The following is a 229,330-nucleotide window of genomic DNA, read 5'->3' as shown; positions in this document are numbered from 1 at the left end:
TTTAGAACCATGATAATAAATAAGAATACTAGCTGGGGTTGAAAAAAAAAACACATGGAATCCCTTTCTGTGGAGATAAAAGAAATAAAATCTATTCAGGACAAAATTAAAAATGCTATAACTGAGATGCAATCTTGAATGGCTGCCACGACAGCACGGATGGTTGAAGCAGAGCAGCAAATCAGTGATTTAGAAGATAAAATTACGGAGAATAATAAAGCAGAAAAAAAGAGAGAAACAAAGGAAAGGATCATGATAGAAGACTTAGAGAACTCAGTGACTTATTAAAAAGGAATAACATCCAATTCATAGGAGTCACAGAAGATGAAGAGAGAGAAAGAGGGGCAGAAGGTTTATGTAAGAAAATTATAGTGGAAAACTTTCCTAATCTGGGGAAGGGCACAGACATCAAAATCCAAGAAGCACAGAGAACTCCCATTAGAGTCAACAAAAAAAAAGGCCATCACTAAGGCATATCATAGTCAAATTCACAAAATACACAGATAAGGAAAGAATTATGAAAATAGCAAGAGGGAAAAAAGTCCTTAACCTATAAGGAAAGACAGATCGGGTTCACAGCAGACATATCTACAGAAACATAGCAGGCCAGAAAGGAGTGGCAGGATATATTCAACGTGCTGAATGAGAAAAATACGCACCAAGAATTCTTTATCCAGCAAGGCTGTCATTCAAAATAGAAGGAAAGATAAAGAGTTTCCCAGACAAACAAAAACTAAAGATGTTCATGACCACTAAACCAGCCCTGCAAGAAATTTTAAGGGGGACTCTCTGAGAGGAGAGAAGATAAAAAAGAAAACAAACAAACAAACAAAAGCAACAAAGACTAGAAAGGACCAGAGAACAGCACCAGAAACCCAACTCTACAGACAGCATAATGGCAATAAATTCTCCAATGAAATAAATGCTCCAATGAAAATACATAGGGTGTCAGAATGGATAAGAAAACAAGACTCATCTATATGCTACTTGCAACAGACTCATTTTAGACGTAAAGACTCCTGCAGATTGAAAGTAACAGATGAAGAACCATCTATTGTGCTAATGGTTGTCAAAAGAAAGCTGGAGTAGCCATACTTATACCAGACAAACTAGATTTTAAAATAAGGACTGTGACAAGAAATGGAGAAGGGCATTATATTGTAATTAAGGGCTCTATCTACCAAGAGGATCTAACAATTGTAAACATTTATGCCCCCAATGTGGAATCCCCAAATATATCATTCAATTAATCACAAATATAAAGGAGCTCATAGATAATATGATAATAATAGGGGATTTCAAAACCCCACTTACACTGAGGGACAGATTATCTAAGAAGAAAATCAACAAGGAAGCAATGGCTTTGAATGACACACTGGACTGGATAGACTTAACAGATATATTCAGAACATTTCATCCTAAAGCAGAATACACATTCTTCTCGAGGCAAATGGAACATTCTCCAGAATAGATCACATACTAATTCATAAATCAGCCCTCAACAAGTACAAAAAGATCGAGTTCATACCATGCATATTTTCAGACCACAATGCTATGAAACTCAAAATCAACCACAAGAAAAAAATTTGGAAAGACCATGAATACTTGCAGATTAAAAAACATCCTGCTAAAGAATGAATGGGTTAACCAAGAAATTAAAGAGGAAGTTAAAAAGTACATGGGAGTCAATAAAAGTGAAAACATGACAGCCCAAAACCTTTGGGATGCAGCAAAGGTGGTCAAAAGAGAGAAGTATATAGTCATCCAGACCTTCCTAAAGAAGGAAGAAGGTCTCAAATACACAGCCTAACCTTACACCTAAAAGAGCTGGAAAAAAGAACAACAAACAAAACCCCAAACCAGCAGAAGGGAAATAATAAAGATTAGAGCAGAAACCAATGCTATCAAAATAAATAACATAACATAATATAACATAACATCATAACATAACATAACATAACATAACATAACATAACATAACATGACATAAACAAAACAAAACAATAGAACAGATCAATGAAACCAGGAGCTGGTTCTTTGAAAGAATTAACAAAATTGATAAACCCCTAGCCAGATGGATCAAAAAGAAAAAGGAAAGGACCTGAATAAATAAAATCACGAATGAAAGAGGAGAAATCATAGCCCACACCTCAGGAATACAAATAATAATAAGAGAATATTATGAGCAATTATATGCCAACAAATTGGGCAATCTGGAAGATATGGAAAAATTCCTAGAAACATATAAACTACCAAAACTGAAACAAGAAGAAATAGAAAATTTGAACAGACCCATAACTAGTAAAAGAATTGAATCAGTAATCCAAAATCGCCCAACAAACAAGAGCTGGATGGCTTTCCAGGGGAATTCTACCCAACACTTAAAAAACAGTTAGCACCTATTCTTTAGAAGCTGTTCCAAAAAAAAGAAATGAACAGAAAACTTCCAAATGCATTCTATGAGGCCAGCATTACCTTATTCCAAAACCAGAAAAAGACTCCACTAAAAAGGAGAACTGCGACCAATTTCCCTGATGAACATGGATGCAAAAATTTTCAACAAGATACTAGCAAACTGGATCCAACAATACATTAAAAGGATTATTCACCATGATCAAGTGGGATTTATTCCTGGGATGCAGGGCTGGTTCAATATCTGTAAATCAATCAATGTGATACATTAATAAAAGAAAGGATAAGAACCACATGATCCTCTCAATAGATGCAGAAAAAGCAATTGACAAAATACAGCATCCTTTCTTGATAAAAACCCTCAGTATCATAAAGGCCATATACAAAAGACCCACCGCTAATATCATCCTCAATGGGGAAAAAATCAGAGCTTTCCCCCTAAGGTCAGGAACACGACAAGGATGTCCACTTTCACCACTGTTATTCAACGTAGTGTTGGAAGTCTAGCCTCAGCAATCAGACAACACAAAGAAATAAAAGGCATCCAAATTGGCAAGGAGGAAGTCAAGTGTTCACTCTTCACAGATGACATGATCTTCTGTGTGGAAAACCCAAAAGACTCCACCAAAACCCTGCTAGAACTGACCCATGAATTCAGCAAAGTCGTAGGATATAAAAATCAGTGTGCAGAAATTGGTTGCCATTTCTATACACCAATAATGAAGCAGCAGAATGACAGATCCAGGAATTGATCCCATTCACAACTGCACAAAAAAGCATAAAATACCTAAGAATAAACCTAACCCAAGAGATGAAAAATCTATACACTAAAAACTACAGAAAGTTTATGAAAGAAATTGAAGACACAAAAAAATGGAAAACATTCCATGCTCATAGATTGGAAGAACAAATATTGTTAAAATGTCAATACTACCCAAAGCAATCTATATATTCAATGTAATCCCTACCAAAATAACACCAGAATTCTTCACAGAGGTGAACATACAAACCTAAAATTTGTATGGAACCAGAAAAGACCCCAAATAAGCAAAGCAATCCTGGAAAAGAAAAACAAAGCTGGAGGCATCACAATTCCCGACTTCAAGCTGTATTATGAACTTGTAATCATCAAGTCAGTATGATACTGGCACAAAAACAGGCACATAGATCACTGGAAAAGAATAGAGAACCCAGAAATGGACCCACAAAATGTAAGGCCAACTAATTTTTGGCAAAGGAGGAAAGAATATCCAGTGATAAAGGACAGTCTCTTCAACAAATGATGTTGGGAAAACTGGACAGTGACATACGGAAGAATGAAACTGGACCACTATCTTACACCATAATAAATAAAATAAACTCAAAATGGATGAAAGATCTAAATGTAAGATGGGAAGCCATCAAAATCCTAGAGGAGAAAACAGGCAACAACCTCTTTGACCTTGGCCACAGCAACTTCTTACTTGACATGTTTCCAGAGGGAGGGAAACAAAAGCATAAATGAACTATTGGGACCTCATCAAGAAAAGGAGCTTCTACACAGTGAAGGAAACAATCAGCAAAACTAAGAGGCAACTAATGGAATGGGAGAAGATATTTGCAAATGACCTATCAGATAAAAGGTTAGTATCCAAAATCTATAAGGAAGTTACCAAATTCAACACCCAAGTAACAAATAATCCAGTGAAAAAAAAAATGGGCAAAAGACATGCATAGACATTTTTCCAAAGAAGACATCCAGATGGCTAACAGACACATGAAAATATGCTCAACATCACTCATCATCAGGGAGATACCAATCAAAACCCTAATGAGATACCACTTCACACCTGTCAGAATGACTAAAATGAACAACTCAGGCAACAACAGATGTTGGTGAGGCTGTGGAGAAAGAGGAACCCTTTATGTATGAGGGTTCCTCAAAAAACTGAATACAGAACTACCCTATGACCCAGCAATTGCACTACTAGGTATGCAAAGAATATAGGAGTGCTGATTCAAAGAGGCACATGCACCCCAATATTTATAGCAGCACTATCAACAATAGTCAAATTATGGAAAGAGCCCAAATGTCCATTGACCAATAAATGGATAGAGAAGATGTGGTATATAAATACAATGGAATATTACTTGGCAATCAAAAATAATGAACTCTTGCCATTTGCAATAACGTGGATGGAACTAGAGTGTATTATGCTAAGCGAAAAAAGTCAGTCTGAGAAGGCAAAGATCATATGATTTACTCACATGTGGAATTTAAGATACAAAACAGATAGCCCTAAGGGAAGAGAAGCAAAAATAATATAGAAACGAAGAGGGAGACAAACAATAAGAGACTCTTAAATACAGAGAACAAACTGAGGGTTGCTGGTGGGGTGTTGGGTGGGGGGAAGGGCTAAAGGGGTGAGGGGCATTAAGGAGGACACTTGGGATGAGCACTGGGTGTTATATGTAAGTAATGAATCACTAAATTTTATTCCTGAAATTACTATTACACTATATGTTAACTAACTTGGATTTAAAAATGTTTTAAATGACAACAAACAAACAAACAAATAAAAGAATTGTTGAATAACTTCCTTCTGTAATCTTTTTACTTCAACATCTCTAGTTGGAGACAGATTTTAAGTGTTCATTACAATCTATGATTAGTTAGAACTTTTGGTTTGGTTTTCAGGCATTCCATTAGCTTCTTTCAATTTACTGTTTTTGTTTCTTTCCTGTCAAGTAAGGCAAGCTTTAATTACTCTTAGGTAAGAAATTAAGACTGTATGCTAATGATGTAAAGAATGTACATCTCCAACCCAACTTCTCCCTTGGATGCCTGACCTACAGATTTAATTGCTGACAACTTAACTTCTTCACATGGATGTCTAATAGACATTGCAAACATATCATATCCAAAATTAAGCTCCTGATTCCCCACCCCCTTATTTCAAATGTGCTCATTTTACTTTTTAGTTGAGTACCTTTCCATTTTTCAAGTTCCAGTGCCAAAATCTTCATACCATCCTTGATTCGTTTCTTCTTTTTTTTTTTTTTTTACTGCCTTCATCTGGTTTCTTATCAAATTCCGATGTCTCTAATTTCAAAATATAGCCAGAAGTTAGCTACTTCTTCACAGTTAGGGGCTTGGTTTAAACCACCATCATCCCTCATCTATATTACTGTAATAACTTCCAATGGTCTCATTTTCTTGCTTACTCTCCTACAGACTGCTAAAACTTGCTTCAGATCATGATCATTCCTCACTTAAAAGCCTGGTGGCTTCCTGACCCACCCTGGGTAAAACTCAAAGTCCACCTCTGATTTACAAGGCCCTATATGTTCTAGCTGCTCATTACCTCTCTGACATCATCTCCTACTCCTTTCTTGTTCCAAGTAGACACACTACCTGCCCTTAAGCCTCTGAACTTGCTATTTTTCACTGTCTGAAATGGTTTCCCCCAGATATCAAATGACTAACTCCTTCCATTCCTTCAGATAATTCTCAGGAGTCACTTTCTCAATGAGACCTTTCCCCCACTACGGAGAATAGCACAACTTCCCCTCTCAACATGTCCACTTATCCTTCTCTGTTTCATTCTTCTCCACAGCATTTATCACTTTCTAATACCTTCCTTATCTCTCTCATTTAATGTTCACCTCTGCCACTAGCGTGCAAGCACCTGAAACTGTCCTGAGCATGTAACATATGATCAGTAATTTTTGCTGTATGAAAGAATAAAAAAATGGTTCTGGAGCCATCCATTTGCCTGTAGGATAGTTACGATGATTATAGCAGCAATCTAAAAAACAAGAAAATGTTAAGCTTTTGAAAACCAAAGTGTACTTTTTCAGCTAGTCAATAGGCTAAGTATCAACATTTGTTAAGAAAAAATATTTTCCAAAAATTTTTGGCTCCTCTTAATATGTTAAGAACAAAGTTGAGCAAATTGGTTGGCAAGGTTTAATAAAACCTATAGGGAGCCTATAGGGAAGAGGAAATCCACGATCTGGCATCAGCTAGTTTCTTTCAGAAAAGAAGGAGGAGAAAGCCTTTCTGTTCCAGGAAAGGTGATATTGGGAGGGAAGAGAGCCCCTTGGATGTGTGTATATACCTCTCAGGGTTAACTTCACAGGAGGTGGGATATTAATTAGGTTGAAAAGAAAGCCAGGAGGAGGAGGTTTGGCCTATCTCCTACTGGGTCCCCTGAGACCATCCTCACACTGATCCTGAGGCAGAGAGGAGAGGTGTAGCAGTGCTGAGGCACTGGAGAGAAGTGGTTTAAAAAGTGGTTACAATGAGGAAATCATAACACTCTTAGAACAAAAAAATTCAATGCAGGCAGACCAGACCAACTACAAAGCACGTGGGAGACACACCCAGAAGAAATAAGGGATCTGTAGTGTCATCTTGGATCAAGACAGTACAGAACTGACATTATCTTGACTTAGTCAAGACAAACAAACCATAATTTTTTAGCCATAGATTTCAATGATGAACACTAGCAAGACACTCAAGGACTGGACTACATGGATCATGAGTCAGTGGATATCAATCATCAATCATTGTAAATCCAAAAGCCAGACCAACACAAAGACCGTCATGAGGCATTCTACCCCTTCAATGAAGATCCTAAACTTTCCTTCATCCAGATTCCCTTTAAAAAAAATATATATATATATATATATGTATATATATACATATATATATATACATATATATATATATTCCCTTTATTTATTTATTTGTTTATTTTGAAAGAAAGTGCATGTGTGCAAGCAGGGGAGAGGCAGAGAGAGAGATAGAGAATCTCAAGCAGGCCCTGCACTGTCAGCGCAGAGCCCAACACACAGCTGGATCTCACGAACTCTGAGATCATGATCTGAGCCAAAATCAAGGGTGAGACAACTTAACCAACTGAGTCATCCAGGCACCCCCTAGACTCCCTCTTGTAAAGGGGACAGGCACAGGACAAATAGCCCTGATAAAGAGTTGGTTTTTTACTTCACTAAATGTTTACCTAATCAAATTGTTTTTAACTAGAAACTGTCTAAACTGAAAGAAAATGATACGCCTTAAATTGGTAAACTGAAGTTTTGATCCCCATTGCAATTACTCCTGCTGAGTGAGCTGAGAGCTCAGGAAAATTTTATCAGTTATAGATAAGTAAAAAGCCCCACACATTTTTTGCATGTCTATATAATAATGAATTTCCTACCCTACAACCACAGCAAATACATCATTCCTTATCTCAATAACCAGTCCTGAATTAAAATATTATGGCCAATCTGAAACCAACCTAATCAAATTTTCACTTGTTATTTCACACTGAGCATTATAGGGACAGGATAGAATTTCAGCTCTGTCCAGGGTCTCTAGTCTACCCTTCTGAGAAAACTTATGTAGACAAGAAAAATACACTTTTATAACAATGGAAATATTGGCTCTCAACATAATCAGGAGTGCATCAAATACAAAAATAGATATGTAGAAAAAAGGTATCCATACAAGTTAGTGTACTTTGTTCTCTCAGGGTTCCAAAGGAATTCAGGATATACTTTCATTCATATTCATCATGCAGTCAACCAATATCCAAAGGAGGAAATGACACCCCAAAGTGTTTCCAAATGGAGCACCAACCAAATACAGTTATGTGTCTTCAGGTAAAAAGTATGTATCAGTATATCCCTTAATAAATGCAATACTCCTGAATGAAAATGTTTTCTTTGAAAACAAGGTAAAATATCATGTTTTCATTTAATGGCAATTTCTTACTTTAACTCTATGTTTACCTGGGAAGTACGAGTTCAATGTCATCTATAACAGGGTCTCAGCTTTTGCATTGGTCATGTAATAAAAGAATTTAACCTGTCATTTGTTGAATCTAATTGCTATTTTTGAAATAAAAATAAGGAGTTAACATCCTGTTGCTGTTTTTGTCAGTAATTGACCAAGAGGAGTTTCTCGTGAAGCAATTAAGCTAATGCCATAGTAATTATTTAAATTATAGACTGGTATCTAAGACTTACTGGGGAAAACTGATGGTCATGAAGACTTGTTGACTAATTAAGACCAACTATTCTATCCATCTTATAAAATCTTTTCCCAGAATAAGACAGGCAAGGACAATTGACATAGCACTTGACAAAATATAATATAATCTGGGTATATTCAAGTCATTTAAAATATTGTTACTGGTTTTAATCTGTACATCAAAATGAAAGGCATTCTATAAGAAAGCCAAAGATAAAGCAAGATATATTCATATTTATTGTTTTTCCCCATGTGCAATTTACTAATTGAGTGAAAATTTTATTTTTTTAAATTAAAAAAAAATGTAATGTTTATTTATTATTGAGAGACAGAGAGAGACAAAGCATGAACAGGGGAGGGGCAGAGAGAGAGACAGATACACAGAATCGAAGCAGGCTCCCAGCTCTAAGTTGTCAGCACAGAGCCCGCAGGGCTCAAACCCACGAACTGTGAGATCATGACCTGAGCCGAAGTCAGACGCTTAACCAGCTGAGCCATCCAGGAGCCCCTGAAAATTTTATTTTTAAATTAATCTATTTCTTTTGAGAGAGAAAAAGAGAGAGGGTGCACACATATGTGAGTGGGGTGGGGGGGCAGAGAGAGAGGGAGAGAAAGAATCCCAAGCAGGCTCTGTGCTGTTAGTGTGAAGTTCTAGGCAGGATCAATCTTACGAACTGTCAGATCATGAACTGAGCTCAAATCAAGAGTCTGATGTTTAACCAACTGAGCCACCCAGGAGGCCCATGTGAAAAATTAAAAAAAAATTTTTTTTTACTGCTAATATCACTGTCTAATTATTGCTCCTAATGATCATATTCTTTACTCAACCATTGATATTTACTTCTCTTCTGGTACCAGCCCTCACTTACCCAATTACAGTTCCTCCTAAATGGTAGCATTTCATACTTAGTAGCTCTCTCAGGTTTCTTTAATGTAAAAGTGTCTGTGAGTGTAAATATCAAAGTTAGCAATGAATTTACTGATTGGAAAATACTGTTGCAAACTTAAGGCAAATAAGGAAACAATAAATTGCCAAGAAATAGATATGATGATTTTCAAACTCAAAAACAGTGATAATCTAAATTAACCAGTTGATTTAGAGAAATACAATCTTTTCCTCTCACTTAACATCACAGAAACTTCCAGAACCAAGAGCAAGGCAATTATTAAATTATAACAGTGATTCCTTTAGGATTTTAAAAGTTAATGGTTTAAAAAGAAAAGTTAAACCATCTTTATGTCAGAGTAAAATTCCACAGTTAAAAATCATCAATCCCAATAAAATTATAAAAGGTTAAATGTGAAACCTAAAATAGATTTAATCATATTTTTGATATGTGTCATTTTGAAAAACTTGAAAACACTAACACAAATGTAGAATCAACATGTGTTAAATTTAGCTTATTAATTAGGGAAACAGGATGTTAAATCTGGGTCCAATGGCAGAAATACCAAAAATTACTAGTACAGATCAAAAAACTTATTCTCTCCAGTATGCATAAAATATTTTCCAATTCACTTGGACTCAAAAATATACAAACAAACACCAAACAAATAATCCCCAAAGATTATTCTTGAAAACAAGAGAAGGCCGGTCTCATTTTATCTTGACATGTGGGTGTAGCATGAGGTGTTAATAACCACAAGAGCCTCCTTGCTGAGGTCAGCTCATCTGGAGGAAGTTCTGTACAAATTTCATAAAGAATCTCAGATTGTGGGGCACCTGGGTGGCGCAGTCGGTTAAGCGTCCGACTTCAGCCAGGTCACGATCTCGCGGTCCGTGAGTTCGAGCCCCGTGTCAGGCTCTGGGCTGATGGCTCAGAGCCTGGAGCCTGTTTCTGATTCTGTGTCTCCCTCTCTCTCTGCCCCTCCCCCGTTCATGCTCTGTCTCTCTCTGTCCCAAAAATAAATAAACGTTGGAAAAAAAAAATATTAAGAATCTCAGATTGCATTTTCAATAACCTCTATTATTCCAGACATAGTTTTTGAATTGCTCTTATTGGCTGTTGTATTCTGAGACCAAGAAAGTAAATCTAAGAAATTCAACAAAGCTTACCAGTAGAGTCTATAAATTTGGATAGATTCTTCTCTCCCCAAAGTCCCTAAAATACAATGAGATTTCTGGGCTGCCACAGAGTGATGTTATTTATAGCGTGTAAGCTCTGGAACATGTATCAGACCAATTTTCTGGGGCTGTTTTATGGCCCTTGGTTTCACCTGTGAAGTAGAACCTTTATTTCTTCATGGTGGGCTTGTCGGAACTGATGAAATGAGATTTATTCTCCTACAGTATGACACTACCAGGTATGGTCTTGGTTGCATAATCAATTTATCTAATTGTGTCTTGGTAAAAAGGAGGAAAGATTCTTATTGAACTGGTAAAGTTAATTATCATTGCCATAAAAAAAGCTACAAGACTCGGGAAAGTATTTGTTCCTGAATTGTGAAGCCTCAGGGAGGATGAATTAACATTTAGAAATTTTTTTGTATATATTTCAATTTGCAAAAGCATAGTCTATTAAATTGAGGGCTAGGGAGAGACAAAAAATAGAAAAGAAAAGAAAAAAGAAAAAGAAAAGTTTTCTTCATATACCCAATGAGAAAAAAAAAGAACGCTAAAAAATATTATCAAAATTAGATTTCCCTTTTATTTGAATATTAGAAATTAGGTCAACAGTCTGCTTTTGTGAGATATCCTCTTCAGAACTAAAAAAAATATTGATAATCCTGATTCAGTTTTTTAGTATCTGACAGTTGTCCAAGTAGTGACATTTTAAGATCCATATCTTATACCCATAAACCTATATCTTGAAATATCAATAGTTAAGAGTACATGGTATATAGTCTGTATTTGTTTTCTACTGCTATACAATGAATTATCCCAAGGAGACCAGCTGAAAACAACTTCCACTTATTATTTTATAGTTCTGTCCATCAAAAGTCCTGGTAGGCTCAATTGGGTTCAATAGTCAGGTTCTCAAAATTCTGTGGTCAAGGTTTGGCTGGGATGGGCTCTTAACTGGAGGCTCTAGGAAAGAATCCTACTTCCAATCTCACGCAGGCTGTTGACAGAATGTAGTTACATGCAGTGGTGGTTCCAAGGTCTTCTTGTTGGTTGTCAGCCAGGGACCACTGTCTGCTCCTAGAGGCTGCCTATGTTCCTTCTCACCTAGCCCCCTCCATCTTGAAACAGCAACCATGAGTTGAATCCTCCTTACATTTTAACTGACCCTGGCTTTCCCTTCCATTGCCAGCTAGAGAATTTTTTTTTTTTTTTTTTGCTTTTAGAAAGCACCTGCGGGGGCATTGGTGGGGGCGGGGGGCTCAGTCGGTTAAGCATTCGACTTGGGCTCAGGTCATGATCTCACGGTTCGTGTGTTTGAGCCCCACACTGGGCTCTGTACTGACAGTACAGAGCCTACTTCGGATTCTCTCTCTCTCTCTCTCTCTCTCTCTCTCTCTGCTCCTCCCCCACTTGTGCACACATGCTCTCTCTCAAAATAAATAAATAAACTTAAAAAAAAAAGAGCACCTATGGTTCCATTAGGGCCAACTAGATATTCTCCTTATTTTAGGTCAACTGATTAGCAACCTTACTTACCTCTGCAAAATCTCATTTGTGTTATAACATAACATAATCACATAGCTCACAGGTTGGGGAGGTAGCATTTTAGGATTCTGCCATGGAATCCTTTTCACAAGGCTCTGAGACACTCTTTTCTCCTAGCCTATAGTTTACAGCAGAGTCTTCAGAGAAGAAAGGGGGAAGGAGAAACTGCACGTTGATGATGTGACTGAATTTTGAGTTTAATTTATTATAATAACTAACAATATCAGAATTGAAAAGAGTAAAATCTTCTATTGGAGTGTCACTTATAACTGTTTCATATGGACTTGATCAATATTTCTCTTAAGAAGCATAAATGGACAATGTGGGAATTGACAATTCTACATAGAAATGTTCTGAGTGTTACAAATAAATTACTACTTTGTAATCTCAGACTCAATACTTCTTATCTACAAATGACATTTTCAGAGTAGTTGGAGTCATTGAAAAAATATTATTATGGGAGATATTACATGTTCCACATTGTTCTTAAACTTCTCTCTCAAACACACAGAAGATGCTGGGTTTGAACTCCAGCCTCTTTTCTGCAACCCCCCACAAAAGATGTTATAAGTGAAAAAAGCAGTTAAAGGTTTAGCTACACTCCATTTTCTTTTCCTTTGAGTTCTAACTATACTCTCAAATCAAATCATTATTTCCTTTCAAAAATCAACAAGGTAATAACAATATCTATTGTAGAATAGCTTCTTTGTTAAAAAGAAAAATGTTGCCCCTCAAATCTCCTATTTTGTAGTCCTTTGTTCTCCTCTTGTTTGTGTCTCTCATTTTTAATTCACAATTGTATTATCCCTCCACATCATCCACAGAGCACAACATGCCCTACATAAGAATAGAACAAATACCGTTGTATTATTTCTTAGGCCTTTAAAAACGTTTGAAATGCTCATATTTATTGAGAGCCCACAGGTAAGAGGTTCTACAAAAAGATGTCATCTTTGTTTTCAAACATGATGCTATTTATTATTCTCAGTAGGACAGTCAATAGTAAATTATTACTCAAACAGTGTTGATGAAATTACACAAATCCACCTACAGCTTTATACCTTATGTTTTTATGACTGCTGTCAAGAATTCACTGTGAAGTTAGAGATCACGAACAAAGTGATCCATGTGAGGCAGAATCTGTAGCCTCGTAAAAGAATATCTGGTATTGGATTTGATCATTGTCTTTCCCAGAAAAGTATATTCTAAGCCTTTTGCCTATGAGATTTCCTTTTCAGACTTACCCAATGTAAATATTAAAAGAAAAAATTTGATATTCTATAATAATTCACTGTACCAGGGATTGGCAAACTTTTCTATAGAGACAGTGAACACTTTGTAGGCTTTTTTAGGCTTTACGAGTCATATAGTTTCTGCCACAGCTGCTACTTGATTCTGTTGTCCCATGAACACAGCTGTAGAAAATATGCAAACAAATTAGTGTAGCAGTGTTCCAAAAAAATCTTTATGAACACTACAATTTTAATTTCATGTAATTTTCACATCTCACATTACTTTTCCTTTGGTCTTTTTCAACCATTAAAAAATATACAATCATTCTTAGCTTGTAGTTTGCTAAGCCCTGTATTGTATTATACATTAGTTAAATTCTAGTCTTTCTCAAGCTAGTATCTAGGAGTCATGGGGATAGCTGGTTTCATGGGACACTGCAGCCACAACCTCTCCTTAAGGTTGATAAGAATAGGAAAAAGTTAGCATATTTTAGTAATTGCTATTTTTATGTTTGTTTGTCACTCATTCCCAAATGTTGTTAATATCTACTATGTACAAATTACTCTCATAGGTATTTTGAGTGCCTGACATTAAGGGTTTGTATATATTAAAAAGGAATCACGGAAGTACAGATAAAGACAATACCAGACATAATTAACCAAGAGATTATCCAGCTAACAAAAAGGCAAGAGCTCATCTGATGGGGAAGATTTTTTAAGGAAGGCTATCTGATGGAGGTATAATTTTGATCTGGGCTTATAGGAGGGGTACAATACCAATATTAAATATTGCAAAAGGACATTATAATTATTTTTAGCTAATGAAGTTACATAAAAAACCCTGTGCACAAGTCCAAATCACCTCTCTTCTTAACAGATGATACTTACCCACTGATAATCTATGAACTCAAATATTAGAAAGCACAAAGAGAAATACTTTAGGCACTCTGAAGGCCCTGAAAGCTTTGTATATTTACAAAAATTAGCAGTATTTACTAATTATTAAACTCAGAAAAATCCATCTACCTCTCCTTCGATTCAATCTGGTATCTAAACCAATGAATTTCCATTTTGTGTCTGTTTAATACTGCATAATACCGTGTTTTAATTTGTGCTATGAATTTAGTATATAAATAGTAGTAGCTATATGGAGATATTTGTACCAAACAACAAAAATAAACTAGGTGCTGTGTAAATAGATAAGACTTTCTTTTTTGCATGTTGTTTATTTAATGTTCCTTTATGCATTAAACGTAATCCATTAAATGCTCACAAAAAACAAACAACAGGGTATGATACATTTTTTCTCTGACTTACAGAAACATTTCAGAGATACTTAAACATTGAAGAGAACTTACCCCAAATTATTGTTACAACACATTTAACCCTAGCATTTACTTTAAAAATCCCTCTTGGGGCGCCTGGGTGGCGCAGTCGGTTAAGCGTCCGACTTCAGCCAGGTCACGATCTCGCGGTGCGTGAGTTCGAGCCCCGCATCGGGCTCTGGGCTGATGGCTCAGAGCCTGGAGCCTGTTTCCGATTCTGTGTCTCCCTCTCTCTCTGCCCCTCCCCTGTTCATGCTCTGTCTCTCTCTGTCCCAAAATAAATAAACGTTGAAAAAAATAAATAAATAAATAAAAATCCCTCTTTACACACATATTCTCAAGTTTTGCTTACATTTTTACCTGTATTTTTCTCTAAATTAGAGAAGCCAGTTAACCTTTGAAAAAAATCTGATCAAAACCAGTCACCCTCAGTTATGCAGTGGTTGGTAACAATATTAATTTCCTGTGAGTACTGCATTAGCTGCAAGCATGTTCTCATATAATGTATTTTCATTAACATAAAGTTTGAAATATTTTCTAATTGCCCTTGTGATTTCTCTTTTTACCCATGAACTATTTATGAATTTGTTAACTTCAAAATATTTATTATTTTCTCTAAATATCTTATTACTAATTTCTAGCTTTATTGCATTACAGTTAAAGAATATTCTCAATGATATTAGTTCTCTAAGTATACTGAGGTTTATTTCATAGCTACGTGTATGGTCTATATTGGTGAACATATCATGAAATTTTGGGTTATATTGGGCTATAAATGTCGGTTAGATCTTAATGATCTGTACTGTGTTGAACACATCATCTATTTCTTTACTTATTTTTTTTGCCTTGTTATTAGAATTAAATGGAATGCATCTCCCTTTATTTGTCCCAGTCAAGTTCTTATAGGCACCATGTAAAAAAAAAAAAAAAAAAAAAAAAAAAGGAAGAAAAAGCAGTACAAGAAAGCAATAACCAGCTTTAGAAGGAGTTTAGAATAAAAAGGAAAAAAAAAAAGAATGATTCATATACTTGATGAAAAGTGGCATTTTGGTTTTGTGGTTTGGTTTTTTGGTAAAAAGCAGTCGGCTGCCGGAATGTTTCTTAACTAAAACAACTTCTATGATCAAAGACATCAAAGATAGCTATCTTTGTGTTCTCAGCCACAACACTCCGTCTACAGTCAGCCAAACTCTCATGTTGAAAGAAGACAGTTAAAAAAAGAAGGTGAAGATGGAAACATTTGCACAGAATCAGAGGATTAGGTACCAACTTCTGATTCTTTTTTTCTTTTTTTCAAGACTGAAGCAAACAGTGGTTGATCATTCCTGTCTCTACCCTGTCAAGAACAAGGCTTAATGGAAGGATGGCTGTATTATCCTCACCTTCGTGAGCTACCCCTGTGAGTGACATGGCAGGAGGTTGTGGAAGCGATCTTGCTGCCCCAGGTATCACTTTTAAATGATTCAGTCTCTTTCAAGTACATGTTCAGTTTTTCAGATTCCTATCTCTGTAATGTGGTCTCTGGGCACATAGGGGTTTCTGTGAACTCATGGAGGAAAAGGATACCAGAATTCCACATGTGCTATCTTTTGGATCACGCTGGACCTGCCAGATCCCTGTACTTGTTACCACTATGATGCAACTGATGCTTACTACATTTGAGTCATCCTCATACACTAACACCCTTTGTCCTGACCCTGGGCCAGCATATATTAGCCCCCTAGTTCCCTTAACACCTTCTAAGAGCTTCTGGCTAAGGAATATGCATGAGGGCAGGATCATTGTGTTGAGCTCATTTATCCCACCAACCCACTTCACCATTGCACCACATCTGTATGTCAGGAAGCTGGCTCTTACTAGAGGCCTTGGAATGTAGGGCACATGCTTCTGTGTTCTCAGGCTATCTTGTACTTATCTGAGTGTTTCTAATACTTTCTTCTTTCTGGAATTTTCTCCTTTGATGAGAGGAGACGAGGGCACACAGATCTGACCTTCTTCCTCTGTCACTATCACTTTTTCTTACTCCTCTAGGCTGAAAAGATGTTTTCTACTTCCCTTTCCTCTCTGCTAGCACTTCAATGTAGTCACAGCCTTTTTCTTCAAGGAACACTTAGCTTGTTCGTGTAGCTTTAATGGCAGGTGCTGTGTTTCTTTACTCAGTGGAAGAATGTGTAAGATCTGGGCATATCAGGCATGTGTTCAAAATGCAAGCTGTGGCATCAGCAGGATCTGAGGATGACTAAATGTAAAAATGCATTGATGTATTATGTCAAAACAGTATTTCTATTACGTATGTCTAAAAGTTTCAAGCATCTAAGGAACTTATTTACTTTTTTTTCTTAACATTTATTTATTTTTGAGAGAGAGAGAGCATGTACAAACACACACACACACACACACACACACACACACACAAGGGGCAGAGAGAGGGAGACCAAGGATCTGAAGCAGGCTCTGCACTGTGAGCACAGAGCCCAATGGAGGGCTTGAACTCACGAACAGTGAGATCATGACCTGAGTCTAATCAAGAGTCAGCCGCTTAACCAACTGAGTCATGAAGGTGCCCCAGGAACTGACTTGCTTTTTAAAGCAGGGTGAAAATATTTATGGGGAGACCATACAGTTGGTTATTTATTTTCTTCTTAAGTCATGAATGAGGTTATGGATTGTATGAGAATGAGAACTTTTGAGTGAATACATATATATATATATGTATATATATATATATATATATATATATATATATATGTATATGTATATGTATATATATATATATACATATATATATATATAAAATGAGTGAACTGAGTAATATATATATATATATATATATAACTATTTGAGTGAATATATGTGTGTGTGTGTGTATATATATATCAATACTCCTCAAAGAATCAAATTATACAGCAATACTTATATTGCACAAATTAGACTTTAAAGCAAAGACTGTAACAAAAGACAAAGAAGGACACACATAATCATAAAGGGAATAATCCAACAAGAGGATATAACAATTGTAAATATTTGTGCACTCAACATGAAGGAATCTAAATACATAAATCAATTATTAACACAGACATAAAGGAAGAAACTGACTATAATACAATAATAGTAGGGGACTTTTGTACCTCACTTACATCAATGCATAGATTGTCCAGACAGAAAATCAACAAGAAAACAGTGGCATTGAATGACACGTGGACTGTGCAGGCCTAACAAATATATTTAGAACATTCCATCCAAAAATAACAAAATACATAGTCTTTTCAAGGGCACATAAAATATTCTCCAGAATAGATCACATGTTAGGCCACAAAACAAATTGCAGTTTGTTCAAAACACTGAAATCATATCATGCATCTTTCTGACCACAATGGTATAAAACTAGAAATCAATCATAAAAAAAGGAGCACCTGAGTGGCTCGGCCAGGAAAACATCTGACTCTTGATTTTGGCTCAGATCATGATATCACGATTCATGAGATCAAGCTCCATGCTGTCAATGCAGAGCCTGTTTGAAATTCTCTCTCTCCCTCTCTCTTTGCCCCTCCCCCAATTGCACTATCTCTGTCTCTCTCTCTCAAAATAAATAACTAAAATAATTATAAGAAAAAATATGGAAAGAACACAAATACATGGATGTTAAAATAACATTCTACTAAACAATAAATGGGCCAACCAAGAAATCAAAAAGGAAATTAAAAAATACATGGAAACAAAGGAAAGTGAGAACACAATGGACCAAAATCTTTACAACATAGCAAAAGCTGTTCTAAGAGGGAAAATTGTAAAAATACAGTCTTACCACAAGAAGCAAAAAAAAAAATCCTGAAACAATCTAAGTTTACACCTAAAGGAGTTAGGAAAAGAAAAAAAAAAAAAACCAAAAGCCAGTAGAAGAAAAGAATAAAGATCAGGGCAGAAATAAATTAGAGACTTAAAAAAAAAACAAAAACACAAGTGACTATATCGATGAAACAGGAGCTGGTTCCCTGAAAAGATCAACAAATTTGATAAACCTGTAGCCAGACTCATAAAGAAAAAAAGAGAGAGGACTCAAATAAAATCACAAATAAGAGAGAAGAAATAACAAACATCAGAGAAATACAATCATAAGAGAATATTAAAAAGAAAACTATATGCCAAAAAACTGTATAACCTAGAAGAAATAAATAAATTCCTAGAAACATATAACCTCCCAAAACTGAATCAGAAAGAAGTGGAAAATTTGAACAGACTAATTACTTGCAATTAAATTGAATCAATAATCAAAAAATCCACAACAGAGAAGGAGGCAAACCATAAGAGACTCTTAAATACAGAGAACAAACTGAGGGTTGATGGGGGTGGAAGAACAGGAAGCTGGGGAAAATGGGTGATGGGCATTAAGGAGGGCACTTGTTGGGATGAGCACTGGGTGTTGTATGTAAGTGATGTATCATGGGAATCTACTCCTGAAGCCAAGAGCACACTGTATATACTGTATGTTAGCTAAGTTGACAGTAAATTATATAATAATAAAAAAAGAAAAAGAAAAAAGTTAACAGCAAAGTCCAGGACCAAATAGCTTCACAGGTGAATTCTATCAAACATTTAAAGAAGAGTTAATATGTATTCTCAAACTATTCCAAAAAACAGAAGAGGAAGGAAGTCTTCCAAATTCATTCTATGAGGCCAGCATTACCCTGATACCAAAACCAGATAAAGACACTACAAAAAAGAGAAAATTATAGGCCAATATTCCTGATGAAGACAGATGCAAAAATCTTCAACAAAATATTAGCAAAATGAATCCAACAATACATTAAGCAAAATCATTCATCACAATCAAATGGAATTTATTCCAAGGATTCAAAGGTGGTTCAATAATCACAAATCAATCAACATGATATATTACATTAATAAGAGGGAGGATAAAAAGCATATGATCATCTCAATAGATGAAGAAAAAGCATTTGACAAAGTACAAGATCCATTCATGATAAAAACTCTCAACATAGTAGGTTAAGAGGAAACATACCTCAACATAATAAAGATCATATATGAAAACCCACAGCTAACACGATATTCAAAGGTAAAAAAGTGAGAGTTTTTCCTCTAAGACCAGGAACAAGATAAGGAGGTCCACTCTCACTACTTTTACTAAGCATAGTACTGGAAATCCTAGCCACAGCAATCAAATAAGAAAAGGAAATAAAAAGCATCCAAATTAGTAAGGTGGAAGTAAATTTTTCACTATTTGCAGATGACATGATACTATATATAGAAAACCCTAAAAAATTATATACAATAGAAAATCACATTCATTCCCATTTATGCATTCACTTATCAAATACTCAAAACTTAAGATTTGCAAGAAAATTGACCTTTCTTTAATTTTTACCTGGAAGAAAACCAATCACTAGTCAATTAGTGAGTCACCCCTGCACCATCTCACATTAGAGCAAAACACATGGACTTAAGCAACTCAAGACAATTAGAGGAGGGTCTGTCCTTGGTTTGCTTTGGATAATGATGTTCTGGTAGTTTCTTTCTGCTTAGGAAAATCTGATGAACTCAAATTTCAACTTGTAAATTTTTGCAACTTAAATATCCAATATATTAAATAATTTAAATTATTATTGATTGGATGTAAAATTGGGATAACTATTGGTGTAGATTTGGGAGTTACTAAAAACAGAGGGTAAGTGAAGCCATAAAGTGGCTGAGTTTCCTCAAAAAGTTTATATGAAACCCAAAATTATGGGTCCAGTATTAATTAGGACCGGACTCAGAGATGAGAAAAATAAAGTCAACAAAGATATTTTCATTCATTTAGAAGTAATTCTTTGTCTGCCTGCCAAACAAGGTTGAAGTCCTAAAAAGAAACCCTCAACCGAGAAATATACAGCAATGAAAATTTGTCAGAAATGACATACTCCTGAACTTTGTCTAACCACTTCTATGCATTAGTATAAGCAGGTAAAAAGGACAGCATCATTTTACTCTCCCCCAAAAAACCTGCTTTGGAAAGCTAGCGATTTCCCTTTGCTCTCTTGAGTATATGTGAAACTCTCAAGGCTGTGCCCTGAATATTCACTCAGTTATACATTTTAAAAATTATCATTTAGAAAATAAACCTGGCCTTTATATGATATACACATCCCATCCTTAAGTTCAAAGTTCTCCCTGAGTTTTCACATTTCATTCTTCAGTTTTCTAACCACAAATGCCCCCGTTAGATTGGGTCCATGTTATGTCTCAGATTGAGAACTCATTTCAATTACTACACATTAGGTCAAGCCGCTTGCTTCCACAGTCAGGAATGTTTTTGCATCTGCATTTTATCTATCCAAATGTACATCTATTGAGGCCTCTTTAACAAAGCCTTCCACAGATTTCAGAACTTCTGGAGCACTTGCTTTCTGAGCACCTGTTGTGCTGCTGTGCTTTTCCGTGCACATGTCTCCTCACACCCAGGAAGGGGAACAAGCTGCTAGAAGGCAGGAAATTTGTTTATTCTTTGTTTTTTTACTTTTTCACTTTAACAAATGTATGATGGATCTCATGCACACTAAACTCTGTGCTAAGCGCTGGGGATATTGACACCCTTAAGACATTCTGTCTACAGTCAGGAATCTCACGGTTATTTGACATCTCCACCAATTTCTGTCTCAGGGGAGACAAATGAGGGGCAGTGACAGATTTTTTTGACTACGGTTTAACACAGAGGTTCTCATATTTTGATGTGAGAGTACCTCACACTTGGGCTGTGCACATGGAAGGGCAAGGAGGGAGAAGTTGGGAACACTGGGAATCAATATTTTTAATATGTACAAGTGATATGTACAATTTTAATACAAAATACAAATTAATATGTACAAGTGATTTAATAGGTACAAGCTCAGCCAGGTTTGAAATCCTCCATCACTGATAAAGACCAAATCCTAGAAATATCACAGAATTAATAAATTCTATAATTATGGCCTTCTGTATAAGACAGATGTTTATCTTTTAACCTCTGCTTTAAAAGATGTTTATCTTTTAACCTTTTGTTAACATAATTAGTGGCCAATGATAAATAAAACATCTTGAATTTACATTCAAATATTGGCTCTGCTCCTTAATCTGGGACCTTGGGCACGACATCCTACCTCTCTGAGAGTCAAAATGGGGATCAGAATGTTTCAGGATTTTTATCGAGACTATATTTGGATCTTGACATTTCTTATTGGTGTAGATCATTACAATACGCATTTATCAAGTAACAAATAGTGTGTTTAGGTCAGGATATTAATTTTCATTACCATGTTTTTATTAAATATCTAAATAGCAAATGTAAATGAATAAGTAAATAAAAGTAAATAATAAATATATAATACTGTTATAATGCTAAAATGTATAAATAAAACTAAATGAATAAATAAAACTAAATAGATAATACTAAATAGTAAATGTATGCTACTGATAATGTAAAAATAGTTACCAAACCCCACAAATACTCCCACTTGCCACCCAACTGTTGTTTTTTTTTTTTTTTTTTTAATTTTTTTTTTCAACGTTTATTTATTTTTGGGACAGAGAGAGACAGAGCATGAACAGGGGAGGGGCAGAGAGAGAGGGAGACACAGAATCGGAAACAGGCTCCAGGCTCTGAGCCATCAGCCCAGAGCCCGACGCGGGGCTCGAACTCACGGACCGCGAGATCGTGACCTGGCTGAAGTCGGACGCTTAACCGACTGCGCCACCCAGGCGCCCCCCAACTGTTGTTTTAATAGCTCCTCAATCTATCCCCATTTAGCAACTAAAACTCAGAAGTACTAAGTACTTAATATCATCTCCTGTAAGCTTTTACACAATAGAGACAGCTTTAGTAAAAATAATATGACAAAAATGAATAGCATTTTGATGTATTTTTTATTATTTTAAAAATTTTTTAACGTTTATTTATTTTTGAGAGAGAGAGAGAGACAGAGTGCAAACAGGGGAGGGGCAGAGAGAGAGGGAGACACAGAAACTGAAGCAGGCTCCAGGCTCTGTCAGCACAGAGCCCAATGCGGGGCTTGAACTCACAAACCCTGAGATCATCACCTGAAACAAAGTCAGAGGCTTAACCAACTAAGCCACCCAGGTGACTCTCTTTTTTATTATTTGAGAGAGAGAGAGAGAGAGAGAGAGAGAGAGAGAGAATGTGCGAGTAGCAAAGAGGGGCAGAGGGAAAGAGAGAATCTTAAGCTCTGGGATCATGACCCAAGCCAAAATCAAGAGTTGCACACTCATCTGACTGAGCCCCCCGGGCACCCCTGATATATTCTTTTTTAAAGTGATTTATCTATTTATCCTTTCTTAAAGGATTTCAGTATATACGGTCACCGATTTTGGGACCTAGTCTTAAGATTTAAGAGACTTGTATCTGTATATTGTACTTTTCTTATAAAATAGTACTTTTGGGTAATGCCATTTGGCATGATTGATTATTTTTATAGAGAAATTTGAAGAACATTTCAGTCCAACATTCCAATTTTTACTTTATTATTTTTATAGTGATTCTAGTATTATTGATAAATTATTAGTGATTAGAATAACTTTAATCTAATACTGAAATAACTGGAGGGACACCTGAGTGTTCAGGCGGTTGAGTGTGGGACTCTTGATTTCAGGTCAGGTCATGATCCCAGGGTCAAAGATTGAGCCCTGTGTTGGGCTCTGTGTGCAGCATGGAGCCCGCTTAAGCTTCTCTCTCTCTCTTTCTCTGCCACTTCCCCCACCCACTCACTCATACTCTCTCTAAAATAAAATAAAATAAAATAAAATAAAATAAAATAAAATAAAATAACTGGAAATAATGTTATATTCCTTAAATAATTTAAAAATAGTTTCTGGGATTAAGGTAAGCTAATGTACTGTGTTCTTTACTAAAAATATGCAGACTTTAAGTACTACTCGTCCAGTATTTGTGTCCTTGGGAAATGCTATAATAAATTTGAGTCACATTTTATTCATCTGTAAAATAAGAATTAAATATGCCTTCTCTTTGCCTTACAAGCATGTCACAAGAATTAATTATATCTTTAAAATATATAGAGTTCTTTACCATTTAAAAGTAAATATAAAAAATATCAAACATATTATTATCACAACATTGGTAAGAGATTTTTTTTTCCTTAAGGTTTGTTGGGAGGTATCATGTGTTGTAGTTTGTATTCTTAATAAAATCTCTTTTATAGAATTTTAAGATCTTTTAGTTTGATCATGTTTCCTTACTTCATATTTGAAAGGAATCCTTTTATGAAAGAAGTTATCATTTGGAGCTAGCTACATCTACTATTCTTGCTAAATAACACAGCTCTCAAAAACAAAGATTCTTAAATTTAGAGGGTGCCTAAAACATTGGTCCAACTTCTCACTCAGGATGGTATCATCTCTATAACCTGCCTGATAAGTTGCCTTCTAACCCCAATTGAACCTTTACCCAGGGCCACTTCACAGAGCAACGCATTTCATTTTAAAAATGTGGAAATAAACATGCAGTGGAGATCAACAAAGCCAAAAGTTGGTTACTAAAGCCTTATAAAATCAACATGCTTCTGGCAAGATTAACAAGAATAAAAGATGGATGACATAAGCAAATGCCGCTAGAATGAAAAAAAGTGACATAATTACAGCTTTTTTAGAATTGAACAAATAGGATATTGCCAACTTTATATCTATAATTTTGAAAACATATAAAATGATTAAATTAAGAATTTATGTGAAAAGGAGAAATGTACTTAAGGCTAAATGAAGAAACCTAAGATCTTCGGGCCACAGTGACCTCACAAGGTAAGGCCAACTGAAGAGCCCCTGCCTCAGTTTCAAGGAAACTAGGTGACATCCCTGTCTGTGTCTCTGCAACTCAACAGGTTAGTGCTGAAGTCTTAGATTTAAGTTACTGACAAAAATGAATAAAGATAGCTTGTGATAATATATTATAAAATAAGTGATAATCTAAAACATTAAGTGTAGGTCAGAATAGGGCTATAAGATGATACTAAATAATTCTAATTCTTACTTTTTCTTAGCTAAGACTTTACTTAAAAATGACTTGAATTATTGACTAGAAGTATTCAGAAAACATGCTTTGAGGAATAGCTGCTTTTCAGCTCTGGTTAATAGCGATGACTGATTGAGCTTCTAATGTTTTAGCAAAAATTTAAAAAGAAATTTATTTGTAAAAGTAAGTACTTTTTAAATTCTGAGAGAATAAAGTAATTCAGAGCTTGGTAACTAGAGTCAATAGATCCAAAGATTTCCATTTTATTTTATTTTATTTTTTTATTTTTAGAAAGAGACAGAGAGAGCATACGAGTGGGGGAGAGTGGGGGGGGGGAGAGAGAGAGAGAGAGAGTGAGAGTCCGAAGCAGGTTCCACACTCAACGCAGAGCCTAGTGTGGGGCTCGATCCCATGACTGTGGGACCATGACCATGGGACTGCAACCTGAGCTGAAATCAAGAATCAGATGCTCAACTGACTGAGCCACCCAGGTGCTCCAAAGCTTTCCACTTTAAACAATTAGATTGTTTTCAGTTTCTTACGAAATTATAGTCATAAAATATGGTTATTTTATTTTCTAAAACATTCTACTATATAACAGTCCTTTGTAGGAGTGTCTGTAAACTCCTTAATTGTTCAGATTTTACTCCTGCCATCAGCATATAGTTAGCTGTAAGCCTTTCAAAAAGAATTATGATACCTTTACGGGAGGGTTGTCAGATAAAATACAGGATGCTCAGTTAAATTTGATTTTCAGATAGACAACAAATCATTATTTAGTATAATTAAATATTGCATGGGACATACTTATGCCAAAAAATATTCACTGTTTATGTGAAATCCAAATTTAACTGGGCACTTTTTTTTGGAGGAGATAAATCAATTTTATTGTCTTATGTTATACAAACATCTAGGAATACCATATTTGTAGGGAAGAAATAAGTGAACAGTAACTAAGAGGGCAATGGAAATGATTTAAGTTGGGTTATTTTTAATGATAATGAATGAGACGAAAACCATTTTGAAGTACGTGTGTGTCTGGCTTCACAGTAGGTTTGTTCCCTGGACAATGCCTGGCATAAACTAAAGGTATTCAACATCTTGTCTGCTCTATTGGCTCTTGAGATCTCTTCCGAGATCTTGGAGAAAAGCAATGCATTCCTGGTGCTCCAGGGCTGTGCTGAGCTCCATCAACTCACCTGCAAAAGTGGTATCCACACCTCCGCCTGCCACAAAATCCATCAGGTAGTCACTATAAGGCCCAGTCCAGAGAATCGGTGTTGAACGTGTAATTCATGTCCTTCCACACAGACTTGCCATGGACTGAAAGCTCACCTCCCTGAGGGAGAAAATGTCATTCTCCTTCTTCTTGCCCAGCCTCATCTTCTGGATAGTGACAGTCCAGGAATAGGGCCTTCTTACCAACATTCTTTATAACTTCAACCACAAAATTAGGAGCGGACGTCAATTCAGGTTCCTGTTGTTCAACCTTCTGCCCTAGGGAGGGCTCCTCCTCCCCATCAAATGTCGGTGGGATGCTATTGTTAATGTTGAAAGTGACTGATCTTTTCTCCAGTAACTTTCCACACTAATTTGGCTGGTGTCCCATTCACTTCCAGCTCCCAACCTCCAGACATCTTGGGGAGGGACTTAATTCTTCTCTATCTTCTTTTTCTCCTTAATTTCATCATTCAGGAATGCAACAAAAGCTTTTTCTTCCTGGGTGTGCTGTCGCACCGCAGAGGCTGGATGGTGGGGTGGGTGCAGCGCGGAGCCTGGTGACAGCTGACCCAGTGCGAGGAGCAGTGAGGGGCACATGGTCCAGCAGGGGCAGAATACTATTGGCAGACCTGTGGGAGCGAAGGTTGACCCAGGCTGAAGATCCCAGCCTGCCCCGCCACAAGTCCAGCCCCTGGGCATCCTGTATTTTTATTTATTAAACCTGACAATCCTATTTTCTAAGTGTTGGTTTTCCAAGAAATGTAATGGATGGTTCTTTCTCAGATTTAACATTGCATAATTCCTACCTGTTACAGTTAGACTTTTTTTGTAGCGTACAATCATTTCTTATTTATTCATAATTCAAACCTTAGAACAAAGAATATCATACTAACTGGGGACACCTGGCTGGCTCAGCCGGTAGAGCCTGTAACTCTTCATCTCCGGGGTATGAGTTCCCAGCCCCAGGCTGGATGTGGAGGTTACTTAAAAATGAAATCTTTATAAAAAAAATAAAGTAAAAACCTCAACATCTTAATAAAAAATAGCATACTAATTTATCACCATTTTATTGATGCAGAAACTAAAAATTACAAAATAATTTTCCAAACTTTCCTCCAGATATGGGATTATGAATTATCACTAATAAAACTATAATTGTAAAATGACTAGCTTCACTGAATTCCTTGACTTTGAAGTTTGAAGAGAGGCTAATGCTGAAATAACTAGGTAATGTATTGGTTTTTTGCTAGACTTCTACAGTCAATGTCAGTTGAAGCATAGAACTCATGAATGGAAGGATTGTATTCCAAAGCTACTATTAGCATGTTCTACCAACTCACTTTTTAAATTCCTCAACTTCCCCTAACATTATTTAAAAAACAAAAAAAAAGTGAGATATTTCAGAAAGGATGGGAAGGAAGCTCTTTGTGTATTGAAATAATGTTAGCAATAACTCAGCTTGTTCTATAGCATTGGCAGATTGCAAAATTTATAACATGCATAAGAATCATGCCTGGAGCTATGAGGCAATACTTAATCCAAATCAAAATATATAGAAAGTAGCCTCACATTTTCTAGATGTAACACTATGTTTTAGTAACATTTCAAACAAAAGGCACTGACTGTCATAAATAGTTCCCATGCAGTCAGGGAATTCAGAGGTTAAAACTGATAATGTTTGTATATCATTCCATTTGCACCCTCAGAAAGAACATCTTAATTCCATTATCATGTTTTTATTCTAAAGATAACTATGTATTTACTCAGTCCATTCCCAGATCTTTGTATGAGAATATTTGTTCTTGCTGACCAAAGTAATCCACCTTATTTATTATAACAGAAAACTTTAAAGTTCTAGAATATATATACTACCCAGGAATTTTTTCATGCTTATTTATTTTTTATTATTTTGAAGTTTTTATTTATTTTGAGAGAGAGACAGCGAGCATGCGCACACAAGTAGGGAAGGGGCAGAAAGACAGGGTGAGAGAGTGAATCCCAAGAAGGCTCTGAGCCATCAGCACAGAGCCCCAGGTGGGGTTCCCTGAGCCTAAATCAAGACTCTGATGCTTAACTAACTGCGCCAACCAGGCGCCCCTAAAATGTTTATTATTTTTGAGAAAGAGAGAGAGAAAGAGAGTGCACACACACGCAAGTGGGAGAGGCAGAGAGAGAGAGGGAGACAGAGGATCCAAAGCAGGCTCCACACTAACAACAGACAGTCTAATATGGGGCTTGAACTCATGAACCATGAGATAGTGATCTGAGTGGAAACCAAGAATCAGACACTTAACTGACTGAGCCATCCAGGTGCCCCTGAAATTTGTACAGTAGCTCCTGTAAATATATAATCATATAAGAACACACCAAGGAAAATCACCTTACACAAGTCTTGTCTTCTACCTAGGTATCTTGTGATGTCTGATAAATATTATATAATTAAAAAAATTTTTTTTAATATTTATTTTTGAGAAAGAGATTGTGAGCTGGGGAGGGGCAGAGAGAGGGGGAGACACAGAATCCGAAGCAGGCTCCAGGCTCTGAGCTGTCAGGGCCTGACGTGGGGCTCGAACTCAAAACTTCGAGATCATGACCTGAGGCAAAGTCGGACGCTTAACCGACTGAGCCACCCAGGCGCCCCTGTCTGATAAATATCATGAACCCAGAAGAAAATATTTCAGTCAACAGTGATCTGCACAGCTCCTTCTAGTATCTTTTTTTTCAAATACCTTTTTAATCAAAGCTGCCTGACTACCCTACTAGGCATTCTGCTCAGTCTGTTAATGAAATAGGTATTATTTTCCTCATTCACATATAAAAAAAGACTCAAAGTTGACACACTCAAATATGTACAATCGATTTATAATTCCACCCCTTTCTGCTATCCTATCACATTTTCCCACAGTCACCACAGTCACCAGAGCAAAATAGTTAAAGTAGCCAATAATTAATGTTCAAAAAAAAACCCATGCCTGACGTGTACTAGATATAGTAACTTCTACACACTAGCAGGACTTTTGGTAGTGTGTTCTTTATATCATATTATCCATATGCCAAATACACAGTTTTGAGTTATTTTCCTTGACTGACTGCCTTTGATATCCAGGTAATTTTCCCCCTTGTAAGTAGGAGGAAATATGCAGTGTAATTAATTTAGCTGCAAATCCCTCATAGAATGGACCTTGATAGGTATAAGAGAAATCCTATTCAACTTAACACTATTCTATATAGTTTTCAGAATGTCTGTGTGGTTCTGTGGTCCTCTAGTAGGCAGATTATTAATAAAAACCAATCACATTTTAGAGTACCTTTGTTCTTGGTTTGGTCAAGGGTGGCTCACTCCAGAATGCATCTGGATTTCTGATCATCTTTAAACTTTTCTGTTTTGCCTTTATGACCTTCATATTTCTTGGATGAAACTGGAAACATTAACAACCTCAAAGTCTCCTCAAGCTAAAGTAGGTCTTTTGGGATTAGACAGGCTTAGGTGGCCAGTACCTTAGACCTAGGATTTAGAGATGGGAAATGATATTCAGCATGATGTTTATATAATAATATTAATGTTCTGTGGACTACCCCAGTTTTTTTTCTCAACGTGTTATCCTTACAGCAAAGTAACTGCAATGTTACTAACAATAATAAAGTAGAAAAAAATAACTTTTGCTCTTAGTTTTGCCACTTCTCTGGTATTACGTCCTCAGGGAAGTCATTTGCTTCATTTTCCAGAATGGTAAAATAGAGATGTAACTGTCTATCTCTGCAAACTCAAAAGACTCAAACTAGACTCAGTGAATGAAAGCACTTTGCAAGGTGCTATAATGTGAAGTTTTGTTCAATAGTCCGTATTCATACATCCAATATAGTTTTTAATGCAAGGAGCTTGATTACTCAACATGAACGGAAAGAAAAAGAACTCAGACTCATTATAGAGTTAAGGAAATCAAAGATTCAACAGTTGAATGACTTGACCAGGGTCATCACAGGCACGAGAAGCCAGGAGCTCCCAGCTTGGAGCAGGAAGACTTCTGCTCTACAGACCAGGCCTTAACCAAAACACAGTTGGCTCCCATTCTTTAAGAAAAGGGTTTCCTTACCCCTTATTGGATGCTTATCTTGCCTTCACTGAATGCTTATTCTCTGCAGAAATAGCAACTGTCCTAATGTTACCTAGATAGTGAGTGTCCAAGCCAGGGATGTGAACCCAAATCTGTCTGGCTCCAGAGACTGAGCTCTTAACTGCTGTGGTACTTAGTTAACCACACACATTCTCAGCTTCCCAAGAGAAAAGGCAAAGAAGTTGGATGCAGAGTCCTGACAGAATGAAATATGCTGAGACTTGTGAGGTTTTATGTCTGGAAAGCCAGTCAGTGACTGCCTTGGAGAAAGTTGTATATTTTGAGATATGTGGAAACCAACAAGCAGTTAAGAGTTTACCATGCTCCTTAAGAGAGAAAAATAGCTCCCAGCTATCTTTAGAATCCAATAGGCAATAGTAAAATGCTAGATACAAAGATTTAGTTAATTGTATTACATCAAATAGATATAATTTAAATTTACTTTTTGTTCCTTAGCCTGTTTTTGTTTTTTTAAGAAAAGAGCGTAAACATCCATATAAGAATGGTGTTTAAATTGTAAATCACAAGGTTACTTTTAAACAGAGCTGATACTTAAATGACATAAAAGGGCTCACTGTTTTCCAATGAATAAGACAATTACTGCCAACCAATGATAGAATTGTAGAATCCCTAGAAGCAGAAATTCATTTTGACAAAAGGACATCTTAAAGAGGCAATAAGAAAATAGATTTTAGGCAACTTTGTTGCTATATCAGACTCTGTAGCTTGGAATTTGGATGGGCACTGAAAACTGCCCTCCTGTGTGCCTGTAGTACTAAATATTTCACATGTCTGCATGCCCATGCATGCTTCCAGAGGCCTCACCTCTATCCCGGAATGTGTGCATTGTAAAAAAAAGAGTCTTCACTTAGAAATGCATGTGATAATATAGAAATACAGTTTAATTTATTATAAGAGACACAGCATACTAAACTCAGGCATTTCTTCTTTTGATAATTAGGATTGAAAAAATGCTTAATTTTATCTGTTGGAAGAGAGGTAAGGGATCCTGCAGTGATTATTAATTCATAATATGTAATTTACTTGGAAATTCTATGCTAAGAAAATAGCACAATGATCTTCTAAGTTTCAAAATATAAAATATAAGTTAAAAGCTCATTAAAATAGACAAGAAAGTATATTTATTTCAGTACTTTTAGTTTCTAGAGTGGTTGGTTATAAATGACCCCCCCCAAAAGATAAATGATATAACAAGATATAATTCCAAACATATGGCCATGAAGTGTACATTTACATTTTTTTAAATAAATAGTACCATTCTTATTTTCTTCACACTCTGATACAAGTAAATGTCAAACTTCATTGAGGAAAAATAGGAATTTACTGATATTTTAGAAATGTTTTAGCCAAATATGACTTCCTTCCTCTGTTTAACAGTATAGAAATAACTGCATAAAAAATATAAAATTCTCCAAGCCCACAAACCCTCCAAGAACAGACGTATGATCTACAATACTTAAAGAGGAAACATGTATGAAATACTTAATATAATTATTATAGTACCATTTCATTTGAGTATTTATTTCACAAATTAAAAATTTTATGAACATTCTTCACACAAGAAATGGCTATGAATACCATGGTTATTAAAAACTATATAAATAATACAACCTTTAGTTACTGTATCTGCTTCTATTTTTTTTTTTTTAAGTAAGCTCTATGCTCAATATAGCGCTTGAACTCACAACCCTGAGATCAAGAGTTGCATGCTTCACCAACCACACCAGCCACACGCCCCTGTATTTGCTTTTAAATAAATGTAATTAACAATTGTTCTGGAAGTAATTTCAATGGACAAAACTAACCTGTTTTATTATAATCACATACATTAGACATCATACAAACATGCAACCATTTTTAAACTTAATCATTTTTTACATATTCCTGCAAATGCTTTTGTCTTCAATGCAAAGAGAAAAAGTGTTCAATAAAAATTAATGAGAATTTTTCATAGGATAGCTATCTTGTGATAGATAGCTATCTTATGATATGCCTGAAGTAAAAAAAACCACAATATTTCAAAAACATATATATCTATCGAATTTATTTTCACCCATGAATCTATTGGTGGGCAGTCTGAATGTGAAAGGCATTAAAATAAGATGATAAATAAGAAGAAGAGAGGCAGGAAAAGCAGATATGCTAATGATAAAGATAAAGACAGTAGTGACTAAGTAGAAAACCTGACTAGGATTCCTGGCTGCCAGAGAAAAAAAAGGATTTGGGTACTTTAGGATAAAACTCTCTTATGAGGTATTTGTATGGAAGACACTGACTGGTAACAACACTTTCTATGTTTTAAGTCAGGTAGGAGTACTCTGTACATGATAAAAAAAAAAAAAAAAAAAAAAAAAGAAAGCAAAAAAAAACCTATATGAAGATAAAATGATAATAAACTATTTTTGTATATATTTCAGACTTGAGAATAAAGTCCTGACTTTTGGCTCCCTGTTGTCATCAATAAACTCTCAAAAAGACCTTAAAAGAAATTTTTTAAAAAAGACATGCTTGCCTGAGATTAAAGAGCTTCCATGAAATTCAAAGTCTGAAGAGGTTCATTAAAGTTGAACACTACCTTACAGCATCCCTGATCTTGCTGTGCAAAAGCTCACACACACACATATACACAATCTAGGATGATATAAAAGAAGCACTTTCTTTAGGCAGTATTATGCAAAAGTGAAGTGCATAGGAAGATATTTACTACCTCTGAAGTGTGGTTTAAATAAATCTTTCCAATGGCACTTATACTTGAATAAAAACATACTTAAACATTAAAAAAGCTTGTCATTGTCCCAATTAGTTTAAAAAATATTTAGACAAATCCAATTTTAAGTCTCCAACAATTTTTGCATTGCTCACTTTAAACAGTGTGTGCTTTTATATAGCATATACGTATTTATTAGGTATGTAAAACTTTTTCCCTTTTAATACTCTCCAGCAGAAATTTGAAACCTAAATTATCATTCAAAGAGATATACAGCTAAATGTATCTTCTTTCTACCTGGTGATTTTGAAACCAACACGAGCAGGTAGGTGACCACACATGGAGAATAAGTCTTCTCTCCCTAGAGGGACAAACTCACTATCTGTTCCATTTAAAATGGTCTGCCAATTCTTTTGAATTGAAAAGGCCTTTCCCGGTTTAAGGTCCCACTTGCCTCTTACAATTGCCCTGAGGAATGGAGTCTAAGTATCTCTTTACTCCTTCATTCATTCCACGCATATTTGTGAAGAGCCTCCTGAGTTTTGGGCAACCCTTTCAGGACATAAAGGATAAGACATAGCCTCTCGAGTTCACTGCTGAACCCCCCCCCCCACCCAAACCTTGTTACTGTATAACTGAAAAACTGAAAATATCATATGGGGCTCTGGCCCCACCTAACAAAATTTACTGGGGGCTAAGGGGCTAATTCTATCTGTGCAGTTAGGAAGGTCTTTCAGATGAGAAAATACCTAAGCACATGTATTAAGAAAGGTTGAATGGAATGAAGGAGGAGGATTTCCAAACAGAAAGAAATTAACTAAAATTTTGGAAACTCGGGTAATTTTGCAATAGTTTAGCATAACCAGAGGGAAGGATTGAGAGGAGGTAGTTTATAGCAACTATGATTACTGTTTTATTAATAAACTATGCATCTAATTAGCAGGCTGTAGGGATCTAGGTTAGTACCATATGAGCTCTAGCCTATTATTGATTTGGAAAGTTGTCAAACATGATTATACCTAAGGAAGGCTAAGTGATGCTTGGCAATCCAGGATACTTCAGTCCTGTGCCCCTTCATCTTCATACTCAACTTTCATGATTGCAGCAGCAAGAAAGAGAGCATAGAGTCAAGCACTGGCCTTTAGGTGATTCCACCAGGAAATGAAACATTTCATGTCTGCTCACATTTACTTATTCAAACAAGTTACATCACCATACCTAATTTCAGTGGTGTGGAGAGTGTAATCCTCCCCTATGCCTAAAACTAGAAGTTGAACAGGAAAAATTGGTGAGCATTGAAAATGCCTTCAGCAGTTATGAAACGTTAGGAAAATATTTTATGTTTCAGGTTAGACTAATGGAGTCAGTATTATTAGCATGTCATAAATTAAGGCTGAAAGTAATTAATGTTTAATCTTGATTTTGTGATTGAAAGTTATAGACTTCAGTTTCACTGTTACTCAATGCTTGCATTACTGTCTGTGCAAGCAACTGTAAAAGTCATTTAGAGGCATGATTGATTCATGAAATTCTTCAACTTGAGTTGTTTAGAGACTAAAATGCAACTTTTTCTGATATGGTTTCAGTATCTTACTAGGCCACTTTTTCCCCTTTCCATATGTAAAGATACATTGAAAGGAATGTATTATGTGCAGAAAGGAATACATAGAATGACTGCCCACAACAGACAAATGGCATATTGTTAGGTATTTAGTATGTCAGTTTCAGCAATCTTTTTGATTTCTGCAGTGTTTAAATAATAAGGGGCATTTAGTGAAGCATTGGTTTTACATATCTGTTTAATTTGTGTCACCTGTCAAACGTTATCCTATCACTAGGGTGAAGTGGCTAAGATTTGTTACTTGATGCTAATACCACAGCAGAGGCCTCCTGTAGGATGCTTTTTTCACCTAGTCTTTTAGTTATTTTATTGAAATATTTTTACTCTTAAACCGTAGTTTAAGGACAACTTAATTTCACACTTTTCTGAAGGCAAGCTTTTGAACCCATCAGAAATGTCTTACATCTTACAACAACTGACGCTTACAATATACGAGATAAGCAAATATACCTGTTTGTCAGGTGTAAAGAATCATCTACAGAGCATGCACGTGGTAACTAAAATGTACAAACAAGCACGCAGCTGTGTCTGTGATTCTTTTATTCCCGTAAAATTCCAAGAGGGGAATAAAATGTATCATTTGTTCTAGATTATCGTCAGACACTATTTTCCAGTCCTGATGTCACAGCTGTTATATGCTTAAAAAGAAGGAAAGAAAGAAATATGCCTCTGAAGACGGGACAAGCTTAAACCTGCCACTGATTAGAAAAATCAGTCACAGGTGCGCTTTTAACCGAATAGCAACGTTAGAGGTCAAGTTGGAGCTAAAAAAAAAAAAAAAAAAAAAAAAAAAAAAACCGCTCTGGACGTGAAAAGTCGAACCGCCGGGAGGGCACGCTGCAGGCCCCGTTCGGCGAGTTTCTCTCCGCACTTCCGCGGCAGCCGGGATCCTCCCCTCCAGTCCTCACCGGGCAGGTACCTACCCTTCCTCCCCACCTGTCCGGCTCCCCGCGCGCCCGGCTTCCCGAAGCAACGCCCTGGCGACGGGACTGGGAACTCTCGGCGTGGGAGTTACCTTTCCGTTCGGCTTCCCCAGACAGACCCCAAAGACCCGAAACCGGGGCGGGGGTGGGGTGGGCGGAGGGAAATTCCTACCCGGCCCTCGGCACCCCCCCTTCGCCCCCAGTTTTTGTCCCCGGCTCGCTGCCTTTCTCGCTCCGATGCAGCCGAGCCTCACCACCACTTCTAGGTGGCCGTCCGGCGGAGGCGGTGGCGAGCTCCGGGGCTCTGGACAGGGAAATGGGGCAGGGTGAGTGAGCCGGCTCGGGGAAGGCCCCGCGGCGCCCAGCGAGCGTCCGACACCCTGCCCGCGGGGCGGGGGAGGCGCTGCCTCGGCCTGGGAGAGGCTGCCACCCTCTCCTCCTTCAAGTCCTGGCTTGAGAGACCAACTGCGAGCGCGCGCTCCGGGGGAGGGAAGAGTGGGAGAGGAAGCCGCGGGAGAGAACAGGCGCGCTACTGTCTCCTTCTGAAAAGAAAGTAGGAGCCCTGGGTGGGAAAAGAGGAATTAGCTCTCCCAACTTTTCGTCGCGAAAAGTTTTCCCAGGGCGTTCTGTTTGTGCAAACTCGGCCGGGGGGGCCCGGAGACGCGCTGCCGGCGTGGCGGCTGCCCCTGCGAGCCGCGCTTCTCGCCCCGCTCCTCCTCCTTCCAGCCTGGGCTGCTCCTCTCCCGCCCCGAGAGGCGCCAAATGGCTACCCAGTAAGCCCCACGGGGCGGGGGCTGCAGCGCCGCCTCCCACCGCCGCAGCTGCGGGCGGCCGCTAGGACCCGAGGCGGGGGCGCCCGCGGGCTCGGAGCCGAGGCCCGCAGGTGGAAGCGCACCCGGGAGGCGGGCCGGCCCGGGGCTGGGGGGCTCGGGCGGGCTCTCGACGCGCGGCCCGCCCCGCTCAGGCCTCGGGTAGGCGCGCGTCCCGCCCTGACCGGCCGGCCTCTCCCACTCTAGTAGTGACACGCCGCCTCGGAGCTGGAGCCCGCGCAGCGCCCCGCAGGGCGATGGACAGCAGAGCCCCCCGCGCGCAGGACGCCCTGGCGGCGCTCCCGCCGCCCGCCGCCCCAGCAGGGTAAGCCGCGAGCGCCGCGCCACCGGGTCTCCGGGGAGGGCGAAGGCGGCAAGGCCGCAGCGCGTTTACCTGGCTGGCAACTCGCTGCCCTGCCAGCTGCCTGACTCACTGGCCGAGGGGTAGGCAGCCTAGGAGGCTGTTTCCTCCCGGCCTCCTTGGAGGCCGTCTGGGCTGGGGAGGGGGGACGGGGGTTCTGGTAGTTTTGATTCCTTTCCTACTGGGGCTGCGCTGAGCTGCTGAAGGGCAGCCGAATGCCGGGAACTGAGTGAGGAGTCCTGGAGCAAAAATAGTAACAAAGAGCCCCTTGTTTGGGGCTCTGGAAGAGCGGCGGACGATACCTGTGAGTGAGCTCTTGGGAAGGGGGAAAAAAGTTTCCTTGGCTGAGGGCTGAGGCCCAGGCAGGTGAGCAGTGTCAAAGTGACGGTAAGGAAGGGGCTTTCTGCGAGCAGTGGAGGGCAACGGGAGGGTGTGCCAGCTGTCAGCCCGCATGACAGTTCCGGGACCCGGCTGCGTGAGCGTCTGTGATTGGGGGTGTGTGTGCCTGTGGCCAATTGCTGGTGCCAAAGCCTAGCGCTAAGTCAGACTGCAAACAACGATACTTTTCTTTGTGTCCTCACGTGTTTGAAGAGAGATTGGAGGGGGAATGGGCTGTCACATGGTGAGTTAATATTAAATGAAGCGTGTCTTCCTGCCAGATATGCTAATCACCTTGCTAAGCATTTGGGTAAACAGTAATGAGAACAGGTAGTTCTGCAAGAGATGGGGAGAACCTGAAAATAACCTTAGTCTCGGTAAACAGGGAAGGCTTAACTTAGGTGCTCCTTGAGCTTCTGAAGTGGGAACCCCTTTGATGTAGTGTAACTTTTCCTACATATATTCCCGCAACTCAAATTTCCTTTCTGATAGTTAATCTGAAGGCAGCAATGTCCTAAAGGGAAGACAAAGATTCCAGAAAAGAAACGTTAAGGAAAAATCGACTTTGTAACTAATGAATGGGAGTTGTGCAGTTTTCTTAAATCAGTTTTCTGATTTAAGAGAAGTCATTTTTCCCTGGAACATGACAGGCGTTTCCTTAGAAGCAAGTCACAGCATGTTTATTCATCAGAGTCCATGCGAACGTTGGCAGTTGTCTAGAGGAAACATGGAGAAGTCTCAAAGCAACATGACTAATATAGAAGATTTTTAATATAATGCTTACGTGGAGGAAACATAACATGTAGTGTATGAATTAATTCTTTCATTTTGTTTGATCTTCTCCCCTCTGCAAATAGCCCTATTACTCTTGACTTCCGTTCCCATTTTCCCAGTGTTTTCATTGTTCAGTGTAATATATATTCTTCCATATATTCCATATATATATGAGTAAGGAAATATACTGGTAGAAAGATATCAATCATAAAAGCATAGGGACTACCGAGATATGTAAACTGAACAGGAGACAACTTTCAGGAATACAGAAATGTATTTGGGTGCCACAAAATAAGATAGTATTAAACTGGTGGGTTTGAGAATGGATAAGGTTAAGGTACAATTAAAAAATCATATGCATATACACAAAATACATGTCCTTGTGGTCAGAAATCAATACTTCTGAGTAAAATAGAGATCAGATGGCTTTGGGATGAAGAAGTGCAAAGAGCTGCCTAGTGATAAGCACGACTGTAATTAAGATGCTTCAGATTTTACTTTTGAGAATTTAAAATAATTCTTGAAAATAATGTATAAAACTGCATTTTGTAATTCTTCAACTGCGAATAAAATACTTTTAAGGAATTTTACCCTCCTCTCCTAATTGAATGAGGGATATCTGCAAAAATGTTTCAACATCTTATCTAGAGTAACATGCCCCACTGTATCATTTTACTTTGCATTCTATTTAAAGAAGTTATCAATATCTGCAAAATATAAATGTAAAAAAAATTATCTTTTTTCATTTTTCTATCTTGTCCCTTGGTATATTCCAAGTGCCTATTATGTAATATTTGTTGAATATTCAGTATTGCTTTTTTTCCTCAAAAACCCCAGCACATTAAAAATGATTTAATTGTGGGGGGAAAAATCTTAGATATGGGTTTACGGGAGGTAGTAAGGAGCAGTCTCAATATGTTATAATTATTAGATTTGGGAAGTACATTCCTTACTATAAAACTAGTTAAACCATGACTCATGACTCCAATAATCTATGAGGCCTACTTTAGTCCTCCTTGGATATCCTTGCTCTAAAGAATCCCTCTGTAATTTTCAAAGTTTTACATTGTAACAGATCATTTTAAAGAAATCTAGTGCAACTCTGCATTTTACAAATGAGAATCTGAAGCCCAGAGACACTGAGTGGCTTTGCTGAAGTCCTAGAACACGTGAGTGGCAAAACCAGAAGGAAAACCCAGGATTTAGTTGCCGAGTTCAATGCATTATTATTTTTGTTATTTGTTTTTTGTTTTTTCTCTTTTCCTGACCACTGTAAGATACATTCATTAAAGTTCAAAGAATCAGCTTGGGTACATTATCTTTAGAACTGCTAGCTAGTGCTTGTGTTTTATGCAGGATAAGTTATACTTGCCCTGACAGATACCTTTTTTGTTTGTTTGTTCGTTTGTTTTTTGCTTAACTCCTTGAAATTTAAATGTCAAAAGTGTAGTTGACCTTGCTTTGAAGGGCCTTAATGCTTTGATTCTGAAACAAATTTTCAGGAATGGACAGGGGTAAGAAATCTACTTGATAATTTTGCAGCTAAAACGTGTAAAAATTAAATGATTTAGCAGCTGCTTGCTTAAGCTTTTATTTGGATGCATTGTTGGTTCTAAAGTTTTACTGATTGTACATACTGAATTCTTGTCGGCTAACATTTATTGACTGCTTACAGGTTGAATGCCTTAGCTGAGGTTTCAACAAGAGAATTACCTGGAGATCTTTAAAACTAATACCCATGCTCACACCTACTACTTACTCTGATTTTATTTGACCTGGGCTGGGACAAGGTGTGGAGAGGTTTAAAAATGCTGTTCCAGTGATTGTAATGTGCTACCAGATCTGAGAACTATTGATTAAGTAGGTTTCAACATCTGAGATGGAGGTGAAGCCATGAGTGGAATGGGGGCTTCTGTTAATCATTTTTAGGGAACTCAAGATCCTCACTTTCAGCTTTAGTTTTTTTTTGTTTTTTTTTAAGATTACATTTAGATAATTTATACTAAATAATAGTATATTATTAGATAAATAAAATATTTGCTACTCCTTTTTGAGGAAGTATATTAACTCCATTTTGCAGTTGTGGAAACTGAGGCTCAGAGAGCTAAACTAACATACTCAAAGACACACCACTAAAAGGGATGAATGAGTAACAGAAACAAGATCTGATCCCCAAACCTGTGTTCTTCCTCCATAGGTATGTTGGCACCCAATGTTTGCCACTGTGGATTACACTGAATGGGAATGGCTAAAGAGTATTTTATTTAGAGTGGCTTCATAAAGTGTCCTGTCTTCATTCTTTTTAAAATCACATTTGTATTTTAAAAACTCCCACAATTTCTAATGCCTATGAAAACCCCCAGTGCCTAGAATTTAAAATGAACATAGGGGTGCCTGGGTGGCTCAGCTGGTTAGGCATCTGACTCTTGGTTTCGGTTCAGGTCATGATCTCAAAGTTGTTTTTGAGTTCAAGGCCCATGAAGGCCTCTGAGCTGACAGCAGAGCCTGCTTGATATTCTGTCTCCCACTCTCTCTCTAAATAACAAGCAAACATTAAAAAAAAAATAAAGTGAACACAAATATTTGGTTTCTGTCTTCAAAATAATTAAATTTTCATGTGTTTGGATGATTTAATTTAACTCAGTAAACTTTTGTCATGTGATAAGCTGCTTATTTTTGCTATTGGGTAGTTATTAAAAATTTAGTGTAAATTCAAAGGTGGGTATTTTTGATTATCAAATAAGAAAAATAAAACTAAGTCAATACTAGACTTCTTATCCAAAGTCTAATTTCCTCTAAATGTGTTAGAGGATATTGAATAATATTATGACCTTATTACAGTATTGAAATGCCAGGTGTATTTATATAATACAAATGCCCAAGCTTCATGTTATTGAGACAACTGCTTTCATTTAACTAATTAGTCCACACTTGTAAGCCCTTACTTTATATAAAACACATTTTTCTAGGCACTAGGAGATTGGCCCCTGATGTTAAGAGCTTTACCAAAGAAATTCTCTGTAACTATACAGGATAAAAAGGAATATGATGTTAATATAGAAATGGTACTTTTTTTTTTTTTTTTTTTAAACTGAAGCTTAAATCACTGATCAGCAAACTGTGGCCAAGCAAACTAAGTCCAGAAGGCTGAAATGCTGAAATGGGCCCTTCACCTATTTTTTTTAACTGCAATTTCTTTTTTTTTTTGGTGGTAAAATACACATAACAAGATTTATCTTAAACATTTTCAAGTGTACAGTTCAGTGGTAGATTCATATTGTTGTAAAATCAGCACTACCATCCATTTCCAGAACTCTCTTGTTATAGAACTGTAACTCCATACCTGTTAAACATAGCTCCCACACTCCTGTCCCTGAAAGCCCCTGTCAGCCACCATTTTACTTTCTGTCTGATTTTGACCACTCTAGGTACCTCATATAAGTGGAATCAAATAGTCTCTATCTTTTTTTGTGACAGGCTTATTTCACTTAGCATAATGTTCTCAGAGTTGTTCTCAGAGTTTATCCATATTGTATCATATATCAGAATTTCCTTCCTTTTTTTTAGGACTTTGCTCATCCATTTATCTTTGGATGAACACAAGGTTGCTTTCTTATTTTAGCTATTGTGAATAATGCTGCTAGCAACATGGGCATACAAATACATTTTTTTAAGTTTCTTTTTTTTTTTTTTTTAAAGAGAGAGAATGAGTAGGGGGAGAGGGACAGAGGGAGAGAGAGAGAATCTCAAGCAAGTTCCACAGTCAGTGCAGAGTCTGATGTAGGGCTGGATCCCACAACCCTGGGTTCATAACCTGAGCCAAAATAAAGAGACGCTCAATCGACTGAGCCACCCACGCTCCCCTAGAAATATCTTTTTAATACCTGCTTTCACTTCTTCTGAAGTAGAATTGCTGGATCAAGTGGTAATTCTGTTTAATATTTCAAGGACTATTCTGTTTTTCCATAGTGGTTATAGGTATTATACATTCCTAACAACATTTCACAAGGATTGTGAACCCTTGTTGTTTTCTGTTTTTTTGTTTTTGTTTTTGTTTTTTGATAGTCACGATCCTAATGAGGGTGAGGTGATATCTTGTAATTTTGATTTGCGTTTTCCTAGTGACTCCTGATGTTGAGTATCTTTCCATGTCCTTATTGGCCATTCGTGTATCTTCTTTTGAGAAATGTCTGTTTAAGTTCTTTGCCTATTTTTTAGTTGGGTTTGCTCTTTTGGTTGTCGAATTTTAGGAGTTTTGTATATATTCTGGATAGTCTTATCCTCGGTAGAGCTTATTGGCACACAGCAATACCCACTCATTTGCATATTGTCTATGGTGGCTTTCACATCATAGTTGAGTATCTAGATAGAGATCATATGACCTCAAAAGTAAAAAGTTTTACCCTGTGGTCATATATAGAAAAAGTTTTCTGACCCTCCTGGACTAACTTATGAAATTGATAAATGAAGTAATTATTTAATTCAAATTTATTTATTGGCAGAAGGACTTCTAAGTATTGAACTTTAAATTGGAACAAAATGATTAATATTCTGCTTGCATAAAACAAGATATATCTTAGAGTAAGATACAAGATTTTGTAGAATGGTGATTAGTGATTGATTTTTTTTTTTTAATGTTTATTTTGAGAGAGTGCACTCGAGCACAAGTGGGAGTTGGGGAGGGGCTGAGATAGAGGGAGAGAGAGGATCCCAAGCAGGCCCCATGCTCAGCATGAAGCCCAATGCGGGATTCAGTCCTAGGACTGTGAGATCATGACCTGAGCCAAAATAAAGAATTGGAACTCTCAACGAACGCTCAACTGACTGAGCCACCTAGGCGCCTTGATTTAAAAATTTTTTTTTCCTTTAATGTTTGTTTATTTTTGAGAGAGAGGGAGCCAGGGAGCGTGCGTGCGCGCTCTCTCATGAGCAAGGGAGGGGCAGACAGAGAGACACAGAACTCTAAACAGGCTCCAGGCTCTGAGCTGTCAGCACAGAGCCTGACTCAGGGCTCAAACCCACGGACCACGAGATTGTGACCTGAGGCAAAGTCAGACGCTTAACCGACTGAGCCACCCAGGCACCCCGATGGGTTTTTTGTTTTTGTTTGTTTTTGTTTTTTGTTTTTTAACTGAAGACTCAGGGTTGGCCCCTTGGCAAGCATTGTAGAGTTTTCACATATGATATTGGAATATATTTTAAAGAGAAGTTCTAAACTTCTGTGCTGGAGACACTTTTGTGAAAAATGAATAATACATAGTTAAGATGTTTAGGAGCAAATGTGTCTAGAAGAGCCAGACCAAAAGTTGAAGGAGTTCCTATCTAAGCATAGGCATCTATACCTATTTTATGAGTTAAATCAAACTGGCTTTATAATTCCAACAAGTGTTTTTGTTGTTGTTAAAGATATTTCATATCTGTAAGCTTTTAGTGTTCCAACATTAGCATGATGGTTGTTGTAAGACTTTTTTTTTTTTTTTTTTTTTTATGACTGCTTTGCTAAATTTTTTCCCATCTGTTAACAGTAAAAATAAACTAAAAGTATGGGAGAAAGAAGTTTCCCAGGACTATTTATAAAGGGCCAAATGTCTTCAGTTGTTCATACATACTTCATCTGAGGAATGAATCCCTTGGAAAAGCTTCTCAAAGACTAACTAGTCTTTGGAAAAATGCTAGAGTGAGCTTGGGTAATTTATTATTAGTTTCATATAGTGTAAGTTCACAATGCTGTTTATAAACGTAAAGAAGTTACAACTATTTAATGGCTTTAGACATTGAAAAAAGCTGTAGAGTTGAATTGTGGGGTAATATGACAAAGAAAGTATTAAGACAGCAAAGAATGCCCAGGTGTGAGAAAAAGTCTGTTAAGCTCAACTCCTAGAAAGCTGAAAACTCGGTACTAGTTGTAACTTAATACATTTTAAATCATTAAAATCTTTACAGAGGTCAGAATTTTCAGGTTTCGTTGGCCATGAATTGAGGCATTTGGGTTTTGAATATGTGTAGTGCCCTGTGTTGGGCAATATCCTGATTATATCTGTGCCTTTTCCTGCCATATAGCTCAGGGATATTGCTCAGAGACAGGCCTTCAGAAATTTGGTGGGAGGAGAGCCCATTTACTACAGAACTGGGTTGGTTTCTTAGCTGCCTACTCTCCAGAGAAAAAAAACAGAGCCCCATTAAGGTTCTCAGGTTTGTGGTTATGAGGTAGTGAGAACGGAGGTGCTAGGGAAACAGGGAGAGTTGCCTCAGAATCCCTCATTGTAATTCTTCCTCGTTACTCTTGCTCCTTCCCTGTTAGAAACACTCTGCCCGTTGAAATCAGAGCTTCAGAGATAATATAAACAATTCTCTCTCTCTCTCTCTCAACAACTTACGTGTTATATATAAAGTACTGTAGCCCCTGCCCCTTATCTGTGGGGACATGTTCCAAGACCCCTGGTGGGTGCCTGAAACGGGAGAGTACCGAACTCCTTACATATACCATTTCTCCCTATGCATACACACCTGTGATAAAATTAACTTACAAGGTAGGCACAATGAGAGATGAACAACCTAACTAATCATGAAATAGAATAGTACCCACAGAAGTTCTGTGTAGAGGCCACTTTTGGGCAGCAGGCCTGAGCAGTGGAAGGTAGGGAGGGCCCACGGCCACCACGGAGCTGAATACAGACAGGCCCACGAGGGCACCCACCTCAGAACATCCATAGGCCCGAACTGACCACAAGGCACAGTTACCAAAAAGGGAAAATTCCGTAAGGCCCCATACCTCCACACCTTCCCTCTAAAAGCAGCCCCCACCCACTGCCTCCTTGGAGACGGTGTCTCCTTTGCAGTCCTGCCCAGGACTCCCCTGCAGTGTATTCGGTAAACTTCTATCTCCTTTGTTCTGCCTCAGGTGAAATCTTCCACCAGCAGTGCCACCGGTTTCCACCCCATCGTAGCCCCACATTTGGGGACCCCGTCTGAGAGGGGGAGACACCACGTCATATAATATGTAATGAAACTTACGTGCATGTGGCCCGTCTCTCTAGCTCCCGTGTGTGCTCATGCGTGAGCCCTCTCTCCCCTCCCCTTCAAAAATATCGGACTGTACTCACCCTTCCTGTGATGATGTGAGATGACAGAATGCCTTTGTGAGATGACGTGAGGTGGACGACGCAGTGTGAGGCTACAGTTGGCCTTGTGACGATTCCCCGGAAGGGGCCCCTCTGCTTCCGGGCTGCGGTTGACCGCTGGCAACTGAAACAGCGGAAAGTGAAATCGCGGATAACGGGGACTAGGGTCTGGGTTAATAACGTAGAGGTTTTCTTTCGTAATTGCCTCAGACTTGTAGAAAATTGTTTTGGACAGAATTAAGAGTGAAATGCCATATTTTGACGGGTTCGATTTTGTAAAATAACCTAAGTGGTTCAGAGGCAGCCCTCTGAAATGGGGTTGAAAAAGAACCTGCGTTAAAATACTGTGGGTCCATGATATGGTTACGCTTATAAAGTAGTGATTCTCATTTTCTATATGGTGTGTAGGCTGATTGCCAAAGACATCAGAATATATTTTTAAAATGGTAATGTCATTGGAAAAGGGCATTGTTTTTCAGTCTGATTAATTTGGAAGATTAACACTAAGTAATATGTATGCATTCCAGTGTACTTGTTAAAATTAGATATACCATTTCAGTTTGTAGCCTAATGTTACAGCTTCTGCACTTATACCAACATATATCTATAGGGAAATAGACTTAAGATCCTCAAACCTAGATGGGACATTTATCACCAGTCTTTGAGGATTATCATCTCTCTAACCTGCATACACACGCGTACCTGCTATTATTTCTAGAGAAATGAAAGTGAGGAAGTATGAGATGACCCCAAGGGGAGTAGTGGTGACAGGAGCCAGAATTTTAACAGCTGCTACAGTTGTATATCAGCTCAGATCTGCTGGAAAAACAGGAAATTGCATTACTAAATCTGAACATGGCTACCACCCTTCCATTCCCATGGCCAATGGATGTGCTATAGTTTCTAGGCCAAATTAAGCCAACAGTGGTCAAGATAATTATAAGAGCCACTGAATTCATTATTTCCTTTATGCTTAAGTAGAAGTGTCAGAGAAAAGAGCAACCCTTTGTTTCTCACCTTGTTCTTTTATGCCAATAGTGAAGTATCATTGCTCTAATAGAATTAGGAAAGAGACAGGGTGACTGTCTTAAAGGACCTCATGGTCTGATGCAGCCCCCATTTTTCTCTGGTATTCATGGTTCGGTTATTTAATGGCAGCAAAACTCCTGGGTGGAGTGCCTACTAGATTATGGGCATGGTTTCTTCCAGTCTTTCGCTTTTCTGTAAGATATTCATTCCCAGAGAGCAGCTAGATGCCTTAACTTCAAGCGAAAATCTTTTTGCTGTGCTTCAGGAGGGAAAGCTAAAGGTGGCAGAAAAGAATGTTAGCATGTGAAAAGAAATTAATTTTTAAATTTTATGTTGTGATCCTATCTTACCAGTCTTGTGTCTTCAGTTTTCTCTTTCTCTGAAAAGAGGGCAGGTTTTACTGTGATAGTTTTATTACCTATGAACATTTCCTCCTCTAGGAAAGTTAGGTATGACATTGTTTGAATGAGGAAAAAAAAAGAAAACAGACCAAAACAACTAGTGATCTGAAAGGAGAAATAGACTGATTTTCCCCTCATATCTTAGTTGTGACAAATTTTGTATCTAGAACCTATTCCAACCTATACTATATATAATTTTTTAAAATATGATTTTGTCTGAAAGAAGTAATGTCTAAGAATAGTGTCTAATTATCTGTGATCCTGTGTGTATGTAAAATACATAGGAAGTTCTTTCTTAGATGATGCTAAGAAAATTTAGTCCTGAAGTTTGTGCTGGTAACCTTGTGAAGCCTAGGAATGTGTTTCTAACTAACTTAGTAGTTGTAATGGTATAGCCTTGAACTTACTAAGGGGCATTTTTAAGTGTTTTCTTTTTTAATTTTTTTTTAATGTTTATTTATTTTTGACCGACAAAGCATGAGCAGGGGAGAGGCAGAGGGAAGGAGACACAGAATCCGAGGCAGGCTCCAGGCTCTGAGCTCGAACTCACAGAGTGCGAGATCATGACCTGAGCCGAAGTCGGACACCCAATCAACTAAGCCACCCAGGCGCCCCAAGTGTTTTCTAACCAAATTCAGGATTTCCTCTATATATGTTGAGGATGTAACACTTTAGGATTTTCATTTTTTAATGAATCATAGTTATTTAGGACACTTAAGATTATGCAAGTTTGAATGAGTGGCAATTCTGGAAGTTATTCGATGGTGTTGAATGAATATTTGCTATAATTTTTGGTAAACCAAATACAATAATTTTTTGTATTCTTCCAGATATTAAGCACATCAAGTTGGTGATAATGAAAATTTGAATATCATGGATTTGGGGAAGTAAAACTCAGGCAAGGGGAGAGACCAAGTTTCTGGAACTCCACAGATAATTGGAACAATTTGAACATAAAGATACCATTGGTATTAAAGGAACATCCTTGGGATACTAAGAAATGATGGGCTGTGCTGAAGGCATACACAGTTAAGGAGGCAGGAAGTAGTACAGTGATAGCTATTTGATTCCATCTTTTACCATCTATTGGCCTTCACAGGGAATTTCATAAGATTTCCTGTCAAGAAGCAATTTTGTAAAATTCTGGTCCTGAACCATTTTGTTTTAATTGGTAAGGGCTATCTCGAGTACCTTGCTCTCTGAATCAAACCTAGTCAAAACCTCTGTTTACTATGCTCATCATTCACTCTGGTATGTGATCTGTGTGACTGGTGAGGGACCTGTCTTACTTGGGCTGCTGGTTGTGGATGGCTTTGCACACATGCTCTCTGTGGCCTTAGGAGTATTTCCTCTAAATGATACTCACCAATGCACCCCTATGTCAAACATTCTTTTTTTTTTTTAATGTTTATTATTTATTTTTGAGAGAATAAGACACAGAGCATGAGTGGGGGAGGGGCAGAGAGAAAGGGAGACACAGAATCCGAAGCAGGCTCCAAGCTCCAAGCTGTCAGCACAGAGCCCGACATGGGGCTCAAACTCATGTACTGTGAGATCATGACCTGAGCTAAAGTTGGAAACTGAACCATCTGAGCCACCCAGGCACCCCTCTATGTCAAACATTCTTGAGGAAGTGGAAGGGAGAATGAGAAAGAAAAAGAAGACTATCCTTTGGATTTGAGAATGGCAGCGTTTTTTTCTTCCTTAAACTTAACATTGCTAATTAAAAACAATTTCCATTGATATATGCATTTTAAGCTCTAAAACCAGCTATGTCAAAGTAGAAAAAAATTTTAAAATACTGATTTTTAAAATAAGGTGGGAAAGTTGGGAAGAAATAGTCATACCCCATACATATGCAATTTGATTTTTCATTATAATATTTAATTATGTTAAGTGTGATTCAGTAGTATAACCAGGACTCATTTAGTTGAGCCCATTGTGATCTGCTTATGTTTATACATGGCTGTTTCATGGAGAAAAAAACATTCATGAGTTGTGTAGGGGAGGATTTTCCTGGCTTTTCCCCCATTCTTTGCTTAGCCAAGTAGATGCACACAGTGCTAAGTGGAAATGTAGAGATAATTAAATTTTTATTTGGGGATGTAGATGAAGAAGGGAACAAGAAAATGGGGAAAATATGTTCAATGAGTGGAAAAATGAAAGAACAGTCTTGTGATGGAAGAAAGGTAGTGGCATACATGTTAGATTATGCTAGTTTAAGCAGTTTAAGGCTTGAAGTCTTTTATCTCTTATATTGATAACTCTGATACTGTTAGTCTGTGAAACATTTCTGTCATCTTAGGTAATTAGAAAGCATCTTCTGCCGAGGACCATATATAACTTCTTCAAAAGTATAGGGGCGCCTGGGTGGCGCATTCGGTTAAGCGTCCGACTTCAGCCAGGTCACGATCTCGCGGTCCGTGAGTTCGAGCCCCGCGTCAGGCTCTGGGCTGACGGCTCGGAGCCTGTTTCCGATTCTGTGTCTCCCTCTCTCTCTGCCCCTCCCCCGTTCATGCTCTGTCTCTCTCTGTCCCAAAAATAAATAAACGTTGAAAAAAAAATTAAAAAAAAAAAGTATCATCTATGTTTTTGGGGGGAGAGATTCCATCCAACATTAAATTTTTATGCTAATGATAGTAATTCTTTACATTGGTGTTTATAGGTCATGTCATTTATTCATTATTTTCTATTTTAATTTTTAATTATTAAAAATTTAACGTTTAGTTTTGAGAGAGAGACAGAGTGTGAGCTGGGGAGGGGCAGAGAGTGAGGGAGACACAGAATCTAAATCAGGCTTCACAGGCCAATGTGGGGCTCGAACCCATGAACCATGAGTTCATGACCTAAGCTGAAGTCGGACACCCAATCAACTGAGCACCCCCCCACCAGCATCCCTATTTTAATTTTTTAGAGAGAGAGTTTGAGGGGAGAGGGGCAGAGAGAGAGAGAGAGAGAGAGAGAGAGAGAGAAAGAGAATCTTAAGCAGGTTGCATGCTCAGAGCAGAGCCTGACCTGAGACTTGATCCCACAACCCTGGGATCATGACCTGAGCTGAAATCAAGAGTTGGAGGCTCAATTGACTGAGTCACCAAGGCATTCCTATTCATTATTTTTTAATAGGCAATATATCCAAATGGCACAAAATTCAAAAGAGAAAAATGACCAGTGAGAGACCTCCCTCCAGTCCTTGGTTCCTGGAGGCAATTAGTGTCATCAGTTTTTTTTTTTTTTTAAATCCTGGTAGGACACTGTATACCAGTGCTGGCCAATTCGAATATCATAGAAACCACAAATCAAATTTAAAAAATTTTAGGCACTACATTAAATAATTCAATTTAAATGTTATATTACATGATGCAAAGGTTAACATGATTCTAATTCTACAAAGCAAGAAAGTTGTCTTTAACTGAAAATATTTTGCAATGAGTCACAGTTGAAAGTTAATTACATAAAATTGAAATTTAAATTCTTAATCACACTAGCCACGTACCCAGTGCTGAAGAGCCTTATGTGACTACAGGCAACCATATTTGACAGTGTATCTCCTTACACTCAGGAGCAAATACGTGTGTATATGCATACACACGTATTATTAGTGTTATTATGTCTTTGTAGGGATGAACCATGAATTATAAAACTAGTCCCCTATTGATGGATACTTGGATTTATCCCCACCACCACTCTTTGCTATTAATAAGTGGTCACTTTAGCATTCTTTATGCAGTTTACAATCTACTATGGTGTAATACTCTTTCCTGATATATTTGATTAAATTAACTAGATTGTGCAACCCTAAAAGGCAGAGACCGTATGTATGTGTGTGTGTGTATGTGTGTGTGTGTATATATATATATATATATATATATATATATATATATATATATATAATTTCTTTTGTGTATACTGCTGGGTTTGATTTAATTTCCTGCATATACCTAGACACCTGATGATCAGTTATTGGATAGGTGTTATTTGAATTTGTGTGAACCTGAGCAAAAGGTCAGTATTGAAGACCAGTGGATTACCTGTCCACTAGAGAGATAGAAACAAAGCATCAAACTGAGTGTTTAACATTCATTTTTGCAGCCACTAACTAATGAATTGTTAAACCCCTATCAAATGCTACACCATTAAAAGGGTTGTTGTAAATCTCTTAGCACTCTATTATTAAATTCCATTCTTAGTCTGATATTCTCTTTTAGCATTACTCCCTGCAGTGGTGTTTATATGCATTTCATTAGTAGTATAAGTGAAAATTCTGAGTAATGTTTCCATCTCAAACGTAGAACAAAACAAAATGTTTAGCCATCATGGGTGGGATTGTTTAACAGGACTTAGGTGCTGTATGATTATTTAAAGCCTAAATACTCCTATTTGAATAATGATAGAGTAACATTTGGTTTATAGAATAAGTTATAGGTTTTGAGGATGAAGCAATTAGTCCTTAATTGCATGATTAATTAGTGCGTAAGAATTCTTCTCAAAGAAAAAAAATTCTCATTTGTGTCAAGACCCTGAAATCTAAATTGTCAAGATCCTTGCTATTTTGATTTGGTTATTCGAATGGTGTAAGAAATTAGCCTTTTGATGTGAACAATGATGGCTAAAGAATAAGAACAAATAATAAAGGGCATTTTCTTCCAGCTTATGAAAGAAGAGATTGAGAATCGAAAGGCATCATGAATGGAAGAAATTGAATTGTTGAATAGGGACCTAAGAAAGAAAAATCAATACAAGTGCTCTTTCTCCCTAGTGTTTTTGGAAATTATACCTCAAGATGTGTACAAAACTGCAAATATTATAGTAGAAAGCAAGTTTGTTCATTTTATTTCTCCAAGAATGTTTTTGGCAGCAAGTTGGCATTTTCCATTGTCTTCAAATAAGATGAAATTCTCAGCCAGGATGCATCAGAAAAGGAACTTTAAAAAGTAACAATTTAATGTATGGGCAGGTCCATAAAGCATTTTGAGTGAGGTTCATTCTCTCCATTTGACTCTGCCATCTATCTACCTTATAGTTGTCTGATGCGGTTAACCAATGCACTTGGCCCTCGGACATTTAACAGCACTGTCTTTGGTTTCAAATAGAAGTGGCCCAGCCAGAAGTCAGAATAGCACTCAGCAGTCATCTACTGCAGAATGGATTTGGAGACAGAAGATTTGGAACCCAGTCTCTGTTCTGGCCAGGCACTTTCTCTCATTGGACCTCAGTTCCCTCTGTGGTGGGATAATTATACAGAATGAAAGTGCAGAAGTAACACCAGCACATATCAGGCTTTCAATTTATGTTTGTTAAATTATAAATATTACTTGAAGTTTTAGGAAACAACTTCTTATAATGCTGACAGCATTATTGTACTAAATGGAAACCAAGGAGTGCCAGAACATGACTGTTCTCATCATCCTCTCCCGGGAAGTAGAAGATGTGGGTTGGTTTTCTTCATCAGTCACCCGTGGAAGTGCCTGTGCCAGGTGCAGGGAAGTTGTTCTTGGAACACTGAATATGAAATGGGTACTAATCTTAATGAAAATCACATTCCCTTTTAGAGGAGAAAAAATGCCCCCTCTGAGATTAGGAGTATCCTACCAAGGTGATTGCAATTCTGATTGTTTCCTCACTTTCCTCACCATTGTGGGAAGTGCCTTACATTTTAGTATGTCACCTTTCTTCTCTGTAAGATGAGAATAACTCTAACTGCATTTCTTTGATTTTGTTAGGACTGATATGTAGTGACTGAAAATTTCCTATTGTAATGTCCTATACAAGAACATCATTACTCAAAAGAGGGAGTGAAAATTTGAGACACTATCCTTACCATGGCTATCACCTATTGGACAAATTTTTTTTACACAGTGATGATAGTGACTATCATTTAGGATGAGAGGCTAGTAGGAATCATTTGTTCCAGATTGTGTAAAGCCGTAACTTACTAGGTTCTGGTGGCAGCATGATAGCATGGTCTGAAAATTAACTCTGCATACCCTTGACTAAGAGCCTTTATTAGGAAAAATACAATTAAATAACCATTAATGTTTTTCTGGATTTGCCTTTTGGCAATACAGGAATATTTTCCATATTCTTGCAGGTAAGTTTTGATGTCAGAGAAAAGACTGTTCAGAATTTCTTAACATAATTTACATCTACTTTTCTTAGTAAGTATAATGAAAATTTTTAGACAGAATGAATTATACTCATGCACTTGGAAAATTTCTGGAGTACTACGGTGTTCCCACTAAATGTTCTCTTAAATAATGTGTTTTACAAGATAGTATGTGAAATGAAATGGAACCTTAATTACTTTAGGGTTTGAATGAATATTTTTAAATTCAAATTTCCACTAATTAAAAGTATCAAGGGCATAGTAATTTAACAACAGTGGGTAATGACTTATAGGACTGTAGTCATACAAGCATTGAACGTTTCCTGAACATTGACTGTTCATCAGGTACTGGGTTAAATGCATGGCAGGTGCTACTGCACTTAATTGTGATCAACCGCTCTGTAAAGTAGATGTAGTTGTTATCTGGATTGCGCAGAAGAGGAACTGAGGCTTACACATGTAATTTGTCCAAGGTCACGTGGCCAGGAGGTGGCAGGTCTGAGTGGAACCCAAATGTCCTTTGAAATCCATTTGGTTTGACCACTTTGCATTCTGCTCCCCTGTCCCCCACATCCTCCTCCCAGAACTGCCAGGGGTGGGAAAGCGAATATAATAAATAATTATAGCAGTGACAGTAAATGGGGCTAAACATTTTTTTTGCTGATTTTATTTTTTCTGATCACAAAAATTGACATGCTTATCACAGAATATTTGAAAGAAATAGGAATATGTAAAGAAAAATCATTATCTAGACTACCTGAAGATAACAGTTAACATGATTTGCGTTTTATCATTTCCCAAGGAGCCTTCTGAATTAGATACAAAATAACTTGTTTCCTGTAAGAACAACTTCTATGGTAGAATAATGCTGTGAGAGTCTGGGTTAAACAAAATGTTTTCTTAAGGTCTTTTCAGGGATTTTAATATGATAATATACAGAATGGACTTCCAGAATAGAAACATGGAAAGTAACACTTTCCAAATTCATTTATTGGAAGAACACTGATTCATATCTTAAAACCAGTGTTTTTTTCAGCTATAGTTTAGGTAATGCTGTGGATAGAATGCATCCTTTTAGACTTGTAAATGTTTAGATTTTTAACTATGTGTATTATTTTTATATCCTTTTCTTCAGAATTATGTTATTTCAGTTGTTTGAGACACATTTAAAAATGCTTTTTCAAATAGTTGTATAACCATATGTTTGCCTGTGTGTGTGTTTACATTTTCTTTTAGCTTTTACATATTAAACATTTGGATTGTTTCCAATGAGATCATTAACCATGCGTGATAAGTTTTAGATTTGGATGAATATAATTCCAGAACTGAAAGACTGCAAAGTTTGCAGCAGTGAGGAAACCAGTCCCAGAGTTTGCTATCGCTAGAAACTGAAAGCCTTTGCAAGTTTCGGAGAAATCTGTGTGGAAGGTACTGTGACTTGCCATTAGGGAGAGTCATGCCAAAGAAAGGACATTCTTAGAGGGAAATAGAAGTACAGATTTTCTTAGACTTATGATGGGGTCATACCCCAATAAACCCATTGTAAATTGAAAATAAAGGAAGTCGAAAATGCATTTGATACACCTAACTTACCGAATATCATAGCTTAGTCTAACTTACCTTGAAGGTGTTCAGAACACTTATATTAGCCTAGAGTTGGGCAAAAGCATCTAATACAAATCCAATTTTACAATAAAGTGTTGAATATCTCCTATATTGAATACTGAAAGTGAACAACAGAATGGTGGTTAAGTGTATCAGTTGTTTACAGTCATGATCACGTGGCTAACTGGGAACTGCGCTGCCCCTGCCCTGCATCATGACAGACTATCCTATTGCATATCACTAGCCTGGGAAAAGATCCAAATTCAAAATTCGAAACATGATTTCCACTAAACATGTATCACTTCTGGACCATCATAAAGTTGAAAAATCAGAAGTCAAACCATTGTAAGTCAGGGACCATCTGTTGTCAGTTATTAGAGTAAGCTGGGAAGCTGGGTGTCTGTGTGTGTAATTACCTACTTGGTTTGGAAGTACCGTATACATTTTTTGAAGTGCAGTCTGTGTGGTCCCTGGGCCAGGCATGGTCTTTTCCCAGCAGCACTGAGGAAGCTTGGACACAAGGGGAGTTCTGGTTATTAATCTTTGCTGTAGTCAAGGAGGGTAAGAGGATGGGAGTCATAGGCTCCACTGAAGGGTGAAGAAGCTGAGCAAGACAGGTAAGGGGTTTGAGAGGGGGGATTTTAAATTTGAATTTGTTCGGGAGGGCTAGGTTTGAAGCTACTTAATAGGTAACCGATTGTAACAAGAATAAGATATCTTCCTGAAAATATCAACAGTTCATTAATTTTGTTTTCATTCAAGGGACACTTGTTGAAAGCTAACTATGTGTCAGGTACTGGGCTGGGCACTGGCAGCTAATTGTATTGAAAATATTACTATATAGTACATGGAAAATGTATTCATGGAATAAAATCGCTTCGGCTGAATTGAAAACATGATTCAATCTTATTAAAAATACACATCTTTGAACAGCCTCCAAGGCAGTGTAAACAATACTCTCTCTGTTCTAAAATAAGGAAAGTCCAAATCTTTGAAATGCCAATTACTATGCAGTTTCAAAAAAAAAATTTTTTTTTTATGCCTTGGTTAAGATCATGTGTGATTTCTCAGATGCTTTAGTGAACATTTTCAGAATGTTTATGCAAATATAGAAGTTGTAGGTATCTATGTGCCCTCTTCCTACCCCCTTAACACTTCCCCCTCCCCGGAGATGAAATCTTCCCACTGGACTCTGGGAAGTTGTTAGCCCTGAGTTTTCTTAGCTAGAACCAAGTATCAAAACTGTCTCTCTCAGTCTGGGATAATTGTGAGACTGGAGAATGCTGTACTCACTGGGGCAGTGGATTGCAAAGTCCAGGGAGGTGCCAAGGGGAAAATTCCTAAAGGGAATATACAACAACCCAGGAGGCCTGAGGATCATTGCTATGGCAGCAAGAGGTAGCTCTAGCCTATTCCTTTTCAGCCTGGAGCTCCCAGGGTCCCCGGCCCAGCAGGCACAGGGGCAGAGCTGCAGTTTGATGTCAGGCAACAATGGAGGTTATTCTTCATCTGACCAGACTCCAGCAGCCACCTTTGTTGCCTTAAACTTGTAACTTTGTGAAGTGACAAAGATGTATTAAGAATAGTCTATGGGACATAGGCTCGGTGTTTCAGCAAGACCTGATATTCAGTCTTGGCTCCACCATTGAATAGTTAGGAAATTTTGGACAAATTAACCTCTGTACATCTGTTTTCTTTCTTTTTTTTTTTTTTTAATCTGAAAATGAAGATACCTGTCTCATCGACTCATGCCTGTAATATTTCACAATTAAATGTCTATAGCTAAATTATTGAAGTTTTTGAACATCAGCCATATGAAAGTTGATAAGATTGGTTTAAGCTGCCCACTCTGTTTCTGTTCAGTGAATTAGTAGTTAATATTTGGTTAAGGATAATTGTTTCCTAAATAAAATAATGCTGTTTTGTGACTCATTAGTTCATAGAATGTGATTTTTTGTAAGCAGATTTTTTGGCCCTTTACAGTCATTAGAAAAGGCTCTACCTGGTAGATGTGGAGATAGCACATCGTGTGTACGTTGTAGACCTTTATCCTTTTTTCCTCTAGGGGGAAAAAAAAAAAAAAAAAAAACTAACCAAAGATGTTCTTTCACTGGATTTTATTGTTGGCAGTGGTTCCTGGTGAAAAGACTTTATCTTTGAGGCTACAAGACAGTCACCTCATGTATGAGAAGACTAGGTTTTTATTTTGTACCTTCCCTATCCACAGCCCAGATTCCATTCCTTTTTCAGGAAGCTGAAGTAGCAGAATACAGGCTGAGAACCTTCCACTATTGGTCACATACTTTCCACATCTGTAAATCATAAATACTCCCTTTACATTAAAAATGATACCTAAGGGGCACTTGGGTGGCTCAGTCGGTTGAGCGTCCGACTTTGGCTCAGGTCATCATCTCACAGTCTGTGAGTTTGAGCCCTGCATCGGGCTCTGTGCTGACAGCTCGGAGCCTGGAGCCTACTTCAGATTCTGTGTGTCCCCCTCTCTCTCTGCCCCTCCCCTGCTCATGCTCTCTCTCTGTCTCAAAAAAAAAAAAAAAAAATTAAGAAAAAAAAATCTTAAAATGATACCTAAGATGAGAAGTGCTTATGATTATTTGTTGATAATTCATGTCTTGAAACACACTGAGTCAGTTTGAGTAACTTCTGCGTTTCCTTTCTGAATTCTCGATGAGGTTATTTCTGTTGACAGCACACATTTCTCTTGGGTATGGAGTGTGAGGTGACATCTGCATGAAGGTGTTGTCTTATTGAGCTTTTTGGTACCATGTTCATGTCATGCCAGATTCATTTCCACTTGGATACTCACTCAATTAAAAATTGTTAGTGCCATTTCCGAAGAAAGGCATATTATTACTTTGGTCATAAAGAAGCAAACAGCTGCATTTTTCCTCACTAAGGTATTCTAATTAGGTTACCACTGGTCATAAACTATTGAAAATTGGTGAGAAGGCTCAAGGTCATAGAGAAGGAATTTGTGATCATAGAAGAGGGTAGCCCACTGTCGTACATTTACATTTTGAAGTGGTGTGTATTTTCTAATGTAAGCATTCTTATTGAGACTGGCTGCTATGTGAACGATATGAACACTTGTCACGCATTACTGTTTTGTGATTTCAGATACGTAGACAATTTTAAAGATTTGTCAAGCATCATTGAGTTCCCAGACAGAACTTGTATATTTTATGAAAATAGCAGTATCTTGTTCTGTGCACTAGACTGCTCTGAATAGGGAGGGAGTTCATGTAGTTTAAAAAAAAAAAATCTAAGGGCCAAACTAGCAGTTCCTATCCCCACCCCCAGTCCACCACCTCCCTTGAAATAACCAAACAAGAACCTTTCAAAATCTTCCATCTTTTAAAGTCAAGGACACACTTTAAATGAGAGTCAGTGAAAACCTGTCCTCAGGATTATACATAATAGAAACATATCAAGTATCTGAACAATTGTTTCCTTCTCTATTTAAAATGCACTTTGTGTTTGACACTTTGGCACGTTTCCTGACCTTGTTGAGTATTCATTGCATTTTTCCAGTTTTTCCAGTTTGATTAAAAAAAAAATCACTTTCTTCATTGTCAAGCCTTGATGGTTTCCAGTCTAATAAGGGAAAATGATTATGAGTATCTTAAATTTGCATTTCTTAGATCATTATTGAGTTTGAGAAACTTAAAATGTTTAGTTTTCATTTGCTTTTCTCTTACATTCACTTCATACTCATGTTTCTATTTTTATTTTGTAAAAGCTCTTAATATGTATTTTACACTCAATATATAAAACCTATTGACCTTTTGTGTCTTATGTTCTAACTATTCCCCCAGTTTTATTATTTTATCATGTAGCTTTGTTTGTGGAAGCATTTTTGTCATTCTAGTTTTATATTAGAGGCTGTACCATGTATTTCCTTTGTCTTGCTTAGAATAAAATGGATGTACATTAGAAGTCTTTAAAATATCCCCTTATCTAAAATTTATGAAAGTTTAAATATTTGACAGAAACAAACTTTTAAGTTCTTTTGTGGTATGAGATAGTCTAAATTAAAAAAAAAAAAAAATTGCCCCAACATTATCTATTGAACAGTCGATCTTTTCCCTACTGATTTGAAATGGCACCTTTATATATTAAATTTATTTTTATTCATGTATTAGTGGGCTTTCCCTTTAGCTCCATTGATTTTTCTGCTTTTCTATCCAAAATGTTTTATTTGCAGTGTCTCTGTAATATGTTTTAATGGTCTGGAAGGGTAAGTCGTAATGGCCAATGTTCTTTTAGGAATTCTGGCTGCTCTCAGGCATTTGTTTTTCCACATTGAAGTTAGAATTGGAAATGGGAATTGATTACTTACATTCAGTTTCCATATAAATTTGTAGGGAGTTGGTATTGTAACTACCTTATTGAATTTTCTCATTCAGGAACCTGTCCTGAGCACTATTTTCTCCTGATGTCTCACTTCTCTGTCAAAGAACACAGGATTTTGCCTTTAGAAGGGTATGCTTTCATAGGTGCCCTCTGTCAAGAGAAAATCTACTGAATTAACTATATGTCTTCAATTAAGTAATTTACTTTGTCATTGTGATATAGTGTAAGTCGTTTTCAAAGTGTGGTCCCCGATAGGTATCAGTTGGGAACTTGATAGAAATGTAGATTTTTAGACCCATTCTAGACCTGCTTAATCAGAAAGTGGGAGGGTGGAGCCCAGCAGTCTGTTTTAATAACCCCTCCAAGTGATTCTGATGCATGGGAAAGGTTGAGAACCACTGGAGTAGTGGAGAGAGCATAGCTTTGGACTCCTATAATCTAAAATCTCACTTTAGCCCTTTATTCCAGTGTAATTTGGAGTAAGTTACTTGTATATTTAAGTCTAGATATCCTCATCTGTAATATGGGCCATTATGAGAATTATCTGTATCATAAGCAAAAGGTATAGATGATGATGAATACTATTATTGTTACCAGATTGCTTTCTAATAAGCAAAGGCTATAGTAACGTACAATGTATTAGATAGTGGTGGTAGTGTCTAGGAGAATGGAGGGGATGTCTGGAATATAAGGGGTATTCCTGGTTTTCATGGGTTCTAGATAACAGGTGATGCCAAGAAGGGCAATAAAGTGCCTGGTCTGGGATGGTGAGGATACACACTCTGTCTTGTTCAAGGCTGGCATATTTTAAGTGGGCAGACATAATACACTACTGTTCTTCAAATCCCTGAATTTCATTTTAGCAATGTGTGGTATTAAATTGTTATGGCCCCACTGTTACATTGAATAAAATAAAAGTCTGACATATTTTTCTAGTTTTAAAATATCTATTATAGCAAATTTCTAAGAAATTGAGGGAAGGATAACTAGAATATGGAAGTAAAATAAGGATTAATATCTTCATTCAAATGATAACAATTAATAAGCAAAAGTAAACAGAACCTTATTCAGTTATTGGGAAACTGGAAAAATGTTAATTTTTTAAAAATGTTTTTTGTGGGGGGAGAGGAATAGAGGGGGGGGGAAGAGAGAGTCAGAGAGAGAGAGAGAGAGAGAGAGAGAGAGACTGAATGACTTAAGCAGGCTCCATGCTCAGCAGAGAGCTGGTCGCAGGTCTCAATCTCATTATTCTGTGATCATGACCTGAGCTAAAATCAAGAGCCAGACACTCAATGGACTTCGCCACCCAGGTGCCCCAGAAAAATGTTAATTTACTCAACATATTGATAAGTTTATGCCAGAATGTGGGCTAACTAGAGGCTATAAAATGGTGAATAGGATTTAGCTATGGCTCATAAGCTATTCATAATTGGGGGGCAGAAATAACCAAGTGATGTGATACAGTTTATGGCAAGGCTGGGAATAAAGGCCAACATAAATGTCTGCTAGAGCCCCAAGGCTTCTCTGGAGAGGGAACTCAAGCTGATCATGAAGGACAATTAGATGCTATCCCAAGAAAGGTATGTAGAAAATGCTGTAAGAACTTACTCAGTGATTAGTTCTGCTTGAAGTATAGGTGACTTGAAGGATGAATGTCCATTGCCAAGCCAAATGAGGAAGATGTGTATTGTAAATGGAGGTATAAACACACCAGAATACCCTGAGTATTAGAGAATAGGAAATAGTCCAGTGTGACTAGAGCTTATGCGCTGGGTGGGGACAGGTGAGGCTACAGGTAAAACTGGGCCCAATTGTACAAGTTTTCTTAAGATTACGGTGGACTGAGAGCCTTTTGTTTACTACTTTGTCTTGCTTTTGGATAAAAGTATATTATCTTGGTTGGTACTAGGTCTTTTTTTTTTTTTTAAATAACGGTTGCCATTACATTCACATCAGATAAGGAATTTAGATGAGGAATTCAGAAAACGTTTGTGATACAAGTTCATGTTCATCTAACACAGTTTTAGTTTGGGTTTTACTCAGCCTTTTCTCAGTATTGAAGACTTTCAAACTGTGGGTTCAAAAATTGGTTAATCTAGACAAAGCCTCTTCTGCCAGTGGGGGTGGCCTGGAATTATTCTTGTTACTTGAAACTCCATCCTTAAGGGTACTCTCCGCACCCATAGATCCAGTCTTCCCCAGTGAGCCCATGGCTGTTTCCTATGTCTCACTGGAGCCCTCCCTTGAAATTCAGGCGATTTGGCTGGGTCCTGACTCCCTTGCTAGTTTTTTTTTTTTTTTTTTTCTTTTCCCTTTTGGGGCCTGGATTTCTGTGGCCTCCGTAATCAGCTGTGAGCCTGCTATGAATTAGAGAGTCGTCCCCCTCAACCCCTCTGAAACATTGACCATATCCTCAGCCTGACTTCTACACATACCACAACTGCCTTGAGACCTTGGCTATTGTGTTTTGTCTACCAAATGTTATCTCTTTATTATAATAAAGATCCCCCTTATAACCAGTATTCAACCTATACTTAGCAAATTCGAGAGGGTTATTTTGATTTTGGGCCACACATGCTAGTCAGCCCTTTTTATTCCATCTCCACTCTGCTTGCTATTAACTTTTACACTGAGTAGAAGAAATATATGTGTATAATATAAGGATTATAAATTGCTAAGTCCTTGGGGCTCTTGCAATATAGTGTTCATTTTTATTTCCATTTCTTGATGTTCTAGTTTAGGCCTGGGGTATTTGGCCCCTTATTGCTCCTACTTTTTATATTATAAGTTTTAAAATACTGCAGGGGTATTTTCAAACCACAAGTCAGTTCCTGTCAAGCTCCCGTACTCTCTCCATAAAGGTCTTTTTGCCCGTATAGTAAAGGCCAGACTCTGTAGTAGGCATTGGGAATGCGTGGATGCCTCATCCTAACTTTCCTTCCTGGCCTCATCTCCCATGGTCTCTTTCCACTAAGTCTTTGCAGACTTGGGAACAGACTGTGGCTCTTCCGTGTACTGAGGAGTTACAGCCTCTTTGTTTTTGTTTAGAGTTTCTTCAGTGTGGAATTCTACTGGCCCAACTCCTCGCCCAGAGGAATCCATGCATTTTTCAAGGCCCAATTCCAAAGTCTACCTTTTCCTTGAAGTTTTATCACAGATCCTCAAGCCAGGTTTATTTCTTCTTCCCTTTTGCTTTCATGGCAGTGTAAGTCTGTCAGAGCAAGTATTCTTCTAAGCCTCTTCTATTTATATTTTTTTTATAAGCTTGTTTTCCTAAGTTGTAAGCTCCTTTTTTTTTTTTCTTTAAATGTTTGTCTATTTTGAGAGAGAGAAAGAGAGAGAGAGAGAGAACTGAACTTGAGAGGGGCAGAGAGAGAGGGAGAGACAGAATCCCAAGCAAGCTCTGTGCTGTCAGTGCAGAACCTGACTCAGGGCTCCATCTCACGAACCACAAGATCATGACCTGAGCTGAAATCAAGAGTCAGATGCTTAACTGACTGAGTCACCTAGGCGCCCCTAAGTTGTAAGCTTCTTAAGAGCAAGATTTATTGGGGCGTCTGGGTGGTTCAGTCGGTTGGGCGTCCAACTTCAGCTCAGGTCATGATCTCGCGGTCCGTGAGTTTGAGCCCCGCATCGGGCTCTGGGCTGACAGCTCAGAGCCTGGAGCCTGTTTCGGATTCTGTGTCTCCCTCTCTCTCTGACCCTCACCTGCTCATGCTCTGTCTCTATCTGTCTCAAAAATAAATAAATGTTAAAAAAAATTTTTTTTAAACAAAAAATAATAAAAAAAAGAGCAAGATTTATTCATCTTTTTATCCACAGTAGCATTTGCTTCTTTATTGCATCTTTTCATCTACAATAGCATTTGTTTATTTTGTCCTGTATAATGGGTTTTTAACAGTTGTTTTGTCCATGTTAGGGTTTTGGTGGTCTAAGAAACTTTAGTTTATGCATAGAGGAGTAGTGGAGGAAATTGTTTTTTAAATAATTGCCTATTTACGTTAGCCCTTTCTTTTCCTTCTCTTCCTCTTATATATGTATGATGGAGAAATCTGGGTGAATTCTTAGGGCTGTGTGAAGAGGAATGCTTTGGGAAGGAACACTCCCCATGGACATTTAACTAGGGTAGTTGTAATGTTTTGTTTGAGAATTGGGGGGCCTGGGCGGCTCAGTCAATTAAGTGTCGACTTTGGCTCAGGTCACGATCTCACGGTTCATGAGTTTGAGCCCCGCATTGATCTCTCTGCTGTCAGTGCAGAGCCTGCTTTGGATCCTCTGTCCCCCTCTTTCCTTGTCCCTACCCCTCTTGCACTCACTCTCAAAAATAAACATTAAAAAACAAACAATAAAAACATTATAAAAATCTCTTGAAAACAGATCATAGTTATCATTTATTGATATTATTAATGCCATATGCTGTGGTAGCACTTTCTCATGCACTAACTCACTTAATCCTCCCAACAACACCATGGGGTTCATGTTTTAAGTCTTTATACAGGAGGAAACACTGAGGCTCATACAGTTTTCTTAACTGAGATTAATTAAGGGATAGAACCAGGTTTGCATGTGAGGTCTGCCTGATTCCCATTCTTCATCACTATACTCTTCTGCTTTACATGAACATTGGCAAGTATGCATTTCTGACCCCACCTTGTGCTACAGAGATCAAATCAAGTTCAGCTTCAAGATCAGCTCATAGTAGAAAAAGTGATTTCAGTGTGTGCCTTTCTCCAAACGAGTGCTTATCAGCTTGTAGATGTTTAAGATGTCAACAAGGTAAGTTAATCTATCAAATTGAATTATAAATAAGAGGAAGGAGTTAAAAATGTAAATACAGACTTTAAGACATTTATATAATGTACAGTCAGCAATGGACAAGCACAAAGAATTAAATAATTTTGGCATTTTCTTTCTTGATGTATGACAGACTAGTAATAAAGACAGACTGTTTAAGAGTGGTAGAATTCCAAGAACAGTGAGAATTTATACATTTTTCTAGAGTTGGAGGAGAGGGATTTACTTTCAAATGGAGAAGAAATTGAGGTATATGAATTGAAGTATATTTTGCATGCATGTCTGCATAGGTCCACCCTCCCACCCACCCCCCAACCCCCCCCCACCCCCACATAATGGAAGTTCTGGATCCCTTGTCCTCACCTGTTTCTCTTTAACCAAGTAGGTCTTCCTATGAAGGATCTTTTGTCCTTGGAGAACTTTTGATTCAAGGCATTATTGTGGGAAAAAGATCAGTAAAAGGGATGCCTTATTCTTTGTCTATCAGTACTTATACATTGAGATAAAGGTGAATGGAAAATTATTAGATGATTTATTTCAATGAGTATTCATTGAGCACTTACTATATTCCAGACTGTCTATTAGGACAAAGGATAAGACAGACCCAATGACTTCTTCAGAGACTTCTCAACTGATGACCAGGCAGAGACTAAAGACTTTTATGTATGACAAACAGAATAATACAAAAATTGACTTGTATTCATTAGGTTCTTATTAGATGCTGAATTGTATGCTAAGTATGTTAAATATTAGAGCATTTTGTCTTTATGACAACTTTATGTGAGAAATAGTGCTATTTTCATCCTTATCAGATACAGAAAGCAAAACCTGAGAGAATGAGAGATGAAGCAACTTCTCCAAGATTATTTTTGGTACCTTGCTACTGTAATCCATCCATTGAAAATGTATGTGATTTTAGTATGTACCATGTGAAAGATGTTGTTTAGAGATTCATTTTCCAAAGCATCTTAAAAAATAGCACACTGTCTGCCTGTACTGACTTTGTCACATAGACTTGGGTCTGAATCAAAGATGTGCTGTTTCCTTGTTGGGTAACCTTTGGCAAGTTACTTACCCTCTCAGAGCCTCCATTCTCTTGCTAATGAAATGGGGATTAAAATACGTTTTGCATGGTTTTGAAAGCACATGGTAGTAGGGCTCTAGAATTTTAGTTCCCATTCATTTTCCTATTTTACTTTTCCATAATATGACTCAAAACAATTGTGTAATGCTATAAATAAGGTCGTGAGTTTTTCAGCTTGACCACTAACAATTTTCTTGTAAACAACTTGAGGAGTTCCAGCAGACAAATAGCATCAGTTGTGATGTTGGAGTATAAACACTGAACTTGAAATTGGAAGTCCTGTGTTTAGTTTGCTACTTTGTTGTCCATTTCTTATTTTAACAAGGATGGAAATGCTTTCATTTAATCATTAGCTTGCCTTTTTATTACTTGCTGATGCTTGAAAGGGCTACCAATGCTGCAGTCAGACAAAGGGAAATAATCAACACCCTTGATGTTCCATTTGGGTGATGGGAGTCAGTTACATAATAAGAATAATGTTGTTTTTATTTCTTTAGCTAAATTAAACAAACCATGATTCTAGATAAAGTATTTCTTCACTGATAAGCTTCTTGAATGCCTAGTTTAACTTTATAATTTCGTAACATTTGGTTACCCCCATGCGGTCTTTTGAAGGTACATGGTTGTTTATCCAGTGGTTAAAGTAAATGAATGACTCTGAAATCTTTGTTGTTGATTAAATAAAGATGTCATACGACTGTGGATTTTCATTAGGGTCTTGTTCTGTTTAGCTGTGCTGAAAAACTACGTTTAAAGTAGCAACTAACTACAGTGAAGATGTATAATATATTCAGCATTTCTACATGCATCAATCCATTTGACAATACTTATATAAATCATAATTAGAAGTATATGTCACTTTTTTTGAAAGTATTTTATTCTTAAGTAATCTCTACACCCTATGTAGGGCTTGAACTTAGAACCCTGAGATCAACAGCCCCATGTTCTACTGACTGAGCCAGCCAAGTGCCCCTAAAAGTCAGTATTTTAAAATGTTTGGTCTTATGTCCTGAAAGATATTATTTAAAGGAACCAATTGTGACATGTTTGAGGTGAATAATCAAGCCCTAATTTAAACAAATTATATAAAAATATGCATAAAATACAAAAAAGACCATTTCTGTGTATACAACGGGTTGTAACCACATAATAAGACTTAAACAATAATTTTCTTTTCATAAGATCCATTCTGTATTAAAATAAATCATGGCCCTACTTTTTAATATAAAAATCAGCTAACAACTAGTATGTGTTTACTAAAAGCCTAGCATTGCACCAAGAGCTCGAGATGTATTTTATTTTTGTGGCAACTTGGAGATGGGTGCTAAGATGCTTGCTTTACAACTGGAGAAATTCAGGCAGAGAAAGGTGAGATCTTACCAAAGTTAGAGATTTGGAAGGTGGTGGGAGCAGAGCGTGGACCCTTTCATATTCATTAACCACTAGTCAGTCTACCCTTGCTTCTCTAGCTTTACAAAAATACATTTTCGTGAAGATTTCTTTTCTGTGTAAATAAAATTTATCTTTAATATTTTATTCTAGAATACAAGTAAATAATAGATGTGAACTAAAGTGGATTATAAAAAGTGAGGAAGACAGGGACTGTGTATGCCTTACCAATTCCATATATAGATCATCAATGCGTAGCGCACGGTAGGCTGGTTGAGTCACTTTAAACACTGAATCAATTAAAATGTTTTTACAGAATAGTGATATGAAAAAAAAATCATATATATATATATATGATTTAAATTTTGTCTCTTAGACATTCACAATTGAAACATATTCAAGTGTTCGTGACTGGTCTAGTTTCTTATATGAATGTTAAAAATTAAAATTGTTTTGTTCTTTGTGGTGCTGGATGTTGGTGAAAATAAGTCTCAAAATACCTCTAGCTAGTTGTGATGTCTGAGAAAAATGCTACCACAGAGAGTTACAAATTTAGATTAATAGTTGTGAGTAGATCCATTTAGAATTTGACTTGGGGAATATAAATGAAAACATTTTTTTCCTTGAACTTTTGTAGAATGTTGTTCAGGTTCTTGATTTATTTAGTCTTAACTTGATGACAGAAACCTGGATGTACTTTTTGGGTGTGCCATTTTCTAAACTTCTCTCTTGTTGATTCCATCCTTAATGTTTTTTAGATAGGGATATTTTAAAATGTAACTTTGATTTTTTTTTTCTCAAAGCCAGAATACCTTTTATTTATTTCTTTTAAGTTTATTTATTTTGAGTGAGAGAGCATGCATTTGGGGAGAGGAGGGTCAGAGAGAGAGGATGAGAGAGAATCCCAAGCAGGCTCCGCATTGTCAGCACAGAACCCAATGCCAGGCTCTATCTCACAAACTGTGAGATCATGACCTGAGCTGAATTCAAGAGTTGGACACATAAGCCACCCAGGCACCTTAGTCAGAATACCTTTTAAAAATCAGTTGTCACGGAGATCAGGAAATTAACTGGTGCATGTATTCACATTTGAATACGGAAAGTCTAATCCAGTAAAGAACACTGGTCACACGTGATGGATTTTAGCCCCCTACCAGAGTCAGTTTTTAGATATCTTGTATTTCATTGGATCCAAGATGCCATCAAATTTTCGACTCACCATTATTTTATGTACTGTTAAAAAAAAACTTCCAAATAAACTGATACAGTGTTCTTAAAAATTTTCAGGCTATAATTTATGATAAAATTTACGTAGTTTAATGTTAATTCTACAAGCTTTGACAAAGTTCTGCAAGTTATGAGTCATAACACACCCTCACAACCAACAACAAAATTGAGATATAGAACAATGCCATTGCCACTTAGTTTTTAAATTTCATTTAATGAAATTGAAAGGGGTTTTTAACTGATTTGACACTCTTCCCTAAATCATTCTTATACAATCATAAAAAGAACATATAAACAAAATAATTTTTTTTTTCCTTAAACTTCTTGTTCAGACTCTGGATGAGAATTTGAACTCACAGTTGTCAGTGACTTATTCAATCTTGTCCCTGTAGTCAAGAGTATGGAAAATGATAATAGCATTTCTAGAAATATGTTCTATTGCTGCTAGGATTTTCTTTCAAGTTGATTGTGTCCATTATACAAGTTTAGGCTACCATTTTCTTATTTGACTAACTCTAGATTTTAATTTTTCCTTAACTGAGTGAGTAATATGCCACTGGGAGTTAAGCAGCTTCTGTTCAAAATCCATAGAAACTTTCTGACTAATAGATGATTGAAGCCTTAATGTTAGTCTTGGTGGATGCATAAAGTTATTGGTCCCCGTCAGCTGTTTGTTGCTTTCAAATATCTTCATCTTCTCCGAGAGATTTGGCATTTTCTTTGCCTTCTGTTGTTTTCCTTGATTGGCAGTACCCGCATGAGTAGCAGCATTGATACCCATAATTCCCTGGAGTTGATGACAATGGAGACACCTGGGACCACATCTGGGCATGCCTGCATCAGGACTGTCACCTGGACAACAGCAATTTTAAGATGCCATTGAGTGTAAGACATAACTAGATTTTGTATTGTTGAAAAGGTGAAAAATGTGTGGATTAGAATTGATAAATATGGTATCATGTCCACCACTGCACATTTTTATACATGGGGAGATTGAGTTATACAGGTATCAGTTTAAGGTCCTAGAACTCTTTGGGAACAAAACTGGGCCCAGACACAGTTTTTGTCTACTAGCTTGAAGTTGTTTTCATACAATTCAACACTAAGAATCTTGAGCTTTGGTCATTTGGAGAATTATAAATTTTAAAAATCTATTCATGGCATAAATAACAACAAACAATTTAATGTTATTATCCAAAAAATTGAACTATTTTGACTCCTGGGGGAGATGTTCTGATCTCACAGGAGGCTGGTGTGGTAGTAAAATTATGACTCAACAGTCAGACAGACAGGTAGCTTGCATTCTGGTTTTTGCTTACAAACTTGTGGCTCTGGAAGTTATTTATGTTCCCTTATCTCATTTTTCCATCTGAGAAATGGGATGATTATGATACCTACTTCAGAGGATTGTTCCAATGATTAAATGAGTACTTGCCTAAAAATTTTGACATGTTGCTTTTTTAGTATTGAAAAAATATATTCTTTTCTCCTTACTTTCCTCCTTTGTATGAAATTCAATTTCTTGCCCCAGAATATACGGTGTATAACTCTTGAGACTTTTAAGCTTTTCTGTCTCCTGAAATTCTGTGGTGCCTGCACATGTAATGATAAGTGTCCTGACAGAAAAGACTAATGTTAAATTTGTGCTGTGACAGAAAAGTCCAACATGAGTTTGAGTATTGACATAAAATGTACATGGTAGTTCCTTCTGCAAGTCATGGCAGCTACCTAATTTAGGAGATGACTTTTAGCATAATACTGCCCAAATGTTTAAAGGATTTTATGTTGTTTCACTCTTTGTATTTTGTTTTGCAAAGCTTAACAGATAAATTTCAAAAGTTATAAAACACACTCAAATTTCTACCATCCAGAAATCATTTAACATTCTTATATCATTTTATCATCTTTTGTTAGGAAATAAAATATTAGAGAAAGTCATCTTTAACCACCCTTTCTATTCTATTCACCTCTAGAAGTGACCAATATCACTTAATGGTGTATATCTTTACGATCTAATTTTTATACTTGTAGAAGTATAAACAATGTATGATATTGAATGCTTTTATAATTTACTTAATTGCTACATGCTTTTCATGTATTTGTTTATCTTTGTATTTCTTTTTAAACACTTTTTATTTGGGATGTTTTTGTTTTGTTTTGGCTTTGGTTTTTTTGTTTGTTTTTGTTTTTTAAGCTTCCATTGTGAGCTGGATTTCTGATATCTGAATTCCCTTGAGAGAATGGAATAAAACTCAACACTAAGAATCTTGAGCTTTGGTCATTTGAAGAATTATAAATTTTAAAAATCTACTCATGGCATAAATAATAATAAACAATTTAATGTTATCATCCAAAAAATTCAACTATTTTGACTTTAGGGTGTTTCCTTTGCTGTTCAAAAATTTTAGCTCCTGAGGGGCACCAGGGTGGTTCAGTTGCTTAAGCGTCTGACTTTGGCTCAGGTGATGATCTTGCCATTTGTGAGTTTGAGCCCTGCTTTAGGCTCTCCTCTGTCAGCTTAGAGCCAGTTTGCATCTTCTGTTCCCCTCTCTCTCTGCTCCTCCCCCAAAATAAACAAATATTACATTTTTTTTTTTTTTAGCTCCTGAATTTTAATTTGGGACGATTGTAAATACTTCTGTATTGCTACAATCTTCATTACATGTTTTTAATCTTCATTAGAAGTTTAATATCTATATTCAGTTGCACTGATGTATCATTTAACTCTTTTATGGCACATTCTTCATTATATAATTGCTATTAGATTATTTTCTAATAACTTGGATTTTTATAAATGAAGCTTTTTAAAATTTTTTACTTTTTAGAGAGGGAGATCTAGAATCTTAAGCAGGGTCCATGCTCGGTACAGAGCTGGACGTGGGGCTCAATCTTGGCCCAGAGATCATGACCTGAGCCAAAATCAAGAGTTGGATGCTTAACCAACTGAGCCACCTGGGTGCCCCATAAATGAAGTTTTTTATAAACCGAAATTTCCTGATAAATATTTGCTCTGGAAATATGACATATACTTTTACTTTTATTTATTTAGTTTTAAAGTTTATTTATTTTGAGAGAGAGAGGGAATGCCAGCAGGGGAGGGTCAGAGAGAGGGGGAGAGAGAGAATCCCACGCAGGATCCATGCTGTCTGCAGAGTCTGATACGAGTCTTGACCTCACGAACTGTGAGATCATGACCTGAGCCGAAGCCCAGAGTTAGACGTTTGACCGACTGAGCCACCCAGGCAGGCACCCCCAGACATAATATTTTCATTTTTTTAAATTTACTTTATTTATTGTAGAGCATGTGTGGACTTGCGAGTAGGGGAGGAGCAGAGAGAAAGAGAGAAAATCTTAAGCAGGCTCCATGCTCAGCACGGAGCCCAATGTGGGGCTTGATCTCACAGCCCTGGGATCATGACCTGAGCTGAACCCCAGAGTAAGCCACCCAGGTGCCTCTAGATATATATGTTTAAAACATACCACCTGAAATCCACTTTTCAAATCTCCAAAGAAAAATTTTGAATTTCTGGAGTATATCTCATACTAGAAAATATTACATTGGCAAGCATCCAAAGATACAGGATTTTCTAATGAAAATAAACATAAGATGATATAGATTCTATAAAAATATTTTTTCTTATGCTTATATTTTTCTTTTAAAATATATCTAATCATATAAATTTGATATTCTCCTTTTTTCTGAGATAAGTACAATTTTCTGAACATCTCAAACTAAAACGAGATAGATGATTTTTAATGAACTGTTTGGCATTTAATTTAAAGACTTTTTGTTAAAAAGGTTTATTGGAGGATGTAAGTGAATATTTCTAGAATTAAGTGACTTTAAATATAAAATTCTAGTTATATGATGTGACTATTGTACAAATATATTTGTTGTACAAAATTTTGAGCTGGAGTGTGCAAAGGTACTTATGTTTGAAAGATTATATACTATGATCACAGCAACTCTACTAGAAGATGCTGAGTTTTTCAAAAGTAATAAGTTGTGATATATTTAATGAAAATGAGGATGATAGTGTGTAACTGGATAATTTATTCAGATAATTAAAAAATGGTATTTGTTCATAGCATTGAAATTCAATTATGTACCAGTCCAGGAGTATGCTGTATCCAATTATAGGTACATCAATACATTTCTGTCTGAAATTGTAAGTAACAGATCTCTGAATGAAAGAGTTGCAGGTTTGTTTTGTCACTATTTATGTTCTTCAGAGCAAAAACAAATCTGAAATTTACTATGATAAAGTCAGTTACTTAGGGGATAAATGTCCTCTTTGGATTTCTTAATACTGTGAGATGTGTCTATTAGTTTTTGAAAGACCAATTCTATTATTTTGATCTTACATTTAGCTTAGGTAACTACCTGTAGAATTTTAGACCATGAAATGATTTTTATAGTAATCTCCTGATCTTGCAGAGGAGGAATAGGGGCCTCCAACATGACCTCTTCAGAGACCAGGATTTTGCTGTCTAGGGAAAATTTAGTACACAATGTAGAAATAATTCATCATCAGATTTGTTATTTAATAATGAACATTTATTTCCTTTGTAATTGGCTATTTAAAGCAAAATGGCTTATGTGAATTTATGTAACATATCTACCAGAATAGTAAAATAAACAGCATGTATCTTTCAACATCATGGTTTCCACAGAAATGTGGGAATAGATTTCTTGCTGAAGGCTAATTCTTTTCTTAAAATTCGTTAAGTGTAAATTTTATTTATATCAAATTGAAATGATAGAATTTATCCTCTAAATCAACAAAATACTGTTTTAGACAAGAATGAGAATATTTGAGCTCCTTAATGTATTGGTATTTTTTGAGGATAACATAGTCTAATGATTAAAGAATTAATTACCAGTGTGGTCTAATGCTGTTTACTCATGTACATTGAGACCATTTGGTGAATGTTGTAGAAAGTACCACATTGTTTAGCTATAAAAAGAAACATTGTTCTTACAGTCTTAAAGTATGGGAGTAGAGCAACAAATTGGCTATTTCTGTTTGAAAAAATTTCACTTAGTGATAAAGAAAACACTACACTTTAAAATTTAAAATACTTTGGACTTTTGTGCTCTATCTTTAACACAAAATTTTAAACTTAAAAAAAATAGTCTATATTTTTTCAATATACTTAAGTACCTTAAGAATTTTTTAAAATAAAGCACTTAAGTATTTTAAAGTATTTTATTAATATTTAAATACTACTTTTTTTAAGTAGTATTAATTTAAATAAAAATTACACTGTACCTTGAAAAACTGAACTGAAAACAAGGAAAGAGGTAAATAAGATCAAAGTAATAACTAAAGCAGATGTCAGAAAGTTCAAGCATTTGTCTCAAAGGTCACTAACAGATTCCTTACTCAAAAGTTTTCAGATTTCATTTAACCCTGAGAGATATGACTATTTGATTTCAAAAAGCAACACAGATCTCTTGCAAATTTAATGAAAAAGAGAACAAAAGTGTTATAATGGATTCCAAGCCTTTTCAGGTTAAAAGAATAGTAAATAACAATTGATGGTAATAGGTTGGAAATTCCAGATGAAATGGATGGCTATCTAGAAAATACGTTAAAAATTTGAATCAAGAATTAGAGATACTGAATCAATGGATTATAGAAAAATGAAAAAAGCTATCAGAAGGCTATCTTCTAGAAAGCTCTGGGATTAATCAAGGAGGCAAGATTATTTGATCTGAGGGATAGATAATATATTTATAGCTTTACAGAGCACAGAAAAAGCTAAGAAGTTTTTGAGTTTGTTTTAGATAGTACATCTCTTGGCATTTATAAAGAAATTGCTGAAAGAGAAAGAAGCTGCCCTCTCATGAGTATGGCTGTAAAACGCAAAACTTAAAATGGAAAATAAAATTCATCAGCATGTTACTTTGTCACTGAGTAGGATTTCGGCAGGAATTAAAAAAAATGGCCTAATAGTAGAAAGGTATTCATATATCACTTTAAGAAGTCAGATTAAAAATCATGCTCAATCACAGAGTTTGTAAGTGGCAGAAGTAGGTGTTGAACTGTTTTGTGGTGTTCAAGTCACTATCCATACCTGGCAAGTCACTCTTATTTCTCCTTACAAATTAAAATACTTATCCTAGACTCCTCTGAGGTCACCTATCCTATCTCCCAATTTTAAAAACTGACCATGTCACTCATGCTGAAATAACTCCAAGACTAGGGGCTAACAGCCTTCTTGGCGAATCTAGGTCCATGACTTCATGGTTGTCCATTCATCGTGTGAATGTTAATACCAAGTGCCTGCTCAGGACTGGCGACTGTGCTAGTGTATGGGGAAGACACCTGTCCGTAAAAGAGATTCCTACCTGGAAAAACTCCGAGTCTATCAGTGCTCCTCAATATTGTAATAAACTGTTTTTGAGAGGATATCATTTTTTTGCTTTTAGTGGTCATTTTCATCTACCCACTTAGAAAGCAATATAAATTCATGGGCTTGATGTTATTGCTTAGAACAAAAGTTGATTAAAATGTGTAAATAAAACATTAATAGTACCCTAATATGACAAAAACCCTGGAAAGAAAGAAAAATTAGGAAAGAAAATCTGGTATAACAATGCAGGCAGTGAGAACTCTATTCTTCGTGGAACTGAAGTGGATGTCCTTATAACTTGTGCTCTATAGTTATATATAATTCTATATAATTCTATCCACTAGAGAGACAAGAGATTAAGTAGTCTTTCTGCCACTGACCCGCTCTTCTCAAAAGATAATGGAAAATTAAAAACTTAGAGACCTAGAAATGTCAAGATATTGATTAAACAATTGACTCAGCAACGTATGAAGCCAATAGAAAACATTACATTTAATGATGAAATAATAGCTTTATCATTGAAATCAAGAGTAAGTCAAAGATGTCTGCCATTTATCATTACCATATAACTTTCTGAAAATTCTAGATCATGCCATTGGATACGAAATGGCAATGAGAAGTATTCAAATTTCAAAAAAGTAGCGTCTCCCCAACCTTTAGTAAATAAGCTACCTAACACCTAAGAGAATCAAGGGAGAGCATTTAAAATCCATGAAAATATATGGAAAGTTGTCTGGATATAAAAGTTAATATGCACTTACCTTTTAGAAAGACTGAAACCCTGGGGTGCCTGGGTAGCTCAGTCGTTTGGGCATCCAACTTCAGCTCACATCATGTTTTCACAGTTCATGGTTTGAGCCCCAATTTGGGCTCTGTGCTGATGGCTCAAAGCCTGGAGCCTGCTTCTGATTTTGTGTCTCCCTCTCTCTTTGGTCCTCCCCCACTCGCGTTCTGTCTCACTCTCTCTCAAAAATAAAATATTAAAAAAAAAAAAAAAAAAAAGGAAAAGACTAAAACCCTGATACCACTAAATGCTGACAAGGATATAGAACAACAAGAAGTCACATTTATTATTTATTGTTGGTGGGAATGCAAAATAGTAGACACTCATAATACAGTTGGGCAGTTTCTTACAAAACTAAAAAAAATACTCTTAAAATTTTATTTAATTCTAGGGTAATTAACGTACAGTGTTATGTTAGTTTCAGGTGCACAATATGATTGAACAATTCTATCCATTACTCAGTGCTCATCATGATGAGTGACTTTTAATCCCCTTCACCTATTTCACCCATTCTCCCACCCACCTCCTCTCTGGCAACCAACAGTTCTCAAAGTTTTTGTCTCTTTTTTTCTTTGTTTTGTTTCTTAAATTCCACATGAGTGAAATCATAAGGCATTTGTCTTTTTCTGATTTATTTCACTTAGCTTTATACCTATAGATCCATCCATATTGTTGCAAATGGAAAGATCTCATTCTTTTTTATGGCTGAATAATATTCCATTTTACACACACACACACACACACACACACACACACACCATATCTTCTTTATCCCTTCATCTATACATGGACACTTACTTGGGTTGTTTTCTTATGTTGGCTGTTGTAAATAATGTCAGAGTAAACGTAAGGATGCATATATCTTTTTGAATTAGTGTGTTCTTTGTGTATATACCCAATAGTAGAATTACTGGATCATCCGGAAATTCTTATTTTTAATTCTTTGAGGCACTTCCATACTGTTTCCACAGTGGCTACACAGCTTGCATTCCCACCAGCAGTGCATGAGGGTTTTTCTTCACATGCTTGCCAACATTTGTTGTTTCTTGTGCTTTTTACTTTAGCCATCTGACAGATGTCAGATGATATCTCATTGTGGTTTTGATTTGTATTTTTCTCATGATTAGTGATGTTGAGCATCTTTATAAGTGTCTAATGGCCATCTGTATATCTTCTTTGGAGAAATGTTCATTTCTTCTCATTAAAAAACAAAACAACAACAGGAGAAAACGTACTCTTAACCATACAATCCAGCCATCACATTCCTTGGTATATGCTTAAACGAATTGAAACCTTATGTCCACACTACAACCTACACATTACTTATGTCAACTTTATTCATGATTGCTGTAACTTGGAAGCAACCAAGGTATCCCTCAACAGGTAAATGGACAAACTGTGGTAAACCAACACAATGAATTATTATTCAGTGATAAAAATAGATGAGTTATCAAGTCATGAACAGATATTGAGGAAACGTAAATGTATATTGCTAAGTGAAACAAGCCAGAGTGAAAAGACTACACAATCTATTGTTCCAAACATATGACATTCTGGAAAAGATAAATCTATGGAAATAGTTAAAAAAAAATTGCTAGAAGTACAGGATGTAGGAAGGAAGAACAAATAAGTACAGTATGGGATTTTTAGGGTAATGAAGCTATTCTGTATGATATACTAATGATTGAGACATGTCATTGTTTAAAACCCATAGAACTGTACAAGTAACCCTAATGTAAACTGTAGACTTTAATAATAATGTATCAATATTGGTTCATCAATTGTAACAAATGTAACACACTAAGATGTAAATAATGGAGGAAACTGGGAGGAGAGGTGCAGGGTATATGAGAACCGTACTTTCTAATCACTTGTTTCTGCAAATCTAAAATTCCTCTTAAGTTAATATGGAAAAATTTGCATCTTTGCCCCTTAGCCACTTTAGGCCATCATCATATGCTTCCAAAGTAGTGGGTGGGTTGGGGGAAGAGGGGATGTGAAATGACTCAGTAGTGTGAGAAAGAAAACATTAGAACTTCTATTAATATGTAATATGAAAACAGAAATTAAGCTTTCTCAGTATTTAACACAGATGGGTGCTGAGGACATCCCTCATGCTATGGGTTAGAGAGGCTCTGTGTGGTGTTGGCATGGGAAAACCGTGAGCATGCCGTCCTGGGGCCACCTTGTTAGCATCCTATGGTTATTACCTTCTAGGATACTACAGTTTACATGTGCTTGCTATGTGTTCACAACATATTATTTATAAACTAATCTTCATGATGTTAAGGTATGCATGTCTGCAAAGAAATCACACATTGAATATGATTAAAATTAGGACAGCAAACTACAAAGAAATAGCAAAATTGACAACTATGGTCTTAGTGTAAGCTTTTCGTCAGACGTATTCTAAGAAACAACCAGATCTGAGAATAACTATAGCCTGAGTCAGCTTTTTCCTTTCACTGACTGTGTGTGATCAAATAGATTTGGAGATTGTTGGTCTGGATTAGTCCACTTGGTTTTCCTGCCTCTGCTCTAGCTTTCCTCCGATCCATTCTCCATATGAGCCAGGTAATGCACCTAAAATGCAACTCTGACTGTCATTTTCTTGCTTAAAACGCTTCCTTTCTATTTTGTTAATGCTAAGGCCCAATTTTGGTTTTTGTAAGGTACACTGGTAAGGGTCCAGCCTTCTTGTCCAGGCTTATGTCCTCCTCTCCCTGTCCCTAAGGGATCTTTCTCTCTCTTACCTGTGCCTAGAGGACTTGCATCCTCCCCTTCACTAGGCTGTGTCCTTCTCATCATTCAGGTATGCTGGGCCGTCACTTCTCCCAAAAGACTTTCCACCTCTCACCCAAATGAGGTGTGCCCTTAGGCAGCCCATTACCAGTCAGTTTGGCATAGACTTGCTGTATGGCTTGTCTCCATTGTGATACACGTTAGCAGGTATCCCTAGGACTTACTGTGTGTGTATCCTGTGTGTAATACATATTTGTGATTAAATTGATTAAAACCATGATTTAGAAGGAAAGTGAGATGGGAAGAGGATCCTGTACAATGTTAATCGATAAAAGATAAACTTTTTTATCCCAAAATATATCAGATGAAGGATTCTAAGCAATGCTAATTAAAAAAAATTTTTTTTTAACTTTTTTGGCTGATCACTTTTTAAGGACATCACATATTGTTACAAATAATACATTTATTGGAAGGCAGAGAAACATGCAATAACAATGTAAAATAGTTAAAATAAAAATTAATTTCTAACTTCCTTCTAACGTTTTGGTCCCTTTTCTATGGCCAGGTTTAAATTCTATAATAAAATCACCATGGGGACTTTTAGAGAGTGAGGATTTTTTTCTTGTATTTAAGTAAATATTTATGTCATTTAAGCTGAATCAAAACCCTGTGCTGTAATCTTAAACTTTATTGAAGTGGCACTTTTCTTTTGTTTTCTTTTTCTGAAGAGTGTTCTTCAGAAAGAGAAGGACCATTTATCAGTATTTTGTCACCTGATCAGTGTTTGATTTTGGACACTTTCTAGTCATGTCTTCCCTTGATAATTCATTTCTCTTTTTGCCTCCCTCCCTCTCTCCTTCCCGCCCTTTCCTTCCTTTCTCCTTTTTTTTTTTTTTTTGAGTTTGATTTTTCAATGTTATTCCCAACTTGTTGGTAGTAAATATAACTGGATGTTTATCAGATCATTGTATAGAATTAAAAAAATATAGACCAAATTATTACTATTTCAAAGAATAAGACCTCTTAATATTAAAATAAACTATCTCAGAATTCTACTTCAGTTTTTTGCAAAATTCCTTTAGCTTATGCCTCTGAACATAATTATGCTCTGACTTCCTCCATCACATCATCCAGTGCACCTTACTTGGAAAGTAAGTCAACACTGCCTGATGAATGATGCAGTGGAAGCTGGGCACACAACTTTCTTTTCACTCTAGTAACCCTCTTCCCTTGCTTTTTCCTGCTGCACTAGGCCAAGCGAACTTTGTTTTTCCACATTTCGGTCATTCCCTGCCCCCATATTTATTACTGGCAGGTGCTCACACGTTTGCATGCATGAAGTGTTAAACCTTCAGTAGAGAGGTGAATGATATGTGGGTCTTATGTTGGATATTCCTGTTTAATGCTATCAGATGATAACATGTGGAATTATGAGTGCTTCCCATATGCCAGGAGTTATATGAATGCTGTAAGGTTTACAAAAATATAGATCTTTTATATATATTTCTTGGAGATTCGTAGCTGTAATTTCCCCACAAATATATTTTTCCTTTTGTTACTAGCATTCATTTGTGAATGTTAATCTATTGTCTAGATAATTGAGAGTTGACTGTAAATAAGAAACATAAAAGATATGAAATATTTTGTCTTTTTTGGCATAAATTTTGATTTAGTTGCTAATCTATTTCTAGGTCGTAAGCTAAAATGAACTTTCACATTTACATCAGGTGTAACTACAAAGAATCAGGAAAAGACATTGTTTTCCTTTTGAATGCTCAAGATATAGGAGATTCAAATGACTGGCAGAGTTTGTAGGAATTTGTACTATCCTATCTTCCTTCGGCCTCTGGAGCCCATAGTTCTGGTAGAAATATATAGCATGTTCATAGGTGATGGAAGTAAATATTTATTTATGCAATTACTTTCTCTTGTCATAGATATTTTTACTTTAAAGGGGAATAGAAGGAGCACCTGGGTGGCTCAGTCAGTTAAGCGTCCAACTTCGGCTCAGGCCATGATCTCGTGGTCCATGAGTTTGAGCCCTGCATTGGGCTCTGGGCTGACAGCTCAGAGCCTGGAGCCCGCTCCAGATTCTGTGTCTCCCTCTCTCTCTCCCCCTCTTCCACGCACACTTTATCTGTCTCTCTCTCTCTCAAGGAAAAAAATAAGGGGAATGGAAGTTGAACAAAAAAAGAAAATTATGTGGCATTCTGGATGTCAATAAAGGCCATTCTCTTAAGCACTTTTGATTAACACAAAATTGACTTTTACTGGATGTACAGCTCTAGGAATTTTGACCTATTTAGAGTTTCATGAAAACTCTACCCCAATCAGGACGTAGAATAGTTCCATCCTTCCAGAAAAATACCTCTATGTAGTTAGACCTTCCCCATCACTAATACCTGGTGACCACTGACCTACATTCTCTGTCACTATAGTTTGGCTTTTTAGAGTGTCATAAAAATGGAATCAAATCTTTTGAGACCACCTTCTTTCTCAGCTGAATGCCTTTTTAAAATTTTTTTTTTTAATTTTTTTTTTTTCAACGTTTATTTGTTTTTGGGACAGAGAGAGACAGAGCATGAACGGGGGAGGGGCAGAGAGAGAGGGAGACACAGAATCGGAAACAGGCTCCAGGCTCTGAGCCATCAGCCCAGAGCCCGACGCGGGGCTCGAACTCACGAACCGCAAGATCGTGACCTGGCCGAAGTCGGACGCTTAACCGACTGCGCCACCCAGGCGCCCCCAAAAAAATTTTTTTTTAATGTTTATTTTTGAGAGAGACAGACAGGTGGAGCGTGAGGGAGGGAGGAGCAGAGAGAGGGAGAAACAGAACTTGAAGCAGGCTCCAGGCTCCAAGCTGTCAGTCAGCACAGAGCCGGGCACAGGTCTTGAACTCAAGAACCACGAGATCATGACCTGAGCCGAAGTCAGACGCTCAACTGACTAAGCCACCCAGGCACCCCTCAGCCAAATGCCTTTGAGATCCAGCCAGCTTTTATGTGTTTCAGGAGATCCTTTTTATTGCTTAGTGTAATACTCCATAGTATGGGTATTTGTTTATCTGTTTACCCATTGAAGGGCATTTGAGTTGTTTTCAGTTTTGAGTCATTATGAATGGAACATTCATATACAGGTTTTTGTGTAAATACGAAGTTTCCATTTTCTCTTTGTAGGAAACTGCTCAGTCATATGGTTACAGTATGTTTAATTTTATAAGAAACTTCCAGATGATTTTCCAGGGTCACTGTACCCATTTTACATCCCACCAGAAATACAGGGGAGCATTTATTTTGTATTCCATCAGCACTTGGTATTGTCCGTATTTATTTTAGCCATTTTGATAGGTGTGCAGTGATAACTCATTTTGTTTTTAATCTACATTTTCCTAGTGGTGGTAGATGTTAATGTTAAAGAGCCTTTCATGTGTTTGTTTACCATCTGCAGATCCCCTTTAGTGAACCAAGTCTTTTGCTGGTTTTTAAATTGGACTGGTTGTTTTCATGTTGACTGTTCAGTTATTTATATATTCTGGATGTAAGTTCTTTATCTAATGTGATTTGTGAATATTTCCTCCAGATTGTGGCTTGTCCTTTAATTCCCTTAACAACACATTAGCAAAAGTTTTTAATTTTGATAAGGTCTGATTTATCAAATTTTTCTCTTATGAATTTTGTGTGTCTTATCTAAGAACTTATTGCCTAATCCCAGATCGTAAAATATTCTTCTATTTTTTCATTTGTATTTAGACCTGTTCTAAGATATTTCAACATGATTTGTTGAAGAGACTCTCTTTTCTCTATTGAATTTGAACGTTTGTCAAAAATATGTTCTTCACATTTGTGTAGCTCTATTTCTAGACTCTATTGTATTCCATTGATTTATGTATCTGTTTGTCAATACCACACTGTCTTGATTGCTGTAGCTTAATAGTACAAAAATCCTGTCCGGGTTTTGATTGGAATTGTGTTTAATGTATAGATCAATTTTGGAAGAACTGACCTCTTAATACTGTGTTCAGTCTTCTAATCTCTTAACATTGTATGTCTCTCCATTTAGTTCAGTCTTCTTTGATTTCTTTTATCAGTGTCATGTAGATTTCATAATATAGATCCTGTGTACATTTTGATGGAGTTACACCCAAGTAGTTCATTTTTGTGGTATTTAAAAATTGTTCATTGCTATTATATGGAAATACTTTTGGTTTTTGTAAAAGGCAACAAAAAAGCCATTTTTCTTCTTTCTGTGCATTGCGACCCTTTCCTGCTCCTTGACTCTGAACCACAGGGCTTTTGCTTGCACTCGGTCTTTGCATTCATTGTCTGCTTCCAGAATTTGGGCTGCCTTGAGTCCAGGCTGGGGTATAGTGGAGGGAGTTAACTCACTGCCAATTCAGTGGTACTTTGAATTCTGGTCTTCTCCAGTCCGTCTGCTCCGATTTAATTTCAGAGACTTCTGATTGTTTCTTCACGCATTCTGAGTTTCATAGCTGTATTCTGTTAGAGGGACAGGGTAGTGTGTACTTATCTTTCCTGAAACAAGAACCAAGACCACTCTCTCTTGCAGAGACTGAAATTAAGTGTTTATAATCACATCTCAAATTTTGTTTACTTTTAGCAGGCAGTCCACCTGTGTGTGGAGACCTTGTGCTAGTTCTCCCTTGTCTACTCCCTGTTAGGAAAATTACAGTATGACTCTTTTCCCAGTTCTAAATACTCCGCTTTTATTTATAGTCTTGAAATATTAGGGGAAAATAGAAAACTTTTGGCTTGAATAAATTATAATTGAATATGAAATGTCAGAGTAACATATTTGTAATAATTTTCCTTAAAGAAGAGAAGATATGGTTATATCTGAAAAATTATTTGAGTTAAAAGACTGCTACTGCTGGTAGCCTTGGCAAACGTTAGAAAGGATTAGAGGATTGATATTTTAAAAACAAATTTATGTATGTGAAACAACTCGTGGGAAATTTGATGTTACACATTTAAAAAAATTGTATGTAAGTGATGAGATATAGAGGCAGATATTTTAAAGAAGAAATAAGCTCCCCAAATTTGCATGAGCCTCAGATTTTATTTCTTGTTTATTCACTGCTTTAAAAAATGCTGATTTAGGGGCACTTGAGTGGCTCAGTTGGTTAAGCATCTGACTGTGGCTCAGGTCATGATCTCAGGGTTTGGGAGTTCAAGCCCGACGTTGGACTCTGTGCTGACAGCTCAGAGCCTGGAGCCTGCTTCGGATTCTGTGTCTCCCTCTCTCTCTACTCCTCCCCAACTCACACTCTGTCTCTCTCTGTCTCTCAAAAATAAACATAAAAAAAAAAAAAAGTAAATAAATTAAGTTAAAAAATGCTGGTTTATCTAGCCAGAAATTCTGCAGTGAGAACATTGACAATTTTTGCATTAAAATTAGGAAAAATACATTTTATTTTACATTTGTTGGCCACTTTTACACTTAAGATTTGTTTTAGGTATGCCAGGCACAAGCCAATAAAACCATGGATTTCTGACCTTATCTTCAGGAATCCTTTCTATGTAAACTTTAATGATTCTGTGGCCCAGCATAATTATTTAGGAGAAGAATTACATAGCTTCAATCTGGTTGTGCCTGAAACTGAAAATATTTAATAACATTTGTGTCTATTATGGCATGTTCTTGCATGGGGAAAAAGGAAGCTGGCTAAAGGTCAATTCTGTGGTAGAGGAAGAAAGTACTCACCTGTTTTTTTAAAAGTGGGTTAAGAGTACCCTATATTTCCTCTTGTTCTTCTCGGAACAAAAAAATGTACCACAGTCCAAAAAACTGTAATCAAGTTCTTGAAAAGCCTGGTTGACAAAGTATTTCAGTTATGCCTCATTTTGGTGAAGGATAGAAGTTGGAAGGGAAGAATGGGTGTGTGGTCATGATGAAATGAAAGTGCATAGACTTTGGGATCCGAAAGATCTGGGTTTGAATCTAAGCTCTGTCATTAAGATTGTGGATACATTGCTTAATGCCTCTGAGTGTCTTCTCTTGGGTACACTTGATTTACCTACTTAATTTGTAGATTGTTTGATGAATTCAACAAGAACAGTTGTAAAGGGACCCAAAACTACGCCTGCCAGATAGAAATCATGCCTCTCTTGTATAATAGCTTGGACAAAAGAGTAAATAGTTTAATAGCTGAGAGCTTTCTGAAAGAGCCCATGCTAATGTTCAACCTTGATGAATAGCAAAGAAAATGATTAGCTTATTTAATAAGGTTGCCTAGTTTTTGGCCTGAGTACCCAGGTTTACCTACATTCCTTAAGACTGAGACACAAAGTAGTAATGGATTTAGAGTAAGGTTTGGGCAGGATAGTAGCCTTGCATCTGTGGGTTAGCAGACTCTTTTTTTTTTTTTTTTTCTTTTTTCTTTTCATTTTGCTTTAACTTCTCTTTTGAGTACATAAACACATACGTTCCCATAAACACAAATGTTTTAGGCCCCGTCTCATCTGTATCACATAATAGTATAACTTGAGACCTACAGAGGATTTGTCTGGACATTTCAGTCTTTAAGGTGAGCTTGTGATGATGTTAGACCGTTAAGAGAAGACATGGCAGAATGAAAAGTAATAGACCAACTGGTGATGCTATGAATTTCTCACTGCATGTGCCTGAGGGAACTGACCATCTTATTTGGCATCTAAACTGTATGGGTCCAATAAGCCACATGGTAGGTTATATGACACATTTAATATTAAAGAATTACTGTGATAAAAGATTATAATATGTAAGGAAACACTATATAGTAATACCCTAGGGCTGAGGGAGAGTAAGGAAGGACAAACTCACAAAGGGTACAAGGCCTTCTTAGAGAAGATGTGGTTCAGCCCGCCAGAAAGCAGAGAATCTTGCCAGGGGAGCCATGTTGGGCCTGCTCTGGCGTTCTTAGGCAAATAGCCACTCTTTGCAGGGCAGGTGGGGAGCAGGTATGGACATGGAGTGGGAGTCTGAGCGCTAGTTGGGGGGCAGGGCAGAAGTATTTTCCATTGTATGAGATGCTGGGGATAGGGATGGTAAGGATGGTAAGGATGGTAAAGGGTTAGGGAGGGGTGTTGTAGAAGGAGCCACTGTCAGGATGTGACCTTCCAGGCCACAAGTGACAGTGTGCAGGCTGAGAGGGACCTTGCCAGCACAGTACAGAGACCTGCACAGGCAGGAGGCATTCAGAGCACCCAGTCTGTGTAGGGTCTCTGGTTTCTATGTCAGGAGGAACCTGGAAAGGTTATTTCCAGGAGGAGAGGCTGCAATATCACAGAGGGATGGTCTTCTAGGCCCATGTCTGGGGAAGGCTTTACCAGATGTCTTCACTCCCAAACCCCAGCCCAGGTAAGGAATTCTAGGAAGCCTCTCCTCTGCAATACCTCTTCAGTGCCCTCTATACAAAACTTAACATCATGTCTACTTTAAAGGAGAAATGCTTAAAGGATTTCCACTGTTTATCCCAGGGCCTGCATTGAAGGGTATGTTTGAAACTGAGAGGCAGTAAATTGACAACTCATACGGTATCTTCTGTTTTGAAAAAGTGCAGGTTTATGTCAGTATATCAAATCTATAAACTATGCAAAACATTAACTTGATACTTATTTTGCCTTGCATACAACTTTGAATCTCCTGAAGGAATGATTTATAAAACTAATGAGAACTTAAATCATACCAGTGGTACATCAAAGACTTGCTGAACTTCGATCATAACATCCCTTAAATCTGCTTGAAGTTGTTTAAGTTTGCAGCAGCGGGGTCTCAAGTTATCGATAGTCATTTGGTGGCTGAGGGTGTTTGGGGTTGTAGTTTAAAGGGAGAAGCTACAGTCTGATTTTCCGTCTCTGTTACTCCTTATCACCTTCCCTCCTACCTTGCTTGGCAGATGTCAGTCTAGCTTGGTTATGCTTGCAGAGGAAAAGGACTCTCAGTTACATTGACATCTTACCTGTAACTGATGACATCAAGATTCCTGGAAGCAATGCTTCATTTTCCTTCTAGCCTCATGAATTGCATTGACTTTTAGAATCTTTACAAGCAATACTAGATGTAAAAGAATATCAATTAATTTTTTCCTTCAGACAATTTTATTAAATCAACTCCTTTCTTTTTGGGAGGCCAGCAACTCCATCTATCATTATGCACATAAAATTTTACGAGACTGGTTGCCTGAACAGAATCCCAGCCTCTTTTTAAGACTTGTATTAATTAAGTTCATATTAATATTGCTTTGTTATAAATGTCCATTGTAGGAAGTTAGAAGATTTTAATAAACAAAAGTAAGGTAAAGCAACATTCTCTTGCCTAGAGGTTATTCTTATTTACATTTCAATGTATAGAACTCAAGATCTGTTTATTTCCACATATATGTGTTTTTACCCAAATGAAATGCTGTTTTGGTCATGCTGGTTCATCACCTGCCTTTTTCCTTTAATGCTTTTCACCTCTCCATGTAATGCTTGGTCCATTCTCACATTGGCTCAGTTGCCTTTAAAACATTTACACGTACTTTGTTCTAATTAGGAGCTAACTGGGACTTGGTTGACCTCTGATTATGTCCGATAAGTTTCATGTAGTGACACTGACTTTTTGAAGAGAACAGGCAGGTTGCACTACAAAACATTGTACTTTCTGGATTTTTCTCTTCCTTCGGTGGTGTGAGCATGTTCTTAAATTCCTTTTTTTTTTTTTTTTCTTGAAAAGTTAGATCTAAGTAACATGGATTTATATGGTGCTTGACTAGAATATATTGCAGATGGGGTCCTATATTTCCTAGCACGTCACATCAGGTGGTGTGTTATCCAGAGGGACCACCGTCCGTGCGCCATATTCTTCAGACCACAGTGTCAGTGCTGCTTCCTGGCTCGGCCCAGCTTCTAGTTCTTGTGGTTAGTATTACTACATATTCAAAATCATAATTTTTCAGCCTGATAAAAACCTTATATGTTTCCTTTGAAAGTTTTTAAAGATGTCTTGAGTGAAACTTTTTTGAAATACTTTTTACAGAAAATGTACCTTTTAAGGTCTTTCAATACTTTTCAGAGCTTTCTCTAAAATAAGACATGCTTAATCTTAGACTTTGTAATGTGGGCTCTTTGGTCTCCAGAAAATAGAAAAGCATCTTAGATATTTTAGATGTATGTTCTGTATGATTTCCAAGGAGGCCAACTCTGGCAGTTTGAACACTGTAAGAAAGACACTGTGATGAAGATGTTGCATACAGTCCTGGAGAGAGTGATTTTAATTGGGCAGTGGCCATTGGCCAGTCTGTTTATTCCAGAAGCAGGAAAGGTTTAGGAGATAATTACAATGGTAATTTTAGTAAAGTATACTGAATAAATGGAAATGATTAGTAGAAATATCATGAAAAAAATTTTAAATGGCATTTAGTTTAATTTTCTAAACCTTGAGGAATTGCAAGTTTTTGTCAAAAGTAAAAGGTATCATTTTCCCAGTGCAATTTCTGTTTCTTTCTCTCTGTCTTTGTACACATATACACACACACCCCACACATATATGCATAATATTCCTCTTCTGTTTCTATATCCCTTTTAGTCTTACTAGTGCTTCAAAATTCTGAGTTGCTTTTAAAAATTTAAAGAATCTCCTTTTAGAATGCTGTCTTAAAGGAATAACTTTAAAAGAAACATCTAGGGTAGTTTCCCTTTCAAAATAAACATATTTGATTACTTGATATGTGGAAGCAACTTTTCCCTAGAGATGAGGATGAGAAGAGTCCTGGAAGGAAGTGGGCTTAGTGAAGACTGGTAACTGTGATAAGGATTTCTCACAGTTCACTTTTGTTTGTATTGGCTCTTGCTGTTGGCATTGATTTAGAAGATTTGAACATTCATATTCTTTGCTTTTCTTAACAATACTAGGTCTTAAACACTAGTACTTGTTGGGTGGGGAAAGGATTTGTGAGTTTAACAATGCCTTTTGCTCTTATATATAAATGGTGTTGACTTAATAAAAAAACACTAGAGCAACCCATGGTAGGGAAAGGGGTAGGGTGGAAAGAGGGGGTGTCTCTGACTTTGAACCATCAGCCTTTGTGTTTGGGGATGAAATGTCCTTGCGATTCCCCGGGGACTTCCCGTACCTGTGCTGTGTGTGTACTGAGTCCCTGTTCTTTCTCTTCTCCCACTGTTTCGTTCAGGTGCCAGCACTTGACTGAACAATGGAATTTGCCAAATGGTATGGAATTTGCTGGGCCATTGCTGTGCCTAGTAAAGGGTCACTGGAATGTCAGAATTCTAAATATGGCATTGTGTGATTCTTTAGTGTGTGTCTCATTTTCACTCACCTGATTTTTGTCTTCTGTACCTGACTTACCCCATTGCCTCCCACAAAACACCTGAAATGAACTCTTATTTGTAGACTTCTGAAAGTTCTTACTGGACCTCCCCCAGGTGTAAGATACATCCCAAACTCAAGGGCATTTTTTTTACCCTTTGTACATAGCATTTAGACAAGTACAGCTTTCTTTTGTCTTATATCTGTGGAATGATTTATGGTATGCATAATTTAAGCCTTACAATAATGCTGTGAGAATAGGAACTGCTATCACCAGGATACAGATGAGAAGGCTCTGGCTCAGCTTCCACCCCTTTAGTTTTGAGATTTGGATTTTTCAAAGAGATTAGCACATTAAAAAGGCAGACAATTCTTTAACACAGAGAGGTCTGCTGTTGTTTCCCTCAAATCCATTCTTCCTCCTTTAGGTATGCAGGACCTGGTGCTTGCAAATAGAAAGTCAAATGATTTGGGGGGTCCTAATTGTGTTTAAATAATTGTATAAAAACTTTTAACCATCTAGCAACACTTTTTATAATATGAATTTTAAGACACACACAAATTGAAAAGTGCTTTCTAATAAATGACCCTAATGATTTTCATACTTCATAACAGTTTACAAAGGAAAATATTTATGGTCTTATTAGTATTCTAGATAACACAAAACAATACTATTCTGAACCTGCTATAAAATAGGCACTTATGTTTGGTTTTGAATTGAATGGTTCTTCATACAAATGTCTGTCTTATTATAAAACATACTAGGATGTTTTTATTTTTGTTCTTTGCATTTTGTTCTTTGCTATATGCAGATCCATTAAAATTGGAAAGGAATTTCATATAGAACTTAACATGGGAGCTATAAAAACAAAAGTCAAAGTACAACTTGCTTGTAGGTCACCAGTGATTTCACTCATAAGGATCTATGCAAGAACATAGGAAAATTATGGCAAAACATTATAATAGTCTTTGATTTGTTTTCCTCTAGTATTTTCTAGTAAAATAAATGTCAAAGTTACATGTATAAACACTTGAATTAAGTTTTGTTTACTAACATATATAACATCTGTAGAATGTGGATTTGGGATAGTGCTGGAAATCTAAGATGGTATGACGTCCCCTCCTTTTTATTTTTAAAGAGAAAGAAAGAAAGAAAGAAAGAAAGAAAGAAAGAAAGAAAGAAAGAAAAAACCTTTTTTTAAAGGGGTTTATAAGCCAACATCTTATAGCAGAAGTTTGTTCTATCTGGAAAAGAAGTCCTATGTATTTCTATAATTTAAATGGTGTAGAAGTCACTTCAGAAGGAATAAATTGAATATTTCAGAGATCTGAATCATATTGTACTAGGGATTGGGTCTGGCCCATAACGGTAAATTTAAGAGTTTCTACTTCTCAGTGGGGGGCTCTAAAGGCATATTATCTCAGGACTACTGTTTGGAAATAAGCAGAAGATGAACTTGGTGATTCTTTTTTCTTTCAAGCTGAGTAGTGATGGCTGCTTGGAAATTCAGTGCAGTTTTGTGGTAAGAATGTTTATGGGTGGGAACTGTAGGGTGTGTCTTATAATGGAATGTCCACTCCAAGGAGAGATTCTGGGAGATAGTAGGCCTTAGAAGGGAATTAGTCTGGGGGAGGAGCACCAACAGGTCACTTAATTCTTCTAAATGTTGATATTTAGGGCAGGAGAGTTTGAGAGGCCAGATCTTCACAAAGAAGGAATATACAAGCAAAAGTGTTCTCTCAGGGGTTGAAGGGTGCACCTGGGTGGCTCAGTCAGTTAAACATCTGATTCTTGGTTTCAGCTCAGGTCACGATCTCACAGTTTGTGAATTCAAGCTTCATGTCAGGCTCCATGGGGTCTCCGTGCTGACATCACAGGATTCTCTCTTTCTCTCTCCTTCTGGCCCTCCCCCACTCCCCCCCCCAAGAATAAACAAGCATTAAAGAAGTATTTTCTCTGTATACAAAGCATTAGTAAAAATTGGATATTTCAAAAATTTATTCCTAAAAGTCTCTTTGAGTCAAAAAACTTTAAAAAAATTTTTTAAATGTTTTATTTATTTTTGACAGAGCGTGAGCAGGGGAGGGGCAGAGAGAGAGGGCGACACAGAATCCGAAGCAGGCTCCAGGCTCCGAGCTGTCAGGACAGAGCCTGACGCAGGGCTCAAACTCACAGACCGTGAGATCATGACCTGAGCCGAAGTCGGATGCTCAACCGACTGAGCCACCCAGGCGCCTGAAGTCATAAAACTTTTAGGTGACTTGAAGGGAACTTGTTTCCTTATGACATCTAATATTTGTATAGGTACTTTGCATATGCAATTTTAATACAAATGCCACGTGACCAGTACTGCTCAATTTTAAAGTTGAAATTAAGGCTTACAGAGGTTAGGTAATTTGCTCCAGGTCACATAGTGAGTAATGGAATCTGAATCGCATCTTAGTTTTTTTTCAAACTTGGGTTATATGTTTCACAATCATGATCCTTTTGTGAAAAGCTGACCATTTCCAGTTATGAGATAACTAAGACCCTAACTCTTTTGTTTCTGTAGCCAATGGCTACCGGTTCAGGAAGTGTATCTACTTACTTAAAATAGCCTCTGTTATGTGTTTATCACAGGAGGATTTGGCTTAAAAATAAAATGAGCACTTTTCCTTTTTGATATCTTTATATAAATGTGTATCAGTTTTTAGTTTCAGAACAGAAAACTAGCTGTTTTAAACAAAATAAAGAAAATTATGCTTATAAAAATGTTGGCAATTTGGAGAGGCAATTCAAAATGGCAGTGTAGGAAGATCCTGAGTTCTCCTCCTTCCACGGACACAACAGATATACAACTACATATAGAACAATTCCCTCTGAAAAGAACTGGAGAACTAGCAGAACACCTTCACAACAAAGGATAAAATTTCCACAGTGAGATGGGTAGGAGAGGCAGACTTACACTCTTGCCAAAACCCCACCCCTGGTGTGGCAGCCTTCAGTGGGAACAAGAGAGGTGTCTCAAAAAAAAAAAAAAAAAACAAAAAAAAAAACAAACTATAAAGGGAGTTTCTTCCTACGGAGCAGAGTGTTTACACCCCACATCATGTACCCCAATTCTTGGGTTCTTCACCAGACAAACTCTAAAACGTCTGGCTTTCAAAACCAATGGAGATTATTATGTTCAGAGGAAACATAGGACTATAGGTAATGAAGATTCTGCTCTTAAAGGGCTTGTGCACAGACCCAATCATCCCAGAAACCGTTGCAAATATCAGCAGTTTGAAACAGCCTAGACCATAGGTGAAGGAAATTCACTTGCTAAGCTTAGTGTCTGCAAGAGGAGCAGAAGCCTGTGAGGACTCAAGGTCCTGAATGCTGGCAGATGCCATTTTTATAGGCTTCCTCTACCTTGCTGACCTCAGTGCTGGTGGCCATTTGTACTGTCACTGTAACCACTTAGCAGCACGTAAATAGCTCCACCCCCCTGAGCCACTGGAGTACACTGCCAGACATGGCCCTCTGAACTGCTGTGCAACACCACTTGTAGGTGAGCAGCACTACTCCCCACTCCCATGCTATTTGCACAGCTCAGTCAGACAGTGGGCAAGCAGCCCTGACCCTCTGTGCTGCTGACGCAACCCCACCAGAGCCAGTAGGTATCTGCAGGCCACACGAGGGATGCCCCTTGAGCAGTATGCTCAGGTCACCAGAGGGGATTGTATTTCTGGACCCCAAGGGTCTAAGTCAAGAGAGAGAGCTCAGTAGACAACCAAGGACTAGGGTTAGGTTAAATGACAGGGTTCGTGTCCTATACGACACTATGTTTTCAAGATAGGTAAAGATGGCTCTTTCACAATACACATAAACAAACACAGAGAGTCAAGCAAAAAAGCAAAATGAGGAAATAGGAACATGTTCCAAGTAAAAGTACAAGGTAGAACTCCAGAAAAAAAAAATTAAAAAACAAAAAACACACTTTAATGAAATGGAGATAAGCAGTTTACCTGATTAGGAGTTTACCTGAAAGTAATGGTTATAAGGATCGCCATTGAACTCAGGAGAAGAATGGATGAATGCACCAGGAACTTAAAGAGATAGAAAATATGAAAAAGTACTAAACAGAACTGAGAGAATTTAAGAATATAATAATTGAACTGAAAAATATAGTAGTAGGAATCAATAGCAGATGATCCAGAAGAACAGGTGAGTGACTTGGAAGGCAGGGAAAATCACCCAAACAGAACAGCAAAAAAAAAAAAAAAACCCATAATTTAAAAAATGAGGATAGCTTAAGGGATCTGTGGGACATCAAACATACTAACATTTGCATTTATAGAGATCCCAGAAGTAGAAGAGAGAGAAAAAGGGCTGGAAAATTTCTTGAACATGGGAGGGAAATAGACATCCAGGTCCACAAAGCACAGAGAGTTCCAAAGAAGATGAATTTGAAGAGATCCACACCAAGACACTTTATAATTAAAATGCCAAAAGTTAAAACAAACAAACAAAAACCTTAAAGGCAACAAGAGAAAAGCAACTAGTTACATGCAAGGAAAACTCCATAAGACTATAAGTTGATTTTTTTTTTTTTTTGGCAGAAACTACATGCTAGAAGGCAATGACAAAGTATATTCAAAGATAAAACTTCCAACCAAGAATACTCTACCTGGCAGTTATTCAGAATTGGAAGAGAGATAAAGTTTTTCAGAGAAGCAAAAGCTAAAGAAGTTCATCACCACTTAACCAGCCTTATAAGAATTGTTACATGGACTTCTTTAGGCTAAAAAAGTCCATGACTAGAAATAAGAAATATGAAAGAAAAAATCTCATTGGTAAAGGCAGATATATATCTAGTAAGGGTAGTGTATTAACCACTTATAAAGTGAGTATGAAAGTTAAAAGACAAAAGTAGTAAAAGTATAACTATCAGGAAGGGATACACAAAACACAAAGATGTACAATACGATGTCTAGAACATAAAACATCAAGGGAGAGTAAAAATGTAGTGTTTTTAGAGTGCAAACTTAAGTAATTATCAACTTAAACTGCTATATATGTAGGTTATTATGTATGAATCTCATGGTAACCAAAAACCTATAGTAGATACACACACACACATACACACACACACACACACACACACACACACACACACACAAATACAGAGAAAAGAATCTAAGCATATCATTAAAGAAAGCTGTCAAATCACAAAGAGAGCAAGAGATGAAAAAAAGAACAGAAAATAATCAGAAAAACAGTTCAAAAATGTCAATAAGTACATACTACCAATAATTACTTTAAATGGACTAAATTCTCAAAAACATAAGGTGGCTGAATGAATTAAAAAAAAAAAAGATGCATCTGTATGCTTCCTACAACAGACTCACTTCAAATCTAAAGTCACATATAGACTGAAAGCAAAGGGACAGCAAAAGATATTCCATGCAAATGGAAATGATAAAAAAGCTGGGGTAGCAAGACTTACATGAGACAAAATAGACTTTAGAACAAAGACTAACAAAAGGCAAAGGATATTACATAATGATAAAAATATCAGTCCAGCAAGAGAATATAAGAGAATATAACATTTGTAAACATTTATGCACCCAACATAGAAATAACTAAATATATGAAATAAATATTAATATACATAAAGGAAGAAATTGGCGACAATCCAGTAATAGTAAGAAACTCTAATAACCTATCTGCATCAATGGATAGATCATCCAGACAGAAAATCAGAAAGGAACATTGCTTTTAAATGATACATTAAACCAGATGGACTTCATAGATATCTACACAATGTTGTATCCAAAAACAGCAGAATATACATTCTTTTCAAATGCAAACGACATCCTCCAGGATAGATCACATGTTAGGCCACAAAAGAAGTCTCAATAAATTTAAGAAGATTAAAATCCTATCAAGCATCTTTCCAACCACAATGGTATGAAACTAGAAATCAATTACAAGAAAAAAAAAAACTGGAAGAAAATACAAACACGTGGAGCCTAAACAACCTGCTACTATCCAACCAATGAGTCAATGAAAAAAATCAGAAAATAAATACCCTGAGACAAATGAAAATGGAAACACAACATTCCAAAATTTATGGGACTCAACAAAGGGAAGTTCATAGTGATACAACCGTACCTCATGAAACAAGAAAAATCTCGAACAGTCTAACTTCACATCTAAAGGGACTAGAAAATAAGAAATGAAGTCCAAAAGTAGTAGAGGAAAGGAAATAATAAAGATCAGAGTTGAAATGAATAGAGACCCCCCCAAAAAACAGAAAGAAAGAGATTAGTGGTCATGAGAGCTGTTTCTTTGAAAAGATAATTGTAATTGATAAACCTTTAGCTAGACTCATCAGGAAAAAGGAGAAAGGACCCAAATAAAATCAGAAATGAAAGAGAAGTTACAACTGATATCCTGGAAATACAAAGGATCATAAAAGAATACTGTGAACAATTATACACCAACAAATTGGAAAGCCTAGAAGAAATGGATTAATTCCTAGAAGCACACAGTTTTCCAAGAGTGAATCATGAAGAAAAAAAAAAAAAAAAAAAAGAATAGGCCAAGATTACTAGTGAGGTTAAATCAATCAAAAAAACTTTTAACAAGCAAAAGTCTAGGAGGAGATGGCTTCACTATTGAATTCCATCAAATATTGAAAGATTTAATTCTGATCTTTCTCAAACGAATCCAGAAAATTGAAGAGGAGGGAGTTCTTCTAAACTCAGGAGGCCAGCTTTACCCTAATACCAAAACCAGATAGAGACACAATAAAAGAAAAGTACAGGCTAATATCCCTGATGAACAAAAATCCTCAACGAGATATTAGCAAACCAAATTCAACAATACATTAAAAAGACCATACACCGTGATCACATGGGATTTATTCCAGGGAAGCAAGAATAGTACAACATCTGCAAATCAATCAACATGACAAACCACGCTGATCATCTCAATAGATGCAGAAAAAGCATTTGACAGAGTTCAACACACATTTATGATAAACTCTCAACAATGTATATATACAGGGAATGTATCTCAGCATAATAAAGGTCATATATGTCAAACCTACACCTAATATAGTCAACATTGAAAAACTGAAAGCTTTTCCTCTAAGATCAGGAGCAAGACAAGGATGCCCATTCTCACCACTTTTATTCAACATAGTTTGGAAGCTTTAGCCAAGCAGTTAGGCAAGAGAAATAAAAGTCATCCAAATTGGAAAGAAAGAAGTAAAAATGTCACTATTTACGGACAATGTGTTATGTAGAAAACCTTAAAGACTTCATCAAAAATGGTTAGAATTAATAAATTCAGTAAGTTGTCGGATAGAAAACTAACATACAGAAATCTCTTAAATTTCTACACACTAATGCGAACTAGCTGAAAGAAAAATTAAGAAAACAATTCCATTTACAATTGCATTAAAAAAATGAAGTACATAGGAATAAATTTAACCAAGGAGGTGAAATACTTGTACTCTGAAAATTATAAGACATCAATGTAAGAAATTGAAGAGACAAATGGAAAGATATATTGTGCTACTGGGTTAGAATTTATTTTGTTAGAATGCCATACCATCCAAAACAATCTACAGATCGAATGCAAAACCTATCAAAATACCAACAGCGTTTTTTGCAGAACTCGAACAAATAATCCTAAAATTTGTATAGAACCACAAACTGCCTTAAATAGCCAAAGCAATCTTGAGAAAGAAAAAGCTGAATTTATCATACTCCCTGATTTCAAACTGTTCTACAAAGATACTGTAATAAAAACAGTATGGTCTTGGCAGAAAAACACATCGATCCATGGAAACACAATAGAGCACCCAGAAATAAGCTCACACATATGTTATTAAATAATCTATGACAAAGGCAAGAGTGTACAATGGGGAAGAGACCATCTCTTCAGTAAATGGTGTTGGGAAAACAACAGCTACATGGAAAAAAATGAAACTGGACACTATTTTACACAATATGCAAAAAAGTAACCTAAAATGGATTAAGGACTTGAAAGTAAGACTTGAAACCATAAAACTGCTAAAAGAAAACCTAGGCAGTAAGCTCCTTGACGTTTATCTTGGTGATGGATGAGACCTTGCTTTCCTTTCCATGGCCACATTTTTTGACTTTCCTCACACCCAGCCCTCGTTAAAGTACCACCTTTGGTTCTTTTTGAGGTGATGAAAATGTTCTGAAATTGATTACGTTGATATGATAGTTGCACAACTCTGTGAATATACTATAACCCATTGAATTTTATACTCAGTAAATTTTATGGTATGTGAATTATAGCTCAGTAAAGCTGTTATGTTTTTAACATCTAAAAATAATGTCACTTTCAGCCTTTGTCCTTTCTGGTCATGTGTACTGTGGAAGAATTTTTAACACTTCCTTCCTGATTTCAAGTGGGTAGATATATAAGTGACAAGAATTTTTTTCCATGCCTTTTAGAGACTTTCTTAGTGAATAAATAAAATATATAAATATTTAAAATATTTGATTAATAGATGCAACTATTTTTTTTTTTAATTTTGAGAAGTTAGATGGTATGGCAAGTGCAACATGGGATGCTGGAACTAACCTCTAATTCTTAATCCCCAAATACCAGGAAAAAAAAAATAACAGATATAACTCTGGGAGTATTTTAAATCTATTAGATCTCTGGAAGAATATTTTCCAGAGGACTTTCTCAGAGATAAGATCTAGGGAATCAAATATATGTATATGATATAAACACATATATGCATTTTTTTCTGAATGGAAAGTAATTTTGATAATTGATTTTCTTGGGGATTTCTGATGGGAGTTATCCTGTGGAGAGAACATGAGAAGGTAATAGTTCAGGTTGTGCAGAGTGTGGAAAACAAGTAATTTCTAGGCTAGTGTTCTGCCTTTTGGCACTGTTTTTAGGTCAGGTGCTTAAAACTGTCAAAAGTTTCACTGGTTTTGAGAGAGAAGTAGAGAGTTCTCCAAAGCACTTTTCCCTCACTGAGGGATGCTGTATTATGTAAACTATGCTTTTTTCTCCCCCAGAGTTCCTTGTATAGTGTCTCCATTTTCCTAAAAGCTTTTATATTTAGTGAGCAAATACAACACACAATTTTTAAAGGTTAAGGGAAAAAATTGAAGAAGGACTCTTTTGTTCATGTTTAGTTGCAAAGAGTGTTTGTATTTAATATTTTTGTGATATTTATATTTTTACCTTTTTCATCATTTGAGTAAAAGCAGGGGAAAATAAATTGATAAGCTTAAAAAAAAAAAAAACACCAGAAGAACGAAAAAAATAAAATAAAAAAACCCAACCCAGCTGGCTGTTTTGGAAGTGTTCAGAGTTATGTAATCAGTCCAGTATGTGTAAAACATCCATCAACTTGAGAGCAGGAAAGTAAGTAATAATCTTAGCAGAGAATTATCCACTTGTACTCAATTATTACTTATTTTTGAAAACGTCCTGTAAAAGGGGTAATTGCAGAGAATATCTGCAATTACAATCTAGATTTTGATGTGAGAAATAGGTTTGCTGATTATAGGTTTTCAGGTAGATATTTAAGTAGTAATTAAATTAATCTTATATTTTCACCTGTTCTGAAATTTGAATAGAAAGAATACAAGGCTAAAAATAGACTTTTGAGAATTGATGGCTTAGCTACATATTCAGCTATATCTTCTGCACCTGTACCAGAATACAGCTTCAACTTTACACCTCCCTCTGCTGCCTCCCATTATTCTTGTTCTTAAAAAGTATTGCATTTCCTTTGGAAGATACTTATTCTCCTGGGCACAGGTAATAGTAAAACTGGTTTTTCCTTAAGATTTTTTTTTTTTTTTTTTTTTTTTTTTGCTTCATATTATTCTATACTCTTGGAAGAGATGATATAAATGATCAAGAATTCTCACTACCTTGGAGATTGATACAATCTGGCCACCTTCGACCACATTCGTAGCTGCCCATCTCCTACAGTTTTTTCTCAGTCCCTTCTAACCTGTCATCATGATCTCTATTAAGATGGAGTATTTGGGGCGCCTGGATGGCTCAGTCGGTTAAGCGGCCGACTTCGGCTCAGGTCAGGATCTTGCGGTCCATGAGTTCGAGCCCCGTGTCAGGCTCTGTGCTGACCGCTCAGAGCCTGGAGCCTGTTTCAGATTCTGTGTCTCCCTCTCTCTCTGCCCCTCCCCTGTTCATGCTCTGTCTCTCTCTGTCTCAAAAATAAATAAACATTAAAAAAAAAAAAAAAAGATGGGGTATTTGACTCATCCTGTACCTATTTTAATTTTTTTTTAAGTTTATTATTTTACTTGCAGAGAGAGAAAGAGCATGCATGTGAGCAGGGGAGGGGCAGAGAGAAGGAAAGTGAGAAATCTAAGCAGGCCCCACACTGTCAGCGTGGAGCCTGGTGCCGAGCTTGAACTCACAAACATGAGATCATGACCTGAGCTGAAATCAAGAGTCGGAAGCTTAACTGACTGAGCCACCCAGGTGCCTTGTTAATGTTTTTTAATTTAATTTTATTTTTATTTTATTATTTTTTTTAATGTTTATTTTTGAGAGACAGAGAGAGTGCACACACAGGCACGTGACCGGGAGACGGACAGAGAGAGAGGGAGACAGAGGATCCAAAGTGGGCTCTGCGTTGACAGCAGTGAGCCTGATGCGGGCTCAAACTCTCAAACCCCAAAATCATGACCTGAGCTGAAGTCAGACACTCAACCCACTGAGCCACCCAGGGGCCCCAAAGTTCTATTATTATTATTATTATTATTATTATTATTTATTAAAAACCTCTACTCCTGCAAACTCTCTTGTTACTAACTGGAATTAGCATACCTCTGATACAATAAACTCAGAAACTCCACTCACTCTACAAATTCTTAAACTCCTTCCTTTCCTGTTAAACCTGTTATACTCTTCACATTTCTTTAACATCCTCTATTTTTCTACTTCTCTGACTTTCCATGCATTTATTTCTCTGTTCTGTCTAAACTCCAGGGTCAGTCTTTTTAACTTTCTTCAGTAGCTGGCTCAATTTCAAGCTTTCTGTTTTCCCTAGACAGACTTTTGCCCAACATGCCCAGCCATAGAACTGAATCGGCCTAATTGTAGTATTTCCCGTTTCAGTTCTCCAGTTGATGGGTGCTACTGGAGGGAGACAGTGGGCCACATAACCTAGTGGTAGAGTGTTTGCGTGTATCTGATGTAATTTTCATAATTTCCATGGAAGCTATTATTATCGCTGTTTTCTAGATTAAAAGCTGGAGGTGGAGGAAGAAGGGGTGGTGAAGGAGGAGGAACAAGAGGAAAGTTGGGTTTGAACTCAGACCTCCTGATACATCATAGAACGATGACTGAAGTGGTTCGAAATGTCACATCGGCACATCTGTCTTAGAGACGTCTCTTACCTTGAATGTCAGAAAAACTCCTCAGCTGTACTTTGGACCAACTGTAAGACAGTCTCCATAGCAATGCCTATGGCTAAAGTAATGGCAGCCTCTAATCGATTTGGTTTTGAGTTATTATCAATCTCAATGGTATGGTTGTAGGATTTTGCTACTTGTTTTAGGCCAATTAGGGCCTGCTTAGGTGACTGGCTAATGGGAATCCATCCCAACTAGTCACCAGGACTGCTAAACTGTGTGAGAAGTATGAAATGGATGTGGGGGAAGTAACTGATAAGCATTTGTTATGGTGGCTGACACATAAAGAAATATTTTCAAATTTTAATAGTTTATTTCTAGTTTCATTACAGAAATTTAGAAAACTAAATCATAAAAGAAGACAGCCTGTAATCAGTGGGTTTACTTTCTTCAGATGACTCATATGGGAGTAGGGAAGGTATTATTATTTTAGTAATTCCAATTTGGTATTTTATGAGCCAAATAATCTGGAGGATAAAGGATACAAAATAATTGAGATTGGAATTGAAATTGTAACTCAGGTATTTGCCAAGTAGTATATGGTGGATGACAACAAAATAAAGCTAGGGTATTTGAGGGGTCAAGTTCATGGGGTATGGAGGATGGGTGCAGATTCAAAAAGGTGTAAGAAGTTATAATCAGAGGATAGGGATTAAAGTTTGATATATCTGATGTGGCGAAATTTCAGGTAATTACAAGGTCCTGTGATGGTGGAGTACAGATATGAAGAAGTCTGGACTAGGTAGGGTGTTGAATGGACCGTCAACATGGACACTGAAATTTACAGAGTAGTGACAGCACAAGGAAGAGTAAGTTTAGTATGAGCCAGATGTCAGGTTCCTCAATGTTTGCAGAAGGCAACCTGGAGGTAAGGGATTAGCATGGATTAAGAGGCAATATATCTAGATGGCCAGACCCTTGTAGGAAGAGGAGTTTGCTAGGAACTACAGTAACACATTCCTGTGGAAGGTGCAGAAGAGATTCTGGAGGATGCTGACTCTACCCCCTTTCCCTGGTCTGCTGCGGCAGGAGGAGAATGGCATTCATGATGGAGATGGCATTATTGAGGAAAAGGCAATACACATCATCTTCTTGGGAATCAGCAATTCCGGAATTACTATTGAAAGGACTATGGGTTGGGGTTGGTGAGAAAGAACCTGGAAAAGTGACACGTAAGCTACTTGGTGGCAGTAATTATGGGTCTGTGGCTGAGAGGTCTGGAATCAAGAAATAGACTGCAGGGGCACCTGGGTGGCTCAGTCAGTTAAGCGTCTGACTTCGGCTCAGGTCATGATCTCGCGGTTTGTGAGTTCAAGCCCCTTGTGGGGCTCTGTGCTGACAGCTCAGAGCCTTGAGTCTTCTTCGGATTCTGTGTTTCCTTCTCTCTCTGCCCCTTCCCCACTTGTGCTCTGTCTCTCTCTATCAAAAATAAATAAATGTGTAAAAAAATAAGAAATATACTGCATTCAGGGGCACCTGAGTGTCTCAATTAATTAAGTGTCCAACTCTTGATTTTGGCTCAAGTCATGACCTCATGGATTTGGGGATTGAGTCCTGCATTGAGCTATGTACTGACAGCACAGAGCCTGCTTGGGATCGATCTCTCCCTCTCTCTGCTCCTCTTCTCCCCCTGAAGATAAATAAATAAACATTTAAAAAGAAAAAGAAACAAACTTCATTCAGGCTCTCTGTGGTATGATTTGAGACATTTTGTTGTTTGTTAGTATTATCACTGGCTATTTGAGCCACTCTTGCTAGACTACTCATAAACTGAGCTAGTTGCTCTTCTCCAAGCCCTGTTTATGCCTGCCCCTGCTCATATATACAGTTTTCCAGGAATGTGTCTCCCAGTCCATCTAATTGTCTGTAATCAACTTCCCATGAGACAATGTCACCCCTGATCTCCTCCAGGATGCTTTCTTCATACTTCTGCCCAGATATATATTCTCTGTTGTATTTGGCATGACTACTGAGATGCTTTGTACACATGTTATTTTGTATATTTATTGCAGGACTACATATTTTAGTTCATTTTCTGTATTACCTAACATGGGCCTCTCCCTTCCCGTGTGTAAAATACTTTGTTGAATAGGGCAATCTAAAGGGACTCCGGAGTTTTAACCCATGTGTTCAGATATTCCTGATTCATTTCTCCATGCAGCATGGTCACCTTGTTAACAAGAATTATTATTTTTTTATTAAAAAATTTTTTTTAATGTTTATTTTTTGAGAGAAAGAAAAAGACAGAAAGAGGGAGAGAGCGAGGGGCAGGGAGAGAGGGAGACACAGAGTCTGAAGCAGGCTCCAGGCTCTGAGCTGTCAGCCCAGGACCCTACTCAGGACTTGACTCAGAAACTGTGGGATCATGACCTGAGCCAAAGACAGATGCTTAACTGACTGAGCCACCCAGGCACCCCTAGATTTATTTATTTATTTTTTTTTTAAATTTTATTTTATTTATTTATTATTATTTTTTTTTCAATGTTTATTTTTATTTTTGGGACAGAGAGAGACAGAGCATGAACGGGGTAGGGGCAGAGAGAGAGGGAGACACAGAATCGGAAACAGGCTCCAGGCTCTGAGCCATCAGCCCAGAGCTCGACGCGGGGCTCGAACTCCCGGACCGCGAGATCGTGACCTGGCTGAAGTCGGACGCTTAACCGACTGCGCCACCCAGGCGCCCCTAGATTTATCTTTTTAATGTCACTGCTTTATTTCAGTCTTTGTGTCTTGAGCTGCCTATTTTATACCTGTCTGGTGATAAAATCCACCCCCACCCAGCTTTTGTGGGGAGGGGTTGGGGATTTTCTCTAGCTATTTATTAATCGAAGAAGACCACAGCTATAGCTCATGTATCAGCTTCCTATTTTCTTCCTGGAGCATAAGGCTTAGCACTTTTTTTTTTTTTTTTTTTTTCCTTTCTTGGGCTGAAACACCATTGAAAACCCCCAGCAAGTAGAAAGCATAGTTAAGGGATGACTGGAATATCTGTACAAGGTTTATTTTTGCTACCATAGCAACTACCAGCAGTTACATTGTCTCTCACTTTTGGAGCTCCTAGCTCACATGAAAAAATGTTTGGTGTAACTGGTATAACTTCTGGTATTAACCCCTGCTGGAAGTCGTGGCTTTGTCTCTTGTTAATGTGAAGAGCTTTGCCTTTAAGAAAACAAAACAAACAAAAACCAAAATAAACAAAACCCCAGCTCTTTAAATCTTTGACTACTTCCATTCATCATTGGGTTCTCTAGAAGTATTCTCATGAATAGCTGACTACTTTTCCTTATATATCCATTTAGTCTTTATTTTCATTATTTTAAAAATCACTTATTGACTCTTCTAGTGCCAGTGGAATAAAAAAAAATGAAAATGACACATTTTTTGCCTAAAATGAATCCATAATGTAGGATTGGAAATAGATGATGCATAAGTATCATATAGAGCTTTTGCACTCTGAGTACCTGTGAGTACCTGTGAGTGTCCTCTGAGTGCTAAGTGAACACAGGACAGAGGACTAGGATGTTCACTGGGAGGAAGGCAGAGAGAGTAGGGGGCTCTTCTCAGAGGAATTCACATTAGAACTGGCCTTTTTTGAGAGAACCAGTGTTTTGGACAACAGATATGCTTATACCCCTAAGGATTTCCCAGAAGGTGATGTGCAAAATATGTGGCTTGAGAATTTATGTATGCTTTAGCAGTCGTGTGAGGAACGTGGGGGACTGAAGAAATACCTGTGAGTTATTCTTTAAAGAAAGGAACTTACAATTTAATTAGAGATCCAAAATACAGACACAAAAATTGATCCGTAAGACCGTCTAGGATTATATGCATAGTAAGCATTTGAGTAGATTCCACCTGCTGTGCCTTTGGTGATAGCACTCCCTTCTCCCTTCTTATTTGAGAATATAAAGCAGGCATCAATCAAAAAGCTTAGCATTTTTGTCTATAAAATTAATATGAATGAAGCTAGGAGGTAAGTGCCGTGAATGCTGTGAAAGGAGAGACATCACCAGGAGCCGAGGAGAGAAAGGAAGCCTGAGAAGGTTTTGGTGGCCCACATGGGCTTGCTGCTTCTCTTGTCTGGTTGCTCTTGCCTTGTTGCTCCCCACCTCTTTCTCAAAGCCTGGGGCAGCACCCGTGGAGGGTGTGTGACAACATCCACTCCCGTGATTGGCGTTGCTGTTTGATGGTTTTACCTTCATTCTTATCTCTTGCATTAAAATGTCTGATCTACATCTTGGGTGTGTTCGGAATGTCTAGGATGGAAGAGGAGATTTTAGTGTCTGGATCTGGCCTGTCCAGCCAGAACATGTGTTCCTGACCTTGCTGCTGGACTGGATGGCTTTTGTCAGGGCCATGACTCACAACCCAAGAGGCATGTGTCCTGCCTTTCTGAAAGACCTGTGGGATTTGATCACTTATCATTGAATTGTTGCTGTGGAAGTCCCAAAATAAATAGTCATCATAATCATATACTGAAGGCTTAATCTTCCCTTTGCATAATACAGGAAAAAAATGGGGGTGCCTGGGTGGCTCAGTCAGTTAAGTGTCTGACTTCAGCTCAGGTCATGATCTCATGTTTTGTGGGTTCGAGCCCCGCGTCTGCCTCTGTGCTGACAGCTCAGAGCCTGGAGCCTGCTTTAGTGCCCCCGCTCGCTCGCACGCGCGCGCTCTCTCTTTCTCTCTCTCTCTCTCAAATAAATAAACATTAAAATTTTTTTAAGTGTTGAAAAGCTAGACAATCTATTGAACTATTGTTAACATTTTAAGCATAACCACAGTAATACTGAGGATTAAATGCAATAATCATGCTAGGCATTAAAGCTATTCATACTTTTGTAATCTGGAAATCTAAAATTATAAAACCTAAAAGGCGATTACAAAGTAACAAGGGAATTAGAAGTATTGTTTAAATGAAGAATATCCTAAATTATAAAGATAAAAATTCCTTTTTTTCTACTGGATAGTCTTTTCTGAGGTTAAAGAAAAAACACCATTAAGCAAATAATGCATGGCTTTGTTCAGTTTAAAAAAAATTATATACATTGGTAATCTCATCAATTATTTAGGAAATCATTTTTAGATTTTTTTCTGAAAAGCAGCAGTGGTCTTTGAGGAGCCTGTTATGCTCTTGATATCTGTTGAAAATAAGTCAATTTTATTGGTTTTTCTCAGTGCATGTGGTTCCCTCATGCTCTTATTAAAAAATGTTCTGAGTACAGAATGCTTATAGATAAGCCATTTCACAGATCAGGCCTTTAAAATAAAATCAGGCTGTAAAATTTAATTTGGAGCAAATTTGGAATTAAATTTGACATTAAGTTTAGTGGATAAGAATATAGGTTCTGGGTTCAAATGTTGCCTCCAAATGCCTCGTTGACTCTCTAAATAGTTCTTATCCCTAAGTATCTTAAAAAAGGGCAGAGTGCCTGTTTGGGGTGCTTTGAGATAGAATGAAAGAGTGCCTGAGAAGCACTTTACAAAGAGCCTGGTCTGCACTAAGGGCGGGCTGAACATTAGTTGCTGTGTGGGGCTATGATGATGCCAAAGCATTTTTATCAAAAAATTAAAATGTTACTTCAATACTCCTACAGTTTGTTAGTAGCAGTTTTATTTTCAGTGATCTTTTACAAACTGTTCCAGCCTTATCCATTTAGTATTCATGTACTTTTTGGGGGGACATAAGTCATTATTGTGCCTTTTGTCTTACGGATATGGAGCACCTAAGAAATAAAAGCCTTTTAGATTAAAAAAAAAAAAAAAAAGGCTGATAAATCAATGCAAAGAAGATAAATGTCTGCTTTCTCTATATGGTATTCCTTATGATCTACATATAAGGTGCTGAGTCTTACTTTCGTGCTTTTGATTTTAAAGTAGGGAAAATTACTTTCACAATTAAAATGCAACATTGTGAAATTCAGACTATTACAGAGAGAAACAGATTGCTCACTGCTGGTAAAACTCTGGAGGGGCATGTGTATATTTAAAATCTTCCCAAAAGGAAGGAAACGCCCAGGGGAAAATATGCACATCACAGACAAGGTATTCTTAAAGGGTGTCTGTTCTGGAGTTTGACTAAGTGGAAGCACAAATTATTGACTGAGAATTATATTTACTTCTTGCCCAGAGACCTCACAAGGCGACAGCATGTCTTCCTGAAAGCATAGCATCTCCACTGTGTCTGTTGCTTACTCTGCCTTCTGGATTTCCACTTAGCCGGGCAGAGACACTGGCAGTGCCGCCCAGGGCAAACATCATTTGGTTTCTAAATAAGGCACAAAGCTGCAAATACACAAAAGTAGAGCGGTTGTAGTACTGCAGCTCGTGTCTATACTTTGTGGCAGTAATAATACCTATGTCTTTGTAGAACTTATAACCTAATATCTTAGGAACCCAGGAAAATAATATATAGCTTTAAGATTAATGTTTAGTTATTATTTTCCAAGAGGAAGCCACACTAACAAAGTTGATCTGGAAAGAGCCCTCATGAAAAATCTCAAAACTTTTCCATGTGATTCACCCAGAGGCCTTTAAAAGAAAGTGTATGCGTCTGCATTTGTGTTTGTATCTTTAAGTGTAAGTTGACTGATAAGTTACAGATTTAAATTTTTTAAACTGATATACTTAAAAAAAAGTTTTTTTTATGTTTATTTATTTTTGAGAGAGAGACAGAGCATGAGCCAGGGGAGGGGCAGAAAGAGAGGGAGACACAAAATCTAAAGCAGGCTCCAGGCTCTGAGCTGTCAGCACAGAGCCTGACATGGGGCTCGAACTCACAAACTGTGAGATCATGACCTGAGCCGAAGTCGATCGCTTAACCAACTGAGCCACCCAGGCGCCCTATACTTTTTAATTCTTTTTAAGGGATTGCATAGAATTAATTTCACTGTCAAAATGTTTATTGTAAAGGTCTGCTCTTGCTCTCTTTTTGGGCATTAAAATGCTCAATAAGAGTTGGTCATTTCTATGCTGCAGATGCTGTGCTGAGAACTTTCTTTATGTTAGCATATTCAATTTTTACAGTAAACCCCCGAGGTATTATTATTATTATCCCATTTTACAGATGATGACCCAAAAGAGAGTGAGGATAAGTAACTTGCCCTAGATCACACAACCAGTTAATGGCTAAGCTGGGAATCAGCCCAGGCAGTCAGCTCTATCTTGCTAGATTGTTTGGTGTTTAGCGAAAGTAGCGCTTAGCTTGAATTGTAGGATAGTGGTGTGATGCTGCAGTTATTTATCTAAACTACAGAAAAGATAAGAATAATTACATTATATTTTTACCTTTTAAAATATAGAAGTGCATGAAGCAGACGTTGTTCTCCATAGGCCTAAGTGCAGCCTAGAGAACCTTCCCACAGATGGGGGCCTACCCGTATTACCTTTTTGCACATCCCTACTCTCCCTCACCTTAGCTCTTCTCTCCCTCTAGACTGATTTATTGGAACAGTGGCTGGCGGAGGAATCCTAGACCATGTGGCCTCTGCTGCAGGAGCTGAAGGGCCTTATTGCCAGGGGCATTCCCAGGGACCCTCCAGGGCCGACCAGATAGTTGTACCAGGGCCTGAGTGTCTATGGCAGTCTAGGAGACATCCTGCAGTGGAAAGACTGGCAAGGTATCGCTCCCCAGAAAATAGATTCTGGGGGATAGAGGAGGGGTGGGGTGGGAGCAATGTTTTGTGAGGAGAGCCAGAAAAATAAGTAAATGAAAGAAAAAATATCACCGACAAATGCTTTGTAAAGAATTAAGATAGGGTGATGTAATAACAATTGGTTTGCTGCTTTAGACAAGATTCCTAGAAGTCTTTCTGAGAAGGTAACATTTAAACAGACCTGAGTGATGAGGAAAGCTCTAGGGGGAAAATAATTCCAGGTCTGGGAAAGAGCAAAGGCAAAGACCCTAAGGTTGGGAAGGCTTATGAATAAGGGACCTACAAGAAAGTCAGTGTTGCTAGTACATGGAGGTCTAAGTGAAAGGGGTGCGAGAGCCGACAGAACCAGTCTGGTTAGGTATTATTCAAGGATGAAACTTTTGGGATTTACTCTTAGAACCATAGCACACCTTTGGAGGAGTTACAACAGAGAATGAGTTGATTGAATTTACATTTAAAAATGATCACTCTTGAAGGCTTTAGAAGAGATTGGATTGCAGCGTGAGAGCAGAGGCAGGGAGACTGTAATGGTGGTGTATGTGGGAGGGATGGCAGGTTGACCCTAGAACAGTTGTAATAGAGATTGAGTTACAGATTCGGCATCTATTTTGGACTAAATGTGAGCAGTGAAGGAAAGAGAAGAATCAAAGTTAATTCTTAGATTTTTGGCTTTCTGGAGCTGGTTATTGAGATGGGAAGGCTAAGTTGGGAGAAGTGAAGATTTTGCTTTTGGCATTGCCAACTTTAAGATGCCTAATTAGACAGCCAAGACAGATGTAAGAAAATGGGCAGTAATACTGCAGGTACAGTGAATTTGTGATTGATTATGCAACCTGAAACACCTTTGAAAGTGCAACAGGGGTGTGGTGGGATTTAGTAAAACCCAACTACTATACTAAAGCAGGGACAACAGAGGCAAATTAGGACTTTCTTGGCAAACCAGAAGGTATGATATGTAGGAATCTAGGTCCAGGGAAGGATTTCAGGATTGGTGATATCGGATGTTTAAAGTAATGCTAAGAAGTCAAGTGAGATAAGAACAGAGAGGAGGTCTGTTCTTCAAAATCTAGAACAACATAAGGGGATTGGGTGATAATAAAAATATAAGACAATATCAGCAAGGTTAGGGGGTGCCAGCCAGATAGGAGTGGACTCCTATGAGGTTAGTCGACTGCCAGCCAGTAGGAGGTAAGGAATTAGACATAAAAGCTATAGACACCCTTTTAAAGAGGTTTTGTTGTGGAGAGGGATGTAGGTGAAAAATACAGCTCTTTTGGAGACGGTTGAGTCCCATTTGAGACTACAAAGGAATTCCAGTGGAAGTCCTTGGTTTATTTGAGGCTGTAACTTGCATTCAAGTCAATACTGCACATGTGGAAGAAGAAATAATGTTTCCGTGAGTGAAAATAAGGGGACATGTAATTTTGGATCAAAGTTTCTATTGCTCTTATTTGAATAATCTGTATTTGATTTTGAACATCCTAAAAAAAATTGAATTGTCGCCAAGATGACCTTTGATTTGAAAAAGGGCTGACTATAAAATCTAGCCTTTCAGATGCTCCTCCATTCACGTTAGGGCTATAGTCTCCCAGACTGGTAAAGGGGTAAAGCCATGTAAGTCAAGTATCAGCTTCCATTGTCTGTATTGGGGTTTTTATGATGAGAAATGGTGTTTGCCTTGAACCAACTGGGAGAAGTCTTAGCCTCTGCAGGAAATATGCCTGTTTCCTTTCCCTGTTTACAAAATTAAATACCTGATCTTTTCTCTGAATTTTATTTGTATTTACCCAGCTTTCTTCAGATTGTCATCTTACAAATAATTTTAAGATTTTTCTTAAATATTCTATAGATGTTTCTTGGCACTGGCACCTAAAGATTAAATTATCTAGTGAGATGTTGCTTAAAAATTTAAGAGAAATTGTGTATGTTGAGAATCGGTAAGAATTTATAATTTTATAAAAAACAGATAAAAATATTGAATTCTCTAGTTTTTAAACTGCTAAATAAGGAGCTACTTTTTATAACTACTGTGTAAGACACCTTCCCTTTAGAAAAAGGACCTGTGAAAACGTTACATGATCATTCCCGGAATGATGTTGAAAGACCGGTAAATTCCTCCTTTTACATATTTGCCAGAGGTAAGAAGTGCCTGGCACTTAACACACATGATAAACAGTAGAGTCAGTAATAGAACAGGACAGTTGGTTTAGCATTTTCGAAGAGTAAATAGCCAAAGGGACAGTACCATTTCATGGAGATTTTATGCAAGAATTGTAAGTACATATGATTTGTAAACTTATAAGAACTTAAAATTGCTTAACCTTTGCTTTTAAAAATGGTCTAATGTTTTTCTTTGAACTATTATGCTTTTAAGCATTATAATCTATTTGAGGACTCTTTGAGTCAGAATTTTTATAGAAAAAGCTGAAGAGCTTATGGTTTTGTGAATTGATGTTTTGGAGACAAAGTTATATAATTTATTTCCCTTGACACATTAGATGTAGATGCAGGGATGTAATTTATGCTTGTTGGAAAGGAAAAATATAATAATTTATTAAACTGTGTATATACAATTACTGTTGTTTATTATGTTTTTATTTAATACACTTTGAAGCTTTAAGCCATGATGATGTTTCTTTGAAATTATGAATATTTCAATAAACAACATGATAATTTTTTATCTAGGACTTTCACTAAAAGTGAAATCAGTAATACTAATTACTATCTCTTTTAATACAAAAATGCTATAAAGTATATTTTGAACATTTTCTTCATTTGGCATCAGAAAATAAGTAAACTGAGATTCAGAGGTGTTATGTTACTTAACAAGAAATTCAAACTGTAATTAACATTTTGTTCCCAGGTTGGTGCTCTTTTTTTCAATACCATATTGGCATGAGGTCTGTCTGTGTTAACACCTCTTTAGGTAGTGAGTAAAAATAGCATTCAGTCAAATTTATCTAAATTAAAAACACACACACACAAAAACAAAGAACCTCTTCTTAATACATAAATCTTAGAGCAGACCCCTAGCATAGTATTAACTCTGTCAGCATGATCCATGAATAAGAAGGTTGCTAGTGGAAATTATGACTTGGCTGATACTTGATTATATGATTTTGCTTATTTAACTAACCAAAGAACACAATCTGACTCATCACTTTGCTTATAATATTGTACTTCCTTTGTAAAAGTGTGTGTGCTAAAACTTCATTCTCTTTTTAGAGACCACACTAACTTCATCCCTTAAATAGATGCCCAGTATTATGTAATTTTAGATGAAATGTGGAAACAAGTCTTTGTATATGCTAAAATTTTGGGGTGGAATATCTGTAGATAATCAAAATTGAAACTCTAATAGAAACTTTAATCGAAACTCTAAATGATTTCCACTGGAGGTCTGGGGGCTTAAAAAAAATAATAGGGTAAAGAAAGTGAACTAACATTGTCTTGTGGTAGGAAGTATTTTTTCCCAGCTTTATTAAGATATACTTGGCATAGGGGTGCCTGGGTGGCTCAGTCAGTTAAGTGTCTGACTTCGGCTCAGGTCATGATCTCGCGGTCTGTGGGTTTGAGCCCCACATGGGGCTCTGTGCTGACAGCTCAGAGCCTGGAGCCTGTTTCAGATTCTGTGTCTCCCTCTCTCTCTGCCCCTCCCCCCACTTACACTCTGTCTGTCTGTCTCTCTCTCTCTCTCACAAATAAATAAACATAAAAAAAAAAAAAAGATATACGTGGCATATAACATTGTGTAAGTTTGAGGTGTACAATGAGTTGATTTGACACACATACTGTGAAATGATAATTACTAGTACTTTAGCTAATGACTCCATCATATCACATAATTACCCCCCCCTTTTTTTAAATGTTGAGAACATTTAAGATCTGTCTTAGCACCTTTCAAGTATATAATACAGTATTATTAACTATAATCGCCCCACTGTACGTTATAGAGTCCCAGAATTTACTCATCTTATAATTGGAAGTTTGTGCCCTTTGTCCAGCATCTCCCCATCCCCCCTGCTCCTTAGCCCCAGAAACCAACATTCTAGTCTCCGTTTCTCTGAGTTCTCTTTTAGATAACACATATAAGTGATATCATCCAGTATTTGTCTTTCTCTTTCTGACTTATTTCACTTAGCAGAATATCCTGAAGGTTCATCCATGTTGTCCTAAATGGCAGGATTTCTTTTCTTTTTTAATGGCTGAATAATACTTCATTGTATTGTATGCCACATTTTTTTTATTCATTTATCCATTGATAGACACTTAAGTTGTTTTCATGTCCTGGCTAGTGTGAAATAGTGCTGTAATGAACATGGAATCTCTTTGAGATCCTCTTTTCATTTCCTTTGGGAATATACCCAGACGTGGGATTGCTGGATCATATGGTAGTTCTATTTGTAATATTTTTGAGGTTCCTCTGTACTGTTTTCCATACTGGCTGTACCAATTTGCCTTCCCAATAACAGTGTGCAAAGATATTTCTTATAGCTGTTCAGTATTTAAAGAAGTCTTCCTAAAAGTGATAAAGTTATAAAAACCTTAAAGAATGGAGAAGTAACAATTGTTTTTACTTAGGAAGTGTTCTAAGTATTCAAATTATAAATGAACTTGCTATTATAAAATATATCTAAAATGGGGAAAATAATTGGTTCAGTAGGATCAGAGTGCTTACTTTTTTTAAACAGGACTATGTTTCTGAATACTTTATAGAAATCTGACTTGCATAATTCAAATTTATAATTTTCCTGTAGAAAAAAATACATGAGATTTGTGTTTTTCAAATTTCAGTCACAAAGAAACCTTATCACATTTAAGATTCACACATATCAGGGGCGCCTGGGTGGCGCACTCGGTTAGGCGTCCGACTTCAGCCAGGTCACGATCTCGCGGTCCGTGAGTTCGAGCCCCGCATCAGGCTCTGGGCTGATGGCTCAGAGCCTGGAGCCTGTTTCCGATTCTGTGTCTCCCTCTCTCTCTGCCCCTCCCCCATTCATGCTCTGTCTCTCTCTGTCCCAAAAATAAATAAACGTTGAAAAAAAAAAAAAAAAAGATTCACACATATCAAACAACAGAAAATGCAATCTCACCATATTTTATTTTAAAGATCAAAAAGATGTATCAAGTTATTATCTGTTTAAATGCTGCTAAGCACACACTGAGGATTATAAGCTAAACAAATCCATTTATCCATGTAGGCCATGAGGTCAGATAGTTGAGACTATAAATAGGCAGATTTAATGATGTCATTTATAAGAAAGAGGAGAATGTACCTCTGGGGTGTCTTGTTTGCTCCCACTAAGCATATGTTCTTCAGAAAGCAAAGTGCTGAACCAGATGGAATAAGGAAAAAAAAAACTAAGGTGAGTAACAGAATTATTTAACACAAACTCATTATACATTCAACATTAAGAGTATAATTATATTGCATTTTCATGTTTGAAATGATTATGCATCAGTCTCTAGGATTAAATTTGGGTGAGTGTTTTCTACAGCATCTTGGAGTTATATAGTCATGACTTTAAATGAAATGTTTAGATGCCTTCCTAGCACTGTTTAACTTTTTCAAAGGAAAGAGGATATTTATTCACACAAAGAAAAAATGCAGTGGTTAGTCCCAAAGCCATGTATATGGAGATGTACAAGTAGAAACTCATTCTTTCTCAACCCCAACTGTTTCAACTTTCCCACAATGCTATGCTTGGTACTGACTCCCCACCCTGCCCCTTTCTTTTAAACTTGAGCCAGTTGTCAGACTCTACAACTCTCAAGTCATACGGATAGTCCACTGGTGATTCCATTTGTTGGGGTAACTTGTTTGTTAAAGGTTTTGACTTTCTGTAAAAGTGTAGCTAAGTTCTATTTTTGTTTTGTTTTGTTTTTCCCCAAAGAGAAATGCTAGAAAACAATGTAAAACTACTGTTTAAATAAAAACATTTTTATAAATGTTTATTTATTTATTTTGAGAGAGAGTGAGTGAGTGAGCAAGGACTGGGGAGGGGCAGGGAGAAAGAATCCTAAGCAGGCACCACACTTTCAGCACAAAGCCCAATGTGGGGTTCCACCTCATGAGCTTTGAGATCATAACCTGAGCTGAAATCAAGAGCTGGATGCTTGACTGACTAAGCCACCCAGGTGCCCCAACATTTGAATATTAAATTGATTACATTTGGCTCTTTTATTTTTTATTTTTTGAAAATTACTCTTGTGGGATCACATAAACATGATTTACCAATTTTCACAGATGGAAAAAAAGTTGTTGGTCAAAGTTAACTGTCATTTCTTTAAGTGAAGACATAAGATATCCCATGTACTTCATGAAAATAACCACCGTTCATCAAAAGGAAATAGTTAAAGGGTTAGTTTTGCTTTTGTGATAAACTATAAATATGATTCTTTATGTTTTATAATTTTTATTTTTTGCTTTTGCAGTTTTCCTTAAGAAAAGTGGTAGAAGGAGATTAAGAAACTAGAGTAAGAATAACATGTGAATGGTGTTCATGAGATTTTGAGGACAAAATGTAGACTATAATCTTTTGTGAGATAATTGCAATATATCTGATTGGTTTTTATTTTAGGATCAAAACATGAATGTCACTTATTATTTTAGCTCCTTTATCTTGGCATTCATAATACAGGACACACCTATTATACCAGAATTCTTGTGCTAAAGTTGTTTTAGTGGCTTTGATATTCTCAAGCTATTTTTGAACAAAATCTTTGCTAAGACTTTGTACTGTATTGACCACCAGTACTTGGCATGTTATATATGCCTTTGTTTCTAGATCCGCCTATTTCCTCAGGGAAAGTTTGTATAAATGAATGCGACTACTGTATATTTCTTTGTCATTTCCTCCTGTTGTTTCTTGGGAGGAAGAACTGCAATAGATTTTACAGTATTTCTACCCTAAATTAACTACCTTACTGTGGAGCTCAAATATATGGTAGTTGAGAGGGCTGGAAATAGTACGTCAGGTTGCTTAAACCAGGCAGATGACACGTTATTTCCTCTTTAGAATGTGGGTGATTTCCTTTGCTTAAAAAGACTATAGTTTTATAGATCAGGAAAGCATGGTTCCAATGAATTAGTCTTTAGGATACACAACATCTCACGGTTTTCTTCTTTTAGATGTTGTTCCAGAGAGTGTAATAATAAATTGTATTTATTGAATAGGTTCACACAATTTTTTTTTTTCCTATCTGTCATTCCAAATAGAATTTTAAGATCTCAGATTGTTGTTTCACAAGTGCTGGACATACATAGTAGGAGATTCAGTAGTAGAATGGCATGGGGGAAAGGAAATGGGCTTGCAAATCAACTACCCTGGGTTTAAAATCTGGATCTGCAGTTTATAAGCTGTGGCTAGGACAAGTTAATTCTACTCTCTGGAATTCATTCCTTATGCTGTAAAATACAGAAAACAGTAACTGACAAGGTTGTTGTAAGAATTAACTATCATGTATACATACTGTAATGCATAGTTTCTCACCTATTGTAGCCTAATGAGTTGCACTATTGATGTTATTGTGGGTACTTCACCAGTGCTCATTAATTAAAGTAAAGGCACCTAAGAGAAAGTCACATTTGGGGCTTTTCACGTATAGTTAAGTAAAATAATAAACTATTAATGGTTTGAGTGCAGGAAATGTTGTATTTCTTTTTCTACCCAAAGCCAGTGTTGGTAGCTTAATAAATACTGTTGTGTGGGAGTGTGTGTGGGAAAACTCATGTTGCCTTATCTCCTGGTTCAAAATTCTTTCCCATGCATCATTACCTTTAACTCTGTATGGTTATTCTATTAAGTGAGCTTGTTTTAATTTATCTATAATTTGACTTTTTTCACACAGGAATATAAACATAATTTTTTTTTTTTTTTTTTTTTTTTTTTTTTTTTGCTGATGATTGGGGGAGAAAACATATAAAATAATTTCTTTGGGAGAGTTGTTAGATTAACATGAGAAAATGTTAATAAAAGGTAAAGGACTCTATGATAGATGGGAAGAGGAAGAGAAAATTCTTTTAATGGGATACAGCTGTTAGGAATTTTTTTTTTTTTTTTAATGTTTTACTTATTTTTGAGTGAGAGAGACAGACAGAGTGCAAGCTTGGGAGGGGCAGAGAGAAAGGGAGACAGAATCTGAAGCAGGCTCCAGGCTCTGAGCCCAACATGGAGCTCGAACCAACAAACCATGAGATCATGACCTGAGCTGAAGTTGGCTGCTTAACCGACTGAGCCACCCAGGCGCCCCTAGCTGTTAGGAATCTTAATGGTTGGTTGGTTATTTGTCTGCATTGCTTCAAGACCACCAGATTTTTATATGATTGAGAATAATTTATTCCTTGTGTAAGTTCTCCTTGTTTTCTGAGAATTGGTGTCAAATGGTGAAACTTTCATTTCACACTAAATACATCAAATGTCCTATCTCAGCATGTTGTTAAGAAATTAGGATTTTTTTGTAATTGGGAAAGTATTTGAGCACCTGACTCTGTGTGTATGTATCTATCTGAAGAAACAGAATTCATTCATTCAACAATATTTTATTAAGCATCTTTCTTTGTGCCAGAAAAAAAAAAAATTCTAGATCCTTCAGAATATAGCAGTAAACTAGAGTATTAAAGTGCTTGGACTCAGGGAGCTTTCAGTCACTAATCAGAATTTACTAATCTGAACTAACTGCTAGTCAGAATTATGAACATTTACAGTAAGTCACTTGAACATTGTGGCTGGATGAGATGTATATAATATGTAAACAGGATTTCTTTGCTTAATATACTATTTTGTGCTTGTAATAAATAACAAAAAATAGGAGATAGGAAAGCAAACTCTTTCCTAGAGACCTTTTCTTTGTCAGTAAATATTTAGTTTTCATTTTCATTGGGATTTTTCAGTTCTGATGGCACAAATAAGATTTTATTTCTAGGTTTTTCTTAACTTTTCTTTTATTAAATTATTGAGATTGAAAATAATCATGAAAGCATTTAATTAATAAATAGGATAGTCCCAGATTATTCCTTCCCCAGATGAAAGGGAGTGTTTCTTTTTTTTTTTTTTTTGAACGTTTATTTATTTTTGGGACAGAGAGAGACAGAGCATGAACAGGGGAGGGGCAGAGAGAGAGGGAGACACAGAATCGGAAACAGACTCCAGGCTCTGAGCCATCAGCCCAGAGCCCGACGCGGGGCTCGAACTCACGGACCGCGAGATCGTGACCTGGCTGAAGTCGGACGCTTAACCGACTGCGCCACCCAGGCGCCCCAAAGGGAGTGTTTCTACAGAAGGATAAAAATGATGGTTTCTTGAAAGTTATACTTTAATGTATTTATATCTTAATACTGCTTGGATTATTACTCTGTTGAGAGTATTATTAGTATAATTTCTGACCTGTGATCTGATCTGCAGTGTTCTCATTTTTTACTACCTTTCTTACAAGATTAAGAGGTACCTGATGTGGTTTTTGTTGAGCTTGCAAGTGTTTGGATGAATTATAAAAATGGGTTTGGGGCCAGTATTTCTTAAAGATTTCTCAGTGTATGGATCAAAGTTCCCCAGCAATCTTATGTCTATTAATACTGTAGAAGCCCTTCAACTTCAGTGAACTTCCTTACAGGGTCAAATGAGACTTTCCCTCCCTGGGTGAAACCTGCTGAAATGGCTGTGCTTTGCACAGTGAACTGCTGGAGCCACTGGCGACTTTCTAGATTTCCTGCTGGTACCTCTTATTATATTTATCAAAAATGTGCTGAATGAGAGAACTAAAAGAATAAAAATGATAAAAATCAAGGAATTTGCACTCAAATTGCTTGCAGGTGTCTTGAAATCTGTTGCTTACTTAAAAAAACTGGAAGTGAAAGGAAACCATCATGTGCTACTTCTCTGCAAGACCAACGGGGTGAAAATCCACAGTGTGTATATTTGCAAAGATAATCTTTCACTCTACATCACAGATCATCAATGTATGATTTACATCTGTGTTTTTTAAGTCAGAATGACATGCTTGAGGTTTACTTGAACTTTTGATTTCATATTTTAGGTGGCTTTTTATTTTTTTTATTTATTTTTTTTTTAATTTTTTTTTTCAACGTTTATTTATTTTTGGGACAGAGAGAGACAGAGCATGAACGGGGAGGGGCAGAGAGAGAGGGAGACACAGAATCAGAAACAGGCTCCAGGCTCTGAGCCATCAGCCCAGAGCCTGACGCGGGGCTCGAACTCAAGGACCGCGAGATCGTGACCTGGTGAAGTCGGACGCTTAACCGACTGCGCCACCCAGGCGCCCCATTTTAGGTGGCTTTTTAAATGGCCTTCTGATTAGGTACAGAGGGTTTTCTTATATTTGTGTTCCTTTATGATCATTTTCCAAAATCATTATTCCCAAGTGCTTTCTGTAAGATAATGTCAATACCAATTCCGTGTATATATTAAAACTCTAGAGATATTTTCCCAAATGAATTTATTAAGTATGTAAGAAAAATATTAAAGACATTTCTACAATTCTATGTCAGAGTTTAAAAGTACAGTTTTGAACTACACGTTATTGCATAAGCAACACTTAAGGGGAATCCTAAATTTCTGGGGTTAGGTAGTGAAACCAGTACATAAACACAGTTATGCTGTGTTTTCATTATACCAACAACCTCTTTTTTATTAGATGTATTAATGTATTCAATGATTGCTGCTTTATATCTTGCCTTAAAACAAATATGTTTAATTATATTATTCATTATAGTTATTGCACATTAACATTTATACTAACCCTTTGATCTGTAGTTGAAAGAAGAATGGCTTTACTGGAAAAGCAGTTCTTGAGCTGTTTGAATTGTAACCAAAATGTTCCTTGAATAATCAGTTTGTGTCTGAGGCTGTGTTTTGTTTAGTCTAAGTGTGACTAATAATTCTTGAATATTTATTAGTCTTCCATGAATATGTTATACTTTTAAATTTTTTTTAACGTTTATTTATTTTTGAGAGAAACTGAGCCTAAGCTTGGGAGGGGCAGAGAGAAAGAGAGATGCAGAATCTGAAGCAGGCTCCAGACTCTGAGCCGTCAGCCCAGAGCCCGATGTGGGGCTCAAACTCACCAACCCAGGAGATCATGACCTGAGCTGAAGTTGGACGCTTAACCTACTAAGCCACCTAGGCGCCCCAAATATGTTATACATTTAAATGCCAGTGATGTCAAATAGCTTTAGGGAATCATGGCTTTAAACTATTTCTGTGAGTCTGGGAGGAATTACACTGGGTACTTAGGAACATACTATATTGGTTTTGTTTTGAAGTCTTAACAAGAATGGTATACCAACAAGGAGTATGTGCAAGGACTTGCTTGTGACTCTTCATAGCAACGTTAATTATAATAGCCAAAAATGGAAACAACCCAAATATCCTTCAATTAATGAATGGATAAAATGTGGTCTAGTCATATAATGGAATAATACTGGGCAATAAATAGTAGGAAAGTACATGGGGCGCCTGGGTGGCGCAGTCGGTTAAGCGTCCGACTTCAGCCAGGTCACGATCTCGCGGTCCGTGAGTTCGAGTCCTGCGTCAGGCTCTGGGCTGATGGCTCAGAGCCTGGAGCCTGTTTCCGATTCTGTGTCTCCCTCTCTCTCTGCCCCTCCCCCGTTCATGCTCTGTCTCTCTCTGTCCCAAAAATAAATAAAAACGTTGAAAAAAAAAAATTAAAAAAAAAATAGTAGGAAAGTACAGTTACGTACTACAATATGGACAAACCTCAAAAGTATCATAGTGAGAGAACCAGAGAGAAGAGGACATATATTTTATAATTCTATTTATATGAAATATCCAAAAAGCCAAGTGTATAGAGAAAGAAAGTAGATTAGTGGCTGCCTAGGGCCCCAGACGGGTTAGGAATAGGACATACATATTAGAAAGAAAAATGATGATCTGTGCTTATTTACTTATTTTATCTAAAAAAATTTTTAATGTTTATTTTTAAGAGAGAGAGAGAGAGAGAGAGAATGAGCGGACGAGGTGCAGAGAGAGAGGGAGACACAGAATCAGAAGCAGGCTCTAGTCTCTGAGCTGTCAGCACAGAGCCCAACACTGGGCTCAAACTCATGGATCATGAGATCATGAGCTGAGCCAAAGTCAGACACTTAACCAACTGAGCCACCCAGGGGCCCCAGTCTTTGTTTATTTAAATTTTCTTAATGTTTATTCATTTTTGAAAGACAGAGATAGAGCACAAGCAGGGGTGGAGTGGAGGGAGAGGGGGACACAGAATCTGAAGCACGTCCAGACTCTGAGCTGTCAGCACAGAGCCCGACACAGGGCTCAAACTCACGAACCACGAGATCATGACTGGGGCCTAAGTGGAACACTTAACCAACTGAGTCACCCAGGCACCCCAGCAATCTCTGCTTAAAGCACTTAGAATATTAGAGTAGAAGAAACTTAACAAATTTTCCAGCACAGCTCCTCATTTTGCATACGAAAGGGCAGAAGTGACTTTCATTTAGGAGGTCAGCATGTATTTGATCTAGATATATTTAAAACTTTTTTTTGCATTTATTTATTTTTTCGAAACAGAGAGTGTGAGCAGGGGAGGGCAGAGAGAGAGGGAGACACAGAATCAGAAGCAGGCTCCAAGCTCCAAGCTGTCAGCACAGAGCCGGACACGGGCTCGAACCCACGAACCGTGAGATCATGACCTGAGCCAAAGTCAGACGCCTAACCGACTGAGCCACCCAGGTGCCCCTGATCTAGATATATTTTAAATATGCATTTTTGACTAGCCTTAGTAATGTTTTTTTTTTTTTTCAATTGTTTCTAGTTGTTTTGTTCATCTGTACATAAACTTGGCGGGGGGGGGGGGTGGTTCTCTATCAGTAATTCTCAAACACAAAAGGAAAGAGTATTTATTACTCATCACCCAGCTTCTGACCTTCCCTGCCTCTATTTTCTTCCCCTTTTCTCTTTTGAAGAATATCCCACCCGTAGCCACTTTACTTATGAGTATTTTCTTATATGTGTATGAGTGATAAGGACTCTTGTTTTTAAACATGCCTTCTCTAGTATTATAGTATTTAGCAGAATTAACGTATCATCTAATACTCCTTTAAATTTCTCTAGCAGTCAGTTTGTCCAAACCGGAGTCAATTTCCCACATTCCTTTGGTGGTTACGGCACTTAAATCTCCCATTCTATGCCAGTTCTTGTCCTCGTCCCATTTCCCCACATCATCGATTTGTAGGAGAAACTGGGCTGTAGGCTATCCACATTCCAGATTTTGCTGATAACTAGATTTGCTAATTATTATATTAGGTGAATTATTTGAGCACAAATCAGAAAATGGCTTTATACATTTCATCCAAAAGAATTAATTTTTTCACAGAGCTGAGAGCAAATGAGTTTGCATTTAAGAATTTACAGCAGATGTTTAAGACTGAGATTTAAGATTTAAGATTGAGCAGCCTTTCAGAAATGGTGTTCCAAGACTTGATTTATCCTGTTTTATTGTTGTATTTCTTTTGGTAAAATGATGGATGGGAGACTTTGGGAAACTGAATCATTCCTCCCTCTGTGAGGTAAAAGGGGCCTAGTAGGTGCTTAGCACAGAGACACTCAATGTAAATGCAAAAGCCATGGGTCTAGGGTTTGAAAGTGTGCAGCTCTTACCAATCCTTGTGTATGGCCTCTAAGGAGGGAATAATTGAATTAAATCTTGACAGACTTCTTGGGGTTTAATTTTTATGATGTTGCATATAGAATAATGTCTAAGTTGATCTTCTCATTTTTTTTTCCTAATAAAAGAAGCTTTTAAATCATGTGCCTTGGGTTACCTGGGTGACTCAGCTGGTTAAGCATCCGATTTCAGCTCAGGTCATGATCTCACGGTTTGGTTCGTGAGTTTGAGCCCCGTGTGAGGCTCTGTGCTGACAGCTCGGAGCCTGGAGCCTGCTTAGGATTCTGTGTCTCTTCAGTCTCTCACCCGCTCCCCTGCTTATGCTCTGTCTGTCTGTCTCTCTCTCTCTCAAAAATAATAAACATTAAAAAAAAAAACAAAAAAAATTTAAATTAAGTACTTTGATGCCCATTATATGTGTGTACTTGTTATTTGCCAACAATAGTTATTTTACGTAGAAGTACAGGTAAAGACCCTTTAATAGACACACAAATGTATGTGTTATGAATAATAGTATTTGTGTTTTTAAAATAGATTAAGAATTAAATTCATTTGCATGTCTTTTACTGTGTCTATAAATGAGAGCCTCTTAGCTCAGTTAGATAGTCCGTGAATGAGATTCTGCGTAGGTAAGACTTCTTTAGTATTTGGCCATGAAGTAGAGCAATATGTATTGATGGGGATCATCATTTTAATAATGCCTTTGCCTTTATTTTAGTCCAATGGTTATCAAAGTGTAATGTGCTGGATCACTGGTATATATCACTTGGGCCCCATATACAGATTCTATTTAAATAGGTACAATATGGGACCACTCAAGCAAACCTATACTAGAAACAAATTCCATAGATGATTCTAATGCCTATCAAATTTTGAGATCAAATGCCTATCACTACCTTAATCTATTTTTATTGTAATTTTTTGTGTGTTAACTTTTATTTTATTTTTTAATTTTTTTTAATTTGTATCCAAGTTAGTTAGCATATAGTGCAACAATGATTGCAGGAGTAGATTCCTTAATGCCCCTTACCCATTTAGCCCATCCCCCCTCCCACAAACCCTCCAGTAACCCTCTGTTTATTCTCCATATTTAAGAGTCTCTGATGTCAATAAGGTTTCTTATTAATACCATAGATTTTGATCTTAGAGATTTCTTTTAGCTCAGAACAAGATATTCACTATCATTGGTTACATCACATTTATTTGTTCCCTGCCTTCTCGACATGTATTGATTTGTGAACCCAATCAAAGCAGGGCTTTGAGTGGTTAACTGGTAACTCCAGAGGGGAAAAATGCACTCAAATTTAGTTGGGGAAAATCTTGACTTATGTATGTTTGGGTTATTAAAAATGTGTTAAAAATCCTAATATACATTTATAATCCTTGCTGTTTAAATTTATTGGAATAATAAAAACCTTCAAGAATAAACTTGAATTGGGGCGCCTGGGTGACGCAGTCTGTTAAGTGTCCGACTTCGGCCAGGTCACGATCTCGCGGTCCGTGAGTTCGAGCCCCGCGTCAGGCTCTGGGCTGATGGCTCAGAGCCTGGAGCCTGTTTCCGATTCTGCGTCTCCCTCTCTCTCTGCCCCTCCCCCATTCGTGCTCTGTCTCTCTCTGTCCCCAAAAAAATAAATAAACGTTGAAAAAAAAAATTAAAAAAAAAGAATAAACTTGAATTAATAAACTTAAAATAACTAAAAAAAAAAAAGTCTCTGATGTTTCATCCCCCCCCCCCCGTTTTTCTGTTATTTTTGCTTCACTTCCCTTATGTTCATCTGTTCTGTGTCTTGAAGTCCTCATGTGAGTGAAGTCATATGATATTTGTCTTTCTCTGACTAATTTCACATAGGATAATACCCTCTAGTTCCATCCACGTAGTTGAAAATGACAAGATTTCATTCTGTTGGATTGCCGAGTAATACTCCATTGTATATATATACCACATCATCTTTATCCATTCATCCATTGATGGACATTTGGGCTGTTTCCATACTTTGGCTATTGTTGATATATTGTAATTTTTTATTTTTAAATAGTTTGATTTGCTAAAAGTTGCAAAAATAATGCACTTTCATATGCCTTCCCCAAAGCTTCTCCCAATAATAATATCTTCCATAACTATAATACATTATTAAAACCAGGGGGGCGCCTGGGTGGCGCAGTCGGTTGAGCGTCCGACTTCAGCCAGGTCACGATCTCGCGGTCCGTGAGTTCGAGCCCCGCGTCGGGCTCTGGGCTGATGGCTCAGAGCCTGGAGCCTGTTTCCGATTCTGTGTCTCCCTCTCTCTCTGCCCCTCCCCCGTTCATGCTCTGTCTCTCTCTGTCCCAAAAATAAATAAACGTTGAAAAAAAAAATTAAAAAAAAACAAAAAAAAAAAAACCAGGGAAGTGACATTGGTGCAATACTATCAACTCAGGTATAGACCTTGTTCGGACTTCATCAGCTTTTATGTGCATTCTTTATTATTATTATCTATCTGTTTTGATTTCTAATTCTATGACATTTTGCTACATAGATTTGTGTGACAGCCCACACTCAGAAAACAGAGCTGTTGCATCACCACACAGGAACTCCTTTGTATTACCCCTTACTAGTCACACCTACCTCCAACCCAGGCAGGCGGTAATCTGTATTCCATGACCTTAAGTTTGTCACTTTAGGACTCTTACATAAATAGAACCTTACAATATGTAACCCGGTGAGACTGGCTTTTTTCACTCAGCATAATGCTCTTGAGATCCTCTGAGATATTGAGTGTATCAAGACTTTGTTGCTTTTTATTGCTGAGTCTGATGTATGGATGTACCACACCTTGTTTATTCATTCTTATACAGGCACACATTTGGGTTGTTTCCAGTTTGGGGTTAAAAAGAGAGCTGCCGTAAACACTCTTGTACAGGTTTTATATGAATGTAAGCTTTCATTTCTGTCGTGCAACTATCAACAGTAGATTGCAGGACCATATGGAGTGTGTATTTAGCCTCATATTTCGCTCCCAAACTTTCCCCAAGTGACCATACCATTTTGCAGGCACGTTACATAAGCCACATAGGAGAGATCCAGTTTCTGCACAGTCTCATCTGCACTTGATATCAGTAGTTTTTGATTTAGGTGTGTTGCGGTATCTCATCATAGCTTTTTTCTTTTCTTTTTTTTAAGAGCTTTTAATATTTACTTAGTTTTGCGAGAGAGAGCAAGAGCAGGGGAGGGGCAGAGGGGGGGGGGGCACAGAATCCGAAGCAGGCTCCAGGCTCTGAGCTGTCAGCACAGAGCCCAGCGTGGGACTTAAATTCATGACCCATGAGATCATGACCTGAGCCGAAGTAGGACACTCAACCGACTGAGCCACCCAGGCACCCCTCTCATCATAGCTTTAATTTGCATTTCCCTAATGGAGATTGATGTTGAACGTCTTTTCATGTGCCTGTTTGCCATTCTTATGTCGTCTTTGGTAGCGTTCAGAGCTTTTGCCCATTTTTTAATTGTATTCCTTATTGTTTTCTTACTGTAGAGTTTAGAGCACTCTCTCTCTTTTCTGGATATGTCATTTGGTTCTATGACTTGCAGATATTTTCCCCTATTCTGAGGTTTTTTGTTTTTTGTTTTTTTTTTAGCCTCTTCACAAGGTCTTTCCCAGAGCAAAAGTTTCATTTTTGATGAAGTCCACTTTATTGACATTTAAAAAAATATTTTGTGGATTGTGTCTTTGGTGTCATGTCTAAGAACCTTTTGCCTAAGCATTGGTCCCAAAGATTTTCTCCTGTATTTTACTAAACATTTTATAAGTTTATATTTTACATTTATATCAGCTTTAGATTAATCTAAATCAGCGACTTTAGATTGTAATATTTCCGAAGTTTGAGACACTATTTCCAAGTAGTTTTATTAGCCCAGTATTTGATAAATTCTCTAGCTAGGAAAATTCATTCCAAGGACTTTTCTTTATCAGTAGGCAGTGAAGGTTTTGTTTGAATGTGGTTTACTCTAACACACACCACTCCCCAACAAAGATTGAAAACTTTAACAGAGACTAATGACTAAATGCTGTTTAATATTTACCAAAGAACATACAGACATACCTTGTTTTACTGCGGTTTGCTTTACTGTGCTTCACTTTATTTGCTTTTGTGGCAAATTGAAGGTTTGTGGCAACCTGGTGTTAAGTAAGTCACTGCCACCATTTTTCCAACAGCATTGGCTCATTTTGTGTCTCTATGTCACGTTTTGGTAATTCTCGCATTATTGCAGACTTTTCTTTATTATTTGTTATAGTAATTTGTGATTAGTAATTACGACTCACTGAAAACTCAAGGCGATGGTTTGCATTTTTTAGCAATACGGTACTTTTTAATTAAGGTGTATACATTGTTTTTTAGACATAATTCTATGTATTGCATACTTAATAGACTACCATATAGTTTAAATATAAATTTTATATATACTGGGAAGTAAAAAAAATTAATTTGACTCACTATTGCAAAATTTGCTTTATTGCCATGGTCTGGAACTGAACCCGCAATATCTCTGAGTTATGCCTGTATTTGAGAAACGGTTATTGAAATTGTGACTTGAAGGCAACTCTTGTTTTCATTTTATAATTGGTTAATCTATTATTAGTGTGCTTGCTTGGCTAACATCTACATGCCCACTAAGTAATGTACATAGGTATAGATATTTTAATTATTATAATGCCCACATTTAAGGTTTTTTAGTTCCTTACGTAGCATGCTTTTGAAAACTGGAAAAGTATTCCAACTAAGAGCTTTTTTAAAAAGACTTAAATTTTTTTTTATTGTTAGTTTTTTCTAGAGTGCAAGCAGGGGAGAGATAAGAGAATATGAAGCTGGCTCCATGCTCAGCATCGAGCCTGGTGTGGGGCTTGATCCCATGACCCTGGGATCATGTCCTGAGCCAAAATCAAGAGTCAGATGCTCAACTGACTGAGCCACATAGGTGCCCCAGGACTTAATTCTTTTTATAGCAATTTTAGGTTCAGAGAAAAATTTAATAGAAGGTACATAGGTTTTTATGTACACCCTGTCCCCGCACGTGCATAGCCTCCCCCATTATTAATATACATCACCAGAGTGGTGCATTTGTCACAACTGAGGAACCTACATTGAGACATCACAGTCACCCCAAATCCATAATTTATACTGGGGACCGCTCTTGATGTTGTACATCCTACAGGTTTGGACAAATGTACAAGGACATGTGTGCATCATTATAGTATTGTATAGAGTGTTTTCACTGCTCCAAAAATCCTCTGTGCTTCACCTGTTCCTCTCCCTTCACTCCACCCCACAATCCCTGACAACACCTGATCTTTTTATTATCTCCACAATTTTGCCAGAATGTCATATAGTTGGAATCCTACAATGTACAATCATGCAATGTAGCCTTTTCAAACTGATTTCTTGCACTTAGAATATGCATTTAAGGGTCTTTCATGACTTGATACTTCATTTCATTTTAGCAATGAGTAAAATTTCAGATATACCATGTTTCATTTGTCCATTTACCTACTTAAGGGCAATTTTGATTGCAACTAAGAACGTTTTTTCAATGTTTATTTATTTATTTTTTTTTTGAGAGAGAGAGAGACAGAGTGTGAGTGGGGGAGGGGCAGAGAGAGAGAGGAAAACAGAATCTAAAGCAGGCTCTAGGCTCTGAGCTGTCAGCAGAGAGCCCCACATGGGGCTCGAACTCACGAACCGGGAGATCATGACCTGAGTTAAAGTCAAGCCCTTAACTGACTGAGCCACCAGGTGCCTTGCAACTAAGAACTTTTTAACTTCCTTTTAGGGGTGAAAATTTCTTTCTTTAGGGGTGAAAATTTTATTGTCTCAGAGCTCATAATAAGATGAAACAATTTGTGGATAAATTCTTGCCTTGGGGTGCCTGGGTGGCTCAGTCAGTTAAGCTTCTGACTCTTGATTTTATCTCAGGTCATAATCTCATGGTTTGTGAGATCGAGGGGAGCCCCCCATCAGTCTCTGCACTGACAGCATGGAGCCTGCTTGGGATTCCCTGCCTCTCTCTCTCCCTCTCTCTCTCTCTCTCCCTCTGTCTCTCTCTCTGTCCCTCCCCCAATAGTGCATGAGTGTACACATACTCTCTCAAAATAAATTTTAAAAAATATTTTTTACCTTAAATTTGATCAGTAACTCTTTCTTTACTTTTCAGTAAGTATGTAACCTCTTTTGAAAAAGTGGAGTTATATAGGACTTTTTGTACTTAATTTTTATCTGGCAAAGAAAAAGGAAGTCTGAGAAGTTTTGCATAGTTCACTCTCTCCATGTTTATGTTATTCATTTTTGAATTTTTAGATTGTAGTGTCAATCACGGTTTTATTACTGTTTAGACTAATTTTCATAAACTGCATGGACTATCCCATATACATTGCCTGCCAGGCATCACTTTCAAAGTTCAAAGGAAGCTTTCAGTAGATGATGCTGAGCCCAGTTGATCCTGACATTTATTACTCGCCAGACAGAAGACTATGTACAGAGTAAATGGAGCAGCAAGTGAGCACTGGGTCGTGGTTTTGGAGTTTCAGTTAGTTTTTGAGAGAAATTATTTACTGAATGAATTTAGTTCCTGGAGCTAGATAGGCATTCAGTTAATGTAGGTGTTTTTTTTTTGTTTGTTTTTTGGGTTTTTTTTTTTGTAAGATCCTTTTAGGATATCTTTGAGTGTTTAGTTGGACTCACTTCATTTTTACATTACTGCTATCTGAGGACCTCATGGTATTTCTTTAATCTACCCAGTTTCTTTCTATAGCACTGAGCGCACAGTGGGTGCCCAATAAATGTTGACTGTCTTGTGACTCATTCTTTATATTGCTTTCAGGTCTGTTTTTTCAACTTTGCTCATTTGTTTTGATGAATTTTTTTTTTTTATCTCCTCCTTTGATATGCACGTTTCTACTGGAGACTTTCCTTATCCTACCTCTTGTTTGACTTTCCTAACTGCTTAAGACAGACATCTCCATAAGATGTTGGGGACAGCCCAGAGACAAACTGAAATTGCAGTGACACTTATGGAACAGATGAGAAATTAAATATTTAATTTTTAATTTATAGATACATTTTTTTAAAATGTCTATTTACTTATTTTTGAGAGAGAGAAAGAGAGTATGTGCATGTGCCCTGGCATCACACAGAGCCCGACGTGGGGCTCAAACTCACAAACTGTGAGATCATGACCTGAGCTGAAATCAAGAGTCTGAAGCTTAATGGACTGAGCCACCCAAGCCCCCATTATAGATACATTTTTGTACTCTGTCTTTGTGGGTTGGTTCTTGGAGTGTGTATACATGAATCAAAATATTCACTTACATCTGAACATTTTTTTGTATTAAATTATACCTCAGTGAAAATATCAAGGAAGATTTATGTTTTCCTTCCTCTTATAAGGAATTAGGAGGCAAAAATATTTTGGATATTTAGATTTGAAAAGTTATTATAAAACTTTTGGACTACCTTCTAAGATTTGTCGTATTAAGTGATTCTGAGACCTTCTTGACCTAAGTAGCAACCTTCAGGCAGTGTTTCAGCATTTACAAAGTTCTTATGAAGGTATATCGTTAACTCTGAATACCTATTATAGGCCATGCATTATCCTAGACTAGTGGATCTCAACCTTGGCTGCACTTTAGAATCAACTTGGGGAGGTTTAAAAAATCCCCACAAGCCAATTAAATCAATTTCCGAAAGTGAGACGTAGGCCTCAGCATTTTCTAAAACTCCTCAGGTGAGTCCATTGTATAGCCAAGTTGGAGAACCACTGGGCTAGACAATGAATATGCATTACCCATTTAACTCTCAGCAACCCTGTGAGGTGGGATAGATTATCCAATTTTGTGATTGAGGACATTGTTCCAGAGAGATTAGTGACCTACTAATAAGTGCAGCCCTGAGCACAAACCAAGATCTCTGACTCATTTCAAAATCTTGAACTCTTTCAGTACCTTTTCAGGATTTATATGTAGATTTTTTTTCCTTTTTAATTGCAAATGTGTACTTCTTTTATATCACCTTGTGCTTTTCTACATGTAATATCTTAATGTTGTCACAGGGAGATTATGTATCTATGAGCTAGACATTTTTGTTTTCCCCCTGCCACACCACTGATAGCCTCCCAACCAAAAAAAGGTGAAAACCAAATTATGCATTTAAATATCTTAAGCATTGCATGTGTGTATGTGTGCATCTGTGTGTGTCTCTCTGTGTGTGTGTGTGTGTGTGTGTGTGTGTGTGTGTGAATAAGAGTTTGTCTTAGAAACACTCAGGAGTAAATTATTGTCCTATTGACTTTTATAAAATGTGATATAATGTGTGGTTTTTAGCTATTTTAGATATATAAACAAATGAAGATTACAAATCAGGCTTTTGTTATTGAGAATGTTATTGGATATCACTAAATGTTGAAGAAATTTCTCAGAAATTACCTGCTGAGAAGTCGGGTGGGAGTAGGGAGTGTAAATTATGTTGTTTAGCATCTCATTAGCTGGCTACCATAGTGGATATTAAACCGTTCCTCACCAGAATTAACTTTTGGAAATTTCATTTCTGCTTTTGGAATGGATATGTGGTTAAAACAGAAGAGAGCATCTGTGCTTTTTTGGGTGTATGACAACTAAACCACAACAAAAGCTTCATTTACTCATGCTGATTTATCCTGGAAGACCTTTGTTACAAAGAGATTCTATTATGTCCTTGTCTTCACTTTACACAATTGCTAAGTTCCTAAAAGTAATAAATAAGGAAGACTTGAGAGGGATATAATAAAAAATGGATAAACCAAATGAAAACTGTAGTTGAATAGTTCACTCCTTAAGAAATGATTGAGCATACTCTGAAAAAGGTGATGTATTAATCAAAAATACAAAAAAAATATATTCATGGTTTCTGCTTCAAAAAGTTTTCTGGCAGATAAGGTGGAGTGCATTGAGAACTGTGCTTTAAGACACAAGGCAGCCTGGGGTACTTTATTTCTGCACTGTAATTCCTTATTTGGGTTTCTTTTTACTCTTTCTACCATACCACTAACAGTGCTAGAAGGGAAAACCTCTCTGGACTTACCCCACTTCATCTGCATAGTGTGTTGGACGTGATGACTCATCATAGATACTTAGTGAACAGAAGGATCTATACAAGCATCCTACTATAGATATAAATCCATAAATTTATATATATAAATTTACAATACATTGTATTCACAATATAAATTTATATGCATATCAATTTATAAATACATAAATTGTATTTATGTATAAATTTATATAAATCTATAAATCTAGAAGATTTTAAAGTAGAATGACTTCCATGTGTAAAACAAGAAAGGTTCTTAAAAAACGGCACCCAAAGAGAAGATTTTCACTGGTTGATGGCGAAGAGAATGTTCTCTTCGTGCAGGTGATGGCATGAGCCGCGGGTGCTTTCAAGTGTAGTGTGTATGTCAGTTCACCTGATGCTGGAGCCGAGGCATGGGGTTTGTGCAGAACCATACTTCTCTAGATTGATTAGGGAGGTGAGGCTGCAGTCAAGATGTCAGCTGGGGCTTAAGTCTCAGCCAAGGTGGCATCCACTTTCAAGCTCACACTCATGGCTTTTGGCAGGGCTCAAGTCCTCCTTACCTGTTGGCCAGAGAAGCACAGGGAAACTGACAGCCTGGCAACAGGCTTCCCTTAGAGCCAGTGAGAATGCCTAAAACTGACGCTACAGTGTTCTGGTAACCTAATCTCAGAAGTGACATTCTTTGCTATATTCTATTCACTGAACATGAGTCACTAAATCCAAATCCACATTCAATGAGAGGGGATTACACATGGAGGCAGGGTCATGGGGGCCATCTTGGAGGCTCTCTCTCAGAAATACATTTCATTTAACATAGTATGTGAAAATATTATTTCATATGTAATCAAATATAAATATATTTATATTAACTATTGTACTAATCAATAAAATACAGTGTGTATTTTACACTTATAGCACATCTCCATTCAGAAGGTTTATTTTCATTAGAAGGACATGGTCTGTATTTAGTTGTCATAAAATTTATAGTTGAAAAATAGATCCACATACCTGAATTGTTCCAAATATACTTGAATGTTTGCCAACAATTGAATCAAGTATCGGTTTTAAAATTTAAGTTCACTAAAAGTATAATCCCTCAGTCACACTAGTCACATTTCAAGTGCTCAGTAGCCACATGGCTACACCATTGGGCAGCAGAGTTCTGGAAGTTTGGCTGCAAAAGGAAGGAGGGAGATAAAATGATACTTGGAAGGAACAGGAAAGTGGAAATTAAGATAATCGGTGCATTTCGTGTGCGTGTTCTGGGAAGGAGGAAAGATATCAAAGATGACGGAAACCCAGGGTATAGTTAACGTAGTTTGGATTGTTGATCAGATTTGAGTGGAGGTGCAATGGGTGCAAAAAACCCTGAAGTGATGAATGGCTTCTGATAGGAACCTTGTATTCCAAGTTTTGAAATGTGAAAGTATTGAGTGTGGGAGACTGAAACCAGAAACTTTTCAAACTGTTTTTTGAGTTTGTCACTCTGTTCATCATTTTTTCCTAGTGTGTATGCCAAGACAGAGAAAGGCACTTGGAAATGGAACCATTTCCTGTGAGCTCAGAAGAGAGAGACCCTTTCCTGACCAGGACCAGCATGTTCTCAGGATAGGAAGAGCTCCCTGGGAGAGGGGGTCCTGTCCATGCCACTCTTTCCGCCAAATGGTATTTGTAAGTTAGCTCAGACACTGTGCCCTGCCCCAGTTCGAAGATATCCAAGGCTGCCATTCTCAGTCTCTAAACAACGTTATTATGCACAAATCTCTGTATGTTAGATGTGGAAAGGGACCTGAGATCATCTGTTTCGATACTTGTATTTTGTAAGTGAAGGGATGGGGGACTAGAGAAATGATTAACTTAAGGTGACACAGGCAGCCATTGTGCTTTTTGAGTCATAGTACTTTGTTTCCACAACTCCACCAGAGGAAGTAGCAGCCTCTGTAGGTGTGAGTGGGCATTTGCACATCTAACGTCCGCAATCCTATTTAAATATCAGGGATTGTTTAGATGGCCCTTGTTGAGGTTATCTAGAGGGTTTGGTACCAGGTTCTGTGTACTTTGGAACAAGTTTCTTAACCTCTGTAAAACCCAGATATATGGCAGTGACACCTGCGTCGTGAGATTAAGTGTAGAAAAAGGGTTCTTGCACAGTACTTAGCAGTAAATATTCAATAGCTGCTTACTTTTTTCTCCTCTACTACATGGCTTTTTGCTCATTCATTTTTTGTTGCTGTTATTTTGTAGGACTGTTTCAGCTCCCAAAGCAGTGATATAGTAAGTAGCTCAGAGCACTGGCGTTAGAATTCAACAACTTGGGTTTAAATCTCCACTCTAGCACTGATAGCTAAGTTCCTTAAACACTCTGTGCATCAGTTCTCTTCATCTGGAACATGAAGATGGGCACACTTATACAGTGCTGTGAAGAGTTAGCAGATGCAAAACACCTAGGGGAATTTCCAACACGGAGTCAGCACTCCAGTGTTATCTGTTGTGGATGATATGGTAATAAACTAGGATGAAGCTATTTTATTTTTCCATTGTGTCCTTGTTGGAATCATTTTGGGGACTTGAAGGCATTAGCATTTAATAAGTGCTTACTTGGATATGAAGAATACCCTTGCCTCTTTATTTGGTACATTATTCCAGATGTACCTGAGAGAGGAGTTCCATTCTTAAAGATGAAATTAAGTTATTCTTTTCTCATATTAATCATGGTCCTCACTGGTCAAAGGAAGCTATAGCTAGGACATCTGAGTTCTGACCCTCAGCAAGTTACTGAACATCTGGGCAAAATGAAGATTTCTTTCTACTCTAGAATTCAGTCTGTTCCAACTTAATCCTTAATTCTGCCCTCCCGCCGCCCCCACAATAGAAGATTTAAAATCTTTTTGAGGATTGAGTACTTTTATCTATGTTGGTCTCTTTATAATTCTTATATTTGTGACTGGTCACAAAATAATTGATTCTCAGCAACCCACCAAGCTCTTATTCTCCTATGAATTCATGGAATTGATATAACCTTCCATCCTTTCTTCCCTCGATTAAATCAGCAAACACTTATAGACCACCCTACCCTGTCTTGTCGCACATAACATTCTAGAGGTGGTAGCAGAGAATGACACAGGCCAGGTCCCAGTTCTCACAGAATTTTCATTCCAGAGGCTGCCATCAAATAATAAGTGAATACATGAATGAACAGGGTGGTATCAGATAGTGATAAATGTGATGAGGACAAAATGGAGTTGTGTGAAGAGTAGGGGGAGATGGATGGGTATGGATCGGCTTTTGCACCTCTTTTGAGTGGTGACAGAATACCTCTATCAGGAGGAAATAGTTGATCTGCAGTCTGAATGAGCTCACGGAGCAGGCAACTTGAAGTTCTATGGTTAAAAGCACTTTGGATAGAAGTGAAAGGGTTTGGTCTGTTTGAGGAGGGAAAGGATGCCAGTGTGAATTACACAGGGAGCTGAAACAGTCACTGAGGGGAGCTCAGAGGTTTGCAGAGGCTAAGTCAGTGCTTGCTTGGACTTTAGCATGCATCACAATCACTTGGGAGTTGTCAAATGCAAATTGTAGGGCTCTACCTCCAGTGTTTCTAGTTATGTAAGTCCCGGGTAGGCCCTGAAAACGTGCATTTCTTTTTTGTTTTAAGTTTATTTATTTATTTTGAAAGAGAGAGCATGAGTAGGGGAGGAGCAGAGAGAGAGAGAGAGAGAGAGAGAATCCAAAGCAGATTCCACACTGTCAGCATGGAGCCTGACACAGAGTTCTGTCTCACCAATCATGAGATCAGGACCTGAGCCAAAATCAAGAGCCAGACACTTAACCTACTGAGCCATCCAGGTGCCCCCAAAATGTACATTTATAACAAGGTCCTAGAAGCTGCTGCTTCTCTGAAATCACACCTTGACAGCCACGAGGTTGGCTCATCTAGGGCCTTGTAAGCCAAAGAGAGGGATTTGGGTTTTATTCTTAGTGCATTGGGAGGCCAGTGAGAGCTCATAGATACAAAGTGATCAGATTTACATATTTAAAAGATCACTCCTGACTGCTGAAGAGAACAGATTTTAAGGCACAAGAGGAAAAACAGAAGAGATCAGTCAGGAGGCTATTGGAACAGTCTAAACAAGGGATGATGCTTTTTAAAAAAATTTTTTTTAATGTTTATTTATTTTTGAGAGAGAGAGAGAGAGACAGAGTGTGAGCAGGGGAGGGGCAGAGAGAGAGAGGGAGAATCCAAAGCAGGCTCCAGGCTCTGAGCTGTCAGCACAGAGCCCAGTGCGGGGCTTGAATTCACAAACCATGACCCAAATGGAAGTTGGACGCTTAACCGTCTGAGCCACCCAGGTGCCCCAAGAGATGATGCTTTAATTACCAGGGTGATAACAGAGAAGCTGATGACAAGTACACGGATTTAGGATGTGTTTTAGAGTTAAGAACCCACAGGATTTGATAGTAGCTTGGAAATAGGAGATAGTGACAGAGAGGAATCAAAAGATGCCTAAGAGTTTTGCTTGAGTTAATGGGGTGTTTAGTGTGGTGCCGTTTGCAGACATGGGGAATACCAGGAGAGGTTGGGGGGTGTTGGATGTGAATTGGGATGGAAAAGAGAATCAAGAGTATGGGTTATGAGATACCTATTGGACATCCAAATGGAGATGACCATGCAGTTACTGAGCATTTAATCAGAGCTCAAGAAACAAGTCAGGGTTGGGGAAGTAAGTTTGAGAGTCCCCTACTTGTAGTTAAAGCCTTGGAGTTTGATGAAATCACCTGGAAGGGAGAGTTGTAGAAAGAGAAAAGGGCAGGGAAGGAGCCTGGGACAGGGAGATGAGGATAGAGACTGAGGAGTGACAGTGAAGGAAGAAGAACATAGTAAATTGTATTGTCACACAGAGAAGCTGAGGGAAAAGGATTCCCAGCACAGCTGCTGCACAGCTGTGAAATGTGTCCTTATTGGAATTTAGAAACTCACTCAAATGTAACTGAGATGACTCAGGTAATCAATCGTCTATGAGATTTGGACACACATAGGTGATTGGTGACCTTGACAAGAGAAATGTCTGTTAAGAATCATGTGATTTTTTTGGGGTCTCCCTTTGTTGCCTCTCATTAGTGCTTATCTTTTAAAGCTGCTTTGCCCGCTCACTCTAATTTCATATAAGGCTCATCAAGAAAAGCGACCTTTTGTTGTTCTTAATTGCATTCCCTCAAGCATGTAGCACAATGTTATGCCCACCATTAGAACAGATTTCTGTTTACTACAATCTTCTCATATTAAACCTAAAGAGAAACACTAAGAAATTGCTTTGAGGAATCGGTCTGCACTTTCTAGCTGAAATGTGTAGTTGAGGGACCACTGAACATTGCCAGTTATTTGGAAAGGCTGCCTCCCTGACACTTACCACTATGCATCTTATTTTTGGTAGCCCGCTATACGGAGAGAGGTTAGCTGTTTGATTTCTTTTTGGCATTAGGATGTAATACATAAAAAGCCTATTGTTTTAAGACTTCTTATTCCACTTTTATATTTTTGTCTTTGATATTGAGGCTGTATTTTTATATAGTGAGTGAATATATATATATATAGATTATACACACACATATATTCACTTTCCTGAGTGAATCTATAGGAATACTATATAAATATAGCAAACAGATGAGATCGCATTGGACTTGAGTAACTTACTAAGGATGTAACTATATCAGGGCACCTGGGTGGCTTGGTGTGTTGAGCGTCCGACTTCGGCCCAGGTCATGATCTCACAGTTTGAGAGTTCGAGCCCTGTGTCGGGCTCTGTGCGGACAGCTCAGAGCCTGGAGCCTGCTTTGGATCCTGTGTCTTCCTCTCTCTCTCTCACTCTGCCCTTCCCCTGCTCATGCTCTGTCTCCCTCTGTCTCAAAAATAAATATAAACATTAAAAAAATTTTTTTTTAAAAAGGATGTAAGTATATCTCATATATGATGTAAAGCTATTTTTCTTTCAAACCAAGAGGTATTTGAGTAGATTTCTGTTGTTTTGCTGAGGTTCTCACTTATATTCCTTCTTTTCATTTATTTTAAGGATATTAATATTGACCGAGATGGAGTAATGATTGCAATGGACACATGATTTGAAGTGATTTGTAAATCTAGTGATAGAAAGACCAATCAGTATTAGCAGAGACCAATTGAATTCTGTGTTAAAATTGCATTTTGGTATTTTTAAAATGTTATGCCAGTGTGTGAAAGTTTACCTTAATTTTATCATGAAAATTGAGTATAATATTGAGGTAATTTTAATGAAGAAAGCAATATTTTTTGGGGAGGGAATATACACATATGTACAAACTTAGCAAATTGCATTCATTAGAAATGTGCAGTTTTTGTATACCAATTATACCTCAAGCTGGGGGAGAAAAAGAAATTTTGTGCCTCAAACAGAAGCAAGCATTCATATGTAAATGTATTATAAATGAGAGTATAGATGTAAATAATACTACTCAATTTACCATATTCATGTGTGATGTCGTGTCTTGTTATTTTTAAGGCTTGATTAATGAATTTTTGTCCCAACCTAGAGGAGTTTTCCGTATCTTTTCAGTGTAAGTCTCCCTCCATGTCCCCCTATTTGCTGCTGTTTTCGGTTATGGGTAGCAGTTTCTAAGGAGTGGAAACTGGTAGTCAAATTAGGCGACTGGTGAAGAAGAGCTTATGTAAAAATCCCCTGGGTAGGAAAACTGACTCCAACATTGCTATTTAAAAGGGATGGGGGTGGGGCACCTGGGTGACTCCATCAGTTGAACCTCCAACTCCCAACTCTTAATTTTGGCTGAGGTCACGATCTCACGGTTTGTGGGTTTGAGCCCCATGACAGACTGTCAGTGTGGAGCCTGGTTGGAATTCTCTCTCTGTCCCTCCCCTGTTCACGCATGCACTCTCAAAAACAAACAAACATTAACAAATACATTTAAAAGGGTTGGGGACTTCAATGGCATTTACTGTAATTTTTAAATATTAACAAAAACTAGTATCCTTAAGCAATAAATTATAGTGTTATTACATGTGGATGTGTTAATTTTTTTTTTTTTTTTTTTTTGCATTACCAGAATTACCTATACCTAGGTTAGGTCATAAACTTTGATTATTTTCACTATACCTTTGGCTTTGGGTAACATTTAATTTTATTACTGCTTCAGAGCATCTCAGTAAAAAATTAAGAACATTGTAGGGTGGGGGTGCCTGGATGGCTCAGTTGGTTAAGCATTCCCCTCTTGCTTTTGGCTCTGGTCATGATCTCACAGTTGGTGAGATTGAGTCCATGTTGGGCTTTGTGATGACACCACAGAGCCTGTTTGGGATTCTCTCTCTGCCCCTCTCCCACTCGCGCTTACTCTCTTTCTCCCTCTAAATAAATCAATTAATTTTTAAAAATTGAGAATATTAGAAGAGATATAAGTAGGTAAAAGGTATCTTTAAAATTTAGCTGGTGAGTAAAAGGCTAAGTTAAAGTCTTGAAACTACTTAGGATTTAGACCAAATCCAGGCCTCTACCCAGTATTCTTCTCACTAGACTATATTGTGTAGTAAGCAAACTTTAACTTATAGACACATTCCCGAATTTAATATAAATGAATCACAATAGGGAAGCAACACATAATGATCCTGCAGGTTCTGCCCACCTAAATTCTACTTTTCTTTCATGATCTGAGTCACATATCTCTTCTCTTTGAAGTAAACTTTCCCACCCCCACAGAGCTTGTTTCATCATGCTCTCATTGCTCTGGATTTTGAATGTTACTCATCTACTTTATGACACTTTTTTTTTTTTTTTTTGCTTTGTATTCATTATTTAACTAGACAATGCATTATCCCAGTTGGATTTCTAGTTTGCTGTGGCAAGATCTTGTTCTGATTGCCAATATGCTTTCCAGTTATCAGGACCAGGGGTGACCAATGCTTTATTATTTAAAGTAATAACAGGGAACACTAAGATGTTCTTAAAAGAAGTTCTATGTAAATAATATTTCAACTAGTGCTTTGTTCTGCTTTCCCTTTTTCTTTGTAAGTAGGCTTATCCTTAGTAATTTAAGATGAATTTTCATCACAGACTTCAAAGTACTTTAGGAAATAAAAGTCACACATACACAGAACATTAAAACTGTTCGTCAGAGTTCATTGTGTGTGCAGTAGAAAGACGTCCCAGGGAATTATGACTCAGTCTGGATCTTGAGGGATAAATAATATGTGTAAAGGTAGAGAGGATGAGGAGGGCATTCAAATAGAGACCAGGATGGGCCTCTTCTGGAGATGAGAAGGTACCTCCTTTCATCCCTAAAATCAGGGGCCCGGCGGGGATGATGGCAGCGACAGGAGGTGCCTCTCAGACCTCTGTCCTTCCACTCTTGAAAGCCATGTCCACTGCAGACCCAATGGTTCCGCTTCTTTACCTCCCTGCCTGTGGCACTTGGGCTTCTTTTCAGCCTTCCTAATGAAACTCTTTTAAGAGCCCAAAGTGTCCCAGTTATTTCTTGCTAATCAATCCAGTGTGTATTTTCCAGTACTCATCTTCTCAAAAATAGAATATAATCAATTTCTAAAACTCCAACACAGTTTATTCGGATGTAAAAATCCATTCCCTTCCTTGGTGGTAAGAAGTTTTCCTTCCCAGTTATATGCATAGGGGCCTCCTCTTTTGTGGGAAATATTCATTGAATTCATTCATTCAATAAATATGAGTGCCTGCTATGTGGCAGGCATTGTTCCAGAGATACTATGTATTTGCAAATATGTGTGACACAGGGCAGTGGAGACTAGTCCCTATCGTCATGGGAGTAATTACTCTTTAATAGAAGGAGACATGAAAAAATAAGTATGTTAGTTGTTGATAAGCCGTATGGCAAAAATAAAGCAGAGAAATAGAGGTACTGTCTTAAAAAGTTAGAAGCAGACCCTGTGAGAATCTTGAGTCAGGATTGTTACAGGTGTTTAAAAAAAAAAAAAAAAAAAAAAAAAAGGATTGTTCTAGGTGTGTTCCAGAAAAGGGCAAGAGTCACAGTATTGGAGTGCCATAAGGACAGGAAGAGGAAATTAGACCAGAGGTAAGGAAGGACAAATTATAGGACTCTAGATCTTTTTCTGGGTGAAGTCAGAAGTCATTGGAGAGTATGAGAGGAAGTGTGGTGATCTTACAACTTAAAAGGATCATTCCAGCAGCTGTGTTGAGAATGTGAAGGGCCAATGGTGGGATCACCGAGACTACCTAGCGACTTGATCAGAGGTGTTTGGTGAACAGGGTTGCTGGTGGAATCCATGTCTATCATATAGAAGTGGCAGACGTTGATGGATTGGATTGCAGCTATGTGTGTGAGGGGATTTTTTGGCTCAAGCAATTGGGAGAATTATGATTTACAGAGATAGGGAGACTTGGAGAGAAAAAGATTTGGTTTAGAGGAGCTGGAGAGAGGAATCGGAAGTTAAATTAAGTTGGAGATTCCAGTTAGTCATCTGAGTCCAGATGTCAAGTAGGCGTTAGATTTACAAATCTGGAGTTGAAGGGAGAGATCCAAACTGAATATTTGGCGTTTAAGATTTTTTTCATACAGATTTTGCGAAATTCTTGTTATATGTATTATAACAATTTTTAAGATTCGTTTTTGTTGCTGGTATAAAAGTTTTTTTTCATTATACTTTCTGACTACTTTTGCATTTGTTTATATAGGCTATTGACTTTAGCATGTTCATGTTATACTGAGCTGGTTTACTGAATTCTTTTTTTCTTTTAAGTTTAATTATTTATTTTGAGAGAGAGAGAAAATGAGAATGAATGAGAATCTGCTAACAGCATGGAGCCCAGTGCGGGGCTTGATCCCACGAACCCTAACTAAGATCATGACCAGAGCTACAATCAAAAGTCCAACACTTAACCAATTGAGCTACCTAGGCATCCCCTGAATTTACTTATTTATCAAAGTATTTAAAAATTGATTTACTGATTTCTCATCTCCTTTGACTTTTCTGTGGATTTTTACCAAACTATCCAATTCTGTGAAAGTACCAGTTTCTTTCATGGTTCCATTTGCTTTCCTGTGCCTGAAATGTAAATTACTTCATGTCCCTCCACCCCTACCCCGGTAGTTTCTATTCATTCCCCTAAACTTAACTCATGTTTCCTATCTGTAAAACACTTCTGAGTTCCTAGGAAAGTTTCTCTTCCCATGAGCTTCAGCTGTATCATTTGTATACCTACATTAGAGTAGTCATCAAACTTTGTCATGATTTTGTGTGTATTAATTGGTCCTTTTGGGGTTTGAACTCTTTAGGAGTAAGAATTGGGCCCTATCATCTTTACATCCCCAGTGCTTAGCTGAATCAGCTACATAATTGTCCCTTACAGGACAGTTGTAGGTTGAACACATGAGTAGTCAATTCTACATATTAACAATGTTTTGAAATTGGGTAAAATTTTTCTTATATAGATTTTATAAATGTGTTATGTATATTGTAACACTTTTAAAAATTCATTCTTGTCACTACTGTAAAAGAAATATTTTCTCAGGTACAATATATCTCCACAATTATACTCTTAAAAATTGAATGCCTATTATTTTGGAAAATTAATGTACAGTGTAGGAAATTTCTGCTTTTCATGATGTCAAATGCATTAAGGTGCTTGGGCGTCTGAGACTTTAAATTTTGAAAATACTAAATGGCTGGATGTTACATATTTACTTATAAAGAAGCCCTTTCTCTTGTTTGGTTTTTACTTTGTGTGGGAAATGGGGAGAGGGAGAAATTAAAATTTATATTTTTCTGAATGGAAAGCAGTAGTAATTCTTCCAAAAGCAATTAAAGACCACATTTTCAAAAGTTTTAATTTGTAGTACTTAAAAATAAGTATGTCATTATTTGTAGTTACTTTCTTTTTATGTTTTTTCAACCCATCAAATCATTGAATTGGCCCATGTGAATGTTTTCAGCATGTCTGCTACCTATTTCTGTTATAAATAGGTTATAAGAGGTTGCCCTAGTGACACTGAAACATATTTGCTAGAGTAATTATTTGTAGAATTTTTCACTGAGGCAGAAATGTATTTTATCAAATAACCAATCACAGTTCATTGTTCATTGCTAAGTGCAGTGGGTAAAATAGCATGCTTCTTTCCTCCAGGGAGTTATAAACGTAGGCAGAGAGATGAAACTGGTACCCGGGGGGGGGGGGGGGGGGGGGAATGGGAAAAATGTCACATTTATGGAATCTTTTGTATATGCTATATAGAGAGAGACTGTACTTTGAGGGGTTAGGAAAGGGTGGTTTCAGCTAGACTTTGAAGAGTAGGTAGGAGTTATCTGGATAGAGAGGTAGAACACACTAGGTTGGAAACAAATAGAGTAAAAGGCACATAGGTAAGAGCTGTGATGAGGTATAGGAATGAGATACTGATCTCCACCCTGGGACAGCAAGGATTTTTATACTTTATCTCAAAGAAAATGTTACACTTTTGCTTTACTGTAATAAACATACATTAATTGAACTTAATGAAAGTGAATATCAAATTTATTATGTTTCTTTTTATTACCAATTAATGTAGTCATGTTGTTGAAAACAAAAGAGAGCACCAATTAAAAAAAGAAGCATAAAAGGGGGCACCTGGGTAGCTCAGTCAGTTAAGTGTCAGACTTCAGTGCAGGTCATGATCTCAAGGTTTGTGAGTTTGAGCCCCACATGGGGCTCTCTGCTGACAGCTAGAAGCCTAGAGCCTGCTTCAGATTGTGTTCTGTCTCTCTGCCTCTCCCTGTCTCTGTCTCTCTCTCTCTCTCTGTCTCTCAGAAATAAACAGTAAACTTTTTTTTTTAATTTTTTAAAAATGTTTATTTATTTTTGAGAGAGAGAGAGAGAGACACGGAGTGCGAGCAGGGAAGGAGCAGAGAGAGGGAGACACAGAATCTGAAGCAGGCTCCAGGCTCTGAGCTCCAGGCTCAGCACGGAGCCCGATGCTGGACCGGAACCCACAAACCGGGAGATCGTGACCTGAGCTGAAGTTGGACACTCAACCGACTGAACCCCCTGGCGCCTAACAATAAACATTTTTTTTTTTAAGGCAAAGAAAAATCCTTAATTCCATCATGTCTAATAAACAGTTAACATTTTGGTGCTTGTTTCTTCTACATGTGAAAAACAGGTACACACACATTTTGTGTTTTTGTTAAATTAGATCATATTAGAAAGTTACTAAAATAGATATATTTAGGGTTGTCTGGGTGGCTCAGTCAGTTAAGCATTTGACTCTTGATTTGGGCTCAGGTCATGGTCTTGTGGTTCGTGAGTTCCAGCCCTGCATCAGGCTCTGCGCTGATGGTGTGGAGCCTGTTTGGGATTATCTCTCCCTCCCCTGCTTGTTTTCTCTGTCTCTCAAAATAAATAAACTTAAAAATAAAATGGATATATTTAATTACTGCGTTTTATTTTTATTTAAGGAGAAAACCAAAAGCCAAGGCACCACTTCCTCCAGCTGAGACCAAATACCTTGATGCCTCTTCAGTTGATGATACTGTAGACTCCTCTGCTTGCATCATGGAACAGAAAGAAAACATGATAGATAAAGACATTGAACTCTCAGTGGTGCTACCTGGAGATATTATCAAATCCACTACTGTTCATGGCAGGTACGATGGAGCAAATGAAAGCAGGAGTTCCCTTTCTTCTTCTGTCGTTGATACCTTCTGTTTTATATGTACTTCTTGATTTTTTTTCTTTGACAAAATACTTCACTCATCACCCTATTTAGTTATCTATTAAAAATATGCTAAAAGGTGATAAATTTTTTCCTAATAATATTTTAGTATCAATGTTATGAATTCCACAACCCCCATCAAGTGACTCTTGAAACTTAGAACTATTTTTTTATTACTAATTTAATAAGTTTTCTTTAAAAAAAAAAGTTTTTCCCTGAGGAACAATCATTGGTTATATTGATTTTATAAGTTCAACTTACAAAGCAAGCCAATGACCTATAAGGAAATTCTTTCCCTTTCTCTCCAAATTATTGCTTCCTTTTAAAGCTGCTTCTCTGAATCTGATTTTGCAGAGGTTACTAACTACTCTTAAAATGTCATACTCTCTTATTTATCAAAACAGATAAATCTGACTGTAAAATTGTAGGATTTTTTAGTTCTTTGATTTCATCAATTTACTAAAAATGTGGATAAGTTTAATAGGAATGTAAAATTAAACTTTAACCCAGCAAGAAGTGAAAATGTGATTTAGGAGACTGATACTTTTAATACCTGCATAAAAATTGGAAAAATGGAATAAAGCCAAGTGTAATTTTCCATTTCATTTTGAAGTGGAAAGTTACATGAACCGTATACTTGGTCTTGTTCCACCTTTCACCTTCAACTGCCCGTTTGTTATCAGGAGTCCTGTTTTAGAAATCTAAGCTGTTTTGACCTTTGTATAGAGAAAGGGAGAGAGAGAGAGAAAGAGAGAGAGAGAGAGAAAATGTGTGTGTGTGTGTGTGTGTGTGTGTGTGTGTAGAACAAAAGAATAAGTAAGCAACCTATAGGGTGTTGCATCCTTACAGTGTGGTTTTGTCTAGAAGAAACTCATTCAAGATAACCTTAATCTTCAGATTTACCATCAAGTTTATGTGTAACTTCACAAATTACTAGAACTATGTGAAAGTAGAAAAGTTCAGCATTAGCAAACCATACATAATACTGTGTATTAAATTCTCATTAAATTTAAGTAAGTTGCAGTTTGCCATTTATTTTGTATTGAAAGTGGTTTTGGAGATCCCACAATGAATCCTGTTTAGGAGTTTGAGACCCTGTGATTGTCCTTGGGCCTCTAGCTCAGGTGCAGGTAATCACTTGGGTTGTGCTTCTTTTGAGTAAGGACGGCATCTTGTAAGTTAGAGACCATGACTGTCATCTTCAGTTCTTGACACCCTGGTTTTAAAATAATAATAATAATGGATGTGGCTAGGGCTAATGAAGACAGTTCCTTTTATTTTTCCTGAAGTCAAAGTAATTTTTTAAAAAGTCAGTATTTTTCCTAATTCTTCACTGATACTGACAGGTAACAATGGTTTCATCACCAGTACTCCTCAAAATTTCTTCTTGGTCCTTCCAGTCATGCATTTATATCGCCTTCTTCTCTACTCTCAGCTTTCTGAGTTCTTTGGGCTTTTTTTTTTTTTAACCTCAATGACTTTAGCATTAGCATCATGGTTTTCCTCTGTCCTGTTGCCCATCATAATTATTTTAGAATTTTTATATGTTTTCTGAGATAACTTTTCTGTTTCCTTAACTCTGGGAAACTAACATCCATAGTCTACTTTCTTTATCTACCAAGAGAGTAGGATCTCATCACTTTTTATTTTTAAATGTTTATTTATTTTTAAGAGAGAGAGAGAGAGAAAAAGAGAGAAAGAGAGACTGTCAAGCAGACTCTGCACTGTCAGCACAGAGCCCACTGTGGGGCTCAAATTAATGTACCATGAGATCATGACCTGAGCCAAAATCAAGAGTTGGACATTTAACTAACTGAGTCACCCTGGCATCCCTGAATTTCATCACTTTGAAGCTGGTCGTTACTGAGATCTTAGGGTTCCCTCTTTGACACAATCTTTTTGACAATGTGGCTTACATACTTTCTATTTTTTCATTGGATTTGTTCTTCATCCTTTTTATTAAGGCTAATTTATGACTTTTCTGCAAGTTGATGCATTTTTCTTCATATTTATCTTGGATTCTGCACCAATCATTTCTACTACATTTGTACTTAAAAGTATCCTAGATTTTCTTCACCCTTTTGACCTTCCACAATGTTTGCTTCTTAGGTCCCTAAACCTGAGTAGTTTTCCATTAATTACCGTTTTGTTTCTGGGTCACCAATTGTTGGAATGCCTCAGTTTTCTTATCTATAAAAATGCTTGATAACTCCGTTGTTGTTAGGATTAAATGAAATGGTGTCAGTGCCTGGCACATGTGGAGTCCTCCATTTTCTATTGAGAATTGCTTTCCTTCATCCTGGGCTCTCTCCACTTACCTCTCACCCTCAAATGCATCTGACTAAAACACCCCTCTCTTTATGGCACTATTTTTGATGAAAGAACACAGGTACAACAATTCAATATCAAATTAAGGAAGTCCAAACTACCAAATCTGAAGATTGGGACACCTTATTTCTTCTTCTCCACAATTAGGTACGATTTTCCTTCCCTGTTCCCCTTTGAATATCTTAACCTTAGCTGCATGACTCTTTTGTTCTACAGATACTCTACTTTTCCACCTCCACACCTTTTTGAATGTTTTTTCATCTGGAGTACCTTACCACCCACATTTTCTCCGTTTGGCTTGTAGCTCAAATAACACCTTTATTTATGAAGGCTCCCTAATCCTCCCAGAATGAACTGTTACCTCTACCTTCCAGACTCTTCTGACACTTTATTACCATTGATGATTATCCTATATCCTTCTATGCTATAATTAATATGCATGTCTTCTCTTCTTGAATAAACCACAAGACCCATGCGGGCATCATTACTTCATGGTGCTTAGCAGTTTCTTGCAATATACTAGGCATTTAATAAATACATTAAAATGAAAATGGTCTTCCTAAACTCTTTTATGTGCATGGAGGTAGCAACTTAAATGGTATGTTCTGAAGAGACATTTGTTTCAACGGTCCATAGTTACTTTCCTAGGATTTTTTAAATAAAGATAATTTCTCCACATAGAGAACAAGGAAGGTGTGTCCCAAATACTGATTGCTGTTTAAAATTTGTTTAGGGCTGAAAAACTTTCCTATAAGCAGAATTTGTTTCATACCAGTGTTTTCATCAGACATTTTGATTCAGGGACTTTGTTCCTAATAGTTTTATCATTCAGGAATGACTCAGGTTATAGGTGCAGTGACTAATTTTTTAATATTAAGTGTTTGTGATTAAAAGTGGTGGTGTGATTCTGGATATCTTAGTGATTGTAGATATCTTAAGCTACAATTTGGGATATCTTAAGAGTGTAATTTGGAGTATCTTGAATGTTGCAGCTACCATTGGCCCATGGTTAAAAAACAAAACAGTGTTTAACTGTAACAAAAAAATGTGCAGATAAATGTTAGCTACCTAAAATGAAGACCCATGACATGGACAACTTAAATTTCTTCCTGGCTTTGTTACTATAAATAGAATAAGGAAAAGTTTCAACAAAATAATTCAGGAATTTGGTGGAAGATTAAGAAAGAATAATTTTAAATAAGTTTACATACATAATGTTTTCTTAGAAAATCAGACTTCCATATGTCACTGTGAACAGTCTCTAATAAAACTTTTTGAGACGATATTTTCTTAATTTATCTAAATATTCCTTGTGCATGATATTTATTTTGATAGTATTATCTATCAAATATGCATTTCCTTTGAAGAATAATATCAATAGTAGACTGGAATAAATATTTGGAAAACTTATATACTTCATATAACTTTTCAGATATATATACATATATATTTTCTTTTCCTCAAAATGTCATCTTGGGGAAGATTTTTAGAAAGTGTCCCTTTGTCTCCTTATACAACTCATACAGAGATATGCTCAGAATGTTCCATTTGCAGGAATGTGAACACATAGCATTATCTTCAGAAGAATGCCCTTATTTGTACATTGATTTTTCACCAAAGAGCTTATTCAGATTAGGGAACACAATAAGGTTGGAGGTGGTAATAGACTTTGTGCTCAGGGGGAAACTAAAAACTTGCCCTGAATTAGGTTGGTAACCTTGCACTGGCTTACCAATCTTTTGGTACTGGAGCTTACTGATAATGCCTCTTTAAAGACCAAAAGTCACCCTTTGTCTGCCATCTTGTCTTTGTGGTCCTTTGCTTATTTTGAGGCTACCTGCGGTGCCAGACTGAAAACCCTTGGGCATTTCTGTGCATGCTGTCATGGATGATTAGATTAAAGGAAGGTGAAATTAAAATGTTTATTGTGGTGTGTGTGTGTGTGTGTGTGTGCGCATATGTATACCCATAAACATGTATGAGTGTGTGTGTGTGTGTGTGTGTGTGTGTGTGTGTGTGCACGCACACGTGCACATGCATGCGGGCAGAGTAAACAGCCTTCTTCACCAGAGAGAGCAGCTCTGTGCCTTATTAAAAGTAAGCATTAAAGGACACTGCTGTTAGGGACAAGATGCCCAGGGTCTGCCCTCCTCAGAAAATGCTACACTATGCAACAGCACAAGTAGTGGTGTCTACATGTACTTGGGAAAGTTAATTTTTAATGAAAATGAGTTTATGGGCTAAACTGCTATAGACACTACAGAGAATAAGGAAATATGTGAGTATGTTTGCATATCACTCCAGGTCCTTACCTTATAGTCAGGTGTCTGCCTAGGATGTAATTGTTCCTCATTAAGTGTTTGTTCCTTTTTTCTCTATTCTCTTTCTCTGGGACACTTTAAAAACAGTTTTCATTTGGGAGATTTGGTAAAAGATTGACATCAATCCTCTTTTTTAGCCTGTGGAGAGAGCATTGTATGGCTAGACTAGCACAGTCTCTCTTCTTCAAAAGAGAATCAACACCATTTATAAAAAAGATATTGCTTTCTTTTATGCTCCTACCATAAATAGAAATTTGTTTTGATTTGAGCAAATCTGAGAATGCCATAAATGAAAACACAAATAAAGAAAGCATAGAACTTGAAGTTAGAAATCCTGGGCCCTATAGTTGATTCTGTAACTTGCTATGTAACCTCCAGCAAGTTGCCTCATCTCTCTGGCCTTTGCCTATAAAATGACCCAGAGACGTGTTGCACATGATTTGTGACCTAATTTGCCTGTCCAGCAGCACCAGTTTATAGCAGAGTTGAGAGTAAGCCCCGCAGCTTTGACGGGCACTAGTTGGGTCAGAGAACTAGCTCAGAAACAGTTGACATGGACTACAGTGCCACCTATTGGAAAAAGTAGACTATGAAAAATGACAAGATAATAACTGCATTAATGTGGGTCAATTTTGTTTAAAAAAAAAATCAGTAATACAACAGTATGGATCTCAGAAGACTTTCAAAATTTCATATCACATTTACATTTATTGAAAAGTGTAAAATAATGACAAATGTATAGTATATATATAATAGGCAAATAGATTTCAAAAACACACTGCTGAAAATCTATTCCATGGCACAAATCATGTTGAACTCTAAGAAGGCTTAAATTTTAGTGTAGATACTTATTCAATTGTGGATGCTTAAAATAAAAGTTGGAATTTTAACTTAAATTATTTAAGTAGAACAGCACTTTTTGAGTTTTTATTGGTGAGACTGAAGAATCCTGTAATCTGGGCTCCAATATTGCCCTCCGCAGCTCTGAGCCAGGGAGTGCATAAGCCTCTACTGGTTGATTGCTGTCCTGGTTGGAAAAAGGTGACAGAATACTCACAAATGTCCTCTGAGTTCATTCCTAGGGGAGCTACTCTCCTCTCTTTACTTTCTGGGTATCTACACCTTATAACAATGACTCTTGTTAATTTTCTTTTTGATTTTTTATGACTACAAATGCAATAGTTGGACACTATAAAGTAGGAAAATGCAGATAAGCTAAAAAAAAATTAAAACATCATGTCATTATTAAACAGTTTACGTATATTAACATTATAGTATATAACCATTTATTCATACATATACACAGACACACACAAATGTATACATTACCTATATAGGCACTTCTTTTGTTTTTTCCCCAATATGGCAATATGGTATCATATTGCACATGCTATCTTATTAACCTACCTTTAAGTTAATGATTTCTCACTTTTGTGTCCATAAAATTTTATCTTTTGTCCATATTTGCATTGCCCCAATTGCAGTGAGATATATTTATAGTACTTCATTTTTTTAAAATCAGGGGTGTGTGTATGTGTTTAATAGATATGTTATTAAATCACAGTTTTTATGAAGGTAATTATGATTAGTTCTGAATGTAACATCCAAGGTAAATGACCAAGTAGAGTTTAGCCTAAAGTGGTGAATTTCAAAAATTTTTTATCTGTTTTTTTTAATCATTTGATGTAAGAACTTTTGTCAGTTTAATACTAATCTAATCTAAGGTTTTATTGTCTTAAAATCTTAATTCTGTGTTACTTTCTTCTAAATGTTTTCTATAGCCTAATTCAGTAAGCATTCTCAACTTTGAGATTAGGTTTATTTGTTTCATGTACCTCATCTACTCCATTTCATGCACATAGGAATAGATATCATTACTTCATTCCTGAATTCATTATTGAGTTAGGTGGGTTAGCATAAGATAAATAAACATTAGTAATAACAGAGAGTGTTCTAAAAATTTCCATACTATCATTAATCTAATTGGGTTGTTAGTATGTATTTGTAAGGGGCAGCTAGAATCTATTCAACTCAACTCAGTTTTGAGAATACATTGAAAATGGTATTAGATAGTAGGGCAGATTTAAAGAATCATAATAAAGGGGCACCTGGGTGGCTCAGTCGGTTTAGCCTCTGACTTCGGCTCAGGTCATGATCTCATGGTTCATGGGTTTGAGCCCCACATCTGGCTCTGTGCTGACAATTCAGAGCTTGGAGCTTGCCTGCTTCAGATTCTGTTTCTCCGTCTCTCTCTGCCCCTCCCCTACTCATGCTCTGTCTCTCTTTCTCTCTCTCAACAATAAATAAACATCAAAAAAAATTTTTTTTAACTTAAAGGATCATAATAAGGAAGAATCTTATTCATAGAATTCAACCCCTGTCAGATACTTTGAAATCTGTCTATTCATAAAAAGTCCTTACATCATACATCTTCATTTTCTATGACAGTCCCTGTTTGTACCTATTATCCCAGATTAATTACTAATAGTGCCCCCTTTTGCTCTCAGGTGTCTCAGATTGGATGATAAATTACATAGCCACCCTATTGGTAAGTGACTTTGTTTAAACACTTCCAGGGGTTGGAAATTCACTGAGGAAGTTATTGGACATCTTGCTGATCTGAGAGCTCTTTGTTGAATCATGACTCTTATTTTTGATATCCAGTTGTACTTTGAAACACAAAAATGGAGGTCTCGTCTTAGCTAGCAGGTGGCAAAACTAGGACAAGATTACCTCTAATAGGTGTCATGAATGCAGAAAGAGTCACCATAGTGTTTAGGGGGTGATTTAGTGATGTCATCATTCTTTGAAGTAAAACTACAACAGATAGCAGTTAGCCTGTTCCACACCATCCACCCCACCTTGAATCCTGATTTATGGTTATTGAGAGGCTAAAATGTAGCTCCATTAGGACTCAGGAAATTCTAATTTTGACTGCACCTTCATTCTGTATATGTTCTTCGTAATCTGGTCATGTAACGTTTCTAACTTCAGCTTTTTCATTCATGAAGTAAGAGTAGCTTTTGTGGTGGTTATGAGCTCAAATGAGATAATAGATATAAAATTTATACAAGGGTTTTTTTTTATTTCTAAAGGAAGTAGGGAATTTCATAGGGATTTCTCCATTTTAAAGAAGAAATAAGAGTTTTTAGAGAGTCTTAAAAAAATATCTGCCCTCCAGAAAATTACTTTACAAGAGAAAAAAAACCTATAAATGGTAATACACAGTAGACTCTTAATATAATAAACCCAAATTCCAAGTGATAGGGGGGTATAGAGGAAGATGATACTATTTCTTATTTGATTGAGAAAGTGATGACCAAGGTCAGCTAGTCCTTTTCTACTTTTAATCATTTGGCTCAGGTTTCAGGTGGCCTGTTGGCACGTGCTCCTGCTTTAGCAAACATGGACACAAGTCTTTTCCTGTGGTGATTCTAGGGTAGAACCTGTTAGCCAATTGCTGTTTGGTACATCAGCTTGGGATAGCTATCCTCAAAACAAAATTGTTGTTTTGCTAGAAGTAATTTGACTTCTAGGTGGATAACTCTAAACTATACTCAAGAGATGAGTTCTGTTTTCTGTGGTGCAGTTCGGGACTAGATATTCCCCAAAGTAGCCCCATTGCATGCAGAGCTTGCTTAAAAGTTAATGTCCTACTTTTATAGTGTTAAGGCTCCTCTTTGATAGAGTTAAGACAGTAATTCTCACGCTTAAAATTGGCTAGGTCAGGACCATGTCTTCTATGTTTTTAGTGCCAAATGCTGAGGCTTCAGTGAAATATAAGAAGCATTTGAACAGGTTTCAGGTTATTTTTGGAAACGGTCTTAACCCAACCTAATGCCATAATCTCACCTCTGTGTAAAGATGTCTTGACTTTAGATACAACAAGGTTACTAGTCAAGTTTGTTAATTAAGAAAAAAATCCAGCTTTCATACCTCTGTGTATGTGTTTTTAAAGCATATGAATCTCATTTCAACAACTTTGCCTTTTCATACATCTGATACTGTGCAGAGAACTCAGTTGTATATTGTCTAATGTGTTTGAGATACCAGAATTCCCTAAGAGATAAATAATCACAGTTCCTATAAATTCCTCCTTCAGTGACACTGACCTCACTGTGTACTGATATTGTATTAGGTACTGGGAATAAACATTGCTAAGAGAGGGTCTTGCAAGAAAGGAGTGCATATCTAGGTATAAGTGGAACCCACATAACATCTTGAGCCCATCCTCCTCCTTCAGATCAAGATAAGATTGGCCTGAACCCTTGTCCTAGATCTTGTGGAAAGTTCAATCCCCTTCATAATATTATTATGGATTCCCAAGGGTTAATGTTCTTGGAGCCTTCTCCCCAGGCTCTGACTATATATCTTATTTTTGTATTTTTTTTTTTTTTAATGTTTCTACCTTTTGAAATTTCCTTTCTTTTCTTGATTTAACATGTTCCTGGAAGCACCAGGACCTTAATGTATCATATAGCAAATCATTTAAATTAGCAATTTAGGCCTCCTGTTGGGTCCTTTTAGCAACCCTCCCACGTTCTAGTGTTCCTGCAATCCTGTCCTCTTTCTACTGCTTAACTCGTTTTTCTGTCTCTTGTGTCTTCTTACCCTTTTGGTCTGGCATCGGCTTTAATCCTGTCAACACTTTACAAAATATATCTGAAATCTGACTAGTCCAAGCCACCATCTCCCCCTAAATTTTTGCAGTGGCTTTGTAACTGCTTCCCCAGGCTATTGTGAATACAACAATCAGCATATAATCCGTTTAGATGTAAAGTAGACCTCATCACTCCTCAGAACTCCAGTGGTTTTTTCTCACTTGGTAAAGTCCCAAGTCACTCTGATTTCAGTCTACCTTGTTCACCCCAGCACACTGCTTTCTGTTTTTCCTTAAACTTGTGGAGCACACTATTGCCCCCAGGCCTTTGCAGCTTGTCTAACTCTGCCTGGAATTTTCTTTCCCCAGATAGCCCATTCCATTCAGGTCTCTGTTCTAATGTCTTTTTTTTTTTTTTTTTTTTTTTCCATTTAGAACATTTCCTAACCTCCTCTGTTATCTTATTTTTCATCATAACATTTATTATTGTCTGTTATACTGTATATTCTCCTTGTTTCTTTAGCCTTTTTAGATTGCTGGTTCGGAAACTAGCATATGCAGGAGAATTGGCTGGAGTGTTTGTCAAAGCACACACTTCCAGAGTTTCTGATTCACTAATCTGGACTAGGGCTGGAGAATTTGTGTTTCTAACAAGGTCCTAGAAATGCTGATGCTGCTGGCCCAGGCATGACACTTTAAGAACCGACGTACCAGAACTACTGTGGCCCATACAGTGGCCACCCACTACCTGTGGTTATTCAAGCTGAGTTTAAATGAAAATTTTAGTTTGTTAGCCCACTGTGTCAGTGTATTTCAAGCGCCTACTAGCTGCGTATGGGTGAGTGGTCACTGTATTGGACAGCAGAGATGTAGAAAATTTCCATGTTGGAGAACAGTTGAACAGTACTGATCTAGAACATAAGCTACATGGAGATGGATTTCTTTTCTGTCACTTCCCATCGCCCAGAGTAATATCCCCATATTTATATATCTGGTCCACGTGGCATTTACTTTAGTGTAAGGCATAAAACGGGTACATAACTTTTTTTTTTTTTTAATCAGATGGTTAGTCTTTTTTCCCAAATACATTTGTTGAAAATTCAGTTCTTTCCCCCCAAATTTGGAATACCATTATCATATGCAGTCTTAAATTCCCTTCTGCATTTGCATCTGTTATAGAACTTTCTGGTCTGTTGCATTTTTATCCGTCTGGAAATAGGAATATTTTCAAGACAAAATTGGCTCCTGGAATTCTTGAATAAAGAATTAAATGGAATTCTAGAATGAGAGAATAGTGATAAAGAAGTTCTGAGATTTTTAGTTGCCTTTCAAAGACATTTTTATTAGAAAATATTTAGGCAGTGTTCAGTTTAAAAGTCATGACATAGATCTAGTTAGCATGCAGCCTTTTTGCCATGAAATCTGATATAGTGTGCAAAGATTGTAGATGACCAAACTGAGGGAATAGGCCATTATTATAATATTCTTGGCCCATTATGTGCTTCATTTATTAAATTAGAAGACTAATGTCACAGATAAAAATACAATACTTTATTAAGTCATATTAGCAAGGTTAAATAAGTGTATATAAAAAGTATTAAATTCTTACCTTTTAAAAATGGAAAATATAGTTTCCCTTAAATGTTTATATTTTTGTACATAGGAGGATGAAAATGGCACTAATAAATATTTTTATCTTAACTTTTGCATATTTCTGGAAGAGATTCTAAAGAACTGTACATTTAAGAAGTAAAAAAATGTTTAAAGTATAAGCTTCAGTGTTTTTGCATTTGTTACATGGCACATTTATATATACAGAGAGAAATATAATCTGAACATATGATCATTTATTCATAGACAGTAGTGGACAGCTCTCCATTTTGGTTGAATGTGAAATTTTCGTTTCTCTCCCAGCTTTACTGGAATTATATTGTATTTACCTAGACATTACCTAATCCTTTTTAACTTTATTTACTATCAGGGAAAGGAGATACCATTTCCAAGTCAAGAATAGGTATGTAGCATTAAATTGCTCTCAAGATAGTAGTATGTTACCAAAAAATAAACTTGAATAATACCATTATGCTAGTCTTCCTGTGGATGAAATTTAATATATCCTACTCATTGCCAAAATTTGGGCAATTATAGACAAATTTATATATGGAATATATATTTATATATTCTATATATATTAGATAGCTCAAGAGGACATAAAATTCCCAAGTTTATTATTGTGGAATCATCTAATAAAGGCCTAGGGAACATATTTTAAGGACTGAAACATATTCCAGAGAACTTTTTTTTTTTGTTTAATTTATGGAGGGACCTAGACTTTTTATTCATTTTCTTTATATATGTATAGTGGGGTGCTACTTGTATATGGGGAAGGAAAAGAGATGTGAACGATTGGGCAATAGCCACAGGAGGTAAGGGTGAGGTAGGGGAATGAACACAGGAGATGGTTTGAGAATCTATGTAAAATGTTTAACCTCAAGACCACACATTGCAGACAACTAACCCTCTTCCAGGAGGAGACTGCCTCTGTGGAAAAACTGAAGGAGAGTGGAGATGAGGTGCATATGAAAACAGTTGTACAAAATTTAAAATGTCAGACTGAATGGTGAGACTCCTAGCCTCATTTCCCTGTCAAGTTCTTGAAAGCCAGTACCCAGGTTCATATCTAGTCAAGAAATTGGAGAATGTTTTATTGACATTTATATTTCCCCATGGAAAAAAAAATAATTGGCCACCTAATTACCATCAAATGAAGCCCATCAACCTATACCTAATCCATGAAAATAGGCCTTTACAGAGTGTTTTAGTGCCTCAGTCTTCAATATGAACTAACAGTTTAAGATCATCCAGACATTTGAGGAAATCACATAATACAAAAGATCTTCAGTATTCTTTCCTTGAGGGCTGCTAATTAAGAAAGACTCAGAGACCACATTGTTCTATTGTTGGTGTGAATGGAAACACAATCTGTGTTAACAACTGGAGTCTGTGGTAAGGGAAGCAAAAACTTGGGAGGTGTCTTTGCTGTCAAATTGGATGTGCAGTTTCCTATAGAAGCAGGTTTTATATTACCAGTAATATGTAACACTTAATCACCATTTGAAATTATGCATTTACGTGGTTACTTTCTAATTGTTTCAGTACAAGTGCCCATAACATTTTTCTGTCAAGGGCCAGGTAGGAAATATGTTAGGCTTTGTGGGCCATCTGTTTCTATAACATCAACTCAAATCTGCCTTTGTAACACACAAGCAGCCCTAGATATTATGTAAACAAGTGAGCATGGTTGTGTTCCAATAAAATTTTATTTACAAAAATAGTCTGTGGGCCCACTTTGACCTGCAGACTATAGTTTGCTGACACTTTGTCTAGTCTATTTAGTAGTGTAGATCTGTGAGAGCAGATATACTGTTAACACTTGTATTGTGTCTCCAGGGCCTAGAATATATTAAATATTATTTGAATGAATTAAGAAATCTGTACTATACACTTCTTTAGAATTTTGTGGGCTTCTTCATGTAGATACTCATTGTGCTTTCTAAAGCCCAAAGGGTGGTGGTAGTGGTCCGTCCTTCCTTCCTTCCGTCCTTCCTTCCATCCTTCGTTCCTTCCTTCCTTCCCTCCCTCCCTCCTTCCTTCCTCCTTCCTTCTTTCCTTCCTTCTTTCCTTCCTTCTTTCTTTCCTTCTTTCCTTCCTTCTTTCCTTCCATCTTTCCTTCCTTCCTTCCTTCCTTCCTTCATTCCTTCCTTCCTAAGTAAGCTCTTTGTACAACATGGGGCTTGAAGTCATGACCCCAAATCAATAGTCACATGCTTTACTCACTGAGACAGCCAGGCACCCTGGGGTGGTGGTTGTTCCTAATGCTTCGTTTTTATGAGCTCTTTGGAGCATAACCAGTTCATAAGCAAAAGACTGCTGGTATTCAAAATAATATTGTGAAGGAGAATCTAGCAAGGTACTCATGGGTAAGGAAAGGACTTCTCTTCTCTTAAAATGTATAATACAATGACAACTTGGCAGATAAAAAATATAGGTAATTTTTAAACCAGCACTAGGACCCAAGCTCTCTTGAATATTAATCAGGATTTTTTTTAACTATTATAATTTTGTCCACTTAAATATCTTATAGTTAGAGAGATGCTTGGAGTCCAGGCATACACTTCCTGCAGGTATACACCTCCTCCAGGTACACACCTCCTGCAGTGGGGGAAAAAATCTTGCAGTTAGATTTTTAAGTTCCTTTCACACATACTCTTTTATAGCCTTGTTTTATCTACTGAAAACAAGGCCCTAAGAAAAATGCTAGGGATAATAATAACTTTAACATTTAATGAAATTGTTTTATGGACTTATGAGATCGGTATTATTTTTGTTTTACAGTAAACCTATGATGGACTTGTTCATATTCCTCTGTGCACAGTATCACTTAAACCCATCAAGTTACACAATTGATCTGCAGTCAGCTGAAAATAACCCCATTAAATTTAAGCCAAACACACCAATAGGAATGTTGGAGGTGGAGAAAGTCATTTTAAAGCCAAAAGTTTTGGATAAGAAAAAACCTACACCTATAATACCAGAGGTAAGAACATCACTGTAGATTTTGATGTCTTCTGGCAAAAATAATAAATTGATTTTTCAGTCATTAACTGAAGGTTGTATTTATTTCAAATGAAATAAAAATGGACTTTCTGTTTAAATTTGATGTGAGCATGGCTATCTTGTTTGCCTAGGCCACTTTGTTTAGGATTCATTTAGTTATTGATCTTTGGATTAACTAGAATTTGAGGAATACTTTAGATTTTAGATGCTCTAAAGGGATCTCTAGGACCATATCAGAATCTGACAATTATAAATTATCTACATTTTAACTAACTTTTTCAAAAAGAGGAAGGTTTTAGAATCTTTTAATGAAAATTTATTTAAGAATTAAAATATTTTTTGGCTTCTCTGTACTTGGTAAGTGGTGGTTTTACTTATTCTAAATTGTTAATTTGAGCTATATAATGACTCAGTTTTCTGTATTATATGGATTTTAAGCAGAATTTTTTTTTGCTCTTAAAAATTTTTCACCATGATGATTCTAACAATTCTTCTTTGTTTACAAAATTGTTCTGTTTCTGTAAGCAGTAGGGATAGAATTTTTTGAGTTTCAAGAACTATTTTTTCATTAGGAACATCAACCATTTTAACTTCGGGGAATATATAAAAGTCTATATATTAAATTCATAGTTTATTTACATATGACTTGAGTGTATATATTCTCACATTTTCTTCATATTGTTATGTAGCTTTTTATTAAAAATTTAAGAATTCCTTTACAGTATTAAAACATTTGTATTATATAAAATATTAACATTAAGAATTAATTAGGACATTGGACTATTTTCCATCTAGATACGTATGTATCTAGGTGGAAATATTTGTGCTATAGCATGGGATTATACATTGTGTTATAGTTTAAGGAATACATGTTAAGCTTTGAGAATCTACAAACTGTAGATTTAGCAGGGTAACATGTTTCTGAATTCCATTTATATACAGGAATAAATTCAGTTACATTAAAATGATATGTTTAGAATCTTTTCAATAATTTTAATTATAACTAGATATCTAAATTGTCAAATGATAGTGACAACAGGTAATCACAATAGCTAATGTTTATTTGTTGATAATTTATGTGCCAGACCTATGCTAAGCTTTTTATATGGATTATCTCATTTATCTTATTTCCAATAGAGAGAAGTACAAAATTCTATATTTTAACCCAAATATCACTTTTTTCATCCAAACAACTGACAAACCACTAGATAAATATTCTTCAGCTGAAACATAAAATAGAACATGTGCAACTCTTTATTATTATGGGTGTTTGCTCACTTATAAACATGTTAGGGAACAAAACAAAATATCAGTAGTATTTTATGTTCCCTCTTGAATGTAAAACCAACTTATACTTTACAAGGGCTATGAATTTAATCTAGGTTATTTAATAAACAAATTACTATTTTTTTTTTCAACGTTTATTTATTTTTGGGACAGAGAGAGACAGAGCATGAACGGGGGAGGGGCAGAGAGAGAGGGAGACACAGAATCGGAAACAGGCTCCAGGCTCTGAGCCATCAGCCCAGAGCCCGACGCAGGGCTCGAACTCACGGACCGCGAGATCGTGACCTGGCTGAAGTCAGACGCTTAACCGACTGCGCCACCCAGGCGCCCCTAAACAAATTATTTTTAAGAATATGCTTCAGGACAAAAAAAACAATTTTACACCAAAATAGAAAATTACTGTTTATTGTAAGACGATATAATTGTAGATTATCTCTTTATTATAGATATCATTGTGGAATGTTTTAGTAAATAAATTATGGTAATAACTATGGATTTATTCTGTGTTTCAGAAAACTGTGAGAGTCGTGATCAATTTTAAGAAAACGCAGAAGACAATAGTGAGAGTTAGCCCACATGCACCACTTCAAGAACTTGCCCCCATTATATGCAGCAAATGTGAGTTTGATCCACTGCATACACTGTTGTTGAAGGATTGTCAATCTCAGGAGCCCCTTGATTTGACAAAATCTCTTAATGACCTGGGACTAAGAGAATTATATGCCATGGATGTCAGCAGAGGTAAGGAAGACTCTTTGTTTTATACACTTGACAGGAGGTTCATGTAAGCGCATGTATTGTGTTTGTGAATAGAGTTTCTGAAGTTCATAATGACAAATTCATGGATCCTGTAAATAGAGGTCAATACATGTCATTGGTAATAAGAGAAAATGTAATAAAATTTAACTTGATTTCAGTTTTTGAAATTAGAACAAAAACTTATCTTTCTTCTTTGTGATTCACATTTTACACTTTTTCATCAACCTATGAATAGTTTTTGGTGGGATTTAACTTAATTCTTTGTGGCTTTGAGATTTAAACAGAAAATAAAAATTTACATTTAAATTCATTGTTGTTTTAATCAAGTGTGAATTACTGTAGACTCACCATGGTTTTGCCTGAGTCTTAATTATCATTCAAATTTATAAGTTTCTGGAAAGATTTTTTTTCTAGGTTCTCCCAAAATCAACTGGCTTATAAAAAATCTAACTCCAAAACTTTTCTAAATAAAAATAACTGGCAGTGTTAATCTGTAGAAATAATTTAACATATTAAAATTTGGAGATCTTAGGTTATGTTGGTTTCTATGCTAATAGATAAATGCACGCTTATTTATTCAACGTGTGTTTCACATGAAATAAAAGTTTAGTGAAGGATGATTACTTACATCCCCTGTGCATGGAGCACTTCAAATTTCATCCTCAAATTGTGGATTTATATAATCCATAGACAGCTATTTCAACTCAGTGGTGTTTTATACTTGAACAAACATCATCTTTACAGTCAATTTACCCTCTTTTACCCCCTCCTTCTGTAGCCACTTCTGTTACTGCCTCCAATAAGTCATCTTTACAAGGTAAGACATATGAATCAGTAGAAAAAAATTATAACATGAAATCTCTATTTTTATTGGATAAATTAAAAATAAGCTTCTAATTTACCTGTTTTCTTAACATTACTAATGTGTACATTCTGTAAGAAAACTTTTGGCTCTCATTTCCTGAAAATTAAGAACCCCCCCCAACCTTTGATTTCTGAAATTAATATAATAATTACATTTCAATAACTGCTTAAAAATTAATATCATCCTAAGAATGTGAGAAACATATTTTTGACTCTCATATAAGAAAAAACGATTTTTCTGGTTTATTTATTAAGTTCAATTGGTGATAGTTTGGTGGTACCAAGAAAGGATCTCAGATTATTTACATTATAACCAGGGTATATTCATTATTGAAAATTTTTGCAGTGTTAAATTGTGAATATTTTATAATAACATGGAAAATACTTATGCTAAAATTAGCTTTTAAAGCATTTAAATGAGTTTAATACAGTATGTAAAAAAATTTTTACATGAAATTTCTGAAATGAAGTACATAAAAAATTTTAATACTGGTTACCTTTTGGTAGGGCTATGGGTAATTTTTTTCAACCTTTTCTTTATAGTGCAGAATTTTATAATGGGAATGTATTACTTTCATAGAGGGAAACTTTATTAAAAATTAGCCTATAATAATAAAGTCTGGAAGCCTTTTTTCCTCCATTAAAAAAGGATAGACTCAGATAATTTGTTACTATAATAATTACCACTCTACTGGAAAAAAAAAAAAAAAGAAACCTAATAAACGTATTACAAAAAATAAAAAACTTAAGAAACATTATGTGTTATTGGAATCTTCTTTCTTTACCACTTTCAATTTTCCTATAGCACAGTAAGCCTCTCAGTCCCAAGAATTAGTCTATATAAGTAATGTTGTGATTCTTTGTTATTAGTGGCTATCATAAAGACTATGCTAATCAAAGGAGCTAAAAACTGTTATGATCATAAAGCATACATTGGCTAATAATCAGGGGATAGGCATTTAAATTCTGAAACTGCATTAGCTGTCAAACTCATTTAGCAAGTTGATAGGGTGAATAGCTTTTTATCTGTCGGGATCTCACCTTCCACTTCTATAATAATAGATTGGGGGAAAAAATGGGCTTTTTTCCAGTAGCAACATCCTAGTACTTAAACATAGCTTTCGCTTCTACCTTAGCCATTCTCTGCATACACAACCCAAAGCAAATTCCATAGTCTTGTTGCCTCATTTTGGAGGTGTTTAATGCATTGGTTTGTGATATCCCTTCCAAGCCCAGAAAATACGTGGTTTATTCAGGGTATTAAAACTTGTGAATTTAACCTTAAGAGATTGGACTAGGAAAATTAAGAAAGCTCATTTTACAGTGTCACAATCCACAAGATCAACAGAAATGCTCTAAATGCCTCTGCCTGCTAATTTTGTCTGATATTATCAGAAGTCTTAGAACTTTGTATGCAGTTATTTAGAGTCTCTCTTCTGGAAACAGGAAACTACAGTGTTTTTGAGTTGTTTTTCTAAGTAAGCTGAAGCCCTTGTGTTTCTTAGTGTTTAACTCTGACTCGTGGTGATCTCTTCCATAGAGCTGTAAGTGAAGACTTAGGTTAAGTAGTATGGAGAATGGCAAAGTGCCTAGAAATTGCTTTAAGAAATAATTTGGTTATATTGATTGCACTGTACCACCATGTGAATTTTCTATCTACTGTTCCACCTCAATTTAATTGTATGTCTACATTCAATTAGCAGAAAAGTCTATCTTAAGATGAAATAGCATTTCTAAAAAAAAAAAAAAAAAAGTCAAAAGTATTATACATATCTTTGAATAGATACTAGATTCTGCTTCCTTTTCTTTACATTCTCTAACTTAGAAAAAGGGCTCAGAATGATAATTTGTGATACCTACCTCACTGGATTGTTATAGGAAAGAAATGAGGCATGTGAAAAATCTGTAACCGTAAAGTGCTATCCACTCATTATTAGTATTGTCAGTAAACTCATTGTACAGAGCATACTACTTACTTAATGTTTCAAGCATCAGATTTATGAAGTTTTCATTTGAGAAATATAATTCTCCTTTAATGTGTTATTGAGGCATATTGGATTAATATATTTATTGTCATTAACTATGTCTGCTTTCTTGGAGTGGCCCCTATTTTGTCATAATTTATTTTTAAACATCTTTTTTATTTTTTTTATTTTTTTTAATGTTTATTTTGGGGGAGAGAGATACAGAGTGTAAGCGGGGGGGGGGGGGGGGGGCAGAGAGAGAGGGAGACACAGAATCTGAAGGAGACAAGGAATCTGTGTGCCCAGAGCCTGACGTGGGGCTCAAACCACTAACCATGAGATCATGCATGACCTGAGCCGAACTTGGACACTCAACCGACTGAACCACCCAGGTGCCCCCCTAAACATATCTTTTAAATAAAAAGACTATGCATTTAGTCCTAAGAAAGAGGCATGTATTTAAGATTTAAATGTATTTAAGACTATACATTTACCTCTAAGTCGTGGTTTAGACCATTTCAATATATAGTACTTTGTCTCAAATGTCACTGAAATTATATTGTGATTTACCATAAAATACGTATGTGCTCCTTAGTAGAAATGTTTTTTAAAACTGACAGATTCCCCATTCCATGTTTTTCTCTCTCTCTCTTTTTTTTTAATTTGCAAGTCATTTGTTGAAGAAGCTGGGTCTTCTGTTTTCTTGAGTTTCCCACATTCAGAATTTTGCTGATTGCATCCTCTGGTGCAATTAAACATGCGTCTTGGTCATCTCTATTTCCTGTACATTGACTATTAAACCTAGAGACTTGATCAGATTTGGGTGAGATATTTTCAGCAAGAATACCTCATAGGTGGTATTATGTATTTTCATCAGCAGCCACGTAATAGCGAGTCACATGTATGTATGTATGTTGTCTCTGCACCCAATGTGGGACTCAAACTCAGGACCACAATATTAAGAGTTGCATGCTCTACCGACTAAGCCAGACAGGTGCCCTGCGAGTTAACCATTTTTGATGTTAGCCATCAATAATCATTGCTTAAATCTTGATTAGGAGTTGGAAAATAATCATAATCTGCAAATATTCCTTTAGTTATTAATTGAGATGAGATATTTCTGAAACAGCAAATTTCCCCATATCAGCTTGTCTACCTGGGTAGAATTCATTCAGAAGAGGCATGAAAAAAAGTGTGACTCTTTTCCTTCATCAGTTTTTAACATAACAGACTGGTTCCTTAGCAGTACCCAAAGGTAAACAGTGAGGATGTTATTTTCTTCAGTATCATTATAAATGCATGGAATTAAACGTATGCAAAATGTTTCAATTTATTGAGTTATTCATATGATGCCCAAGTTGTCCTGACTTTGGTCAGTAAAAACCATGTCAGATTGGTTCCTGTACCCTTTTAAAATGACCCCCTTTGACTCTGATTTCTGTCTACTATGACTAGATATTCCAGACTAATGTTTACAATCCTTGATATCACAAAGAATCAACCATTTGTATGCAGTTGTGGTCCTCTTTTAGTGGGAAATGGTATTTAGAGACTATCTGGGCCAGGGCTCCTCAGCACTACTAGATTTGTCATTGTTTGTAGACCTTTTTAGTTGACATTAGGAAATACTTTTTGGAAAAATGGAATGTTAATATGCAATCATGAGGGTGGACATTTACCATTCTGATTAAAATGTGGTTTCTTAATTTTGGCTCTATTGACGTTTGGGCCCGGATAACCCTTTGTTGTTGGGGGGCTGTCCTGTGCATTGTAGTGTGCTCAGCATCACTGGCCTCTACCCAGTAGATGCTGGTAGCACGTTCTCCTGCCCTACCTCAGTTGTGACAACTAAAATTGTCCCCAGACATTATCCAGTGTTCTTGGGGGACGGGAGTGGGGAAACTTGCCCCTTCATTGAGAACCATCAGATTAAAGAAATAATGTTTTGAAACACTTAATAAAGTACTAATGAATCATGCTTTGGAGAATACAGTATTTCATAACTGTTTAGGTCTGAGATAAAATAAAAATTCAAACTGTATGATAACAGCTTCATATCTCATTTAATTCAAAGTGTCCATTTTACTTCTGAGATGTTGGTAATTGTGCATAGAACACAGACTCTGAGTCACAAAGAATTGAGTTTATGTCCTAGCTCTGTCATTTCTTGATTGTTGGCCCCAAGTATGTATGTTTGTTTCTCTAATCTTCAGATTGTTCTGCTCTGGAATAGGAACAATAATACTAAATTTACATGTTGCTTTGAGAATTGAGTAAGCAGAGTGAATGGTTCATAGTCAATCATAATTAGTAGCTTTTATCACTTGATAAGCTTTTCAAGGGAAAACTTGGAGGTGAACATATACAACTCCATGTACAAAAGTAAGAGCCTTCTCTTCTATTTTAGAATCCTGCCAAATATCACAAAACCTAGACATTATGAAGGAGAAAGACAATAAAGGTTTTTTCAGCTTTTTTCAACGCAGTAAGAAAAAGCGGGAACAGGTAAAAATTTTCTTATGTAATGTTTTCTAAGATTCTTCTCATCTGTTTTTTAATTGCATGTGCTTTTTATCTTGAAATTACCTATAGATTTTGCCTTTTCATTCTTTGTCAGACTGCAAGTGCTCCTGCAACTCCTCTAGTAAGTAAGCATCGCCCGGCTTTTACTAGGTCCAATACCATTTCCAAACCGTACATTTCAAACACGCTGCCATCGGATGCGCCCAAGAAGAGGCGGGCTCCACTGCCTCCAATGCCAGGGTCTCAGAGCGCCCCGCAGGACCTTGCTCACATCCAGGAGAGGCCAGCTTCATGTGTAGTGAAATCCTTGAGTGTGGGTGAAACAGATAAGGTACGTAATTTTGTTTTGTTTTGTGTTTTTAGGATGGGGCAGGGGGCCATCTATTTTTCCTCTTACTTGTCCTTTTCCACCTCATCTACTAATAAGGTCACTAAGTTACTAATATGTGATAAGATGAATAACATGTTATTAGTAACATTGGCCCTGGGAAGAGATTATGTACAGTTCTGTGATGCTGTAAAGAATAAATGTGTCAATTTTAAGTAGCTTTCATATTCAAGCAAATAAATCATCCATAAACTTTAAAGTCCTGACTAACTAAGGCCCAACCAGAGGCGCTTGCTGAATGCATGTATTGGGAATGCAAATACTTATTTTTGAACGTTTTTTTTTTTTAAATAGCAACAAGACCTTTAGGTGGCATTCATGGGTTTGTAACTAGATGTATCTTCTTGACCTGACTCTGGGATTCTCTTGGGGAATTCCTGATACTTTTTTGGTAGATAGACACTTTATAGTTAAAAAAATAAAAATTAAAAAGTGTCTTTTTATAGAGAATATATTTGAGTTCTTTTCTATACTCTTTATGTTCAAAGCAGTGTTCTAGGTGTGTCTTTGCTTCTGTTCACTCCCACATTTTCCTGCAATATGTGGTTTTCCTGCAAACTACTTTTCATAGCTATAAAATACGTACGTTCCTTGCTTTATTCATGTGGACTGTAAATGAAGTTTTAAGCAAAGGGGATTGAACATGAGACTGTATATTTTGTTGCTTGTAATCAGACGAATGATTTAAGTAACCTTGAGGGCAAATTTTATTTTGAGATATATGAGACACTGAGAAGTTTTCCTATATCTACTTGAAGGGTTTTATTTCCCCTTGGAAGTTTAGTAAACTCAATGGCTAGGTAAATTAACACTTCCCAAACAACTAATAAACATTTCTATGCTTTCTTAACTTTAAAACTTTTAACCATAGTTTTTAATTGTAATTTATAAACTAAATGCCTTTAGAATGTAAATAGAAATCGGGGTAGAAATGAAACAAAAAATGCTTAAATTCAGTAGCTCTTTAGAAAATCATCTATTCAGCTGTCTTCTTATTTCTATAAAGATTTTCTTATCTAACGTCTGTGGTAAAAAAAAATCTCACCTTACGAATCAGGAGGATAGTTATTTTTTCAAATGATAAAAATCATTTGCTACAAAGTTTTGCAAAGTAACTGCTAGGTAATTGGGTGAAGTGTTACGGAAGAGGTGATTTTTGGGTTCAGGATTAACATCTGTATGGGTGTGCCTTAGTCAGGCAAGAGGAACCACATTCAAAGATGTGGGAATGTGAAGGCGATGGCCTGCCCGGGCATGAACAAGAAGCAGAGATTGAAACCGAGTTAGATAAGCAGAGGCAAAGTCAGTGTCCCCAAAGACTGCATTTTGTGGCTGTAACTCCTCTGCATTTCTTCATAGTAAGTCATTGAAAACGTAGCACTTTAGGATTGTTTTAAAATTTTAATTATCATAGAACTATACTGCAAGGAAGGGTGTAAATTATTATACTTTTGAGTAGTTACCGATGTCTGTCTTTTTCTTTGTGTAGAAATAAATCTTAGCCCCTGCTCACAAATCTTTATTCCAAATGACCTCATCCATTCTCTTCCAGTAAACTTCCTTGTGCTTGGATCCTGAAGAGGTCTACATTGTCTTTCTAATAGTCTGCCTTTCAACATTCTAGACTGTGCTTCCAGTGGCCTCACCAAAAGCCATTTCTTTTGATTCTCACCCTCTGGTCTTTGACCAGTTGATGATCCCATGTTAAGTAATTTTTTTTTCTTTCTTTCTGTTTTTTGGTATGTTGCCTTTGGCAGACTGGACATCTTTATATAATTTTCTAATTATTTTTTCTTTTGATCTGGACATCTGGGGAGTTCTTTGATGTATTGTTCAGTATGACCCAGAATTATTTGTTTCTCCCCAGAGAAGCTGAAGAACCATTTTTTATTTATTCATTACAAAAATTCTTAACAATTATGCCGTGGTTCGGGATGTGTGTGTGTGTGCGTGTGTGTGTGCGCGCGCGCACGCACACACGCACACACACACACACACAATCATGCCTTCCTAGGCATCTCAGCATTTATTTCCTTTATTTCACCATATTTGATGTGCTAAATCACCCCGTGGTCTTGATTTTTTTCTCTTTTTCTTGGTCCTGATTCTCTTTTTATATTTCACCTCTATTTCTTACCACCACTTCCTTTACCCATTTTCTAAATTTGGAGGTACCTGAATTTATGGTCTTCACCTATCTTTACCGTACTCTTTCAAAGAAAACGTGTTCTTTGTTGAGTTCTCAACTGCAGTGGTTTGAATAGTGTCCCCTCAAAAGATATGTCCAAGTCAAGGATCTAGAAATAAGATCATGGTGGACTTAGTCTGGGCCCAATTCCTAGGACTCGTGTTCTTATAAGAGAGGAGACACATGCACAGTGACAAAAAAGGAGAAGGTCATGCGATAATGCAGACCAAGACTGTTGCTGTGCTGCCATAAGCCAAGGAAAGCCAGAAGCTGGAAGAGGCAAGGAAGGATTCTCCCCTAGTACTTTCAGAGAGAGAGATGGTCCCGCCGACAGCTTGATTTCAGACTTCTGGCCTCCAGAACTGTGAAGGAATACATTTCTGTTGTGTTTAGCCCCTAAGTCGTGGTAAATTGTTACAGCAGCCCTGGGAAATGAACACATCAACTCTGTGATTCCAATCCCAGTATTTTCTTCAGTTGCAGATTGAACTCACGGTTGTTTCTTCACTCATCACTACCTGGAAATCAGCATATTGGAGATAAAGCTTGTTTTTGTTCTCCCAGATTTAAAAGCTCAGCATCATTTTTGATGTTTTGTTTTGTTTTGTTTTTCCCTTTTCTTTTCACATCCAATTAGTGAGCCCTTCATTCAGTCTCCCTTCCTTATCTTTCCTTGTCCCTTTCTTTCATTCCTTCTCCTGAAGTCATGCCTTAGAAAAATTCAGGGTGCAGGGGTGCCTGGGTGACTCAGTTGGTTAAGCATCTGACTTCAGCTCAGGTCATGATCTTATGGTTCGTGGGTTCAAGCCCCATGCTGGGCTCTGTGCTGACAACTCAGAGCCTGGAGCCTGCATCAGATTCTGTGTTTCTCTCTCTCTGCCCCTCCCCTGCTCATGCTCTGTCTCTGTCTTTTTTAAAAATAGTTAAACGTTAAAAAAATTTATTGAAAAAACTGAGAGAGAGAGAGAGAAAGAAGTCCAGGGTGCAGAGTAAGGAGAAGACCAGTACTTTAACATGTCTTCTTAGTTCAGAAACTTTGATAACTGGCTGTTATTTTCTAGGCATTCAAGGTCCTCTACAAACCAATCACAATTTGGGGGAGAGGACAGTTCTACTTTTGTTTCTTTTCAGTTTTGTTGGAGTATAATCGACAGAGCAAATTACAAGATAATTTAAAGTGTACATTGTGGTGAATTGAAATACATACACATTGTGAAAGAATTCCTACCATTTACTTAATTAACACATCCATCACCTCACATATTTTTTTTGATAAGAATATTTAATTTCTATTATCTTAATGAATTCTGATTATATCATACAGTATTAACCATAGTCACCATTATTTACATTAGATCTGCAGACCTTGTTCTTCTAATAGCTGAAAGTTTGTCCCCTTTTACCAACCTCTCCTGATTTTTTTCTCAGTCAACCTTTTTTTACTCTCTCTTTCTGTCTTTTAGATTCCCCATATAAATGATGCCATCCATTGTTTGTCTTTCTCTCTCTTGCTTATTTCACTTAAGCAGGGTCCATCCGTGTTGTTGCAAATGGCAGGCTTCCTTCTTTCCCTAATACTCCATTGTATGTATGTACTGCATATCTATTTATCCATACATGAACACTTAGGTTGTTCCCATATTATGACCGTTGTGAATAATGCTGCGGTAAACATGAGACTGTAGGTATATTGTTGATACCATTTTCATTTCCTTTAGATACATATGCAGAAATGGGACTGCTGGATCATATGCTAGTTCTATTTTTAATTATTAAAAACATCCTCTGTACTGTTTTCCATAGTGGCTATACCATTTTACTTTTCCACCAAGAGTGCACAAGGATTCCCTTTTTTCCACATCCTTGCCAGCACAAATCTCTTCTTGATGACAGCCATTTTAGGAGAGATGAGGTGATATTTCATTGTTGTTTTGAGTTGTGCTTCCCTGATTATAAGTGATGTTGAGCACCTTTTCATGTACCTGTTGGCCATTTGTATATTTTCCTCAAGAAAATGTGTATTCAGTTCCCCTTCCCATTTTCAAATTGCATTGTTTATTGTTTTTGCAAACAAGTTGCATGAGTTTTTATATATTTTGGATATTAACCCCACATCAGATATTTGGTTTACAAACATTTTTCCCATTTCCATAGGTTGCCTTTTCACTATGTTGATGGTGTCCTTTGCTGTGCAGAAATGCAGTTTTGTTTTAAACTTTAATTCCTCATCATTTCCAGTATGCTTTTAACTCTAACCGTAAGATTTGACTCATTGCTTGTGCAGAAGCCTATTTCCTATTCTTTTAGCATAGTGTTCTATTCTTCATACCTATTTGTCCATTCAAATTATACCTGCGGTTTCACTCATTTCATAGAGAATTTTCTAAAGATTCCAGAAGGGTGATCTTACTTTCTCTGAATTTGTCTCTCCTGTGAATTTTTATTTTGTCTTTATTTATATATATGCATAGGTTGTATATTTAAATGATACATATTTCTAAAAAAAAGTTTTTTTTTTCAACATTTATTTATTTTTGGGACAGAGAGAGACAGAGCATGAACGGGGGAGGGGCAGAGAGAGAGGGAGACACAGAATCGGAAACAGGCTCCAGGCTCTGAGCCATCAGCCCAGAGCCCGACGCGGGGCTCGAACTCGCGGACCACGAGATCGTGACCTGGCTGAAGTCGGACGCTTAACCGACTGCGCCACCCAGGCGCCCCAAAAGATAAAAAGGAGAATGGAGTGAAGATTCTCCTTCCTTACCCTGCCCTCAGCGAAATTCTTCTGCCTGGAGGCAACCACTGATAACAGTTTCTTGTATATCCTTCCAGACATGACCTATTCATATTCAAGCCAATATTTGTGCTACACATGATTTTTTTTCTAGTCATACACTGCATGCACTGTGTTACACCTCACTTTTTAGTAGTGAATGATATATCTTGGAAATCCTTATTAATACATAACGGCCTTCCTCTTTTTAAAGGCTGCATAATATTCCATTGGTGGCCATAACACAATATAGGGTAAGTGCCCCATCTTCTGAAGATAAACGTTAGTGTTATATTATTGTTTAAAGTTTATAGCATTGTTAGTTTTTCCCTTTTCCTCTTCACAACAGAAGGGCAAGAATTGTGTTCCCCAGCAAAATATTGTAACATAATAGGTGTTTTAAGAGAATTAATAAGTAACCTTTAATTTGAACTTTCATACAGCCAAGTGTGGTATATACAATGAGAATTACTGTCACACAGACTATCACAAAATTTTAGTATTTCATGTATACATATCGTAAATTTTCAAAAGTACTTGGATAATTTAAAAATTGCTTAAATTTACTTTTAGAGTAATTGTCCCAGTAATTCCTGGTTTCTGAACCTTGTACAGAAAAGCTGGAATTTTGGCAAGGTTGTATTGAAAGCTTAAGGACTGAGAACAAAAATTTAGTGTACGTTACATTGGGCATAAAAATAAGTTGACCCCAAATTGAAATTGTATAGCCAGATGCAAATATTCGGGCAATTTAACATTTTGCTTATTTTACTGCTTATTTTAAATTACTTTTTAGAGTTTGTTTATTTATTTATTTATTTATTTATTTATTTATTTATTTATTTTTGAGAGAGAAAGATGCAGAGAGAGAGAGTGTGTGCACACATGGGGGTAGGGGCAGAGGGAGAGGGAGAGAGAGAGAGAGAGAGAGAGAGAGAGAGAAAGAAAATATCCCAAGCAGGCTCCGTGCTGTCGGCGAAGAGCCAGACGCGGGGCTCAAACTCATGAACTGTGAGATCATGACCTGAGCTGAAATCAGGAGTCAGACGCTTAACTGACAGCCACCCACATGCCCTTTTACTGCTCATTTTAAATTTAAAATAAAAAAGTCATATTACTACAGACATTTTATATCTATTTTAATTTAGTTTTAAATTTGAAACTTTAAAAAGGCATTGTTTTTGATGATTGAAAGTAATAGCAGGCTGCGAAAAAAAATACCTGGAAAAAATTATTTCCCTTTTTTTTTTAAATATAATTTATTCTCAAACTGGCTTCCATATAACACCCACCGTTCATCCCAACAAGTGCCCTCCTCAATGCCCATCACCCATTTTCCCCTCTCCCCCACCCCCCATCAACCCTCAGTTCTCAGTTTTTAAGAGTCTTTTATGGTTTGCCTCCCTCCCTCTCTGTTTGTAACTATTTTTTCCCCTTCCCTTCCCCCATGGTCTTCTGTTAAGTTTCTCAGGATCCACATATGAGTGAAAACATGTGATGTTTTCTCTGACTTATTTCACTTAGCTTAATTCCTTCCAGTTCCATCCACGTTGCTGCAACTGGCAGGATTTCATTCTTTCTCACTGCCAAGTAGTATTCCATTGTATATATAAACCACATCTTCTTTATCCGTTCATCAGTTGATGGACATTTAGGCTCTTTCCATAATTTGGCTATTGGGTACACGTGCCCCAGTGCATCAGCACTCCTGTATCCCTTGGGTAAATTCCTAGTAGTGCTATTGCTGGGTCATAGGGTAGATCTATTTTTAATTTTTTGAGGAACCTCCACACTGTTTTCCAGTGTGGCTGCACCAGTTTGCATTCCCACCAACAGTGCAAGAGGGTTCCCGTTTCTCCACATCCTTGCCAGCATCTATAGTTTCCTGATCTGTTCATTTTAGCCACTCTGACTGGTGTGAGGTGGTATCTCAGTGTGGCTTTGATTTGTACTGGAAAAAATTATTTTCAAATCCCTGAAGAATTTTGGATATATTCTTATCCTGTAATTTTTATTGTTCAGGAATCAGAATAGACCACAAGGGTGCGCTGTTTAACAGACCTATAACGTTCTCATTTTTACACATTTTTTCCCCCAAAGCATCCTTTAATAAAGTAGAAAGAAATTATTGGAAATAGTTACCTTCTATTAGAAATAGCAAATACATACTTTTGTGAAGTGCAAGCACATAGAACTAGAGATAAATAACAATAATACATGACAAAGTGATTTGTAATTAACTGTTTTATTCATTTTGAGCTTTCATTTCATGTTAGCCTTATTTTAAGTAGTAGATCTTATGTTTGCCTTAGGTTTATGGATAAGTCAGTCTACTTGTAGCTTGGAAAAAAATTTTCCCCTCACATCTATTTCATGCTTTTTGGCTGTCAGCATTTAATAATTTGTCTCATTTCTCTAAAGCATTTCTCAATACTGGCAAATTAAAGTATTGGATAGTGATTTTGGAGCTTAAACTGAAACTCTTCACATAAAAGGCTGTTGATTTTCTAAGCTAATTTTGGCAACTGATTGTGCAGTTTACAAAGAGGATTCAGTGAAAATCCAAGTTAGTAAAATAGTTTATCCTAACCTATTTCTTGGAACATTTTTGCAACTACAATTAGTTTATCCACATAAAGAATATATCTTAAAGAAGAGATAGTTTACTGTCATTGCTACAGTGTGTTTTTTCATGTCCCTAAATTTCTTTGTACTCTTTTTCATTTCAAACCTTGTGTCATTTTCCTTATAAAAGGTGAACATACTGTCTTCTATGGAAATGTTCATTTGCAGAGGAAAACTACCCAATTAGAAATTTTTGAGCAGTTTTTCTCAGATCTTTTTGGATATTTTGTGAATAAAGATTTGAAAGGCTATTTTTGCAACAACATATGTAATGGTAGCCTCCTGCTGTTGTTTACCTAAACCATATCTCATGTATTACTGTATAAATGTGTATGGTTATTTACAATAAGATAACATGTATATAGTTATTTATATAGATTGTCATCTTTTTCACACATGACAAAAGTTAGAAATGCAATGACATTTACTTAAATTGAAAATGACTTACAATTCTGAGATCGAAAGTTAAGTTCAAGGGTGTCTGGGTGGCTCAGTTAAGCATCTGACTCTTGATTTCAGCTCAGGTCATGACCTCACAGTTCATGAGTTTGAGCCCCGCATCAGGCTCTGTGCTGGCAGCATGGAGCCTGCTTAGGATTCTCTGTCCCCCTCTCTCTCTGCCCTTTTCCCTCTCACACTCTCAGTCTCTCTCAAAATAAATAAATAAACTTTAAATTTAAAACGTTCAGAAATCCAGTATCTGCACCATGTTCTCTGACCAAGTTTCTGTGGAAAGCACACTGAATAAAATCTGTGGCCAAAGGACGTCTTAATATTATTGACAAATTAGCCATTTAAAGAGTATTTTACATTTAAAGAAGGGAAAGAAGAGTTGGACACCATTCGTGGACAGTCTTGGCCCACAGAAGCCACAGAAACTTTTGGGAGAATTCTTTAATTTTGCACATTTGGTATGGTTTTATTACCCTTTGGAGTTAATGTGGACACTGCAGTAAAGCAGCTTTTCCCAGGCTACCAGAATGGCACCTCATTTTCGTTAGGATATTGGCTTTTGGCTGGAAGCACAATAAAGAATTATCTTGATTGAACTGTTCATTTGGTCCCATTTTGCATTCTGGTGCAGACAAACACTCAGATATTGAGAAATGGAAATACTTTGTCATCCAGTATTATGCAATTGAAATTTAATACTGAGAGTGTTCATTTTTAAAAGATGATTTGTTTTTAAGAAATGCTTGCCATTCATCTTCTGGTCAATTTTGCCTCTTAATATTTATCATGGTTTGTAAGTAGGTAAGATGATAGATTATCATATGTTTATAAAATGTGCAAGTACATATTCGGTCTTAGTGTCACTAAATGAGGCTTTTTGTTGTTTTTTTTTTTAACGTTTATTTATTTTTGAGAGAGAGACAGAGACAGCACGAGTGGGAGGGAACAGAGAGAGAGGGAGACACAGAATGCGAAGCAGGACTCAGGCTCCGAGCCTTCAGCACAGAGCCCGATGCAGGGCTCGAACTCACAAACAGTGAGATCATGACCTGAGCCAAACTCGGACACTCAACTGACTGAGCCACCCAGAAGTCCCTTTGCTCAATGAGTTTTAATCCTAGTTGTTTTACGCAGAGTCATTAAGGTTGTTGTAACAGAGCATGTCCTTATAATCTTTAAGAAATACATCTTTTTGTTATTATGTCCAGGTTATCATGCAACATTTAATTTTCCCCGCCACTTTCCACTTGTATTTATTATATAGAAAAAGAACCACACACACACAGTTCTACAATTGCTTAGGAACAGTGGTTGCCATGGCATTTTTAGTTTGATATACAGGATACAGCTGTCTGTATTTCCAAAAATATGACTTGTTTCATTCAGTAGAGAAATGCACCAGTGGGATATAATTGAATATAATGTTTCCCCTTCTAAGGCTTTCCCATATATAAATATACTTTGTCCTGGTAGTTTTAATCAGATGTTCAAAGGGTCATAACCACAATAGCAAAATTAGTGACTAATGCTTATATAGCACTTACTAATGTTTCAGACAAGGTACCAAAACACATTACTCACTTAATGCTCTCGAAAATCCTCTGAGCCATTACTTTTTAAGTTTCTACAAGCTTTACCTCTGACCCAAATGTAAGTAACTGTGCTCGTGATAAAGTTGTTAAAATTTAAAGAATAATACTATTCAAAGAACAATAGGTCATTTATGGAATTAGTGTGACTTTCTCTCTCTTATCTATTAGTACACAAAAGTTGTGCCCCTCTGAAGTGCATACCGAATTAATAAAATATTTAAAATAATCAGCGTCAGGAATCTTCTTTACAAGTTCTTGTTGTATGCAGCTCACTTGGACTTTCTACCACTATGATATTTGTGACCTCATGGGGAAGAAAATGCCTTTCTCTGTACCAGAGACCAGAGCAGAGAGAAGAAGGCCTCTTTTCTTGGAGCCATTGGTGGTAAAACAGCAGAGACCCTTGGACAATGCCTGCCACACAGTCATGGCTCCCTTTCTGGGATGAAGTGAGTTGATCCCAGTTTGCTCCCCTGATTACTGCTTTACCTTGGTGGGGGCCCTAAACTCAGTTAATCTATACGTGTTTACTACTCTCCTACCCTGCCCCTGCACTCCCTTCTTTGTTCTCATCACTGACCATGGAGAACCTTGATTATCACCATCCTCTGTCCTTTTAACTTTATCCTGAGGTCTGATTTCTCCTGATTCATCTTCTCTTTTTTCATCTGAGATGTATTACTGAGTTAGGCCCTCCTCTTTGGGTATTTAAGAAATGTCATTAGGAAGGGATTACCGCTAATAAGGTTTGGTTATATGATATCTCAAAGTATTATAGGGTTGATGAAATGAAAGCACAGGTTGCCTCAGGGAGAGAAATTTAAAAACCTTGCAAGGGTATAACCCAGGTTGTAAAATGTGTGTGTGTGTGTGTGTGTGTGTGTGTGTGTGTGTGTGTGTGTTCTGATCTCATTGGAGAAGGGCTAGAAAGGAAATCTTTTGTGGCAGCAGAAGCCCCAGTCTGTTTTGACAGATAGTCTTGGATCTACCAGTAGGTCTTTTATATTCTTCTTTGTTGTCATTTTTCTCATTGTCTTCTTTGTCGTCTACCTTGAAGAACAAGCCATTGAACTTTGTGGCTTGGGCTTTTCCTCAGTACAATAAGATTTTGTGACTAAATTTACAAAAGTCTCTTCCAACTCCAGTATAATCAAATTATTCTTTTGTTGTCTTTCAAAATTGGCCTTTAACAGATGAAAGTGCTTTGTTATGTGGATTTTTGGTTTGATTAGTGTTAACCATATAGCAATGCCTAGTCCTAGTATTTCTTCTCTGAGGATTTTTGACACCCTGAAGTACAATAACAAAATAAAATGTTGATTAACCGACATCTTTCTCCCTGAACTCCTGACTATAATACAAAGTCGACACAAGTGCTTTGGGCATCAATAAAAAGAGGTAGAGGACGCAAAGTTTTAGGAAGATATGCTCAGGTTAATGCGTTTGTTAACCAGAGGAGACAGATGTTATCATTGATAATGCTGAGTTTAAATCTAGACCATTTTGAGAGAAATCCACTGGCAAGTTTGGCCACTCAGAATCCTCTCAAGGGATTGTAATTCTAGTAACCAAACAAGATACAAGTTACAAGTGGTCATGGTATTTAGACACCTCTAGGTGGAATCCAGCTCTAATCTCATTACTTGCTGTCATCGAATTTATTTCAGCAAATTGATGGGAACACCCTAAAAATTGGCAGAATAGATGACTGCTTACAAGGTGTGGATTTAAGAGCTCTAGTCCCTGACACTGCTGCCCTATTTCTCCTTACCCTAAATACAGTAGTCAGGTACCCGCTACATCACCTCTTTTTCTTATACCCTTTGCTGATAGGATTTTTCTTAATCCAAGAAAACAGCCTAAACAGGCTAAGGCTTTCAGTGCTATCATGATTCATGGGTTCCAGCCCCACATGGCTCTGCACTGAAGAGTGTGGAGCATGCTTGGGATTCTCTAACTCGCTTTCTCTCTCTGCCCCTCCTCTGCCCACTCTCTCTCTTTCAAAAATAAATAAACTTAAAAAAACCTAACACATTTAATAAAACTTCATAAAGAAAGAAATAAACTGGCATATATGCCTTCATCCAATATAAGTCAAAAAACATATGCCAGTGTATAAAGGCATAAAGGTATGTGTAAAAGGTTGGACACCAAAACTTCTATGCGGTGACTTACATCTGTTGGGATTTACAGTACTTTTTCTTTTCTTCCCCCCATCAATGAATGCATTGTTTGCATCTTTTGAGATTGTGCTAATTTTATGATCAAATCAATAGTAATACTGAATTCATTGTGATTACAAACAATTTCCCTTTACAGCTTTGCTTATTTTGCAAATTCATTTTGATACCTCATACTTCTGTATTACATATATTATATTATAATTATGCATTTGGAAGTTTAAGAAAACTGACCTATTATCTAAGTTGTAAAATTATTTTAGAAAAAGTTCTTCCATCAAGAGTTAAGAGTTCAAGATTGACCTTCAGTTAGTTACGTAGAAGTTCAGTCATTGAGATATAATTCATAGTAAATCAAATAGTATGTCATAGCATTTGTAGAGAATGTCCAGGTTGGAGAAGGATAATGTGAATTTGTCTCTTTAGAAGGAGGAAAATAAGAGTTTTAAGACAGTTTCAAGGGATGGCTTAGGTTTTCTCCTCTAACCCTTCCCTCCCTACATGTGGAAATCATAAACAAATAAAAACCCAACAGCTTCTAATAGAAACATTTAACAATGTCCTTGAAGTTGGGCCACTGTATTTCCATCCTTTGATTCAAATTTTGTCTCATTTTTCTATTTGTACTCTTTCTTTTAAGTCTTTTATACAAAACATATTGATTTCTATGATCCACATCTTAAAATTCACCTGTGATTAGAAAGTGATCTAATCACTCGTGCTGAGCTAGTCCTCAGTAAATCTACTGAATGCCTTTCAATTCTATTTTCTTCAGCTAAATTTAGTTGCATTTTGAACCAGTAAATCCTGATCTGGGTGTGAATTCTGAGGGATTAAGTATCTGGCATAGTTTTCAACTTGACCTTGCCGCTTTCGCTAGTGTGCTCTGTTTCTCTGTGCAGTATTTTCCTTTTCACAGGCTGTAAAATTCAGTGATGTGCATTCCTGCCAGGGATGTAGTTTTCCCTAATGGCAAGCAGACTTAGGGACTCCAACTAAAGTAAATAATTGAACATCTCTAATTATTAACCAAAGCGTTTTCCCCTAGTAAGTAGAAACATCTCTGTGTTCTTGTTTTGTAAACTCTTTGGATTTAAATATAGTTTAATCTCAACCTCCTTTAAAAAATTTCAGTCCTAATTTGACGAAAGAGAATGCATCTTGGTGCTGAAAGCTAATGACCATTCTAAACAGTTCTTCAACTTTAATTCCTTACATTAAACGTATGAAATATTCAAATTTACGTATTATTATATATATTCACAATACCCATCACCAAGAATTAATAAGTTGGTGTTAAGTATGGAGCTTTCATTAAATTCCTTTAAGGTAGGATAGAGTTGCCTGAGGTGACTTAGAGGAGGAATTTTTACACACAACGAATTAAACACAATAGATTTGGCTTACGCAGTGGACTAACCCCAAGTTCCTGAATGCTGGGGCTCTTGGTGTTTTAAGGTTGATTATAATGCAGACAGACTAATAGGACTCTTCACCACCACGGACACTGCAGACAAAATACAAAAATCTTAGAGTAAGTACCTCCTTTTATCCATGCTTTTCACTCCAACTCTACATTACAACTATTGTTTGCTTATTTTATTTACAGATCACATTCACATACTTTAAAATAGATTAGCTGCATGTAATATTAGCTAATATTTACGGAGCAGGTACTGTATACTAAGCACTATCCTAAGTTTTCACACATGTCACTTCACTTAAGCATCCAGCCCCTTCTGAAGTGTAGGTGCTGTTACTTTTCCCACTTTATAGATGAGGAGACTGAAGGTTGCAGAGACACTAGATGGCCATGCTCCCCGGTTGAAGTCCTGACATGGTCTCCAAAGCTCATTTGTTTCATAACACACTAGGCTGCCTTCCAACTTGCAAACCCTCTGGAAGCCTCTCTCCAGTTAGACACAAACTCACACTTAAAAATACCAGGTAGCTCAAGCCTAATTAATGCAAGAGTAGAAGAGATAGGAGACTATTAGGCGTATACTCCTGAAGGTCACAGGAAAACTGGGGCTTAAGAACACTGCTGGTTAGACACTGATGGCCTTCCTCACCTTTTTTCCTTCTTTTTTTGTTTTTAAAGCATTTTATTATTTTTATTTATTTTTAATGTTTCAATTTTTTATTTAAATTCTGGGTAGTTAACGTATAGAGTAATACTAGTTTCAGCAGTAGAACTTAGTGATTCATCACTTAACATATAACGCCCAGTGCTCATCACAAGTGCCCTCCTTAACGCTCATCGCCAATTTAACCCATCCCCCCACCCACTTCCCCTCCAGCAACCCTTAGTTCTCCTTATTTGAGAGTCTCTTTTATGGTTTGCCTCTCTGTCTGTCTCTCTCTCTGTCTTTCTTCCCCTATGTTCATCTGTTTTGTTTCTTAAATTGCACACAGGAGTGAAATCATATGGTATTTGCCTTCGCTGATTGATTTCACTTAGCATAATAGACTCTAGCTCCATCCACATTGTTGCAAATGGCAAGATTTCATTCTTTTTGATGGCTGATTAATATTCGTGTGTGTGTGTGTGCGTACATATATATACCACATCTTCTTTATCTATTGGTCGGTCAATGGACATTTGGGCTCTTCACATAATTTGGCTATTGTTGATAATGTTGCTGTAAACATCAGGGTGCATGTGTCCCTTTGAATCAGTATTTTGGTATCCTTTGAGTAAATACTTAGTAGTGCAACTGCTGGGTTGTAGGGTAGTTGTATTTTTAACTTTTTGAGGAAGCTCCATACTGTTTTCCAGAGTGGCTGCACCAGTTTGCATTCCCACCAACAGTGTGAGAAGGTTCCCCTTTCTCCATATCCTTGCCAATACCTGTGTGTTGTTAATTTTAGCCATTCTGACAGGACTAAGATGGTATATCATTGTAGTTTAGATTTGTATTTCCCTGATGGTGAGTGATATTGAGCATCTTTTCAAATGTTTGTTAGCCGTCTGGATGTCTTCTTTGGAAAAATGTCTATCCATGTCTTCTGCCCATTTCTTACCTGGATTATCTGTTTTTTGGGTGTTGACTTTGATAAGTTCTTTATAGATTCTGTCTACTAACCCTTTATCAGACATGTCATTTGCAAATATCTTGTCCCATTTCGAAGGTTGCCTTTTAATTTTGTTGATGGTTTCCTTTGCTGTGCAGAAGCTTTTTATCTTGATGGGCTCCTAGTAGTTCGTTTTTGCTTTTGTTTCCCTAGAATTTTATATGGGAATTCATGATGTGTTTATGTAAGCCCCTGTGATGGGTTAGTGAGCCTGCTTTCTACCAGGAGTCCTTCTTGGGTTAGGAGCCTCTCTACTCTTATGTGCCAGCTATGTATATTCTGCCCACATCCCTCAGTACACACCACTTTTCTTGGTTTTTAGGAACACCTAGGTCTTTTCACTTAAATGCCCCTTCTTTTCTTGCATGCTTTTAGCCAAGAGAGGATGTTTACAATAAATACAGAACATCCTTTCAAGGCCCGAGGTTTCTCGAACATTTTGGTCTTATTAGTGATATTTTATTTAACACAAAATAACTGCAAGTTTGATTTTTATTACCTTACCCTTCCTTCTTAGATGATTGAAATTATTTTCTAACAGTCTTAAAAAAAGGGGTGGGAGAAGCTCTTGCCTCCCTGTCTTAAAAGACAAGAAATATATGTTAAGTTATTTCCTTGAACACTAACGCTAATATTATTGTACCTCAGGACAAACTTATATTTCTGTCATTAATCTGTTGCTCATTATCTAAACTCACTATTCTTATTCCTTGAAAACTCCTGCCTTTGGGCCATCCTACATAATTTGTTAAATTTATATTTATGTCATAAACTTAATAAGTTTTAAGCATTAATTATAGTAAAGAATTATAGTAAAGAATTATAGTAAAGAATCTATATGACAGAATTGGTTATGACAGGTCACGTATGTCTACCTGGTACCACTCAATGACAATCATGCTGTCTTTCTTAATGTCTTCCTTCTTAGTCTTTGATCCAATTGTAGCTCTAAAAATGTATGTTCTCTTATGTCCATGTTACACTTGCAAAATCGGGTAAAGGGAGTTAAGTTCTATAGGGTAAAATTACAAAATACGTGCTCTTTTAAAATGTTCATGGCTTTGCTCTTCTTTTCCCTTAATTGTCTTTATAAATACTATCAATTTTTTTTGGTGTTTGTAAAACTAAAATCTGTATATTTGGCGATTTTAAATCCTTGGTCCATAGAAATATAACTATCCTGTACAAAACAAGTTACCTTATTTTTAGACCTTTAGGGACATAAATGAAATATATGCATCTATTTTTATTTTATCTTTGAGTAATGGACAGGTTCCTATAAATTTGTGTATATAAATTCTTCCCTTTCTAATTTCTATACTGTCTACTTTATTATGAGCAAAATTTAAGAGCTCTAACTCCTAAATGGATACTATTATCTGAGAAATTCATGGCTAATTCAAGTCGTGACTGCTTTTATCAGGTAATAAGAAAGACCAATAAATGACAGTGATTGGGAATCTGGCCTGAAGGGGAACACGGGTTTATATTCTAGATCTCATGAAAGCAATCTGTCAAAGCATGGGAAATAAGTTTTCAGCATGGAAGTAGGAGGAAAATCAAATGCTGCCCCAACTCTGTGCGCTCAGCAATTACGTATTGATCACTTACTGTGTTCTTGCTGGTAAACTCGCTCTGTGAAAGTAAGAAGGCATGCCTTAATAGGGCTTTACGTAAGTAAATTCATCCAAGAAATAAAATAACATATTCTCTACTGCTTTTGATTTTTACAGCATTATTTTGAAAAGTGAAGTGCTTTATTGTTCTAGGAGAATTTTTGGCCTTTTTCCTAAAAGACCCCTCAGTTTGTTAATTTTGTTATAAGATAGCAAATGAAAGTTTCTGAACACAGAGATATATCTTCAATCAATAAGAAGAAAATTTTATATTCTACTCAAAATGATATTTAAATCCTGCTCATCCAGCTGTATTGTATAATCCATTTCTTTCTCAGCTCTTGATTGCCAAAGATCCTTCTCCCGATTCTTTCAAAAATCTAAATTGCACTTGAGGATCTGACCCCACATCTACTGTGGAGGGGGTAGGGGATGAGTGTTGGCCCTGAGACTTAATCAGAATTGGCTTTATTGACTGGATTAATCTGGGTTTGGGTGGCAGGCTTTAACTCTTTCCTTGCTGGATTGTGGAGAGGTCTGAAAAGTTCTGGAGGAAGGACTGGAGTATGGAGGGGGGAGGAGGTTGGTGGCTACCGCTGGTTTGGAGGAAGTTTCATGGTTTGACGACAGTCAGGTCAGCCAGGTGCCACCCTGTCCACTCCCTTGCTAAGAGGTGTTAACCTCAGAGGTGTGTTCCTTCAAGTGCCTGCCACTGTAGACCTAACTGTGCTCTGTCCCCGTGAGATGACCTGCCCTCCTTTTTAGTACCTAGCACAACTGACAGTGATGACAACTGACTCAAACGTCTCTTTTTCCTTTCTTTTCTGACAGGCATATTATGAAATTACAAAATAGTAAAATTTGCTACATTTTTCTTGGTGTGTCACAAGGCATAAAGATGAAAGACTCTAATGCACTCGTTCCCTTCTGTTAGGTGTACTTGTATAGTCTAAAGATTGGAATAACTCAGGCTTTACATGCTCCAAAGGCTCTTGTTTCCAAATGGAAATGACAGTATTTCATTCATTCATTCACTCAACAAATAGGTATTGAGAAACTTCTGTGGGCCAGGCATTGTTCTCCAGATACAGCAGTGAGCAAAATAGGAAGAAAAAAAAAAATCCCTCCTCTTACACTCAATTCTAGTGGAAGCAGGCAATAAACAAGGTGAATAAGCCAACTAGGTGGGATGTTGGAGAGCTATTAAATGCTGATTATAAAGATCAAGCTGGGAAAAGGGATAAATATAGGGGGAGGAGCTCATTGAAAAGGTGGCATTTGAGAAATGACCTGAAGAAAATGAGGATGTAGTAAGACATCAAATTATCAGAAGAGTATGGCAGGCACAGGAAACAGCCAGGACAACCACCCGAGGTAGGAACACTCCTGGCACACTTGAGGAGCAGCATGAAGGCCAGTGTGGTTGCAGTGGCGTGAATCATTCCACCCTTGGAGGTGGAGGTGGTCAGAGCGCTCTAGGGGCCAGGTGGTTAGCTACCTTAGAAGTCATCACAAGGGCTTTGGCCTTTCTGTGCCAGATGGGAAACCATTACTTGGTCCTGAACAAAGTGAGCTAATCGAACTCATGTTCTAATAGGATCCTTTTGCTGGTATGTTGTGAAAGGACTGTAGGGAAGCAATGGGGAAGAAGAGTCCAGTTGGAAGATTCTTGATCATAATTCAGACGATGTGGTAGCAGTCAAGCTGGATGAACCAACAGGATGGACTTAATGTGGAGTGTGAGAGAGAAGGGATGTGGATGACTCCAAAGTTACTGGACTGAACAAATGGAGAAATGACTTACTCTGTATTGAAACAGAGACTGTGAGAACAGGATTATTTTTGACAGGAGAGTGGAAGGGAGGGATTATCAGCATCTCCGTTTTAGACATGCCTTGGTGGAAATCGCCTTAGACGTTAAGTGGAGATCAGATAGAGGTCCAGGATGGAGATGTAAATTTGGAGTTAATCGGCATATGAATAATACATAAATCCAAGGAAATTGAGGAGATTACCAACAGAGTGAATGTAGAGACTGAAGAAAACACATCCAAGGCCTGAGATGAAAAAGAACCATAAAAGAAAACGGTGTTGGGATCTATGCAGAGTAGGAACGTAGTAATCTGGAATTAAGAAAAAGAGGATTTTAAGAGGGTGGTCAACTTTGTTGAATGCTGCTAACAAGTCAAATAATTGAGTTCTAAGAATTAACCACTAGTTTAGTCGTGGTGGAGGTCCTTGATGACTTTCGGAATAGCTTTAATGGATCGAAAGTTGGGCAATATCTGGTTGGAAGGGTTCAAGTGGGAGATGAGAAATTGGAGACAAAAAACTATGAACAACCCTTTAAGCAGGTTAGTTGGAAAGAGTGAGAAGACGTGGCAGTGTGCCAGGAGGCACCCGGCAGCCTGCTGAGGCAGGACTGACTGTCTTAGGGTCTGCTGACAGTCACATGCTGTGAATGTGAGCGTTAGCCATTAGCTGCGTATAGAGTCGGTGACCTCAAATGACCTTGCCTTGGGTAGACATATAAATTTTTGAGATGTTTGTCATGAATACATTAGTACTAAAGCCAAAACAAAACATTAATCAAGGCAGCTGTTTTAATATACAAATATCCTTCCTTTTTCAGCTCTTACTTTACATCCAATATTTTCTTTATATTCTTCTTTGGAAGCTAGTTTTTAACTAGCTCATAATTGGTTGTTTGTATGCCATGCTCCCATCCCAGCCTAAGTTTCTTGAGAAGGACCATATTTTATTTTACTTTACATATCAATCTCATAGCTCTGCTCCTGGCACATGGCAGACACTCCATAATGTTTTTGGAATGAATGACTCTCCTGTTTCATATTGGTATGTGGTGCCTTGGATGTAAAGGTCGGTGTCTTCCTGAAGTTTGCTGTTAATTTCTTTTTTTTTTTTTTTAACGTTTATTTATTTTTGAGACAGAGAGAGACAGAGCATGAACGGGAGAGGGGCAGAGAGAGAGGGAGACACAGAATTGGAAGCAGGCTCCAGGCTCTGAGCCATCAGTCCAGAGCCCGACGCGGGGCTCGAACTCGCGGACCACGAGATCGTGACCTGAGCTGAAGTCGGACGCTTAACCAACTGAGCCACCCAGGTGCCCCTGCTGTTAATTTCTAAATAGAGATTGTGTCTGGTCATTTTGTTTTCCAGAATCCCTGTGGAGCAGGCATAGTGAGGACCGGCTCGCTGCAGCTCAGTGGTACATCTGTTGGCAACTCATCTTTGAAAAGGACAAAGCGAAAAGCACCTTCCCCACCCTCCAAAATGCCCCTGCCTCTAAGTGATGAAGATAATCATGTGACTGGTAACGTTATTTTTCCCATTAACGTTACATGTGTGTTGTGTCTTGTTTAATACAGACAAGAAAGTGATATAGGGGGGCGCTTGGGTGGCGCAGTCGGTTAAGCGTCCGACTTCAGCCAGGTCACGATCTCGCAGTCCGTGAGTTCAAGCCCCGCGTCGGGCTCTGTGCTGACAGCTCAGAGCCTGGAGCCTGTTTCCGATTCTGTGTCTCCCTTTCTCTCTGCCCCTCCCCCGTTCATGCTCTGTCTCTCTCTGTCCCAAAAATAAATAAACGTTGAAAAAAAAAAAAAAAAAAGAAAGTGATATAGGTTATAAATCAGGTCCTTTCATTAAATGATAATACTTAAACTTAGGCTTTTAATTAATTTTAATAATACTTAGATAGTCCCTGATTCTTCTTACTTAACTACCTTTTTAAAAGCTGCAAGACGACAGGATAAAATGAAAAAAATTGTACAGCCCCGTGAATCTGTTCAGAAGGACACTCTCATCCCAGGGCTGACTACCTGTAGGAAGGGGAATCCATGGAGGTTTTAGTTGTATCAGAGTTGGATAGTGAGATGGCTTCTAACAAAGCCTCAGGGCTCTCTTTCCCTAAAGTACAGAAAAAGAATGAAGTTAACCTACTAAAGATTTGTTCCATTTGTGAGTGTGATTATTTGTAAGGTGTGCCGCTTCTGTCCTCTAGTCCTGCAGGCGGGACGTGCAGTTCCTACAGACAGTGCTGTGGAAGCCAACTGTCCCGAGGGGCCGTCCAACCCAGGTAGGACACCTTTGCCCCACAGTCATGTGGTACTGACAAAGATCTTTCATGACAGTTGAGGAATGAATCTAGTTATAATGCTCTGCCTGTGAAAGAGATGCAGATGCTGTGACTCTATTTCCCAGATTTTATACTATGAAATGAAAACTTTTCCACCCTGGGTTGAGTATGAAACTGGCAGAACTCAAGACTCCAGTTCTGTGATGGTACCTTAAGAGCTTGCCTTATGCAATGTCAGGTTACCCTGTACAGTGTCAAGGGTGTCAATGTCCTTCCCAAGACGAATGACATGTTTTAGTTAGGAACGTACTTTAGTGTGTTCAGAAGAAAACTTACACCAAAGTGTAAAGTACCATTCTTTACGCGACTGTTCTAGGTATGAATTCGATACACAAAGTGTCCTCATTTAGTGGTAAAAATTTGTTATCACGAAATATTTTCTGTTGTATGGTCTGATTTTGGATTTCCCAAATAAATGAAATGCCAGTAAAAATAAAATAATTTGATTGAATGCTGTTTCCTAATATTTTTAATAATAGCTATTTAGTAGCTATTACAAGAATAAATATGATAACATTTCTTAATTTTTAGACTTAAAGTTAGATACAAATGAATATGAGTGACTAATGTCTAGCCAAAAATAGAATATTACTATGCTACTACTTTAGCATGGGGATAATTGTATAGGTAAGAAAATTACTCAGTATAGCCTTAATTTTTATAATTAAGATTCACAAACACTGCAAAAACTCAGGCGCACCAAATGCTCCTAAATCTTTAATCCTTAGCTGATTTTTAGGAATTTGAGATTTTGACACATCTTATATAAGAATTCTCCTGTCCTCTGTGATTAAAAATATTATCATTATATAACTAGTCGTGATTTTTCTTAAGTCCTACCCAGAAAAGTATCATTGATACTGTTTGTTCCACAAAGGAAATGTATTAAATAATTTCAAACTATATAAGTGAAATGAGAAGATTCAGAAGTATTAAAAAAAGATGTGACTGCTATTCAAACTTTGCTTGATATCTATTTCTTTTTCTCTTCCTTTTTTTTTTTTTCTAGTTACCTCTTCTTGATTAATGCGTGGATAATTGTGAGCTAACAAATCTGATTTCTTCGAAATGCTTCTTGTTCTCTGCTTGCCTTAACTCTGTTGTCTAAGTGCCATTTCCACAGATTTTACTTCTTTGGCAGAAGCCTCCCTTGGCCCTGGGCTCCCCAGTCACGAACAGTGCACTGTGCCCAGATCGCCGGATGAAGCCTCTCTCTCGGAGTGCCCTGGAACACCCGAGGCGGCCGTAGCATCTCTGACACGTAGGTGACCAGGCCTTTCTTGCCTGGTGCTTTGTTTGATGCAGAGTAAGATGTAACCACAGAAAAATTTGGTTACTTGGTCATCCCATGTGCAAAAATGCCTCAAAGAAATAGTAGTTTCCCTCTTTCACTTGAAATTCCATTACAGGTTTAGAGTTTGATGTTTTCCCTGACCATATAGATGAATAATGCAAGGTGTAAGGTGAATAAAATGAGTGGCTTTGGAGGATTTCAGCTTTTCTGCTATTTGGCTCTCTGCTTTTTTGGCAAAACTCTTTAAACTCTGTTGTTTCCAATGTGTAACTGTATGAATATAAAAGTATATATGTATTTTTTTCTTTCTTGAACTACTTTTTTGTTATCTAGGCCTGGCTTATTTTCTGTAGGATTGCTTTTGATTGGGATTTTTAAAGTAAATTATTGGAATTATTTTGTTATTAGATTGCAAAAATTTATAGTCAGGTAATATTTGAATTTCATCATAAATGATTTTATTCAGTTTTTTATTAACTCAAAATGAGTCCTTATTTAAAATTATTTAAAATTAATATATTATCACCTACTGCTTATAGTAATACAAAATTGTATGGCCAGTTTGGAAAATAGTTTGGCAGGTTTCTAAAAATAAAATTTAAGCGTTGATTTTCTATATAATTCAGAAATCCCACTCCTAGGTATTTTCCCAGAAAAATGAAAACCTTTCTGTTCACAAAAACATACATATGAATTATTATAGGATTTTTATTCATAATTGCCAAAAATGAGGAACAACCCAATGTCCCTTAACTGAGGACTGGATAAACTGTGGTCAGTGCAAACATTGGTGATATCACCTACCCATTAAAAGGAATGGATAATACATACAATGACATGGCTGAATCTAAAATGCATGTAATGTTAAAAGGGGGAAGCTAGTCTTAAATGGCTAGATGCTCTATGATTTCAGTTATATAACATTCTTTCAAGGGCAAAACTATAAGGGGGTAATAGTTGTCAGGGTCTAGGGTTGGGGAAAGGGATGATCACCAAAGGGCATGGGGGATTTTGGAGATGGATAGACTTGTTCTATCTGTGTCTTGATTGTGGTGGTGGTCACTCAACTATATACCTGTATTCATTATAGAACATTTTAATTATCAAAATGAAGCATGCCAAAATGGATCCCCAAAATCATGAATTTTACTGAAGGTAAACTGTATCTCATTTTCTAAAAGAGAAAGAAAACTATTCTGGCAGCAACTGCATTAGTGTCTGACAAAGTGAGCGTTTTCTGAATGAATGAATGAATGAATGAATGAATGAATGAATTTTAAAAAAGTAGTTCACCAGAATGGATGTAATATGATTTTATTTTAGCAAAGAGAGATAATTTATTTTGCCGTTTCAGTCATTTCCAGGAAAAATATGCAAAGTACCCCAAAAGTCGCAGTGAAGTTATAAGCTTTAATAATTTTTTTTAGGTTTATTTATTTATTTTGAGAGAGACAGAGACAGTGTCAGTGGGGGAGGGGCAGAGAGAGGGAGAGAGAGAGAGAATCCCAAGCAGCGCTCCGCTCTGTCAGCACAGAGCCTGACGTGGGGCTCAAGTCCACAATCCATGAGATCATGACCTGGGCCGAAACCAAGAGTCAGATGCTTAACCGACTGAGCCACCAGGCACCCCTATAAGCTTTAATAATTTAAAAGTAAAATGCTACAAACTTAACAAAAATATGAAAGCTTATGAAAGCTTAGTATTTAAATTTCATTTACACATATTACATTTTGTGAATTTTAAAGAAGTTTTGAATTTTATATTTTGTTTCAGTTTTGCTTTCTTTAGCGGGAATGAAAAACTTAAGATGAAAAATATTCATATCATATAAAGCTAAGAAAAGGTAAAAAATGCAATAATTAAACTTTAAAAAGATGACTTCTGTAATTTTTTTAACATTTATACTTTGGAAGTTGTTGGATCTTAAAACTTCACAAAGATTTTGAACACTGTATTCTTTGAAAGTGAGTATTTTTCCATTAGAACTTATGAAGCTACAAAACAATAGTTGTGCTACAATATTGGTGGAATTTATTCATTGTTCACAGCCTTTACCCAGTCTTTTTCTATTGTGGTCCTAAAATGTGGCCTGATTCATATAATTCTGTTAACACAAAAAAACTTGATTTATTATTTTTCAAAGCTTGGGGAAATTTGTGCTAGTCACCCAACCAACTCTGAAAGTTCTTTCAGATAATTTGAATTTTTTTAAAAAGAATCACTTCCTTTCCTAAGACATTTAAGAATAGGAATACTCCTCAAGCTATTAAAAAACATATATATTTAAGCAAGCCCATATGACGCTAGCAAGTTATAAAATTTCAGAAAAAATAATTTGAGAAGACTTTTGAAACACGTAACTCATTCTTTATACTTCGACTGAGACCCGTTTCTCTTTAAGGGGCCCCATATTTAAGGAAAAATTGTGTGAAATAACTTTTGATGGGCAAGAGAGAAATAGGGATAACAATCAATAATTTGCTAAATGTTACCTCAGTTAATCTAATTTGCAAAAGAACTTATTATATGCCAAGGAGCCATTTATAAAACACATTTGCATCGAAATCAGAACAGCCTTTCATTTTCTCAATACACAGTTTTCAAATTATGTAAATATACTCTTACTACACAGATATGATATGCTGTTTTACATACATAATATTTGTGCATTGGTATCATAATGACTCCTTCACAAATCATAATAAAACAAGATTTGCCAAAATATATTTTTAAAAAATTCACTTAAATTCCTTAATATTTTTCTCTGTTGAGTAATCTTTTTTTAAATTTGCAACAAACTGTCATTAAAAGTCTCCATATTTGGGGCACCTGGGCGATTCAGTCGGTTAAGCGTCCAACTCCTGATTTCAGTTCGGGTCATGATCTCACAGTTTATGAGTTTGAGCCCCACATCGGGCTCTGTGCTGACAGAGTGGAGCCTGCTTGGGACTCTCTCTCTCCCTCTTTCTGTACCTCCCCTGCTCATGCACACTTTCTCTTTCTCTCTCAAATAAATAAACTTTAAAAAATAAAGTTTTTAAACAGCATAAATAGCAAAATTTTTTGTTGATACACCTAGAGATAAAATTAAAGACATACATTTAAAAAAAATTTTTTTTTCAACGTTTATTTATTTTTGGGACAGAGAGAGACAGAGCATGAACGGGGGAGGGTCAGAGAGAGAGGGAGACACAGAATCGGAAACAGGCTCCAGGCTCTGAGCCATCAGCCCAGAGCCTGATGCGGGGCTCGAACTCCCGGACCGCGAGATCGTGACCTGGCTGAAGTCGGACGCTTAACCGACTGCGCCACCCAGGCGCCCCTAAAGACATACATTTTAAATACTTTAAATATTCTTTTTTGTTTTTACGTTTTTTTTTTTTTTTAATGTTTATTTATTTTTGAGAGAGAGCGTGAGCAGGGGAGGGGCAGAGAGAGAGGGAGACACAGAATCCGAAGCAGGCTCCAGGCTCTAGGCTCTGAGCTGTCAGCACAGAGCCTAGTGCAGGACTCGAACTCACAAACCACGAGATCATGACCTGAGCCAAAGTCGACAGCTAAACCAACTGAGCCACCCAGGTGCCCCTAAACATTCTTCTAACGTGTTGAAGTTTTTATTAAATTTTGTGGCTGTGCTGATCTCTGTAATCCAATGCTATGCCACCTTTCCTCCCCCTTCTATTGTGGTAAAATTAAAGTTTGTTCAGCTGCTATTATGTAAATGGAAGTGTTAAATTATATTTAAATAAGTGAAGATCCAGAACCTCGTTCTTTAGATTAAATTAACTTTCACAGCTAGTGTGGGCACCAGTTAGGATGTCTCCTCTTTTAGCCTGTTGGCCACTTGTTGTTGGTGCTTAAGGAATAATGATAAAACACATTTTTATACACTGAGATACTAGCCATAGCTTTTGAAAAGAAACACACACACAGACACAGACACACACACATATTGTTATGGGACAATTTTCCAGATACAGTTAACTGGAGAAGCAGAAGGTGAAAAACATCAGGTATAGTATGCTTCCATTTATATTAGATAAACAACAAAAAAAAGGAAACATGAGTATGTATATCTGCTTGTATGCTCATTATACTTTCCAATACTATATAGGAAAAATCTGTTAAAGGAAATTGCTTCTGAGAATCAAACTGAGAGAATAATTTTCATTGTATAATACTCATTTGTATTTTCAAAAATTTTACTAAGCATCTAAGGCAGTGGCTTTTAACCCTGGTTTTGTATTAGGATCACCTCAGGAACCTTAAAGATTTTGGTTCCCTCCATCAGAGATTCTGGTTTAACAGGCGTGGAAGAGGGGGTGAACATCAGTATTTAAAAAAAATTTTTTTTTAACATTTATTTATTTTTGAGACCGAGTATGAGTGGGGGAGGGTCAGAGACAGAGGAAGACACAGAATCTGAAACAGACTCCAGGCTCTGAGCTGTCAGCACAGAGCATGACACAGGGCTCAAACTCACAAACCGCGAGATCATGACCTGAGTTGAAGTCGGACGCTTAACCAACTGAGCCACCCAGGCACCCCTGAACATCAGTATTTTTAAGAGGGACTCAGAGAACTCTCCATTGTAGTGAGCACTGATAACCACTGAGTCAAGTTTTTTGGTGTACTTGTAGACAATATAAAAATCTCATGTTCCTTTCATTTACATTTAGACCTATGCATAAATGTAACAATCATTTAAATCTAAAGATATATAGATAACTTTCAGATATATAGCTTGAAGTTTGAGTTTAAATAATTTATTTTTTTCTACCATGAATAAAACCTAGCACGATAGCATATTATTTTTAGAATTGTATGTGTCTGAGATAATCTGATTATATGTTAATTTGATTATTCACCATTAGAAGAGTATTTCACTATTAGTTTTGGATGAGCATTTAAAAGAGTCCATCCAGCTAATTATGATTTTAAAAACTCCTTTCTTGCTAGGATTGCATAGGAAGAATGAGGCAAATTGATATTTAGGATTATATCTTCATTTCTTTGTAGCTGGAATAAGCTCTGATCGTAGCCTTGAAGAGATAGATGAAAAGGAAGAACTGAGTGAGGTGCCTAAAGTTGAGGCTGAAAATGTTTCTGTGAAGTCACAAGATATTCCTTTTGGATCTACTGATATAATAAATACACTGAAAAACGATCCTAACTCAGCCCTTGGCAGTGTTACTGGAGAGTCCGCACAAAACTCCAAAGAAGAAAAACAAGAAGCTAGAAACACAGATGGACAGTAAGTAGTAGTCTGTGTGCCAGAAGTGTATGGTTTGTTTAATTAATACTAGTCTCTGAATTATAGATCTGATATTTTAAATACAAATATAGTAGTCCCTTTAGTTTAGGCTCTATTTCACCACCATTATAAGAATATTTATTAATAAAGTATCTATTTGAGGTGCCTGGGTGGCTCAGTTGGTTGAACGACCAAGTCTTGATTTCAGCTCAGGTCATGATCTCACGGTTCATGGGATAAAGCCTTGTGCTGGCAGCGTGGCGCCTGCTTGGGATTCTCTCTCTTCCTCTCTCTCTGCCTCGCCCCTGCTTAAACTTTTTTTCAAAAATAAGTAAGCTTTTGGGGCGCTTGGGTGGCTCAGTCAGTTAAGCGTCCAACTTCGGCTCAGATCATGATCTCTTGGTTCATGAGTTCAAGCCCCATGTCAGGCTCTGTGCTGACAGCTTGGAGCCAGGAGCCTGCTTCAGATTCCGCGTCTCCCTCTCTCTCTCTCCCTGTCACTTTTTAATTTTCAGCGAATGCTCCTCCAAGATTTTCACTGATATGTAAAACAATTCTGCATATTAGAGTATGATGTTAAGTTACTAATATTTTCACAGTCAACTTCATGATGAAGATAGTGCACTTGCCACTTGATCCTAGGAATTGAAATCTATACGACAGTACACTTGTATTGTATTAGAAATGCCACATCATGAATAAAGATGGAATCAAGTAGGCAAAATAAACCATCTTTATCAAAGTTTTACCATAATTTGCATGGGATTGTCTCCAAATTAAACCCTTCTATGACTAAAAAATCCCAGTGAGGTCAGTCCACATCCTGATTTGCCAGAACTTGGCCTGGGCAGATGCAAGACCAAAATGATTAATTTAGTTTTCTTTTTCTTTAAAAGACAAACAGTCAATAATAACAAAAAGACACTGTTTTTAGAAAAGTGTTCATTTTTACCAAGCTTCTTAGATCCTTCTTTGTAATAGGACCTCTCTATGAAAGCTAATGGTTCATAGCAGCATTTCCTCTCAGTTGGATTTTTTTCTTTGCTATTAAATTTCCGGTATTTGGCAGGGGAAAAAAAGATGATTATTTCAGTCCATCTGTCTTTGGAAATTATTGCCTGTTTTCTCATCTGGTGTGTGTGTGTGTGTGTGTGTGTGTGTGTGTGTGTGTGTGTGTGTGTGTTTAAATAGTATCAATATATGACATACAATATCCTATTTTGCAGAGGGCCACGCATTATGGTATATAATGCAAGCAATGAAGAGAGAGTAGTGGACAATGTAAGAAACTTGAAGTCATTGGGCTCAAACCAGGAAAATGGTGAGTTCTACAAACACTAATAGCCAACATTTTCATAGCACTTACTATGTGCCAAAGGGCCATTTTTAACACTTTATCTATATTAACTCATTTAATCTTGTGTATTAACTTATTTATGGGTCTTATTATTTTTAGTCCCACTTTACGGATGATTGAGCCACAAAAATATTGTATAACTCACTTGAGTTCCCATAATTAGTAAGTGGTAGACCTTGGATTTGAACTCAGACAGTATTACTTTAACATGTGCTATTAACCATTATGTGAACTACTTTTGTTGTTAAATCTTAGAGGTTGTTTAACCTAGATTTTGGATCTTAAAGATGTGTTCTCTATGCATTTACTTGTGATCTGTTTCTCTTATTTCTTTATACCAACTCCTAAGTCAAACTTGTTTTACTTCATACTCAAGTTGCTTTTACTTGGGTGAAACTTGTCTGCCTGATTTTTAAAGTTGAAACCATCTAATTCTGTATAATACTTACCAGTATTCTGTACCCCCTCAATCAAGATAGTTTCATCTCTTCATTATATTTCACTTAGTTTTATCTTTAGGGCTATGCTCATTCTTTGCAAAAATATGATTTCCCAACCTAACTTCACCCATTCAACTACTGTCCAAATCCTGCCACTTCACTTACTTTGTTACTTGATTACAAGCTATGTAATCAAGTCTTGACTCCTGGTCTTGACTCCTCAACCAGATTGGACAGTCTTTTGAATCAGAGAAATTCTATCCAATACTTTAAATTCCTCATGGCACCTAGTGGAATACTGAGATATTGTTAAAATACATACAGTCATTGACTTAAGATTTTTTGACTTTACGGTGGTGCAAAAGTGGTACGCATCCAACGGAAACTGTACTTTGAATTCTGAAGTTCGGTATTTTCCTAGGCCAGCAATACACTCCATGACACTCTCTCATGAGGGTGGGCCTCAGCCGCTGCAGCTTCCAGTCAGCCCCATGAGGGTCAACAACCCCTCCACCTGCAACATTCTGCCATTCACTTTCAGCACAGTATTTAATAAATTACATGACATATTCAACACTTTATTATAAAAAAGGCTCTGTGAGAGATGATTTTGCCCAACCGTAGGCTAATGCTTTATGAGCACATTTAAAGTAGTGTAGGTTAAGCTATGATATTCAGTAGCTTAGACGTATTAAATGCATTTGACTTAATGATATTTTCAAGTTATGATGGGTTTATTGGGATGTAACTCCACCATAAGTTAAGGAAGATCTATACTTAACATTGAGTTTCGGAAAAATGATACTATACAAATATAAGATGTGAGGAGTGCACAATGGTATTTTAAGAAAATATGAAGGAGTTGGCTGATGAATTCTCATAGTCCGGTCTGTTATATTAATATACAAAACTAGATGCAGATTTTTAGAAAACATAGGGTATATATATTCATATTTGCATAAAATGTGGATTATCCCAGCATCACAAACAGATGGGTAGATATGTATTGTTTTACCTATGTGGTATGTGTTGGTTAATTTTTTTTTTTTTTAACATTCGTTTTTGAGAGACAGAGACAGCACGAGTGGGGGAGGGGCAGGGAGAAGACAGGGATACACAGAATCCGAAGCAGGCTCTGAGCTGTCAGCACAGAGCCTGACTCAGGGTTCAGAATCATGGACTGCGAGATCATGACCTGAGCTGAAGTCAGACGCTTAACTAACTGAGCCACCCAGGCGCATCGTGTGTTGGTTAATTTGAATAAGTCTTTTTCCCCATGGTCAGTACCATCCTGAGATAGAATACTGAGAAGTTCTAAAAGTATATAATTTCCCCTTCCTTTTCCTCTTGATTTAGTTTCTCACAGCATACACTATGATGGTCAGTAGAGTTTTTACTGAGAAATCATGCTGCTTCCTTGTTTTAAAAATGATCATCAAATCATTTTTGCTAAGATTTTGGCATCAAGTTAGTGCTAGGGTCACAGGTATATTTCTGTAATAATATTTTTCTGTTTGCATTTGATTTGCAATAACCTTGGTCAACTCTGGGTGGGTTCCTCCCCCATACTTTTTTTTAATTGAATTATATAGGGGACTTTTAAAATAATTTCTATTATCCTTAAAGGAGTTTTAGTATTTTCTTCCCTTTTTTTTCACCTACCCTGTATATTTGTTTCAGTCATCCTTTTGTCAAATGACTTGTGTTGTAGATGTTGGTATCGGTTTTGAGTAGGGAGAGGACAGGATAGTACAAAATCTACCTTTAACTTCTACTGGCTATCATTGTAAAATGGCCTAACCAGTCATTGACATTTGGTTAGTGTCATTATTAGTATGAGGATGGATTAGCTACTGAGTTCAGCAGTGATTCTGGTCTCAAGCCCTGTCATTGGTAATAATTGTGAGATTCTGATGAGAAATTCAGAATTAAAAAGCAGTAAAGGGGCACCTGGGTGGCTCAGTCGGTTAAGCGTCTGACTTCGGCTCAGGTCAGGATCTCACAGTCTGTGAGTTCGAGCCCCACGTCAGGCTCTGTGCTGACCGCTCAGAGCCTGGAGCCTGTTTCAGATTCTGTCTCCTTCTCTCTCTGACCCTCCCCCGTTCATGCTCTGTCTCTCTCTGTCTCAAAAATAAATAAACGTTAAGAAAAAATTAAAAAAAAAAAAAAAACAGTAAAGTAGGTGCGACCCACCAAAAATGGGAAAAATAGACATTTGGAGTTCTAAAACCAATTAGGGTTTGTTATAGGGAACTGAATTTACAACATATTTTTATGTTGATTTACTTTGTTTTGGAAAATACTTCTATTGTGTAACTGGACTATACCTATACTCACTGGATAATGAGCTACAATAAGAGAGAAAGAAATACATTTACATTCATTTCCTGGTGCCAGGGAACATTTCTTACATTCTTTTGTGCTCATAGCAGTGTTGACAATAGTACTTTTCATGTAGACGTTAAAAATACTTGTGAAGTAATTAAATAAGAACCTAGGCAGAAATGTGCCTTTTCAATGATTTTTAATCAAATGTGTTTTTACTCACAAAAGCTAATAATCATTAGTCTTTGAGAAGTCACTTGTATAGACAATAAATATTCTGATAATCAGTTGCATTTTTTAGGAGGAATAAAAATGAATTCCATTTAAAAATTAGCTATTTAATATAACAACCTTGCAACATAATAGAAAATATTACTACCATGACCAAAAAATCATGCAATTAGGTAGGGTGTAAAAATATGAAGGTATTTTTTTAAGTTTATTTATTTATTTTGAGAGAGACAGTGGGAGGGCAGGCGAGAGAGAGGGAGAGAGAGAATCCCAAGCAGCCTCTGCGCTATTAGCTCAGAGCCTGACGTAGGACTCAAACCTGCGAACCACAAGATCATGACCTGACTTGAAATAAAGAGTCAGGTGCTTACCTGACTGAGCCACCCAGTCCCCCAATATATTTTTAAAAGTTGTTCTGTTGGTGGGAATGCAAACTGGTGCAGCCACTCTGGAAAACAGTGTGGAGGTTCCTCAAAAAATTAAAAATAGATCTACCCTATGACCCAGCAATAGCACTGCTAGGAATTTACCCAAGGGATACAGGAGTGCTGATGCGTAGGGTTGATGGGGGGTGGGAGGGTGGGGAAAGTGGGTGATGGGCATTGAGGAGGGCACCCACTGGGATGAGTACTGGGTGTTGTATGGAAACCAATTCGACAATAAATTTCATATAAAAATTTTTTTAAAAGTAAATAAAAGTTGTGTGTATACAGGAGTGGCTGCATGGCTCAGTCGATTAAGCGTCCAGCTCTTGGTTTCATCTCAGGTCATGATCTCACAGTTTGTGAGTTCAAGCCCCATATCAGGCTCTGTGTTGACAGTTTGGAGGCTGCTTGGAATTCTCTCTCTCTCTCCCTCTCCCTCTGCCCCTCTGCCCTTCCCCACCCCTCATACATAAATAAACTTAGAAAGTATACAAATTTACCTGGCAACATGATTTTTTTTTTGCATGCATATTTTTCTTTTTTAACAGAACTATTCAGAATAGCTTATGACATTTTAGGCAGTGAAATTGTTCATTATCTTATAAGTAAAAGTGAGTGATGATACAACTCTAGAGAAATACTTGACATCCTTTCACGATTTGACTCCCAAGGCTCACATTTCACTTGTACTGTATGAACTGCTGCCCTATCTGGAAGGGGAAGCCACTAAGGATTTTGAAGATGAGGGTTAGTCGGTCATTCAGAAGCAACGATTCTTCTGGGCATTTGACTACAGGAGCCCAGTATATAAATCACTTCCCTGAGGACCAGAACACATAGCGCACACCCATAAACCTGTGTTTCCTTCCAGATGCCTCATTCCAATTCTTTGCCATCGTGTTGCTGGCTGGCAACTGTTGCTTGTTAACCTAGACACTGGCAAGTGATTTTTGCTTTCAGGAGATCTGAATTAGAATTAAGAGGAAAAGTAGTGCAGGGGAGAGAGAGGCTGCTTTCTCTACTGGGACTCTGACATGAGAATTTTTCTCAGAGAAAAATCAGAGCGCACGTGATTGTTTTTCTGTAGTTGAAATCACCCATATTATGACTGAAAACAGAGTCTTTATCAAGGATGCCTAATTACCAAGACAGTCAACTGAGAATTTGTTTTTACTTCAACTCTTAAAGGTAATGTTACTGTTGTTTGCCTTAATTAAAACTGATAACATTCACTGGGCTTGTTTCCCTTTTGATGTAAGGTGTGAAATAGAAATATACTAGGGGTTATAGAAAAGACAGAGTCAAAATAGGAAACAAAAAAAGGAAAAACGTCTTGGAATTTGTCAATTTCTACTGTCATTCTTAACATTAACTGAAATATGAAGTCTACCTATCAGGAGAAACGTAGCTATCTTCCATGGACTGCTTGTTCTGGGCAATATCGTCTCCTATTTGGCATGTTATATAAATGCCATATAAAATATAATACAAGTGTTTACCTTTTTACAGCTGAGCAAACTGAGGCTCAAAGGGGTTAGGTCACATGCTGAGGCCACACAGACTGTAGTCAGTCAAGCCGGGTTCTAGCCTGATTTCTATGACACCAAAGCCCATGATTTTCCTTCCTAATGCTATTACTTGATTTTGTATAATTAGCTGAAAATTACCTGTAGAATCCAAACCAACCTACTTCAGTTTGGGGGAGGCAGACATTGAAAACTTGAGTTTTTTTTCTAGTTTTTTCATACATTTCACTTGACGATATTTTTTTCCCTTAGTAGATCAAAATGAAATAATTGTCATTCCAACGGACACAGAAAAGAATATGAAAAATGGAGTGAGGATAACAGAAATCAATGTGGGAGGTGTTGCCAAAAATAACAGTGTGGACATGGGAGCTGACAGACTATCAAACTATCAGGCACATAAAACTGATACTGCTGAAAGTTACAAGGAAAATCATCCAGCTCCATCATTAGTAGCAGGCCAAAAACTGAATCAACCCAGTGAGGAAAAGACAAAAATGCAAGATGCGGCGATTCAGACAAACCCTTCCTCTGACAGTTTTGAGGGGAATCACCAAGGTCATCATTTGTCTAATTTCAAAGTTAATGAAAGTGTGCAAACTCCAAGTAACAATAAATCAACTCAACCCTCATCTCTAAGTCCCCAAGATTCTGCTGTAGATGCCTCAAGGAAATTCAGGAGTCAGGGCCCCCTAAACGTACATTCAGAGAATCAGCTCACCATAAAAGATCCCATTTTTGCACGTGGTAATGATGGCCTTTTGCCTTCTGTAGATGGGATTGATAAAAACTCAACTATTTCAAAGAATTATCCACTTTATAGACAAGACTATGATCCCAAGCCAAAACCTTCAAATGAAATCACAAGAGAGTACATACCCAAAATTGGAATGACTACTTATAAAATAGTGCCTCCCAAGTCCCTGGAGATACTGAAAAATTGGGAATCAGAAACCACTGGGTATAAAGATGATCACGAGATCCATACTTTAGGAAAAAAGCACACTGGTGAAAATGTGAAAGAAACTGCAATCCAAACAGAAGATCTTGTTATTTCCGACAACCCAAAGGAGCCACAGGCAGACCTTAAACTACAGCCGAGCCCAAGAACAGAGCATCAGGTCCACGGCGTGGAGAACTCACCCTGCATTGCCATGGGGAGTCCTCTGAAACCTACTCCCAGAATGACAAGGGACACTGGCACAGCTCCTTTTGTGCCAAATTTGGAAGATATAAACAATATTTTGGAGTCAAAACTTAAATCTCGGGTTTCAAATCCCCAGACCAAACCAAGTTCTTTTTTCCTACAGATGCAAAAAAGAGTTTCAGGTCACTATGTGACATCTGCAGCTGCCAAAGGTGTCCATGTGGCCCCTAACCCTACTCCGAAAGAACTAATAAAGAAAGAGGGGGAAAGGGAAGTGGTACCTCCTCCAGAACAAACTCTTTCTCCCTTAAGTAAAACAACTCCGTCTCCTCCACAGCCCCAGATTAAAAATGCTGATGATAACATCAGCAACCAGAAGCCTACTGAAACCCCTCCACCTCCCATAGCCCCAAGACCTGTTCCTCTTCCTGCGAATCAATTAGCTGCACTAAATCTGAAGACTTTGAAAACTTTTGGTGCACCGAGACCTTACTCAAGCTCTGCTCCCTCACCCTTTGCCCTCGCTGTAGTGAAACGGTCACAGTCTCTTAGCAAAGTGCGCACCGTGTCATGCAGTGAGGGTGCAGCTGCCCGACCTCCACCTGACACAGAAGAAGGGAAGGCTCCTTCTGTAAATAAATTTGTGGGCATCCCACAACTACTTGTGAGTGATAAGGTAACGTGACCTTTTTAAAAATCAGAGGTTCTTATACAACATGGTTTAAACGGGGGTTAACAAGCATGTTGTATATTTGTGTGTTACTTAACTCTGAATTCATATTAATCCAATGGCAAGCTACCATAGGGAATAAAGAGTAAAAATACATAACATCTGATTATTCACTCTCAGAATTATTATAATTCATATAACTTGATTGGGTATTACTGTACGGTCATTAAATGATTGTATCATAAGGAAATATTTTAATTTGTTTTTTAAATTTTTTATTAAAATTTGTTTTAATGTTTATTTTTGAGAGAAAGAGAGACAGAGAACACAAGTGGGGGAGGGGCAGAGAGAGGAGACACAGAATCCGATGCAGGCTCCAGGCTCTTAGCTGTCAGCACAGAGCCCAACACGGGGCTTGAACTCACAAACCATGAGATCATGATGATCTGAGCGATCTTAGCCGAAGTCAGATGCTTAACCAACTGAGCCACCCAGGTGCCCCTATTTTAATTTAAATTTTCTTTGCCATACATTTGTATATTGTACTAGTTTATAGTTCTGATTCCATTTTCCTGTGTTTTGCTTATCTCAAGTTGTTTATTACTTTTCTGGATGTTCTGGTTTATTTTCTACTCCACTTCTACATAATAGCAAAATAGTTTTAATTATATAGAAACATAAGCAGTAAAGACTAGTTAATATAACCAGGTACTTCTCAACTATACATTTTCTATCACATATATTCAACCTTAGTTACCAAACATTGACACATATAAATAATTTAAATTGAAACCAGAATTTTCAATCTCAAAATGTAATTTTCTTAATTTCACATTTTTGTTAATTCAGTGTTAACTTTTCCAGTTATATGTATGTTGACTAAAATATCATTTAACCATTATCTAACCTTAATAATTTACATAAAAGGGCATTTATTTACTTAGTGTTTGGTCAACTAAGTGTTATAATTTGCTAGATTCAAATAATATAGTCAAAGGAAAGGATGAAATTTATAGTATGAATTATGATAATCCCCATGCAATTTTTAAAAAATATTTTGTGTACTTTTACCCTGATACTGTTTAAAGAATACTTTCAGATTTGTGTGACAGTTCCAGAAGTATTTTATATTACTTTTTCAAACATTCCTAGAGTAACAGAACATTAACCATATTGCCAAGTAAAGATTTTTCCATAATTTCAAAGCAGTATCCATCTTGAAGAATATTTCTTCATGTATTTTACATTTATGTTTCTTATCTTTGATATAATGTCAGGAAGAGATGTATGATGTAGAGATTAATTCTCTACTTGGGAACAAAGCCCGCGTTTCTTCTTAGAATGGAATACCATTCCTAAACAACAGAGCTTGATTTAGATAATACAGTTTTTGAGTCATTGCCTAAGCTCTGTTTAGCTCATCTTTTGTAAAGATATTTGGCAGTTTAAAAAAGACATTTTTAAGATTATTTGATAATAGTTCCCAGTTAAATTGGTTATTAAATATTCTTTCCTAAGAAGTTTAATTAAATTTTGATTCTTAAATTTGGAAATTCCTAATGTTTTTTAGTCCATGGGCAAAATAAAGAAAACATGGCCATCACTTAGCCCCTGTGACTTCCATTAACACAAAATAAGCTATTACATGTAGCATGGTCCTTAATATTCTTTTATTAGAAGCTATGTTAGATTCAACCAATATAAAATTGTCAATTTGTCCATTCTGTTCTGTCAAAAATGATAATTTGAAAACCTAATATTTTGTAACTTTAAAAATGTGTTATTTTTTTAGCCTATGGAATTTTTTTTTTCTTATTATTTGGCTCTTCTGGCCAACTCCATTGGCAAAAATCGGCATTATTTGACTTAGGGACAGTAAAATTACTAGTGTATTCGTAAAACAAAGAGAGGTACCACTTTTCTTCCTTAGCCTCATAAGTTGAAGAGAAGGGAAGGTAATACCCTCATCTTCCAACTGAGCTCGGGCAGCAGAGATAACTCACTGGGGAAGGAAACAGAACTATGTCTAAAACACCAGTGTGGCAAATAGTGATTCTTTAAAAATATACTGATGATGAATTTTTTTTAATGGCCCATTGTTCAGTTGGTATTCATATAAATATTTTGCACTTATTTTTATAGGGAAATAACTCTGCACATAATGAACAGAATTCCCAAATACCATCTCCAACTGACTGCCCATCATTCATTCTTAAGAGACAAAGTTCTTTAACATTCCAAAGCTCTGACCCAGAACAGATCCGACAGAGTTTGCTCACTGCAATCCGTTCTGGAGAGGCTGCTGCCAAATTGAAAAGGGTAAGTTTTCTTTATCAGATGGGTGACAGTGGGTTTATTTTCAACATTGTCAAACTAATACTTAGGGGAAATTGTTTTCTGGCTCTTGCATCTGAATAGGGAGGATGCCAGAAGTTGCTCTTTGATGTCAAGGGTCATTTTTGAAGTATAAGCTGAAAGAGTCCAGAGTCTTACACATACTTAAAAATATGTCCGGTCTATTTTCCACAACATGGGCCAGGTGCAGAACATGGGGTTTGCTCATTATTATATAACTATATATAGAAAGTACCCTGGACTCTTATTTTAATAAATTGTATTAGCATAGCAAGAAAAATTCTTTCAGAAAGAAAATCCCTCCGTATTCCAGACAAGCCGCACTAGCAATAGGAACGTGCAAGTTTTCAGTCCTGGCTCCCACGATGATCAAAGTCAACTACCATATGTGGGAGAATGAGGGGGCAGGGGGGCAGGTGGCTTTATAGGTTAAAAAATGTAGGGAAAATCTAGGGAATTTAGATGACACCGAAGGCAGAAAGTCTAGTCTAATAAGGCCCTGCCAAAGTGGCCAGCTCCTCCTTACGGAGATGTAGGAGAACTTCAGGAAGGGAGGTATGCTTCTTTTGGGGAGCAAATGCCAAAAAAATGTCACAGGGAATTATTTAGAGGTGAGTTTCCTCCCTCTGTTGCTTTCATCCACTCAAAGAAGTCCTACGTGGTGAAGCCTGGAGCCTGGCATCAAAACTTGGACTTCCCAGAGGCTGTAGTCTCCCTAAATGTCTTTCTTGTTCTCCCCTTAGTTGTCTTGGTTGCAAGTTCCTCAACACTCAAGACAAGAAAAGTACTCATTATTCTCCTGACTCCCTAGGCATTTCGTTTTGTGAATTCCTTCTCTAATCATTTTAGAGGCTATTTAGAGAAGAGTAAGAGACTTGTTGAGCAAAGCACTGAGCTCAACAGAAATAAAATCTGCGAAGGGACAGGAATGCTGCAAGGAGAGAAGGAAAAGGGGAGGGCATCTCGGGCACATCTCCAAGGCCAGCCCTGTCTGCGCTCACCATTTTCCTCAGTGTGTTTCGGTGGAGCCATGAGTGACGGCTGTTTTCATGGAGGGCTTGGCACTCCCATCTGGGCAAACAAGGAGACAGGGCAAAATATTGCTTGCTGTCAGGAGTGGAGGAAACACGAAGGAATAATTCAGGAGATTAGGTTTGAATTTTGTCAAGTATTTGTAGAATCTGAATTCAGGTGCCAGGCAGAAAAAAAAAAAAAAAAAAAGTTGGTGGTTTTGAGTACTGAAACTGGTATTTCACAGGTCACGACATTTATATTTTTGTGAGGAAATATGCCCACGCAATTAAACTGTGCATTTTCACTTAAGAAAATAGTTCTCTTTCTAATCTTGTAAATTAAGGTTCAGTTTCAAGTCAGTCACTTCTGATCTAAAGCTTTCTCAATTCTGGGCGCCTGGGTGACTCAGTTGGTAAGGCATCCGACTTCAGCTCAGGTCATGATCTCGCGGTTTGTTAGTTTGAGCCCCACGTAGGACCCTGTGTTGAGAGCTCTGGAGCCTACTTCCAATTCTGTGTCTCCCTTTCTCTCTGTCCCTCCCCTGCTCATGTGCACGCGCGCGGTCTCTCGCTCTCTCGCTCTCTCAAAAAGAAATAAGCGTTAAAAAAATGTAAAGCTTTCTCAGTTCAATAAACTTGATAAGCATTTTTTAAGCACAAAAGTACTAAACATTGTCCTAGATGCCGGGGATACAAAAATGAATGAAACGAAGCCTCTGCCTTCTGGGTGTTCACAGCCTGGGACTGAGAAGCAGTGGCACATCAGGTCCACAGGAGAACCAAGTAGCTAGACAGAACATAACTGCAGTGCCTTTTCCTAAGTCCGTGGATATAGTAATCAGTTCCAATGGACTAATTGCAGAAAAGAGTGCATTAAGTTGGGAATGTCTTTTAGGCCAACAGAACTGTACAGGCAAGCAGCTGTGTGCTTGGTGATACGGGCTCTAAATTGGCAGTCTCTTCACTTATAAAACTCTCCTTGCTTCCAGAATGAGCTGGATGTGAATCAGCATAGAAAGCAGGCTCTAAATGATGATCCTATAATTGTATCCTGTTTATAAGTCATTACTTGAGGTTCCATCAAGTCTAAATTTTATCTCTCTCAGTAGGAGATTATCAATAGCCCTGAGTCTTTGTAGTGCCAGTTCCTGAATTTTGTTTAATGAAAATTCCTTACATAATCATTTTTTTTTGCACTAAAAATGAACACAGGGTCTAGTAAAGGTCACGGAACTGACACACTATGATCAGTATTTTCACTTCTAATTATACCCTAAAAAGGTGTGTGTTGTGTACCAGGACACATTTATAAGAATATTCATGAAATATTGTTTGTAATAGCTCTAAGTAAATATAACATTAATATCCAAAAACAGAATAAATAATATATTCAAAAAATGGATTATCAAACAGCAGTAAGTTGGGCAAAGTACACCTAAACACAACAGGGTAAAGACCTATAAAAATATCTATGTGTAAAGTTTGACGGCATGCAAAACTAAATTATATTATTTAACGATGCATGCGTAGGTGGCAATTATTTTTAAAAGCAAGGAAGTAATTATAAAAATCATGATAGGGTTACTTCCACAGGGAGAGAAAAGGCTTTGCTGGGGTTTGTAGGAGAAGGACAGGCAACACAATTTAAGAGGAAACTAAAAAACTAAGTAATCGAGATAAATGTTATCTTAATGCAAGATTTTTTAAATGTCTAAATGAAAGCAAAAACCTGTGATAAAGAAAATGTCAACATTTTAAATAAAGACAAGATCAGTAGGGAGCTGGAGCTATTCTCTTGGCCTGAGTGGTGGATTATATACACGTTTGTGTTTGTTTCCATCAGGTTGTTTATTTAAGTTCAGTGCACTCTCCTGTACATGTATTGTATTTCAAAAAACATATTGCAAAAGGAAGTAAAAATGGACACCAAAAGGCTCTGATTCCTTGTGATCTTTGCTTAAGTCCCATATTTCTATCCTGTACTGAACATTTCTCCTGGTTTGTTTTAAATTCTAACATTTCTTTTATAGAACAACAGTTATAGTGCCAAATAAAATCTTCACTGATTTTGACAGTGGGCTTAGATTGTTCATCAGAAAATTGGCTCCAGGTTTGCCTATATTTTGGCACCCAAATGTTCAGTTTAACTCCAGGTACCAACCTGCCTTATGGCTCTGGTTCATACCCGAATAATTAACCTTCATTATAATAATTGGTTCACATTAGAACAATTATCTAGTTGATTGCTCTAGTGTAAATGTAGTCATGAACATGCCATGTTTTTTTTTTCATATTAAGATTTTTTCCACACCTTACCCCTCTTTGACCCCCATGTAGTCACAGAATTGTCTTGTCTTCCTAGTTTTAATAAATCTAGTTTACTGTTTTATAAAATGTATTTGGCATAAAGATTTATATGTGAATCAGCAGATTGTTTTCAGAGAATATGAGATTAAGTAAACTATGATCATTTACTTGTGTTGATACAAGAACTTTCTGGCTACTTTTGGTTCCTGTTGATGCTTCACTTACTAAAGGTCATTACACTATTACAAGTAGAATATACGTTTATGAAAATAAAGTGACAAATGGTATTTAGTAGTTGATATTAACCATTTCCTCAGAATGTAAAATTTATCTTTGGCTCCATAAAAACCTGGAAGGAAGAAAGAAACCAGATAAGTCACCCAAAACTTATGGGATAAGTCGCCCAGAACTTACTGGCATTTTTATTTGTTTAATTGGTCTGCTTTTTACTCATACTTCCTTGTTTGGAATTTGTACAATCCGAGGGCTTCAGGTTGGCAGTTCTTTCCATATATATTAATCAATGACAGTTTTATAGCAAATGTTCCTTACAAGAATAAGAAAACTACAAGAATATTCCTGATATTCTTTAAACTTAAAGTTGAGACAGTCAAATAGTAGATGCTCTTATTAGTAAATTCTTTAATGCTCATATTAGTAAATTCTTTAATGTTTAAAATTTTTTAATCTTTAAAAAAATCTTTATCGTAGGTGTCATATGTTCATTATTCAAAAAATTCAAGCAACACTCTTTTACTTTATAAATGTTTATAAACAGTTATTGTATTCCATTCAAGAAATATTCATTGATCTATACCGTGCCAGGCACTAAAATAAACATGCGTATAATGTGGCATTAAAATAGTCAAGGTTTCTGACCACACAGAATTTATAGACTAGTCTATAATAATGTCTTTTCATGCTTGAAAGTTTAGTATACAAATTTTTAAATATCAAATGAAATACCGTTTCCCCCTAAAGTAATTGCTTGTGATAGATTAAAGTGAAACCTTCCAGACCACTTTTGTAGTATATAAACATATTTAATTTTTCTGTACAAAAATAAACTCCTCTGTAAACCATTCATAAATATCTCTTTGAGGTTTTCCATCTTATTACACATACACACTATTCTTTTACAGACTATGGAGTATTTGACTATATGAATGAACCATAGTTTATTTGCTCCTTGTTGGTGTACATTTCACTAGATTCTAGTTTCTCCACTCTATAAATGGTGCTACAATAAACATCTTTTATTTGTATTAGGGTCATTGGTATGTTTTTTAAATGCTTAAAACAAAATTTGTCTCTTTTTCTTACAAAGAATTATGACCACTGCAAATTTGGCAATAATTACAAAAATAATCCCTACACACTGAAACTTTTCGTGCCAAAGTTACATAATGAAAGGTCATTACCTGTTTGTTGGCTATATTTGGAAAGGAACCCCACGTGAATACTAAACAAGGTGCAGGAGTTTTCCTTCCCCTGGTGGCAACTTTTCTTTTAGCTGTTTTAGTGTCAACCACTCTACTCCATCCTGGATTCATAGTGAAGAAAGTTGATTCGTTTCGATTACCAATCTTTGTTTCAGTAAAAGGCCATGAATGAAGCACTAGGAAATCAAATCCAAATTGAATCTGCCCATTTTATTTTCCTTTTCAGGAACTTACTCTGATGCAAGACAGAATCTGTGGCCTTTTGTACTCCAGTTCTCTTGTGATAATGTTTGGTTAAGAATCTATTCAAATTATAACTAGACATTAACCATTTTTTAAAAGTATTGTCATATTTTAAGTATAATATTTCAAAATATTATACCTATTTACTATCCAGAATCCAGATGATTTTTTAAAAACATTCTTCTAAATGTTAGAATTTCAAGCTATTTAGGAAATTCTTAGTGTATTTCATTCACTTACCATTTGTAAGTAGGAGACTTTGCCATAGAATCTTGGAATTTCGGAGTTTATTTATTGGGAGGAAGAAAACTACTTTTCATTCTGCAATTGTTTTGACATAACACTCTTAGATTTGACTTTTTTAGCCCTTCAAATGACAGCATTTTAAAAACCAAAGCTGTATTTTCTTATAAACAAGGAGTACCTGGGGAGGGGAACGTCAAGTTAATATATACCATCAATACAAAAATTCTTTGTTTTGTGGAATTTGCTTTATTTTTCTACATTTTCCAAGGCAGCTTTGAGGAGCCAGAATTAACCTAGCAAAAAATGCTCTTCAACAGCTTGGCCTGCAGTCTGTTTGTGCTCTTGTCCTTTGAGTTGATTTGGTAATTTTGTGAAGGCTAAGATGTGTTAATGGATTATTTAACTTGTTTGTTGTGGAAATAACAACTCTCCCATTTTTAATTTTATGGTAGAGTGAACATTTATTCTTAATCATTTGTGATTTGTTGAATACGGAACACTAAATATTATCGCTTACAATTATACAGAAGTTCAAATGTGGTAATTGTTGAAAAGTGAAAATTAGATAGCTGTGCCATTTTCACTTGATGGGTGCAAACTGTGCTTCTTTCTTTCCTCTTAGGTTACTGTTCCATCAAATACAATATCTGTGAATGGAAGGTCAAGACTCAGCCATTCCATATCCCCTGATGCCCAGGATGGCCATTAAATGTGCCCTGTCACAATGCACTTCACCACCTCTATTTCACAGAACAATGTCATGCTGATGGAGAATGTTGGCCAATGTATATCCAGATGTACACTAATATATTGTCTATTAAAGTGTAAGAATTTGTGCTGTGGCTTTTAATGCCAAGAGAAGAATTACAGAATTTATAAGTTATAATATTTTGGGCCTTTTTTTTTTTTTTTTGCCTTAAAAGCTGACTATGCTGCTTTAGAACTTTAAGACAAGGTGTTAATGACTTTCATTTTTCTCAAATGAGACATCGTCACCTTTTGTGGATTTCACTTACTGACACATTCTCTACAATGGTGACTTAGACAAAAGAATAAATTAAGATTCATAGACTTGTATTTGTGTGACACATAAATAGGTAGGCAAATGTAGATCTGACATTTGCTGCCTCAATGTTACAGTTTAATTGGAAATGTTTATAAGTTATATTAAAGTGTATTTTGGCTGAAAGTATGATCTAGAGATCTAAGAATATTAAATAATTATATTTGGTTCGACAGTTCATTTAAATGATGAATCACTTAGTGTGCAAGCCTTATCTTGTGTGTTCTTTATGTAATTACAAAATCAATGTCAAATTTATGGGAAGCTTATAATATTTTAATATTTTATTAACATGGAACATTTGTTTTTTTAATCTTTAGAACTTAAATTGCACAAGGAACATTTTAAATTTTTTTTTTTGTATATAATCATGACATTGTTGTCACACAGATATTATATATTTTATGTGCCAGAAGCCTTAGAAATCTTATGAAAATGTTGGTCTATATTGACAGTTATTTCACATTTGATATGTAGGGAGGAATAGGGGTTAGTATATGTCCATATTGGAGAACTTCAAAGACTACTTGGAGGTTCCAGAAATCTTTGTTTTAATTAAAATAAAATGATAAAGTCATTATGTAGTTCAGATGCTAATATTCTAAATAATATATATATACATTAAAGCTAAAACTATTAAGCCAAACAATGCCTAATTTGTTGGCTTATAACTGTATTGGGGTCTAGAGCTCATTCATGTTCTAGTCCTACTTTAAGAATCTAATTGCTCATTTATTCTCAAAGCTTTGTCAAACAAGTTGATGTTAAGTTGGTTTTCACTAAAGCTCTTGGGATGTCTGCCTCTTTGGACGATATGTTGATTTTTTCAATGTTTAATAAAAGCAAGTTATATGTTTGGTTTGTGTCAACCAGCATATTTATGAATTTCACCTGACAACCGTATCTTTATCAGCCAGTAAACAAGTCATAGTAAAACCTATCATTCATCAGGGCTCTCTAGTGTACATGTGAGCCCATACAAACTCCAAAGTGCACAATCTAAGCATTTAACATGCTTAGACTAGTTCCTGATACATGGCAGATACACATTAAATGTTAAATGTTACTGTTATTTCCTTAAATCAGACTTGAAGAGACCCTAGTATATGGAAACTTATGTTATTATAAACCAGTAGGGAAAGGAGTGACTTTTTAAAAAATTGTTTGATTATCCACTTGGAAAAAAATTAATTTGGATCCCTACTTCAAATCATAAACAAGTATATTTGAGTTGGATTAAAGATGACTTTTAAAAGTAATATTTTAAAACTTAAGTGAATATATTCAACATTTTTTCAGACCTTAGCATGGGAAAAGTTATTTAAATAAGACACAAAGGGACATTCGTAAAAGATGTAAATTTAAATCTATTAAAATTTAAGGCACATGCACATTAAGTACTATAAAAGTGAAAACATAAGCCACAAGAATGTTAATATATATATTATATATATAATATATATGTTATAAAAATTCCTAAATCTCATGAAATACTACAATAGAAATATGCACATGCTGCAAAAACAAAAATATTTCTAAATTTTTTTAATGTTTATTTTTGAGAGAGAGAGAGAGGCAGAGTGAGAGCGGGGGAAGGACAGAGAGAGACAGAGACACAGAATCCGAAGCAGGCTTCAGCCTCTGAGCTGTCAGCACAAAGCCCAACGCGGAGCTTGAACTCACGAGCTGTGAGATCGTGACCTGAGCCAAAGTTGGACACTTCACCGAATGAGCCACACAGATGCCCCCACGAAAGGTAGATTTCTTACAAGAGTGAATCTGAAAGGCCAGAAACATATGGGAAAAATACTGTTCACTACTCAAGGAAGTTTTAGTTAAAAACATAAGGATGTACTATATCACACCCATCAAATTAGCAACAATGTAAGTTTCAAAATAGCAAGTGTTGTCAAGGACAGCAAAGCAGTGGAACTCTCGCTGTTGGTGGGAAAATACACTGGCACAACCATCAAATTTACCATAGCGAATAAAGACTTACTACCATGTTACCTTTAAAAAGTACTTATGCATGTGCATAAGGAGACATGAACAAAAATGGTCATGGCAGCCTTGCGTATAACAGCTGAGGGGAGTCCCAACTGGCACTCACCATTGATCGTACATTCATATGATAGCCTTCTGTACAACAGTCAAAATGTGCAAACCAGAGTTATGCATGTCGACATGGATGCTGCTCAAAAATGAGCAAGGAAAGCAGGTTGTGGAGCACTGCATGGTTTCTGATACGAGTTATATGCAAAATGATAACCATATATTACAGCTGTATGCATAGAAAAAAAATACACAGTTTTGCTAGTGGGTACCAAGAAATGAGTGCTGGGTTGGGGAGATTTACAGGTGTCATCAATTGTGTTTGTAGTATTTTATTTTATAAACTGCAGTTTGAAAACGAGTACATTTGACCCTTGAATAACATGGGGATTCGGAGGGCCAATCCCCCACACAGTCGGAAATCCACATGTAACTCTGGGCTCCCTCAAATCTTCATAGCCTGCTGTTGACTGGAAGCCTCACTGATAACATAAACAGTTGATTAACACATATTTTGTATGTTAGATGTATTATATACTGTAATTTTACAATAAAGCCAAAGAAAAGAAAATGTTACTAAGAAAAGTGTAAGGAAGAGAATACATTTACAGTACTATACTGATAAAAATCCACATAAGAGTGGGCCCAAGCAATTCAAACCCATTTGTCAAGGGTCAACTGTACTTTTATGACTCCAGATTTTAGCATACTTGAAGAAGTTCATAATTAAAATATTTGTTAAAGATCACATAGTACTTAAGGGGCTATATGTATGAACCATTAATACACTTACATTCTGAAAAGATGGCATTATCCACACCGTTTCAGGAGAAAAACATGCTCACCTCTCTACTTGATTGGAAAAGAAATTTGAGACCGGTAGTTCTCACCAGCCATATGCTCAAGTAATAGCAGAAGTAAGATACAGAAACCAATTTGAAACCAATTTTCTAGTTTCATATTTAATGTTGGGCACCTAGGCATTTTGCTTTTGCTTTCCCCAATCAGGCTATTTCTTTATACTACATATTTTTAAATTATCCACATTCTACATAAATCATAGAATACAAAATGAAATACTCTCTTCTCTGCTCCAGCATCCCACTCCCCTCTCCAGAGATAACCACTGTTAATGTTTTGATATAAATCCCTCTATAGACACATTTGTATCCAATATGTTTATACCCAATACAGATGGGTGTATTTATACCCAATACGTATATTTATATCAAATACATTCATGCTTTTTGTTTTTTTGTTTTTTTCTTGTCATTACTGTTTTCAGCATTAAAAATGCCCTCTAATACCATTTAGCAAGTTCCCTTTTACACCAGCAGAGTTCTGGAAGAAATGTTTGCACACAGAGACTTACCCTATCATGTTTCAGTTCACGTTTCTCGTATTGACTTGTTTCTTGCTGTGGTACACAGTTCTACCTAAAGTCAAGATACCTAGGCTCAGATCGCCTGTCTGCCACTTCCAAGTTATGGGGATCTTGGGCAAATTATTTTCTCTGTGCCTCATTTTAACCTCTGAAAAACTGCATTAACAAAATACCTTCCTCATGAGATTGTAAGGAATAAATGAATTTTAAAAGAGTTTGGCACACAATTTATTTTTTAAAGCTATTTATTTTTAGTACTATTAGTGAACAGGTATTATTTATCTAATATCTTCCCCATCCTTCTGAAGGGTGACCCTCCCTCCCATTTTAAGGCCCAATCTAGCCTTGACCACCAGGTATTGGCAACAGGACCCATACTCTGCCACCTGATCCAAGTCCTTAAATGACACCAGGCTTTTTTCTTGAGACCTGAAGTTTGAAACCAAGAGTTCCAACTGACGCAATTATGTGTCTTGTGCCAGTCCATCTCCTACCCACTACCAGTAGGGACAATAAATGTAAAAAGAGCTGAGAATCAAACTCATAATTTTTACTATCTATGGATTCTGATAAAGAAAATCCTTGCAATTAGAGGTCACAATGAAGATTTCTATGGGCAGAATGTTTTCTTCTTCAGTCACTGTTGATGTAAAAATAGCTCATTTATTTGGCACTTTAGTTATACATAATTTTTATATTATTGACCTACATATGGAACAAAACAGTACACAAAGAGACTGCTACTTTACAAAGGTCAGACAAGTGGCAGATTCCCACCTCTAGTTTTCAGTATGCACTTTCTGATTGCCAAACTTTGCAAACCATGAAGAAAATGTGCTAGGCTCTAGGGGACACCAACATAGTAATCTACTTCTTCTGGATCTTTAGTTGGTCTTCCTTTTCAGTGTCACCACTTTCTTATAAGGTTTCTTTTTTTTTTTGTTTTTTTTTTTAATTTTTTTTTTCAACGTTTATTTATTTTTGGGACAGAGAGAGACAGAGCATGAACGGGGGAGGGGCAGAGAGAGAGGGAGACACAGAATTGGAAACAGGCTCCAGGCTCTGAGCCATCAGCCCAGAGCCTGACGCGGGGCTCGAACTCCTGGACCGCGAGATCGTGACCTGGCTGAAGTCGGACGCTTAACCGACTGTGCCACCCAGGCGCCCCTATAAGGTTTCGTTTTTCACACCTCAGACTCTTCACATGGATGGAGATATTTTGTTTATGGCAAGTATAATGCCACCATGTGCTCCCTCCAAAGAACTTTTCTGACAGGTATTTTGAGAGAAATTGTGAAACACTCCAGTAATTTGTGTGGAACTGTTGGCATTTCTGCTTCACAAACTGGAGAAATTTATTTGGAAGTCTTGCAAATTTCTCCTCTTGGAGAAAGAAAAGTGCTACAATTCCAAACTTAGAGTTTTCAAAACAAGCAATTTCTTTACTTTCCAATTTATTCTTATGTTCCTACCCACCCTTGTTCCTCGTGGTAGACCATCATGGTGGCCCCAATTCTTTATCTCACCTGCATCCACACCTTTTGTTGTTTGTGCTTTCTCTCACTAAAGAGACAAAGCCATTTCCCTGCCCTTAGAAGTAGGTTCTGTGACTAATACAATGAGGTGAAAATGACTGTGCCAGTTCAGATTTCTGCATGCGTTTGCGTGTAAAGTCGCTCTGAGAAAGCCATCTCTGAGCTTGCTGGATGGTCTTCAGAAGAGAATGACGTGCGTGGAGCAGAGCTACCAACTAAGGCCAGCCTAGAGCTTCTCTAGCAACTCCAGCCAAGATCGACAGGGCCACGTGGCCACCACCACTCCCCCCGTCCCCCCCAACTGATGCTGATGTGTGACCCATAAATGCTACCCATGAGCGAGGCCTCAGGTTTCATGATTGGTGGGTATACAGAATTAATGTGGCAATAGATGCAATACATACTCTTAAGCAAACTCATACACATATGACTTTAACACTAGTCATAAATTCATTCAATCTGTTTAGGTCCACATGCCCTATTTTCCCCAGAGTCCTCGCAGACTATTTTAGTTACTAAGTCCAACACAAATATACCTCAGACACTCTCTAACTCCCAACTAGTTCAAAAACAATTCTAGCTTAACCATTCCTTTATTATTTATGGTGCAGAAATACTTTCTCCCTTTCTCTATCTTTCTCTCTCATTTTAACCTCAGACCTGTGAGCATGAGAGCCCAAATATCAAAGAGATCCACAGGCCCCTCAAAAGCTCTCTGGACTCATCTATTTCACAAAGTTGCCAGACAAAAATACAGATTTCCCAGTGAAATTTGAATTTCAGATAAAGAACGAATTACTTTTCAGTATAAGTATGTCCCATGCAACATTTGGGTTATACTTACACTAAAAAAAAATTTAATAATTTATCTGAAATTCAAATTTAACTAGATGTCTTGTGTGTTTCTTTGCTAAATCTGGCAACCCTACCATTTCATGAAAATTTGGAAGGAGGAAATGCAAGCAAGAAAGAGTATGTACCCTGCGGGGGAAAAGAGAAAGGGCAGCCCTAGCCCTAAGTCAAGAAACCAAGAAGTGGCATTATGGAAAAGAGTAGCCCAATCTATGTTCTCTTCGATAGTTCACCATCTGAAAAACTCTCCTATAACGAATGGGGAAAAAAAGGTTCATTAAAGAGTTCACAGTGAAGTAACACTTCGGGTGACTTCCTCCCCACCCCCCCTTTTGGGTGACTTCTGTTGGTGGGTTTTAGATACCTTCAAATCATCAGGAAGTTAGATGCATAACAATTCTAAAGTCCTCATTAACCTCTGCATTATTTTTATGATAATTATTAGAACAATTGTTAAATCTAGGTGGGAGGTATGTGAATTATACATGACTTTCACTTTTCCTGTATGTTTGAAATTATTAACACTAGAGATGGAAAATGAATTTTTGAGATACTCCTATTACAGCAACCAGCTGCACTACACACCCGTGGGGATGAGAGATTTAATTTTGGGTCATTTGTTTCCCTTTCACCAATTAAGAATTTTAGGCAGGGGCACCTGGGTGGCTCCGTCAGTTGAGCGTCTGACTTTGGCTCAGGCCATGATCTCACAGTCTATGAATTCAAGCCCCACGTCGGGCTCTGTGCTGACAGCTCAGAGCCTGGGGCCTGCTTCGGATTCTGTGTCTCCCTCTCTCCCTGTCCCTCCCCACTCACGCTGTCTCTGTCTCTCAAAAACGAATAAACGTTAAATTTTTTTTTTTTTACGCAAGCCAGGGGAGATGATAGAATGCAAGTATTCATTTGATAAGAGCAACTTGCTGTTAGTAAAGTTTATTATTGAAGAGTTAGGTGGTTAAGTCTTAAAACCATGCACTCCAAGGTGTGATTAAACACAGCATTATTTGTAAGAGGGAGGAGAGAAGTTAGGAAAATCAAATGTGTTAAGTACCACCTGTGCACCACTAATCTGCTAGGTGATCTTTGAGGTAAATTTTATCATCCCATTTTACACACCAGCTGAAACCATCTAAGGAATTCCCTCCCCTAAGGTGGTGCTGAGGTTAAAAACAGATATTTGAATGGGTGACGGGCATTGAGGAGGGCACTTGTCAGGATGAGCACTGGGTTTTGTACGTAAGCGACGAATCGCAGGAATCTACCCCCGAAACCAAGAGCACACTGGACACACTGTATGTTAGCTAACTTGACAATAAATTATATTAAAAAATAAAATAAAGTAAATACTTCTGGTTTATGACTAGAAAATGAGCAACAACAACAAACCCAGATATTTGATTCCATGGCCCTCATATTTTGCACTATACTCCGCTGCCTTTTTCCAGTTATAAATTTGTATTTGAATAATCAATCACCACCAAGTTGTTTTTTTTTTCTTTACAACAACTTATCTTTTCTAGAATACATCCCTAGAGCCTTTGTAACCTGACCTCTAGTGCCTAAAATTGGGAAAAATCAAAATGAAGTACCAATATTTTTTGAGAACAATTATTCTGCCATTTTGAAACTAGAAGGATGGCTGTTAATTTGTACTAGATGTTGTGACTCATCTGAACTAAATATTAATTGAACACCTCGTAGAACTGTGAGAGGTACTTTAGAAGAGAATGGCCCTTGCCCTCAAGGAGTTTAGAATCTAAGCCAGAGAGATTGGCACAGGGGTAGAAATATGGAGTAATACAATTCAACAGTGCAGGAGATGTCCCAAAAGAAGATCTGTTAGATATAAGAGGCAGTGAAGTCTTTAATGATGTAAAGAAGGATCATGATCTCGACTTCCAAAGATGGGTAGGAGCTGGTAATGTAAATACAGGAAGCTGTCCAAGCTGGAAATGTGAGCATAGACTCTGAGAGTCATATGCATATGGTGAGTTTTGTTAACAGAGCTTCCATTATTTGAGAGTGCAAGTTTGTTCATTTATTCAATGAGCATTTGTTGACCATTTTCTTTCTACCAGGCACTAAGCAAAGTGATAAGGAAACAAAGATAACTAAGACACAATTATAGTCTCTAAGAATTATAAACTAGTGAGAGTTCATGAAACATAAAAGAAAAAGCTGCTAGAAATTTATGTTGCCCATTTTCCCACTAGGTCATTTGTCTCTTTCTTTTTGATTTTTGGGAATTTTTCATATATTCTTGATACTAGCCATTGTTCATTACATGCATTGCAAATATCTTTTTCATACTTGTCGTTTATTGTTTCCTATTCTTTAAGTCGTGTTTTTAATGAAAAAATCTTATCAAAGTACTTGAGCATATTAGTACTTTCTTTTATGGTTAGGATTTTTTTTAATCATCTGTAAAAAATCCTTCCCTACCTTAAGGTCAGAAAAGGGTATTCATTGGCATTTTTTTTCTGAAAACAGTAAAGTTATCAAGGTCTGAATGCATTTGAAGTTGATTTTTTGTATGGTGTGAGACAGCAATCTATTTTCTGTTTTGCCATCTGTAAGAAGAGTTTGTGTTTTCATGTCTATTTGTTAAATGACCATGCCTTTCCCCAGGGACCTGCCACACCGTGTCCACCATTTTTGACGTTCCCTTAATGAATGAGTCTCTTTGGGGGCTCATTTCTCTTCTTCTGTCGGTCAAGATGTGTATTGCTGCACTGATATCACACTCTTTTCATTACTATAGCTTTATAACAAGCCTTCATATATTGAAGGAGAGTTACACCTTTTTCTTCTCCTTCAGAAATGTGTTGGCCATTCTTGACTCTGCTCTTCCATTTAAATTTTAGAATAAACTTGTTAAGCTTTGCAATACAAGAATGGGAATTTTACAGAAGAGTTGATGTGTCTGGCTAATAAACATGAAAAATAGTTCAGCTTCATCAGTAATCGAGGGAATACACATTAAAACCACAAGGAGATACCATTTGAACCTATTGGCATAAATGCAGAAGTTTAACAACACTAAGTTGTGGAAAGGATAGACCAACAGACTCTCTTTTCCACTGCCGTTGGGAGTGTAAATTGGTACAAATACTTCGCAAAACAGAATGGAATTATACAATGTTTAACATTTGCATATACCCTTTACCTCTCTAGATCCAGTGTCCAGCCTTCTCCACCCTTCTCTGTATTCTTAGAAGCTGGTCTTTGTAGACTTTCATCAGCGGGGTTCTCTTGCATTCTGGCTTCTGGTTGGGTTCAGCCAGTGGGAGATCCTGGCACAACACTGGACAGAAGGGTACAGAGTGAGGTCAGGGTTTTCAGTGAGATCAGCTCCCTTTCTGCCAGACTGTTTGGCTCAAAAAAGCGAGACTTCTGTTGGGCAATCCCCCTCCTAAAGCTGCAGCTGCCCCTTTTAGGCTTGAATAATCACTTCCTCCCCTTGCCTCTTCAGGGACAGAGATTGTTATGGCTCCTGCCCTTGCTAGTTCTAGGGTGCTTCATCATCCCATAATATCTCCTTTCTTAAACTTTCCTCAATTACACAATTTGATCTTGTTCATGCCAGGATCCTTACTGGTACAGCCTAAAACTCAACAACTCCAATGTCGGGCATATGCCCAAGAGAAACCAGAGCAGGAATGCTTTCCAGGAGACATGTTTAAGAATGTCTGCAATACACTTTGCACACTTTAGTAACGTCCAAAAAAAAAAAAAAAAAAAGGAATAACCCCAAAGCCAATTGCGATATGTTTGCCCAATAAATTTTCTCATACAAAAGTGAAAATTGATTAGCTATAACTACATACGATAACACAAATGAGTCTTAGTAACCAAATGTTAAAGAGAAAAAAATTGACGCAAGCTATAGATGGCAATAGATAGCATAATAATCTTTTTATAAAATTAAAGGTCTACTATTTATATGTACATATACGTGCTAAAACTTTTAAAACGTGAGGCATGAAAAACACCAAATTTAGAACAATGGTTACCTCTGAGAGGGAGAAAGAAGGGATTAGGGAAGGCAAGGAGCACATGGTAAATTATTGGTAATATTTTATTATTCTATTCTATGAATTGGATGATGGATCCCAGGGTTAAAATTAGCTAATAAAATGGCTAAATAAAAACAAATGTGTCCTTAATTACTGTTAAAAATCAGGTTTAGAAACTCTGGAATTCCAGGCTAAGATTTTAAGGTTTATTCTCTAAATAATGTCCTGAAGTTTTTGAGCAGAAAGATGTGATTATACATTGAAGTTAATCTGTCAGAAGTGGACAAAAGCAGAAATTCAGAAGTTAATGATCCTTTGCCCAAATCCAAGTGTGAAATGATGGCACGCAGGCCCTAGAGTCATGGCAGTGGCCTCAGAAGAGAAGAGGAAGGAAAGAGAGGCAGGGCTAACAATTGATAATATTTTTGGTGGAAACACAGGAAGCGAAAACAGGAGAGGTCTGAAATATGGGCCAAGAGTTAATAATCCAGGATAGACTTTCCAAACCAGAATTTGTGAATTTTAAATATTGTCTGTTAAGGAGATATGAAGAATTTTAGATCATTTGATGCTGTAATAGCTAAAAGTGTACTGAATGCCTCCATGTCTTAGGAAGAGTCCCAGTCCTTACGATTTACTGGGAACTGAACACAAGAGCAAAGCTGTGACACTCTAAGTCACTTTTGTTTTTGTTTTGTTTTTTAATTTTTTTTTTTTTTTTTTGAGAGCAAGCAAGCGGGGGAGGGGCAGTCAGAGAGGGAGACAGAAGATCCAAAGCAAGTGAGCTCTGTGCTGAGAGCAGAGTGCCTGATGCAGGGCTAGAACTCAGGAACTGAGATCATGACCTGAGCTAAAGTCTGACACTTTAACTGACTGAGCCACCCAGGTACCCCAACTGTTGGCTTTTAGCTACATCTGTAAGATCAGTTATATCTATCTGATAGATAACATCCAAGTTTCTCTTTTACTTTTTTCGTATATTTGTTTGTTTTTATAAAAGTGAGAAGACTATGATTAAGAGATATAAAGAGACATCCTAGCTAAAAAGGTTAAAGAAACCCTCTTTCAAATAATAGTGTGAGCTATCACTGCTTAAATGTCTGTCATTTTAAATGCAGAATACATTTCTATAACCAATATTTCTCTTAAATATTTAAATGACACTCTATCTTTTGCATTCAATAAAAATAACAAATCTTATTAGTGAATTCGACCTGGTGGGTTGAGTTGTTAATCCCAGTACTCTATTTATACAATTATTTTTCAAGTTTATTTCCTATTTTTGTCTTGTCCTTCAACTGCGGTATAGTTCAGGGTTACCTATTTTTAGTTCACTCAAGCACCACAGGGTGGAATCGCTTTAACACCTCACTATATAACCAAGGCAGTCCTGGACTGCCCCTCCCTGCCTTGCAGGCAGCCTATGTTTTTATTATCTGTCTTCTACCTTAAAGGGTAAGTCCAAAATTTCCTATTCACCCATCATAAGGAGTATCCATGTTTTTACAAGAAGAAAAAAAAAAGGCAATAAAATATTTTGACTACCCCTCTATTTTGGAAGAGACCTCAAAAACCTTGTCTAAAAAATGATAAGACATTGAATACAAGTGTTGAAGGCAATGTGAATAATTTTTAGCAACTCTGGGGGTTTGGCCTCACTTTTTGTCCAGTCTTGATTTGGGGAACCCTAATATGAGAATCATGTTGTTTTATTTTTTAAGAAGAGAAAATCAGAGAAATAAGCTTGACTTATTGAAGATACTTTTGACAGCTTTCTTCTCTTTTTTAAATCCTTGTCTGGATGAGCTGTCTATGGAACAAGCTGACATTCGTTTAACTCTGAATTTAAAATTTGCCTCAAACACCTTTGATATCTGAGTAGCGGCCAAAATGCCAAGTATGTTTAGGATTATCTGGTTAATATTTTTGCATATTATCCAAATCAGCTCCCTTCTAGAAGGCTGAGCCTTGGGATGAGAAGAAGAAAAGAAATGAATATGCAATGATGACACAGAGTTGTGGAGGGAGAGAACAGTGGCTGGGTGAATGGGAATGTGTGTTTCCTCCTTCGTAGCCATCAGGCTGTCAATGCCATCTGTTGCATAATGTGAGGAACAACTGAGTGTTCCTCTTCAACAAACACTGGCAGTTGGTCTTTTCATTTCTTCCCAGAAGTACTTGCCTTTATCAGGACAAAGGTCTCTGGAGCATCACAGAGATTTTTGCTTTAAGGAATGTAGCAAAACGAAGTTAGGATTGCTTTCTTAAAACTTTAAGTGGTCATAAAGAAATGAGAAGGAAAATGGAAAAACAAATTATTTCCAGGGTGTCTGTCCAACACAATGTTCCTGATGTGAAATTCCGCTTGCCACTCACTTGAAAGGGTATGATTTACCCTAAAAATATCAAAGATTTTGAGACTCAGTCACCAGGATGTGGGATATCAAAGTGAAGTGTGGTTTTACCTGTTTGCAATAGAAGAAAATGACTCATGAACATCTACTTAGAGAGATATTACATGAGTGCTATATTATTCACACTGTACTTCCCTTAGCACTCAGTGTAAGTCTAGTTTAAAGTTATAAAGTTATTCAATTAGTTATTTATGACTATTTCCCCCTGCTAACCTTTATTCTCTAGGAAGGCAGAACCATATCTATTATGTTTATCCCCCATCTGTAATCCATAATGCATAATAATACCAACAACAGCTAGCATTTATTTTGTCTTTAACCATATGCTCTTCTAATATTTTTTTTAAATGTTTATTTATTATTGAGAGAGACAGAGCACAAGCATGGGAAGGGCAGAGAGAGAAGGAGACACAGAATCCGAAGCAGGCTCCAGACTCTGAGCTGTCAACACAGAGCCCGATGCAGGGCTTGAACCCACAGATGGTGAGATCATGACCTGAGCCAAAGTCGGACACTTAACCAACCGAACCACCCAGGCGTTCCACCGTATGCTCTTCTAAATGCTTTATCAATATTAATCACTTAATCTATAACAATAGGTATTAATTATTACTCCCATCTTACAAAGTACCCAAGATCACATATCTGATAAATAGAAAACCAGAACATAAACCCAGGTACTCTAAGTCCAGAGTCCTCCTTCTTCCATACCACCTGTCATAATAGTTATGAGATATAAATATTTTTGAAAGAATGAATGAGAAATTCAGTAAACTCCTTTTTTTTTAGCTTGCCTAAGTGAGAAATACATCATTTAATTTTTTCTTCTACTCTCTCATTAGAAATATTGATCCACGTCCCTACAAATGTTGTAGGAAAATAGTGGTAGCCAATAGTATTGATGGCATAATAACATGACAATGACCAAGCTTCGATCTCCATAAAACTATTGCAGAATTCCCTCAATTCAAAAAAAAAAAAAAAAAAAAATCAAGGAAGTTTTGGTTATTTAGATTAAATTTGCTCGAAGTTGTCTTGATTTACATTTAAACGCATTCTGCCATAAATACACGTAAGTACATTAGAAAGCAGAGAATCTTTCAAAGCCTTTGTAAAAAGGGCTTACAAATGTAGAAATCCCTTTAAGTGAATTCATCTATTGAATTTAAAAACATTCATTAAGTGTACAGTCTGTAAAAGTGCCATGGGTTCTACTTACTCCACTTCTCCCCAAGGCCTTTATTATTCCTTCCATAGAATAGAATCACTGAACGGCCACTTTCTCCAAATTTGTATTCACTGTGTATTTTAAGCTTGGCTTGCCTATTGCTTGTCTCTATTTTAATATGCTTCCACAAAGGAACACATTTCACTGATTCACAAATAATAGAATTCTTTATGAATCGTAAGGAGTAACAGATATGTGTATCAGTAAATATCTTTGCTTGTTCCCAAATTCGACTTCATGATAAAAGTGCAGTAACATTTAAGGAGGAGAGATTTTATTGCTTTTGTTAGAATCAATTTCTTTCATGAGAGCAAAGGGTCTTGAGCAAGGCAGTGAGGTCTGTATTCGGGGCCACAACACCAGAGAGGTGGGTCCCAGTCTCGATAATGCCATCAATTCACCGGGAGAGCCTATCCAAGCCACTTAACTTCTCAGAGTCTCAGTTCCTTCATTGGTAACACTAATATTCCATGGATTGACCCTTGTCTCTTCTAGAAAACATATGTTATAATGAATCATCACACCAGTACTGTGAATTTAATAGTAACATGTTTTAAAGTAGCCATAAAGAGGGGGGACACCTGTCCTTTCTTGAAATCTAGATTACATCTAAGTGATATTGTTTCTCTATGAAGAAATAGAATGAGCTATGGTGAGGTGACTTGTGTAAATGATCTCATTCGGGAGGCACCGAGGGGACAGAGACTTGTCATTGCCAAGTAAGTCACATTTAAATTCCCTCAAGCCTTGAGAAATAATGTGAGGGAAAGAGCGAAAATAGCACAGTCATTCCTTTGGACCAAGTCGACTCCTAGGCCTCCTGAGAGCGGCACAGCTGTGTATTCATCTATATGCAAAGAGAAATAATAAGAATCATCTATATTTGGCACATGGAGCTTTTCTATATACCAGTGCACTCATCTATTAATATATTTTATGCTGAGCCTTTCGGTAAGGAAAGATCCACCATGCACACTGCCTCATGCACAGCTACAGACACATATTGAAGATGCTTTCTTCCCCTGAAATACAGAAAATTGCAAGAGCACACAGCCACACGAAACCAACTAGAATGAAACTGGAGGCAGCTGTATCTGATTGAAACTGTGGAGAGAATTGAGATTGACAGAGTTGCAGGGCTAGGAGGTTAATGAGTCCATAGTCCTGCCTCCAGGCAGAACTGTCCTGAACCATTCCAGGCAAATGACAGCTCAGCCTCTTGGAACGAAAAAAAAAAAAAAAAAAAAAAAAAAAGACAGAAAGAAAGAAAAGAAAGAAATCTTCATAACGTCCTTCAGTAACGTATTCCATTGTCTAAGTGTCCTTATCCTCATGAAGTTCTGAGAGAAATCTAAGTCCACACTCTTCTCTGTTTAATCTCCATGTTGACAGATACAGAGAATAATAAATTGACAGAAATGTCAAAGATGATGAGAGCCTTAGAGACGGGTCACAGGATTGGTTATCATCACCTTTCCAGAGACCTCGGACAAGAAAATAATTAGCAAGCCCATGGACTGTGGTTCTAGTTACAGTAAAATTAGAGGTCCAACTGTTTGTTTTTTTTTATAAATAAGACCTATTTATCGTGAGTCACCAAATGAAAATTTGCCTTGTACTTTATGGCAAGTACTGTAGGTCTGGTCAACACTAGCCTGAACTGAAACACATAATCAAAGAATAGGTTATGTTAAAAAGCAAGGGAAGTACAGGGCTGATGTGCCCATGGACCCATACCTCTTTTTTTTTTTTTTTTTCTAATTCTTAGTTGTTATAGTATTCCAAATTAAGGATACTTTCTTATATGTAATACTAAATAACACATTACTGCCTCTTTGGGTTTTTTTGTTTTTGTTTTTGTTTTACTTCTGGGCATTACGAATGATGAATGCGTTGGCAGCATTATACAAAAGCAAAGAGCAGGGTTAAGACCAGGTTTCAAATCCCTTGCCTACTACTTATCAACTGCCTGGTTTCAAGGAAGCTGCTTGATCTCTGAGCTTTATTGCCCTCACCGGTAAGGTGGAACTAATGATACTTATTCCACACTGGTCTTGGCAAAGAAAAGGGATAACACTGGTAAGAGCATGTAGGACCAAGGAGGCACTAGAATAAATGTTCGTTGCCCATGAATATGATCTGTCACACACTGCCTTTCTTTCCTCTTCTCCACTCCTTATAAGTTCTGAGAAGTGGCTGAGGGACAAACCAGATCCTCTGAGGTCACTAGACTATTTCTGCTTCCGTTCGGCCTCTCTTCTCTGTTGCTGATCCCCATGTGAACTCGTGAGGGCATTTCCCTTAGAGACATAAAGGCTAAGAGCATGGAGATCTTCTGATGCCAAGTTAAAACTAACGCTGGATTTTACCTTGAATTTTTAAAAGATCTGTGTGTGTTACATTTGTGCTAAGAACAAGTAGATGAAATTCAAATTCTTAAACACCATATTCATTTTTAGAAAGCTGTAATAGAACTGCTTTGTCCAAAGGATAAAAAGACTGATTCAAAGACAGACTACTTTTTAGTTCACAGGAGTGAGCAAGAAAGTAACTATTATTCATTTTGAAGTAGAAATGCTAATATCTACAAGATTTGAAAGAGATTTAAATAACCTTATCAAAGTAATATGTTCTTATTACATAAAACAGAGATAAACGTAGAGACATTTTAAGACATCACACCAAATTTTAGGATCCAGAGACAAGCACTAGCAAATATTTGGGTACATATGTTCTCTTTTTCTGTAAATATTCTGATGAGCAGGACTGCTTTCAAGTTCAAGTTCTCCCACTTACTAGCTCATCTTGGTCAAGCTGTTTGGCTTCTGTAAGCATTTGTCACTGCCTCTGAAAACAGGTATCAACTTCATAGAGTAATTGTGATGACTGGTGAGGTAATGCATATAAAGCATGGTCTGGTATATAATAAGCATTTGATATGTAGGCTATTATTATTTTTGTTTCATATTATATATATTTTTTAATTCTATTTATTTATTTTGAGAGAGCTCTGGTGAAGGGCAGGGAGAGAGGGAGGGAGAGAGAGACAGAACTCCAAGCAGTCTCCCACTGTCAGTGTGGAGACCAATGCGGGGCTCAAACTCATGAACTGTGAGATCCTGACCTGAGCCGAAATAAAGAGTCAGATGCCTAACCAACTGAGCCACCCAGGCGCCCCATGTATTGTATTTGAAATGAAAAAATGACAACTCAAGGAGAGGAAATGAAGGTTACTAACAATGGGACGTGGGCTTTTGGAGTCCGTACAGTACAAAAAATCAGATTTCTCACATAACGACAACATAGAAGACAATTCATTGTGTGCTTTACTGTGTTGTTCCAGACACTATGATATCATAACTCATTTAATTCTCACAACAGTCCTATGAGACAGGTGGTATTATTACTACTACTACAATTACTACTGCTATCCCCATTTTACAGATGGGCAAACTGAATCAGAGACAGATTAAGTAACATGCAAGGTCTCACAGCTCAGTGGCAAAGCTGGCATCTGAATGCAATCAATCTAGTTCCAGAGTCCATTCTTGTGAACAAATATAGAAGAGTTTAATACTGAGCAGGTATTTTTGTAAATATTACAGTTGAGGTCAAACATTCTAAAAAAGCACATGATTTGCAATTAATTAGAAAAAGACCATATAGATGAGTACCAAGAAAAGAATTAGATGTTGTATTCTTTTAGATAGACTATTTTGCAATGTTCCCAATTGGACCCTTATGCCCATCCAGAAAAATTACAGAATGTCACATTCGATCCATTTCTTCTGAACTTTGCAGGTAGATAGAAGTGGTTAGGCAGCAAGCAATATTCTTGGAAAAATAGATTTATATTACCCTTGAAAACAGACTGTGTTGCAAGAAAGTCTTTGGCATAAAACAAGGCTGAGTATACACAGTTGTCTCTCAGATGGTGTGGATTTGGAAACAGAAGTGGACAAGCCAAACCCTTTAAGGCTAACTTTTCCTTTGAATTGAATTCCAGAATGTGTTTTTTTTTTTTATGTCACTATGTAGCATTTCTGTTTATCTTATTTATTCCTTAATATTTCATTGAGTGGGTGTAACAACGGCTATTGAACAAAGACAAGTTTCCTCAGTCATTCCCAACTGAGTAAAGGTTCTGTGCTCTCCAAGTTCGTCTATGCATCCCTTTTGGATAGTGGTGTAAAAAGAAACCAAAAAGCATCTCAAAGCACGAGTTAGTCAAATGATAAAGCAAAAATGCTGTCAATTTTTGGGTAAAACTGATCCATTCAGATACTGCTAATGAAAGCGTAAACTGGTAGATTCCTTTTAAAAAACAATTTGGCAACACTTAACGGAATGTACAATAAAATGTTCGTACCATTTGGCACTGTTCCCCTATTCCTGGGAATTTATCCTAAGGCAATAATTAAAAAGAAAAAAAAAACCCATAAAAGTAGAGAGAATTCAAATGTAATGTTAATTATAAATAAAACCTAAGGAGCAAGCTGATTGTTCAACAATAGACAAACAGATAAGTAAACATCCATGGAATATTTTGTTCCCTCGAATAATTATAAACATGGACTGTATAATAACACAGAAAAACAGAAAGTTGAAAAGCAGAGCACTAAGTGATTTGTATACTTTGATTATACCATATGATTTAAATAAGCTAGAAGGTAACAGTGGATAATGGAGGCAAGGGTGCAAAAATAGAAATAAGGACTGTGCGATTTTTTTCTTCTTAAATTTCTTTACATGTTGCAAAATATTTTACAGGTTGCAAAGTTATATTTGCAAAATAATTAACAAATAAGATTTTTTGAATGGATAAAGAGGTTTCTTTGTCATTAGAAGGGCAGGCAAATCTTCCCATAACCAGTGACCAAAACCAACCAACCAAACACATCAAGAATTAAACTCCTTGCCTTCAAAGGGAGCTGGTATGTTTAGAAGTCATATAGCAGATGGCACATCTAGTGAGAAAAGAGACTGAGAATAAACTTCTGGAGTAGAGTCTTCAATTGGCAGTAAGATTTCACTGCAAAAATTACACTCTCCGGGGCACCTGGGTGGCTCAGATGGTTAAGCGTCCGAACTTCGGCTCAGGTCATGATCTCTTAGTCCCTGAGTTTGAGTCCCACGTCGGGCTCTGTGCTGACAGCTCAGAACCTGGAGCCTGCTTCGGATTCTGTGTCTCCCTCCCTTTCTGCCCCTCCCCCACTCACACTCTGTCTCTCTCTCTCTCTCTTCCTCAAAAATAAATAAGCATTAAAAAAATTTTTTTTTAAATATACTCTCCTTCCCTCCCTCCCACCCTTCCTTCCTTCCTTCCTTCCCTCCTTTCTTCTTACCCTCTGTCTCTGCAAACTACAGCAGAGATACCTCCTTTCTTCCTTCCTTTTACAAAAGTGCTTCCCATAATCATCAACATGGCTTTAAGGCTCCCTTTTTAGTACATTTTCATTTTTTTCTTTACCTTCTATCTTGATAGGACTATTTTACCTTTCATTTCTATTTGCTATGCACAGTTGCTTCTCTAATATTCTTTTCTTCTCACCCTGTTTTGTGTCTCTTTTAAAAGATATCCTCGCTAATTGGCTACATTTTCATTGTCAGTAGTGGACATAAATAAAAGTTACTTCAGCGTTAGCTCCAAAATAGTATTTTATTTGGTTAAATAATTTCTCAGAAGAACTAAATGATAGTGACTTTGTGTCACTAAAATATCTAATGATTCCTGTCCTTTGTTCCAATTCTCTTTTACAAACAGAGGAAATGCTTTCAATTTCTTTATATTTATTCAGTATATATAAATAGATGGCTTGTGGGGAAATTACCTGCTCTTTTTTCGCCTGTCATTAAAATAGTTTCTGTCACTTACATTATGTAGTTTGTCTTATAGCTGGTTAGGATTTCTGGTTTTCATTCATGTTGGAGTTAACTAGCTAGATACCTACAGATTTAGTCTGTCTACAGTGATTACATCCTCATTTTGTGTTGCTAGTGACTTATTTTCTGGGTCATCCACACTGAAACATTTTCTTCTCCAAGTGGATCATTGCCCTAAAGCACTTTTCAGCTTAATAAATATGAGTATAAATTGGGCTTTTTATTTGTCATGAGTCTTGATTACAGGCAAGGACTATAATTTGACTCTAATTTTTTGACTTTGGTCTTTTGGCATTTGAAAATGCCAGATATTAGTACAGAAAGTTTTGCTTTTCCAAATGGGAATGTAGCACCATCGGACAACTTCTCTGTTTTCACTGGTGACATGTGAATGCACTTCTCAGGCCTAATTTAACTGTCACAGACGAAAACCGGAGCAGTGCCATCATGAAATAGTATGCCCTCAGTCTTCATTTTACAGTACTCACTGAGAACCTACTATGTGTTAGGCTCAATGCAGGGTCTTGGGACACAACAGGAGGCAAACCTTGCTCTCTCTGCATTCTGCGTTCTTCACTCAGAAAATGGGAAACATAACTTATCTATAATGTCCCGTTTAAATATATAAAGTCTCTACTAAATCTAATTGTTTTGATTTCAAGAATCATAGAAGACATATTTTAGTACAAGCGAGACTTAAAAAAAAATAAAATATTTAAGCAATGCCTGGTTCAATATTTAGACTTTAACGTGGTTGACAACAACTGGGGAATGTTAGGGACATCTTTGAATATGGCTGTAGACACGTGTATTTATCTTTTAAAATATTTATGTATTGCACAAAAAAATTAAATGTGGAGGCTATCCTGTGCCCTCAGAAAATTAACATGGAGCACCTGGGTGACCCAGTTAGTTAAGCGTCCAACTCTTGATCTCAGCTCAGGTCATGATCTCACGGTTCCTGAGATCGAAACCCCTTATTGGTCTCTGCGCTGTTGGCAAAGAGCCTGCTTGGGATTCTCTCTCCCTCTCTCCCTGTCCCTCCATGTGTGTGTGCTCTCCCTCTCTCTCTCTCAAATAAATACACTTAAAGAAAAAAAAAAAAAAGAAAATTGAACAAGGCAATGAGCAACAACACCATACAGCGAAACAGGAGTTAGAGGTATTTTCTCATAGAGGGTAAAATCATTGAAATAGTCAGTGTACATATTGAATATCTCTACTTCCATGATACTGAGATAAAAGGATGGTCCCATACATTATACATATTATACCAACTTCAGAAAATTCAACCTTGAATACTCTACATGCCTAAGAGAAGTTCATGTATTTGTATCATGTTACACAAGGAGTCATTTGTAGATTTTCTTTAAAAGGAACTATTTATACTCCCTTCACTAGTACATTTATAACATGTGATCCATATGCGAAGTTTCCATTTCTGTCCAGTCTCTCAGTAACAAATCTATTGTGTAAAGCACAGTTAACATGTAATCTTCTTGTACCATACTAAGCAAGACTGAGTAGCCTCAAGGTCGTTCAGACTAGTTTTTGGCTTCTGTATGAAGACAGCCCCAAGCTATTTAAGGAATATCTGGCTGCTGGAGAGCTTGGAGCCAAATTTGTGGCTCATCACTAGCAAGTGCATGTTTTTTAGATATTAACCTCACTTCTGGCTCCATTAAACTTTTCCATTCTTAATTTTCCCCTACCATATTTAAAAACACGTATTAATTTTAAAAAATTCTAAATCATTCTATATGAAAAAAAATCTCAGTAATCTGACCTAAAATGTTTTTGGTGCATATGCAAATGTAAATAAAGACATAAGGGTCAAATAATTTTTGTGATTATTGGGAAATCAAACGACCAGAAATATGAAACAGCCCATGGCCTTAATTTTGTTCATGCTAAAATAGAAAATAAATAACCATTAAAATGTGTCTCTTTTTAACAAACAATAATTAGTGTTGATAAATACAAAGAGGTAGCCTGGGAAAGTGACTTATTTAAATATATGGTTTTATTTCAAGTAATCCTAATATTGTTTATTTATAAATTAGGTTCTAAACAACATATGAATCTGCATAAGTAGATTATGACAACCCTACCTCAATCTTTATTATTATTTTTAAATTTTCAAGTTTATTTATTTTGAGAAAGAGAGAGAGAGCAAGCAGGGGAGGGAGAGAGAGAGAGAGAGAGAGAGAGAGAGAGAGAGAGAGAGAGAGAGACTCCCAAGCAGGCTCCACACCGCCAGTGTAGAGCTGAATGTGGGGCTCAAACTCACCAACCGGAAGATCATGATGAGGTGAAATCAAGAGTCGGACACTCAACCGACTGAGCCACACAGGCGCCTCTCCCGTCTTTAAAGTGGTGGATCAAAGTTGACTTGCAGCATGATCCTCATGAAAATACGACATCTACATTAGCACACACTGAAAGGATAGGAATCACCGAAACTTCTGTGATTTCCACATCAACCAACAGTGGTGCTTTGCTTAATGTAACACTCAATTACATCATGTTTCATTTATGTGGAGATGTTTGGATATGCTTAAAATGTCTGTGGTAGATCATTTTGGGATCTTAATTGAATTTTATCTGTGATAAATTACTCTTAAATACTGAAATAATATTCTTACATAACTACCAGCTTATTTGGAAAGACTCCAACAACTTCAAATCATTATATTATTTTTTTGGTATGATTCAAAGCTTGCATCCTTCAGGAATTTAGTTTACTATCCTGTAGCAAATAATTCTAACATTTATAACATGCTTACATCCATAGTTAGTGATCATGTTTTAAAACCCCAAATATTTTTGATATTTTAATATATTAAAAATCATGATGAGGGGCGCCTGGGTGGCGTAGTCGGTTAAGCGGCCGACTTCAGCCAGGTCACGATCTCGCGGTCCATGAGTTCGAGCCCCGCGTC

General features: G+C 36.9%; 1 protein-coding gene and 1 pseudogene across 13 annotated transcripts; one reads left to right on the top strand and one right to left on the bottom strand.

The window, feature by feature from the left end:
- Positions 1-25,336: 25,336 nt before the first annotated feature.
- Positions 25,337-26,777, bottom strand: LOC123596765 (annotated as a pseudogene).
- Positions 26,778-35,114: 8,337 nt separating this feature from the next.
- COBLL1 (cordon-bleu WH2 repeat protein like 1) lies at positions 35,115-207,881 on the top strand. 13 transcript variants are annotated; one of them, XM_045480040.1, is made up of 16 exons: positions 35,115-35,210; positions 36,235-36,352; positions 141,120-141,308; positions 155,021-155,222; positions 157,042-157,270; positions 158,067-158,105; positions 162,524-162,621; positions 162,734-162,970; positions 182,710-182,863; positions 183,551-183,625; positions 184,809-184,946; positions 190,000-190,234; positions 191,461-191,555; positions 196,791-198,361; positions 200,498-200,674; positions 206,584-207,881. In XM_045480040.1, exons 2-16 carry the CDS (start codon positions 36,285-36,287, stop codon positions 206,668-206,670), a joined length of 3,594 nt encoding a protein of 1,197 aa, XP_045335996.1. In that variant the 5' UTR covers positions 35,115-35,210; positions 36,235-36,284; the 3' UTR covers positions 206,671-207,881. The 13 variants fall into 13 exon arrangements, with proteins under 13 accessions (XP_045335996.1, XP_045335993.1, XP_045335992.1 ...); XM_045480037.1 differs by lacking the exon at positions 35,115-35,210 and adding an exon at positions 35,222-35,544 and having other exon boundaries at positions 184,827-184,946; XM_045480036.1 differs by lacking the exon at positions 35,115-35,210 and adding an exon at positions 35,222-35,544 and having other exon boundaries at positions 196,794-198,361.
- Positions 207,882-229,330: the final 21,449 nt, after the last annotated feature.

The sequence above is a fragment of the Leopardus geoffroyi genome, chromosome C1 (genome assembly GCF_018350155.1).
Source record: "Leopardus geoffroyi isolate Oge1 chromosome C1, O.geoffroyi_Oge1_pat1.0, whole genome shotgun sequence".
In the NCBI taxonomy this organism is placed as follows: Eukaryota; Metazoa; Chordata; class Mammalia; order Carnivora; family Felidae; genus Leopardus; species Leopardus geoffroyi.
Note: the sequence above shows the minus strand (reverse complement) of the source record. Positions and strands in the feature narration are given on the sequence as shown.

Coding starts and splice junctions, on each gene's coding strand:
- COBLL1 (XM_045480035.1), top strand. Junction 157,271..158,066: donor TGCCATGGATGTCAGCAGAG/GTAAGGAAGACT, acceptor CTCCTTCTGTAG/CCACTTCTGTTACTGCCTCC. Junction 183,626..184,808: donor CGAGGGGCCGTCCAACCCAG/GTAGGACACCTT, acceptor CCATTTCCACAG/ATTTTACTTCTTTGGCAGAA.